The 231229-nt window shown below is 33.2% G+C and overlaps 5 protein-coding genes across 8 annotated transcripts; 2 read left to right on the forward strand and 3 right to left on the reverse strand.

Moving 5' to 3' along the window:
* Window positions 1-3155: 3155 nt before the first annotated feature.
* Window positions 3156-67357, forward strand: LOC115879636 (coiled-coil domain-containing protein 39-like). Of its 2 annotated transcripts, none has more exons than XM_030896530.1 (7): window positions 3156-3390; window positions 14301-14455; window positions 28277-28442; window positions 31219-31431; window positions 50559-50666; window positions 62618-62808; window positions 67047-67357. In XM_030896530.1, the coding sequence occupies exons 1-7, from the start codon at window positions 3270-3272 to the stop codon at window positions 67338-67340; spliced, it is 1248 nt and encodes a 415-aa protein (XP_030752390.1). In that variant the 5' UTR covers window positions 3156-3269; the 3' UTR covers window positions 67341-67357. The 2 variants fall into 2 exon arrangements, with proteins under 2 accessions (XP_030752390.1, XP_030752391.1); XM_030896531.1 differs by having other exon boundaries at window positions 31222-31431.
* Window positions 46815-48201, reverse strand: LOC115879638. Its single transcript, XM_030896532.1, has 2 exons — window positions 48013-48201; window positions 46815-47965 (listed from the first exon to the last, which is right to left on the reverse strand). The coding sequence occupies exon 2, from the start codon at window positions 47944-47946 to the stop codon at window positions 46921-46923; it is 1026 nt and encodes a 341-aa protein (XP_030752392.1). The 5' UTR covers window positions 47947-47965; window positions 48013-48201; the 3' UTR covers window positions 46815-46920.
* LOC115879635 (symplekin) lies at window positions 67346-110791 on the reverse strand. Its single transcript, XM_030896529.1, has 14 exons — window positions 110384-110791; window positions 110135-110331; window positions 109693-110082; window positions 109338-109624; window positions 108809-109284; window positions 100083-100376; window positions 99834-100026; window positions 94986-95191; window positions 93452-93598; window positions 90105-90380; window positions 80607-80804; window positions 80389-80547; window positions 71340-71648; window positions 67346-67492 (listed from the first exon to the last, which is right to left on the reverse strand). The coding sequence occupies exons 1-14, from the start codon at window positions 110399-110401 to the stop codon at window positions 67418-67420; spliced, it is 3225 nt and encodes a 1074-aa protein (XP_030752389.1). The 5' UTR covers window positions 110402-110791; the 3' UTR covers window positions 67346-67417.
* A 1446-nt stretch (window positions 110792-112237) lies between these two features.
* LOC115879622 (formylglycine-generating enzyme) lies at window positions 112238-125742 on the forward strand. Of its 2 annotated transcripts, XM_030896517.1 has the most exons (5): window positions 112238-112366; window positions 112420-112997; window positions 113066-113237; window positions 113294-113456; window positions 125541-125742. In XM_030896517.1, coding segments are annotated over exons 1-5 (1056 nt in total). In that variant the 5' UTR covers window positions 112238-112364; the 3' UTR covers window positions 125682-125742. The 2 variants fall into 2 exon arrangements, with proteins under 2 accessions (XP_030752377.1, XP_030752379.1); XM_030896519.1 differs by having other exon boundaries at window positions 112238-112997.
* A 31084-nt stretch (window positions 125743-156826) lies between these two features.
* On the reverse strand, window positions 156827-227495 carry LOC115879647 (polyhomeotic-proximal chromatin protein-like). Of its 2 annotated transcripts, XM_030896548.1 has the most exons (20): window positions 227265-227495; window positions 217243-217427; window positions 208445-208626; window positions 208196-208370; window positions 200978-201177; window positions 200208-200354; window positions 199876-200133; window positions 195384-195530; window positions 195127-195334; window positions 188539-188711; window positions 188263-188396; window positions 184549-184799; window positions 183655-183860; window positions 179405-179599; window positions 172537-172687; window positions 169935-170146; window positions 169746-169878; window positions 159954-160086; window positions 157978-158104; window positions 156827-157879 (listed from the first exon to the last, which is right to left on the reverse strand). In XM_030896548.1, the coding sequence occupies exons 1-20, from the start codon at window positions 227396-227398 to the stop codon at window positions 157670-157672; spliced, it is 3561 nt and encodes a 1186-aa protein (XP_030752408.1). In that variant the 5' UTR covers window positions 227399-227495; the 3' UTR covers window positions 156827-157669. The 2 variants fall into 2 exon arrangements, with proteins under 2 accessions (XP_030752408.1, XP_030752407.1); XM_030896547.1 differs by lacking the exons at window positions 217243-217427; window positions 227265-227495 and adding an exon at window positions 209204-209347 and having other exon boundaries at window positions 208445-208532.
* Window positions 227496-231229: the final 3734 nt, after the last annotated feature.

Here is a 231229-nt window from a genome sequence, read left to right on the forward strand (position 1 = left end):
CCACACCTACACTAGTGCACACTGATGTAACTGCCTTCAGGCTTCATCAGTACGGTAAGGATTCAGGAAGCGAAGAAACCGATCCCAAATCACAAAAGGCTCCCGTTTGCTCCTTTTTTTTCCATCATTTATTTTCGTTTCTTCATCATTTTTTTTTCATCTCCTGGGTTGCACACGGTGCCTCGTTGCATCGTTTGCTTCCTGGATTTTTGTGTTATGTACCTTTAAAAAATTTCGTTATAGCTGAAATAACCCCAATTATGCCTCACTAGCAAAATCGGCGATTAAAACTATGCTCGCTACCATAGTTGAACTCATCTAAAAAGGTAAAACATGTTAAACTAAAAAGATTAATAAATTATAATACAAGTTAGACCTTCTGAGAATATCGAAATAGTTACTTTTTTATTTTTATTTTTAGAATTTTCACAAATTATATTTCCCAACACTTTTATAATAATTAAATAATAAATTTCTCGTATACTCGCTATTTAAACCAGTGTATTTGTATATGCTAGTTCTTTACGATATTCTCCGATGGTGGCAGCACCGGCGGAGAATGCACTAAGCCTATGAGTAATTTAATATAAAAGGCGTTGTAATACATACAAATCGAATTTTGACTTCCAAACATCAGTTATTGTTAAATTCCAAAATTCTGTTGTTACAAAATAAAGTTATTTTTTCACTCGGAAAAGTATTGAATCAAAATTGACTTCAAAATGTGACTCTTACCTGTTTTCCCCTGACCCTTCATGTATACTTAACTAAAATACGTTTTCTTTTTATTTCAAACTTCAATTCATATTGTATTGGTAAACAAGGAGATATGCTATTTTATGTTTATTATTAAATACTAATAATAAGAGTGTAAATAAATATTGAACAATTATTAAAGACGCCTAAAACTGTTAATCAATAAAACTACTCCTTTATTTTTATTTTTCTACGGCTTTTTTTTCTCTGTGGCTTTTTATATAAAATATTTTGATATTTACAATATTCTATCTCTGCCGAAGCGTTTTGATAAAAATCTAAAAACAATAAACCACCCACATAGAGTATAGTAGCCCAATCAAATTAGAGAAATAGGTGGAAAAAAATCCCACAGTTTTGAGAGCGGAGGGGTTAAATGTCACTTTTATGACTTTTTAGTTCAAATCTCGGAAAGTATGACACCTTTGTATGACACCTACGAAAAGTATACGTAAAGTATCTTATACCACAGATAACACATAATCTTAGAGAGATGAGATAATCTTAGAGAGATTATGTGTTATCTGTGCTTATACGGAAAATAGAAGATCAGAAAATTCACTACAAAATTGGTTGAATGTATTTTTTTTAACTTTTTAGGAACAAAAGCTCTTTTGGAGTTAGAGGGTTGACAAATTAACACTATTTCTCTGTATTTGTATCTGTATTTTCGCATTTAAAATCCAATTAAAGTCTAAATTTAACCTTTCGTATTAATAATAGTAATATTAAGTAGCCCTATGTTATCTTTTAGGTCTTCATTGCATCGCGACTTTTTGTCTTCCGTTGGAGAGCATTAGTGCACACAGGACTTAACAGTAACTGCAAGCTAAAGATTAATGCGTGTCTGCTTTACGATAAAAAAGTATACCACAGCATTAAGCGCAGCTGCAAATATTGTAGAAAGTATACGAAAACCAAGAATCATGATTTATGATCCATAAAGGCTCAGAGTTGAGCATTGCTCAAGACTTCTATCCCCGCCTCCAGTAGATTTTTCTAATGTTAAAATAGCTCGAAGCATTTGAGACATTAGCATTTGAGGATTTTTGGTCTGTTTTTCTGGGGTTGTATATTGCGATGATATTCTACATGATTTCTTCCTGTAGGTACATTTAACATAAATGTAATATGTACGTATCTGCACTACCCAATTCATTTCGACAATATAGTATCAGTCTTCCTTCGCAGAATTTCAAAGAGTCTTAAAAGCGCCATATGAAAGTGTGATTTTTGAACCTTCTCAACCTATAATAATTGAATACAATAATGATATCCACATACATATAACAAGAGTCCCTATACCTTAAAATTATCTATATTATTCCACATTATCCGTTTGAAACAAGTAATTTGTATTCAATAAAAAAGTGATTTTAATTTACTATTTGTAATAATGCATGTATCGCTTACTTTTTTAATTTAGTACAATAGACAAATGAAAGACCTACTTTGAAAAAAAATAATAAAGAATTTTCTTTTTTAATTTTGAACAATATCGTATAATATATTATGAAATTTAAATTACAAGAAATCTGTTATTAAAGATAAGGTGCTTTAATTTTCATTATAAGACTTTGAAATGAAGAATTATATGAAGGTATTTCTGATTTCCGACACAAAAATTAATTCAGAAACATAATAATTCACTATTATTTTATAAATGGATTATTATTTATTTTGTTTCTTTAATATATTATGTACATAATGTCGGTTTTGGTTCTTTTAATTACACAAAAATATAAAGCAAAATAAATTAACTGAAAACATTATCCATGTTAACAAACAACTTGCGCAGTCAAGGAGTGATTTATGTGAACGCATCGCGTCTAAAATTTATAAAATCACAGTATATACTAAAAGTTATAATAATTAAAAAATCATGATATCGTATTTCTTCAACGTTATATGAACGAAAAACGTGCAATGAAAACAAATGTGTTTGTACGGATTTGGAATATGCCATTTGATTTAGTATCCAAATTTATGAAGGGCATAGTTCGGAAACCATAAGTTCGGGAACAAAAATGTATAGAATCATTTTTATAGAGAATTTTGTCAGCTTTATTTCTTATATATAGAGCGTTTTCGGTAGATGTTATATTTTCCGAGATATAAGCAAAAAGTGAAAAAATTGACATTTAACTCATCCCCACTCCTCGAGCTCATCGTCTATCTTCGGGGCCTTTTAACATATCATATTATTTAGCATATCAGCCCAAGTCTATATAGAGGAATCATTCAAAACCATTTTCAAAACTATGGAAATTTTTTTTCCACCGATGGGCCTTTTTTAACTAATTTGACTGGTGTATAGCTAGTACAAGGCTAGTACTTAGAATTTTGATATTGTAATGCCTTTCTAGGAGTTTAGAATTGACGAATTTGAACAAAAAACTTGCAAAACTGGAAGGTTCAAATAAGCATGAAGATCAGACCGATGAAAAAGAGGATAAAATAAAAGAATTGGAACAAATATGTTCTAATTATTCCCAAGTTCAACACACACTTCAATGCCAAGTAGATCGCCTACAGGACGAGATGAGAAAATGACAAATTATATAGCAACTGACCGAAATCAGCTCGAAATACTTCAAAACAAAGTAGAAAATCACTTATTGATTTACGACATCGGTGAGTTCGTTTCCCCAGTAGTTACTTAATGCAATTTTTGAGTTTAGTATATGCCTTGTTTATATATTCATAATCAAAGGGTATATCGTCAGTGAAACGTGATAAACTGCTAACTCCATTTTTTATGTGAATAAGTTTTTTTTATACCATTAGAAAGAGAAAAATACTCTATAAATATGGAAAGCAGCTAAATTTTTTCAATTAAAAAAAATTGTTATTGTAACTCAATAATATCTGCTGATTCCCAGTGATCTGAAATAGCCATAATTTCCGTTACGATCACGCTCAAGCATATTGTATAATCATCTATTATACATATATATAGAAATCAGGAAACTACCCTTAATGGCAGTAAACCAAAAAATGCAATGCACCCAAATTGCAATGCAAATAACATTAATTAAAAAAAAACGTTTTGAGACTGCTGTATTTCGAGTTGCTATCGTTCCAGATGAGTTGTCTGGGCCTTCAATATGCTACACCGAGTGGACAACGGGGATCATGTCCGTGCCGATTATATTCTAGAAAACAGTGTTGCCGCAGTGGTACATTTGTACCAAATTTGATACTTTTAATTCTATTTGGTACAGTAGTACTACATTTTCAAATCCAGGATGATTTGGTACAATAATTATTTCCCACGCGCACCGAAATTGAATAGATATTTAATAATTATTGTCGTTGATATTGCATTAAACGCGCTTACCGATACCATTCGGAGAAAATCCGCATTAATTAACGACGTATTATAAACGTTGTAATGTCTATAGCGTTGCCTATATTAAATAACCCGAAGAAAAAACTTGAAAATTTACTGTTTCTAACATGCTTCTATATTTGCGTTTTTTTTAAATAAAATTTAAGTTTTCCAAGTATTGTGTGTAGTATTAGAATTACTTAGAATTCTTCAACCTATACATACTTATAATTGGGTTTTCTGAATTTCTATTTCATGTTTTTCGTCTCGATTTGTGTCTTTCTCCAGGAAGTTTTTTTATGTAGAAATTTATGAAGAAATTCACAGCGACCAAACCGGTTAAAGTCATATGCAGATGTATTTTGTTGTGCTTTAAAAAATTGTACCAAAGTGGTACATTTTTAGTTTATAATGTGGTACGCGCTAAAAGTTGGGTGCGGCAACACTGCTAGAAAACAGCCGCTATAGGCCCGTAGATGAACGAAGTATTTAGCCCGGGCGACTCATTTATGTTTGCCGCAACGGGGCCGGACCGTAGCGGATCCGAGGAAAAATGTACACCGACATTTCTCGGACGGGGCACGGACGCGTTCCGGCGAAGCTTGGCCCGTGCTCGGCTTAGCATGAATCAGAAGTATAAATATTTGACAATGTTTGCCGTGCCTTCACTGTCGCACGGCCCCGGCCCGTCACGGTGTACCATGAATCAGCCTTTTATTTATACTTATTCGCTGCCGGGCACGGCCGAGCTTCGCCGGAACGCGTCAGTGCCCCGCCGTCCGAGAAATGTCGGTGTACATTTTTCCTCGGATCCGCTACGCCCGGCCCTGTTGCGGCCAACATAAATGAGTCGCCCGGGCTAAATACTTCGTTCGTCTACGGCCTATAGCGACTGTTTTCTAGCAGTGTTGCCGCACCCAAACTTTTAGCGCGTACCACATTATAAACTAAAATGTACCACTTTGGTACAATTTTAAAGCACAACAAAAATACATCTGCAAATGACTTTAACTGGTTTGGTCGCTGTGAATTTCTTCATAAATTTCTACAAAAAACTTCCTGGAGAAAGACACAAATCGAGACGAAAAACATGAAATAGAAATTCAGAAAACCCAATTATAAGTATGTATAAGTTGAAGAAATCTAAGTAATTCTAATACTACACACAATACTTGGAAAACTTAAATTTTATTAAAAAAAAACGCAAATATTGTTTTCTAGAATATAATCGGCACGGACATGATCCCCGTTGTCCACTCAGTGTAGCATATATTGAAGGCCCGGACGTGGCTCGGTGTCTACTTTACGGAACGTGCCCGGCTCGGGTACGGCCCGGTGTACCATGAATCAGCCAGAATTCGCGTATTCTTTACTCGTATGTTTTTTTGGTACAGTACGTCGATCCAGGGTCGGACTAGGCCAGAGGGGCCCGGGTGAAATTTTTTTGCGTATTTTTTCGCCATACTTTTTGGTCAATTTTTCTCTATTATACATATATAAAAATCAGGAAACTACCCCACGCATAAACCAAAATGCAATGCATCCAAATTGCAATGCAAATAATATTAATTAAAAAAACGTTTTGGGGATAACCTCAGAAAATTACCTTCTGTGATATTACCGTCACTTTTTCTGTTTCATTTCTATTTAAGAAGAAATAATCAACTATTAGGGGGAGCTCCCCGCGAAGGCTGGGCTAAATCTCCAACCTGACTATATGGCCAGTCTGACGCGTCGTCTGTCGATCCATTCGGTGAATACAGGGTATCCGTAAAGGGAAAGGGTTACACAAAGTTATCTATACACGAGCAATTCATGGGCATGTTATATATATTTTAAATAATATTGTTTATTTTAATGTTGTTAGTAATAATATTACTTAGTTGTACAAAAATTTCCGAAGTACCTAATCAATGTTATTTTTTTCAACGTTTTGCCACGTAAATGAAACATAATCTTTATAAAAATTAAAAAATCAAGGAGAAAAATAATAAAAATTTAATAAAATCACACACGCAACTATTTTACCGATAACGACTTCACTGTTTTCCAAGTTCGGCCTGCTACCGTTCATCATAAAAATTAGGTTAAGCATCCTGTCAATAAAATTCGACAAACCTGCAAGTGGCCAATGTAATATCATTTTATTAGATTTCTTCCAGAATATAGATAGTATATCCAGGAAAAATCTGGCCATATCTTCTAAGAACTATAAGTTTCATTTGTAAATTATTTTCATATTCATTAAGTCCAAAATGGCGCTATTTTGGTTCTTTAAAATTGCATTAAAAATTTATTCGTTTTTGGAAGGTTTGTGGACTTGTGTATTTTGCTTCCAGACCGACGATATTATAAATATATGGTTATGAATATCATATATTTTAGTATTGAAAATACTTCTGGCCGCGTTTATATGGGACCCATCTTTGAAAAAACGACATGCTGGAGGCGACATGGAGTTCAATAACCTGCCTAATCAACTTGTCAACACGTACGTCGATAGCTGAATAGAGCAAGGCCGTCCGAGGGTCGAAATGAGGTCTTATTAGTGTGGGCCAACTATTTTATGGATATGGATGTTTAGTCTCTGAAAGCCGATATTATTATAAAAAAGAATATGCGTCAAGGCATGGATTGTTAAGTACAGTTGGGCTATTTTAATCTAACTCTTTCCGTATGAGAAGCAGGGGGCAAATTATAAGTGAAAGAGTGGAATAACATAAATAATAAATTTAGACTAATGCAATATTTTTTCTTGGCGCGTAGGATAATGCGCACAATCGATGCATTAAAGGGAATAATTAATTAAATCATATTAATATATAAAAACCAAAACATATAATAATTCGGGTCTCATCGGATCTGCTGATATATTTTGATAAATTTTAGGCTATTAGGACCTATATTTTTTTATATGATAATTATTTTTTTAATTAACAACTTAGGACAAAGAAAAAGCTTGCATGGTTTCCACCGCCAACGTAAAACAAATGAATTCAAGGCGGTGCTAAATATTTATTGGGATAAGTTTTTATCGTTTAAATATTGTTGTAAATAATAATTATCATTTAATTAGTGCTAACTTATTAAATTTCACAACACGGCGAAATTTCAACAATATCGGCTAACGGGATTTTGAGATATTAATAAAAAAAGGTCTATTAGAAAACACCTTGACACCCCTGTATCTTTAAAATTATACATTTCCGGACACATGTTTATATGAACTTTTTACCTTAAAAACACTCAAAGAATCACCTCCTGAAGTTTGGCCAGATACTTAATTAACATCCTGTATTTAAAAATGGCTAGCTAGTGATTTAGTAAGCTATGTTTATTTTAATAGGGAAACAATTTATTTCATAAAAAATAAACAAACCCATAATACAAATACTATACACCAATTAATTAATTTTAATTGTATCTAAAGGCACTTTAATAATTGAAAAATGGACAGGAGCACTTAAAAATAACTTCATAGAGTATACCAAATATGCTAAAAATAATAATTCCAATAAAAAAACACAAATGGCACATTAAAATCTGCATTACCTGAAATCAAACTATAGCTAAACGGCTAATAAAATAATAGAGACAAGACGCCGACATCTATAACAAGATGAGCAGTTTTTAATAATTATTCCGAGTTATTGTTACATACTTGTTTTACAATTATTGTAATATAGTAGCATTCCTTCAAATAAATATTGATTTAAGTATTGTTAATATAGTCATATTAATGAATATAGCCCCTATGATTTCTAAAATAAATAATCAAGCGTGTTTTTATCAGAATTATTAAATGATTAAGTAGAAATAGTTAATATTTAGTAATTTCGTAAGTGTTATATTTTAATATAATTATGGATTTATAATAATTAAATAATTATCTTAAGTTTAAATTGTGGTAAACTTGTATGAGTTTCAATCATTTATATTTAAAATCTTAGGGAAGGCAATATAGATTTCAGGCAGGAGAACTCAAGAGAACGACTGTGTAATTAGTAATTAAGACTTTACAATTTTTTTTTATTTGCCATTTTCTTGTCGTTCACGTTGTAATGTTGACTCTTCGTTGTGTCACACACAATTTGGATTTCGGATATGATGCAGAACTGATAAATTGGACCAAATATATTAATTACAGGTAATCAAAGACATATTCTTGTTAACTTTGCAAACATTTAAGACATGCAATAATTTTAAAAAAATTTGGACGTGAAAACACAACACAACATTATAATTCTTGGAAGTCTTGGATGATAAAGATGTGAATTATTATGGGTCTGTTTTGTTTAAGAAGCTAACAAATAATTTCAAAAACTCAACTATGAAAATATAATGGTAGCAAATTTTAAAATCATGCATAGCTATAATGTTCTATATTAATTGGACATACTGAATGTAAACTAGGTATAGTTGCTGCAATCGATAATATATTTTGTTGCTTTTTCATATTACACAACATTTTCATCATAACAAAAAACTGTCAAATACCGCTACTCATATTATGGGCACCTATGACTTAAATCTCATAATGATGTTTAAAAATACATAGGTATACATACTATGAGTAGTGGTTGTGACGGGTTTTTACTAGGTATGATGAAAAAGAAGTTGCAAACTAAATTATCGTGGAACTATATTTTAATTTATTTTTATCTACAGTAACTATTACTTATTTTTGTGTATGGCGAATTTAAATTTATGGACCGTCCATAAATTTACATCGTAAGTTCGAATATTGGTTAAACCTAGAAATACCTTAGCCCGAAATATGCAAAAGAGGGAGTGAGTTTAGGTTATATTAGAATTAGGTTTTAGTTGGTTTTGCATTAATAAAAATATAGGCCTAATCTAATCTTAACCTAAAGTGACCTTTTTTGCCTATTTCGGGCTCCTACGTGGGTAACCCTACGTTTAACCAATATTCGGGCTTTTACGGTAATATAATACTCATTCTGATTGGTTTAATCTGGCTCCATAAACTATGGGTTCGAGGTGCTATTGCAAATTAATGCCATTAATTCTATATTATATATATACATACATACCTCACATTTCTATAGTGTCGTGACCGTGATCGTGACCATTCATGAATCCGTACACGTTCATCTCCATCATTAATATTTTTCAAAGGCGGGTCCTCACTTGTCAGTTTCGCTGACGCAGTCTGACTGATTCACTTTCAATGAAAAATAAAAATCAACGATTGTATTCACACGTTTCATGTTTTGCTACATTCAGTATTCAGTTGGTCCAAACATTTTAACGTGGTGATTTCGTAGACATGAAAATGGTTGAAACAAAATTGAAAACCAGGTGTTCGCGAAGTTTGTTTACAATTAGGAAATGAATTACAGAATATTCTGGTGAATCAGAAAGAAGAAAACGTTTTTTTTTAGCAGATACGTCTACAAGAAACCGTTGACGTTCTATTTTAACAGAACGTCACCGGTTTCTTGTAGACGCATCTGCTTTAAAAAACTAAAGTGTTCTTATAATAGTTTGAATTTAAATATTTTAAATAGTTTTTTCTTTATTCTTTGATTTTTTGCTTCCGATAGACTTTCCGAAACGTTAAGCATTTTTTTCTTTGTTAGGCAAATTTGTATAACTGTAAACATAACTTCTGACAAGCAGTGTCCGTTTAGGTGTAACGCAGAAGTGTTTACAAAAATAACTATTTTATTTTGTAGATTTTCTTGCAGTGCAGTTGCGAAATACCTATAAAGGATTTTTTTGGATATATATTAAAATAATTAATTAACTTTAACTTGTAAACTGAACAAATCACGAAAATGTAGTTCTCACGCTTCAGTTTCTATTCATTATTCGATAATGATCAGTCAAAAATGAAAAAAAGTAGAACTGGTTTTCACTTTAACTGAAAGTACGAATTTACTGATCATTTAACATGAAAATGTGTTCTGACGTTCATTATTTGTTCAGTATCACTGAATCAGTCAGGCTGCGTCAGCGAAACTGACAAGTGAGAACCCGCCTTAAACTAAATTCTTCACTTTTATAAAAGCCATCACGATAAAAATCAAATATCAAAATTATTTAACGTTGCTAACCTTGTTCCCTATACGTATCTGGAATATATTTGCGAATGGCAATTAGCGATACGTTAGACTGCTGGAGTGCTGACGAATGTCAAATTGCACGAATGTTAAATTGCTTTCCAAACAAGCTTTAGTTCTTTTATATTTCTACTGAGCTCTTCCAAATGACGTCACAAGTTAATATAAAATGTAAAAAATAGGTGATTGCTGACCACCGCCGACTTTTGTGTCTGGTATTTTCAATACGCCTATGATGGTTGCGCATGTTGCAAAATCTGTGAATTTTTTAAATTTAATTGATTATTTCTAAATCTGTTTGGGTAATATTCAATTCCATATTCAAAATTTCAAACAATAAAGATTGCTATCTCCAGAAATATATTTTTATTTCTTATTTCTGCAAGACGAATATCTGCTATAGTAAACGCCACGAATGTTTGGGAGTGATTCATTGCTTGATGAAGTTAAAATCGACACGCGCGCTATCATTTTTACATTAAAAACGTAAATTTTTACCGCAGACGTAGGTTTTTAAAGGCCCGGTCTAATCATCTGCATGCGCTCCTCCTACTTATTCTATAATGTTAGCGTGATTGACAAAGACGATACTATATATCGCGTTTCTTTGATTGATTCGTTTTTGTGCGTCAGTCCATTGGTGTGCTTGCAGTGCGACCAATGGGGCATTCCAGTTTATATTTATATCCAAATATGTTTTGACACGACTTTGACAGTTAAAACAACAAATTACAACATATTATATATTGATTATTATATGACTTGAAACACCACGGCCGCGGCACTGGAATTAAGTTTTATGTGACCTTGAACAGATTAGTTTACATAGTAGCGACCGATTATGTGACCTTGAACAGATTAGTTTACATGGTAACTCCCAAACATTCGTGGCGTTTACTATATCTCCCTATTGTGTCTCAATTATTAGGAATAATGGAGTTAGCAGCATCACATTTCATCACATTTCACCGACGATATGTCATATAGACTATTTATTAATGACTATTTATAATGAAGTCCACATCGTAAGGCATTTTTTTATTAATTTAGGTCAAATTTGGCATTGGTATCAGTTTTTGCTTTGAAATAGAATAAAATGACATAATAAAATTGAACATGCACCCGCACATACGGCAAATTGTCGACTTTAGGACGACAAAAATATTTTCTACTGAAAAATTAATAGTTTCATATTCTTAATAATTAAAGTCATAGATTTACTGGAAATATACACAAAAAAGTTTGAAGAAAATAATGTACCTCAAGAATCATTCTGAATCATCGCTATTTTCTATTTCATCATCATTGATATCATCATCTTTGTCCTTTGGCACTTCAGCAACATTATCGGGGAGCAACATTATCGTTTTTCGGTAAAAAGATATTATGGAGCCCGAGGCAGTTCTTTATCCGTCTTTCATCAAACTTGATTCAGTAACATAACATAATTTTTCCAAAGGTACTTCGGTAACAAGCTGTTTGACGTCTCACTGTTTTGCCCAAAATTTTATATTTGGGTTATAACAATATTATTTTTGATTATTAACCACCATTACATAAGAAATACAAGAAACATGATAGAAAAAGAAATACAAAGGTACTTACTTGGATCTACTGATGCTTAATGTCATCATCCATCTGCATCTAACCATAAACATATTCTTCATTTAAAACTTTTCTATCGATATAGAGGGTCGCTGTTATGTATGGAAACGATCGATTATTATTAGATAAAATATACAAGGTACCGCAAAAAGTTAAACATAAAAATTATAAGGATTTTAAATGTCTAGTAGCTAGTAGCCTTGTTTACTATACAAGGCTAGTAGTAAATTTAAGTATACAGGTCGGAGGTCGGTCATAAAGTTGTGGCACATCAAAATTTTTTTTAATGCAACCCCCTGTATATTATTGAATATTTCAATTCTTCCTTAAATTTTAAGCAATAATTATTGCATTTTTCATTTCAAGTTGCGGGTGGAGTCTTCCAAGTTATTGAGTTCCGCTTTTATAGTTGTTTACCACTTGGGAAGCAGAACGGTTCTGGTCCAGTTAGTGGGGGAGTGTTCGCTCCTTTTCTAGCTAGATCATTTGCTTTTGCATTGCCTTCTATCCCTTGGTGAGCAGGCACCCAAAGTAGGAGGACATTGTTTTCTTTGCCTAATTTATTCAGCTTCTCTATGCAATCTTTGGCCAATTTCGAATTGATTGATACAGATCGCTTTTAACGCTGCTTTACTATCAGATAAGATGGTTATTTCTTGTTTCCGATAGTTCCTATCTAAGATAAGTTGTTCCAATCCTTTTAATTTCCCAGTTACTTTGTTGAATATTTTAGTATCTACGATGAGCTCTATACAGGGTGTCTCAGGCTGAGCGTGCATTAGAAGTTTCTCGAGAACTACAACAGCTAGCTCGGAGATTTTTTGCACATCTTAGTTTCTCAACGAGATCTATCGATTAAAAATATTTTCAATATGGTGGCACTTCCGGAAATACCGGAAGTAGACAGGAACTTTCTTATTTTAAATGGGTGCCCCCATTTTTTATTATGTAGTTAAATTCTCTTTAAAATTTTATGAATCTTGATATTAAACACTCTATATCTAACATTGACCGTTTTTGAGAAAAAAATATTTAAAATTTTTGAACGAAAAAAACTGACTGTCAAAAATATGTGTATAGCCTAAACGTCAAATTTAGTGATTACCACTGCTACTGTGCCATAAAGAGACAACAAGGCTATCTATTTCAAGAATTAAATTGTTCGAATGTCATATAATAATGGCCGCAGCTGCCATAGAATTGAATCATTTTTTTCAAATGGAAACCCACTTTTTTTATTTCGTTAGTAAAAAGGCTTTTCAATTCGTTACTTTTTAACTATACATATTCCTATACCTAAAATAAATCGTTTTTAAGATATTTAAGATTTAGTTTTAAAGCGTATATTTTTCTTGATTTTAACCAGTAGCCTATGACTTTAAACGTCAAGTGAAGTAAAATAATAGATCTGGCCATGTCATATTGTAACGCTTTGTTCAAAAAGCAGAATCATTTTCGGGCCAACTTTGCGCTGTTTTTTTTCGATCATACGGAATTGTCCTTGCTGATTTATTAGATATCACTAAAGAGCGAAAATACGAGATATAATTTTTTATAAATAAACTTCTTAAATTCTTAAGGCAGGCAGTATTTATACTATAGGAAATTCAAATAATTCGTTTTCGGACAGATGGAAATAAATTGTCTAAACGTTTGACACTTAATGTCAAAGGAAGCTAGATAAAATGAAGAAAAATATACATTTTCAAACTAAATCATAAATAACTTAAAAACGATTTATTTTAGGTATAGGAACATGTATAGTTAAAAAGTAACGAATTGAAAAACCGTTTCATTAGTGAAATAAAAAAAGGGAATTTCCATTTGAAAAAAATGATTTATGATAAATTTTTAGTCACTCATTTCCCTGACAGCTACCGCCATTATTATATGACATTTGAGAAATTTAATTTTTGAAATAGATAGCCACATGTCTTCTCTTTATGTCACAGTGGCTGTGATAATCATAAAAGTTGACTTTTAGACTATACAAATTTTTTGACAAGTAGTGTTTTTCGTCCAAAAATTTCAAATATTTTTTTTCTCAAAAACGGTTAATGTTAGATATAGAGTGTTTAACATCAAGTGCCGCCATATTGAAAATATTTTTAATCGATAGATCTCGTTGTAAAACAATGATATGCAAAAATCTCCAATCTAGATATTGTGGTTCTCTAGAAACTTCTAATGCACGCTCAGCCTGGGACACCCTGTATATCTACTTAACAGACGCATGTCATCGAAAATACCCATTTCTATACTTTGGCGCTCAAATTTGTCGCTTTTGGTGCACTCCTAGAAAGTGAATGTTTTGTTTATATTTTGTTGATTCCGGTGCTATTATTTGCGTCCTATAAAAGTTCATAAATAATAAATTTATAGTTCCTTTTTTGCGAGGTTCGGAGTTTGTCCGGATTTCAGAGTTCACTTGTCCGTATATAATGTCCAAAAGTCTTTATGGAAACCCTAGTCTGTTGTATTCTATATTGTATAGTTAATAAATCTAATCTGTTGTATTCTAGGGAGAAAGCAAATCGTTACCGCTAAAAAATGTACACAGGAGAAACAAGTAGAAGAGAATTTAATGAATTTACGAATTAATTACATCGAGAAGGCTATGACAGAAGAAGAGCAACGAATTTTTAATTTACAGAAACTTAGACTAACTCTTGATCAGGTAAGTTTTTTTGATGAATTTTAGGCTATTAAAAGGACATTTTCCATTATTTTCGTAACTAGAGCAAGCCTTAAATTTTATCCTAAATTTTCATCGTACTATTGAAGAAGTAGATAAGGGAGAGCGCCCACCAAAGTGACGTAGCATATGACGTGGCCCGTGATCTGGCAAGTATAGTCTGTCCAACGAGAAGATCCTTGACATTTTAATTTCAAAGTAGTAGTAGTATTTTATTTTACAAAGAAATAAGTTGGTACAACGTTGGTACGCATAGCAGGAAATTAATATACACATCGGGACAGGTCAACTCTGTGTATAGGATTTTAACGTGTAAGACAGTGATGTAGGCAGCTTAATGGCAAATCAAATGTATTAAAAAAAGAAAAAAGTTGGGTGGGTATGGGTGGGTACATTTCTTCTGAGCGGTATTGTCAGATTTTGCATCAAAATTTCAAACCGCATAAGTAGACGTTTCAAAAAAATGTTGCATCTAGGGTTGGATCTGGATTTTCGACAATTAGTTACTCATTTTACTACAACTGTAATAGATTACATTTAGCTTAGATATATTATCTTCATTTCAGTAGTATACATGAAAATTTTTAACATAGTTTATTTTATTCTAATTTCTTTAAGACTACGATAATATACTGGTCGGCAAGAGAAAATCTTGGATCGTTTATTTTAGTCATCATTTACCTACATGTCTAGAAGTGAATCGCTATGGCAATCTTGTAAGTCGGGGAGAGAAAATTATTACTTATTCACTTAATCCGGAGCTTAACTTCATGCGTTTGGGAAAATTCTTGCTCTTTTCTGTTTGTTCATTTATACAATCACAGAGTCTATAGACTCTGTGCAAGACCATCGGCACCCAAAGCCGTGTGTACATTATCGGTTATATCATTAAATAAACTAACCAAAAAATATGTTGTATTACGTAGTAAATAGTGCAAATTCTATTGTCGACCATTCTAATCAGTATTAAATAATAATGGAGTGAGACAGTGTGAAGTGAGATATTAAATGATTGATCTTTTTGTTAAATTACCTGGTATAACTTAACACAATGATGAATTGTTTAATGTTTCATATGCACCTCCATAATTATTTGGAAAGGTATCAACTAATGATGCAAAAATAGTTTGGATCTCAGGTGATCTATTTCCTTTCCCTACCCTTTCATCTACATAAAGGTGCGTATTCACTATCCGAACGAACGAATGCTACTATCACTATCCAACGAGCGAACGTCCAGTCTTGTTCGAGCGGTTCTATAATTCTCATTCGTTTGCGAACGTCTCTGATATACCGACTGGAAACAGATGAGGGAGCGAACCGAATGGCAAACGGCCGCATGCTGTCCGGCCGGTTTGCTGTCCAAATATACCGAATTTCATTCCTTTGTTCTTTCGGATAGTGAATACGAACCTTAACATAAAGCACCGCCCCTCTCAATGCGTTCTCCCACCATGCTTATGCTTTACCTTGCCCACACCCGTAAATACCGGCAACATTGTATCGGTCGCACCGGCCCCTCGCCGGCCCCTTTTGATGCTGTCTCTCTGTCTGTCAACCGGTCGTTTATATTATTCTCTGTCTTACACGTTAAAATCCTATACACAGTAATCAAATGACCAGGTCGGTATGTATTTAAAATTTGACTGACAAGTAACTTCAAAATATTGTGAAAAAAACTGTATAAAACTGAAAAAATGTAATCGAATTATTTTATTTAATAAAAAACGGTATGTGTTAATACAAAACAAACAGAAACAAGACACCACATACCAAAAAATATAAAAAAGAACGATTTCTTACTTTCAAGGTTTATGAAACTTCCCGCATTTTATTTATCAATATAATTTATGTACAAATACAAATTTGTAATATTCCGCAGGAATAAATAAAACAACGTAAATAAAACAAACTATTTTATTAATAATAAATAACACTTACCAAATTTTATACCTCACAGGTTGATTAATTAACTTTAATCTTAATTTTTTTAAACCAGTACCTTTTGACATTATTTTTCTGCTGTACTAAAATCCATTATTTACCTATCGTGTGATGTCGATATTTTACAGCTACTCCAGTTTTTAGTATGGGTTTAGTATGGTCCTTCTACCGTATTCGAGATGCACTTATCTACGACGAGTTGGTATACGAACTTTATTGGTGTATCTGTTTAAGACTTTCTGCCTGGGCAGCGAGTATTAACCATAAATTCAAATAAACTGTGCTCTGGGTTCTACAGTTAATTTTCACTCGATTTTTCCTCCACTTGACTTCAAAAGACACAAAACACACGTAATAACACGAATCAAAATGCATCATCTTCCAAAACGCAGGGTATTTGACACAAGTCACAAAATTATAACCTATATTTTGCAAGACTTTGACAAACGTCAAAAATCTAAAGGCGAGTTCATACGCATCGGCGTCTGTTTGTCGTTCATCGTTCCGTCAAACCAATAAAATTGAAATACGATCTGTCATTTTTGAAATAAACCAATAAAACTGGTTAAAAACAAGTGACGACGCATGACGAATTTATATTTAAACCCATCCATAGTTAACTTAAAAATTATTAGAAACTTTTTTTAGTAAAATAAATAGATTGGTATGGGACGTCATCTGCTTTTCTTCTGTCATCGTCTGTCGAAATCTTACCTGAGAAAAAAACAGAGTATAACATGCATCTAGCAAGTTACGTCGAATTTAAGAAAATCGAAAGTGTATCAGCGCCCACTGAAGTAGCGCTGTCAGAAACGTGTCATTTGTTGTTGTAGCATGTCACGCCACTGCTTCAAAAATAGAACTGGTTCTACTTTTTGCCACGTGCTACTAACACGTTACTCGAATTTGGTAAAAATGAAGGACGATCCGGAATTCAATATACGTTTTGTATTACTGATTGAGGCTTTTCTACCTAGCACATCAAAGATCTATGTCACTTTGGTCGGCGCTCTCACTAAGGGAGAGCGCCCACCAAAATGACGTAGCATCTGACGTTAGCATGTCTATTAACACGTTACTCGAATTTGGCAAAAATTAAGGACGATTTGCACATCAAAGCTTTCTTTTTTCCTCGCTTTTTTCATTCTATAAAATGCTTGAAATCCAACCAAGTCCACGTTTCCTTTGTCCCTTTTTACAAAAGGGGTGTATCCAATAGCGACGGTTTGGATGATTTTGGTTCATATTAATTCAGTCAGTGCCACTGCCACATGTATAAGTATGCTTCCTGAAAAATCATGCAACGCTATTGCCATATATCATTGCCATGTATGTGCAACGTCATATGCTACGTCACTTTGGTGGGCGCTCTCCCTAATGATACTTTTCTATAAGAAGTTTTGTGTTAGGAAGTGTGAACAACGTTCCAGGTTCAGCTTACTATCTATGCAATTTCGTTTATTTTTTAGAAATCTTGTTCTAAACAATTTATTAGATTATTACTATTAGCGCTTGTTACCAGCAAGCAGGCAACCTGTGTCCATACCCTTAGATAGAGCGAATAGAAGTATATACCGGGTGTTTCTTAAAAGTGGCTCACCCCTATAACTTCTTTATTTTGTCTGGTAATAAATCGAAATTTGGTGTATTAGTATGTATATAACATAAATCAGGATTGATTGATGAATTCAAATAATTCTGTCGCTTCCTGTTTCACCAGAAATTATTACAACTATTCATTTTTAAATGGTAACCTCAGTATTTTTTACTGTATTTGATTGAAAATGGACATTCTAAATAGAATGACATATCATAATATGTCAATTTTTGATATTTTCAATTAATAAAAATAACATAAAATTTTAAATTTCCATCTAGAGTGTCATGGTTGTGTCAAAATCATTAATTTTAAATCAAGAAACTTTGGAAAAATAGATTTGATCGACTAATGTTTTTCGCGTCTTTTCCTGGCCGGTTTAAAAGATGCCCAAATCGTATTTTTAATCATCACTCAGTTTTGCAAACGGAAGAGAGATTTGGAACGGGGGTGGCTCATTCGCATATTTGGAAGAAACATTTTTTTACGAATAATTTGGTACCACATACTTGGTATTAGCGTTAAAATTGTCGTTATGAAAGCCATTTCATTCTAGATTGAAATTTAAAATATAATTTTGTAAAGGAAAATGTCAAAAGTTAAGATGTAATATGGTATTCTATTCAAAATATAATTTTCTATCATATAAAGTAAAAAAAATACCGAGGGTTACCATTTAAAAATGAAACGTTGTCATTTCCGCCGAAAGTGATCGAAAATAATTGAAAACGCCCATCAATTCTAATTTATGTCTTATAAAATCATACCAAATCTCGTTTTTTTTTCTGAAAAAATTATAGTTAGGTTATAGGGGTGAGCCAATTTTGAGTACACCACAGTCAAAACGAATGTTTTTTTTTAAATATGCTCACTATCAGGTCCAAACTAATTAACATTATATGAGAGCAAGTATTGTGTGGCGGATACAGAGGGGAGGCCCATGGTGCCCGGCCCCCCTAAAATCTATAAATTGGGTTAAATATTTGCTTTTTGGGTTAAAAATGGTGCCCTAAAAAGCATATTCTACATTAGGGGGGGGGGTGGACAAGAAAAAAGAAATTCATTCGTCTATCCGCCCCTGAGTATTTTTATAAATAATTCCTATAGGGTTGTTCACCACATACGACACGGAGTATTGTTGCTAAATGATTAGATATTTACAAATTTAATAGATATTTACAAATTTAAATTTAAATTTACGTATAAAAGTTTTGTAAAAAAAAAATTACAAGATACAGAGTGTCCCAAATAAATAAAAAATATCAAAGTTGTATTTTTTTAAATGGTACACTCTGTATATTATTACATTTTTAGTTTCTACGATTAAAATAAAGCTAAATTTGATTTTAAATAAATAAGGTTTATCACACTTCAACCTTGCCGTTTTTGAAATATTCTGTTTTGTGGAATTGCAGTAAAAATTTGAAGGCTTCATTTCTTCAAGGGTATCAAAGTTTTTAATACTAAATATTTACTGAAGTTTGTTTATTGATCAGTTATTGTGTTGCAATAATAAAAATAATAATACCTCACACAGAGTGTCTAAAAATGTATTTTAAATAATTTCTAGCTATAAACGGCAATAACTTGTTTAATTTAAATAGAACGCCCTGTATATTTTGGGAGAATCAGATGTACAACTTAATTGTCTATAAAATTATTCCATTTTTTACCTATCCCTTCAAATTTTCGTAGAAAACGATAATACTTAGCCCATTTGTATACAAAAAGAAAACTATTTAAATCTTTATAAAAGAGTATGCCATTAATTAAATGTTATGCCACCATTATTTACGCACAAATATTAATTAATTACATACTTAATTGTATTAGTTAATAAATTATTCTAAATAAATGTGGATTTGAATCAAAAATCAATATAATAATAAGTTATGAAAATGGACGTTTCTGTTGTTATAAATAAGCATTTGTCAAAAAATGAAATAAAATTTTTAAGGTGTTACTTTTTACCACACTGTCTAATACACGTACAAAATTCAGTTTTTTAGTATTTGGAACAATTTATTATTAATCAACGCAAACAATCAATTAATGTAGTTTGAATACTGGAATCATATTAATTGGTCCTCTTTAACAAATATTTAAACAGTTTTTTTTTATTTTTTAATGAAATATACGATCTATATCGACAATATTAGTATCTGTACTAAAATGTGTTACATCTTTAAAAATAATCTAAAATGTCAATATTCCTTGGGTATAAGTAAGGTCTAAATTCTACGAAAACTTGAAGAGATAGGTATAAAATGGTATAATATAAATGTAAAACCTCTGACGAGAGGTAGGGAACTCAAAAAACTTACAACCTTTTAGGATGTTTCTTTCAAAATTTAATTTGATTTAAAATTGGGGCGATATTGTTTCGGGATTCATTTAATTCCCATTCTCAGGCCCAGAAAGCTAAAATAATCAAATTATAATCAGAATAGTTAAACAATTCTAATATAGTCATACAGAGGTCAGGTTATAAAATACAATCACAAACAAATTCAAAAGGTTAAAAAAATGTTGTTTAAAAATGGTTAAAAATTAGAGCTTACTATTTAAAAAAATACAACTTTGATATTTTTTATTTATTTGGGACACTGTATCTTGTAAAAATATTTTTAAATTTTAGCTCTAATACTTCAACGAACCCAAAATTTACAATTTGCAAAAACCTATTCGTTTAGCTACAATACTCCGTGTCGTAAATATGTGGTAAACAACCCTGTATAAAGTTTATAGGTCAAACGTCAAACTTCAAGTGTGTTTTAGAGGAAAAAATGAGTCTACACAAAAATAATTAATTTTATTTAACAAATTATATGTAATATTACAACAAAGTTACCGCAGGTTGCCCTTATTTCATTGTTTTTAGTGATGGGAAAAACCGATTAATTTCAATAATCGAGTACTCGAGACTCGAGTACCAAGCGATTGCAATAACCGAGTGATCACTCGAGCGAAATATCGCTCGTATTTAAAAATACGTTTTTTTGTCCGTCGCATGTTGTTAGTACTCGTTAACGCCAAGCGCCAAGCAATAAGCTGCGTGCGCAAGGTACATATTCTTTCGGCACAAATTACCTATAACAGATGCGAAAGAAAGCGACTGCATCGGAAACCGTTCGGCAAACCCGACACGCCTATTGAGTGGTGTAAATACACCAGTCGTTTAGTCCGGAAACCCATGTTGTGTCGTCTTCGCTTGCTCCCAAGTAGCATTTTCACGACTTGCGACCACATGTTTACTAAACACAACGTTGGATTAGTTACAAAAAATAGTTAGCTCCCTACCTTGGGTATTAAAATAAATTTAAACGTTTTTATAACGTTGTACCGACGTTGGACTAGTACTACAGCAAAGTAGAAGCTTCTGCGACGTCGAATAAACGCTGTCTTGTAACCTTTTTTGCTTAAGTGATCTTTAGGTGATTCGGACAACGTAGTTACAACGTTGGACAATATAGAGTTTTCCGACGTCAGTTTCAGGACCTATTCCAACGTTATGCAAACGTCGTCTGTTTTACTAATTCCAACGTTGTTTAGATTTCCTTATTCTTACGTTGGTAGGACGTAGAGTCACTACCTTTTTGCAACTGTATTGAACCATAACCTTAAATCTTAAATTTTCAATTCATTGTTCTGTTCAGTCAGACAGTTCAGTGCTGTTTTTGTTTTTATAAAAAAAAAACTTAATTAAAATGGGACATAAGAAAGGTACATATAAAACTAAATTTAAATATACATCGACATATATTACCGACACTTCCTCGTTTATTTAGATTATAGAGGGCGGCACAAGCTAGACTCTAGAATGACTAAATTAGGCAATCTTGCGACTAGTATACTACCTGTTAAGGCCGAACTGCGACTTTATTAGTCCAGTATGCGACTACTCGAACTACTCCATCTTAATCTCCAAAACAACAAAGTTAAAGCCGCCATGTTGTTAAATAAGAAAATGTTTCGTTCTTAAAATAGCAATTCCTGCTTTTTGAATACATTAACTTGAAATATTTGACCCTAAAAAATACGCGGAAACAATTTTTTCGAATGCGAATAAATTATTCTCATTTTACTAAAAAAAAAATTCAAGAAAATTTTTAAAACTTCTTTAATTTCAAGGCCCATTAGTATTTTTTAAAGTAGAAACAATACATTTATCAATAAAGTTGTTTGCGTTTAACTTTTTACCTTGGGTAACGAGTTACAGAGTCGGTTAAAGTGTTTCAATAATTATGATCTTCAAACATCCTCCACACTTAAATACTTTTGTTTTGTTTTCCTTCACTGCCATCTGACATATGTCTCTAACTAAATTATAAAAATAATATTTTTACTATAATTATCCCAATTTAGGATAAAACGCGACTTAGACGCCATATTAGTTTTATATTTCTGTGAATTAGGATTTTAAACAACGTTGCAGTTTGTACTAAATTAGGCTTCTAGCCAACGTCGGTATCCAACGTCGTTTCGACCCAAAAATTATTCTCCAAACTAGTGCAGACTAGGGTTTCACGAGGTTGTGCCGACGTTGCGCCCCGACGTTTGGTCGCGTGACACAACGTTGTCCCGACGTCCAAATGCTGCTTGGGCTGGAGTGCCATAGTGCGTGGTTATATGTTTCTTTTTAAAAACGCGTGTAGGATTTTTGTTGAACTTTTGAACTGTTATTTCTAAGTTTTGGTAATTTGTATATCTTATTTAAAATGGGATATAAATGTGTTTATTTATAAGGAAAAAAAAAAGATATTTATAGTATAAAAAATTAATTTATTTAACAAAATTTAATTAAAAATGTGACAAAATAGTTACCTTTCTATTGGTTCTATCCGTTCTATCGGACTTTTTTCGACTATATAAATCTTTATTTGTAAACTTTAATACATCAAATATTTTCAATCTAATAAATCATTTAATGATGTAAATAAGAGGAAATTTCTCACATGGATGGTCAAATTCTATAGTTTTCATTATATCAAACAGCCTCTGAGAAATGTTATCAACTCAAAATGCCTTTAATTATGTTTGACTGCATCATTAAAAAGGGTCTTCAAATATATCAATGTGATATTTGTCTAAAATTTGCAAGAGAATCCGAATCTCTGGATAACTCGAAATTATTTACCCATTTAAAAGCCTTTGATCATGAAAGTGGAAAAATTTTGTTCATTTTATTTACAGGCTGGAAAAATTATTTATATTAAATTTTGACGAGTTTCGCACTGAAGAAAACATTCAGAGGCTGTTTGATATAATGAAAACTATAGAATTTTACCACCCATGTGAGAAATTTCCTCTTATTTACATCATTAAGTTATTTATTAGATTGAAAATATAGTAAAAACTCGATAATCCGAAGAGCGCTAATTCGGATTCCTTGCTAGTCCGGATCGGCAGCGCACTTGCGTTATGTACCTTGTAATCCGGATTTCGTTTGATTCGGTAATCCGAATTTGTGGTTCTAACTTGTTTTAACGCGTTTTCTCGAAGCGGTAATTCATTTATATCGTAATAATTTGACGGCCGGATCAAAATGCGATCAGATTAACAAAGCTAAACTACCGAAAAGGTCTTTTAGCCCATATCCTTTCCCAACTTAAGACGGGAATGATATTGGTAAATGCATTAAGCAAATTAATCTTATGGATGCAGTTTGCTTATTCTATAATTCATGGCAAAAAGTTAGAACGACCTCTTTAGAAAAAACTTTTATCAGGAAATTTACCAGATTATGACCCTGATCATCTCATTCCCCTAGCCAGTTGCAAAAGAAATTGCAGCAAGTAAAACATGGCTACCAAGACATTTTAAACATGTTGACGCAAATTGATGGAGAGATTCATACAAATACTGAAATGAATCAATGGGTTGAAAACTCTGAAAATATCGTAGAGGATGGTGATCTCGAACATGAAGTTATAGACGACGCCGACGAGACCAGCGATGAAGAAATCTATATCCAGTCAAAAAAAAATCAAGCACGTTGATGCAATAAAATTTTTTACACTGGGATTGCAGAGGGCTGAAGAGAATGATCTTAGTATTAACGATATTCTTGTCTTAAAAAATATACAAGAACAAACAAACAAACACAACGCTTTATTGTACAAAAAGCCAAAACAGCTTCATCGACAAAGCAAAACAAAAAAGCACAAAAACAAATATACAAATTAACAAATAAAAATGTCATAAAATTACAAATTAAACATATATGGACATTGCAGAACACAGGCGTATCTAGAAAATTTTACAAAAGGAAAACTGTAAATGGTTAAAATAAAATAAAATAAACGGAGAAGAGGAAGCTATAGTTAAGTATTCTTCAGTTAATGCACTTAAAAAACAAAGTAAAATCTCTGATTATTTTAAATAATGTAGTATGTATTTTATACTTTGGTATCTATAGGATGTATGTTTCTATTCACAACGAGTTTTGTTATAGAATATACTTATTCTTACTTAAATTATATTTGTTGAAGGTTCTGCTAATAAAAATGTTTTATTTTATTCGTTTTTTTAAATATATGTCTATAAAAAATGCAAATCGCGATAATCCGGATTTTTCTATTAATCCGGATTAACTTGTGCTTTAATTGATCCGGATTATCGAGTCTTTACTGTATTTTATGCATTAAAGTTTACAAATAAAGATTTATATAGTCAAAAAAGTCCGATAGAACCAATAGAAAAGTAACTATTTTGTCACATCTCTAATTAAATTTTGTTAAAAAAATTAATTTTCTATACTATAAATATATTTTTTTTCCTAATCTCCTACGAACTGATATAATATGACGAGCAATCTATTAAATTACTGTGAGATTATATGCCTCGATAACATATTGGTGCAGATTATTTTCAACCAAATAAATAATAACCCAAACTATACATTGATGCGGATTGTCTATGAACTCTTTCTGAAGGTCACAGAAACCTGAACGCGTAAGCAGCTGATTCATGGTACACCGTGACGGGCCGGGGCCGTGCGACGATGAAGGCACGGCCAAAACATTGCCGCAAATGGTATTGATACCTATGCATTCATGCTAAGCCGAGCACGGCCGAGCTTCTACTACCGTGTTCACTTTACGGAACGTGCCCGGCTCGGGTACGGTCCGGTGTGCCATGAATCAGCCTTAACTCCGGTATTCTTTCGCATCTGTAGGTAATTTGTGCTTCTTCGGTACTGAACGGAAGTGCGGTAAAAGCTGGCGAGCGATTCGCTTTGATCGCCCGATTTAGTTTATTTCCGAAGCATTGTCGATGTGGTCGTAAAAATTTAATATATTTTTTATTATATATAATGTGTTTAGCATATATTCTGACGTATATTACTAAGGAATTTTAACGTGGTTCATATTGTTCGATATGTTTTATTTAATTAACTTATTTCTTTCATTCTGTATAATCTGCTTATTATGAAAGTTGAAGATTTTTCAACGATATCTTTTGGCAAACCAGCATCGCCGCGTACTATTCGTCGAACATGATTGGCGAGAGAGTACGTCACAAGTTGTTACCACGCGGTTTACGCCATGAAACTTACGCCTTTCCTATTCGCTTGTATCCACAACAGAGTCTCTTCCTGAAAGAGTAGGAATATTGAATACTATTGAAATATCCACAGTGGCGTAGTCATTTTTGATCATTATTACTTTATTTCATTGCCTGTTATCCTAAACTTTATTCCTATATTTTTCGTATGTTTGATAGTTAAGTTGTTTTATTGTTTTGTTATCTTGTTATAATGTTTTTCGTTCATAGTTTTTTAATTAATATCAAGCTTGATCGTATATTTGTATTTTAAAATGAATAAATTTGTTAAGGAGTAGCCGCCCCAGATAACGCAACGATAAATAATATACTGGGTGTCTCAAAAGTGGGATCAATTTTTGAAATAACTTTTTTATTTTTTCAAATAAAACAACGAGATTTGGTAGGGGTAGTATATATATTGACATATTCAATTGTTTCTTGGCCACTTACCGGTTTCAATGTGAAATGCAACTCTTCTTTTGATTTTAAATCGCAACCTCGGTATTTTTTTACTTTATTCGGTAGAAAATGATACTCTGAATAAAATGACATATCACATGTCAACTTTTGACATTTTCGCATATGGGTTTATTTGAAATTGTAACATGCGGTTCATAACGACAATTTGACTCGAAGTACCAAGTGTGTGGTATCAATTTTTTTTTTTCGAAATAGCGCTAATGACCCACCCTCGTCTCCATTTGAAAAAAATTGAGATATGATCAAAAATACTATTTGGGCATCTTTTAACCGGCTAGGGCAAGACACTAAAAACATTAGACGATTAAATTTATTTTCTAAGGCTCCCTTGATTAAAATTATTGAAATTTTTAACACAGCCATAGTACTCTAGATTGATTTTAAAATTATTGTTTTTAACAATAGCCATGGTACTCTAGATTGAAATTTAAAATACAATTTGTTTTAAGCGAATATGTCAAAAGTTGACATAAGGATACGTCATTCTATTTAGAATGTTATTTTCATCGAATAAAGAAGTAAAAAATACCGATTTGGGTGTAATTTAAAAAATCAAAAATTGTAGTCATTTCCGGTGAAACAGGAAGTGACAGAAAACAATTGAATACGTCAATCAATCCTAATTTATGTCATATACTAACATACCAAATCTCATTTTTTATCTAAAAAATACAAAAAAGTAATAGGGTGAGCCACTTTTGAGACGCACCCGGTATATACGGAGTCGTATAAATTTTGCTACCCGCGAATGTACTTGTAGTGAAATTGCTCGGCTTTTCATCGAAAGTAGGTCGCCATTACAAAAAAATCGGATTTCAATTTATTTCATTCTAGATCGCTTTGCGTTCAATGTTTGGTACTTGTCACTTGCATCGCTCTCAAGTTCATAATCGAGGATATGTTCTGGTTATTTCAGCAATAATTGAGTACTCGAGCGAATTTTATTTAATAAAAACGGTATGTGTTAATACAAAACAAACAAGAACAAGACACTACATACCAAAAAATATAAAAAGAACTATTATTTACTTGACTTTTATGAAACTACACATTTATGATTATATTTATCCAATATAACTTATGTACAAATACAAATTTATGTATTCACAGGAATAAATAAAACAACATAGGTAAATAAAACAAACTATTTTATTAATAATAACTCCTACCAAATTTATACCTTAAAGGTTAATTAATTAACTTTAATCTTAATTTTTTAAAGCAAAGGTATTTTGACATTATTTTTCTGCAGTACTAAAATCCATTGTTGCCTATCGTGTGATCGATATTTTACAGCTTCTCAGTTTTAGTATATTGTTTAGTTTGATCCTTCTACCTTATACGAGATGGCACTTATCTACGACGAAATGGTATACAAACTTTATCGATGGCAACTTCATTGGTGTATAAGACTTTCTGCCTGGGCAGTATTAACAAAACTGTGCTCTGGGTCTACAATTAATTTTCACTCGATTTTCCTCCCTTGACTTCAAAAGACACCGAAAACACGTAATAATACGAATCAGGAAGCCATCATCTTCCAAAACGCAGGGTATTTATCAAAAAGTTGAGCTTCAAAATTATAACCTATAATTTGGCAAGACTTTGACAAAGCGTCCAAAAATGATAAAATCTAAAGGCGAGTTCGCATACGCATCGGCGTCCGTTTGTCGTTCATCGTTCCGTCAAACCAATAAAATTGAAATACGATCTGTCATTTTTTAAATAAACCAATAAAACTGGTTAAAAACAACAAGACACGACGTATGACGGATTTATATTTAAACCCATGCATAGATAACTTAAAAATAATTAGAAATTTTTTTTAGTAAAATAAATAGATTGGTATGGGACGTCATCTGCTTTTCTTCTGTCATCGTCTGTCGAAATCTTACCTGAGAAAAAAAACAGAGAGAAAATTCGCTCGGCTTTTTATCGAGTAGGTCACATTAAAATCGGATTTCAATTTATTTCATTCTAGGATCGCTTGCGTTCGTCGCTTGGTACTCGTCACTTGCATCGCTCGTTCATAATCGAGCGATGTCGGTTATTTCAATAATTGAGTACTCGAGCGAATTTTCGCTCGAGTTATCCCATCACTAATAGTTTTATCGTGACAGCCCAGGCATTCAAAATGTACCATTACATTAAAATTACCATTACATTATAAATGTAAATGTTTGAAACTATTTAGTAATTTCATATTTATTTCTATAATAGTATTTTTTTAACAGGCAATGAAAGAGCGGCAACTAGAAATAGATACAAAGAAAACGGTTGTGCTAGCTCAAAAGAGGAACTTAGAGGAAGATAAGGGTCGGCTTAAAGGTGATATATCTTTGAGAAAAGTAAAACTTGAACAGATGAAGAAAAAATATCATATTGAGTTAATGTCGCTAGGTAAATACAATCGTACTTTTAAATATTAATAGAAAAATTATGGCTGGTTGATTTGAATTATGGCTGGTCTTAACTAATTCTGACATTAGTCCTAATCCCAAGAATCAAAGTATCAAAGTAAACAAATGACAGCGTTCACGGTTCAACTACTGTTATCTTAATTATCAGCCTTAATATCAGTATCAGGTCCTAAGAAATATGGTATATTTCATATTCTAATAAGACTAATGCTAATACCAAATTAATTTGTGCATGCTGAAAACTAGGATTTTTAAGTATTTTCCAGATATTTAACATGTTATATTGACTAAAATTGGTATAAAATATTAGGAATAGTGATTTTGGAACAGTTCCATTGGTGGAACAGTTCCATTGGTGGAACAGTCGGTAAGAGTTATCATATTCCGAAAATCACTGTTCCGGTTCCACGTAAAATTCCCTTATAAGTTTATGGGAATTCCGGCAGTGGTGGCTCGTCAGGGTAGGCAAGGTAGGCCCTAAAATTTTGGCAGAATTTAAGCGGTTTATTACATTACATTATTTACTATTAATGTTCTCAATACATAAAAATACTGTTAATACACGGCATTGTGTTTTAATAATCAATATTATTTTAATATTTATGGTCTTGTATATTAAAATATTCATTATCGCTGGCGTACGCTGACTGTGCCGCTGCGTTAGAAAACAAAATAATTTTGACCGTTGGAGTGCCTTTGTTCGGCGATTTCTGCATCGCCTACTATCAGAGTCGATGCACGACGTACGGCAGTCTTCTATCTCTGTCTAACTCATCGTGCGGTAGCGACGCGACGTAAGTCGGTGTTGTATCCTATTAAGGCGGGGCTTATGTGTATTAAGGCGGGGCTTATGATGATCTCCGGTCGCCTTTGCATCAACTCGTGGAGGCTCGGTAGGCTTAGAAGTTAAGGGGATATTCCCGATATTTCATAAGGGGATATATCACATTTCGTTAAGGGGATATTTCATATGATTCGTTATACGTATATAAAACTTTTATATGAAAATTCAAAAAAAAAACGTTTAAAGCAAATTGGAAACATTTTTCGGGCTCGGAGATTATTCAAAATGATATAACCGGTTGTATTTCAGAACACGCCACAGAAATAAAAGAATCCGAAATAAAAAAGCGCGTTATTTTATTCGGTGCAAGAAGACGATACAACAGTGTGCTATTTCAACTCGATATGTTAATAAAAGCGGCTATGTCAAATATCTTTGCAAACTTTATTTTATGAAATATTAGATAACATTGTTATACATTTAGAAATAAGGTTTGCTTTTTTTTGTTTATGCTTATTTTTATTTATCTCTTGCGGATCCGAAATTTAAAGAATCCTATAAAAAATTTCCAACGCATTTAACATCTGATTTAGCAAACTTGTTATATTAATACATTTCCAACGCATTTAATAGTGATTTAACAAACAAAAAATGTTATTGACCAACGTAAATTAATAAATAAATTGCAGGTATTAATAATAGATATGATAATTTCGATTATAAAATAATTAAAAATAATTTACGGAGAATAATCCTGGAAATATATTTCCAGAGGCTTTTAAATTGTTTCTTTTGTTTGTTACTACACCATTTACAAGTACTTGGGTTGAGAGACATTTTTCATGTTTGAAATGCATTAAAATTTATAGTAGAGATTCCATGAAAAATAAACGTTTATCGTCACTTGCCTTACTTTCAATCTATATCTAAAAAGATCTTTTCACAGCTCTTCAATAATCTGATGATTTTACTGATATAATAATAAATAACTTTTCTTTGTTAAGAGACCGACTCAACAATTTAATATATAAAACATATTTATTCTTTCTCTCAATACTACCAATTTTTAAGTTTGCGTAAGTAAATAAAAATAGAATAAAATTCTATGATGTACTCCATAGTGACTCCATAGTAGATAAAAAAAAACATATACTTCTTGTACATTATGTCAATCATTATGTCATTACGTTGAATACTGTTATTTTTGCTTTAGTTTTGTCCTAAATATTCTTGAGCTATGTTTTTAACCCAGAGATAACATATATTTACAAACTGGGTTAGGGTATTATGTAAATTAGGGGGGGGGGGATAGACGCAACTAAAATTCGCCTACCCAGTCACAAGGGTTACGAGCCGCCACTGGATTCCGGAGAAGTGAGCTTTGAAATCCGGACCAAGTCCGGCCGTTTCTATGCATAAATAAATTATGAATTTATTTAGATATGTAAAGTTTTTCTAACGAGAATACCTGACAGTGACAGTTGTCTGTCATTTTAATTCACATGTAAATTGTATTTTCTGTCATTGTTTGGATTTCATCTGACGATATTCTTCGCTGACTCGTTGCACAGACGGACAGATTTTGAAGGGGAAATTAAAGGCAGTTGAAAAAGTATTAAATATACTCTTTTGCTATTGTGCTAAGATTTGTATACCTTCCAAGTGATATCAGACTTGGATAATCATTTTTAAAAGAAGAGACAACTTCTAACTTTTCATTAGTTACGACACACTTTCGTTTTGGCATTAGTAATGCCAAAACGAAAGCCGCATTACTAAATGCTTAATTACTAAATGCTTAATTTTACATAACCGGCGGAGGAGCCTATACCGATATTTCCAAACTATTTTACCCGTTGGATATCAACCCAACGAGTCAGGGAAGATTTCGACAGATGACATTGAAAAAATGTTTTTATTTTAAACTTAGTGGTTACAGAAATTATAAATCATTAATATATTTTTCTACCAGCAGGCAAAGACGACGATGGTCAACCATTTTCTATAACACATTTTAAAATAAAGCACGCACAAGATAAATTTATGCTTCAACAACAAGGAGATGAACTGGACAATAAGATAAAAGTAGCTGAAAAAGAAATTGTTGCCATGGAAAATACGCTCAAAATGGTTAATTTAACAAATATAGCATTTAAAAACAATCTGTCAATTTTAAAGGATACTGGTAAAATATATTTTGTTATATCCTTGTATATGAATTTTTAAAGTAGCTCAGCCTAAGACGTTTATGGATGTAAAGCACCAGATGGCGGGGCGTATTTCACAGTCTTTTACTACAGAAAAATATTTTTTGTTACTCTGAATTTTGAAGCGGCCAATAAAAACAGAGAAAATAAAAATCGATAATTTTCGGACTGTGCCAATTGGTTGCTAATCGACCAGATACTTTTTGTCTATTAAATGTGCTATAAAAGCTGGTAATTATACAATTCGACCATTGTAAATACCCGACAAATTCCGCAAGGCCGACGAGGCCGATGTTTTTCACTGATAAGAAATAAAATGTTTGTTGGGATAACTTTCGAGATATTTTTTTCTTTCTGAATGCACATTCTAAAGTATTTTATATTCTTTGACCGCTTGATCTACAAACTGGTTGCACTTTGGTTGCACGTATCGAAGTTTTGTTTCTTGTAGTTTTAAAACATTTTCTTGTTTCTTTCTAGTTTTAGTAAAATTAGATTAATTTATTAAGTTTGATTATAATGTTTAGTGTAGACTACCAGAAGTAATTTAGTAGTGTTTTTATATTTTATTTTGAATTTAAGTAGTATAGGTGAAGAGGTAATTTGGTTATTTTTTCTTTATGTTTGATTAATTAATAAGTTTGATAATTTGTTTAGTGTAGAATACAAGAAGTAGTTTGTGTAGTGTTCTTGTAAGAGATTATATTCATTTATTTTCGAGTTGAGTAGAAGGTGAAGGTTTGGTTTGTTTTTTTTTTGTTTTTCTTCTAAATAATTGTAGTAGTTCGTTTAAAAGTGTATATAATTTTGGTTTTAAAAATCATATAATTTTGGTTTTCTGGTAGTTGAATATATACGAAAAAATATCTGATCAAATTTTAAATTAAATTAATCTAGTCTTATTAATCAAATTAAACTAGTCAAATAATATTAATTGCAGTCAATTATTAAAAAATATTTATTATTTTGGAAAATAACTTTTGAAATGGAGTATTATTGATAAAATTTAGCCAATTTTTTTACCCAGTAGCGTATTTCAATGTGATCTTATCATTTATCACTGTATAATAACTTTGTTGTGGCAGAAAAATATACCAGTTAGTTTCAAAATATTATTTTTTTTAAACGACACAAAAGTATTAATTTTTGCGACGTGATTGACAATATAAAAAAGTCATTTTATCGCCTAGGCATAAAAGTAAAGTTTTACACCTAAGCATAAAAGTATGAAAATATATTATTAAAATGACATAAGTCTCAAATTCAACGAGCCGTAACCGTAGTTTCTCGATATATAATTACTCATGGTACACAGAAAACTTGAAAACAAGGTATGATCGATAGCGGCTCCAATTTCGTTCAGTTTGCGCATATCGCCTGTGACGTCATATGCCATACAAAAAAATATCCATATTGTTCAAATGCCACTAATAAAAAAAGACCTAAAATAAGTAAGAATAATGACATAACCCCTAAAGTTATGTAAAATCATCGAGCTTGACATTTGAAAAGTTATGACACATTATACACATTTATTATGTGTCATCTGTTTGAAAATTTGAAATTGGCGCGTGGCGCTTGCCGACCAATAGTGCCGTTTATCACCTGTGACGTGGTGACCAACCTGCGCAATATCATACCTTGTTTTCTCTGTATCATAATAATTACTTTCAAGGTATGAGTTTTAAATCTTTTTATATTATTTGGAACGTTTGAAATTGTTTAAAAAATTATTTGTGGCGTTTGAAAAAAATAGCATGCTCTATTCGGAGTAAAAATGACTTTTTGTGCTTCAGCTGTATGTCAAACGTACAGTCTCGCCATGCATGCACAAAAAATGTCATTTTTACTCCTAATAAAACAATATACTAGAAAGTTTTATGGTTTAACGGGCTTTGCGAGTTAAAATATAATGATATTTTCAGTTTCTATAATTCTTAATTCATTTTATATGTAAATTTATATGGGAAATGTCGATCGTCATTTCCCAGCTAACTGGACGCCGTTTTCTTTCAGGGTGCAGCTACACTATCCTAAAAACGGCGTATCGGCGTAACGGCGTAACGACCTTGAATCGATTTCCAGTAATTCTATTGGCTGAAATATTTGACAGATGAATTTGACAGATAAAATTTCTGACAGATGAATTTTTCAGCCAACAGAATTACTGGAAATCCATTCAAGGTCATTACGCCGTTACGCCGATACGCCGTTTTTAGGATAGTGTGGCTGCACCCTCATAGTTCTTTTCATATGGTACAAAGTTAAAGCAAACCTGACTGATCATGTTTTACGCTAAGAAAGATTTATTTCATGTAATAAAGATTTAAATGGTATATTAAGTATCTACATAATATTTATTTAAACGTCAAATAATATTATTGAAGCAAGTGCCAAGTTTTATTTTTAATTAAGAAAAAATTTAATCAAGAATGTATAAAAGTTTTGTTTTCAAAAAAAAAATTATCGTAAATTCGTAAAACCTCAATTTAGAATAAAATGATCTAAGAATGAAATAAAATTTTATAGCCCTGTGTCAAATCGAAATAAAGTAAGTGTATGTAACTTTTTTTAAATATTAATAATTACCAGTAATTAGCATTAATGTACCAACATATTGAAATAATTTCTTTTTTAATACGGTTTAGAATCCTTAAAATAACAGCAAAAATAATCGAAAATCAACAATGAAAGAATAGTTTTGTTTAAATTTCTTAATCAGCTGAGCCCTATTATAGTTCGCAAAAATCCGAGCTATATTATTACATTACTCTGAGGGAAATACCGCAAATAATCGATATTTTTGACTCCGCCCCTAATCACATGTTTCATTCCTTTAAAGCTTCACGATTTGTTCACCAGAGGCAGCACATTTTGTCGAGAGGTTGACCAACTTTAAGAATATATAAAGAAGGGTTATATGTATTCCACCAAATCATTCTATACATATTTATTACTAGCTGTACTTGGTACTTGGGGCATAGTCTGTAAAGTACGTCTACTCAGAGGCGGGCTTGGAGGGGCGGGGGGAAGCGACGGCTCACCTCTGGTTCTTTTAGGGGGCCTCCAAATGTTAAAAAGTAATTTCAATGTGTTGGATTTTGTATTATGTGTATCTGTCACGCCACTGATCACAATTAATAATTGATTAGAGTACACCACTGTACACATTTTTGACATAAGTCATTCTTGATAGGTTCTTGGTAGACGAAAAAAGCACACGGTGACAAATTACGTTATTTTTATAAAATCAGTGTAAATAGTAGACAGTTAAAGCAAGGCACAATACTTATATGTATCTCTCGACACGTAACGCAGAAACTTACGTTACGTCTGCCGTTGCGTTGTCGTGTAAACAAGAGTTAAAGCAAGTATTTTGACGTACGTAACGCAAATGGTACATTTGTAATTCTAAATTATTTTGTGAAACAATTTATTTAATTTTAAAATTGAAAATGGATATCTATTATTCCATTGATTCCACATTAAATTTATAAAAGTAATATCGAAAACTGAAGAAAATTATAAATCTTATTACAGAAAGTAGTCCTTACAACTTAAAATGCTCTTCGTAATAAAAAAATATTGGAAAACAGACACAGCTTTATGATTATTTATTAGATTCCATCTTTTAGAATCCTCATATTATGGTTTTGCCTATAAGAATTAGCATTTAATTAAATAGATTCCAAAATGAGTTTATTATGATGCTTAATATTTTCATACTAATTTATTGTAATAAAATAGGTCCAGTTCTGTGACACTGGCCCCAAAATTTATGAAATAACTTAATTACTAGCCAGTTGTGGAAACGAGTTTGTGAATTTGTACGTTCGGCATCATTCGGGTGAAAATCGAACCTCCTTCGGCTCGATACGTTTGCGTTTTGTACGTACGTAAAGGCACGTAAAGATACGTATCACGTATCCGTAAACGCAAGCGAATTTCACACTGCGCAAGCGTACATGTCAAACGATACGTTTACGTCTACGTCTTTGGCCGTGCTTTAACTGTCTAGTGTTAGTTTGTAATACCCAAATAAATAATACAGTCCACTAGAAGAGAAGTTTAATTCTTACCATAACCAGCGCAAAAGATACAACATAATTTTTGGTCCAAACGAGCCGGATATCAAGGTACAATTCAGTTATCAATCCAGTTTTCCGGATTAGATCAAGGACGACGCCGTGCAGCCGTGCGACGCCGCATTAGCTAGTATTCTACCCACAATACACGAAGAAAATCGTATCCTTACCTGGCGCATTCGCCATATATCAACATATTATCGCCATCTTAATTGCCTTATGCAGTCACCATTTTTAAGAATATACAGATATCAAGTTTGGTTCCGGCACATTCGGCAGATTCAAGAAACTAAAAAATATCCAGTTCATAATATTGTCCGCAAGCAGACAATTCACCATATAGTATCAAGCATATCATCAATCAGTCATCATATTATCAAGAAGCGATCAAAGTCATTCACCACATTCATCATCATTCACCATTTCTTCATACATCAAGTTCGTCACCAACAACCAACTTCAGTTCAAACACTCTACCAAGCAGCTCAAGCAACATAAACCAACCAAAAGCAAGCACATATTTGTAAGTCACTTCCTTTATTTCTCCTTAACATTCTCATTCCTTTAACATTCTCAATTCTAGTTATCAGTCTACCAAAACAATAACAAACAATAATCATAATATAAAAACCTAATCATATCAATACGTATAAACATATCATACAAAATTAATCATTTTATATTTCAATCATGTCAGAACTAAAGAAATTGAAAGCTAAGCGTACCAGCCTGTTCAATCAACTGGAGCGTTTTAAAGAATTTGTTATCAGCTATACAGATAGTAGCGCATCTCAACTTCCAGAACGCATCAAGCGGGGTGAAGAGCTATGGGATTTATTTGACACTGTACAATTTGATATTGAAACTTCAGACAAGTCAGATATACAAGGAAACGAGCGCGTAAGATTTGAAGACATTTATTTTAACGTTATATCTCAAGCGAAAAGTTTAATTCCAACTCATGCTGCTGATGTCACTAATACTGCAAATTCTGATTTACTTACTGATCAATCATTTCAAAATTCAAACAACATTAAGTTGCCTGCAATTGAACTCCCCAAATTTGGAGGGTCTTATGAGGATTGGTGGCAATTTTATGAAACGTTTAATTCTTTAGTTCATAGTAATCAAACTTTAAATGATATTCAGCGTTTTTACTATTTAAAATCATATTTAAAAGATGAAGCAGCAGATGTAATTCATTCACTTGAGGTCACCTCCTCAAATTACATGGTAGCTTGGAATCTTCTGAGGGAACGTTTTGAAAATAAGCGTTTAATCATTCATAGTCATGTGCGATCTTTATTTGAATTAAGTCCGTTGGATAAGGAATCAGTAACAGGTTTAAAAAGAATGCTGAATGATATTCGAAAGAACTTGAGAGCTCTAAAAGCGTTGAAACAACCGACAGATCAATGGGGTACATTGTTAATACATTTAATTTCAGCTAAGCTAGACGCAACGACAAAACGCGAATGGGAATCGCATAGTCTTACCATAAAGACAGATTTACCTGATATGAATGATTTTTTGAGCTTTCTTTCAGATAGATGTCAGCTATTAGAGACGCTAGAGAGCAAGCTAGACAAAATAGACACAAAACAAGGCAACAAGCCACGCATTTCAACAAAGTCAGGAGGACATGCAATGGTGGCAAACATCAATCAACTCATATGTACTTTTTGTAAAGGCAATCATACTATTAACAACTGTAGTCATTTTTATCAAAGCCTGTGTCCACGCGTATCAACGACATAAAGGCACTACATCTGTGTTTAAACTGTCTAAGATCGAATCATAGTCTTGAAAATTGCAGAGCAGGAACGTGCAAAAAGTGCGGAAGGCGTCATAACACACTGTTACACATTGAACGTCAACTGCAATCAGGTAGTTCATCGAACAATCGTTCAGATCACAATCATCATACCAACAGGTCAAATTCCCAACACAACACTCAACATAGATCAGGGTCATCTAGAGGAATTGAAAGTTATACCAGTCAACAAAATCAGATAACCATATCAGGTTATGAAAACAAAGGAGACAGGGAGGTTCTGTTATCTACTGCTATCGTAGACATCATGGATTCAGCTGGTAAATATCATAAAGCCAGAGCGTTACTCGATTCAGGATCGCAATCATGTTTTATTTCTTCATCACTTGCAGATAAACTACAGTTACAGAGAACACCTGTGAACGTACCAGTCTCTGGAATTAACCAAATTAGCACATTTATAACAAATAGAGTATCAGCAATTATACAATCACGATTCAATAATTTTCTGTTAAACAATCATTTTAGTTTTAGACAATATAACAAATTATATTCCATCAGTTAGTTTTAGCAAATCTAGATTTGAAATTCGAACAACATACAACTATCAGATGAAAACTTTAACATAGCCAGTACAGTTGATTTATTATTAGGCGCTAAGTATTTTATGAACTTCTTTGTGAAGGCAGGATTAATTCTAAACCAAACTCACCTATCTGGCAGAAAACGAAGCTAGGATGGATAGTTGCAGGATCCATACCAGAGAGGCAAGGAAATAAGATCATATGTAATCTAGCAACTAATGATATCAACAAAGAAATTCAATCACAACTACAAAAATTTTGGGAAATCGAAAATTATCCCGAAAGAACCACATCATACACAAAGGAAGAGCAGTATTGCGAAGATTTGTTCTCTGAAACCACAGAAAGAAATTGTAAAGGACATTTTATTGTAGAGTTACCTTTTAATCATAAAAAACATGATCTAGGTGAATCAAAAGAGATAGCACTAAAAAGATTTAGTCAAATTGAAGGACGATTTAAGACAAACTCTGAATTTCAAGAGCAATATCATAATTTCATGAAAGAATATGAGGATTTAGGCCACATGTCCTTAATCGACCAAGAAGATGATGAAAACTTAAATTTTATTCCACATCATGCTGTACAGAAAGACACCAATAAGTTTAGAATAGTATTTGACGGATCGGCAAAAACATCTAATGGTATTTCTCTCAATGATATTCTCATGGTAGGACCTAAAGTCCAAAGAGATTTATTTGATATTGTTTTACGATTTCGACAGTATAAATTTGTATTAACTGCAGACATAGTCAAGATGTACAGACAAGTATATGTCAAACCAGAACATAGAAAATTTCAGTGCATTGTGTGGAGATACAATAAGTCAGATCAGATACAAACATATAAACTCAATACTGTAACATATGGAACAGGTTCTGCACCTTTTCTGGCAGTGCGATCACTACACCAACTTGGGATTGAAAACGAAGTTAAATACCCAACTGCCAGTAATATCATTAAAAATGATTTTTATGTCGACGATGTTCTTACAGGATCAAACAGCCTACTGGAATTGTCTCAGACAAAACAAGAACTTGAACAAATTTTACAATCAGGTGGATTCACATTGTCAAAGTGGAAATCAAATCATTCCTCACTTATTGAAGAACATGGCACAGGTGAGAAAACAATCTCTGATAAAATTCAGAAAACTTTAGGTATAATCTGGGATGCCACCTCAGATACCTTACAATATTCATTCAATCAAACAAATACGATCAATCGGATCACTAAGCGAACTATTCTATCAATGGTATCGAAAATGTCAGAACCGACATCCGAAAGGTAATAAATCAGGGGTCGGAAGAAATTCCAGAAATAACCGAGGAAGAAATTATCAGTGCCCTTAGAGATATGAAAAACAATAGAGCTGCCGGCGACGATGGACTGGTAATAGAGTCAATCCAAGAAGGAGGACCAGAAATCATCAAAGCTTTAAATGTCCTATTTAATAAATGCATTGAAGAAGAAATAACCCCATCACAGTGGAACAACGCAACCATCATTATTGTACACAAGAAAGGTGACGTTACAGACCTTAAAAACTATAGGCCCATCAGCCTTCTTAGCCACGTATACAAATTATTTACTAAAATACTCACCAAGCGTTTGACAAATAAAATAGACTTTTTTCTTTCGAGCGAACAAGCAGGTTTCCGATCAGGTTACGGAACAAATGACCATCTTCTAACAGTCAAGGTCCTTATCGAGAAATGCATTGAGTATAATAGACCACTAATGCTTGTCTTCGTGGATTTCGAGAAGGCCTTCGATTCGGTAGACCAGCGGAAGCTTCTAGAGACACTAAGTGAGAGTCGCATCGATCATCGATACTCCTCAATCATAAGACATATATATGATAATGCCACGGCAAACGTCAGAATATCGACAAATCAATGCACAGATAAATTCAATATCGATCGAGGGGTAAGACAAGGCGACACACTGTCCCCTAAACTATTCGTTGCTGTGCTAGAAAGTATGCTAAAAATGATAAACTGGGATTCAACAGGAATTAACATCGATGGCAAATTGATAAATCATCTCTGTTTTGCAGATGACATTATTTTAATAACAGACAACATACAGGAGGCACAGAATATGCTGGATATGCTGAATGATGCTTCGGAAAAAGTCGGTTTGAAAATTAACTTGTCAAAGACACAATACATGAAAACCTAGTACTAAGTGGAAATTTAAACATTAATAACATACCTTTGGAACAAGTGCATATATATAAATACTTAGGGCATGAGATCGGTATTAGAAGGGATAATCAGACCAAAGAAATTCTACGAAGAATAGGTTTGTCGAAGGCTTTCGGAAAACTAAGGCATATACTGAGATCTGATATTTCCATATGTTTAAGAAGAAAGATCTTTAACCAGTGTGTCTTGCCTGTCCTCGCGTATAGAGCTGAAACTCTTACTTTGACAAAAAAGAACATACATAGAATGCAGGTCATGCAACGGAAAATGGAAAGGTCCAAGTTGGGAGTTACACAGAGATAAAATACCCAATCATACAATACGAAATTGAACAGGAGTAAGAGATGCGGTGATATCTGTCTTACATCTTAAATGGAATTGGGCACGACATGTGGCTAGGATGACCGATGGACGGTGGACAAAGAGACTTCTGGAATGGAGACCGAGACACGAGGCCTATAGAAGCAGAGGACGACCTGCTAGTCGATGGACAGATGACATTAAGAGGGTGGCTGGAAACTGGATTCAAGTGGCACAAAATAGAAGGAAATGGCTAGAGTTAAGGGAGGCTTTTGTTCAGCAGTGGACGGTATAAGCTAAATGATGATGATGATGATGATGATCGAAAATGTATGACCCTATGGGATTGATAGGACCAGTCACAGCAAGAGCAAAGAGTTTTTTACAGCAACTGTGGTTATTATCCTTATCATGGGATGATGAAATTCCTGCAACACTGAATCAAGAATGGTCTAACTATAGCACACAACTATGCGAAATCACTAATATCAAAATTCACAGACAAACAATTTGCAGCAATCCAGTTAAGATTGAGCTACATGGGTTCAGCGATGCTAGTGAAAAAATATACGGAGCAACAATTTATATTCGGTCAACCAATCAAACAGGTCAACATACCATTAATCTTATTTCAGCAAAATCAAAGGTAGCACCAATAAAAACGCAAACAATACCTAGGCTTGAACTTTGTGGTGCATTAATATTATCAAGATTAATGCAGTCTGTTTTAAGTTGTTTATCGGTACATATTGATAAAATCTACTACTGGACAGATTCATCAATAGTTTTAGCTTGGTTAGAATTGGAACCTTGTAACTTGCAAGTGTTTGTAGCAAACCGTATTAGAGAAATACAAGAAATCACAGAAAATACTAAAGGTGTATGGAATCATGTGTCAACAGAGTGTAACCCAGCAGATGTAACCCACCGTACGAACTGAGTCATTCAGAACTATGGTGGTATGGACCAAAGTGGTTGAGAGAGAATTTCAATACATGGCCTCCAACACACACTCAACTCGCCACAGAAGAAATTCCTGACAAGAAAAAGTCATCAATAGTATGTTTTAGCAAGCAGTTAGATACCACTTTATTAACAAGATTTTCATCACTTATGAAACTCCAAAGAGTCACAGCATACATTTTCCGATTTAAACATAATATATCAAAAGCAACTATCAAGCAAACCGGAGAACTAACTGTTGCTGAGCTACAGAATAGTTTATGGTTCTTATTAAAACTTGTGCAGCAAGAATGTTTTGCAGCACAAACTACATGCATTACAGAATGGCAGATGTATTCCCAAACACAGCAAACTACTAAGCTTAAACCCATTCTTAGATAACAACAATATTGTCCGACTAGGAGGAAGATTAAAACATGCCAAAGATATTATCTATGAACAAAGACATCCGATAATCCTTCCGGGTAAACATCATTTTACTAAGCTTATTATCAGACATGAACATTATAAAATGCTTCATGCAGGAACTCAAACCCTATTAGCTACTATCAGAACGAGGTATTGGCCTTTATCAGCAAAAAACACTATTAAAGGCATACTAAGAACATGTATTGTTTGTTTTAAACAAAAGGCCAACAATGTAACACCTATAATGGGTAACTTGCCTATACACCGAGTTACGCCATCAAGACCTTTTCAGAATTGTGGAGTGGATTATGCGGGTCCATTTAACATAAAACTACATAAATACCGCGGTAATCGAACAGTCAAGGGTTACTTATGCATATTTATATGTTTTTCAACAAAAGCTTGTCATTTAGAATTGGTAAGTGACCTCAGCAGCGAATGTTTTTTAAACTGTTTAAAGCGTTTTATATCCAGACGTGGAAAACCTACCAATATCTATAGCGACAACGGCACAAATTTCGTCGGTGCTCAAAATAACTTACAAGAATTTTTTAACTTTATTAAATCAAGACCTGTTCATACCTCATATACAGATTACTTAACTTCTGAATTTGTACAGTGGCATTTTATTCCTGCACGATCGCCTCACTTTGGTGGGTTGTGGGAAGCTGCAGTCCGCACTGCTAAATATCATATTAAACGAGTTCTAGGTAATTTAAATTTAACGTTCGAAGATTTTTCTACAATCACTTGTCAGATAGAAGCATGTATGAACTCACGACCTATTCATCCTTTGTCAAATGATCCTTGCGATTTTTCCGCACTGACTCCTGGACACTTCCTAATTGGTTCCCCCTTTCTTCCCTACCCGAAAGTGACTTACGGGACACACCAACAAATAGATTATCAAAGTATCAGCAGTTTGCCCAGGTGCTCCAACATTTCTGGACCAGATGGTCAAAAGAATATATTTCCACACTCCAAGAACGGGGCAAGTGGAGAATCAACCAAAATCATCAACTGAGCATTGGATCACTGGTTCTACTGAAAGAGGACAACCTTTCCCCTCTCAGATGGAGGTTGGGGAGAATAGCATTGCTTCATCAGGGTCTGATGGTGTCGTGCGCGTTGTGACGGTGCGCACATCGTCTGGTGAGGTGAAGAGATCAGTGACAAAAGTGTGTGTCCTACCAGTAGAAGAGGATGGAAGAGAGCTGTGACCGCATAATGACATTATATTAATTTCGTGCTTATTATCACACCATATATGTTTTTTAAATCATGTTTTTCTTAATGTTCATTGTTTTCCTTTTTTTGTTTAACTATCTAAGATAGTTCAAGGCGGGCGGTATGTTGGATTATGTTTATCTGTCACGCCACTGATCACATTTAATAATTGATTTGAGTACACCACTGTACACATTTTTGACATAAGTCATTCTTGATAGGTTCTTGGTAGACGAAAAAAGCACACGGTGACAAATTACGTTATTTTTATAAAATCAGTGTAAATAGTGTTAGTTTGTAATACCCAAATAAATAATACAGTCCACTAGAAGAGAAGTTTAATTCGTACCATAACCAGCGCAAAAGATACAACACAATGGTTTCATTATTAATTTATTTCTACTACGAATAAACATTTAAATTTCAACAAATGCACAACATAACTTGAATTCTAGCTTTCTAACCGATGAGCAGTGCCGTCTTTGGTATAAAGGGGGTCACGGGCCTAAAACAGCAGAGGCCCCTCGGGTCTTGGATGGGGTCTTGCATTCGTTTTTCAATTTAAAAATATTATTATAAGCTTTAAGAAAATGATGTTATCGTTTTTGAGGCCTTTTTGGAGCTGCGGGGCCCCTAAATTCTCCAGGGCCCCGGGCCAGGGCGCATATTCGGAATTCGCCGACATATTAGCCGCTCGGGATAGCTCGGGTACTGCCTAAAGTACCGACTACTATGAAAAAGAGATAAAAATTGGGTTGTCTTCTATGCGGTATTGCCTCAAAAGTTCAACTATCACAAGTAAGCCTTTATGGAAAATGTTGCATCTAGGGTGGAAACCTTATTTTTCACATTAGTTATTCATTTCACTACAGATGTAATAAATTATATTTAGCTTAGATATATTATCTTCATTTCAGTTCATTATATATTTCTCTTCATTTCAATTCTTACAAACGTAAAAACCGGCAACACTGTATGCTGCTTTTGATTTTGTCTGTCAGGGTGCATCCACACTATCCTAAAAACGGCGTATCGGCGTAACGACGTAACGACCTTGAATAGATTTCCAGTAATTCTATTGGCTGAAAAATTCATCTGTCAGAAATTTTATCTGTCAAATTCATCTGTCAAAAATTTCCGCCAACAGAATTACTGGAAATCGATTCAAGGTCATTACGCCGATACGCCGTTTTTAGGATAGTCTGTACCTTGAGGGTGCATCCAGACTATCCTAAAAACGGCGTATCGGCGTAACGGCGTAATGACCTTGAATCGATTTCCAGTAATTCTATTGGCGGAAATTTTTGACAGATGAATTTGACAGATAAAATTTCTGACAGATGTTTTTAGGAGGATGACGCCGTTTTTAGGATAGTGTGGCTGCACCCTGAGGGTGCATATCGGCGTAACGGCGTAATGACCTTGAATAGATTTCTAGTAATTCTATTGGCTGAAACATTCATCTGTCAGAAATTTTATCTGTCAAATTCACCTGTCAAAAATTTCAGCCAATAGAATTACTGGAAATCGATTCAAGGTCGTTACGCCGTTACGCCGATACGCCGTTTTTAGGATAGTGTGGATGCACCCTCAGGGTGCATTCTTGAATAGATTTCCAGTAATTCTATTGGCTGAAAAATTCATCTGTCAGAAATTTTATCTGTCAAATTCACCTGTCAAAAATTTCAGCCAATAGAATTACTGGAAATCGATTCAAGGTCGTTACGCCGATACGCCGTTTTTAGGATAGTGTGGATGCACCCTCAGGGTGCATTCTTGAATAGATTTCCAGTAATTCTATTGGCTGAAAAATTCATCTGTCAGAAATTTTATCTGTCAAATTCATCTGTCAAAAATTTCAGCCAATAGAATTACTGGAAATCGATTCAAGGTCGTTACGCCATTTTGGCTGGCCATTTTTTTTTAAGTTCACAGCCAACTATGATTTCCAGTTAAAAAATATATTTGTTGTCATTTCTGACAAAAAGAGCAAGTATAGAAAAAAACTGACTACGCCACTGAAATTGTGCTGAAAAAAGTGCCTTAAGAACGTTTTTACAGAATTTTATTATTCCGCGAAATACAAAAGTTATTAAGGGCAATTTTCAAAATGGTAAAATATTCAAAAAGACCCCGTGTCTCAATTGGCAGTAAAAATATCAACAGGCGGTTTACGTCATTAAACATGTCTCAGAAATCGAGCCCATGATATCTATGTCGGTTTTACTCTATCTAGTCAGGAAATAGGTTTTCTCTGTTAAAACAGACCAATTTCGACCACCCTGTACAACAAAAAATATTAACAATATATGGAAAAAAGGACTTAGTTTAGCAAAAGCACAACCCTGTATTATTCCTAAAAGAAGAAACTTCAGTCAGACATCAACGAACGCTCTAACGCGGGTTTTATTTTAAAAGTTCCGTCAAAATATTTCACGGGTCCTTTTTATAAACACGATAAATCGATTCTCTTAAGTGACGTTAGCCTTGTCAAACAGACGGTCCTCTTGCCAGCAAGGAAGAAGATATAGGAAGGGATATTTTAGAGAGAAATGATTTGTGTTTACAGTACGTCTGTCCGTTCTGTAGCTACGGGGTATCCGTGAGAGGGGAAACGATATTCTCTCGATGTTTTTCGTAAAAAAAACAGACGACGCGTCCCATCGATAAAAATTCAACAAATTTGCAACTAACCAATAATGGGGACGGAGCGATTTGCGGTGACGCACTCGTCAAATCGACGTATAAAATATATAGCTGTTTATTTAAATGTTTTTTGTCCGCATTCCTTTCATAGACACAGATCCAGCAGATGTACTGTAATAGAGTATACGCACTTTGGCTAGTCAGTCCAGTCAGAAGATAATACAATAATATTATTTGAGCTCTTAATTGAGTGAAACTTGGCTGAAATTTTTGACAGATGAATTTGACAGATAAAATTTCTGACAGATGAATTTTTCAGCCAATAGAATTACTGGAAATCTATTCAAGAATGCACCCTGAGGGTGCATCCACACTATCCTAAAAACGGCGTATCGGCGTAACGGCGTAACGACCTTGAATCGATTTCCAGTAATTCTATTGGCTGAAATTTTTGACAAATGAATTTGACAGATAAAATTTTTGACAGATGAATATTTCAGCCAATAGAATTACTGGAAATCTATTCAAGGTCATTACGCCGATACGCCGTTTTTAGGATAGTGTGGCTGCACCCTCAACCCATGGTACAAAGAAAACAAGGTATGATCGATAGCGGCTCCAATATCGTTAAGTTTGCGCATACCACCTGTGACGTCATACGCCATACAAAAAAATATCCATATTGTTCTATTACCACTAATAAAAAAAGACCTAAAATAGGGAGAATTAGGACATAACCCCAAAAGTTATGTCAAATCATCGAGCTTGACATTTGTAAAATTATTTTCACATTTATTTATGTCATCTGTTTGACAATTTGAAATTGGCGCGCGGAGCTTGCCGACCAATGGTGCCGTTTATCATCTGTGACGTAGTGACCAACCTGCGCAATATCATACCTTGTATTCTTTGTATCATGCCCTCAACCAGTCATTTATATTATTCTGTCTTACACGTTAAAATCCAGACCACACTTCTAAAATGACCAAAAAAAAATCGGTATAACTTATTAATTTTAATAAGTTATAATGATAATGATAAAATAAATATTTATAAGTTAGGTTATGTTGCAAAATTCCACACCACCCAAGAGGTATTGCAAAGGCGCGTTACTTTTTTCAGTGGGTGTTCGCCAGTAGCCCTATCATCCCACAAAGTAGGTATATAAAAAAGCTTACCTGTTTTTTTTTAAATAGATATTATATTTAGGACTGATTACTCTAATGCTTATGAACAATAAGCTGAACTTTATTTGGGCTCTTAATTTACTTTATAGTAATTGTTCAAAATGATGGCCTCCAGTTCCAACACATGCTTCTGTTCTTCTTTGCATGGAATTTTGAATGTCTTCGAGCAGATATTTGTTCGTTCTAATATAATCAAAGGTGTCCATGATACGTTCTCTTAAATCTTCTAAATTAGTCACTGGAACTGAGTAAACTGTTTGTTTTATATAACCCCACAGGAAAAAATCACACGGATTTATATCTGGTGATCTTGGGGGCCAGAGCACAGGACCTCCCTGACCAATCCACCTGCCAAAAAAGTGTTCATTTAACCATTCTCTCACAAAATTACTTTGGTGTGGTTGGGCCCCATCATGTTGGAACCATTGGTTCTTTCTTACTTCCAGGGGTATATCATCTAAATAAATATGAAGGCTTTGACTTAGAAAATCATGATACACTGCTTGTGTCAACCTTCTTTCGAATATGTGTGGCCCTATTAGAGTATTATTAACAATACCAGCCCAAATATTAAGTGAAAATCTCTCCTGCAGATGCCTATCTCTAGTGGCACTTGGGTTTTCGTAAGACCATATTTGGGTACCGTTAGAGTTACGTATACCATCCTGTGTAAATTTTGCTTCTCCTGTCCACAATATATAATTTGGGAAACGAGTATCTTCCCGGCATTTATTTTGATACCATTTACAAAATCTTACTCTCTTTTGAAAATCCTGCCCTCTAAGACATTGCATCTTTCTTATATAGAAACCTGTTCTCGGAGGTATTGTATAATAAACACTTGACGGTAATATATCAATAGAGGATAGAGTTTGGGAGGCCAATCTTCGTGTGCTAGTTCCGTCCTCTGTTTGTTCACGATTTTCTACTTGAGGACTGAAATTACCATAGTCTCTCAAACGTTGAACAATGTTCAAAAATGTTTGAGCATTTGGAACTTCTCGATTGGGATATTTTTCCGAGTAAACCCTTTGAGCTTCAGGGCCACTTTCTCCTGCTAGAAAATAAGCCCGTACCATATCTATTTTCTCTTGGTTTGAACATGCCATCCTAATTAAGACCTAAGACCTAAAGAAAAACTGAATTCCAAAATGGGGTTACAATAATATTAATACCTATATGTATAAATATCAAATTTAAATTATAATGTTATTGTATCAATGTAAAACACTTTGAAATTAGCAAAACAGCAAACAACTTTGCATTCCAGTTTCAAAAGCTCTATTTAAGTTTGATTTAGATGATTCACAGGGTTAATATAATAACAGTGTTGCCACTGTTAAAAAACGAAAGTCGGTAGTTTCCCGAGATACGATGGTTTTTCGCGCTTTATACAAATCGTTATATTCTATGCTTTGTTATACATATAAATACCGGGTATGATCGAAAAAACGGCGTCAGAGATGGCTATGAAATGACGGTCTCTGGTCTCTGTCATTTTATATATAGGTATTTTATATGTAAAATTATATGGGGAATGTCATCGATGTTCATTTCCAAGCCAACTGGACGCCGTTTTTTTCGATCATACGGTCCGCATTTATACATTCCGTACGTGTATACGGCACCAAGCACAATCTCATTGGTCAGATTTGAATTTTAAACCAATTAAACTCCGAGTGCCATACGCGAGTATGGAACGTAAGACAGTGCCATATGCACTTACGGAATTATGCGCACGAGGCGTGTAGCAACGAATGCAGTATTCCATGGGTGCGTAATTTGCTCTTGCAACAGGAATTACGTAAATTTCATATACAAGGCTACTAATATATGTATATATAGTATAAAGTACGCCTACTGGATCTGTGTCTATGAAAGAAATGCGGACAAAAACATTTAAATAAACAGCAATATATTTTATACGTCGACTTGACGAGTATGTCACCGCAAATCGCTCCGCCCACTCATTTTATTGGCTACTTACAAATTTGTCGAATTTTTATTGATGGGACGCGTCGTAATTTTTTACGAAAAACATCGAGGGAATATCGTTTCCCCTCTCACGAATACCCCTTAGCTACAGAACGGATAATCGTACTGTACAGGGTGGGTCAAATTGGACGCTTTTAAAGGGAAACAGCTTTTTCTATAGGACATAGACGAAAACTAATATCGTTGTCTGGAGCTCAATTTTTATCAAAAACATGATGGTGAAAATCGCACATCGATATCTGTTACCGTTTCGAAGTTACGGGGTGTTTTTAAAAAATGTGCATTTTTAACAAATCGCTGTAACTTTTTTGCTATGGAAAATTTTGTACTTTTGTGAAAACATTTTCAACGCGCCTTTTTACGTAGAATTTACTGGTTTAAGTATACTTTTTATAAAATTAATAATTTAAGAGTTATCAACAGAAAAATTGATTTTTTATTTGGGACACCCTGTATATTTTTAATTAGCTGAAAAGAACTTAAAATTACCTTTCCAAAAATATAGCACATTTGATATTTTGTTATAGTCCCCTTCGAAATACAGAATTTTTAAAAGTTTGGCACTTTTAACTAGTAGGCTTTGGACCCTTGGATGATCTGCCCCTAATGGAACTCGAAAATATATTTTTCCAACAAGACGAGGCACCGCCTCAGAATTCTGAAGTTATCAGCAAATTTTTGCAGCCAATTTCGAGAGGAATTGAATAGCTAACCAAGATCCCAGCCGTTGGCCGTCGACACCGCCGGACTTAGAGCCTATGGATTTTTATCTTAGCGGAAGAATAAAGGTTCTTATTTTTAAATTGCCCGTATAATCTAGACAAGAATTAGAAGTACTTAGCAGTTATGCGAGGGTATCTTTCACCCCCACTGAGTTAATGAATCCACGAGAAATGTTCAAAAACGGTCCCGTCTTTCCAACAGAAGACCGTCGATATGTCGAACACCTATAGCATGTCTTGGTTTGCTATTTATTTTTATTCTTATTAGATATAGTTTAAATATGTTGATGATGTTAAATATAGTTTAAATTGTTATAAAATTCTGCATCTCTCATTGCAAATATTATTTGCGTTTTAATTCCTGCTCACGGCTAGAATTTTTTTTGCATTACAGCTGGCGCCGTTCAAAGCCTACTTATTCAAAGTGGGCGTGTTTTTAAAAACTCTATATCTCGAAGAGGAATCGAGCAAAATATCAAGTGTGCTATATTTTTCGAAAGGTAATTTTAAATTATTTTCAATAAATTAAAAATATACAGGGTGTCCCGTATAAAAAATCAAATTTTCTGTTGGTAATTCTTAAATTATTAATTTTAAAAAAATTATACTTAAACCATTAAAATTCTACGTAAAAAGGTGCTTTGAAAATGTTTTCACAAAAATACAAAACTGTCCATAGCAAAAAAGTTACAGCAATTTGTTAAAAATGCACATTTTTTGAAAAACATCCCGTAACTCCGAAACGGTAATAGATATCGATATGCGGTTTTCACCGTCATGTTTTTGATAAAAATTGAGCTCCAGACACCGATATTAGTTTTCGTCTATCTCCTACAGAAAACGGTGTTTCCCTTTAAAAGCGTCCAATTTGACCCACCCTGTACTTTACCTACGAGCACACATACTTTATAACAGATAACAGATAGTGTTTTTTGCTTGCTTACCGTGTGTTATACGCTATTTGCAGCACAAAATACATTACTATAACTTTTTTTTTGTTACAGATAAAGAATTGCTAGAAATGAAAACTTTAGAAAATATTTTAAAAGAACATGCTACAATACTCAAGCAGTCTAGAAAAAAAGAAGCGGAGCTACAAAAGGAAGCTGATGGTAATTTTCTGACTTCTCTGAAAAATGATTTAATTTTAGTTTTAATTAAGTTTACAGTTAGGGTTACCAGACGTCCGGATTAATCCGGACATGTCCGGATTTTCACTTCTTCCGGTTGAATCCGGGCGGATTTTGTATAAGCGTCCGGATTTTAATGTTCCATTACGAAATGTCACAATAATGCAAAATAATATATTAGATGGTATCTGCGATATTAGTTTTAATAAATTTAGTTACTTAAAAAATCGTCGATAAATTCAGCAGTGTACATTAATTGTTTTACTTCGTAAGTTTTAAGACTTGAAAGTTGTAAATGTATGTAATATGTATTAAAAATTAAATAATTGAATTCTAACGCCACCGTATACCGCGATCGACCCACATAGGCGAAAAAGCTATTATTTTCAAACTCCGCTTATTTCGACCGCCACCCGTTATGCTCGTATAACAGGTTATAAATAAATTTATCTAAAACAACTGCTTATTTTCTATACGTTATTCCCAACCAGTTGCGGGCCCAGCATCGACAATCAACCAATGCAGCAGCGTTACTTTCCCACTCCGGTTATCTCGACTGCCAGGCGTTATGCCCGCAACAGTTGCAACTATTTTAAAAAAGCTGCTTATTTTATATACTGTTATTTTTAAGCTGTTGCAAGCCCATCGACCGACGCAGCAAAGTTCGCCGTGGCGCATTCCACACTCTGTTGTATCTCGACTGTCGGCGCGCCGCCCGTTATCGATGGTTGTCGAAATAACAGATTTTTCATACTAGTTGTTTTTTGGAATTGCTTCGAGCCGCATAGAATTTCGTGGCGATGCAGAGCACCGACTTCGTTTCACGAGCGGTCGATCTCTACGTGTCGTTATTTTATATCTGTTATTTTTTAGAAGTAGCAACGGTTGCGTTATGTTATTTCCAAATAACTGTAAAATAACAGATAGTTAAATAACAACCCATCTCAACAATTTTCATATCAAAAAGAAAAAAATGATAACCCATATGCACGCAATGACATCGAAATAAATTAGACCCGGCGACTTACATTTTGGCGAAATCCATCATTGCCTTAGAAAATTGCATGTATGCCAAATTTCCACTACCGGCCGCATTTAAAATGAAATCTTACCTACGTATACGTACGGGGATAGCTAACCCACATTGTAAACCAGGAATTCCGTAATTCCAAATATAGATTACGTCGTAGAATATTTTAAACCGATAATAATTAAAGGTAGTAAAGTTAATAAGTAAAGGTTTAAATCTTCTGTAATTATAATTTTTAGAAATTAAGAAATTTAACATAAAACAATCGACAACGTCGCAACGCCAGCTGATGCCGAAAACGTACGCATTTTACTATCTTCACTCCTAAATTTAGGCAGCCAACAAAACATCCAGTTCGAATTCGTTCATAAATTGCTCTACGGCGTTGCCAATGTGTTGTAGTTTTTCGAAATGTTTTACGAGGTGATTTCCAGATATTTTAGTGTTTTGTGGTATTGTTTTTAGTGATTTTATTGATAAACAATAAGACAATGGTGCGAACTTGCTTAATTTGCAAAAATAGAGACGATTTAAACCTAGAAGTTTCATTTCGAAGGTGAGTAAGGCTATGTTACATCAGTGCGGTGCCGAAAGGTAAAATAGAGAAAAATCTTTGGAAATATGTATTAGTAAATCACACAGTTTTGGAATGTACCGTTATAAGTAATGAATTACATTAAGTTAGTTTCGTCACGTTTGGTTTTATTGAATATTTTGCTCATAATTTTTAATTATTAAAACCAAGTATACAAATACCAAGTATACAAATGCGATTAATTTGTTGAAAAGATATATAAAAAAATTAAAGATGCCACAATTACGAAAAATGTTCATAAGCGAAATACCAATGATCGAGAAAAAAACGGCGTCAGCGATGGCTATGAAATGAAGGTCGCTGTCATTTTATATGTAAAATTATATGGGGAATGTCATCGATGTTCATTTCTAAGCCAACTGGAGGCCTTTTTTTTCTATCATACTGATTGTTATTAGGATTTTTAGTTGTTAAAGATGATTTTTTAAGTGTAAAATCAAAATAGATTTATATAATGATTGAAAAAAAAGTTAAGGGAAGAGTACGTTGGATATTACATACTAAATACCGAATGATCGGAAAAAAAACGGTATCGAAGACTGCTGGGAATAACAATCGAATATAATTTTGGCGAGGTCTATTTCTAGATGTCATTTATTAAAAATTGACATAAAGCTTGTCAAAAACTAATACTAATTATAGAAAAATTATAAAAGGATAGAACGTTTCCAGAAACACAAACCGATATCCAAAAAAAAATTGAATTTATACTACACCATTTAAAAATCAAATACAGCCTTAAGGCCTACTACTGCCAGTAAGTGCCATTAAAAAATAAACAAGAGAAGGGTCATGACATATCACCTCGCCAAAATTATCACTGATTGTCATTTTTACGCCGTTTCTTTTTCGATGGTATAATGTTTGTGGTAATAGAGCAATGTATTTTTGTTTTGTTTATTAATGCTATAAAAAATTATATAGTTTAAAAAGATGAATGCATCTTTGTTTGATATGTTTTATAAAGCATTACTTATTTTTTGTTTGGTAATTTCTAATGAAAAGTTAATTATTTATTCAGTACAAGGTCCCGATTATCCGCGAAGAAACTGTTCCAGAAATAAGTAAATATTTTAGAAATTTTCTTTTGTTTAACAAAGATCTTTATTATTGTTGCTATATAGTAATATTTTTATACCTAATATAAAATTGTAATTAGTCACGACAGTTTTAAAATATTCTCATTTTCCACCGTTGCTTCAAGCAAAATAATAACCATTAATTCACATAAATGTTTTATAAAAGTCGTCGTCGGCTCGTATTCATTGAATGCTTGATGGATTATATTACTACTGGAGCAATTTACAGACTTTATACTATGGAAATGTGCATATCATAATATTTCAATTAGTTATTTTCAATTTATTGGAGTACAGAAGTAGTCATTTTCAAAATTTGAAGAGCCATCGAGCACAACAATATATCGTATCCAAAAATCATACCGTATGATCGAATAAAAACGGCGTCAACGATGGCTACGAAATGAAGATCGCTGTCATTTTATATGTAAAATTATATGGGAAATGTCACGATCGTCATTTCCAAGCCAACTGGACGCCGCTTTTTTTCCCGGTATTTACGCGGATATAATATTAAATTATATATTACAATCAAAGTAACTACGCCCATGACACACTTTCTCAAGATCTCTGAACAGCGTTGCCATTCTCACGGGAATCCTTCATGACTGCGATCAGCCCGTCTTGTTCCCACTCGCATAGAGCAAGAAACAAATATCTGATTCTGATCTTTTCCTTTTTATGAATGAAATGCCGGGTCTACTTTATTTAGAGGTCATTGTATGCACGTCCCTCATGAATTTATCGACACTTTTTTAGCATTAAAATATGTAGCACATATTGTAACTTTTACCCACAAAATTTTAGGTAGGTTTTAGAGAAAATTACAAAAAACATGAAAATAAGCTTGAAGTCCTAAAAATCAAAAGGCGTTTCTATGGTAATACAATTTCGATTTCATTCTTTGATAGATTTTTATTGAGGGTGCATCCACACTATCCTAAAAACGGCGTAACGACCTTGAATAGATTTCCAGTAATTCTATTGGCTGAAAAATTCATCTGTCAGAAATTTTATCTGTCACATTCATCTGTCAAAAATTTCAGCCAATAGAATTACTGGAAATCGATTCAAGGTCGTTACGCCGTTACGCCGATACGCCGTTTTTAGAATAGTGTGGATGCACCCTGACAGAATTTTAATTAATGTCATATGATCATATATGATGTCATATTTATTACTTTAAAATCTTAAAGAAGCATAAAATTTATTTAGTTTAATGCTACGAAAAGGGTGATAATAGTGATCGAAAAATGCGATACTTTAACTAGGTACAGCAAAAAATATGACGTCAATCAAAATAAATAATAACCAACTATCAAAAAATAAAATAAGTCATTTTCTATAAAATAGTATAGAAATTTGGAAACGTATAAGCGGGATTAACCATTTTAGAACAAGCAAAAATTTTTATAAAGAATGCATTTTTCTCAAAATGTTATTAATAAAAAAGTTTTTCCTATTGTAAAGACAATCCGAGGACATACTGTAAATTGGCAATTCGGCCCCGGTGTGCGTCGGCATAGCAGAACGTCTTATATTTGTTTCGCTTATTTTCTTTTAAAAATTTCCATTTCAAAAATACCATGTCAATCAATACAGCAAATTATTGATGCGCTGTTTGCATTATTGAATGATAAATTTGACTGTTATGCAGGGTGGCGCACCTCATTCGCCTCGGTTGATTATACGAAAACGGAAAGATGTAGAAACAAAATATTTTATGGGTATACCGGGTGCGTCTCAAAAGTGGCTCACCCCTATAACTTTTTATTTTTTTCAGTTAAAAAACCAGATTTGGTATATTAGTATATGACATAAATTCGGATTGATTGACGTATACAATTGTTTTCGGTCACTCCCTGTCGAGCTTCCTGTTTCGCCAGAAATGATTAACTTTTGATTTTTAAATGACACCCTCGGTATTTTTTTTAATTTATTAGATAGAAAAGAACACTCTGAATAGAATGACATACCATTTGTCTACGTTTGACATTTTCGCATATGGTTTATTCGAAATTATAACTTGCGGTTTGTAACGAAAACTTGACTCGAAATACCAAGTGTGTGGTATCAATTTATCCGTGAAAAAATGCTTTTCCCAAATATGCTAATGAGCCGCCCTCGTTCCATTTGAAAAAATTCAGATATGCTTAAAAATACGATTTGAGCATCTTTTAACCGGCCAGGACAAGACACTAAAAACATTAGACGATCCAATCTATTTTTCCAAAGCTCCTTGATTAAGAATTAGTGTTTTTAGCATAGCCACGACACTCTAGATTGAAATTTAAAATACGATTTTTTATTAATAGAGAATGTCAAAAGTTGACATATGATATGTCATTCTATTCAGAATGTCATTTCCTATCGAATAAAGTAAAAAAAAATACTGAGAGTGCCATTTAAAAATCAAAAGTTGTAGTCATTTCCGGTGAAACAGGAAGTGACCAAAAACAATTGAATACGTCAATCCTAATTTATGTCATACACTAACATACCAAATCTCGTTTATTTATCTAAAAAATAAAAAAATTATAGGGGTGAGCCACTTTTGAGACGCACCTGTTATATGCAGAGGCAATGTGAACAATTTAAAATTATTTTGAAATATACAGGGTGTTTCAGAACTAAGATCCATACCAAAGTTATCTTTTTTCTTATGGAACACCCGGTATTTTATTTCATTTTTGGATTCTTGTGCCCAAAAAAGGTATTTATTATAAGCGTTAAATATGTTTAAAATCTTTGGTTTTTCAGATATTTAAAGATATTTAAATATGCATGCTACAATAGAATAGATTATCAACACCCTATACAGGGTGGTTCGAACTGTATTCCGGAAACTTCGGCGACATATTTTGCAGTTAAAAATAAGTAAAAAAGTTCGTATAAATCTATGTCCTAAAATGCTTCGTTTCGGAGATACAGGGTGTAGAAGTTTCATTTTTATTTCGATTTTTTCCAAATAATTTGTGAGGTAACGTCTATATTGAGATGAAAATTGGTGTTTGGGGGTTTTTTGACATGAGAAATTTGATGTCAATATGACTCCTACTTGTAGAGGACGCCACTTACATATTTTTTAACTGTTTTGAAGAGTAGTGCCATTCACCAGAAGGCGAAGTCTGAGAAACTTGAAAAGAATCCAACTAGATGGAAAGGAAATACTGCCAACACAGGAAGTTAAATATCTGGGAATAACCCTGGACAGTAAACTCCTGTGGAACAGGCATATTAAGAACACTACCAGCACAGCCATAAAGGCTCTCATGATATGCAGAAGACTGGCCGGAAATAGATGGGGCTGCTCCCCTAACATTTTGCGCTGGATGTATACCATGATAGTAAGACCCATGATTACTTATGGAGCAGTTGCCTGGTACACAAAACTAGAGCAACGGACGGCAAGGCTAAACCTATGCAAAGTCCAGAGACTAGCATGTGTGTGCATCACAGGAGCCATGAGAACCTGTCCAACAGCAGCAATGGAGGTCATTCTAGATCTAACACCACTGCACATTGTCATTGGTAGATATGCCAATGCGACAATGATTAGAATGGTCACTAACGGTCATTAGTACTGGGAGAATTGTCAGATCAGGGGCTTGGAACACCCTCAAAAAGGAAATACCACTTCTGCAACTCCCAATGGACGATATGCCAAGAACGTACAACTTTGACAAACATGTCAATGTAGTATTGAGCAATAAGAAGGATTGGAAGAGCGAAACGCTTGCCCAGCAGTTAAAAGACCATACCATAACTTGGTATACTGATGCTTCCAAATCCAATACGGGAACAGGGATCGGAGTGTTTGGGCCGAGAGCTAATTACTCCGAACCAATGGGCCCTAGTATCCTACAGGCAGAAATCTACGCTATCGAGAGATGCGTACAACTTATCTTAGATAGGAACTATCGGACACAAGAAATAGCCATCTTATCTGATAGTCAAGCAGCGTTAAAGGCGATCAACTCAGTATCAATCGATTCGAAATTGGTCAAAGAATGCTTAGAGAAGCTGAATAAATTAGGCAAAGAAAACAAAGTCCTCCTACACTGGGTGCCTGCTCACCAAGGGATAGAAGGCAATGAAAAGCAAATAATCTAGCTAGGAAAGGAGCGAACACTCCACTAACTGGACCAGAACCGTTCTGCTTTCCAAGTGGTAACCAACTCAAGGCGGAACTCAAGAACTTGGAAGATTCCATCCGCAACTTGGAATGGAAATCTTGCAATGGTCTAGGACACTCGAAGAAGTTTCTGAGGGCTTATGATCAAGAAAAATCACAGATCTTCCTGGGTCTGAGTAAGAACAATCTTCGGATTGTCACGGGGTTTTAACAGGACACTGTCTCCTCAATGAACACCTCAGTAGATTGAAACTAAGAAGAAACGGCGAATGCAGATTCTGTGGGGAAGATGGTGAAACACCAGTACACCTCATCACTGAGTGCGCCGAGACGACAACCATTCGTGCCATGAATTTTGGTACGACTGATATTGGAGATGGAGAACTACCCTCTATAAAACCGTCCCAGATACTGGCTTTTGTCAAAGCCCTGGGACTGTATGATGAGTTATGATTCAAGAAAGGGGGACACAATGGATCTGTAAGGTCGAAGTGATTAACCCCCCTCCCACTCATTCTAAATTCATTCTAAAAGAGTAATAACTTTTCATCCGTACCTGTATAAAACCTCTGAGTAAAAAAAGATACATTTACGACTTTTTTTACGTAAAAAAGGTCTCTTGGTAAAAATCGCTCCGAGTAAAGGTTGATTCTCAGTATACCTTCCATATCAGCTCCCTTCCGTTCCATATCCTTTCCTTCCATAATTTTTTTTGGCGGACGGACTGAAGCGTATCGGAAACAACGTTGTCAAGTTCTTTGTACCAGTTCTGTTAAAATTTTGCTGATATTTATTTATTCTTTCACCTCTTAATTAAATTATTACCTTTTTCAAAAGATACAAATTTTTAAAATAAAGCTTTCGTAATGATATAAATTTTACAATAAAAAGTATGGAACTGATACGGAACGGAAGCTTACGTATAACGTCAATACAATAAAAATACGGAACGAATATGAAAGGGATATGGAATGGAAACGGAAGGTATAGTGAGAATCAACCTTAACGGTTCTCAACATATTTGAAATAAAAATAATTATCAATACCTGTCATCATTGACATAAATTAGACATGTCGACTAAATAGTTTTTAGACTGAAATCATAAATTTGAAATGTTTTTGTGTCAAAAGTTCTATAGAAACTGTTTTATCATCATTTTTTCGCAGAAAAATTTATGATTAATTTAAAAAAATAAAAATTTCTTAAATTTATTATTTTAGTCAAATAACTATATCTACTCAACGGGTTGATTTTTTGACAATAATGACATGTATTGATTATTTCCGTTCTAAATATCTTGAAAACGGTTGCTCATAGCGATTTTTACCAAGAGACGCTTTTTTCGTAAAAAGTCACGGAAATATATATTTTTTCACCCAGTACTTTTATACAGGTACGGATGAAAAGTTATTACTCTTCAAAACAGTTAAAATACATGTAGGTGGCGCCCCCTACAAATAGGAGTCATATTGACATCAAAATCAAATTTCTCATGTCAAAAAAATCCCAGTCACCAATTTTCATCTAAATATTGACGTTACTTCAGAATTTATTTAGAAAAAATCGAAATAAAAATGAAACTTCTACACCCTGTATCTCCGAAACTAAGCATTTCAGGACATACATTCATAGGAACTTTTTTACTATTTTTATCTGCAGAATATGCTGTCGAAGTTTCCGGAATACAGTTCAGACCACCCTGTATATTACTTTTCAGAATAAATTTTTGTGCTGAGTTTAAAGGTAGTGAAATAAAGTTTACTGAAAAATTTTATAGCTATTTATATTATATTTATAGCTATACATATTAAATTTATACAGGGATGCCAAAAATTGTTGATCTATTTTAAATATTTATTTTACATAAAAACGTCGTTATTTCAAATGCAACACCCTGTATTTTTTTAAATAAATCGAAGCATATTTAATTGCTATTTTAAACTATAGTAGGGTTTCCTATACCTATCTAGCTCAGATTTTGAATAAAAAGCGATTTATCAATAAAATAGCAATCGAGATGGCTGGTGTTGCCATAGCAATTTCCTACTGTCAGTAACTATTTTCAAAATCGACATTAGTTTATGGACATTACTATTTAGATTTATAACAGAGTACTTAAATTTACCTACAATAGTTTAATAAGCAAGTATTCTGCTGTCGGAACGAATGGATATGTTACTAGTTTATTTTGTGAGGAAAATTGCTTCTTGACATCAAGGGCTTATGCTCAAAAATACACATATAGGAATATTCCTGATAAGCGTTCCTTTGAAAAACTACTTGTCTTACTTTATTTTGTAGGTTTTTCTTGCAGTGCAGTGGCGAAAAACCCATAAAGGATTTTTTTGGATAGATGAATCCGCCACATAGGTATAGACATTTTTTACTTGTCCTATTTCGCAGAGCTATACCGGGTGCGTCTCAAAAGTGGCTCACCCCCTATAACTTTTTTATTTTTTCAGATAAAACAACGAGATTTGGTATGTTAGTATATGACATAAATTAGGATTGATTGACATATTCAATTGTTTTCGGTCACTTCCGGTTTCACCGGAAATTACTACAACTTTTGATTTCTAAATGGCACCCGCGGTATTTTTTTACTTTATTCGACAGAAAATGACACTCTGAATAGAATGACATAGGTATCATATGTCAACTTTTGACATTTTCGCATATGGTTTATTGGAAATTGTAATCTGCGGTTCATAACGACAATTTGACTCAAAATACCAAGTATGTGGTATCAAATTATTCGTAAAAAAATGCTTTTTCCAAACATGCTAATGAGCCACGGTCGTTCCATTTGAAAAAATTGAGATATGATTAAAAATACGATTTAGGCATCTTTTAACCGGCCAGGAGATGACACTAAAAACATTAGACGATCAAATCTATTTTTCCAAGGCTCCTTGATTAAAAATTAGTGTTTTTAACACAGCTATGGCACTCTAGATTGAAATTTAAAATACAATTTGTTTTTGAGCGAATATGTCAAAGGTTGACATATGATATGTCATTCGATTTAGAGTGTCATTTTCTATCGAATAAAGTAAAAAATACCGAGGGTGCCATTTAAAAATCAAAAGTTGTAGTCATTTCCGGTGAAACAGGAAGTGACCGAAAACAATTGAATACGTCAATCAATCCTAATTTATGTCATATACTAACATACCAAATCTCGTTTATTTATTTGAAAAAATAAAAAAGTTATAGGAGTGAGCCACTTTTGAGACGCACCCGGTATAGTAGTGTGGTCTATGAAAAACCTATTAGGCAGAAACCTGTCATTGGAAGTGAAGAAAAAGAATTTTCCGTAATTGGCTATTTTGTAGAAAATCCATATATCTACAAGTCATCGTAACATAAGTCAAAGTACTACTTCTTGGTTTTTCTTGATAGAAGAATAAATACATATTTAATAAATATTATTAAATATGTATTTATTATTTTTATTTTCTAACTTCTTTCATCTAACTATTGTAGGTAAATTAAATAAAAGTAAACTGCTATAAATTTAAATAAAGTCCATACAAAAAACAAAACCAAACAAATTTCGATTTTGAAAATATCTACTAACTGTCACTAGAAGCTTGCCATGACGATATCAGCTAGTAGTGGGAACTATCGAATGAATACTATCGAAACATTCGATAGTTGCAATTCATTCGAATAATTCGATAGCTAGTAAGAAAACATTCGTCGAAAACTATTCGAATAAAAATTATCGAATAGATGCGTCATCTGCCTTGAAATATTGTATTCTAGTAATTCGGCAGCAAAAACCATTCATTTATAAAATTCATTCATTTATCAAATCCATTTATTCGTCAGGATCGATTTTAATGAAATATAAACTGGATTTTAGTTGTCGTCCGGCGACGTAGGTTTCTTTCCTAGAAACCCGACTGCGGTCGGTGGCAATGCTATGAAAGAAGCCGGCATCTTTGATTTTTTGCGGAGTCAAATAAAAATAAGGACACATTATTTTTTTTATTGAGGTGCTAGTATTTACACAGAAATTACATTAAGGGGTTGAACATGAAGGGCGCTGTTGCCATATATTCGTATTAGTTGGTATTAGCAAAGAATATTATTCTTTAGCATTAGTTAGTTAGGGATAGTATGTCTATATGTTTTGCATTTTTTTATTAATATTCTGTTGTTACACTGCAATAATACTTTTTATTTTGGATGTAGAAAAATGGTTTTTAATGTTTTAAACCGAAGACTTGTTTAATAAATAATAATAACAGTAATAATTTGTTATACCAATTAACAACAAAATTTAAAATCATTTAATAATATAAACATTTTTTTTAAGTAGTAGCAACATATAAACAACAAATAGAAGTCAAAAGTATTTATATTAGATCCTATTTAAAAATAATATAGTCTCTAAATGTGGCAACGTTGGTTTATTAAATAATAATAATTACAGAACTAATTTGTTATATTAACAACAAATATTAAAATCATGAAATATAAACATTTATTAATTTTCTAAGCATGCAGTGTAATGGAAGGAAAATATAAATAAAAAATTAGAAATCAAAATTATTTATATTACTTTATATTACTATTTAAAATAATATTTATTTTTACTGGCATTTACATTAAAAAATAAATGTAGTACAGTAGTTCTTTATTACTCTGGCTTAAAAGTCAGCACAAGAATTAATTCTGAAAAGCAAAGTACAGGGCGTTAATAATATATTCTATTGTAGGATGCATTGTGTATGTTTATATTTTTTATATCTTGTCTTTATATATGTTTACATTTTTATATCTTTAAATATCTCAAAAATCAAAGATTTTAAACATATGTAACCCTTATAATAAATAATAAATACCTTTTTTTGGGCACAAGAATCCAAAAATTAAATAACATACCGGGTGTTCCGTAAGAAAAATATAACTTTGGTATGGATCTTAGTTCTGAAACGCCCTGCGTATTCGTCTCCCACTTCATAATCCTCACCCCAACATATACCCATAAAATATTTTGTTTCTACATCTTTCCGTTTTCGTATAATCAACCTAGGCGAATGAGGTGCGCCACCCTGTATTATGACAGAGCCTAATAATTTTAGAGTTAAAACGAAAATTGGAAGAACTAGAAATTGGGAGATTAGGTCAGAAAGAAACAGTCCACGATTTAGAACTGGAAAATATGTGTGTAGAAAACCAAGAAAAGATTAAAGAAGAACAACTCCATAGAGCTGAAAAGCAAGTACGGAAAATTTTAAAATCTCTAAGAGATAAAGACTTAGCTGCTTATGATGTAAGTATTTAATACAAATTTATCTTTATCATATCTCTATCTTTAACTGATAAATAATTTCTTTACAATTTTTTTCTGTAAAATGGTTGGATACTTCGCCACTAAAACAGAAACATAAATACCTATGATAAATACTATGAGAGGATAAAATATAATTTGCAACAATAATGGTATACTTTTCTTAATGAACTAGTGATTTGTAAAATCGTTATTTTTGGGGCTTACTCAACCGGGTCTCACAATGCAAATTCACCCCAAATATCCATTTAGTTGGTCATTGGCAAGCACTCTCTCATTGTACATGAAAATAACAAAACAAACATTTACTGATCTGGGTAAAATTGATAGTTAAATAGTAAGACTCACCCGGGGGTACTCCGCCCCCTAGCCACTGACATCACTGACATTCTATTCAATATATCCCATTCCATATCTTCCATCTAATTCAAATATTATTCGGATCTATTGGTTAATAATCTTCAACAACTAGCTAGTGTCACCTGAAATAGTATAGGGGCTTCCCGCGGACGCAAATCTGTCGTTAAACAGATTCGCATCCCAATCGATGGGGTTAATTGGGGTCCTCACACAACGCCCCAGCGGTGTCAATCGAGAAGCAAGAGAGACCTCAAACTCTCAAGACCATCCTCGAAGGAACGACGTCACAAGAGGTTTTCTACTTCCATAGTCAAAAGACTCGCTACTTCCAAATGTCAGCTCTGTGACAAAACACAACACTACACAGCCGGCCGCCCTATCAACAACTGACTGGCCTGCCGAGCTCAGCCTCCTCTTACATCACAATTTTACCTGATCACAAATATTTACATCGCTTGCCAATGAATCATACTGTTTTTTCTAATCGACTTTCAAATAGAGTGTTTTAGCATTACCAAATAAATAAATAGAGAGTTTCCGAAGGAATGCATATTGTTTATTAGAATAGTGAATAAATAAAAGCATTATTATGACGAACTTATTTTCCAAGTTTTACAGATTAAATGTTTTATGAACATCTTCTCGAATTAAATGACGATCGATGATATTTTCCATATAAAATGACAACGATCTTCATTTCATAGCCATCGTTGACGCCGTTTTTATTCGATCATACGGTAGATTATAATGGAATTAGAGACACGTTTTAAAATAGCCAAAATTTGTTTTTTTTCGTAATATCTAGTAAGCCTTGAACTTCACCGAAAAATCCGAAAAAGCATATTTAAGACCCCACAAAACTGCAGTTCTTTCCCATTTAACCGACTCTCTGTCTCCAGTAGTTTCTGAGATACCCATAGCGAACATCGTAGGAAACTCACCCTGTATAGTATTTAGAAACTAACTATTATTATTATTTGACTAGATTTATTTGATTAATAAGACTCGATTAATTTATTTTAAAATAAATTTGATCAGATTTTTTTTTCGTATGTTCTACTACCAGAAAACCAAAATTATATGATAAGCACTTTTCAACGAAGTTGAAAGAAGATATAGTGTATCTATCACAATACTTAATAGAATTACTACAATTAGAAGAAAAACAAAAAGAAAAAATACCCAAATACCTTCACCTACTACTCATCTACAAAATAAACGAATATAATCTCTTATAAAAACACTACACAACTACTTCTTGTACTTTACACTGAAAAAATGATCAAACTTATTAATTAACCAAACAAAAAGAAAAAATAACCAAATTATCCCTTCAAGTCATCCTACTACTTAACTACAAAATAATAAACTATAAAAACACTACTAAACTAATTCTGGTATTCTACACTAAACATTATAATTAAACTTAATAAAATTAATCTAATTTTATACTACAACCACAACAACTACAAAGAAATAAGAACATTTTTTAAAACAGAACTTCGATACGTGCGACCAGTATAATAGATCAAGCTGACAAAGAATATAAAATACTTTAAAAATGTGCATTCGGAAAGAAAAAATATCTCGAAAATTATCTAAACAAACAATTTTTTTTATCAGTGAAAAGCATCGGCCTCGTCGGCCTTGCGGAATTTGTCGGGTATTTACAATGGTCGAATTGAATAATTACCAGCTTTTATAGCATATCTAATAGACAAAAAGTATCTGGTCGATTGGTAACCAATTGGCACAGTCCGAAAATTATCGATTTTTATTTTCTCTGTTTTTATTGGTCGCTTCAAAATTCAGAGTAACAAAAAATATTTTTCTCTAGTAAAAGACTGTGAAATACGCCCCGCCATCTGGTGCTTTACATCCATAAACGTCTTAGGTTGAGCTACTTTAAAAATTCATATACAAGGGTACTACCTACTACCGTTATAGTATCTACGCTTAATGTCCCCGAAATGTATCTTTGTAATATAAAACTGGTTCGAATGAGGCAAAAGCCTAACCTTTAGAAAATACAATTTGACAAAATTATAGCATGACAATTAAGGGTACATTGGCATTTGCCTAGTTTTGCATTTTACCTTTGTTCAGTTTTAATTTAAATATAGATGCAGTTTTTGTCCAATATTGTTCAAATTTGCCATGTGTATTCAGCATACTTTAAAAAAAATACAACTGCTGTAAAATTAATTAACAGGGGAGCCAATATCTGAACAGATCAAAATTTGCATGGGATTTCCTATGTGTCAACGACGAATATTTAGCGACATTTAAGCTGTAGTATATTTTTTCTTCAATTTATATTTCAGTTATAACTTATAACAAAAAGAAGTGGAGTCGATATATTTCATCGATAGATCTTCTTCAGCTCAAGCAGATATGTTATTTCATAAAATATAGAAAAAATCTAGTAATAATATAAATGGCGTTCCATTAAAAAAGTGTCGATAAACTCGTTTTTTCAAAAGTAATGATTTTAATTTTTCTTAAAGTAGTTTTTTAGTTAGTATTTTATACAGTTGTGTTTTATCCATAAATTCTTTATTATACATTCTACAGTATGTTCCCGGATTGTATTTACAAGAGGAAAAACTGTTTTATTGTTGACATTTTGAGAAAAATGAATTCTTAATAAAAATTTTTGCTTATTCTAAAATGATTAATCCTGTTTACACTTTTCCAAATTTCTATACCGTTTTAGAGAAAATTAAAAAAAAAACATAAAAATATAGTTGAATTTTTGTGTAGTCCTAAAAATCAAAACGCGGGTCTATGGTATATAATTTCGTTTGCATTATTTGATAGACTTTTATTGATAGAATTCATAGATAAATGAAACAAGTTTAGATTGGAAAGTGCTCATAAAGTGCATCCTTACAACGGTCGCCATCCAAAGCTTTTGATAATTTCGGAGCGTTTGGTTTTTTTCCGGAATTATGTCGCCAAATATTGTTTATTCAAATTTATTATTTTCTTTTAATTTTATAAATAAAGTACAGTGTAGCCGTTGGATTGGAAACCGACGTTATGCCACGATGGTTTTTGCAGTTCACAGTTCACACAGCTTTTTAAGTTTTTTTAATGCCACTTTTTCACGATTATCACGGGTTTCAGTAAATAAAGTTTAAATTAAACTCACAAGATAGTAATAATTACTTTGAAAATGGCCGCTTTAAACACTTTTCATTATTCTTTCAATGAGGACGGTTTAAATTTTGAAAATTTTTATAATTTTTGAAGATTCTGACTTTGACAAGAAGAGAAAGTTATTTCTGTTCTTGTTTGTGGCTGTTCTTAGCAACCGCTATAGCAGCGCCAGATCGCGTATAACGTACGCGATCCAAAACATATATATTTTGACGGCCATTTCAATTTAATATTTATTTTTCTTTATGATATTTAGAATTTTCTTCAATGCTACCGAAAAAGTGATAATAGTTATAGGAAAATTTGATACTTTAACAGCAAAAAATATGACGTTAATCAAAATTAATAATAACCATCTATCAAAGAATGAAATCTAAATTAAATTACCATAGGAACGACTTTTGATTTTTAGGATTTAGAAAAAAATTAACCTTAATTTCATGTTTTTCTTAATTTTCTAATAACCATTTTAGAATAAGCAAATTTTTTTATGAAGAATGCATTTTTCTCATAATGTCAATAATAAAAAAGTTTTTCCTCTTATAAAGACAATCCGGGGACATTATGTATAGATGTCCGAGGCACTGTTGCAAGGATCCTGAATATTATATTTATACGTTCGTCTTTATAGTATTTAATGAATTGTATGCATAGTAATTACCGTAATAATATGATTAATAATGTTATTTATTTTTCAGTTCGACTTGGAAATACGCCATTTAAAAAGCGCAAATTCTGAGGTTACTAAAAAGTTATATATTATGACTACTGACTATCCGGACGTGGCTCCTAATATTATACGTTATACAGCAGAAGAAAATATAGACTTAAAATCGCAGTACAGTCTTAGTTCACTTTCATATTCAACAGATTCGTCATGTCGTAGCAGTGATACTTCGTCATGTCGTAGCAGTGATACTTCTAACAATTTAGATCTTCAAATGCATCATATTGCAATGAAAAAAGTTGAGATTTCATTTAATAACGAATAAACATATATTACTGTAAACATTGTTTAATTCCAAATTACAGATTATTTTAAGCATTGTTTGGTTTGCACTCTATAACCTTACTCCATTCCCGGAGGTAGAGGTTCTAAATTAGTTGCTGGCGTGGAAGGCACGGAATGTGTTTCTTCTGCAATCTGGAAAATTAAAAAAATATAGCTTGAAAAATTAGACCTATGTACAGGGTGTCCCACTAAGAATAACTCTCGGCTGTATCTCGGAAAATATTAGCTGTAGAGCCTACGGAAAAAAATATTTATGATTAAAGAGGCTATGAGAAATTGCTGGAAATTATTTTCAAGTTTGTAGAACGGCCGCTAAAGGGCGCAACTTCTATAAAGAATAAGAAAATGGAGTTTTTACACAATTTTGACTAGATAACGGGTACTGTAAATAATAGCTTTATAATCTTCAGTAAATTTTTAATATTTTTTACTAGAACCATTTTCCCCTATCTGCCAAAATAAAGTGGCGGGGGAAGGTTAAATCTGTTTGTATTTAAATATTAATAACTCCGGACTTGATAAACGGAATCCAACAAACGGGGGCTCGTTTAAAAGAGAGTTTCTTACTCTATATTATACCGTATAAACAATAATAATAAAATTTTGAATGCAGACACTAGGTGGCGCTGTCTTGCAATTTAACAAACATTGCGTTTTTTTCAAAAAAAAATTAAATGCGATAGTATATTATGTAATTTTAGCTGATAGTACAGAGTAATAAAAGCTTAAAAAGCCAGGGAAAACCGCATCTTGATATCTTCTTTCAAACCGAAGATATTAGCAAAATTATAATAAATACGAGAAAATAAGCCCTTAGTTACCTTATTTTTATAACACGATTACAGTAGGCCTCTTAGATATCAATGACAGTTAATAAGAAATGACGCCTCAATGAAGTCATGGTAGGCTTTGGAAAAAAGTTGCTTTTGACGTAATAGTGTGTTTGACGTCAAAATGTTATTAGATCAACATTTTGATAGTCTTAGCAGCGTTTTTTCTCTATTGAATAAAGGAATTTTTAAAAAAGATAAAAAAACGCTGCTGAAACTATCAAAGTGTTGATATAATAATATTTTGATTTTTAAACTATCCCTCTAAAAGCAACTTTTTTCCAAAGCCTACCATGAATTTACTGAGAGTATATGGTATACAGGGTTGTTCACCACATACGACACGGAGTATTGTAGCTAAACAATTATATTTTTACAAATTTCAAGTTTTGGGTTCGATGAAGGACTATTAGAGGTACAATTTAAAAATAATTTGACAAGATACAGAGTGTCCCAAATAAGTAAAAAATATCAAAGTTGTATTTTTTTAAATGGAACACCCTGTATATTATTACATTTTTGGTTTCTACGATTAAAATAAAGGTAAACTTGATTAAGGTTTATTATACTTAAACATTACCGTTTTTGAAATATTTTCAATTTTGGGAAATTGCAGTAAAAATTTTAAGGCTTCATTTCTCCAAGGGTATCAAAGTTTTTAATACTAAATATTTACTGAAGTTTATTTATTGATCAGTTATTGTGTTGCAATAATAAAAATAATACTACCTTATACAGAGTGTCTAAAAATTTATTTTAAATAATTTCTAGCTTTAAACGCCAATAACTTCTTTAATTTAAATGGGACGCCCTGTATATTTTAGGAGAATCAGATGCACAATTTAATTGTCTATCAAATTGTATTATACCATTTTTTACCTATCCCTTCAAGTTTTCGTAGAAAATGCATTTTCTTATAATTTAGACCCTATTTATCAATATACCCATGGAATATTGACATTTTAGATTGTTTTAAAGCAACAAATGTACAAAATGTACAGGCTAGTAATATTATCGTTTTAGCAAAACGATAATATTACTAGCCCATTTGTATGCAAAAGAAAACTATTTAAATCTTTATAAAAGAGTATACCATAATTAAATATAACACCATTATTTCCGCCCATATACTAATTAATTACATACTTAATTGTGTTCGTTAATAAATTATTCTAAATAAATGTGGATTTGAGTCAGAAATCAATATAATAATAAGTTATCAAATTAAAGTCTCTGTTGTTATAAATAAGTATTTATTAAAAAATGAAATATCATTTTTAAGGTGTTTCTTTTTATCACACTGTCTAATACCCATACAAAATTCAATTTTTTAGTATTTGGAGCAATTATTATTAATCAACGCAAACAGTCAGTTAATGTAGTTTGAATACTGGAATCATATTAATTGGTCCCCTTTAACAAATATTTAAACAGTTTTTTTATTTTTTAATAAAATAAACAAATTATATCGACAATATTAGTATCTGTACTCTTTAAAAATTTGGTACATCTTTAAAAATAATCTAAAATGTCAATATTCCATGGGTATATTGATAAATAAGTTCTAAATTACAAGAAAATGCATTTTCTTCGGAAACTTAAAGAGATAGGTAAAAAATGGTATAATGTAATTTGATAGACAATTAAATTGTGCATCTGATTCTCGTAAAATATACAAGGTGTTCCGTTTAAATTAAACAAGTTATTGCCGTTTGAAGCTAATAATTATTTAAAATAAATTTTTAGGCACTCTGTATAAGGTACTATTATTTTTATTATTGCAACAAAATAACTGATCAATAAATAAACTTCAGTAAATATTTAGTATCAAAAACTTTGATACCCTTGGAGAAATGAAGCCTTAAAATTTTTACTGCAATTTCACAAAATTAAAATATTTCAAAAACGGTAAGGTTTAAGTATAATAAACCTTAATCAAATTTACCTTTATTTTAATCGTAGAAACTAAAAATGAAATAATATACAGCGTGTTCCATTTAAAAAAATACAACTTTGATATTTTTTACTTATTTGGGACACTCTGTATCTTGTAAAATTATTTTTAAATTGTACCTCTAATAGTCCTTCATCGAACCCAAAACTTACAATTTGTAAAAATCTCATCGTTTAGCTACAATACTCCGTGTCGTATGTGGTGAACAACCCTGTTATAGTATTATGGTATTCTGGTTCACTGACGATTTTTTGAATAAAATCATCTTTATTATCTTATTTTACTTAAAATAAGGTAATTAAGGGCTATATTTCCGTATATATTATAATTTTGCTAATAACTTTGGTTTGAAAAAAGATATCAAGATGCGGTTTTGTTAAGCTTTTATTACTCTTTAGTATGAGCTAAAATTAATAATGCCGTACAGTATATGTAATTGAAATTACATATACTGTCGCATTTATTTTTTTTTTCAAAAAAACGCGTAATTTTTGTTAAATTGTAAGACAGCCCCCCAAGCGTCTACGTTCAAAAGGTTATTTTTATTGTTTATGTGGTATAATATAGAGTAAGAAACGCTCTTTTAAACGAGCTCTCATTTGTTGGATTCTGATCATCCAGTCCGGAGTTATTAACAATTAAATAAAGATAGATCTAACCTTCCCCCACCACTTTATTTTAGCAGATAGGGGAAAATGGTTCTAACAAAAAAGATCCAAAATTTACTGAAGATTATGAAGCTATTATTATTTATAGTACATCGTATCTAGGCAAAATTTCTTAAAAATTCCATTTTGTTATTTTCCATAGCAGTTACGCCCTCTAGCCGCCGTCCTACAAACTTGAAAATAATTTCCAGCAATTTCTCATGGTCTCTTTAGTTATAAATATTGTTTTAAATTATTATAAATAATTATTTATTTTTTATTTAAAAATGATTATTTATAAAAATAAATTTATTTATAATTTATTATTTATAAAATGACAGCGATCTTCATTTCATAGCCATCGCTGACGCCGTTTTTATTCGATCATACGGTACTTTCCGAGATACAACCGAGAGCTATTCTTAGTGGGACACCCTGTACAAACCAGTTATTGATAGCTGATAACAGTAGCTTGCAATGAATAAAAATACAGAAGACACAAAAACTCCAAATAAAACTAAATGCCTAAATAAAAATAACATAATTACCATCAAATTTGGTTCCGAACCAGATGAATTAATAGATACAGGCTGCGGAGTTGTTGGTGGAATAGACGTCGAGTTTGTTATCGGAGGTGAGTCGAGGATAATCTCCTGCACTGCTAAAGGTATATGCATTCGTTGTGTTTCGCTAAACGAATTCAAATGCTCCTTAAGCGGTATTTTCAAATCGGGACAAGTGTTTAATACTTCAATAAGTTGAGGAGCTGGTAATTGCATAAGTACCGCAAAACTTTGTGGTTTTGTTCTTTGACAGCATTTAATAAATCCTTCCCAAACTACCTTTTGCTTCCAAACCTAAAACATATTATTTAAATATAATTTGTGTTTCAACGGATCTTATGACTTATAAGCGTCTTTAAACTAGTGAAGGGATCACTCGAGTGAAAAATACTCGGTCACCCGAGTATTCATATCCTCGGTATGTCTCGAGTATTTTTGATTTATTACTCGGCACGCAACTAACATCGAGTGTAGCGTACCGTCCTCGCTACTCGCGAGGATACAGGTGATTTACGATTTATGCTGAAACCTTTTTGTGTCGATTCTCGAGGATTACTCGGCACGCAACTAACGTTGGGTGTGACATACCGTCCTCGCTGCTCGCGAGGATACAAGGCGATTTAGCTGAAACCTTTTATATAGAGGATAGAGGATAACCGTTTAATCACTTGCTCGTATATCGCTCGCTATATTAATCGGTTTTCAGAGTAGTAACCTGCATTTTTGAACAGAAATACATTACTTATTTTTGTTTTCTTTACTTTAGATGTTTAGATGGGATATATTAATTATATTTCTTTAAATTATAAAGATTTTTTCTCCATACTTTTTATTATATAGTTTTTTAACTATTAATATAATAATATAATGTTTTTTTTTCTGTGTAATAATTCAGAATTGTAATTGTCAGTTTTCGACTTTCAAAATTCCATTTGACAAAACCACAGTTGTTTATTTAGGTTAAGGCTTTGGAGATTTTGCTTTATTTGCATTTTTAATTTTCATTTTACGTTTTTTCTTGTAAAAAACCTTTGCTTGTAGGAGGGGTATATAAAGGATTCACTAAAAACCCAGTTTTTACCACAATAAAAAGAGGTTGAAAATCTGAAACAATCATCATTAACAATTTTTTTTCTGTTATTAGTTAAGCTGTGCCCAAACAATAGACTTTAAAACTGGGCATTATGTCGCACAAAAACTTAAAATATGCACAATAACACAGTACTACCACAATTTATTAGGTACTACAGTTTATTTTCGGTAAAAATGCGCTATTAAAAAGTAATACAAAATATATTTTTTATCTCAGTGACCGACCGTCGACAAATAAACAATAAATAACGAGCCCTTTAAAAAAAAAGCCGCCCGTATTTCCTAGAATTACTTGATTTCATTTGGCCTGAAAGGTTGCCAGATTAGTCACAAAAATCGGAGTTAAAGAAGCAAAATCAGTACAATTTAAAGCAAAACCAATAAAAATTTTATTTCCCACATGAAATTACACGAAAATATTAAAAAAGTGTTTAATATAATTATTTATTTTTATTACAATATTATTCAAGTCATTCAAGTACATGGCAATAATGTGTTAAAAACGGCAAGCAAAATCACTCACACCCAGCGCCGGGTATTATTCAGGTTTCGAACGAGATATTATACAGAGAAAATTTTATGACCGAGGATTCCTCGGATGATCATCCGATTTTTGGAATCTTCGAGGATCAATATTCGAGTATTAAAATCATCCGATTTTTCCCAACACTACTTTAAACTATCTTCGATTATTCTTTTTCTCTTCAAAATAATTCGTTCAAAATTTCGACATAAACATCACAATGATTTAACAAATATAATCTATCCAACCTGAGAATATGTGACTGTGACAGTTGTTGTCTACGATATTCAAAAATAAATTTATTTAGCTGTCAATTTTTAGACGTCCTCATTTTGAGATAGCAATTGTTTAAAGAAGTACGCGCGAAAAATCACTTTCGCATATAAATGGCGAAATGCATCAAAATAACCAGATAGTCTATAAATTAGCCCTGTAAACACTTTAACCGTAACTAGTAGTTTGACTTGTCTAAACAAATTGAGCGGTGTCGTATACACTTGTATGCAGATAATGTGCAACTATATCTGAAATATTGCATTGAGGAAGCTAAAAACACTAGGTGCGATCAATAACGGCATGCACTTCTTCTGGTGTGAAGAACATTAGATGAGGATAAATTCAGGCGAAATCATGACTCTTTGTATTGGCCATAAAAAAACTAACTTATGTGGCACCCAGTCTAAATTTAAGTATTGACAATGTTATACTTGAGTGGACTAGTAGTATGAAGAATCTGGGCGTAGATTTGGATGATGAACATACCACAGTGATTTTTTCGAATCACTGTGGTAAGTTTTATCAATTGTCTAAAAACCACCTGAATAAGTCTACTTTTTACTGATTTCTACTACGTTCTTACCTAAATATAATAAGCAAAGAATACAAAGAATTCAGACTGCTAGTATGAGATTTGTGTGCAATTTATTATATGGAGATCACATACTTTTTAATCTAAATGTTTAAAAGAACCACAGAGAAATGCGTGAAAGATTGGAATATTTATATGCGATCCCATTTATACAGGGTGGTCCGAACTGTATTCCGGAAACTTCGGCAGCATATTCTGCAGATAAAAATATGTAAACAAGATCGTATAAATATATGTCCTAAAATATTTAGTTTCGGAGATACAGGGTGTAGAAGTTTCATTTTTATTTTGATTTTTTTCCAAATAATTTCTGTCAAAAAGTAAACCAAATCAAAATTTGGATGAAAATTGGTGTCTGGGAGTTTTTTGACATGAGAAATTTGACTTTGATGTCAATATGACTCCTATTTGTAGGGGGCGCCACCTACATGTGTTTTAACAATTTTGAAGAGTAATGACTTTTCTTCCGTACCTGTAATAAAACTACTGAGTGAAAAAAATATAACATTTCCGGGACTTTTTACCTAAAAATGTGCCTTAGTAAAAATCGCTACGAGCAACCGTTCTCAAGATATTTAGAATGGAAATAGTCAATACATGTCATTATTAACAAAAAATAAACATACTGATTTTTTTTGTGAGAAATTAAGAGTAAGTTGCTTTGTAATCATTTTTCTTTCGTACCTGTATGAAACTACTGAGTGAAAAAATATACATTTCCGTGACTTTTTACGTAAAAAATGTGTCTTGGTAAAAACTGAAAACAACTAACAAGCAACTTTTTTACTTAGTTTTATATGCGGAATATGCTGCCGAAGTTTCTGGAATACAATTCGGACCACCCTGTATAAAAATATTTAATAATAAAGTACCCATGTTAATTAATTATTAACTTTAAATTTTTAATTAATAATAAAAAGATCTCAAATTCATAGTGAACATTATAATGAATTCATTAGTAGTACCTCAACGCAATACATCAAAATATAAAGGCTTTGTCCTATATGGTTCCTACCCTATTGAACGAATTTATAGATGTAAATGTAGAGAAAATAATGTACGATGTAAATGCAGAAAATAAGGTACGAACTAAAATTGGAACGTCACTGTATATTATTTAATACCTAGTTTGGTTGAGAGTACAGTTTTAGCATAGTAGAAGGAAAAGAGTAATTGCACTCTCCAAGCACGCAAATATTTTCTGCTAGTTTTTAAAATCTGTCGAATATCTGCAGATTGCAGAGCGTTTCAGTTGAGTTACGTCCGTCGACCTGCAAGGTTCGAGCGTTAGGTCCCAGCACAGAGACGGATTGACAAAAAATGAGTGTCTTACTGTGTGCTGCTATTGGTTGTAGTAATAATTCAAAAAATTGTGCTTTGAGTTTTTTGGCGTCATTTGTGATCATTTTTTGTGTTCAGGTTAATTTTCTCATGATTACTAGTTAATAATTAGATATTATTTTCATTTAAACCTCAAGTTTTTATCGGTTTTACTTTTGACAACAATCCCTTGCTTACTGTTTAACGAACTGCACTATCATTGAACAAAAATTTGCTAGTACCGAAAAAAACCCTGGAAATCCCGGTTCCTTAGAGGCATGGTACCAAAAATACCGGTTCCGAAAAACAGATCCGGTTCCGGAAACGCTATAACTTACTATAATCGTGAATCGCCCTATACAGGGTAAGTCTTAAATAAGTGCAAATATTTTTAAGGGTAGTATATTTTGGCCCCAGAAATATAAGGATTTTTCTGCGCAATTTTTTTATTGAAAAAAAAACTGAAAATGTTTTTAGTTTTTAGTTAAAAAACACAATTTCTTGATAATATGGTAATTAGAGTTCAGAACTGGAAATTCCCGGTTCTTTTCAGATACCAAAGAACCGGGACTCGAAATTATTAATTCCCGGTTCTTTCGATACCTTCGGGACTCGGTAACAGTAACTAGAAAATTATTCTTTTATTATGTGAGAAAGTAGTGATGCTATTTCTCATTGTTCTTGCTTCTTTTCTCTTTTGAAATTTCTGTAATGTTTATTAGCAATTATTGAAGTTTAAATATGTTATTTTATTATTTAGTACAATGTCTTGTTCAATGTATTAGTTAACCAATGAAAATCACCTAACCAATACATTACTACAAAACAAACACATTAATGTTAAAATTAAATTTGTTTTAAATTTAAAAAAAGTTATAGAAAATCTTTGCAATAGAAAATAATATAAAAATATGCCATTATATATTTTTTCCACATTTCTTCCTATCAGAAGATTTATAGATACAGAAGAATTGTTACTTACACGAAATGTGAAAATATTCTGTTTTCAAGCAAATTTTTACTTGATGATCAATTTTTTTTATTTTATTTTATTTTGAACTCATATTTTCCTAAATACATCTCTGTGAAACTATGGCGAGTGCCACGACTATACTTTGCCTAGTTATAGACCACGACTATACAGCTACGTCAGTGGTCACGGGACGTGAGAACAAGGTCATATAAAGTGGCAGAAAAAGAACAAAGGATTTGACAAGGAGTAAAGCTACTAGTTCCTTATACTATGGTTTTAGTTTACAATTTGACATTTAAGTTTACAGGGTGTTTCAAAAAACATGTGCCATCTCTCGAGGCGAGATTCCTCACGTAAAAAATAAGATTTATTTTTCCTATCAACATAGATCCAATTTTGTTTTGTTTCGTAGCTACGGGATGTTAAAGTCTTAATAATCTTTCGATTTATTATAATTTTCTTCCAAGTACTTTTAGTGATTCGAATGAAATTTTGAGGGTAAAAGTATACAATAAAACTGCATATTTTAATGCTAAAAAAGTGTCGATAAATTCATCAAGGATGTGCATATGGGTTATCACTGGAACTTTTTTTTTGGTCATGGCTAGATAATCTTAGAGTCAGAATATTAGGCTAGTTTTTCTTTATGGTACAATTTTGTTCAGATATTTGTTTATATTAAAAAATGTCTATACCTCTGTGGCGGATTTATCTGTCCAAAATAAAATAGTTATTTTTTTGTAAACACTGATACCTTAATTCAAGGGAGACTAATTGTCTGCAGTGGTTTACTATGTTCTATACAGGGTGTTTCACAAAACGTGCCATCTGTCGTGGGGAGATCCCTGACGTAAAAATAAGATTTATTTTTCATATCAACATATAGTACGAGAGCTAGCAACGTCGGAAAAACAAGTATTTTAAGACGTCTGGCTCTTTGATATATCTTTTACTATGCTCTCTAGAACAGCATGCGGCCCGTCTGGCTGCTGGTAAACGTTGCGTTCCCTACTGCGCATTGAAAGAAGATCCTATATTTTTATGAGTCCTTTAAATTCTAGTATTGAATATAAATCGAACATGTCTCCATAGCGCAGTGCTTAGAGTTTCCGACCACGAACCGATGATTCACAGTTCGAATCCGGGTCAGGGCAAAGACTTTTTAGTTTATTTTCGTTTAGATTCTGTTAGTAAAGTATTAAATATTTGTTTTTTTTAATCACCAAAATTATTTAATACTTTACTGTCAGAATATAAAGGAAAATAAAAAAGTCTTTGTCCTGACCCGGATTCGAACTCTGAATCATCGGTTCGTGGTCGAAAACTCTACGCACTGCGCTATGGAGACATGTTCGATTTATATTCAATATTAGAATTTATAGGCCTAAATTAATAAAAAATATAGGATCTTATTCCAATGCGCAGTAGTGAACGCAACGGATATCGGCAGCCATACGGGCGGCATGCTGTTCCAGAGAGCATAGTAAAAGATATATCAAAGAGCCAGACGTCTTAAAATACTTTCTCGAAAACGTGGCTAGCTCTTAGACTAATAGGTTCAATTCTGCTTATTTCGTAGCTACAGGGTGTTAAAGTCTTAATATTTTTTTCGATTTGTTATATATTTATTTGTTATAAAGTACTTTTAACGTTTTGAATGAAATTTTCAGGACAAAAGTTACTATAAATGCGATATATTTTAAAGCTAAAAAAGTGTCGACGTATTCACCAGCGACGTGCATATGGGTTATCATCGGAAAATAATTGTAAAAAAGCATGTACGCCACTGACTTTTTTTTCACTTGTTAGCGAAATAGTGTAAGCAGTTTAATTCCGATTAAAAGTTATTCCTTGATATCTTGTCGATATCGGCCTTTTTGATGAGATAAACGCAATTGTATTGATTTGCATTGATCCCAGTGTAATAGCAACGTTAAAAAAATAATATTATTAACTTACGAAAGTTTTAAATAAGTACTCATTGATTCCTTTTCAAAAAATATGAAAAAAAGTTCCTATAAATATGGGTATGGAAATGCATAGTTTTAGAGTTGCAGGATGTTAAATCTTTTTAAAATTAGTTTTTTTGTTATTATCTTAAATTCCATTATTTTTTTATTTGAAATTGCTGTAGGTTCGACTAATACTAATAATATTTAATAATAAATTAGGTAAAATATATAATTTATTAATTTTATTTTTATTTAAATGTTATTAATTGTGATTAATAAAATTGCGTTTATCTCATCAAGGATGCCGAATTCGACAAAATATCAAGAGATAACTTTTACTTGGCATTAAACGACCTATACAATTTTGATATCAAAAGAAAACGCACATGTTTCTTTTTTGAAAAAATATTCCAGTGATAACCCATATGCACATCCTTGATGAATTTATCGACACTTTTTTAGCATTAAAACTGCATATTTTAATGCTAAAAAAGTGTCGATAAATTCATCAAGGATGTGCATATGGGTTATCACTGGAATATTTTTTCAAAAAAAACATGTGACCATGATATCAAAAATGTATAGATCGTTTAAAAAAAACAATGCTTGATCTCTTGATATTTTGTCGAGAATTCGGCATCCTGATGAATAAACACAATTTTATTAATCACAATTAATATTATTTAAATAAAAATAAAATTAATAAATTATATATTTTACCTAATTTATTCAAATATTATTAGTAGTAGTCGACCTACTGGCAATTTCAAATAAAAAATAATGGAATTTAGATAATAACAAAAACTGAATTTTAAAAAGATTTAACATCCTGCAACTCTTCAACTATATCCATACCCATATTTAGAGGAACTTTTTTTCATATTTTTGAAAAGAATCAATGATATTTCTATTTAAAACTTTCGTAGTTAATAATATTATGACACAACGTTGCTATTACACTGGGATCAATGCAAATCAATACAATTGCGTTTATCCTCATCAAAAGCCGATATCGACTGAATATCAAGGAATAACTTTAATCGGAATTAAACTGCTTACACTATTTCGCTGCTAACAAGTGAAAAAAGCCAGTCGTACATGCTTTTTGCCAATTATTTTCCGATGATAACCCATATGCACGTCGCTGGTGAATACGTCGACACTTTTTAAAATATTAGCGTTATAGTAACTTTGTCCTGAAAATTTCATTCAAGCATTAAAAACTTTATAACAAATAAAATAAGCAAATCGAAAAAATATTAAGACTTTAAACCTGGTAGCTGGCATAAGATGGCGAATTGAACCTGATATCTAAGAGCTAACCACGTTTTCGAGAAATTTCACAAGACGTCTGGCTCTTTTGATATATCTTTTACTATGCTCTCTGGAACAGCATGCCGCCCGTATGGCTGCCGATATCCGTTGCGTTCACTACTGCGCATTGGAATAAGATCCTATATTTTTTATTAATTTAGGCCTATAAATTCTAATATTGAATATAAATCGAACATGTCTCCATAGCGCAGTGCGTAGAGTTTTCGACCACGAACCGATGATTCAGAGTTCGAATCGGGTCAGGACAAAGACTTTTTATTTTCCTTTATATTCTGACAGTAAAGTATTAAATAATTTTGGTGATTAAAAAAACAAATATTTAATACTTTACTAACAGAATCTAAACGAAAATAAACTAAAAAGTCTTTGCCCTGACCAGATTCAAGTTCATGGTGGCTGCGCTATGGAGACATTCGACATTGCTATTCAATAGAGCTAAGAACTCATAAAATATAGGATCTTCTTTCAATGCAAGGCAGATTACCACGACCATGGCGCAGACAAACGGGACTCATAGCAAATATCAGGATCTTCTTAAGCATATCAAGCCAGACGTCTTGGCTGTTTTTCCGGCGTTGATATGAAAAACCCATGCGTCTTAAATCCATTTGTGCGGGCGTTTGCTGGCTTTTGTCAAGCGCATAGTGCAACAGTCAGTCGCGGAGCCTTGAATTAAGGTATCAGTGTTTACAAAAAAATAACTATTTTATTTTGGACAGATAAATCCGCCACAGAGGTATAGACATTTTTTAATATAAACAAATATCTGAACAAAATTGTACCATAAAGAAAAACTAGCCTAATATTCTGACTCTAAGATTATCTAGCCATGACCAAAAAAAAAGATCATTAAATCGACTGAGTAGTTCAGAAAATATAGAACTTGGATTTAAAGTAACTTTAAAAATATGCCATCATTTTGACAAGAAGTTTATATATTTTAACTTTTTTTTAATATAACCTATACATACTTGTTTCAAAATAAGCCTCTGTAAAATATTCATAACAAAACCAGAAAGTCGTGAATAACTGCCCAACGCCTGAATAACTGTTCTCATTAACAACGTGGGTAATGGTGTTTGATCCATCAGCTGCTGAAGTACAACAGCTAAAACTTCTTGTGTGTATACCTGTATTTAAAAATTGATTTGTTACCTTTTTTAAAAGACAAGTGTTTTTTGTTATTTACCTGTTTTTCTTGCAAGCAAAGTGAAATTGCTTTAATAATGGTTTTGAGATCTGCTTTACTAGTGTCTATTAAATGCAAAGCTACTAATAACTCCGAGGGAGAAATTGGACTTTCACCATGTAATCCTAATAGTCTATTAAAAACTTCACGCACCACAACTGGATTTAGTTTTATTAACTTTGGAAGAGCCAATATAACCTAAAAAATAATGAATAATTTATAAATGTGTATATCATATACTACCATATTACATATTTTGTGTACAGGGTGGCGCCTCTCATACGACGCGGAGGCTCCAAGGAGAACGACAGTTTGTATTGAAATGAAATTTTGTGAGCAATGTACATGTACCGGGTTATCATTTTAGTTTGACCCACTTTCAAAAGCTTATAACTTTTTCGTTTGTTGGGTTAAAGCATTCATTCAAAAAGCATGTTGTAGCAGTTTCAGCCAAGTTTTTGCGAGTGTTGTCAAAAATGAGAGTAGGTGTCACATGTCAGATTTTTGAAACTAAAAAAACTTTTTATTAAATGGGACACCCCGTATATTAGTAGCGCATTAGATAGTCGCCTTTTCTCCGAATTCAAAAATGTATCACACATGTGCATTCTTAAACATGTAAAAACAATTAGGTAATTAAAAGAATCAAGATAGTTATAAATGGTTTTGTTTCCAAATTATGTTTGTTAGTTTCTTTGAATAAGAAGACTAAGGAAGGAGCATATCAAAAATCTTAGGTACACCGCGATGGGCCTCAAATATGGCCGACTTAAATTCCGGTTTATCAGTGTCGTTCTAATTTTATTTAAAAAATGTAAAACTATGATGTAGGGTAGACGTGGGGTAGACTCAATAATTTGTTGTTTTATTTTACGTTGTGAATAAATGTTGGTAGTTATTAAAATTGTTATAAAAATATATAATGCTAATAAAAATAGATAAGTTATAATAAGTATTTATTACCACAAACATCCGATACGCTACTGAAGCAAGTAAGTCAAATTAACGTATCTAAATTCTTTGACATCTAATCTTTGACAAGTAATAAATAAAAGCTAAAATGCAAGAAAAATATATAATTTAGTTAATTTAAGTGAGTTTTATAAATGATCGGTTTACTACACGTATGTATATTATATAGTCACTTACTAGCGAAACGTTGTTCCATTATTTCACTCAATTTTTGCCGAGATCTACCGCATGCTACACAATCAACTATTTTAGAGTCTTTTCGATAAATCGCGATAGTGTCACTGTTAATTTAAGTGCTGCCACAATTTCCATCTAGATTTACTACCTTTATACAACTATCAGTAGTAGAATAAATAATAAATAACATAAAATAAGCTCCGTAAAGACTGACAAATCCACAAAATTTCAAATCAAATTCAAATGTGTCAAATGCATCGTCAAACAGAACTGTCAAGGATCCCCACCCTAGAGTGCTTTTATGGCGCTTTTTCCGCCCACCATGCATGAATACATGGATAGCATTATGCTCCTTCCTTAGTCTTCTTATTCAAAGGTTAGTTTGCCTTATCAATGTAGCACAACACATTAACGACAATAATATAGCTATAGAATTAAAAACAGTTATAGGTTATTCATTTTCATAATCTATATTGCTCTACATGACCACCTTTTTCGATGCATTTTCGAAATATTTTCTACAGGCTTTTCATAATATGACGTTTATAATGTTAATGTGTGATACATTTTTGAATTCGAAGAAAAGGGGACTATCTAATGCGCTACTAATATACAGGATGTCCCATTTAAAAAGTTTTTTTTTAATTTTAAAAATCTGACATGTGACACCTACTGTCATTTTTGACAACACTCGCAAAAACTTGGCTGAAACTGCTACAATATGTTTTTTGAATGACTGCTTTAACCCGACGAACAAAAAAGTTATAAGCTTTTAAAAGTGGGTCAAACTAAAATGATAACAGGGTACAGGGTGTCCCACTAAGAATAGCTCTCGGCTGTATCTCGGAAAGTATTAGTCGTAGAGCTTGCGGAAAAAAAATATTTATAACTAAAGAATTGGAAATTATTTTCAAGTTTGTAGAGCGGCCGCTAGAGAGCGCAACTGCTATTAAAAATAAGAAAAAGAGCGTTTCTTACTCTATATTATAGCGTATAAACAATAATAATAAGCTGTCGAATGTAGACGCTAGGGGGCGCTGTCTTACAATTTAACAAGCATTGCGTGTTTTTTTAAATAAAATAAATGCGATATTATATATAATTTTAGCTGATAGTAAAGAGTAATAAAAGATTAAAAAGTCAGCGAAAACCGCATCTTGATATCATCTTTCAGACCGAAGATATTAGCAAAATAATACGAAAAAACAAGCCCTTAATTACCTTATTTTTTTAACACGGTTACATTAACCCTCTTGGTCATAATGACCATTCTAATAAAAAATAAGATAGAAACGATTAGTTTATTTTAAAATCGACAATATACCAGAATACGATAATACCAGATGTATTAATATCTAATAATTAAGATATCAATGACAGTGAATAAGAAACGACGCCACAGTGAAGTCATGGTAGGCTTTGGAAAAAAGATGCTTTTGACGTAATAGTATAAACGTCAAAGAGTTATTAAATCAACATTTTGATAGTCTTAGCAGCGTTTTTCTCTTTTGAAGAAAGGCATTTTTAGAAAAGCAATCAAAAGATAAAAAACGCTGCTGAGACTATCAAATTGTTGATATAATATAATTTGGTGTTTAAACTATCTCTTTAAAAGCAACTTTTTTCCAAAGCCTACCATAAATTCACTGAGGCGTCGTTTCTTAGTCACTCATTACACTTAGTCAGTCATTGATATCTTAATTATTAGATATTAATACACCTAGTATTATGGTATTCTGGTACATTGTCGATTTTTTGATTGAAATAATATTTTCTATCTTATTTTTTATTAGAATGGTCATAATCAAGAGGGCTAGGGATACCGTGTTAGAAAGATAAGGTAGTTAAGGGCTTATTTTTTCGTATTTATTATAATTTTGATAATAACTTTGGTTTGAAAAAAGATATCCAGATGCGGGTTTCGCTGAATTTTTAAACTTTTATTACTCTTTAGTATCAGCTAAAATTACATATATTATTGCATTTAACTTTTTCGAAAAAACGCGTAATGTTTGTGAAATTGTAAGACAGCGCCCCCTAGTGTCTACGCTCAAAAGCTTATTTTTATTGTTTATATGGTATAATATAGAGTAAGAAACGCTCTTTTAAACGAGCCCCCACTTATTGGATTCCGATCAACCAGTCCGGAGTTATTAACATTTAAATATAAACGGATCTAACCTTCCCTCACCACTTTATTTTGGTAGATATCTAAGCAAAATTGTGTAAAAACTCCTTTTTCTTATTTTTAATAGCAGTTGCACCCTCTAGCGGCCGCTCTACAAACTTGAAAATAATTTCCAGCAATTTCTCATGCTCTCTTTAGTAATAAATATTTTTTTCCGCAAGCTCTACGACTAATACTTTCCGAGATACAGCCGAGAGCTATTCTTAGTGGGACACCCGGTACGTTAATCCAGAGTACTTTTTAAAAACATAGAAAGCTCTACAGGGTGTCCCCAAAAGGTACATATCAAAGTGGTTTTTTTTGTAATGGAATACGCTATATATTAATTGATTTTTGGATTCTGAGAGAAAAAAAGGTGTGTTTTAATATACTGCTACCTAAATTGAAATTTACCCGGTATAGCCTAATATGTAGTTAAAATAACTATTGTACTTTAAATCAAATTAAAACTTGACTCAAAAAGTTATACAGAGTCAGACAAAATTAATATTGAACATTAGTCACCTCTAAAAACAAGTTACTCTTTTATTTTAAATGGAACATCCAATATATTGTTCCGATATTCAATGGGGAACTCATATCTCTTCAAAATAATATTAAGGTTGCCTACTCCTCAAACAAAGATTTTCCTAGATATTTTCATTTTTATGATTTAGAAAAGATAAATCAATATTCTATATTAGTTTTACCAATTACAATTAAAACGCCATTAAATGGAGAATTTAGAGATCGGAATCGGAATGGAACAAGGGACCTCATATCTTGGCCTGCTAGGTCCTGTGATTTAACTTCTTTCGAATTTTTTATGGGGAAAATTAAAAGACCTTATATACAGGGTGAGTTTCCTACGATGTTCTCTATGGGTATCTCGGAAACTACTGGAGATAGAGAGTCGGTTAAATGGGGAAAGAATTGCAGTTTTGTGGAGTCATAAATATGCGCCTTTCAGATTTTTGCAAAAGTTCATGGCTTACTAGATATTTCGAAAAAAACAAATTTCGGCTATTTTAAAAATTGTCCCTAATTCCTTTATAATTTCAGATAAAATTTGTAGATAATCTCATCCTTAATGAGACTGTGTTCATATATTCCAATATAAGCTATTTTAGACAAAAAGTTTTCAGATAAAAGTTGTAGATAATCATATCCTTAATGAGATTGTGTCCTCCCTTTTTTTCTAAAGCCTGTCATATTTGAGATATGACACAAACATATGTTTTTTTAAATGGAAACCATAGTTGACCATGACTTCATAAAAAGCGCCATTTTCAAGTTTTTCAGCGATATAAGCTATAATATGTTTTTTTCGAAAAATTACTGAGTTATAGCCAATTCTTATAATTTGTAAACAATTTCACTTAGTCATGGAAACAAGTTCAATCGCCGTTGCTCTCAGAAATGTGAAGCTGTCACATCCAAACTTTGTAAATTAAAATTAACAAAAATTGTAAATATGAATTTTTCAAGTTAAGAAGAGCATGTAGATACCCGTGCATCAATAGAGTGGTTCCAACATGACTTTCATTATACCCCCCCCCATAATGAAAGAAACGTTAAACATTATTTATATCATAATAATGCAGGGATAGGAAGAGGTGGACCAATTGCATGAGCCTCCTCGATCACCTGACCTATCCATTTTAGATTTTTTTATGCGGTATGGTTACCAATAAGGTTTACAAAAAAACTTATGAATTAAGAGAGACACTCGTTGTGGCGGTACGAGAGAAGTTTAATTAAGTCGACAGGTCCTTCTGTGAGACTAGGTAGTAATTCACTTTTAAAAGATGCAACTCAAAACTAAGAATTGGCTATAAGTAAATTTAGCTTTTCTAACATATGTCTTAAAAACTGTTCTCTAAAGAACGTAACATTCACCGGTCAACGTATCCTCGAAAATGTTTGGCCAAGAAAAGTTGAACCAATAATCCTACACGCTTTTCTTCATTTGAAAAATTCATATTTACAATTTTTGTTTAGTTTAATTTACAAAGTTTGGATGTGACAGCTTTACATTTCTGAGAGCAAAGATGATTGAACTTGTTTCCATGGCTAACTAAGTGAAATTGTTTAAAAATTATAAGAATTGGCTATAACTCAGTAATTTTTCGAAAAAAACATATTACAGCTTAAATCGCTGAAAAGCTTGAAAAATGGCGCTTTTTATGAAGTCATGGCCAGCTATGGTTTCCATTTAAAAAAACATATGTTTGTGTCATATCTAAAAAATGACAGGCTTTAGAAAAAAAATGTGTGGAGGATATAATCTCATTAAGGATGTGATTATTTACAACTTTCATCTGAAAACTTTTTGTCTAAAATAGCTTATAAAGGAATTAGGGACAATTTTTAAAATAGCCGAAATTTGTTTTTTTCGAAATATCTAGTAAGCCATGAACTTTTTCAAAAATCTGAAAGGCGCATATTTATGACCCCACAAAACTGCAATTCTTTCCCCATTTAACCGAATCTCTATCTTCAGTAGTTTCCGAGATACCCACAGAGAACATCGTAGGAAACTCACCCTGTATAAGGGAAGAACCATTGGGATGAGAGAAGAAGTGCAGAAGGATACTAGGCAAGCTTTTAGACTTATTACACCAGCTGGCCTAATAAATTGAGACGACACTAAAACTCACGATACCCTAGACAAGGAAAGAGAATCTCTCTTTCCTTCTCTAAGGACAAAATACTGGGAAGCTGAACCGCGCAACCGCGGTCTACGTCAAAGTCAGCTGAACTGCCGCTGATGGACTATGGACTTCGTAAACAACGGCACTTTTATAAATTATCAGAGTAAATATGGTCCTATTTAAAAACAAAGTTAAAAACTCATCAGCATTCCTGTATTTTTAAATAATACAATAGATACTAAAAGCACTTTAAAGAAGATGTACAATTTGTGAATGCGTTTTGGGAGACTGGATTATTTTTAATTTGTGTTGTTTCACTTGTTAAAAACACAATAATAATAAGAAACGTATTAATTGCCCACTGTGTACTCTAAATATGGTAGTCTGTATAGTTTGTGGAAGTCGAAGTATATTGCAACAACATTTGAAGGTAAACACCATGAAGTAAAATTTGAAATGGAAACACATAACTTTGCCTATGACTTTGCTACAAAGGAAAGTTATAAACTGTGGTACGAAAAGCAGAAGATCAAGATAAATTATGCATTCGCCAAGTCAAGAAAATATAATGACTATGTGGAAAAAAAGCTTACAATTATTATTGCAATCATAGTAAATCAGCCAGGTAGGTAAAATAGAAATAAAAAACACTATGCCAAATAGTCTCTTTTTATTTTTAGGACACAGCAATTGTTCTAAATGAACAGAGAAGGCCAGTAGTTCAATAAAAAAACCATATAATGTGCCATAAAAGGAAAATGGATAAGCAAGAATAATTATTCCGGACAAAGTGAAAGTGGTTATTGGTTTAAGACTTTATTTATTTTGTTTTTCGTCTTATAAGAATAGCTCCCGTATATAGCGTTTAACGCCTTGCGAGTGGCAAGGTACAGCTTGCTATATTAGAGCCGTTCGGTATACAAGGAAGGTAATGTGGCTAGCACTACGCTTCAACCGCCTATTATTACCTCAGGATTGTGAATCCCAAGTACTCATTTAAGGCTGAGTCGACCTAGGTACCCAAACTATTTTTATTTTAATAAAAATAGTCCGCTGATGAAATGCCGGGTGTGGGAATCGAACCCACACCTTGAGATTGGTAGACGAGAGCCTGTACCTCTACGCCACCGGGCACCTTTTTCGTCTTACTTAAGTAAAAATGTATTGACTGTTGGTTAAGGGTTTTATATTTATTTTGTAATACTTACTACCTGTACAATGTGTTATTGTTTATTGTTAAAATGATTGTATAGTATTGTTGTAATTATTGTATTTTCTTGACATGGCATAAGTGAGAACCATAACAACAACCATAACAACACCATAAATTTCTTTTGCAGTTTCTTCTTATAAGCCGTAATCGAAACTGCAACATTCTAATAAAATTAGAACTATAAATTTGTTTTTTTATTTCTAATATATTACAGTTATTAAGCCAACAAATTTTCCCAAAACGTTTATTTCCCCACGAAAATGTGATTCAATTTAAGAACTGACATTTTAATAAAAAATTTCAACTTGATTCGGAACATAATATATTTCTCTGCCCTGTACTGTATTACAAATTTTTCTAACCGATCTTCATTCATATGTAAGACATAATGATAATAACTAGAGTAAATGTTTAAAATGTTTTAAAAATATATAAATGCAGATCAACTTTTAAATATAGCCATATTTCTAAAAATAGTCTAAAAACTATAAAAAACAAAATGAACAACCAAAACAGTCAACTACTGTTAGCAATTTCGCATAATAAAATTATTTGAAATTATTGTTCGATTCCCGATTATTCATAACATTCATAATGTTCAAAATTCCCGCAAAGCGCTTCTAGCCGAACAAAACCGAACTCTCCGTGTAGGACCCGAATGCTTCCGAGGTTTTCGTGAGTTTTAGTGTCGTCTAATAAATTGCTGTAACTCTGTGCGCAAAAGATGTTTATTACGTAGTCAACAAGGAGGTGCTCAGTTTGAACATCTTAGATGATTTAGAAAACTATATTCGTCGCTCAAAAAATATCTTTTTAAGCTTTGTTCTTTGTTTATTGTATCGATTTCAATTGTAATTACTAAAACTAATATAGAATGTTAATTTACCTTTTCAAAACTCTCTAATTATGCAAATAAATAATAATATAGAATATTAAATTGCGATAAAAACTAGGTCAACACAAAATCATGGCACACTTCGATACAAAGATGAAAAACTTAATATTTCTCTTATTCTTAGAAATAGGTACCCATAACTTTATATCGTTCGAAATGGTTAAACGGTAGCATTTTTTTAAGTTCATAGCCAACTATGATTTCCATTTAAAAAATAATATTTTTTATTATTTCTGACAAAAAGAGCAAGCATAGAAAAAAACTCACTACGCCACTGGATCGTGCTTAAAAAAGTGCCTTAAGAACGTCTTTACAGAATTTTATTATTCCGCGAAATAAAAAAGTTATGGGCAATTTTCCAAATGGTAAAAAAATCAAAAAGACCCCGTATCTTAGTTGGCAGTGAAAATATCGACAGGCAGTTTATGCCATTAAACGTGTCTCCAAAATCGAGCCCATGACATCTATGTCGGTTTTGCTCTATCTAGTAAGGGAATAGGTTTTCTCTGTTAAAACAGACCAATTCCGACCACCCTGTACATCCTTTAATTTTTGTTAAATTAACAAAAAGTATATCACAACCACCTAGATTTTTACAAATAATAAATATCTACTGACGCAAAATAATAAGAATTAAAATATCTAGAAGAATCTTTGTCTGAAGGGTAGGCAACCTTAATAACATTTTAAAGATATATGAATTCCCCATTGAACAACGAAATAATATACTGGGTGTTCCATTTAAAATAAAGGAGTAACTTGCTTTTAAAAGTGACCAATGTTCCATATTAATTTTGTCTCACCGTGTATAACTTTTCGTGTCGAATTTTAATTTGGTTTAACAAACAATGGTTATTGTAATAAAATATCAGGGTATACAGGGTAAATTAAGATTTAGGTAGCTGTTATTGAAATTTAAAATTTACTTTTCATTTTGACAAAATGTGAAATATGTCAAAATCCTTATGGCATCCCTGGCATATGCTTCTTTAATAAAACTCATTTTTATTTTTTCCTAGAATTCGAAAATCAATTAATATATAGGGTGATCCATTACAAAAAACAAAACTTTGACGTGTAGCTTTTTTGGGGACATCCTGTATAAATTCATATATATAAAAAGGCTTTAAATTAACCTACATATGCTCCCAAAATTTCATTTCGATATAAAGTTCTGCTTAAAGAATATATTATGATTTTGACAAAAGGCATACAAAAAATAATAGAAAACGTTTGAATTATAACAAGATTCTTGCCAACAAACTATATTTAAATCTGAATCCTTGTTATGTTTTTACTATTCCGCAATTTCTAGAAAATTAAGTTCTAAAAGGTTTTAGTACAACATAAAATCAAAACTCGTAAAAATAAAAACAAGTGTTTAATTACAATCCAAATATTGTAAAAATATAGTATTTACCTCTCTCTTTGATAATCCATTTAGTACAGGAATCAGGAAACGTACATCTGAAACTCTAGTATTATAAAGTTCTTTAACTTTTTCGACTAAGGCTGCGCTTGGAGTTCCTTTGTCAGTTAAAATATGAATAACCCTTGTTACAAGAGTTTCTGAGCCTTTTGGACACTTTTCCACTAGTTTTATTAACTCGGGACAATCCATACCCAAACAGCGTACTGGAGCTTCTATTAAGCGTAAAATTACCCGTTTAATATCCGCTCCTGTTTCAACGTAAATCTGACAAAAAAAAATGTCACAAAAAAATATTATATATTTAATGTGTGATATATTTATATATTTGATATCAATTAAACTTTTAGTTACGTAATCGAGGGCGCTATTTTTAAATTCTTTGTTGTCAACTATGAACATATTGGGAGCCCCACAGTGATGCCGAAAACGCGAAAAGTGGCAAAAAATAATTTCTCAACTTACTACTACATTTTTTAAAATTATTTTTGTTAAATGTTGTTTTCTAAGTGTATAAGTGATGTTTTGAATTCAGTATATTGAATTATGTATACAGAGTGTACTTAAATTGGCTGTAAAAAATAAAAAATGGGTTGTAAAAAAATTAATTATATTATTTTGTCTTTAATAGCATATTAATTTAATACTATATTCTTTGTAAAGTTTAAAAAATCAAAAAAAGTTTGTGTAAACACATAAATAAATATACAGGGTTTTATTTTCAGCCCCTTATAATAGAATTGGCATTTTGTTTTTAATATAATTAATCCTTTTTTCGGAACTACTTACCAATAAGTATTACTTAAATTCAAGATATTGACATTCATCTCCATGAGAAAAAAAAATAAAAAAAATAAACTAAATACATCTGTATATTTTATGTAGTTAGCTATTAACGAAAGTAACACCAAAACATCTAAAAGATTGAGCGTTCTTTTCGCATTAGATGTAAGCCGTTGTTTACTTACAACCATTTAATTTTAGTTATATTTTCAAATGTTCCATAATTTAGAAATATCTGTAATTACCTGTGGCAAAAATATTATACTTAGATTATAATTAGAACTTAGTTACAAGAATTTAATACGCAAGAAAAAGAAACTAAAAATTATCCTAAAGCTTCTATATAAGATGGATAATAATATAAAAAATAGAATAATTTAATCTATAATAAGTTTTGGAGCCTCCGGATGCTGTTCTATTTTACTTGACAGGAGAAGTCTTGGTGATCTCTTACTATATCCGAGAAAATTAGTATCTAGAAGGTGCATGATATTCTTGATAAAAGTTGTTGACTGAATATTGACGCATCATAGACACATTGACACGTCTTTGTAGTTTAATATTAACAATAAATTATTCAAAATTAATGATATTTCTAATAATATTAAATATAATGTCATATAAGCACAAAACGAATAAAAACTTAGGCTTAATAGGGAAAAGCTAGTTAAAATTACACATTAAAAATTATTTTTAAATTTGAATACTTTGTATATCGAAAATTAAATTGAATAAGAAAAAATATATTACAGTTTCCTTTCTAAAATTAATTAAAAGTAACCAACAACAATATTTTACAGCATCTAAGAAACACCCAGTAATATAATGTCATACATAATTTATTTTTAAAAACTAAATCGTGGTTTTCAGGAGAGTTAGGCAACCTAAAGGGTATTTGTGGGCTAATATTGGTCATGAAACTTTGTAGTTATGAAGAAAAAAGGCTAATAATTGTAACCTACATAATATTTTTTTGGAGCAATTTGGAGCATTTTGTATTAGCTTACATAAAATTTGATTTTAGATTAAGCAGTTCTTAATTACATCAAGGTCTTTATTGATTTTTTTTATGGTACCAGGAAAGTTAAAACTAGAATTACCATGAGGAAAAATATTTGAAAGCATTGTACTTTCTCAGAGTACCATCAGTTTTTAGCTAATTTATCACCAACGTTAAACGCACTAATTTTATTTAATCAAAATTTAATCAAATTATTTTAGCTTCAGCTAATAATCCTATAAGCTCGAACAGTTCTTATCAGGGATTAATAATGGGCCCGTTTTTATTCAAAAATCTTCACGATTCTGAAAATATGGACTATTAGGAACTATACGAGTGAAATTATAATTAAAAAAAATACTTTTGATACTTTGATTTACTACCGCTATTGGGAACTTCTGCATCACTGTGCGCCGGGCTGACTGACTGGATTTTATATTTCCCGCTGGGGATTCAGGTAGTAACTCTGCTGTAAAAAATGTCAAGTTGCCACATTTATTTATTGATTTCCGGACATTGTCATTCGTTTTGACACTTTAGTTTTGTGTTTTTAGGGTTCCGTACCCAAAGGGTAAAAACGGGAACCCTATTACTAAGACTTCGCTGTCCGTCCGTCTGTCACAAAAGTCTATCTTATGAACCGTTATAGCTAGACAGTTGAAATTTTCACAGATAATGTATCTATGTTGCCGCTATAAGAACGAATACTAAAAACAGAATTAAATAAATGTTTATAAATAAAAAAGTACTTTCACTAAACATTATCTTTTAAGTAAGAATTTTACATAGAATCTTTCAAGTCCTCGGTGGCCGCGTGGTTAAAGCGTTAGGACTTTACGCTGCTATGACATTGGAGCCATAGTAAGGCAGGTTCAAATCATAGTCAAGGCGACTTTTTTTTAATTGTTTTTTTTTAAATTTTTACATGTTTTTACATATTTATTTTTAATTTTTACATATTTATTATTGATTAATACAATTTTTAGTAATGTGTTTCTTCAGTTTTTTTTAAATTACTTATACGCGCATTCAAAATTTCAGCTAAATCGGAAAAAAAGTTGATAATAATATTTATAGTGTCTAATGTTGTATAGATAATGAATGGTACAGAACCCTTCGTGCGCGAGTCCGACTCGCACTTGACCAGTTTTCTGTTTTGTGAGCTTTTGGTTTAAATAAATAGTGTTGTGATACTTTAGCTTAAACATGTTTATTAGCAGACCTTGCGGTCGAACATTGTTCTTTTTAAAACCCCTTTTAGTGCGAAGTGTACAAGATAGCTTAATAGCCGTAAAAAACTCATCGCAACTTTATTAGATTATTTTGAACGAGAAAGCGGTAGTAATGACCCTTTATGTCCCTTAAATGCTGTTAAGGAGTTAAGTTTTGTTGATGTAAGTAACAACCGTTTACATATTTATAATTAATTTGTTTTTGTTTCCTAAAATATTTTGATTAAAAGAAAATACGTAAAAGTCGGCAACGCTGTGCCGGTCAAGCTTAATCACGTGACTAAAAGTTTATTTGATATAAACTATATAAAAATATAATTTACCTTTGCTAAGTCGTGAACTAAATGAGGATTTGAGGGTAACAATGATATGTACGGCAATAAACAAGCCTTAATAAAATCATCTCCCCAAGTTTCACTTTTTATACGATGTTGACCTTCGCCACTCAAACTATCTGGAGGTTTAGAAAGCTGTAAATAATATGAATAATTTCAATCAGGTTACGATAATTTAAATTGTGATATATTTTTTTATTAAAATAGTCGAAATATAACCATAATAAACAAGCAAAATAATAATAATTTAAGCAAAATATGCACATCAGCTACAGCTATTAAAAATCAACTCAATATAAGCAAAGTAAAATACTGATTTCTTCATCTACAACGATACCTGTACTTATTAAAATATATTAACTTATTTAAATATACTATAAATTTGTTTTTTTTATTATTGGAGGCGGTGTAATTGTAGAAATCAATGTCTACATGATATTCAACTTAAAAGTAAAAAAAATACTAGGCTTTAATTATAAAATTTTTGTGTGGTAAAATAGTAGGTATTTGCGGAGACAACCAAAAAACGCTAATTTTCAACTGGATCTTTCAACTGTAAAAAACTTAAATATCGAAAACTATAGCAAATTTTAGGTAATTTAATTTTGAATAGAAGTATTATTTCGAAAAGTTGATAGTTTTAGAGTTATAAAAAAACTGTAAAAAATCCAAATTTGTTCACTTTTTACAATTTTTTTTAATGTTACGCGACGAAATCTTGTTGGCAATAGTCAGAATCGAAATCAGCACCCCAAAAAACAAAAGTAAATAAAAGGAATCAGAACTATACCAAAACTTTCACCCGAGAAGCTTTTTGAGTACAATTTCATTAGACTACTATGATTTGAGAAGCAGGCAATGAAGTAATTGCTGCAAGGGTTTATGCAGCGGGATTTCATCGAAAGTGCTTTTACGAGAGTAGAATTTTTAATCGTTTGCCTTACCGTTTTCGTACTACCGGAAGTACTCATCGCCCTGTTTATCGAAGGCGGCATAGAGGTCGAACTGAAGTTAAAACAGGATAAATGTTTTGGCATATGTGCAGTTTGATCGCAAGTTAGTAATTGTCAAAGACTTGGGCATAGCGTTTTTGCAATCTATTATAATAAATTACTAACTTTTCGTCTATAAAATTGTTATGCACAGTGCGCAATTAAAGTCGGCCGTGGCAGTGATATCAACGGCTTCGTCAATTAATAGAAACATTTTAAAGACATAAAATGTTAAAAAACGCTACTGAGACTATCAAAATGTTGATCTAATATCACTTTGACGTTTAAACTATTACTGCAAAAATCAACATTGTAGAACTTTAGTACAATACTTTAGAACTTAGTACTTAAAAACAATGTAATTTTGCAGTTTTAACGCCAAGCTTTAACTAAATGTCCCAAAATAAACTAAACTAAATAATATAATCTAATTTAATACGATATAAATTATTAAATAATCTACTATCAATAAAACATTAGCAAATTAAAAAATAATTCTTCATAAAACTATCATATTATACTTACTGTACCTTCAAAAATTCAAGATTCATTTTTGCAAATTCTTCAATTATTAGTCGTAACTCGTAATTCTTATGCAGATCTAATACATGATTAATAGCAGCATCCCGGACAGCACTTAATTCGTACGTAGTATAAGACAATAAAACGTTCAAGAAAGTCAGTTGTTTTGGTGGTTTTCTTAGGGTCAAATCCCGTAAGAGTCCAAGCGCCCAACCTGCGAATTATAATATATTTTTTTAGTCAAAATGAGTTATATCTTTACATTTTATAAACTTCCTGGATAAAGCTAGACCATATGTAAATTACACACAACTTTGTTTACGCGATTAACATGAAATTTTCTACTTATTTCTTTCTATAACAAGATTATCGTATAAGCCTATTCTGCATGTGCTACTGAGCTTGCGCAGAACGATATTGAACGTGAATGCTAACTTGGAGTGGTTTTTCGCTAAATCCATTGATGGCTTTGAAATTGTAAATTGTTTATTATCAAAATCAACAGTTAATTGTAACAGTGTGTTGGATACACTGAGATTTTAATTATTATAAGATTATGAGATTTTTGTCTTTGTTCACGCATTAAAAGATATTTATCTATACCGGGTGCGTCTCAAAAGTGGCTCTCCCCTATAACTTTTTTTACTTTTTCAGATAACATAACTAAGTAGATTTGGTATGTTAGTGAAGTATGACATAAATTAGGATTGATTGACGTGTTCAATTATTCTTGGTCACTTCCTGTTTCACCAGAAAAAAAGAACTTTTATTCGATAAAAAACGACACTCTGAATAGAATGACATATCATATGTCGACTTTTGACATTTTTTGCTTAAAAACAAGTCGTATTTTAAATTTTAATCTAGAGTGCCATGGTTGCGTTAGAAAACACTAATTTTTAATTAAGGAGTCTTGGAAAAATAGATCTGATCATCTAATGTTTTTCGTGTCTTGTCCTGGCCAGTTAAAAGATGCCCAAATCGTATTTTTAAACATATCTCATTTTTTTCAAATGGAATAAGGGTGGCTCATTAGCATATTTGAAAAAGGCATTTTTTACGAATAATTTGGTACCACACAATTGGTATTTCGAGGCTAATTGTCGTTACAAACCGCATGTTAGAACTTCAAATAAATCATATGCGAAAATGTCAAAAGTTGACATATATATGTCATTCTATTCAGAGTGTCATTTTCTATCGAATAATGTAAAAAAATACCGAGGGCGTCATGTAAAAATCAAAAGTTGTAGTCATTTCCGGTGAAACAGGAAGTGACCAAAAACATTTGAATACGTCAATCAATCCTAATTTATGTCATATACTAACACACCAAATCTCGTTTTAGTATCTGAAAAAATAAAAAAGTTATAGGGGGTGGACCACTTTTGACCAACTTTTTTGGCGCACCCGGTATACCAGGTGACCAACTAAGAATGGACGCCGGCTGTATCTCAGAAACTACTTATCGTATAACTTTGGGAAAAAAAATTCTAATAAGTAAATCGACCAAGAGAAATCGGTGGAAATTATTTTCAAGTTCGAAAAATGCCCGCTAGGGGGGGTTTCTCTAAGAGCCAATTAGAAAACAGGATTTTTCTCAAAAATATGCAGGTGAACAGGTATTTTTAATTTTACTATTGTAATCATCGAGAAATTTGTAATTTTTTTGATACAGAGTATTTTGCTCTATTTCATAAAATAAAGTGGTGGGGGAAGGTTAAACTTGCTTTTATTAAAATAAGGATAACTCTGGTTTAGGTTACGCGATTTAAACAAACTAGGGCTCGTTTAAAAGAGCTTTTCTTCCTTAATGATCTCCAGTATAAATTTTGTTTCCATAATTTTTTTCGTGGTAGCTAGAGGGCGCTGTTTGACATCATATCAGATATTGCACTTTTGCGTAAAAAAATTAAATAGTAGGCTATACTTCTCTTTGCACAGTTAAATAGAGCACAAAATTTCCAAAATATCAGCGCAAACCGCAACTTTCTATCTTCTCTCTAACCGGAGATATTAAGAGAACAAATCATGTTAGGCTGCCGCTTAGGATTATATCGTCCCATTGCTGCCAAAAGTCACTAGTTTACTTTTTATTACTTCCGAGAAAAATGCGTCTAAAGATGAATTGCATTGCATAAAGATGTTATAGTTAGTAACTATTCGGTATTAAAATAAAACATAAATAGCCAGAAATCGTAGTTAATGACTTTCGTAATCGATTACCCGCTTCAAAACATAGTTAGTGATTGAATTTGGTTGTTCGGAAAAATGTTAGTTAGTGACTTTTGGCAGCAATAGGACGATATGGTCTAAAAATTATAGTAGTAGACTAGTAAACAAAAAGAGGTAAGTTGATTACGTCAAAATATCAAAACATTTAAGTTCAGTTTTCATGCATCCCAATTTCGGGCGTTTTCTTAAAAAAAATGACGTCATATTTATTTAAACATGCTTATGTAACATTATCATCCATCCATATAATTTTTACGAATTTCTTGGTTAATTATACGAAATATACGGAACTGGACCGGTCTGGGGGTCGAGAGGCTGTTTGATGCAGCAGAAGATAGAGAACTCTTCCACGAAATAGTCATGGAGATCGCCAACGCATAAAAACAGGCACGGCACCACAAGAAGAAGAAGAAGAAGTTTTCAGATTAAAACGTCCGAAAGTCGGAAAATCAATAATTTTATTAAAATTTCTAGGAATTTTGTGCAGCCATATTGCTTTTAACAGGAAACGGCTGAATTTCGTATTGTCGAAAACTAGGGGTTTATTTGATGTAACGTCATTTAGTTATTAATGCAAGTTCATCCTTGATTTCGCTTGTTTTCGTGTTTTACCTGTTGTTTGTGTTATTTATTATTATATTATCAAGTTTATGTCGTTTGTGTCACTTTTCATATAGCACCGAACGAAGGTGCGAATCTTAACAATATGCACTACTGGTCCAAATCTACCCTTGATGCAAGTAGTTTAGCACCAAGACAATGATTAGACTTTTTAATTATCCGAATGAAATGAACTATTCATAATTTCTAAGAAATGAATTGCCAATTTTGTTAGAGGATCCATCATGATGAATTTGCATTTGTTGCAATTTCATCAGCATGAATGCAGTTGGTGTAGCTGAGGCAGTAGTGCCGCTTATTTTGCTATGAATGTGTGGGACTCCTTGGATACTACTTACTTTAGTATATAGAGACGCGGGAGCGGCATATTTCCATGACCAGCTGGGTCATCGGATTCAATATGTCTGGATTGTAATTTATGGGGTCGAATCAAGAACGAACATACATAAATAATTATTAAATGGTACTAAAATAAAATTAAAATATATGTTTTGATATTTTGAAGTAACCAATTTATCACTTTTTGTTTCCTAGCCTACTACTATAATTTTTAGACCATATAATCCTAAGTGGCAGCCTAACATGATTTGTTCTCTTAATATCTCCGGTTAGAGAGAAGATAGAAAGTTGCGGTTTGCGTTGATATTTTGGAAATTTTGTGCTCTATTTAACTGTGCAAAGAGAAATATAGCCTCCCGTTTAAATTTTTTACGCAAAAGCGCAATATTTGTTATGATGTCAAACAGCGCCCTCTAGCTACAACGAAAAAAATTGTGGAAACAAAATTTATACTGGAGATCATTAAGGAAGAAAAGCTCTTTTAAACGAGCCCTAGTTTGTTTAAATCGCGTAACCTAAACCAGAGTTATCCTTATTTTAATAAAAGCGAATTTAACCTTCCCCCACCACTTTATGTTATGAGATAGAGCAAAATACTCTATATCAAAAAAAATACAAATTTCTCGATGATTACAATAATAATATTTAAAATACCTGTTCACCTGCATATTTTTGAGAAAACCCCTGTTTTCTGATTGGCTCTTAAAGAAACGCCCCCTCGCGGGCATTTTTCGAACTTGAAAATAATTTCCAGCGATTTCTCTTGCTCGATTTCCTTTTATTTTCCAAAGTTATACGATAAGTAGTTTCTGAGATACAGCCGGCGTCCATTCTTAGTTGGCCACCCGGTACATTTATATAAAACAAAGTTATGTCAGTTAGACTATTTATAACTGAGGAGCGGCTCGTCCGATTTTAATGCTCTGTTTTGTTGTATTCGTCTACACCCCGAACAGCAGAAAACTATTAAAACATCAAAAAAAATCCACAAAAAAATACAGGTTGGTCCACTAGTGCGAGAAAGCCCAAAAATTATAAGAAAATGCATTTTCTACGAAAACTTGAAGAGATAGGTAAAAAATGGCATAATACAATTTGATAGATAATTAAATTGTGCATGTGATTCTCGTAAAATATACAAGGTGTTCCATTTAAAATAAACAAGTTATTGCCGTTTAAAGCTAGTAATTATTTAAAATAAATTTTTAGACACTCTGTATAAGATAGTATTTTGTTTATTATTGTAACACAATATCTGATCAATAAATAAACTGCAGTAAATATTTAGTATTAAAAACTTCGACACCGTTGGAGGAATGAAGCCTTAAAATTTTTTCTGCAATTTCATAAAATTAAAAATATTTAAAAATCGATAAGGTTTAAGTGTGATAAACCTTAATCAAATTTACCTTTATTTCAATCGTAGAATTTAAAAATAGAATAATATACAGAGTGTTCCCTTTAAAAAATACAACTATAATATTTTTTACTTATTTGGGACGCTCTGTATCTTGTAAAATTATTTTTAAATTGTAGCTCTAATAGTCTTTCAACGATCCCAAAACTAACAATTCGTAAAAACCTAATCGTTTAGCTACAATACTCCGTATCGTATGTGGTGAACAACCCTGTATACATAAAGATAGAGTTTCAATACAAACCTGAACGTTTTTCGTCCTGGGAAATAGTTTTTATTTCCTCTAAAGCTTCATCTGTTACTAAAGGGGCCTCCAACAACAATCGAGATAGTATAATAGCATCGTGTGAAGCTGACTGAATAAAACTACACAACAAAATGTTGTAACATTCATCTGGCCTTATTCCTTTTCTAAGAGGCGGAATTCTAACAAATCCCTAAATAATTTTTATGACAAATTAAATATTAAGATAAATATACAAAAATGTTTTACCTGCATAATACTATATTCCTCAAATAACCATGCCAGCGCTGTATCAATATTTGAGCGCAAATCGGATAATAAATATGTTAAAATTGCTTCGCGAACAGGACTGCTAAAATTAGATGCAAGAGTTATAATAATTTTCTGATTAAGACCTTTAATTTTAGCTTTATCGCATCCTAAAAGCCTATTCACAGATGAAACGAGCAGACTCTCCTTTGTGTCTTTTGGTAGAGGTTTCGTTATTTCTGCTAGTTTTAAAGATTTGATCTTTGGTGCTTTAGTCTTCTCTTTTTTAGCTATCTGCAAAAATAGTTACTTTAATTCTGGCTAATTCTCTCTAACCTAATAATTAAATAAGAACACATATTTATTTATTAATACAAATTTTAGATCGATCATTCAAAGTAAATAAATATATCGATTTCATAAAAATGTATATCGACAATTAATTGCTACAGATATCAGATAATATCATTATTTTCAGCAGATCATAAATAAAATATTAGTTTACTAATTTAAACTAAAGGAGATAGACGAAAACTAATGTCGGTGTCTGGAGATCAAAAACCACCTATAGATATCAGTTACCGTTTCAGGGTTACAGGGCGTTTTTGAAAAATGTGCAATTTTAAAAAATTGGTGTAGCTTTATGATAAGGAAAATTTTGTGTTTTTATCAAAACATTTGCAAATAATCTTTTTACGTAAAATTTAAGGCTTTAGGTATAATTTTTGTTAAATTGCAATACACAGGTATTTTCAATCTGAAGAAGAAACGACAGAACACATGTCGGTGCGACAGCCTGGCCAATGTGCGGTTCTCTGTAATAATGTCTGTAATAAGTAATGTTAGGCCATTGCCAGAAAGCTACAGGGGAGGTTCAGTTTTTAAGTTGCTAGACTTTGTAAAACAACAGTGACATTTGTGCTCAGTGTTGCCAACCCCAAAAATCATAAGTCAGTAGTTTCCAGCATGAAAAATTGGTAGATTAAAAAAATGGGTAGTTCTATCCTTGTTTATAATATAAATACATATACAAAGATTGGCCCTGTTCCCAGAAGAATCTCTGACTAGTCAGCGCGTTACTTATTGGTTGAAATGCGTAGAAACCTGACTAACAATCAGGTTTCTACGCATTTTAACCAATGAGAAACGTGCTGACTAGTCAGGAATTCTTCTGGGAACAGACCTTATGTACATCAGCTATACAGGGTGCGTCTCAAAAGTGACTCGCCCCTATAACTTTTTTATTTTTTCAGATAAAAATACGATATTTGGTACGTTAGTATAAGACAGAAATTAGGATTGATTGACTTATTCAATTGTTTTGGGTCACTTCCTGTTTCACCGGAAATGACAACAACTTTTGATTTTTAAATGACACTCTCGGTATTTTTTTACTTCATTCGATAGAAAATGACACTCTGAATAGAATGATATATCATATGTCACCTTTTGACATTTTCGCATATGGTTTATTTGAAATTGTAACAAACGACAATTCGACTCGAAATACCAAGTGTGTGGTACCAAATTATTCGTAAAAAAATGCTTTCTTAAAATATGCTAATGAGCCACCCTAGTTCCATTTGTAAAAGTTGAGATATGATTAAAAATACGATGGGGGCATCTTTTAACGAGCCAGGATAAGAAACTAAAAACATCAGACAGTCAAATCTATTTTTCCAAGGCTCCTTGATTAAAAGTTAGTGTTTTTAACACATCCGTGGCACTCTAGATTGAAATTTAAAATACGATATTTTTTAAAGCGAATTTGTCAAAAATTGACATATGATATGTCATTCTATTCAGAGTGTCATTTCCTATCATGGGTGCCATTTAAAAATCAAAATTTGTAATTATTTCCGGTGAAACAGGAAATGACCGAAAACAATTTAATACGTCCAATCAATCCTAATTTATTTCATATACTTACATACCAAATCTCATTCTTTTACCTGAAGAAATAAAAAAGTTATAGGGGTGAGCCACTTTTGAGACCAGGCCGGTATAAGAAAAAAAAACATAAAGCAAGCACAAATATATGTACGATTGCAAGTGATGTTTCAAATAATGTAAATAATGTGTAAACAAATAAAAAAACTTATAAACTGAACAAAAATAACTGAAATTCAAAATCTTAAATAGTTGGCACAGACTAACCACACAGAATAACAAATGGAAATATGAAAATTAATGAAATTATATTTTGTTGAATGCGCCAGACTTAATTTTTCAGCCAACTTTATTATATAGGAGAATTTTACAGCGGACCATCAGAAAAATAGCCTGTATTACTACTTACTAGATCCTCCCGTTGGACAAACTATATGCATGCGGAAACGTTATTAGTCAGCGGCGTAGCGTGACGTCAATACAAGGGGAAGTAATAAGTAACTGCAATGAACGTTTTACCAACACAAAAAAGTTTTTTTCTTTTTTTTTATTAAAGCCTTTAATTTTGAAGTTGCAAAAATAAAATATACAAAAAATGTAACAAGTTAAAAAAATAATCAAACCAATTTAAAAAAAACTAAATAACTAAATTCAAGTAAAAAAAAAACAAAGCTGTAAACGTATCTGTTAGATAAAATAGTAGACAAGGCCAACAAAAAAAGTTTATTAAGTGCCTCACAACTCACAACCATATAACCAATGTTCACTTTTATAAACATTTTCACGAAAATGACGAATACAAGATTTTAATTAAGTATTCATATTCAAAATTTGCTTTGGAGATCCTTCTTCAGTAGTTTTTAATTTTTCTGAATACACCATAGAACTGAAGGATGATTATAAAATTATTTCTATTTTACAGCCGCACTCAGAATCGGTTAAGCCTTGGTATCCTACAAAGCGGTAACGTTAAAGAACGGCCGTACTTTAGCGGCCGCTTTTGCCAACGAGTTCTACAGCCGCTTTGACGGTGAATATTGTTGTAAAGTAACATTAAAGGTGCATAAAAATATTGCCGCTGTTCGCTTTGAACCAGTTCAAATCATATAGAAATATAAATTAAACATAGATTTAGGAAGAACAGATATCACATTATGCATTTTAACCCGATCAAACATTCGGAGGTTGACTACGTACTGTAAAAACCAATTGAGATAGAGAAGGCGACATTGCCACATATCAAATTTGCGCCTATCTACTTAGTTTGATTTGCAGAAAAGGTGACTTTAAAACCTTCACCGGATATCAATAAATCTCAATTTCTTAATTAAATTAATAGTTTATTTTTAAAGAAGCATGCGTAATAATATGTTATTAACCAGAGGATATATGCGTTACTATTAAAGGACATGTTTACTGTTTAATGTGCTGAAACGTCTAGAACTATTGGCAACGTCGCTGCTAGTCTTCCAGAATGAAATAAGCCGTCCGTCCCACCACCCCTCGCGACGGCCTATGGTCCGTTATAGCGTACTACGTTTAGCTTACGGTGTGTTTGAAGTCGGAATCAAGTCCGTAGTCAAGTAAACTTTTCAGTGTTTTTCAGTAGTTTTTGTTTTTGTTTAATGTACTTTTGAATCTGCGAATTTTCAATATGGTACGACAGTATCAAATGTGTGGACAAATAAGCTCAAATTACCCGAATTTGTCTTTTCATAGGTAGGTATTGTTTCCGCCGCGCCGTAATCGTACATAGGTGTCCCACAAGGGAGCCTCTCACAATTAAAATAATTTCTAATTATATTTGTTGAATTTTGATCTCTTAAAAAAAGAACGTAGTGGCCGGTAATTGGATTATAATTCGTCTCAATTACTACCTAACTGTTGTAGATCATAACAAATTTGAATATAAACGTTACATTTGAAACTTTATTATAAGCCAGAAAATGACATTTTTTTCTTAAAATTGCGTCCTATTTTAGTCATTATATACGATATTCTAAAGGAATTTTGCTCAACAAATAAACAAAGGTGTTTACCCGACCTTTTTTACATTTTATTGCTTTATTATATCTGCCCCTTCGGCCTTGTTTAGACAATTTTTTACCACCGTACAAATACATCTTCCTAGAGTTATTTGTACGGTGTGTTTAACTTTTTTTAGAATGGGACGAACTGTAAATAATTCTTAGGCTACTAGTTTTATACATACCTATATAGAGAGTGACCCAGGCCTCCAAAAAAGCTTTTTACCTATTACGTTTTTGGTTTTTGATTTTTATTTCTTTTTTTTACATAAGATGGGGGCCATTGTAACGCACATTTTCAAAATATTTTTGTCAACATACAGGGTGATTCAAACCGCAATACATATGCTTAATACAGTTCATGAAGATTAGGACATTTAACTAAAATTTGATTATCTGATGAAGCTACCTTTAAAAGTAAAGGATTTGTAAATAAACGTAATAGGTACTTATTATTATGCGACAGAAATCCCATACTGTAGCACACAGATTTGATACTTTTAATGATAAATGCCTTCTATTGCGAGACTAAAAGGCAATTGCCTCGTATCAGAGCCATCATAATACAAGAAGAAGACCGAAAGTCAAATCTTGTCTTATATTTTCAAAAAAAAACACAATTTTCTCATTAAATATTGATTTTAGGTATAGGAAGTTATTAATAATACAAGATTAAACAACTATTACACAGTACTTCACAGGAAGCTATCGATTGCGAACTAACTAAATCGTTACTAATTAGGTACTAATTTTGAAAAGTTCTTTTTAAGATAAAAAAAGGTAAAACTAAAACCTAAATTATAATTTGAGATTAAACGGGAAGTTCTAAATAATGTTGCCTATTCTAAACAAGAAAAATGTATTTATAAGTTAAGTTTTATAACATTCCTAATTAAATTTGGGCGAAAAGGATATTTCTGTTTGCTGTAGGTAATTTTCTCAGGGAAAATACGTAAATAAAAATGACTTTTTAAGTCAAAAAAAATCATAAGGACAAGTTATTCTAAAAAAGGACTGTCCTTTTCAAAAAAGGGCAAGTGGCAACCCTAGGTATTTCTGGAATGGAAATTTAGTGGCAAATCTACAACTTTGGTTTGAAAATATGTTCCGGCCACATATGTTTACAAAAATGTCTAAAATGTGCTTAAATGCCTCCATATTCTGAAAAAAAAATGAAAGAAGAGTCACCAACCACAAACCTAATATAGAACTATTTCGGAAGCCTGAGTCACCCTGTAAATCTTCAAAAGTAACTGAAAGTTTAAATTGAAAATTGACGTTGGAGCGATTTTCGAAAACTACTAACGTTTCAACATAAGTATATGTGGGATATTAATTGTATTATTATATTAGACCTTATAACAAAACTCATCTGACGAAAAAGTGTTAATGTAGTATATTAATATGGAGTAAAAATTTTACTAATTACTTTATTTTTACTTTACTAATTCGTTCCAAAAAACGATACGCCACTGGCCATTAGAACAATCCAAATGTGCCTAGTTGCTGGGGTCGGAAATTTTAGACTTCTCTGTCTCTTCTGTCCTTGTTTGACACATTGGAATGTTTGATACACTACCAACGAGTATTTATGAATGAGATGTTCGGTCTATCTTTATAATGTCTTTGAAATTAAATAAATACTCTGTTACAATTATATAATATTATTTATTGTAAAATATTTATTTTAGTTTCTCTACGGTTCAAATTAAATATTGTCCACAGTCAAAAAACGTGCTTGCAATTGCAATATTCCGCCGTACAGAGCGACCGCTTCAGAAAATAACCTGCGTTTTTTTTCGAGCTGAACGCTTTTGAAGAACACACACCGATTTGTAAGTACATACACGGTTTTTAGCGGCGCAGCTCGCCGTTAAATTACGGCCGCACTTTAGCGCTACCGCTTTGTAGGAAACCAAGGCTTTATCGGTATCGCAACGATATTATTTATTTTATACGGCAAACGGGATGTGTTTCAAAACCGCATCACCCACCAACTAAGGCTAAGAACATAGTGGAGCGACGAGGATAGGGGCGAGCAAGCAGCGCGACATTGCGTCCAAAACAAACCTGTGAAGGCAAGTACGTGTGAACATAGTAAAGGCGATCTGCTCGAGCGGTTAGATCGGGCGGCGAGATCGATTCAAATAATTTTGTTTTCGTCGCTCTGTCGCGCTGTAGAAAATTATGGATTCCTAAAAATTAATAGATTTAGTATTTGTAAGAGATATTTTATGGGGATCAGAAAGATAGTAATCGCCATAACCGGTACATTTTAGATAAGTTATGAGATGAAGTAGCAACAAATTTTCGTAAACTCCGGTTTTTGAAAATTTCATGTTCACTACACCTTCTAGTTTGTTGGTTTTGAATCAACCAAATGTTTGCAACACTACTGCCCAGAATTTTAGCCCACTGTTAACATTTTAAATTATCAATAAGCAAATGAAAATAATAAATTTGCACAAGTACTTTGCTATTTCTCGCCGCTCTACTATGTTTCAGCACCTCAAGGCTTGCTCGACGCGTTATCGCGCTGCTTGCTCGCCGCTATCCTCGTCGCTCCACTATGTTCTTAGCCTAAAACAGCGAACGGAAGACGTAATCGCGGCCGGAAAGTTCGCTGATCCCGGCTCGCGTTTGACGGCGTTCAAGATGTAGCGAGGACAATCGCATCATCAAGCTGTCGAGATATTTTTATTTTTAGCGTTTAGTGTAAGGTCTTAGCAGTATCTATAAAGCTTGGCCAATATTACTACACAATAAATAATTCAAATCGAATTTAATTATTTGAATAAATTTACGAGAGAATTAATTATGAGAATTTTAATTTATTATAGGAGTGCTCAGTGACTTTTTTAAATAAAAACGTATTACAATATTTTGAAGGGATGCGACGCATCACCCGCATCAGTGGAAACTTCGCCGCTGTTATTAGTTCATAAATACGTATTATGATACTTTAACTGTCAAAGTTATCAAAATAATGCCTCCCTTAATACCGCTTACTGTTGCCATCACTTGAATATAATAAATTTATATATTGGCTTAGTACATCCATTCTGAATAAAAGTATGCCCAGAATAATTTTAATCAAATTGTTAGTTTTTTGTTCATACATATTTTAATATTCCAAGATTCCATACTGATTTGTATGTTGTAATTAGCGATGGGAACTATCGAATGAATTAGACTATCGAATGTTTAATGAATGAATGATTTCAACTATCGAATGGTTTTATTCGAATAAAATCATTCATTCATTTGTATACTAAAGCATATGTGACAACCTCGCCGTGCGACTAAATGGTTATCGTTGAGCCACGATTATCGAATGCTTTTGATAAATGAAATTTAGTATTCGTTTGATTTTTGTATGTGTCAGTGCATTATTAGTTCTTCCAAATTTTTATAACTTCGCCGTATAAATACTGTGCTATTTTTGCGTTTATTAAAATAGTTAAAATACTAAAATAGTAGTTATTTTTTAATTTTATTTATTGACGATTGTGTGCATGTGCAGGTGGTCAAAATTTTTCCGAAAATTTGTGTGGTTTTCCGTAGTCCGATCTTTCAATTATTTAATTTGTGAGAAAATTAAAATGAAAGTTTTACACATGCCAATTTAAAAAAAAGTTAACGATGTTTGTATTTTGTTTATGCTAATTCTCTTACATGTAGTTTTTTGCGAAGAAATATTTCATTTATTTTTTAAAGTAAATGCCAGTAAAAGTAAATATAATTTTTAAACAGTAATATAAAGCACCTAATATAAATAATTTTGATTTCTAATTTTTTATTTATATTTTTCTTTCATTACACTGTATGCTTAGAAAATTAATAAATGTTTATATTTCATGATATTAAAATTTGTTGTTAATATAACAAATTAGTTCTGTGATTATTATTATTATTTAATAAACCAACGTTTATTAAAAATTTAGAGACTATATTATTTTTAAATAGGATCAAATATAAATAATTTTGACATCTAATTTGTTGTTTATATTTTGCTACTACTTAAAAAAATATTTATATTAAATGATTTTAAATTTTGTTGTTAATAGGTATAACAAATTATTACTGTTATTATTATTTATTAAACCAGTCTTTGCTTAAAAACATTAAAAATCATTTTCCCACATCCAAAATAACAAGTATTATTGCAGTGTAACAACAGAATATTAATAAAAAAAATGCAGAATATATAAACATACTATCCCTAACTAAAGTCAAACAATAATATTCTTTGCTAATATCAACTAATATCAAAATATGGCAACAGCGCCCTTCATAATGTATTTTCTGTGTAAATACTAGCACCTCAATAAAAAAAATAATGTGTCCTTATCTATATCTGACTCCGCAAAAAATCAAAGATGCCGGCTTCTTTCATAGCATTGCCACCGACCGCTGTCGGGTTTCTCGGAAAGAAACACAACTAAAATTCAGTTAATATTTTATTATAATCGATCCTGACGAATAAATGAATTTCATAAATGAATGAATTTTATAAATGAATGGTTTTTGCTGCCGAATTACTAGAATACAATATTTCAAGGCAGATGACGGATCTATTCGATAATTTTTATTCGAATAGTTTTCAACAAATGTTTTCTTACTATCGAATTATTCGAATGAATTGCAACTATCGAATGTTTCAATAGTATTCATTCGATAGTTCCCACTACTAGTTGTAATGTAATTACTGATGTTTTTTACCCAATATTTATCGATCTATCTAAATACAAATAAGTAATAATAAGAAAAGAAAAAATAAACTAAATCTAAATATAAATATATACATACCTTTTCTTCCTTTCCCTTTGGCTCGTCTACCTCTTTATTATCCCTTTTTCTTTTATTTGACTCTGGTTTTTCAGGTATTACGTCTACACCTGGCCCAACTTTTGCTTCAACAAATTGAACAGCTAATGCACCTGCAAGATGTTCTTTTCCAATTCTTCCGCTCGATACATATTTAGAATAATCCTTAGCAAAGCTTGCTGGCATTGTCAAAGGTAGTTTTGGAATATTGGTAATAATTAGATAAATTGCCTTTTCAAGTGTTAAATTATCTAGAATAAATTTCTCATTTACATCTTGGGGAGACAAAGGAGTTTGATTGCTATCGTTATCTTCCAAGTCTACTAAAAGCAAAGGATCAATTCTAGGTTTTTTAGACAGTTGTTGTGATAATGCATCTAATCCCAAAGAACGTTTTTGGTACTTTCGACGATCTTCAATTTTCGGCAGCATTTTATTAATATCATTCTGAGAACAACCTAGAACGTAAAAAAATAATTAAATTTGTACAGTGTAAAAGAATATATCTTACCTAAATCTAATAAAAGGGGGGTCAATCTATTAATATAGTCGAAAGAACCAGGATATTTAACTAATCCTGAAAGCTCAGTTTTTAGTTTCTTTTTAACTGAACTAACTTGTGTGGTAGTTAAGGTAGGGGGTAAATTATTGTACAACGACTCTAATGCATCAACAACTCTTTTCATAAATTCGGCTCTATTTTTTGCAATGTTAGTCAAAACTCCAATACATGCCAACAAGTTGGCGCTACTAATATGTGGGGAACCATGAAATTTTACCAACAATTCAAAGAGATTACTAAAAAAGTATATCAATTAATTATAATTTGAATAATTTTTGAATTGAATTTAATTATATTTTCTTACCTAGCTTCTTCCTCAAGCTTCCTCCTTCTAGCAATTTTTAAAGTTAAAGGTACATTATCTAGTGAAAAATCATTTGGTTTTTTACTTTCGGCTTCATCAGGATAACTTTGGAGTAAAACTACACATTCTAGAAATTTTACTGAGCTTGTTCTTATACCATCATTATCACTATCAATCATATTAGCTATCTCTAATTTAATAGTATTTAGTTGTTTCCAACATTCTTCCATTTCATCCGTAATATTTGGAGCTCTACACAACCAAGCTAAAGTTCTTCGATATATAGAAATAGCAGCTTGTATAACTCTTTTTTGGACAGGTACTGATTCATCACATAGAAGCATATGTAAAGTTACCATAATTTGAGGAATAAAGTTTTCACGAACTTTGCTGAAAATATCTTATTAGTCACAATACGATGACATACCATATACATTTTTACCATAACTCCTCTATGAATCCTACCAATGCCCTTTTAACATCCTGGTGTTTTTCAGTAGCAAAGTTTAAAATATTTATTAAATATTTGGATAATAAATTAGGTGATTTGTACAACAACAACTCTTTAATTTTTGCAAAATAATGAACCTTTTCTGTCGACTGTTGAGCAATAAGGGCATTATTTATATTCTCTACAATCTAGACAAAATCTTTAATAAATTATATTCATATAAAAACTATGAATACCTACTAGTTCTTCATCAGACATGGTTAAATTATTTTCATAAATTTTTGTTCTCAAATGTTTTTTTCTGTACTAAACAAAATACACAGTTAAGTGTATGTCTCAAGTATGTATGTATTCTTCCGTTGTTACTATTATTCCGTCCACAATGGGTTTCTCATATTATTTATCTTTTGTATTTCCAATCTCCAAAAAATTGTTATCTATTTCCTAGAAAGCTGAATACAAAAAATGAAAAAATAAATGTCTTCTTTTTTAGGTTAGGTTGTTTCATATAAGGGCTTTTCGGAAACTGTGATCTGATTGATCGGATTGATAGGATTACTAAATCCAGACGTTCGAAAAGTGATCTCAAAACGAGTCAATGCGTTCGGAAAGTGATCCGAATAACTCGATTTTTGTCATATGTTGTGATCCTACCATAGAAATAGAAGGGATAGAGAATGAGCGTCAACATGCGCAGAAGGTCTAATGAAGTTGGGCGCCATATTCCAGGTCTTCGTGTCATTTTGTATATAGGTGGTAATCTATAAGTAATCAAATATCAGTTTGCTGTTTTCAACCATACGGGGGGCAATTTAAATTTAGTGAAATTCTATCATTTATTATGGTTAGTTAACATTAATATGATTTATTTAATTATCAGTTTCAAAACTGCGTACAATATTGGTATATAATACACTAAATATATGAATATTCTGACAAAAGACGCTACGGACAGATGACCTTTTCGTCGTTAAACACTCGAAATGATATTAACTACAGAAAAGTGGTTTAAACATTTAGATTAAAATAGCCAGGCATAATGAAAGAATGGAACTTGATAGACAATTCTGAAAATTTTCATCACAATTGGTAGATAAAATTGATATATTTTTTTATTATTAATATGATGGAATGTTTATTATGTTGGCAGTGATAAATAAATGATCAAAATAAAAGTTTATAGTGTTTTTGTTTTTAAATGGCATAATTTTAAAAAGCCTAAAATAAAACACATTTTGTTTTTATAAAAAATAGTCTTACAGAAACTAAAAGTATACTTAAAGCAAAACAAATAGGATAAAAATAGATCTTATACAATCGTTAAAGAGGGATATTAGGATTATTTGTTTAATTTATCTCTTTTTACGAAATATATTTAAATGTGATTGTTAACCCGGTAAATCTAATGATCCAACCGTTCGTAATTAAACTACCAGCTGATTACTCTCAGCACTGATCTTGGTACAGCTGATTTTAGTAAACTACCTAATCTAGGATTTTATTTCCGAAAACCCCTATAACCATATAACAGTGTTACCAAAAGTGTTTTCATAAAAATCAGTGTTGCCCTGTGTTGCCAACTGTTAAGCGCTTTATCCCACCTTGGTCTGTTTGAAAATGACAAAATTTAAATTTGTCTTTTTTTGTGGGCACAAATTTCGCTAGAAGGGAGCATCATTTTTAAGATGCTACAAGGGCTAAAAATCCATTACCGTAGCTGAATTCCGTATATTTCGTAGTTGTTTTGACTAAATATTTCTCTATCGGTCTGCAGTAGTCTTGGGAGATAGTTATCGATGTTTAGAAACATCGATCTTTTGCCAGTGATGTTCGATGTTTTAACGCCAGAGCCAAAACAAAGAGTGACACTCCAGCAGGGTTCGGAAGTAGTTAATTAAGACGTAATATACCTGATTAACTACGTGTAGTTTTTCTTCAAAAACTATGTCTTTTCCCAGGGGCGGATACAGGAATTTATTTTAGGGGGGACCCAAAATAAAAAATAATATAGAATATGCTTTTAAGATGCCATTTTTAACAAAAAAAAGCCTAATTAACATAATTTACAGATTTTAGGGGGGGGGGGGCCGGGCCCTATGGGCCTCCCCTCTGTATCCGTCACTGTCTTTTCCCGTTCATTAACTACAGCCTACAGTGACTTTCTGGTGCCAGACTGCCAGGATGCTGTCAGGTTTTGCTGTCAACAGCCGTGGCAAACTTTATGTTTGTTTATATTTTGTACTTTTCTTCCTTTTTTTCACTGAATGATTTTCTAGGTTACTTATATCACAACTTAGTTTCATTTATAAATTTATAAGATTTTTATATACAATGTACTTATTTAAAGTTATTTTAACATTTGTACTTAGCTGTTCTCCCTGTTTGTCAGATTGCGGGTGTAATATTAACCGTAACGGACAGTGCAATAAAGAGGAAAATGAAATCAAACCACACAATAAGTATGGTAGAGAAATAAATTCTAATGGAGAATTTTCTAAAATGAATTTTGAAACCTCAAATATGGTGCTCATTAAACATGGTATATTTGAGATGGGAACTAATAAACCAATGTTTGTTTCTGATATGGAAGGTCCAGCTCGTAATATTAGTATAAAGAAAGATTTTTATTTAGATATATTTGAAGTCTCCAATGAAAATTTTTATGACTTTGTGCGAATGACAGGATATAAAAGTGAAGCAGAGATTTTTGGTGACAGTTTTATATTTGAAATGTCTTTAGCAGAAAATCAGAGAGACTCTTATGAAGATGTTCGAGCTGTAGGAGCACCTTGGTGGATTAAATTGAAAGGTGTAACGTGGAAACATCCTGAAGGACCAGACTCAACTATTGAAGGTATTTTTATTTTCTTGTTGAAGAATTCTTTGAAAAGTGTAAACCCTATAAAGTAACTGATGGTTTAGACAGAATGAGTCATCCAGTTGTTCATGTTTCATGGAATGATGCAAAAACATATTGCCAACATTTAGGTAAAAGGCTTCCTACTGAAGCGGAATGGGAAATGGCCTGCAGAGGTGGTTTAAAACAAAAATTATATCCATGGGGTAACAAATTGAATCCTAATAACCAACATTGGTAATTACAGTCACAATTTTTCTCCAAAAAATTAACTACTTAAATTTTTGTTATAGGGCTAATATTTGGCAAGGAGAATTTCCTAAAACTAATACTGGGGAAGATGGTTACATCTTCACTAATCCAGTTAATGAGTTTCCACCAAATAAGTTTGGTCTATACAATATGGCTGGAAACGTTTGGGAATGGACAGAAGATGATTGGCAAACTGACCCTGAGGTATTTAAATAGACTAGTGTTGGGAAAATTCGAATTAAATAATACGACTAATTTGATAGTAAATTAAAACTAACTAATTCGAATTATCTTTTTTGATATAATCGAGATAAAAATTAGTAGTATTTTATATTATATCTGTGGTAACCGAATTACAAATGAACATAAAACATAACCTCTTATGGACAAATACGAATATTAGTAATTAGTATAGTGCTATTAGTAGTATTCTTTCTTTCGGAACGAACTGAAAATTTTCACTTAAACTGATTTATAAAGGGAAGCGACAAAGAAAGGAACGATTCGATATAGAAAAATTCAGAAATCATTGTTATTTCCTATACCCCGTAGAAATAAATCAGTTTAAGTGAAAATTTTCATTTCGTTCAGAACGAAAGAATACTACTATTATTTGGTTCATTTCCATCTCACCCAAATTTCACCGAACACTAAAATTAATTTTCTTCTTTTATCTAAATAATTATTGATTGCAACTGAAAGAATAAAAAAAAATACGACTATACGGACATACTTATATCGTTTTAGAAGAAGCTTTTATTTTAGATATGAGCTTTTTTCAATAGGAATTGAAACAATCATAAACTCGGCACATTTAAATTTAAAACTTTAAATTATGGTTTAATTTATTAAACAGCTTCGGCACAGTTAATAGAATACATTGAATAAAGAATATTTTTTTTATTTCTTATTCAGTGATAGAATATAGGTATGGCAATGGTTCAGAATTTGTTTAAAATAGCCCCTAGACGAGTACTATCTGGGACGAATTTATTTTTAGGTTAAATTTATAATACTACTAAATAATTCGAATTATTAATTCGATTGTGAAATATGAATTATTATTAATTATTCGATGGTGAAAATAATTCGATTATTCCCATCACTAAAATAGACTAATGTCACATACATATAATATAATATGTATGTCTATGGAGGGTAGAGGTAAGGAGGAAATCTTAAGATGGCGCTGCTGTAGCAAAAGTTCTACATTTGAAAGAAGCACCTAAAAGTTTTAGAACAGGAAATAATTAAAAAGAGATCTATCTCTTTTTAATTATCTAATTTTTCACGTTCCGTCGTCTTTTCATTTCTGAATTCTGACGGCGCGTGTTGCCTCTCTTTTTGACTAACTTCACTTTATTAATAACCATTAAGTTCAGTTTGCTGTCTTACTGCTTATTAGCGCCACTGTGATAATTTAGTGAACCCTTATTCTTCCCATTTTGGTGACTACTTTTTCAAATAAAGTCTCCCATAAGAGATGTTTCTCCTTACCTCTACAAGGCCCATACCCTCCACAAGTATGTCCAATAACTCGGGGAAGATTTTGACAGACGACATCCAAAAAATGACAGAAGATAATTTGTAAAAACTGGAAATCATCCTTTTTTATAAAAATTTGTATATACCTTATTTTGATGTTGTAGATCACAAATCTGAATTTTTGTTTGGCGGTCTCTTTCTGTTTTTCAGAAAAATCCAATAACATAACAAAATGTAATGTTTTAAAATTTCTCCCATTTTTAATGTTTTCTCACACTCGTTTTTTGTTAGGTATTCAATAAACATTCAGGTTTTTGCTATTTCCTGTTACTTTCTTAGCCAATTCTATAGTAGGCAAATCAAATTAGAGTGTTCACCTGGACAAAAGTGTTGGAAACCTAATTATCGTCTTGATTTGTTCAGTTGACAATTATCCTAGTTTTGCACGGTTGCTCGACCGCCGCTCGACTCAGGAGGACCAAAAGATGATAAAATTCTTGGACTTCTTTCAGATTTTTGCCTATAGTTCCGAAATATTGCATTCTAGCCAATATTTCAGTATTACAATAATTAAAGATCATTAAATTCTGCAAGTAACGAGTACCAATTCGTTCAATTCGGTCCAATAGTAGGCAGAAATGATCAGATGTGAAAAATATTTATGTCTTGTGCTGATAAACGTTCGTCACACGGAAACGATCATTTTAACCCTCAACTGGCGTGGTGGGGTCCAGCGGACCCCAAGCGCTATTTAAACCTCTGTAAAATATTTATGTTTAAGAATTAGGCCTCGCCGCGTCATTTACCTTTAAGTTAGTTTACCTTAGTTTACCAATATTGTCTCTGCCAATATGCAACTGCTAAAGGCGCACTTGATTTTATCAAGTATTGTTCCTACCAGCGGTGGGTAAAGTTTCATTGAGGTCTGTGTGGCACCACAACGCCAAGAATGTTTCATTATTAGAATGGTGGGTAGTCTAAAAATTGTGCCTCACTAGGACGCTAATTTTGGGGAAGCATTTATTGAGTGGTTTGATGAACTTAAAGAGGCTTAAGTGAGATGAAGATCATCTAGACATTGATTTTTCTCCGAAGAGTAACCATAATTCCGATCTAAATCTCTTACTTATAGAAGAGAGAACACTGGATAATTAATACCAGAAAAGAAAGAGATCTGGTATATGGCAACCCTATGTAAATGAAGAAATGACAAAAAACTCATGAATCAAATGTGCCCGATCCATGTGCGGCAAATGCAGATCCTATATTAGCATGAACCAAGCATGAACTGTATTTGAAAAAGTTATGTACATTCAAGGTTGGCAGTTTTTTTGAAAATAATTTATGTTTATTACTTTAACTTCACATTTCAGTTGTTTGCACTTTTAATAATATGGTAAAATCATAAAATATATATGTTTTTAATTTCTATGGGTTTCTTAGCCAAATTATATATCTGTTGTCAAAAATTCCTAAAAAAGGCGTTTTACTTTATTTTTGTGTCCATTCTTATTAATTTGTTGAAAATTAATGAAATTGTTTGTTCACAAGTTTGAATATATTGTAAACAATGTTAAAATAACAAGCTTTTTATAAAATTTCTTCATCGTGTATTTTTAACTGAAAAAAAAATTGGGGTCCGCCGAGACCCCAGCATGCTATAAGCGTTACAGAAATTCACCACGCCAGTTGAGGGCTAAATAATAAACTATACAATAAAAGTTACAAAGCATCAAATTAGCATTTTACATCAAGTAATACATGTAGAGAAAAAAAAATTACGTTCCGTCGTCCAACAATTCTGCGTAGAATGAGTATCAATTCGTTCAATTCGATTCAGCAGCATAGCTAAAATTGATGCTTAAAAATAGTTACTTTTGCCAGTTTTGCCACTTAAAAAGAGCATTTCTTATTTAAGGTCTATTAGCATGTTCCATAACAAGCTAGATGATAAAGGATTTATTGTAAAAGTAGTAGAGGCAGATGCTGATAGACTCACTGTTACCACTGCAATTGACTTATCACTGAGTTATCCATCAGTAATAATTGTTGGAATAAACACAGATCTGTTGGTCTTACCTACAGCATTAGCACATACCGCCTCAAAGATTGCGCTAATGAAGCCTGGGAAGTAAGCCGTAAGCAAGGATAAAATTAGGGTATTACCTCCGAATTCTTGACACCCTCACCGATTGACGTGAAAATTTAACAGTGAATAGAGATATATGTCAGAAACAAAAGTTACATAGTAGCGATGTGTGCTTTCACTCTGGGGGTGAGTGCCATCTCTTCTCGGGGGTGAAAAATAAATCACTCATTTTAATTGCAAAAATCAATAAAGGAATGAATTCTAAGCAAAAAATGTTCTATAACATTTTTTCAGAAAATTAAAATTTTCCGAGTTATTTAGGATTGAAAATGTTGATTTTTCATCTAAAAACTGCATATTTTTCTGCCATTTTTTATAAATAACTCGAAAACCTTTCATTTTATCGCCAAACTCATATAAAGCAAAAATAAAGCTTTTAGAATAAGGAATCGATAATTGCTGATTACCGTAGTAGTAATAATAGCCGAGTTATCACTCTGTAAAAGTGATTTTTTATTTTTCGAAAACTAAAAATTGCAAGCTTTTACCGTAAAATAATGACGAAAGAACACATTTTTGAAGAAAATGAATATTACCGTCTTTTAAAGTGCTTGAAAATGCTTTTTTATAAGGTCTTCAAGTTCGTAGCTCAAAAACTCGCGGAAAAAATTAACAAACCCGGAAAAAAATTAACAACAAAAATAAAAACTGTCAATTTGTAGGAAATTACACGAGCTACAAATTAACCTCTATAGTTGAACAGTCTTAAACTCTTCATTTTTACAAGATGTTTGGGTTTTAATGGCTCAAAGAAGGCGGTCCTTACAGGCAAGTCAAATTAAAAAAACGTAATATCTAGGAAATAAAGAGATCTACAGAAAAATTGAAAGAGAGCAAAAATATTGCAAAAGAAAAGACCTTCAATATTACTCTGTTGAATTTTTTACGTATCTTGCTTAGTTTTTGAAATATGTCAAAAAAATTAAATTTTTTTAAAAAATTATTTTTTTTTCATTATTTTCAACTTTTTTCCAAATTTAAGCATTCTAAACCATTCGAACTTGCAGAGTCCATTGTTAGTACCTAATTATAGCCAATTGTACATGTATTACGCTTAGTTTTTATTTTTATGATTTTAGTCATAGATTTTGTTGTTAATTTTTTTCCGAAAAAATGAGGTGACCACTTTATTTTTATCATAACTCCGCGAGTTTTTAAGCTGCAAATCTTTTTAACAAATAGTTTAAAAGGTCTTTTCAAGCACTTTAAAAACGGTTATATTCATTTTCTTCAAAAAATGTGTGCTTTCGCCATTATTTTACGGTAAAAAGTTACAATTTAGTTTTCGAGAAATAAAAAATCATCTTTACAGAGTGATAACTCAGCTATTATTACATCTACGGTAATCAACAAAAAATTAATTGTCTAGTTATTCCAAAAGTCTCATTTTTACTTTATATGAGTTTTGCGATAAAACGCAAGGTTTTTGAGTTATTTATAGAAAATATGCAGTTTTTAGATGAAAAATAAACATTTTCAATCCTAAATAACTACGAAAATATTAATTTTCTAAAAAAAGTTATAGAACATTTTTTGCTTAGCTATCATCCCTTTATTGATTTTGGCATTTAAAATGGGTAATTTATTTTTCACCCCCGAGAAGGGGTGGTACTCACCCCCAGGGTGAGAGCACACATCGCTACTATGTAACTTTTGTTTCTTACATATATGTCTATTCACTGTTAAAATTTCAGGTCAATCGGTGCAGGTGTTCAGAATTCGGACCCTAAAACCTTCACTTACTGGTCTAAAGGGTGCGAGGGAAAAACATTTCTACTCTCCCAGATACTTGATGTAATACCACTTCATCATTATATCAGCGGAGGAAAATAAAGTTTGTCAAAACTTTGGACAGGAACATAGACTTATGCCGCAACCGCACATGCGGCATTTGGCGATCTCCGATCGGGGCTTCGCCGATTTCCTATATGTGTGGATGGGGAAGCCGGAGTTGGGCGACTCGATCGGCGACGAGAATGAGCGCTCGTCTCTATGTTGTTATTATCAGAGCCCGCATGTGTGGATGGAAAGGCGAAGTCCGATCACGAGCGCTCGGAGTTCGCTAAATGCCGCATGTGCGGTTGCGGCATACAGTTTTAAAATAGAAGTATACTCTTTTTTTAATCAACTAGTGCTTACATTTTTTATGAATATCTACTTAAATTATAATTATGTACCGTCAAAAATTTTGTTATAGCCGAAATAGCCCATGTTATGTCCCCACTAGCAAAACCGGTACCTATGCTCGCTACAGTAATTGAAATCATCTAAAATGTTTTATTAATTTCGATATTATATTATAATACAAGTTAAACCTTCTTAGCCGGAGAGCTGGCGACATATTTAGAGAACATATTTTAGGCAAGTTAGAATAACAAAAAAAATAAAGTTTAATAACTTGTGAACCCAGAATCCTAAGTCTGGCTGGGGGGTTGGGGGTATTTCGCTACTGCGCAACCCATAACATATGCAAAAAAATAAATCCAAAAAACATTCTTTAGGCAACTTGAAATTTGTTTATTCTTAAATTTTAGCATCTATTTAACCTAGAAATAAGTGTGCCAGACTTTTTTTTCGGGTTTAAAGTGTAACCAGACCATTCCAAATATGTTTAATTATTATACCTGGAAAACATACTTTAGGCATTTTAAAATTTTTACAGCGTGTTTATTAGATGATATTAAAAAATATGTGTTAATTGCCAGACGAATTCAATGGGATTTAATACTTGCCAGACGCGAATAAAGATTTTAAACGAGCGCGACAAAAAAGTCTTATGAGTATCTATAAGCGCGAGAACGATAGTTTATTGAGACCCGTCGGCAGTCGATGCGGCTGACGTACCAGTATATTGGAGTACTTCAAATTTTCATAAAAACATTTTTTTTTCGGTTTCATTTCAATTATTTGCAGGCTTTTAATTCAGAGATTATTTTGTTGGAATTAAGTTACCATGTACAAATATGTATTTATAAATTAAATATTGACTTGAATTGAATATTAAATATTGAGTGCATAGTGTAAATAGTTTAGAATAATTACTGCAAATAAATATTTTAGTAACTACTAATTTCGCTACTAACTACTAAATCACAATGGATAAAAAACATTCAAGTTGTGTAGTTTGTAAAAAAGTTACTAGTGAAAGTTATTGTTTTTGATGAAGGCAGACTACAAAAATGCAAAGAATTTTTAAAAGTGCGCCAACAACATGGTTTAAAATTTAAAGAAGTGGTTTTACCAGAAAACGTAGTCCCGACAAAAGAGTACCATGTACAGTGCTAAAAAAATAAGAATTCTGGAATTTTATTAAAGTACCATTGTTAATCTTTCATTCAAATAGATTCAGAAGTAAGTAAAAGTGCTTTACTTTTATGCTTAGGCGTTAAAATGACTTTTGTATATTGTCAATCAGGTCGCAAAAATTAATAATAATATAATATGTCACAAAAGTATAATAATAATTACACTTTTGTGACGTTTGAAAAAAATATATTTTATATTGTGCTAATTTTTAAATAATTATTCGTCTTTTTATTCTTTCAGATACTTGGATTACTTAAATTAAAAAGTCTTCTTTTCAATAGAAAGGATTTCAATCATACATTTTTATTAAAAAATGTTCCTTTTTATTTATTCAATATCAGTTAGTTTTTTTTATGTTTTTACGACTCCAAAATGCTGTTATGTCAGCCGCATCGGCTGCCGACCGGGTCTCAATAAACTATCTTTCTCGCGCTTATAGATACTCATAAGACTTTCTTATCACGCTCATTTTAAGTCTTTATTCGCTTCTGGCAAGTATTAAATCCCATTGAATTCGTCTGGCAATTAACACATATTTTTTAATATCATCTATAAACACGCTGTAAAAAATTTAGAATGCCTAAAGTATGTTTTCCAGGTATAATAATTAAACATATTTGGAATGGTCTGGTTACACTTTAAACCCGAAAAAAAAGTCTGGCACACTTATTTCTAGGTTAAATAGATGCTAAAATTTAAGAATAAACAAATTTCAAGTTGCCTAAAGAATGTTTTTTGGATTCATTTTTTTGCAAATGTTATGGGTTGCGCAGTAGCGAAATACCCCCAACCCCCCAGCCAGACTTAGGATTCTGGGTTCACCAGTTAATAAACTATACATTTTTAGTTATTCTAGCTTGCCTAAAACATGTTTCTAAATATGTCTATCTGAAGATATCCAAATATTTACTTTTATATTTTTTTTAGAATTTTCACAAATTATACTTCCTAAGAGTTTTGGAATAATTATGTAAACTTGTTTTCGTATACTCGCTATTTAAACCCGTGTATTTGTATATATCGATTGTTTACGATATTTTCCGATGGTGGCAGCACAGGCGGAAAATGCACCAAGTTTATAATGAAGTTATTACTTTATACAGCTTAAATTAAAAAATAATCAATGTTTTAATATATTTACGTTAATTAGTTTTTCTGAAAAACGGTACAGAAAGTACGGTACAAACGGTACAAAAAAAGTTTACAGAATTAAGCAAGCCATGAAAGTTTATTTAATAATAAAGATAAGTTATTGCAACGTTTGTGGGTGTTGCATATAAGAAACTTTATTTTATATAAGGACATGTACAGTACGTTTGTCCGTTCTGTAGCTACGGGGTATCCGTGAGAGGGGCAACGATATTCTCTCGATGTTTTTCGTAAAAAATTAGACGACGCGTCCCATCAATAAAAATTCGAAAAATTTGCAAGTAGCCAATAAAATGAGTGGGCGGAGCGATTTGCGGTGACGTACTCGTCAAGTCGACGAATAAAATATATTGCTGTTTATTTAAATGTTTTTTGTCCGCATTCCTTTCATAGACACAGATCCAGCAGATGTACTGTATGTGAAATGCCTGTGAAACATTGGAACCCGACATTATGTCACGATCCACGATACAGAAAAGAAAGGTTTTTGCAGTTCACAGTTCACACAGCTTTTTAAGTTTTAATGTCACTTTTTCACAATTATCACGGGTTTGAGTAAATAAAATTTAAATTAAACTCGCAAGATAGCAATAATTATTTTAAAAATGGACGCTTTAAACACTTTTCGGTATTTTTTCAATGAGGGCGGTTTAAATTTTAAGATTTTATAATTTTTGAAGATTCTGACTTTGACAAGAAACAATTATTTCTGTTCTTGTTTGCGGTTGTTCTTAGCAACCGCTATAGCAGTGCCCTACGACGTATGCGCTCCAAAACAATTACTTAAGTTTTGGCGGCAAGCCGAGCATTCCAATCTAAACTTGTTTCCTTTATCTATGGGTTGACAGACGGATTTTTCAAATCAAAAACTAGGATACTTAAAAAATATTTTATTTAACTAGCGTGGAATAGCCAATAACCAAAAATTTACCTTGAATAAATTATTTGATTGTTTTGATTACCTATTTTAAACCGGCCGCCTATGTGAAAAAGTTAAATACTGCATAAGTTTGGGTCATATTTCAAGAATGATAGCCCGCAGGAAATATCTAGTTACGCCACTGAATTCTACGAGGAAAACTTTATGGATCTCAGATTTCACCATTTCGATAAGCTATAAGATAACCGAGATACGAAGGGGGTAAAAAAATGCAGCATTTTCAATTTCGCACTGTATTTCAGAAACTAAGAGGGCTAGGGCAAACTTGTGTGCAGCACTTCTAGTTTCATAAAAAAGTAGCACACTGATGTAAAAACCACATCTTTGTAGCTCTACTCATAAACGATAAACTCGCCAAAACATACAAAAATGGGACACCACTTTTCATATGTGATACGCAGTAGTGAACGCAACGTTTACCGGTAGCCAGGCGAGTCCGTACGCCGTTGTAGAATGAGAGGGATGGGGGGTTAATCACCGCGACCTTAAAGATCTCTATTGTGTTCCCCTTCCTTGAGTTATAATTTCTAACTCATCATACAGTCTACAACCCATCATACATGTTGTAGGGGGACATCCTCCTCTGACAACAGATGTTCTTCCTCCAAGGGTATACACCCTTCCATGGTTGGAGTTTGGCCTTTCGTCCTTTCACAGTCGAGGAGTTTGCCTCCGGCTGAGGTACCAGTGAGGTGGAGGCTGGAGGACCTGGTCCATTTTCTTCCGCCTCTTTAACTTGGACTGTCCTTTGACCTGTGTTCTCCGTATCTATAATAGAGGATATATCCCTCTTTTTCTATTGCCTCCTTGGATTTGAGGTCAATTCCTATTGTGAGGACCTAACCATGACTCTCTCCCCTCGAGCTGATGACTCGCCAACTCGATGTCCTTACATTGGAGTTAAGGCTGGATAAGGATCAACAGGTGAAAAAAAAAGCAAAGCAAAGAAAGCCTTTCCCCTGGCTCCTCGGCAGAGAGACCGCGATGGCCACCTCTTTTGAGATGTTTTCTCTCTTCACCGCAACCAGTCCCGGCCCTTGCCAATTTTTAAACTTAGGTGCGATTTCCACCAACCAATCCGCCGATTGTTGAGATACACAATGTATTAGGATCATGCCCACCCGAAAGTGCATCCCCGCAAAACGCAGTTGACCCATATTTTGTAGATTGTTGTATTTCGATCCGGTCGCCACTACTTACCCCTTTTCCAAGGAGTGTTTTCGCTTTTGCTTCCTCTGGAGCAAGTCCTTCGTGGAGCAGTCGGAGGTATCTCCGTACTCCTGCTCCACTAAAACCTACTCTCAGAGGATCGTCTAGTCCGCCTGGTTAACCCAGGTCGGGTAGGCGAAACGGTAGCTTGTGTCGCTTATTGGGTCTAGAGGTTCCTTGCTGGAGGAAGTGATAGCTTGTGTGCCACTTGTGGAGGATGATCTCGCGCAAGTGTCAGCCGCCTCTCCTGTAGATCCCTTTGGGTTTGATCCCTTGGAATTATCATTGTTAATACCCAGTGTCGCTTGGGGGTTTCCCCACAGCTTCACCGGTGGTATTTTTAATACTAGATCTCATAGTGTTCCCACGTTGCTAGGGATAATCGGTCCACTTCTACAGCGCCCCGCATGTAGAAATAAGGGGTAAATACAATGGAGTGCCCCCCTCGCCACAACACTACAGCCAAGGACAGGACAGTGAGATGCTTCTTAGACCGAGCTAAAGTGCTAGAGGAGATTTCCCCAATACCTGACTAGAAGATTCCCCATCAACGATAAGGTCTTGTATCTCCTAGGGGAAACGCACGCTGTTAGAGAGCATAGCAAAAGATATATTAAAGAACCACGTTGTCGTGACGTTGCTAACTTTCGTACTACTATTTTCAAAAGGAAATTATTATACTAAAAAACGACATCATGGACAAAAGGAAATTATTATACAAAAATGCCATTACTCATAGACTCAAAATATTACCGTCACTTTTTTCTGTTTCATTTCTATTTAAGGAGAGAAATGAAACAGAAAGTTCCTAAGAATAAATGAACTATTTTACATGTAAGTCATAAAACAGGAAGGCTCACGGATGTTGGGACCGGGCTGGCCATCGCCACCCGAAATTATAAGTATATAGCCAGTCCGACCCTGAATACGATTCTGCTTATATAGTACTATACAGTTTATGGTAGTACTGAAGATATTCCTTCGTTTAAAATATATTTTTTTAAATATAAATGTGAAACACATTGCAATAGCAGGATTTTTCTTGACAGGTAATTGTCGAACATCTCATAACGCAACTTTTCGTCTTATTAAACCGATATTATCTGTATAGAGATATTGTAACCATATCTCTTGTAGGTTCCAGATACCAGTGGTGGTTATCGAAATTGTTGGTGCGTCTCAAAAGGGGCTGACCCCTATAACTTTTTTATTTCTTCAGATAAAAAAAACGAGATTTGGTAAGTTAATATATGACATAAATTAGGATTGATTGACGTATTCAATTGTTTTTAGTCACTTCCTGTTTCGCCGGAAATGGCTACAGCCTACAACTTTTGATTTTTAAATGGCACCCTGGGTATATTTTTACTTTATTCACTAGAAAATGATACTCTGAATAGAATGACATATCATATGTCAACTTTTGACATTTTTTCTATAAAAAAAATCGTATTTTAAATTTTAATCTAGAGTGCCATGGCTGTGTTAACAACACTAATTTTTAATCAAAGAGCCTTAGAGAAATAAATTTGATCGTCTAATGTTTTTCGTGTCTTGTCCTGGCCGGTTAAAAGATGCTCAAATCGTATTTTTAATCATATTATCTCAATTTTTTCAAATAGAACAAGGGTGCCTCATTAGCATATTTGGAAAAGTCATTTTTTTACTAATAATTTGGTACACTTGGTATTTCGAGTCAAATTGTCGTTATGAACCGCATGTTACAATTTCAAATAAAGCCTATGCGAAAATGTCAAAAGTTGATATATGATATATCATTCTATTCAGAGTGTCATTTTCTATCGAATAAAGTAAAAAATACCGAGGGTGTCATTTAAAAATCAAAAATTGTAGTCAGTTCCGGTAAAACAGGAAGTGACCGAAAACAATTGAATACGTCATTCAGTCCCGATTTACGTCATATACTAACATACCAAATCTCGTTTTTTTTATCTGAAAAAATAAAGTTATAGGGGTGAGCCACTTTTGAGACACACTCGGTATATACTTATCTATTATAGAAGTTAATTATTGTTTAATTTACTTTCAGAATTCAAAAGTAAAAAAAGGTGGATCGTTTCTCTGCCATGAATCTTACTGCTGGAGATATAGATGTGCAGCAAGATCATTTAATACCAAGGATTCCACGGCTGCAAATTTAGGTTTTAGGTGTGCAAAAGATATTTCTTAATGTAATTATGATGTACTTAGTAAATTTTCTATTTCATTTAATAAAATAATGCAAATTTGTATATTTTGTTTTTTATTAAGTTAAGGCTACCCAACATCTAAAATTATTATTATGTTATTAAAAAATGTCTATACTCTATACCTATGTGGCGGATTCATCTCTCCAAAAAATTTTATATGGGTATTTCGCCACTGCAAAAAAAATCTACAAAATAAAATAGTTAATTTTACTTGTCAGCAGTTAGATTTACAGATATACAAATTTGCCTAACGAACAAAAAAATGCTTAACGTTTCGGAAAGTTTATCTCTTTCCGTCGTCGGAAGCAAAAAAAATACAAAGAATAAAGAAAAAAACTAGTTTTTTTTAAACAGATACGTCTACAAACACCGTTGACGTTCTGTGAAAAATTATGTCATGGTTACTAATGAAGAATGTTGATAGGTTGTGTTAGGTGGTGCCCCCTAAATATGCGAGCTATATATTGTTACGGATTCCGTGGATCCACTAATTTAAACTCACGATAAAATACTTAACGAATTTATTTTTTCTCACTCTGTACACACAATTTATACTGATTATAAAACACAATTTATGCAACTACTATTACTCTAACTTTTCTGGCACCTTAGCCAATTAATTCACAATTTAAAACGCGGTATTATCAAACTTCCAACTGTCCCAACTGCCGATCGCGCGTGTTTTATATACCCCTACCAACTGTTTCTGGAATCTTCTATAGAATTCTGTAATACTTCTTTTACTTTCTGGTGAATTCGCCAGGTTTCTCGACACGTTACGATTTAGTTGCTCGCTTCTCCGACAGATGACGCCACATATACCTTGACATTGCCCCCTTCTCAAATTTGATCAAGGTTTCCTGTCTGGTATCTCTTCAATCGATCTTCAATCTTACTTCAAGGGCTGCGTTGAATCCGGTACACAACATCATTTATCCTCTTGACTGTATAAGGACCTTCCCATGCTGGAGTTAACTTTGGAGATCTTCTTTTCTTGCGCTGCGGGTTATATAACCATACCATATCGTCCTGTTGAAATCCCGTAGAATTAGCTCTGAGGTCGTAACGAGCTTTGATCCGGTCACTGGCTAGCGCAAAATCCCTCTAACGGCCATATGAATTTCTAATAGCCTTTCCTTTAGTTCATCCGCTTCCATCCTTTACGTTCGTGGTGCTGTCGTCTGGTGATCCGAACACCAAGTCACAAGGCAACCGTAATTTTCGACCAAATAAAATCTTCGATGGTGAAAGTTCGGTGGTGTTGTGCACTTTTATACGCCATTAGAAATAGCGGTATGTGCTGATCCCAATCTCTTTGATGTTCGTCCACCATTTTCGAGAGGTGTTCTTCAATGATTCAATGGTCTTATTGAATCTTTCGACCATCAGACTGCGGATGTAAAGCCGTTGTCCTAGTCTTGTGAATACCAAGCAGATCACACATCTCCTGGAACAGTCTTGACTCGAAATTCCTTTCTTGGTCAGTATGAAGCCCCAAGGGAATTCCAAATCTGCTGAAGACATTATTGACTAATACTGCAGCTACAGTCGATGCTTCTTGGTTTGGAATGGCAAAAACTTCCGGCCATTTACTGAAATAATCCAACGCTACCAAAACGTACTTGTTATCCTTGTACGTTTCAGGGAATGGGCCTGCAATGTCAACAGCAATTCTTTCGAATGGAAGTCCCACGTTATATTGTTTCATTTTTCCCCTAGATCTAGTACTTGGCCCTTGGCTTGCTGCACAAATTTTATATTGTCGACACTATTTCTTAACATCTTCGCAATAATCCACCCAGTAAAAATGATCTCTCAGCTTGCTCAAGGTCTTGTTTACTCCAAGATGTGCTCCAGTTTTACCACCGTGAATTTCTTCCAATACCTGGGCAATCTTCTTCCTTGGTACCAGTAACTGAGTTGTTACTGTCCTGCCATCCGCACTTTCCCACGTGCGCTTTAACAATCCATTCTCAATCACCAGTGAATTCCACTGAGCCCAGAGTGCTTTGAAAATCAGCCCTCTGTCCGCAATATCCTGCTACGATGGTATCTCGCCGTTACCCTCCTGGAGCCATAGTATTATTGCTCCGATGTCTGGATCTTCCATTTGGTCTTTCCTCAATTGTGTCGTCGTCCACTGTTCATCAACTCCAAGCTTAAAACTCCTTATCATGACAGTGCCTTCACGCTGTTCTGTTTTACAGCAGTTCTTACAATCGATTTGACAGGGTCTTCTGGATAAACCGTCTGCGTTACCATGCATTTTTCCAGCACGATGTCAGCTGGAGCTTCTCGAGCCATGGAGCTTCTCGAGCTCCAGCAGATACTGCTGGAGCTTCTCGAGCCATCGTGCTATTTGACCTTCAGGTTGTTTCATCTCCATAAGCCACCTGAGAGCCGCATGATCTGTCCTAATTAAAAATTCTTGGTCATACAGATATTTATGGAAACGATCAACTGCCTTTACAATTGCTAGCAGCTCCTTCCGGGTAACGCAGTAATTCCTTTCTGGTTTGGATAGAACTCGACTGTAATATTCTATCACTCGTTCTTCGCCATCTTGGACTTGTGATAGCACTGCACCTATGCCGATGTTGCTGGCGTCTGCGTCCAGGATATACCTCCCTTGTTGTTGCGGGTAGGCTAAAATAGGGCTTGAACATAGACCCGCCTTAAGTCTTTCACAGTCGGTGTTCCATTCGTAGCCAACTTCATCACCTGTAAGCCTATGTAAAGGTACAGCTATATTGGCAAATCCCTTGACAAATCTTCTGTGCATAAACCCAAAAAACTTCTAAGTTCATGCTTGTCGCGAGGTTTAGGCCAATACTTGATTGCAGCGATTTTCTTCTGGTCGGTGTAAATTCCGTCTGCTGAGACTACATGGCCCAAAAATTCCACTTGTCGCTGGAATAAGCTACACTTCTTCGGGTTCAAGTACAGGTGAGCAAAAAATACCGTATGCGGCCGAAGACTTCTAAATTTCGCAAATGCTCCTCAAAAGTTCTTCCCATAACCAATACATCGTCTAGGTAAACCAAGCACGTTTTCCAAGTTAATCCTCTTAACACCACCTCCATGAGACGTTCGAAAGTGGCTGGAGCATTGCATAATCCAAACGGCGTGACCTTGAATTGGTATAGTCCGTTTCCTGTAGAAAAAGCTGTCTTTTCTTTGTCTTCCTCGTCCAGACCGACTTGCCCGTATCCACTCTTTAAGTCGAGAGTGGAGAACCAGCACGAACCTGCCAGTGTGGTTAACGTGTCGTCTATACGTGGCAGTGGGTAGCAATCCTTCCTAGTGACATCATTGAGCTTCCTGTAGTCCACGCAGAATCGTGTCCTACCATCTTTCTTCGTCTCCAAAACAAGAGGTGATGACCATCGACTCAATAAACAGCAGACGATATTATCGCGAAATATGTTTGGTTGCTCGTAATCAGCATTCAAGATCGCAAAATTGGCAAGTGCAAGATGTCTACTAAAGAATATAGTACTAAATATTATTTTGCAAAAAAAATAACTTGCCCCCAAACCACGAGTAAGTTAGTAAAAGTAACATTAAGAAATAAAGAAATTATTAGAACACGTTTCGCTAAAAAGGAAGAAATTGAGATAAGCTCAAAATTAACAAGAGTATAATTACTCAAAACAAATTAACTTAAAAAAAGACAGATTATCAATCGAAACCAAAAAATGAATACTAAAATAAATAAAGTTACAGAATGTTTTAAATTTCCAGGACATTTTAGTCAATGTTTAGAGAATGACCAGCTTTACTTCAAAAATTTATATATATAAAACTACACTTTGTGTAGTTTCTTTGCAGGTAAAAATTGACTTTTCTGGTAAAAAAAGATTGTAACTTAGTTCCTTCTTGATAATAATTTTTATAGTTAAGGACAAATCTTTTTTTTTATTATTATATATTATCTTACCCTTATAAATGTTCGAAAAGCAGAGGGTGTTTCATTAGCCCGCAGCCCCGGATCTAAGGGGGAGCAAACCGGGGCACCTGCCCCGGGCGCCAGTGTCAGGGGGCGCCAAAATCATAGTATAATATACCTAGCTGAAAATCAAAAAAATTGCTCTACAAAGCACCTAGTATGCATCTTACATTCTTCTATCAAGTATTCATTTAATTTTAAAACGCCCAGTTAGTTTTTGAACACATTCCAAAGTTTCATTCAGAACCTCGCATTTAGTGGAATAAATTAGCGGTTTCAATTATTACACTTTATACTTTTTAATTTACGATCGGTATGTTTAGTTTAGGACTGCGGTAGTCAGTTGTGTCCATAAAGAAAGCCAAATACCGTATAATCGAATAAAAACGGCGTCAGCGATGGCTATGAAATTAAGATCGCTGTCATTTTATAATATGTAAAATTATGTGGGAAATGTCATCGATCGTCATTTCATAGCCATCGCTGACGCCGTTTTTATTCGATCATACAGTATTTAGTTTAAAAAACAATAAGTAAACTATTTCTAACCACGTTTTCTCTTGACTAAAGGATGCTAATCAATGGCCAAAATGACATTTCCCGCAAAATTTTAAGTATAATTAGTGGAAAAGTCAAAAGTTTGTTTACTTTTTCTACTAATTGAAAATGACTACCACTAATTTAAACGTTCTGAATGCTTATATTGAAATTAAAGGAACAAACTTCTACGCTAATTGAAACCACTAATTTATTCCACTAATTCGGAGGTTCTTAATGAAGCTTAAGGGCTCATTCTGTCCCGTTTACGAAAAATGCCTACCTATATCTTCATAGATATTTGTAAGTTTTTTAAATTAATTTATTGCAAACGCTGGAGAGAGGGGGCACTACTATCAATTTTCTGCCCCGTTTCAAAAAATTTGTAGATCCGGGGCTGTTAGCCCGTTGCCAAGGGATGAACAAGACTGAGGTCACAAAACACATACACAAGAAGAAGTCCGAGCGCCTTGCTAAATATTGGAAAGCGAAATTGACGTTTAAATTTGACACTGTTGACAAGTCTACTGCTACTAGCGCCCCCAATTTCGCTTGTAGGAACTACGGACTAGATTTTCACGCATGGCGGGAAGTTTAAAAAATTAAAAAAATTAATTCTTCATTTATTTTTAATTGTGACATACATAAAAACACAAAAAATACACCATTTTTTAAAAATATGTTTAATATCAATATCAAATATACAACAGAAATTAATTTCACCACAATAAATTAATAAAATTAAAAGAATAATGTTACAAGTAGATCAACAGACAAAATTAATTATAACAAAACTGAACAAAAAGGCGTCATAGATGGCTTAGAAATGAAGATATATATCATAATTTTGAAAGTAAAATTATATGGGAAATGTCATCGATCATCATTTTTAAGTCAACTGGACGATTATTTCAGGGTGCAGCCACACTATCCTAAAAACGGCGTATCGGCGTGACGGCGTAATGACCTTGAATAGATTTCCAGTAATTCTATTGGCTGAAACATTCATCTGTCAGAAATTTTATCTGTCAAATTCATCTGTCAAAAATTTCAGCCAATAGAATTACTGGAAATCGATTCACGGTCGTTACGCCGTTACGCCGATACGCCGTTTATAGGATAGTGTGGCTGCACCCTCAAACATACAAGCTGAGTTCGTTCATAGTGCTCTGCGAAATCTAGATAAACAAAGAATAATAAATTAAAAGTATTCCAGGGGAAACGAGAGGAAAAACCTGTATCGTCACTGATATCTGTCAGGGTATTGTTGAAAGTGTCATCTTTTTGCTCGAAGTTTTCAGGTCGATCAAAAAGATGACATTTACAACAATACTTTGCCGTAACTTTCACAAATATCAGAGAGAGTGCAGGTATTGCCTCTCTTTTCCTCTGGGATAGTTTATATCTCTTGTTCTTTGTTTATCTATATTTCTCAGAGTGCCGAACACGACTACACTATATAATTTCAATATCCTAGAGAGTACAGGTATTGCCTCTCTTTTCCTCTGGGATACTTTATATCTGTTGTTCTTTGTTTATCTATATTTCTCGAGTGCCGACAGTATATAATTTCAATATCCTAAGTGGAAAGGAAAAAAGGTCACCTTTCTGTTTTGTACTATGGTCCCTTTCTTCCGATCACTCATCTCGTTGATATTTAGGAAGGTATGCATAAAATATATATTTTACTATCGGTCCTGGGATGAAAAAATATAAAAATCAATTTGATTTGATGATCCTTTTCTGTCACCTAAATCAGGAGAATGACAATGAGCATGTTAAGATGAAAAAAAAAATATTTATCAACACTTACCTACACGTTAGTTCGAGAAGTTTTATCAAAAACCTATATTTGCCTAAATAATTTATGTATTAAATTTGCAAAGCAAACTGCAGCTTGTAAACAAAAGAAATAAAATGGCGACAAGTCAACGTCAACGACCCGACAAGAAGAAAAGTGGTGTTCGAATAACAAATTGAGTCGCCTAGTTTCAAAACACGACAAATCCACACAAGTCAAATGTTCAGAAATTGGAAAAAACTGTTTTAGAGTTGTTAAAGAGTAAATATAAAGTCAATATTTTAGTGCCAGGAAATGATAGGATTTGTCGTAATTTGCAAAGTATATATGATGTTAGCTTGTAAAGAACTAGAAGACGAATCTATTAACATATATAACTCATTTTTCTCGAAAAATGGATTTGTCGGGTTTTGAAACTAGGCGACTCAATTATGGGTCACCAAAAATTGTTTTTGTCTCCTTTCAACGCACACTTTAGAAAGAAAAAGAGATGAACTGTAATACTGAAAGAACGTCAAGGTTTTATCTGTCACTCTTGTCAATAATTTATCGGTAAGGAAGATTCCTAGAAAATCGCTTGTAGTCAAGTTTTCAACCATTGCCAGTTCTCCCATAAGAAGTGTCATCCACCTGACTGAGGTTTTATCTCCTGCAAAACGTACTGGAGGATACCAGTATCCAGGATACGTTATTGCAAAAAAAGGTTCAAAGAATGTAGCAGCCATTACGTCTTCGGAAAAAGGTGAAATTATAACTGTTATTTCCTGCTGTAATGCTGAGGGTTTTTTTCTCCCACCGGCATGTATTTTCAAGTGCCAAAATACCGTTACGTTGTTACGACGTTACGCTGTTACGTTACACTGTTACGTTACGCTGTTAACTTGCTGCAACTTGGCATTTTTTACATTCTATGTTTTTGAAGGGATTTCTTTGTGTTTTTTTGCTTCTAACAATGGGAGATTTTGCCACTAGGTTCAAACTAGGCTCCTGCAAAACTAACATTATTTTGTATTATTTCATGACCCGTTCAATGGTAAAATACGAGTTCAGTTCAGTTACGTTACGTTGTTACGTAACGTTGATACATTACGTCGTTAATTTACGCTGTTACGTTACGTTGTTACGGTACGTTGTTACGTTACGCTGTTACGTTACACTGTTAAGTTACACTGTTACGTTACGCTGTTACGTTACGCTGTTACGTTACGCTGTTACGTTACGCTGTTACGTTACGTTGTTACGTTACGCTGTTACGTTGTTACGTTACACTGTTACGTTACACTGTTACGTTACACTGTTACGTTACACTGTTACGTTACGCTGTTACGTTACGTTGTTACGTTACGCTGTTACGTTACGCTGTTACGTTACGTTGTTACGCTACACTGTTACGTTACGCTGTTACGTTAAGCTGTTACGTTACGCTGTTACGTTACGTTGTTACGTTACACTGTTACGTTACACTGTTACGTTCCGCTGTTACGTTACGTTGTTACGTTACACACGCCACACTTGACACCAATTATGTTTTCGTCGGTTCCGTGTGGATAGAAATTCTAATTTATTTAAACATAATTTATTTAACACTAAGTAACAAAACAATAATGGTAAACGTTTCATCTTATTTTACTCTTCTGCAAAACGTACTGGAGGATACCAGTATCCAGGATACGTTATTGCAAAGAAAGGTTCAAAGAATGTAGCAGCCATTACGTCTTCGGAAAAAGGTGAAACTATAACTGTTATTCCTGCTGTAATGCTGAGGGTTTTTTTCTCCCACTGTAGTAATGTAACCTAACGTAACAACGTAACGTAACTGAACTGAACTGAAATTACCATCATTAAAATAACTTTTCCTTCAGGTTTCCATGGAACAAAATGGTTCTTTAGCCAAGTAAACATTAATTCAGTGCTAATGTAAGCCGACTTCGATTCATATACACAACAGAACTCGGTAGCATACCATATTCAAATACTTTTTTTTTTTGACCTTGAAAATACATGCCAGTGGGGAGAAAGCTCAGCATTACAGCAGGAAATAACAGTTATAGTTTTACCTTTTTTCCGAAGACGTAATGGTTGCTACTATTCTTTGAACCTTTCTTTGCAATAACGTATCCTGGATACTGGTATCCTCCAGTACGTTTTGCAGAAGATGAAACCTCAGTCTTGTTCATCCCGTGGCAACGGGCTAATGAAACACCCTCTGCTTTTCGAACACTTATAGTGGTAAGCAACGTAACGTAACAACGTAACGTAACAACGTAACGAAACAACGTAACGTAACGCAACAGTGTAACGTAACAACGTAACATAACGGAACAGCGTAACCTAACAACGTAACGTAATAGCGTAACGTAACAGCGTAACGTAACGCAACAGTGTAACGTAACAACGTAACGTAACGCAACGGTATAACGTAACAACGTAACGTAACAGCGTAACGTAACAGCGCAACGTAACAGCGTAACCTAAAAACGTAACGTAACACGAACAACGTAACGTAACAGCGTAACGTAACGCAACAGTGTAACGTAACAGCGTAACGTAACGGCGTAACGTAACAGCGTAACGTAACAACGTAACGTAACAACGTAACGCAACAGCGTAACGTAACAACGTAACGTAACAGCGTAACGTAACAGCGTAACGTAACGACGTAACATAACGTAACAGCGTAACGTAACGCAACAGCGTAACGTAACGGCGTAACGTAACAACGTAACGTAACAGCGTAACGTAACAGCGTAACGTAACAGCGTAACATAACAACGTAACATAACAACGTAACGTAACAGCGTAACGTAACGACGTATTGTAACAACGTTACGTAACAATGTAACAGCGTAACGTAACAACGTAACGAAACAACGTAACGTAACAACGTAGCATAACTGAACTGAGCTGAAATCACCATCTATAACTTTTCTTCAGGCTTCCTTACACCAAAATGGTTCATAGCCAAGTAAACATTAATTCAGGGCTAATGTAAGCCGACTTCTTATTCATATTTACAACAGAACCGGCAGAACCCGGTGGCATACCATCTTCAAATTCTTTTTTTATTTTGGCCCTTGAAAATACATGCCGGTGGGAGAAAAAAACACTCAGCATTACAGCAGGAAATAACAGTTATAGTTTCACCTTTTTCCGGAGACTGCTACATTCTTTGAACCTTTCTTTGCAATATCGTATCCTGGATACTGGTATCCTCCAGTACGTTTTGCAGATGAAACCTCAGTCTTGTTCATCCCTTGGCAACGGGCTAATGAAACACCTCTGCTTTTCGAACACTTATAGTGGTAAGCAACGTAACGTAACAGCGTAACGTAACAGCGTAACGTAACAACGTAACGTAACAGCGTAACGTAACAACGTAACGTAACAGCGTAACGTAACAACGTAGCGTAACAGCGTAACGTAACAGCGCGACGTAACAGCGTAACGTAACAACGTAACGTAACAGCGTAACGTAACAACGTAACGTAACAGCGTAACGTAACAACCTAACGTAACAAGGTATCGTAACAACGTAACAAGGTATCGTAACAACGTAACAGCGTAACGTAACGACGTAATGTAACAACGTTACGTAACACGTTATAATGTTACGTTACGTTGTTACGTAACGTTGTTACATTCGTCGTTACGTTACGCTGTTACGTTGTTACGATACCTTGTTAACTTGTTAACTTGCTGCAATTGGCATTTTTTACATTCTATGTTTTTGAAGGGATTTCTTTGTGTTTTTTGCTTCTAACGATGGGAGATTTTCCCACTAGGTTCAAACTAGGTTCCTGCAAAACTAACGTTATTTTGTATTATTTCATGACCCGTTCAACGGTAAAATACGAGTTCAGTTCAGTTACGTTACGTTGTTACGTTACGCTGTTACGTTACGCTGTTACGTTACGCTGTTACGTTACGCTATTACGTTACGTTGTTACGTTACACACGCCACACTTGACACCAATTGTTATGTTTTTCGTCGGTTCCGTGTGGATAGAAATTCTAGTTTATTTAAACATAATTTATTTAACACTAAGTAACAGAACAATAATGGTAAACGTTGTTACGTTACGCTGTTACGTTACACTGTTAGGTTACACTGTTACGTTACGCTGTTACGTTACGCTGTTACGTTACGTTGTTACGTTACGCTGTTACGTTACGTTGTTACGTTACGCTGTTACGTTACGTTGTTACGTTACGCTGTTACGTTGTTACGTTACACTGTTACGTTACACTGTTACGTTACGCTGTTACGTTACGCTGTTACGTTACGCTGTTACGTTACGTTGGTACGTTACGCTGTTACGTTACGCTGTTACGTTACGTTGTTACGTTACGCTGTTACGTTGTTACGTTACACTGTTACACTGTTACGCTACACTGTTACGTTACGCTGTTACGTTACGTTGTTACGTTACGCTGTTACGTTACGCTGTTACGTTACGTTGTTACGTTACGCTGTTACGTTACGTTGTTACGTTACACTGTTACGTTACACACGCCACACTTGACACCAATTATGTTTTCGTCGGTTCCGTGTGGATAGAAATTCTAATTTATTTAAACATAATTTATTTAACACTAAGTAACAAAACAATAATGGTAAACGTTTCATCTTATTTTACTCTTCTGCAAAACGTACTGGAGGATATACCAGTATCCAGGATACGTTATTGCAAAGAATGGTTCAAAGAATGTAGCAGCCATTACGTCTTCGGAAAAAAATGGTGAAACTATAACCGTTATTCCTGCTGTAATGCTGAGGGTTTTTTCTCCCACTGTAGTAACGTAACCTAACGTAACAACGTAACGTAACTGAACTGAACTGAAATCACCATCATTAAAATAACTTTTCCTTCAGGTTTCCATGGAACAAAAAGTGGTTCTTTAGCCAAGTAAACATTAATTCAGTGCTAATGTAAGCCGACTTCGATTCATATACACAACAGAACTCGGTAGCATACCATATTCAAATACTTTTTTGACCCTTGAAAATACATGCCAGCGGGAGAAAGCTCTGCATTACAGCAGGAAATAACAGTTATAGTTTTACCTTTTCCGAAGACGTAATGGTTGCTACATTCTTTTGAACCTTTCTTTGCAATAACGTATCCTGGATACTAATCCTCCAGCACGTTTTGCAGAAGATGAAAACCTCAGTCTTGTTCATCCTGTGGCAACGGGTTAATGAAACACCCTCTACTTTTCGAACACTTATAGTGGTAAGCAACGTAACGTAACAACGTAACGTAACAACGTAACGAAACAACGTAACGTAACGTAACAGTGTAACGTAACAACGTAACGTAACGGAACAGCGTAACCTAACAACGTAACGTAATAGCGTAACGTAACAGCGTAACGTAACGCAACAGTGTAACGTAACAACGTAACGTAACGCAACGGTGTAACGTAACAACGTAACGTAACAGCGTAACGTAACAGCGCAACGTAACAGCGTAACCTAACAACGTAACGTAACACGAACAACGTAACGTAACAGCGTAACGTAACGCAACAGTGTAATGTAACAGCGTAACGTAACGGCGTAACGTAACAGCGTAACGTAACAACGTAACGTAACAACGTAACGCAACAGCGTAACGTAACAACGTAACGTAACAGCGTAACGTAACAGCGTAACGTAACGACGTAACGTAACAGCGTAACGTAACAGCGTAACATAACAACGTAACATAACAACGTAACGTAACAGCGTAACGTAACGACGTATTGTAACAACGTTACGTAACAACGTAACGAAACAACGTAATGTAACGTAACGTAACAACGTAGCATAACTGAACTGAGCTGAAATCACCATCTATAACTTTTCTTCAGGCTTCCTTGGAACAAAATGGTTCATAGCCAAGTAAACATTAATTCAGGGCTAATGTAAGCCGATTTCTTATTCATATTTACAACAGAACCGGCAGAACCCGGTGGCATACCATCTTCAAATTCTTTTTTTATTTTGGCCCTTGAAAATACATGCCGGTGGGAGAAAAAAACACTCAGCATTACAGCAGGAAATAACAGTTATAGTTTCACCTTTTTCCGAAGACTGCTACATTCTTTGCTACTACATTCTTTGAACCTTTCTTTGCAATAACGTATCCTGGATACTGGTATCCTCCAGTACGTTTTGCAGAAGATGAAACCTCAGTCTTGTTCATCCCTTGGCAACGGGCTAATGAAACACCTCTGCTTTTCGAACACTTATAGTGGTAAGCAACGTAACGTAACAGCGTAACGTAACAGCGTAACGTAACAGCGTAACGTAACAACGTAACGTAACAGCGTAACGTAACAACGTAACGTAACAGCGTAACGTAACAACGTAGCGTAACAGCGTAACGTAACAGCGCGACGTAACAGCGTAACGTAACAACGTAACGTAACAGCGTAACGTAACAACGTAACGTAACAGCGCGACGTAACAGCGTAACGTAACAACGTAACGTAACAGCGTAACGTAACAACGTAACGTAACAGCGTAACGTAACAACCTAACGTAACAGCGTAACGTAACAAGGTACCGTAACAACGTAACAGCGTAACGTAACGACGTAATGTAACAACGTTACGTAACACGTTATAATGTTACGTTACGTTGTTACGTAACGTTGTTACATTCGTCGTTACGTTACGCTGTTACGTTGTTACGATACCTTGTTAACTTGTTAACTTGCTGCAATTGGCATTTTTTACATTCTATGTTTTTGAAGGGATTTCTTTGTTTTTTGCTTCTAACGATGGGAGATTTTCCCACTAGGTTCAAACTAGGTTCCTGCAAAACTAACGTTATTTTGTATTATTTCATGACCCGTTCAACGTTAAAATACGAGTTCAGTTCAGTTACGTTACGTTGTTACGTTACGCTGTTATGTTACGCTGTTACGTTACGCTGTTACGTTACGCTATTATGTTACGTTGTTACGTTACACACGCCACACTTGACACCAATTGTTATGTTTTTCGTCGGTTCCGTGTGGATAGAAATTCTAATTTATTTAAACATAATTTATTTAACACTAAGTAACAGAACAATAATGGTAAACGTTGTTACGTTACGCTGTTAAGTTACACTATTAAGTTACACTGTTACGTTACGCTGTTACGTTACGCTGTTACGTTACGCTGTTACGTTACGCTGTTACGTTACGCTGTTACGTTACGCTGTTACGTTGTTACGTTACACTGTTACGCTACACTGTTACGTTACGCTGTTACGTTACGCTGTTACGTTACGCTGTTACGTTACGTTGTTACGTTACACTGTTACGTTACACACGCCACACTTGACACCAATTATGTTTTCGTCGGTTCCGTGTGGATAGAAATTCTAATTTATTTAAACATAATTTATTTAACACTAAGTAACAAAACAATAATGGTAAACGTTTCATCTTATTTTACTCTTGTAGTAGCAAAGAATGTAGCAGTCTTCGGAAAAAGGTGAAACTATAACTGTTATTTCCTGCTGTAATGCTGAGTGTTTTTTTCTCCCACCGGCATGTATTTTCAAGGGCCAAAATAAAAAAAGAATTTGAAGATGGTATGCCACCGGGTTCTGCCGGTTCTGTTGTAAATATGAATAAGAAGTCGGCTTACATTAGCCCTGAATTAATGTTTACTTGGCTATGAACCATTTTGTTCCAAGGAAGCCTGAAGAAAAGTTATAGATGGTGATTTCAGCTCAGTTCAGTTATGCTACGTTGTTACGTTACGTTACGTTACGTTGTTTCGTTACGTTGTTACGTTACGCTGTTACGTCGTTACGTTACGCTGTTACGTTACGTTGTTATGTTACGTTGTTTTGTTACGCTGTTACGTTACGCTGTTACGTTACGCTGTTGCGTTACGTTACGCTGTTACGTTACGCTGTTGCGTTACGTTACGTCGTTACGTTACGTCGTTACGTTACGCTGTTACGTTACGCTGTTACGTTACGTTGTTACGTTACGCTGTTACGTTACGCTGTTACGTTACGCTGTTACGTTGTTACGTTACACTGTTACGCTACACTGTTACGTTACGCTGTTACGTTACGCTGTTACGTTACGCTGTTACGTTACGTTGTTACGTTACACTGTTACGTTACGCTGTTACGTTACGCTGTTACGCTACACTGTTACGTTACGCTGTTACGTTACGCTGTTACGTTACGCTGTTACGTTACGCTGTTACGTTACGTTGTTACGTTACGCTGTTACGTTACGTTGTTACGTTACGCTGTTACGTTGTTACGTTACACTGTTACGTTACACTGTTACGTTACGCTGTTACGTTACGTTGCTACGTTACGCTGTTACGTTACGCTGTTACGTTGTTACGTTACACTGTTACGTTACACTGTTACGTTACGCTGTTACGTTACGTTGCTACGTTACGCTGTTACGTTACGCTGTTACGTTACGCTGTTACGTTGTTACGTTACACTGTTACGTTACACTGTTACGTTACGCTGTTACGTTACACTGTTACGTTACGCTGTTACGTTACGTTGTTACGTTACGCGGTTACGTTACGTTGTTACGTTACGCTGTTACGCTGTTACGTTACGCTGTTACGTTACGCTGTTACGTTACGCTGTTACGTTACGTTGTTACGTTACACTGTTACGTTACACACGCCACACTTGACACCAATTATGTTTTCGTCGGTTCCGTGTGGATAGAAATTCTAATTTATTTAAACATAATTTATTTAACACTAAGTAACAAAACAATAATGGTAAACGTTTCATCTTATTTTACTCTTCTGCAAAACGTACTGGAGGATACCAGTATCCAGGATACGTTATTGCAAAGAATGGTTCAAAGAATGTAGCAGCCATTACGTCTTCGGAAAATGGTGAAACTATAACTGTTATTCCTGCTGTAATGCTGAGGGTTTTTTTCTCCCACTGTAGTAACGTAACCTAACGTAACAACGTAACGTAACTGAACTGAACTGAAATCACCATCATTAAAATAACTTTTCCTTCAGGTTTCCATGGAACAAAATGGTTCTTTCGCCAAGTAAACATTAATTCAGTGCTAATGTAAGCCGACTTCGATTCATATACACAACAGAACTCGGTAGCATACCATATTCAAATACTTTTTTTTTGACCCTTGAAAATACATGCCAGTGGGAGAAAGCTCAGCATTACAGCAGGAAATAACAGTTATAGTTTTACCTTTTTCCGAAGACGTAATGGTTGCTACATTCTTTGAACCTTTCTTTGCAATAACGTATCCTGGATACTGGTATCCTCCAGTACGTTTTGCAGAAGATGAAACCTCAGTCTTGTTCATCCCGTGGCAACGGGCTAATGAAACACCCTCTGCTTTTCGAACACTTATAGTGGTAAGCAACGAAACGTAACAACGTAACGTAACAACGTAACGTAACAACGTAACGTAACAACGTAACGAAACAACGTAACGTAACGTAACAGTGTAACGTAACAACGTAACGTAACGGAACAGCGTAACCTAACAACGTAACGTAATAGCCTAACGTAACAGCGTAACGTAACGCAACAGTGTAACGTAACAACGTAACGTAACGCAACGGTGTAACGTAACAACGTAACGTAACAGCGTAACGTAACAGCGCAACGTAACAGCGTAACCTAACAACGTAACGTAACACGAACAACGTAACAACGTAACGTAACAGCGTAACGTAACAGCGTAACGTAACAGCGTAACGTAACAGCGTAACGTAACAGTGTAGCGTAACAGCGTAACGTAACAGCGTAACGTAACAGCGTAACGTAACGCAACAGTGTAACGTAACAGCGTAACGTAACGGCGTAACGTAACAGCGTAACGTAACAACGTAACGTAACAACGTAACGCAACAGCGTAACGTAACAACGTAACGTAACAGCGTAACGTAACAGCGTAACGTAACGACGTAACGTAACATAATAGCGTAACGTAACGCAACAGCGTAACGTAACGGCGTAACGTAACAACGTAACGTAACAACGTAACGTAACGGAACAGCGTAACCTAACAACGTAACGTAATAGCCTAACGTAACAGCGTAACGTAACGCAACAGTGTAACGTAACAACGTAACGTAACGCAACGGTGTAACGTAACAACGTAACGTAACAGCGTAACGTAACAGCGCAACATAACAGCGTAACCTAACAACGTAACGGAACACGAACAACGTAACGTAACAGCGTAACGTAACGCAACAGTGTAACGTAACAGCGTAACGTAACGGCGTAACGTAACAGCGTAACGTAACAACGTAACGTAACAACGTAACGCAACAGCGTAACGTAACAACGTAACGTAACAGCGTAACGTAACAGCGTAACGTAACGACGTAACATAACATAATAGCGTAACGTAACGCAACAGCGTAACGTAACGGCGTAACGTAACAACGTAACGTAACAACGTAACGTAACAGCGTAACGTAACAGCGTAACGTAACAGCGTAACGTAACGACGTAGCATAACTGAACTGAGCTGAAATCACCATCTATAACTTTTCTTCAGGCTTCCTTGGAACAAAATGGTTCATAGCCAAGTAAACATTAATTCAGGGCTAATGTAAGCCGACTTCTTATTCATATTTACAACAGAACCGGCAGAACCCGGTGGCATACCATCTTCAAATTCTTTTTTTATTATGGCCCTTGAAAATACATGCCGGTGGGAGAAAAAAACACTCAGCATTACAGCAGGAAATAACAGTTATAGTTTCACCTTTTTCCGAAGACTGCTACATTCTTTGCTACTACATTCTTTGAACCTTTCTTTGCAATAACGTATCCTGGATACTGGTATCCTCCAGTACGTTTTGCAGAAGATGAAACCTCAGTCTTGTTCATCCCTTGGCAACGGGCTAATGAAACACCTCTGCTTTTCGAACACTTATAGTGGTAAGCAACGTAACGTAACAGCGTAACGTAACAGCGTAACGTAACAACGTAACGTAACAGCGTAACGTAACAACGTAACGTAACAGCGTAGCGTAACAGCGTAACGTAACAGCGCGACGTAACAGCGTAACGTAACAACGTAACGTAACAGCGTAACGTAACAACGTAACGTAACAGCGTAACGTAACAACCTAACGTAACAGCGTAACGTAACAAAAAAAAATAACGTTAGTTTTGCAGGAACCTAGTATGAACCTAGTGGGAAAATCTCCCATCGTTAGAAGCAAAAAACACAAAGAAATCCCTTCAAAAACATAGAATGTAAAAAATGCCAATTGCAGCAAGTTAACAAGTTAACAAGTTATCGTAACAACGTAACAGCGTAACGTAACGACGTAATGTAACGTAACATTATAACGTGTTACGTAACGTTGTTACATTACGTCGTTACGTTACGCTGTTACGTTGTTACGATAACTTGTTAACTTGTTAACTTGCTGCAATTGGCATTTTTTACATTCTATGTTTTTGAAGGGATTTCTTTGTGTTTTTTGCTTCTAACGATGGGAGATTTTCCCACTAGGTTCATACTAGGTTCCTGCAAAACTAACGTTATTTTGTATTATTTCATGACCCGTTCAACGGTAAAATACGAGTTCAGTTCAGTTACGTTACGTTGTTACGTTACGCTGTTACGTTACGCTGTTACGTTACGCTGTTACGTTACGCTATTACGTTACGTTGTTACGTTACACACGCCACACTTGACATCAATTGTTATGTTTTTCGTCGGTTCCGTGTGGATAGAAATTCTAATTTATTTAAACATAATTTATTTAACACTAAGTAACAGAACAATAATGGTAAACGTTGTTACGTTACGCTGTTACGTTACGCTGTTACGTTGTTACGTTACACTGTTACGTTACGCTGTTACGTTACGTTGTTACGTTACGCTGTTACGTTACACTGTTACGTTACGCTGTTACGTTGCGTTGTTACGTTACGCTGTTACGTTACGCTGTTACGTTACGTTGTTACGTTACGCTGTTACGTTACGCTGTTACGTTACGCTGTTACGTTACGTTGTTACGTTACGCTGTTACGTTACGCTGTTACGTTACGTTGTTACGTTACGCTGTTACGTTGTTACGTTACACTGTTACGCTACACTGTTACGCTACACTGTTACGTTACGCTGTTACGTTACGCTGTTACGTTACGCTGTTACGTTACGTTGTTACGTTACACTGTTACGTTACACACGCCACACTTGACACCAATTATGTTTTCGTCGGTTCCGTGTGGATAGAAATTCTAATTTATTTAAACATAATTTATTTAACACTAAGTAACAAAACAATAATGGTAAACGTTTCATCTTATTTTACTCTTCTGCAAAACGTACTGGAGGATACCAGTATCCAGGATACTTTATTGCAAAGAAAGGTTCAAAGAATGTAGCAGCCATTACGTCTTCGGAAAAAGGTGAAACTATAACTGTTATTCCTGCTGTAATGCTGAGGGTTTTTTTCTCCCACTGTAGTAACGTAACCTAACGTAACAACGTAACGTAACTGAACTGAACTGAAATCACCATCATTAAAATAACTTTTCCTTCAGGTTTCCATGGAACAAAATGGTTCTTTAGCCAAGTAAACATTAATTCAGTGCTAATGTAAGCCGACTTCGATTCATATACACAACAGAACTCGGTAGCATACCATATTCAAATACTTTTTTTTTGACCCTTGAAAATACATGCCAGCGGGAGAAAGCTCAGCATTACAGCAGGAAATAACAGTTATAGTTTTACCTTTTTCCGAAGACGTAATGGTTGCTACATTCTTTGAACCTTTCTTTGCAATAACGTATCCTGGATACTGGTATCCTCCAGTACGTTTTGCAGAAGATGAAACCTCAGTCTTGTTCATCCCGTGGCAACGGGTTAATGAAACACCCTCTACTTTTCGAACACTTATAGTGGTAAGCAACGTAACGTAACAACGTAACGTAACAACGTAACGAAACAACGTAACGTAACGTAACAGTGTAACGTAACAACGTAACGTAACGGAACAGCGTAACGTAACAACGTAACGTAACGGAACAGCGTAACCTAACAACGTAACGTAATACCGTAACGTAACAGCGTAACGTAACGCAACAGTGTAACGTAACAACGTAACGTAACGCAACGGTGTAACGTAACAACGTAACGTAACAGCGTAACGTAACAACGCAACGTAACAGCGTAACCTAACAACGTAACGTAACACGAACAACGTAACGTAACAGCGTAACGTAACGGCGTAACGTAACAGCGTAACGTAACAACGTAACGTAACAACGTAACGCAACAGCGTAACGTAACAACGTAACGTAACAGCGTAACGACGTAACGTAACGTAACAGCGTAACGTAACGCAACAGCGTAACGTAACGGCGTAACATAACAACGTAACGTAACAACGTAACGTAACAGCGTAACGTAACAGCGTAACGTAACAGCGTAACATAACAACGTAACATAACAACGTAACGTAACAGCGTAACGTAACGACGTATTGTAACAACGTTACGTAACAACGTAACAGCGTAACGTAACAACGTAACGAAAGAACGTAACGTAACGTAACGTAACAACGTAGCATAACTGAACTGAGCTGAAATCACCATCTATAACTTTTCTTCAGGCTTCCTTGGAACAAAATGGTTCATAGCCAAGTAAACATTAATTCAGGGCTAATGTAAGCCGACTTCTTATTCATATTTACATCAGAACCGGCAGAACCCGGTGGCATACCATCTTCAACTTCTTTTTTTATTTTGGCCCTTGAAAATACATGCCGGTGGGAGAAAAAAACACTCAGCATTACAGCAGGAAATAACAGTTATAGTTTCACCTTTTTCCGAAGACTGCTACATTCTTTGCTACTACATTCTTTGAACCTTTCTTTGCAATAACGTATCCTGGATACTGGTATCCTCCAGTACGTTTTGCAGAAGATGAAACCTCAGTCTTGTTCATCCCTTAGAAACGGGCTAATGAAACACCTCTGCTTTTCGAACACTTATAGTGGTAAGCAACGTAACGTAACAGCGTAACGTAACAGCGTAACGTAACAGCGTAACGTAACAACGTAGCGTAACAGCGTAACGTAACAGCGCGACGTAACAGCGTAACGTAACAACGTAACGTAACAACGTAACGTAATAGCGTAACGTAACAGCGTAACGTAACAGCGTAACGTAACAACGTAACGTAACTGAACTGAACTCGTATTTTACCGTTGAACGGGTCATGAAATAATACAAAATAACGTTAGTTTTGCAGGAACCTAGTTTGAACCTAGTGGGAAAATCTCCCATCGTTAGAAGCAAAAAACACAAAGAAATCCCTTCAAAAACATAGAATGTAAAAAATGCAAATTGCAGCAAGTTAACAAGTTAACAAGGTATCGTAACAACGTAACAGCGTAACGTAACGACGAATGTAACAACGTAACGTAACATTATAACGTGTTACGTAACGTTGTTACATTACGTCGTTACGTTACGCTGTTACGTTGTTACGGTACCTTGTTACGTTACGCTGTTACGTTACGCTGTTACGTTACGCTGTTACGTTACGTTGTTACGTTACGCTGTTACGTTACGTTGTTACGTTACGCTGTTACGTCGCGCTGTTACGTTACGCTGTTACGCTACGTTGTTACGTTACGCTGTTACGTTACGTTGTTACGTTACGCTGTTACGTTGTAAATAACTTTTCCTTCAGGTTTCCATGGAACAAAATGGTTCTTTAGCCAAGTAAACATTAATTCAGTGCTAATGTAAGCCGACTTCGATTCATATACACAACAGAACTCGGTAGCATACCATATTCAAATACTTTTTTTTTGACCCTTGAAAATACATGCCAGTGGGAGAAAGCTCAGCATTACAGCAGGAAATAACAGTTATAGTTTTACCTTTTTCCGAAGACGTAATGGTTGCTACATTCTTTGAACCTTTCTTTGCAATAACGTATCCTGGATACTGGTATCCTCCAGTACGTTTTGCAGAAGAACGTAAAGAAACAACGTAACGTAACGTAACAGTGTAACGTAACAACGTAACGTAACGGAACAGCGTAACCTAACAACGTAACGTAATACCGTAACGTAACAGCGTAACGTAACGCAACAGTGTAACGTAACAACGTAACGTAACGCAACGGTGTAACGTAACAACGTAACGTAACAGCGTAACGTAACAACGCAACGTAACAGCGTAACCTAACAACGTAACGTAACACGAACAACGTAACGTAACAGCGTAACGTAACGGCGTAACGTAACAGCGTAACGTAACAACGTAACGTAACAACGTAACGCAACAGCGTAACGTAACAACGTAACGTAACAGCGTAACGACGTAACGTAACGTAACAGCGTAACGTAACGCAACAGCGTAACGTAACGGCGTAACGTAACAACGTAACGTAACAACGTAACGTAACAGCGTAACGTAACAGCGTAACGTAACAGCGTAACATAACAACGTAACATAACAACGTAACGTAACAGCGTAACGTAACGACGTATTGTAACAACGTTACGTAACAACGTAACAGCGTAACGTAACAACGTAACGAAAAGAACGTAACGTAACGTAACGTAACAACGTAGCATAACTGAACTGAGCTGAAATCACCATCTATAACTTTCTTCAGGCTTCCTTGGAACAAAATGGTTCATAGCCAAGTAAACATTAATTCAGGGCTAATGTAAGCCGACTTCTTTATTCATATTTACATCAGAACCGGCAGAACCCGGTGGCATGCCATCTTCAAATTCTTTTATATTTTGGCCCTTGAAAATACATGCCGGTGGGAGAAAAAACACTCTCAGCATTACAGCAGGAAATAACAGTTATAGTTTCACCTTTTTCCGAAGACTGCTACATTCTTTGCTACTACATTCTTTGAACCTTTCTTTGCAATAACGTATCCTGGATACTGGTATCCTCCAGTACGTTTTGCAGAAGATGAAACCTCAGTCTTGTTCATCCCTTAGCAACGGGCTAATGAAACACCTCTGCTTTTCGAACACTTATAGTGGTAAGCAACGTAACGTAACAGCGTAACGTAACAGCGTAACGTAACAGCGTAACGTAACAGCGTAACGTAACAACGTAACGTAACAGCGTAACGTAACAACGTAACGTAACAGCGTAACGTAACAACGTAGCGTAACAGCGTAACGTAACAGCGCGACGTAACAGCGTAACGTAACAACGTAACGTAACAAGGTACCGTAACAACGTAACAGCGTAACGTAACGACGTAATGTAACAACGTTACGTAACACGTTATAATGTTACGTTACGTTGTTACATTCGTCGTTACGTTACGCTGTTACGTTGTTACGATACCTTGTTAACTTGTTAACTTGCTGCAATTTGCATTTTTACATTCTATGTTTTGAAGGGATTTCTTTTGTGTTTTTGCTTCTAACGATGGGAGATTTTCCCACTAGGTTCAAACTAGGTTCCTGCAAAACTAACGTTATTTTGTATTATTTCATGACCCGTTCAACGGTAAAATACGAGTTCAGTTCAGTTACGTTACGTTGTTACGTTACGCTGTTACGTTACGCTGTTACGTTACGCTGTTACGTTACGCTATTACGTTACGTTGTTACGTTACGTTGTTACGTTACGCTGTTACGTCGCGCTGTTACGTTACGCTGTTACGCTACGTTGTTACGTTACGCTGTTACGTTACGTTGTTACGTTACGCTGTTACGTTACGTTGTTACGTTACACACGCCACACTTGACACCAATTGTTATGTTTTTCGTCGGTTCCGTGTGGATAGAAATTCTAATTTATTTAAACATAATTTATTTAACACTAAGTAACAGAACAATAATGGTAAACGTTTCATCTTATTTCACAAAGATCTACGAAATGTGGGTCAGTTGCCTTTTGCGGGGATATTTTCGGATGGGCATGCTCGTCATAGATTGTGCATTTCAAGAATCGGCGGATTGGTCGGTGAAAACGGCCCCTAAGCTCAGGGACAGGGGTTGCTCGTAATTAGCATTCAGGGCCGCAAATTTTCTTTGTCAACACAAATTAAATGACCCAACAATTAAAAAAACGGGATGTTTTACTTGTCTCACCTGTTAAATCTTTTTCTCTCTCATTTCCTATGTTTTCCTTAACTTTACTGAGTGAGTATACTGTGGCCAGTAGTATACTTGCAAAACCCTGACGCAGCAGGGATACCCATTTAAAATTGGTGAAAATGAATTAAAAGTATAATGATAGCCAGGTCGGTGAGGGGCAACGGGCTAGCCCCCGTCGGAGCCGATCAAGTCAGCCCGAAAGGAGGATGAGTGGGGCAAGCGGCACCTCCCCTGGAAATGGATCCGTAAGGTCGTGGCTTGCGAACCCGGAAATGATTAGGGAACCGGAGAACAGTTTGGGCGAACGCAATGTCAACCCCACTGGTAATCCAGAAACGCAGAGGAGACGTGAGCGCTGGAGTAACAAAGATAATATTGATATTATGCGCGCACACTACACTTCATTATTCATTAAAGGAAAACGATGACACCTCCAATGTATCAGAACCTACAGACAGAGAGACTGATAAATGTATGGAACAGTATTTGACCGGATAGATCAACAACAGCGCAGAAGATATCAGACAGAGTTAGGTGGCTAATACGAGCGAAAAAGTTTACGGATGCCGAATTGGACATAATAAAGGAACAGACGCTGCTGCAAAGGGATATGGACGTAGAAAAGGAGAGTCTTAACTTAACAAGTACACCTCCAAGAAAATTGACAAGAAGGCTTACCCGAGACAAAATAATTGAAACACTACCAAATGAAGAGAAAAATAAGATCCTAGACCATGTCCAAATGAATATCGTACTCTATCAGGGCATACCTGTGCATCTTCGACCAATACTACCCAGACTCCGGTATACCAGAAGTACACTACTGCTGTTAATACTGCATTGAATTCGTTGATCAAATCATCATTATCTTTAGACGATACCAACACGGCTGTATACGCTGGAGCCATAACTGTATGTGAGATGTTGAATCTGCTACTGTAACAAAAATAAGAAGAACACAGAAAAGAGAAACATGAAGCCCCCATGTCGAAAAAAACTAAATAACAAAATAGATAAACTACGAACATATAATATGTTCTTTGCATTTCCAACAACGTCCATAATCGCGATTCGGTTCTAGACCGAACGATGCCGCATAACTGCTTTAAATCCTCTTACAAACAGCAGACGATGTCGCGAAATATGTTTGGTTGCTCATAATCAGTATTCAAGATCGCAAAATTCGCAAGTGCAAGATGTCTGCTAAAGAATATAGTACTAAATATTATTTTGCAAAAAAAATAATTTGCCCCCAAACCACGACTAAGTTAGTAAAAGTAACATTAATAAATAAAGAAATTATTAGAACACGTTTCGCTAAAAAGGAAGAAATTGAGATAAGTTCAAAATTAACAAGAGTATAATTATTCAAAACAAATTAACTTAAAAAAAGACAGATTATCAATCGAAACCAAAAAATGAATACTAAAATAAATAAAGTTACAGAATGTTTTAAATTTCCAGGACATTTTAGTCAATGTTTAGAGAATGACCAGCTTTACTTCAAAAATTTATATATATAAAACTACACTTTGTGTAGTTTCTTTGCAGGTAAAAATTGACTTTTCTAGTAAAAAAAGATTGTAACTTAGTTCCTTCTTGATAATAATTTTTATAGTTAAGGACAAATCTTTTTTTAAGAACAGTTATTATTAGATATTATCTTACCACTATAAGTGTTCGAAAAGCAGAGGGTGTTTCATTAGCCCGTTGCCAAGGGACGAACAAGACTGAGGTTTCATCTTCTGCAAAACGTACTGGAGGATACCAGTATTCAGGATACGTTATTGCAAAGAAAGGTTCAAAGAATGTTGCAGCCAGTACGTCTTCGGAAAAAGGTGAAACTATAACTGTTATTTCCTGCTGTAATGCTGAGGGCTTTTTTCTCACACCGGTATGTATTTTCAAGGGCCAAAATAAAAAAAAAGAATTTGAAGATGGTATGCCACCGGGTTCTGCCGGTTCTGTTGTGCATATGAATAAGAAGTCGGCTCACATTAGCACTGGCATGTATTTTCAAGGGCCAAAAATAAAATAATTTAAAGATGGTATGCTACCGGGTTCTGTTGTGTATATGAATAAGAAGTCGGCTTATTAGCACTGAATTAATGTTTACTTGGCTAAAGAACCAGTTTGTTCCATGGAAACCTGAAGGAAAAGTTATTTTAATGTTAGATGGTGATTTCATTTCAGTTCAGTTACGTTACGTAATGTTATGTTACGTTACGTTGTTACGTTACGTTACGCTGTTACGTTACGTTATTACGGTACGTTGTTGCGTTAGGTTAGGTTTAGTTTGGTAACTTTTTGGTTTGGTTTATTTTAAATCTATGTTAAATAAGTTAGACTTTCTATCCACACGGAACCGACGAAAAACATAATAATTGGTGTCAAGTGTGGCGTGTGTGATAGACTAGAAGGATAAAAAGACTGACATGTATGGGTACTGGGTATGATTTTGTTGAAGTGATCAATAAAATAGTTTTTGATTTGTAGAAAATTGTTTGTTCTGTTTATATATTTTAACCCTTTCATTATATCGACGTATTCGTTTACCTAATGCTTTTATTTTTTGTTTCAGGTTGTCGAGAAGTAAAATAAGTTTGTTTTTAAAATCTAGGGAACTAGGTTTTAATCGATGAAGCCGCGCTATGAATATCACTGATTTTTTAAGTTTCCCAGATGACTGTGTTTGTTCAAGGTAAGTATGTATTCGTCCAATATAATAGATAAACTACGAACATATTATATGTTCGTAGTTTATCTATTTTGTTATTTAGTTTTTTTCGACATGGGGGCTTCATGTTTCTCTTTTCTGTGTTCTTCTTATTTTTGTTACAGTAGCAGATTCAACATCTCATATACAGTTATGGCTCCAGCGTATACAGCCGTGTTGGTATCGTCTAAAGATAATGATGATTTGATCAACGAATTCAATGCAGTATTAACAGCAGTAGTGTACTTCTGGTATACCGGAGTCTGGGTAGTATTGGTCGAAGATGCACAGGTATGCCCTGATAGAGTACGATATTCATTTGGACATGGTCTAGGATCTTATTTTTCTCTTCATTTGGTAGTGTTTCAATTATTTTGTCTCGGGTAAGCCTTCTTGTCAATTTTCTTGGAGGTGTACTTGTTAAGTTAAGACTCTCCTTTTCTACGTCCATATCCCTTTGCAGCAGCGTCTGTTCCTTTATTATGTCCAATTCGGCATCCGTAAACTTTTTCGCTCGTATTAGCCACCTAACTCTGTCTGATATCTTCTGCGCTGTTGTTGATCTATCCGGTCTAATACTGTTCCATAAATTTATCAGTCTCTCTGTCTGTAGGTTCTGATACATTGGAGGTGTCATCGTTTTCCTTTAATGAATAATGAAGTGTAGTGTGCGCGCATAATATCAATATTATCTTTGTTACTCCAGCGCTCACGTCTCCTCTACGTTTCTGGATTACCAGTGGGGTTGACATTGCGTTCGCCCAAACTGTTCTCCGGTTCCCTAATCATTTCCGGGTTCGCAAGCCACGACCTTACGGATCCATTTCCAGGGGAGGTGCCGCTTGCCCCACTCATCCTCCTTTCGGGCTGACTTGATCGGCTCCGACGGGGGCTAGCCCGTTGCCCCTCACCGACCTGGCTATCATTATACTTTTAATTCATTTTCACCAATTTTAAATGGGTATCCCTGCTGCGTCAGGGTTTTGCAAGTATACTGCTGACCACAGTATACTCACTCAGTAAAGTTAAGGAAAACATAGGAAATGAGAGAGAAAAAGATTTAACAGGTGAGACAAGTAAAACATCCCGTTTTTTTAATTGTTGGCTCATTTAATTTGTGTTGACAAAGAAAATTTGCGGCCCTGAATACTAATTACGAGCAACCCATTAACAAATTTCGGGATATCGTCTGCTGTTTATAAGAGGTGTTAAGGCAGATAAAATTTGGAATCACGGATGCTATTTACTAGACGGATTTTCGATATCCTATGCTGTTTACGCGGTATCGTTCGACCTAGAACCGAATCGCGATCATGGACGTCGTTTACAAATATGCGACCGGGACTGGTTTCAATGAAGGGAGAAAACATCCCTAAAGAGGCGATTATCACCAGTCTTTCTGCTGAGGAGCAAGGAGGAAAACCTGCTGAGCCTTATCCAGGCTCAGAACTCCGGCCAATGTAAGGACATCATCTAGAGAGTATTATAGATTCGGGACAACACCGGTATCAAGTCTAAGGAGAGACCAAGTTAAAGAGGTGGAGAAAATGGAGACAGTTCCTCCACCCTACACCACACTGTGAAGAGTACAACACTGACTGCGAAGGGCACGGAGGGCTAAACCCCAACCGTGGAAGGGTTGGTTATATTATACCCTCGTAGGACGCAGATCCCACTCCTCGGATGATGAACATCTGTTGTCAGAGGAGAATGGGAAATGCCATGTCCCCCTACAACAGGAAGATCCCCATGTATGATGAGTTATTGGCAGTATGATAAGCTATAACTCAATAAAGGGGGACACAACAATACATCTTTAAACCACAGGAAACCTCACTGGAAAAAGCATAAATTTAAAGAAGTCATTTTAATACCATCTTTCATAATAACATCTTTTTGAATCATACATCTGACCGAAATGTTGTGTAAGTAAAATAAGTAAAGACAAAGGAAGTCCAAAATTATTTTAATTTTAATTATACTGTTGGGGACCCGTGTGAACTCGGCCTTAGGCCTGGCCACTCGGCTATGACTCATACGCCCCGGCAGCATTTAAACATTCCACTAAAGGATTGGGCACCCGTCTCTATTCTGATTGGCTAATTTGAATTCTATTTTAGTACGGTGCCGAATCACATAGCGGTATGTTTAAACAGTGCTGAAATCATGAGTGGAATGTTACATTTATTTTTACGGCATGAGGTGCCCAATTACATAGTGGAATGACTGAGCGGTGCCGAAAAGCGAAGCGGAATGTTATGGCTAAACTATTTAAGCACTGTTTTCGAAGTGAATTGTTTTTATATTTCAAATCAAAGATAGGTATTATATCAAAATTTGAAAATATTTAATAATTTTCTTTCACGCACTTTGTCGCGAGTTGTATTTATGTTATCTTTAGATAAATATATTCAACTTGAAACCTTCGGTTAATATAGGACTAACAAAAACCGCGTCCGCAACGATCAATAAAAATAAAACGGGCAGCTACTAAATCTTCTCGCCAAACGGAATACAAACTGCGGACGCCAGTGTTCGCGTAAAATTCTGACTATATCCAAAGATCTAAAGCCTCTAAAGGAGGCAGATACTAGTGAGAATGGCGGTTTTTTGGGATCGCTTAAAGCATAAACTGTTCTTATTAGCTTGCACCGCAGTTTAAGGTTTCATTAAGAGAACAGCATCCCTTAACTTAACCCTTGGCTTTTTTTAGGCGTGACAAAAAGTCACTATTAAACTATATGAGAAAAATCGCTCATACACGTGAACTGAGAAATAGATTGAAGTTTTTAAATATACCATATTTTCTTGGATAATTGCTGAAGGATCAATTTTTTATAAAATTTTATTAGGTGCTCATCTACCTTTGGCCAATACTGTATGCTGCTACTACAAGGACCTCTTAAAAAGTGTTATAAATTTTATTTGCTCCATTTGAAAAAAACAGGAAGGGTGGTAGTAAACAGGAATATACTATAAAACAAAGATTTAATTTTTTTAGGCACGATATCCCACGGTTATCTAAATAAAGAATGTATTTTATAACAGTTTTGCAATTAGATTTCGTAACTGTGGCAAAATATCAATTATATATTTTGACACTACGGCAGATGACGAAAAAAATATTACAAAATAAGTGGTATATTTTCCTATTTTGCATGATATCTTTGATTTAAAACATAAAAACAATAAACTTTGAAAAACAAAAACAAAAACAATAACACAGCTTAAATAGTTTGGTCATAACATTTCGCTCTGCTTTTCGGCACCTCTCAGCCATTCCACTATGTAATTGGGCACCTCATGCCGTAAAAATATATATAACATTCCACTCATGATTTCAGCACTGTTTAAACATACCGCTATGTGATTTGGCACCGTACTAAGATAGAATTCAAATTAGCCAATCAGAATAGAGACGGGTGCCCAATCCTATAGTGGAATGTTTAAATGCCGCCCGGCAACGTTCGAAAACGAATAGAAGGTGGTGAGTGGTGAGACGAAGAACAAGGCTAGGAATTTTCGAGACAAATCTGGATTGTCTGTTTCTCTCATATACAGGGTGTTTCAAAACAAATGCGAAAAATTTCAGGGGGTGATTCCTTGTTCAAAATAAAGGGTAGTTTGCTTCATAAACGTTGGGTCAAAAGTCAACCATTAGGGAGATATTGCGGTACAAAGATGGCGGAAAAATAATGTTTTTATTTTTTATCTTGAAAACGAAAATAGATAGACTAATAAAATTTTATGGAAGTATTACTGTTATGAAAACACACTTTCTGGTAATTTTTTCACTTTTTTAAAATGAGTGGAAGGGGTTGAAATAAACTACCCCTATCATTCTTGTTAACGAAATTTAAAGAAAAATGTTATCAAACACATGCAAAAAAATTAATTTGAATAGTTTAGTTTGTTTAAAAACTTTTTATCTCTTGTATTTTTTTTGATAAAATTCACCGATTTGAAATTAAAAAATAAAATGTAAAGCATTACATGTGAGGACAAAAAACATTTTCTGATAAAGAATCTAGTGGGCTGCTGTATTTTTTTTAGGAAAAAATCTAGTCGGCCGCTGTTACTTTTTAGGATGTTCCTAATATTATTTTATTTGACATTATTCTACTGCAATACGTTATTATCTAGATGATTATTATTATCGTTATTATCACTAGATTCTTAATCTAAAAATGTTTTTTGTCCTGACATGTAATGCGTTACATTTTATTTTTTAATTGCCAGTCGGTGAGTTTTATCAAAAAAACACAAGAGGTATAAAAGTTTCTAAACAAACTAAACTATCCAAATTAAAGCATTTGCATGTGTTTGATAAGATTTTTCTTTAAATTTCGTTAACAAGAATGATAGGGGTAGTTTATTTCAACCCCTTCCACTCATTTTAAAAAAGTAAAAAAATTACCTGAAAGTGTGTTTTCATAACAGTAATACTTCCATAAAATTTTATTAGTCTATCTCTTTTCGTTTTCAAGATAAAAAATAAAAACATTATTTTTCCGCCATCTTTGTACCGCGATATCTCCCTAATGGTTGACTTTTGACCCAACGTTTATGAAGCAAACTACCCTTTATTTTGAACAAGGAATCACCCCCTAAAGTTTTTCGCATTTGTTTTGAAACACCCTGTATAAGCCGACGCCCGAAGCCTGAAGAGGATAGAGAAAAACAACCGGTCGACGCGTACAGTTACAATCGCCGCGCTAAATTCAAAATAAATTCCGTTTAGATAAATAGTTAGATAAATTGTAAATAAGTTATAAATAGTTCTTTAAGTCTGTTAATAGTTATTGTTTGTTACTTAGTGTAAATAAATTGTGTTTAAATAAATTGTGACTTTCTATCCACACGGAACCGACGAAAAACGTAACAATGCACATATTATTATCGTCTTGATTAATTGCCAAAGATTTGGTTTTAGTACAATTATACTGTATTTGACAAGATGTATGTGGATAGGCTTCCTTAGAAATAACTATAAACTCAATTTTAAAATGTGTACGGTGTACAAAAACAAATATTTTAGATATTACAATTTTATTATCATTAATGGCAGTATTTATAGTAACAAATATCTCGTTTAATATCATCTGCAGATTTAAATCTAGAAAGCAAAAATACATGACTATATAAAAAATGATTGCACATCAATATAACAATTTTAGTTTATAAAATACTGAGCACAGTATAAGATATTGTTTCTTCATTTATGTTACATATTCAATGTATCATTAAACACTGTTCGAGGTTACGTTTATTTACAGTCTTGTCCACACATGCACACATATTTAATTCTCTCGTGGAATCCTTTTATATACATATAGCTTTTTACACCTTATATTTTTATAATATACAAAAGAAAGAAATGACCTGCATTATATTTTGTAGGAGCTGTCATAAAAAATAAATTTTTATTTTGAAACTTACAAAAAATATCCAGGGGTTACATCACATTTTAAATAATGACGATTAACATTAAGATACTTAACTTATATTTCGATATCTTTTATTTTCAAAACCATATCTAAATCCGAACTTATAGTGTAAACATCTCCAATTCTTCTCTTTGTATTATTTCTTACGATTCAATAAATAAATACATAGGTAATGGAAAATGTATTACATATTTTTTTTCATTCAAGTATGTAGTTAAAGCTTTTGAGATCATTTATATTTTTAATTTGGGCTTTTAGATATTTCATATTGCAAACCATCGATTAGAGAGGAAAATCAGTAATAACTTTAAGCTACAAACAAAATTAAAGTACAAATACATTTCGCGAACTTAATAGTAATAATAAATAAAACTCTTATTCTTGAGAAGGAGTTGCAATAAATGTCAATCAAAATCACTAGATAAAATTAGTCTCTAACTTTGTTTAGGTTCTTTATCTATTCTCATATCATCAATTTTCGCAACAATTTTCAGGGCCGGACCTAATTTCATAGCCATGGCTGTCATAAGGTGGTCTTCCTTAAGCAACATTAATGCTTGTCCGTCGATTTCCTGAATAAGAAAGTCTTCTGCGTAATCTGAACAACCGGGTAGATTTTTGATAAATTCAAAAACTTCTTGAACCTGCAAAAACAAATAATAAATAATAACAATTTTAAATATAAAAGTCTATTTATAAGATAGTTTAAACTCATATAAGAAAATAAAAAAATAATACTTACACTCCATTTTATAGGGTCTATTTTAGGACTATCATCTTCAGTCGCTGGATTACTACTCTCAGCTTTTGTTTCGCCGATTTCCATGCCTTCTTTGTCCCATTTTTTGTTGTCATCTTTAGATTTATTACTGAAACGAATCATTGGGGTTAAATTAACAATTTAATCATCAAACAAATTTATGACTTTAAGAAGTTGAAAAATATTTTTTTTTTCGATAGGCGTAAAAACAATGTTAATACAGGGTCCGGCATTAGTGCGTCGTCGGGCATCTGTAGCTCCTATAATAAAAGTTAGACATTTTGTTTAAGTGCAAACCTAAAGTATGTATTTCAGGAAAATATTTTAACTTCTACAGGGTGACAACAACAACAACAACCACAAACAACGCTTTATTGTACAAAAAGCTAAAACAGCTTCATCGACAAATCACTCACAAAACAACAAAATCACAAAAAAAGTATAAACAACAAAAAATACACAATACAAATAATACAATTCAAAAAAATTTAAGTCTTTAAAAATACAAAAAGAATATACATGGACAATTTTAGAACAGTACGCAGTAAATAGATATAATTTTAGAGTTATAAAATATTAAATACTTGACCTTTGACCATTGTGAGATGATCAAAATTTTAAAATTCAAAATTGTTCCTAATTAAACATCAACAAAAAAGTCGTTTACCGCATATACGCCTCTCTCCAGTAAATATGATTTTAGAGCTTTGCGAAATGCGGGAAAGAATGAAAGCGACTTGATATTCAAAGGCAGATGATTGTACATTTTTTTCGGCATTGTACAGTATTGAACCTTTAACTAGTTCTGAGCTCGGGGTTGGCAGATAAAGATCGTGCTCTGCATTCCTAAGTGGATAGTTATGAGATGGCCTTTCGGGAATAGCAGATATGTGCTTGCGGATTAAGCAAACAGATTCAAAAATGAATAAAAAAGGAATAGTATTTTCAAATTTTTAAAGAAATTTTGGCAGTGAGTTCTACTGTTCAGTCCCAATAAATATCGAACTGCTCTCTTTTGAAGTCTGAAAACAAGATCAAATTTTGTTGCGCAGCAAGTACCCCAGAATGGAAGGGCATAACGAAGATGTGACTCAAAAAGGGCATAATAGGCTATTCTAGAGGTTAAGAAGTTAAGTTCCTTAGAAACTGATCTTAGCGCAAAATAGGCAGCGCGTAGTTTCTTTGATAGAGCTTCGATGTGAAAGTCCCATTTTAACGAGTTGTCTACAACAAGTCCTAAGAATTTCATAGAGTCCACGACATCAATAGTGGTGTTATTAAGTACAAAAAGTTGTATAGTACTTTTATATGACAAAACTTTAGTTTTTGATAGGTTGAGGTATAGGAGATTAGAATCGCACCAAGACTTAATGGTGTGTAATCATACAGTGCTGCAACATCTGGGCCGCTCCAAGTGAAACTAGTATCGTCAGCAAAGAGGCAGATTTTACCGCTAATATCTAGATTTGCAATGTCGTTGATAAACACCAGAAACAAAATAGGGTCAAGTACTGAACCCTGAGGGACACCACATTCTATAGGCTTACAAGAAGACATAGACGTATCAATCCTCACAAACTGCCTTCTGTTGCCAAGATATACCTTAAGCCATTCGAACGGCACTCCCCTGAAACCATAGTATTGCAATTTGTTAATTAAGATATTATGATTTACACAATCGAAAGCCTTAGAGAAATCACAAAAATTTGACTCAAAAAAGTGTGAGTGGATCAGGATGATTTTTTTAAACGGATCACTCGATCCACTTACTTTTTTGAGCCACCGTGTAGAAGTTAAAATATTTTCCTGAAATACATACTTTAGGTTTGCACTTAAACAAAATGTCTAACTTTTTTATTATAGGAACTACAGATGCCCAACGCATTATTGCCGGACCCTGTATATTGTACAAAAAAACGCCTTTACGTTACGTTATAATGTATTTAAATTAAATTTACCTTTTGGAACATAAAATTGAGCAGAATCTTTTTCGTTTAAATTTGGACTTGTGATCAAGGACTCCACATGTTTCACATTTAGCCAAATCGCCTTTCGAAGCAAATGAATTTGGTGATAAAGCTTGCTTTTTTCCTAAAAAATTAATGTATTTATTAAAGTAAGCATTCAGCGACCCAATGTGAGTAGATAATAATTAGTTAAAATCCTCTACTGAGGGACAGGAGACTCAAACTCACTTTTTATACAAGACTGTGAGTTTGAGTCTCCTGTCAATCAGTAGAGGATTTTAATTAATTTATTAAAGTAATCTCAAAATAAATTATTTTTTTTTGTTTCGTTTCTTTGACCTGTGTACTATATATTTTTTCTTTTTATTCTTGGCTTTAGGTCGTTGGGGTTGCAAAGATGTTACTAAATTTTGTTCATTATTTTATTTTATGACGACGTTTCGAAAGTATACCGTGCTGGCAACTGTAACTTTTGGATCAGCATTTACGTGTGTGGAAGTAAATCGCATAGGGATCTTATTAAGTCGGAGTGAGAGAAATGCGACCGACCGACGCGACGCGCGACGGTGTCCTGTTGCGGCGTTGCCGATACGCCTCTCCCTATCAAGTAAAGTAAAACCACGATCGCAAACCGCTTATTTTTAAAAGACTTTTTTTTCAAGAGATAACTAGATAAAATTATTAGACATGTTTCTGAGCATCTGAAATGGAATTATAAGGATATCGTTAGGCTGTCATTTTTTTTAGAACGAGAAAACGTCAGTAATCGCGATAATTTAAAACTCAACTTTTTAACACATAACAGACCATAACTCAAGAACCACTTTAGATATTGAAACTTTTATTTATTTTCAACATCGGATATTTTACAATATGTTTACATAAGAAAAATTCGATAAGGTTGTTTTTTTCATTCAAAAATTGTAAACAATCCATCCATTTACTTTTAGAGCATAGCAATTTTCAGCAATCGTGTAATTTTTTTATTGATAAAGATTTTCACATACTGTCTACAAAGAAAATACAGCAGAAATATTAACAAATTTCTTGAAAAAACTACAATCTATTATTTCTAATAGATTTCGAGATATCGATTTTTGAATTTAGAGTTCTAATAGCGCGACCACTATCGAACACTCACTCAATTCCACTTATTTTGACCAAAAATGCAAGTGTTTCTAGCTTGCACTTAAAAAAAATTAAGCTATAGGGAAAATTACAACGACTCGTTAATAAATATACAAATCAAGTATCACGAGACGTAATTAAATTGTGAAGCTGAACGCATGACGTACACCTTTCCCTAGAACTTTAAGTACTGACAGAGGTATTGACTGGGTCGACCGGTCAACTGCGACAAATCTGCTATATCCCCTTCCACGTCCCTTAGCGATGTGCACAGTTTCTTTTCTTTCTTTCTTTCATACGTTTGGCAATAGTGATGGGCAAAACTGTTATTTTTAGATAACAGTTGAAACTGTTATAGTTATTTATAAAAAACAGCTTAAAATAACAGCTTAAAAATAACAGGTTTCTTTATTTTACTGCTAAATATCTGAAAGATTATGAGGCGGTCACCGCCAGGCGTATTAACGCAGTTGCAAGTTGCAACAATGACGTGCTCGGTGGTAGTATTTCAAGGGTGTCAAAACATTTCTAAATATCGATTGTTATCTAAAATACCTCTCTAAAAACGGTGGTTGTTTACAAATAAGCGCTGTTTACAAATTGCGATATAAAAAAGCCAAAATTCCGCCACTCGTCTATACCTATACATTCCGATCTACCTACGCCCTGCCCCTCGATCCGCGTAGATCTTGAATTGCGTAGCAGTGTACAGGGTGCATCTCACTCGACAGGCGAGAAGCTCTTAGTTATGATTTTACCATTTGCGGTCAAAAAATAGCAATATAAGAAAATGTGTAGTATATTCTTCATAAGTAAACCAACTACACACTAGAGTTCGAATTAATTTTACACTTAAACTAGCGTGTACCCGCGACTTCGTTCGCGTCGAATTAATAATTTTAATGGTGATGATAAAGCAAAACAAGAATTTCCATTAACATACAAACTGGATAAAATTTTCTCACATTTGCCAAAAATAAGCTTTAAACGTCAAGCAGTTTAAGCAGAATCGTGGTTAATCAATTACTCAACGTTTTGGAACACCCTGTATGATTTTTTAAAAAATTTCAAAGTATGTAAAAAAACAAAATAAATTATGCGTGTCCAGGCGTTTTCCCGAAAGACTAATCGTTTTTAAATAACAAATATTGTAATATTTGAGGGGCGTTTTCACCCTGTTGGAATTTGAGATTCGAGAAACCCCTCCTTATCGAACCTCAAACCCACAGTCAATCCGTTTGCCAAAAATCAGCTTTAAACGTCAAGCAGTTTAAGCAGAATAGTGATTACTCAATGGTCATATTTTATGAAACACCCTGTATATATTTTTAAAAAATCTTAAAATATGTAAAACAACATAATAAAATTTACGTGTTTAAGAGTTTTTCGAAAAACTCACCGGTTTTTAAATAACAAAATATTCTAATATTTGGGGGTAGTTTCACCCCTTAAATTCTAGTTTCGAAAAAATTCCTTCTTATCGAACCTCTACACGCTAAAGTCAATCCGTTTTCCAAAAATCAGCTTTTTACGTCAAGGGCTTTAAGCAGGATCGTGTTTAATCAATGACCAGATTTTTCATAACACCCTGTATACATTTTTAAAAAATCTTAAAATATTATTCTGAAAATTTTTCAGAATAAATAAATACCTAAATATTGAAACTTAATAATTAAGTACTGAAACATACAGCGCCATAATATCTCGACCTCCGCCCGTTATGCTCGTAACAGGTTGAAAAACAATGTATCTAAAACAACTGATGCGCTATTCTCCAACCTGTTTCGAACCTCCATCGACAATCGACCGATGCAGCAGCGTTACTTTCCCACTCCTGTTATCTTGACCGCCAGGCGTTATGCCCGCAACTGTTTCAAAAAACCTGCTTCTTTTATATCCTATTATTTTTAAGCGGTATCGACCGAAGCAGCAACGGTCGCCGTAGCGCATTCCCCACTCCGTTGTCCGTTGTCTCGCCGCCTGTATCGATGGTTGACGAAATAACAGGTTTTAAATCCATACTAGTTGTTTTTTGGAATTGCTTCGAGCAGCATAGAATTTCGTGGCGGTGCAGAGCGCTGACTTCGTTTTTCGTTTCACGAGCGGCCGATCTCTACGTGTCGTTATTATATATCTGTTATTTTTTAGAAGTAGTAACGGTTGCGTTATGTTATTTATAAATAATTGTTATAAAATAACAGATAGTTAAATAACAACCCATCACTATTTGGCAACGTGTTTACTGTCCTCTCTTTGTTCAGTACATTATAAACGCATTGTACTCTTCTTACATACGGAAATCTCGACCCAAGACTAACCTTTGCCAGCCCTTAGTGTCTTTTTCAAGCCTCTTGAACGTAGATTCCTACAGAGTTAAAAATTGTTAAAAGTGGACAAAACACAATAACACATATTAAACTATTATTTTAATTGTTTTTGGACATCACACTTTAGTATAGAACAGGTATGTATTTTCTAGCAGACAGTTCTGTATAAAACATATTATCATTTCACATTTATCATTTCAGTAGACATCGGGTATTGAAATGATAAATATGTTTTATAGAGAACGGTCTGCTAGAAAATACATACGTGCTCTGTACTAAAGTGTGATGTCCAAAAACAATTAAAATAATAGTTTAATATGTGTTATTGTGTTTTGTCCAGTTTTAACAATCTTTAACTCTGTAGGAATCTACGTTCAAGAGGCTTGAAAAAAACGTATACTGTCGAAATGTCGTCATAAAATAAAATAATGAACAAAATCTAGTCTAAATCTTTGCAACCCCAACGACCTAAAGCCAAGAATAAAAAGAAAAAAAAATAATTTTGAATAATTATTTTATATTTATACAGGGTGGTGCACCGCATTCGCCTCGGTTGATTATACGAAAACGGAAAGATGTAGAAACAAAATATTTTATGAGTATATGTGGGAAGGCAATGTGCATAATTTAAAATTATTTTAAAATGTCAGGGTGTGTCAGAACTAAGATTCATACCAAAGTTATATTTTTTCTTATGGAATACCCGGTATTTTATTTCATTTTTGGATTCTTGGACATAAAATAAGACATTTATTATAAGGGTTTAATATGTCTAAAAGCTTTGGTTTTTGATATATTTAAAGATATTTAATATGCATGCTATAATAAAAAAGTTTGTCAACACCTTGTACATTACTTTTCAGAATTAATTTTTGTGCTGACTTTCAAGCCAGAGAAATAAACTTTACAAAAAAAATTGATTGCTTCCTTAAATGTATACAGGGGTACCAAAAATTGCTGGTTTATTTTAAATATTTATTTTACACATTCTACAACCTAACCTAACCTAACACCCTCTATTTTTTAAAATAAATGAAAGCAGATTTAAATGCTGTTTCAAACTATATTCGGGTTTCCTATACCTATCTAGCTTAGATTTTGAATAAAAAGCAATTTTTCAACAAAATTAATGAAGATGGCTGTTGTCGCCATGGCAATTTTCTAGTGACACTTAGTACCTATTTTCAAAATCGACTTTAGTTTATGGACTTTATTTACATTTATAACAGATTATTTTTATTTAGTTTACCTACAATAACCCAAGTAGCAAAATTACGTTGTTCAACGTAATCACAACGTCGCCAGGAGCAACCCGACGTTGCCGGACAACGTCGAACAACGCATATTTGCACCAAAATGGTGGATGTTTTTAGGGTCGCTACAACGTCGCCAACGTTGGCGACGTTGTTTGAGGCGACGTAGTACGTCGTGTGCTAAAAGTTGTTTTTCATGCCGATTCGCGATATTTTGAGGTTAGAGTTAAAAATATTCGTCGTCAAATATTACTATATTCAACCATTGGGAAACCAAAACATTGATTTCGATTAACTTGGTGATGGCTGATGATGTATGAATTAGAAATGGAATATATTATGCTCTATTAAGAAATATCTAGGTGAATTTAACTTCGACAAATCTGCAAAGTTTTGAGCTCGAAATTCATCAACGAAGATTAGTTTACTGTTGAAAGTGACCATGATACATCGAAATATGGCAAAACCCCTTTTATATTTCCTAGTTTTAATTTTACAATTATAGTTTACTTGGTTAACCTAACTTCTTTTTTTTTCATTATGAGACAAATATACGAAATCTATCAGGAAAATTAGCTTACAACCCTAACAGATATTGTTTTTTAACGAAATTCGTAGTATTTTGTGGTTTCTGATATTTTATTCGATTCGTTCACAACGCACGAACAGATAAATCGTATTAAAATGGCGGAGTTGCCTAAGGCAACCTTTAAAATACCAATATAGTGCATAAGGTGCGGTAACCGACCTTTGGGTCACCTATGACAACCTTTGGTTCAAAAATTGACACCTGCTTTGACGAAATAGGACCTCTGAACCCTACCGACATCTAGGAGGTAAATAAGAAAATTTCTTCTTACAGTGCTCTTTTTTACCTAGGAACAATAAAATAAAGAAGAAAGCTGGGATTCTTTGGTGGTGGTGGTCACATACTCACTCGTTATTAATTAAATTATTACACATACTCGTTATTAAGATCGCTGACATTAGATCAGTATTTCTATTTATTTATTGTTAAAAAAGCCTTATAGGAAGTATTGTTGATTTTACCACTCATTTGAAAATTAAAATCTAATATTCTCTTCAATTTATGCTGAAACTGAACTTCAGTTGACTGCTCTTCTGGAGGATCATTACTCTCACAGTATTCCTCTGTTCTATGGGCTTCAGATGTACTGTTATTTATTTCTATAGTATCCATTCATAATAAGCTACCACTAGTAGCACTATTACTTTTCAAAATTGAAGTGGACGTTCCTAGTGGATACATGATTGCGAGGATATGGATGACGAACCTGAACTCGTTATTTCCACTTCATTTTTCGGACACTGACTTTTCACACACAGATACTTTTTCCTTTTTCTATAAAATTTGTAGAGTATTTATATACTTTTTTCCTATACATCTTCTTTTCGCTTTACACAGTAAGTACAACAGAAAAATACCTATCCAATTGCTCTGTGACAGTACAGTACAGAATTTTTTGAGGTTAGGTGTAGATAGTTCCGCTTCCACAACAAAAATCGACATCGTCGCGCTCGTCGCCTTAATCCAACGTAGTGATTGGTTATAATTTTGAAGTTGCTTTGGGTCGTTTAATGAAACGTCGCACAACGTTGTACTGCGTTTGTTATTCTGTAGTCCAATAAACATGCCTTCTGGCGACGTAATGATAAAAATAATAATGGGTATAAAACCCAACTTCTAACAACGTTGTGGCCTACAACGTTTGCCAACGTTGTTAAGGGTCAAAATATACAACTGTTTAAGTTCAACGACGTTTTGGTTACGTAATTTGAGGTTTGGGTATGCATAGGGTAGGGAAAAGTACCAATTTCAACGTTGCGCGTAGTCAAAACTATTCGGAAGTCGGAATTTTGTTACTTGGGAAGCTTAATAAGTAATTATTTATTATTTCAATCGAGAAAAATGAAGGAGTATCTGCTGGCGAAGGAATGGATATGATACTAGTGATTTTGTGAGGACAATTGCTTGTTGGCCCAAAATGCTCAAAGATATCCAAATAGGAATTTTCTTGACAAGCGTTCCTTTGAAAAACTATTTTTCCTATTTCGCAGAGCTAATAGTGTGGTATATGAAAAACCTATTAGGCAGAAACCTGTCGTTGGAAGTGAAGAAAATGAATTTGCCTTAATTGGTTCTTTTATAAAAATCCAATATGTAATTATTTTTATTTACCATTAATTATAAGTCATCGTAATATAAATCAAAGAACTTTCTTGATAAAATAATAAATACTTGCTTATTAAACTATGGTTGGTAAATTAAATAAGTAAAAGTAAACTGTTATAAATTTAAATAAAGTCAATAAAGTAATGTCGATTTTGAAAATAGCTACTAACTGTCACTAGCAAATTGCCATGGCGACACCAGTCATCTTCATTGCCATTTTATTGAAAAATCGCTTTTTATTCAGAATCTGAGCCAGATAGGTATAGGAAACCCTAATATAGTTTGAAAGAGCAATTAAATCTGCTTCAACTTATTTAAAAAAATACATAGTGTTGCGTTTAAAATAACGAAGTTTTTATGTAAAATATATATTTAAAATAGACCAGAAATTTTTGATACCCCTGTATACATTTAAGGAAGCAATACATTTTTTTAGTAGTGTATTTCTCTGACTTCAAATTTAGCACAAGAATTAACTTTGAAAAGTAATGTACAAGGTGTTGATAGCCTTTTTTGTTATAGCATGCATATTTAAATATCTTTAAATATCTCAAAAACCAAAGCTTTTAGACATATTAAACCCTTATAATAATGCCCAACAATCAAAAAATGAAATAAAATACCGGGTATTCCATAAGAAAAAATATAACTTTGGTGTGGATCTTAGTTCTGATACACCTTGTACATTTGAATATAATTTTAAATTATGCACATTGTCTCTCTACATATCTACATATACCCATAAAAAAATTTCTACATCTTTGCGTTTTCGTATAATCAACCGAGGCGAATGAGGTGCGCAACCCTGTATAGTCTGTCCAATGCGGTGATCCGTGAAAATGACAGTTGTGCTTGTCCTTTCAATTCTCTGGCAAATATTATTTTCTATAATTTTTTTGAGATGCTATCTGTCGAAATCTTCCCTGGCTCGAACAGACTTCAGTAAATAAATCGGTGGTCTGTATTATCATTATTGTAAAGTTAACGTTTAAAGATAATGAGGAAGATGCATATATTTTATTTTTCGCCAGAAACTGTTCAATTTATTAAAATAAATATGTATAAATGCAAAAAAAACTTTTTTCTTGAAAGCAGTACCACAATTTTATAAAACGGGCCATTAAAATACTATGGATAACGCAAACGACGCCTCGCGAATTGAAACGATATTCTATTGGTCTGACGTCACCTGCCGTTCTCGTCGACGCGCGATGGGCAGCAGCATCCAGACGTGTTCCGTTTATGTACGTATTTAGGTGGCGTACTAAGACATTTTTGTTGCTTTTAGCGTTGATTGAAGGAGCTTATTATGCTTTTTCGTGCAGTTATTATTTGTATGTGTTGTGTGTTCTGAGAATTTTTTAAGTAATGGCAGATTCCGGGTTTGTAAAAGCACAATCAGATAACTTGCCAAAAATCGATGCTTTCATGTTGGCTGCTTTTATAAATACAAATTCCCAATTTATTGGTGCTGAATTACGAGGAAAAAAACAGAGAGGTATATAACATTTATTCTTTGTAGTACTGAGGCATATTTAAGTATAAGTAGGTACCTACTGTTACGAACTTTTATATAGTTATAAATTAATGTTATAAACTTATTTTTCAGATCAGGTAGGGAGACGTATGGAGATAATGCTGTAGGTTATGTAGAAGTGAAAAGAGACAAAAATATTTGTTTAGTACGTGGAAAAATAACTCCACTCCTTATATATTGACACCACCTTACCCTTGTTATTTTTAAAGATTGTTTTTTTTTACGAAATTATAGGAAATAAATTGTTTATCAGTAATGAAAATATTATACAAGGTGTCCCATAAGCAAACGCCAAAATTAAGTTACTTTTTTAAGCGAAACACCCTATATATTTTTGGATTCTTCAGAAATTTCTAGATATTCGAGATATATTTCATGTATAATATCCTATACCTATCTTCAAATGTTTACGAAATATTGACAGTTGAAAAGCGAAAAATACCTACAATTTTCTAGACTACCTTTTTTGAGACACCCTGTATAACTAGAATTAATTTTAAAAGAGAGTATATGAAAAACCATGCAACTTTTTTATTTAATGTTTTCTTCTAAAACTTGCAGTTAAGGCTGTATGTGGGTGTCAAAATATAATGAATAACCCTGTGCATTCAAATTTCATATACCTATGTAAGACAATATACATAAATATATGAACTTACATCAAAATGATCTTCACAACAATAAATCGTAAAAATAGAGGATAATTTAACGTTTTTCTTTTCATCTTTTCTCATGGCCTTGGACCATTTTTTTCTGTTTTTGCTCATCCATTACTATTTATAAATATCACTAATTACTCTAATTATGCACAAATAACTAAAATTTTGACTCGGATTCAACAGCGTTTAAAAGCAAACTGTGTAAAATAAACTCGCGTCTGGCTCTACTCAACCAGAAGAACGGCGGGTGACGTCACAGCGGCAAGGCGCGGTAGAGAGCGTTTGCCCGGCCATTTAAATTAACAATATTTAATTATCTTATATTAGAGGCATTTCTTAACCGATATCAACGATTTTTTTCGTTCAATTTGTAATTATATGAACTATTTTTTAAAACCATTATTTAAAAACATGCATTTTCCTCATTAATTAGATATTATTATTATTATTACTCTGTGTGTAGCAACTTTTGTTTCATAAAAAAATAGTACAGTGATATAAAAACCGCATCTTTGTATGTCTATTTTTTATAAACGAGAAACCCCGTAAAAAACACGAAAATGGGACACCCTGTACATTTATTATTAAAATGATTTCTTTATTTTTTTAGTTGGAATCGATTATAGTTTAATCAATTATGATTATTTTTGAAAGATATAATTATTATCAGGTGTTTTAAACTTACTTGGTGGTTCATCTAATTCCTTATCGGTTGGATGTGTTGTAGATTTAAGATCACTAATCATTCCACTTCGAGTAACTGGAAATGGTTCTGAAGATTCTTGTATTACAAAGTCCTCAATAACATGTGTCAGCACCTGTAATGTATCAATGGCAATAATAAACAAAATAAAGGCAATTATTTTTTCATTACCTGGGGTTTTACCATTGCTTTTGGCGGACATCTTTCTTTTACTTCTTCAGCAGTAACAACCATAGGCAGTCCTATTTCTGAAGGGTTTGGTATTTGACTCGGAAGGGTCCCTGGTATAGTGACTGACTGAGAACTATCCGTTATGTTAGCTATGGGTTTCGTATCTTGAGAACCTGTACTAATTTCCTTAATTTCTGATTGGGATGACGACGCTAAATAGAAAAAATATGTATTAATCTTTTTATTCAAAGGTTTATTTAATACAAGGTGGTCCGAACTGTATTCCGAAAACTTCGGCAGCATATTCTGAACATAAAAATAAGTCAAAAAGTTCGTATAAATGTATGTCCGAAAATGCTTAGTTTCGGAGATACAGGGTGTAGAAGTTTCATTTTTATTACGAGATTTTTTCCAAATAATTTCTGAAGTAACATCAATATTTGGACGATTTTTTTTATGAGAAATTTGATTTTGATGTCAATATGACTCCTGCTTGTAGAGGGCGCCACCTACATATTTTTTAACTTGTTTAAAGAGTAATAACTTTTTTTCCGTACCTCTACAAAACTACTGCGTAAAAAAATATACATTTATGGAGTTTTTTACATAAAAAATGTCTCTTAGTAAAAATCTCTACGAGTAATGGTTCTCGAAATATTTAGAATCGAAATTATCAATACCTGTCATCATTGACATAAATTTAAACATGTTGGCTAAATAGTTGTTAGACTGAAATCATAAATTTGAAATGTTTTTGTGCCAAAAGTTCAACAGAAACTGTTTTATCATCATTTTTTCGCAGGAAAATTTATGATTAATTTAAAAAAATAAAAATTTCCCAAATTTATTATTTCAGTCAAATAACTATCTACTCAACGTGTTTATTTTGTGTGAATTATGACATAGTATTGAAGAAGTATTAACTATTTCCATTCTAAATATTTCGAGAACGGTTGCTTGTAGCAATTTTTGCCAAGACACATTTTTTACGTAAAAAGTCACGGAAATGTATATTTTTTCACACAGTAGTTTTATACAGGTACGGACGAAAAGTTTGACGACTCTTCAAAACAGTTAAAACACATATAGGTGGCGCCCCCTAAAACTAGGAGTCATATTGACATTAAAATCAAAATTCTCAAGTCAAAAAACTTCCGGACACCAATTTTCATCCAAATATTGACGTTACTTACTTCGGAAATTATTTGGAAAAAATCGAAATAAAAATGAAAGTTCGACACCCTGTATCTCCAAAACTAAGCACTTTAGGACAAACATTTATACAAACTTTTTTACTTATTTTTATCTGAAGAATATCCTGCCAAAGTTTCCGGAATACAGTTCGGACCACCCTGTAGAAAAACTACTACTACACTTTCTAATGACTAATTTTGTGTTTATCAAAGAAAGATGTGTAGTTATTGTGTATTCATGTATCCTCGTTTTCTAGCGATTTTGAGATATGCAAGGTAGTTGATATATTTTATTCTCGAAAACCGTTCGATGCCAACAACATCAACCCAAAAATGTCAACAACATCAACTATTTCAAATAATAAAGGCATTTTGAAAAAACAATCAAAAGATAAAAAACGCTGATAAGACTATCAAAATGTTAATCTAATAACAATTTGAAGTTTATACTATTACGTCAAAAGCAACTTTTTTCCAAAGCCTACCATGACTTCACTGAATCATGTTTCTTGTTCACTGTTATTAATATCTTAATTATTAGATATTAATACCTCTGGTATTATGGTATTCTGGTATTTCGTCGATTTTAAAATAAACTAATTGTTTCTATCTTATTTTTTTGTTAGAATGGGCATAATTAAGAGGGCTACTGATACCGTGTTGTAGAAATAAGGGAATTAAGGGCTTATTTTTTGGTATTTATTATAATTTTGCTAATATCTTCGGTTTGAAAGAAGATATCAAGATGCGGTTTTCGCCGACTTTTTAAGCTTTTACTATCAGCTAAAATTACATATACTATTTCATTTAATCTTTTTGAAAAAAAATGCGTAATGTTTGTTAAATTGTAAGACAACGCCCCCTAGCGTCTACGTTCAAAAGCTTATTATTATTGTTTATATGGTACAATATAGAGTAAGAAACGCTCTTTTAAACGAGTCCTCGCTTGTTGAATTCCGATCATCCAGTCCAGAGTTATTAATATTTAAATAAAAACAGATTTAATCTTCCCCCACCACTTTTTGGTAGATAGGGGAAAATGGCTTTAACAAAAAATATTCAATATTTACTGAAGTATATGAAGCTATTACTTATAGTACACCTTATCTAGACAAAATTGTGTAAAAACTCCATTTTCATATTTTTTGTTGCAGTTGCGCCCCCTAGCGGTCGTTCTACAAACTTGAAAATAATTTCCAGCAATTTCTCATAGCTCCTTTAGTTATAAATATTTTTTTTCGTAAACCCTACGGCTAATACTTTCCGAGATACAGCCGATAGCTATTCTTAGTGGGACACCCGGTACATACATTTTCTATAAGGTTATGGTTTTAATCATCTGTGGATGATGCTAACAGTGTTTGGTGTAGTAAGGTAAAATTTGTGTAATTTTCAATAACTTTACTAACCGTCTAAAGAAATAGTTTCAGTGTCAGAAATTGTCGTAGGGGTTAAAGCTGCTAATTGCGTTTGTGGTGAAGCGGATGGAATTAGTTCCTGTTGCGCTGTGGTCAACTCATCTTTAATTGTAATGGATGGTACTACAGATGGTAATGAAACCTGAAAAAAATATTTAATTAGAATTTAAAAAACATCCATTTTTATGCTGTTTAAAAACATAGTTTCGTTAGCAATAAATTTTCAATATTTTTTTATTACGGTAAAAATATATTATAGTTAAACATACTAAATTACTGTAAAGTTCAATTCAAGTAATTACAACATATTAGGGTCGGCAAGAGATATGTTTGGGTCGAGATATCCGGATGTAAGAAGAGTACAATGCATTTTTAATGCACTGAACAAAACCAGAATAACACAGAGAAAAGAGAAACACACAGAAAAAAAACGAGAATAACAGTAGAAACGTTGCCCAACGTATGAAATAAACCGAGTAACTGCACATTACTAAGAGACGTGGAAGGGGATAAGGCAACCTTCGTCGCCTTGAAATTGAAATCCAGTACTTAGATTTCTAGGGAAGCAATGCGTTCAGCATCCCGATTTAATTACGTCTCGTTATACTTTATTTATTTATTAACGAATCGTTGTATTTTCCTTATAGCTTGTAAATGTTTAAATACAATTTGGAAATTAAACAACGACTCTAAAATGCTCAAACGTTGCCCAATTTTGATAAAAATAAGTTGAACCGAGTTAGCGCTAGACAGTGGTCACGCTGTTAGAACTCTGAATTCAAAAATCAATATCTCCAAATCCATTAGAAATAATAATTAATTGTAATTTTATTTAAAAAAACTTTCTTAACGTTTCTGCTATATTTTTTTCGGATATAGTATGTGAAAATATTTACAAATAAAAAAGTTACATGATTGCTGAAAATTGCTATGCACTAAAAGTAAATGTAAGCGTTTTTTTTAACTTCTTGAACGAAAAAGAAACAAACCTGTCGAAATGTTCTCATTTAAACATTTTATCAAAGATCCTAACTTCAAAATAAAAAGTTTCAATATCTAAAGTAGTTTTTGAGTTATCGCGTGTTGTGTTGAACATTATAGAAGGTGTCCCAGAAATAAGTGCAACTATTTAAAGGGGCGGTAGATCTCGATAAAAGAAACATATTTTCTCTTTATCGTTTTTCAAATAAGTCCAAAATAACGGAGTTATTTTACTTTGAAAATTTCCAAAAAAATGATTTTTTGCTAAAATTTTGAGAACCACTGGATCTTTTCTGGATTTTCATTCTTGTAAATTTAATCTAAAACCTATGTTACCATATTATCAAAAAATTATGTTATTTAACTAAAAAAAAAATATACTAAAAACTAAAAAAAAAATTCAAAAAATTTCAAATTTTTTCGCGAAAAAAATTTCATAGGCGTGTTTCTGGGGTTGAACTATACTACCAGTTAAAATACTTGCACTTATTTCTGGGACACCTTGTAGGTATGCAAAAAGTGTCTGTACGTCTGGTGGCGGATTCAACTCTTCAAAAAAGTCCTATGGGTATTTCGCTACTTGCACTATAAGAAAATCTACAAAATAAAATAGTTATTTTTTTGCCAGAGGTGTTTGACTAATAAAATAAATTTGCTTAACTGACAGAAAAATGCTTAACGTTTTGGGAAGTATCTCTTACCGTCACGTCGTCGGAAACAAAAAAAAACAAAAAGAACAAAGAAAAAACTATTTAACCCTCAACTGGCGTGGTGAATTTTGGGAAAATGGGGGTCCCCAACTTTTTTTTTCAGTTTAAAATAAATGATGAAGAGATTTAAAAAAAGTTTGTTATTTTAATATTGTTTACAAATATATACTTGTGAATTAGCCTTTTTATTCGTTTTCAATAAATAAATGAGAACGGACACCAAAATAAACTAAAACATTTTAGGAGTTTTTGATAACAGAAATATAATTTGGCTGAGAAACCCTCAGCAATTAAAAACATATTATATATTTTATGATTATTTGGTATTATTGAAAGTCGGGTGGCCGACTAAGAATGGACGCCGGCTGTATCTCAGAAACTACTTATCGTATAACTTCGGGAAAAAAATTCTAACAAGTAAATCGACCAAGAGAAATCGCTGGAAATTATTTTCAAGTTCGAAAAATGTCCGCTAGGTGGCGTTTCTCTGATAGCCAATTAGAAAACAGGGCTTTTCTCAAAAATATGCAGGTGAACAGGTATTTTAAATATTACTATTGTAATCATCGAGAAATTTGTAACTTTTTTGATATAGAGTGTTTTGCTCTAACTTATAAAATAAAGTGGTGGGGGAAGGTTAAACTTGCTTTTATTAAAATAAGGATAACTCTGGTTTAGGTTAACCGATTTAAACAAACTAGGGCTCGTTTAAAAGAGCTTTTCTTTCTTAATAATCTTCAGTATAAATTTTGTTTCCATAATTTTTTTCATGGTAGCTAGAGGGCGCTGTTTGACATCATAACAGATATTGTGCTTTTGCATTAAAAATTTAAATAGGAGGCTATATTTCTCTTTGCACTATTTAAATAGAGCAGAAAATTTCCAAAATATTAGAGCAAACCGCAACTTTCTATCTTGTCTCTAACCGGAGATATTAAGAGAACAAATTATGTTAGGCTGCCGTTTAGGAATATACAGGGTGTCTCAGATTTTAATCGGGAAAATTTAATAGACGATAGAACTTGCAAAAATAAAACAAAAAGTTCATGTCAACTTGTAAGATTTAAAGCTTCCTTTTCGAGATACAGGGTGTTAAAGTTACTTAAAAAAGAAAAAAAAAATAAGATATTTGAAAAACTATTTAATCGATTTTGATATAACTTGACCCGTTTATAATACTTACTATGGGCCTTAATTTGATGTAATTAGATTTAAGTTTAATGGCCAGGGGCGGCAGCGGGGCATCACTGTTAAATTATTTTAAAGGAAAAAATAGGCACGCCACTGCTTTTTTAGAAGTTTAATATTATTTTTGGATTTAGTAATTAAACATATAATTTTTTGCCTCCTGACTTTTTTGTCTATCTTGCTTACTTCTTGCGAAAAAAATTAAATTCTAATTGGTAATTAATATTATAATTGGTATTCTAATGATACCCTGTATCTCGAAAAGGAAACTTTAAATCTTACAAGTTGATATGAACTTTTTGTTTTATTTTTGCAAGTTCTATCGTCTATTAAATTTTCCCGATTAAAATCTGAGACACCCTGTATAGTCTAAAAATTATAGTAGTAGGCTAGGAAACAAAAAGAGATAAATTGGTTACGTCGAAATATCAAAACGTTTAAGTTCAGTTTTAATGCATCCGAATTTCGGGCGGTTTATTAAAAAAGATGACGTCATACATTTTTAAACGTGTTTATGTAACATTATCGTCCATCCACATAATTTTTACGAATTTCTTGGTTAATTATACAGAGGTTTCTCAAATTATAATGTCCGAAAGTCGAACAATCAATAATTTTATTAAAATTTCTAGGAATTTTGTGGCGCCATATTGCTTTTAACAGAAAACGGCCAATATGGCCGAAAACTAGGGGTTTATTTCATGTAACGTCATTTAGCTATTAATCCAAGTTCGTCCTTGATTTCACTTGTTTTCGTGTTTCATCTGTTGTTTGTGTTAGTTATTATAATATTATAAAATTTATGTCGTTTGGGTCACTTTTCATATAGCCCTAAAGATGCGAATGTTAACAATATGCACTACTGGTCCAAATCTACCCTGGATGCAAGTAGTTCAGCACCAAGACCGTTGGTCGATACATGTTTAGGCAGGAATTCTACGATGGCGAATGATTATCTGAATGAAATGAACAATAGATGATGCAGTTGGTGCAGTTGTCTCGCTTATTTTGCTATGAATGTGTGGGGCTTCTTGGATACCATTTACTTTAGTAGATAGAGACGCTGGAGCGATATATTTTCATGGCCAGCTAGGTCATCGAATTCAATATGCCTGGGTTTTAATTTATGGGGTCGAATCAAGAACGAATATGGATAAATAACAATTAAATGGTATTAAAATGAAATTGAAATATACGTTTTGATATTTTGACGTAACCAATTTGCCTCTTTTTGTTTCCTAGCCTACTACGTAGCTAGATATTCTGTGCTACTACTATAATTTTTAGATCATATAATCCTAAGCGGCAGCCTAACATGATTTGTTCTTTTAATATCTCCGGTTACAGAGAAGATAGAAAGTTACGGTTTGCGCTGATATTTTGGAAATTTTGTGCTCTATTTAACTGTGCAAAGAGAAATATAGCCTCCTATTTAATTTTTTTATGCAAAAGCGCAATATATGTTATGATGTCAAACAGCGCCCTCTAGCTACCACGAAAAATTATGGAAACAAAATTTACATTGGAGATCATTAAGGAAAAAAGATCTTTTAAACGAGCCCCAGTTTGTTTAAATCGGTTAACCTAAACCAGAGTTATCCCTATTTTAATAAAAGCAAGTTTAACCTTCCCCCACCACTTTATTTTATGAGATAGAGCAAAACACTCTATATCAAAAAAATTACAAGTTTCTCGATGATTACAATAGTAATATTTAAAATACCTGTTCACCTGCATATTTTTGAGGAAAAACCTTGTTTTCTTATTGGCTATCCGAAAAACACCCCCTAGCGGACATTTTTCGAACTTGAAAATAATTTCCAGCGATTTCTCTTGGTCGATTTACTTATTAGAATTATTTTCCCGAAGTTATACGATAAGTAGTTTCTGAGATACAGCCGGCGTCCGGTACATACAACTGAAATGTAAAGGTAAAGTAATAGATATACATTATTTTCAACAAAACTGCAAACCTCGAAAGTATATAACTTTTTCAAATACTAAACTTTTTCAAATGCTACTATTCTTGCAAGTATACAGGGTGGCGCCTCTCATACGCCGCGGAGGCTCCAAGGAGAACGACGACTTGCATTGAAATGCAATTTTGTGAGCATATGTAAGTTAATTCAGAGCACTTTTTAAAAATATAGAGAGTTCTACAGGGTGTCCCCAAAAAAAGTTACATATCAAAGTTGTGTTTTTTGTAATGAAACACCCTATATATTAATTAATTTTCGGATTCTGGGAGAAAAATAAAGGTGAGTTTTATAAGAGAAGTATATGACTAAAATGTAAGGGTTTTGACATATTTAACAATTTCTAGAAATAAAGAACAATATTTAAATTAGGTACAATAAAAGCTACTTAAATTGGAATTTACCCGGTACAGCCTAATATGTAGTTAAATTAACTATTGTATTTTAAATTAAATTGAAACTGGATCCAAAAAGTTATACAGGGTGAGACAAAATTAACATTGAATATTGGTCACCTTTAAAAGCATGTTACTCTTTTATTTTAAAGGGAACACCCAGTATATTATTCCCATATTCAATGGAAAATTCATGTCTCTTCAAAATACTATTAAGGTTGCCTACCCCTCGAACAAAAATTTTCCTAGATATTTTCATTTACTTGATAAAATCTAGGTGGCTGTGATATGTCTGACGTTACTTCAACATAGCTGTCTAATTAGTCCATCTTTAACAACTAGTTATCATTTTATGTCAGTTAAAACAAAAAAAATTCTCAGAAATTTGCCGAAAATGCAAACTTATTCTACATCTGAGAGAATTGATAAAATTTTATTAGTTGGTGAATGCAGTGTGCGTGCATTCACCAATTAATAGAATACTTTAATACTCCTAATTTTATCTAGTCTGTTTTTTTATGGGGATATGTTAAAGACAGTGTTTCCAAAACTTGACCAACTATTGTCGACAACATGAGAGAAATTATTGTAGCTGCTTTTCAAAGTAGAACTACCCATATGCCTTTTAAAACGAAACGGTCCCTTTGAAAAGACAATCATTTTATGCAGTTAACAGGAAAGGAAGCATTTTGAGCATTTGATTTCATTTAGATAATTTTTGTCACATAATTATAGGTTTATATCTAGTTTTAATTCTGAAATAATTAAAATATGTTTTAAACGCGTATCTATTTATTACCGTTGAATACTTTACCACCTAGATTTTTTCAAATAATAAAGATCTACTGACGCAAAATCATAAAAATTAAAATATCTAGGAAAATCTTTGTCTGAGAGGTAGGCAACCTTTATAATATTTTGAAGATATATAAATTCCCCCATTGGTTTAACATACAATGATTACTGGGTTACTGATTAAATATCAGGCTATACAAGGTCAACTAAAATTTAGGTAGCTGTTATCGAAATTTAAAAATTCTTCATTTTCATAAAATGTCAAATATGTCAAAAACCCTAGATTTTGGGTATATGCTTCTTTACTAAACTCAAATTTATTTTTTTCCTAGAATCCGAATATCATTTAATATATAGGATGTTCCATTAGAAAAAACACAACTTTGATGTGTAACTTTTTTTGGAGACATCCTGTATAATTCTATATACTTTTAAAAAGTGCTCTGAATTAACCCATATATGCTGGCAAAATTTAATTTCGATATAAACTACCGTTCTCCTTGGAGCTTCCGTGGCGTATGAGAGACTGACTTGATCAAATGACTTATCAAAACATTTTTTGATACAGCCTAACCTAACCAAAAACATGTTTCTACCCGTTAGACAAATTTGTTTTATTAGTCAAACGCTGACAAGTTGGTCTCCGTTGGATTAACGCAGAAGTGTTTATTTATTTTTTATAAAAAATAACTATTTTATTTTGTAGATTTTCTTCCAGTACGAGTGGCGAAATACCCATAAGCCTTTTTGTAGGTATACTTAGGGCAGTAATAACTGATAAAAAAGGTGTAATGCTTGATAAAGTGTTAAATACCTGCTGTAATTGAGTCTGAAGAGATTGCGCTTGTTGTTGCTGCTGCTGTTGTACAGATGTAACCGCAATTTGTTGAAGTTGTTGTACTGATTGATTTGATTGACTTCCAAGTTGCGGTGCTACAGTAGGAGGAGTAGAGGCTTGTATTGGATTTGTTAAAATTGTCCCCGGAGAAGGCATTTGCGTAATTTGTTGCTATAAAAACATAATATATAGATAATTAAAAACTAGTGTTTTTAGTGATTAGTCTAAGTTTAATAATATAGAGTTTTTATCCAATGATGACAACTTCACTCTGTCAGTAACGGGCCTCAAATTAGTAGAAAGTGCATTAAATAACCTAAGTCCATCACTAAATAGCTTATTTTGCACAATATGTCCTTTTTTCAAATTTTATATCACATCGCTGGATAAATTTTATATTGTATTATTTTTTAATTATTGGTAATACACTCACCGGCTCGAAAAATGGGCACCTTAAAATGTTTATGTATTTTAAAGTTTTATAGGTATATTGTGTTCTAGTGGACATATTTTGATGATCTTTTAAGCAATTTGTAGTTAAATTATTTGACTTTTTAGTATCTCTTTCTAAATTAAAAATGAAACTTTCCATCAATTATACTTGGGAACACAAAGTATTGTTATTTTGGTAAAAGTTTGGAACTCTCTGTGGAATATATTAAAAAAGCAAGGAATTCAAATCAATTTTATCATCTAGCTACATCATTTTTCGATAGTTAATTTTTTGGTTTATCTCAATAGCTTTATTTTTCTGGAGATATTCGCTTTTGAAGAATACATTAACATTTTTTCGTAATTTTTACATTAAAACAATGCCTTTGCTTTTAGTCCCAGTCAACAAACCTACGAAATAGTGTTTATGATTTATGTAATATAACTGTTATTGAAAAATCATATTATTATTGTCTGTTGGGCTCTAGCAGAGATGGTTTTAAGTCCAGAAGTTGTATCCCCTATAGTTGTTTTAACTGAGGATGATGGAGATTAAAATTATGTCGCTAACAGATAGGTGTTGCACGAAGTACGGTGCAGTCGCTTCCTAGAGACAAGTTCATATGCTAGACGTCCAGAAACATTCGTATGAGAACTTCGAATCGAGACGATTGATTTATTGTAAGTTTATCGCTAAAAACGCCGTTTGCAAGCTTTTCAAATTTGTAATGAATTGCACCTAAGGAACGTACATCTAAGTGAACGCACTGTAAGAAGATTAAACGATGCAAATATTATGTCAAGAAAGCCTGCTTCGGGACGCGTATTTCCATAATATACCACGTAGAGAGCATAATGTCTTTAAGCCCCGCCCCCCAAGCTTAGTTCAGCAGCAAAGATGTCTCTAACCTGGTATAGAATGGAATTGGAAAATGCGCCAAAATCGGGTATAGTTCGTAGTCGCATTACTGCCGTAACTTTTGATAGTATAAATAGTAATATTCATTTATGTAAAATAGTGTATATCTATTCTTTATCATTATATTAAAAATATGACTAGAAATATAAAACAAACTAAATATCAGCAAAAATAGCATTTATTTATTAAATAACTAGCGTGTACCAGCGACTTCGTTCGCGTCGAATTAATCATTTGTAATGGTGATGATAAAGCAAAGCAAGAATAACATACAACCTGGATAAAAACTCTTTTCTCACATTTATGTCAGCATGAGAAAAAACAATATGGCCATATTATTATATAACTTGGTAATATTTGAGGGGTAGTTTCATCTCGTTGGAATTTGACTTTCGTAAAATCCGTTTGCCAAAAATAAGCTTTTTACGTCAAGCACTTTAAGCAGAATCGTGGTTAAGAAATTACCCAACTTTTTGGAACACCCTGTATGATTTTTTAAAAAATTTCAAAATATGTAAAAAAACCAAATAAATTATGCTTGTCCAAACGTTTTCCCGAAAGACTAACCGTTTTTTAAATAACAAATATTGTAATATTTGAGGGGCGTTTTCACCCTCCTGGAATTTGAGATTCGAGAAACTCCTCCTTATCGAACCTCTACACCCCACAGTCAATCCGTTTACCAAAAATCAGCTTTAAACGTCAAGCAGTTTAAGCAGAATCGTGATTACTCAATGGTCATATTTTATGAAACACCCTGTATAAATTTATAAAAAAAACTTAAAATATGTAAAACAACAAAATAAAATATACGTGTTTAAGAGTTTTTCCGAAAAACTCACCGGTTTTTAAATAAAAAATATTTTAATATTTGAGGGATAGTTTCACCCCCTTAGAATTCGAGTTTCGACAAATCCCTTCTTATCGAACCTCTACACCCTAGAATAAACCTGTATGCCAAAATTGAGCTTCTTAAGTTGAGTGGTTTGAGCAGGATCGTGATTAATCAGTATGTCAGTCACTTAAGGATTTTATATGTATGTTAACTTTAGATTATTTTAACCCTTAAATAAAACAATCAACCAGATAAACCACTTTTATTATTACGTCATACAGCTTGTGCTATTCTAATATTGACTGGTACTCTGGTGCGCTCGTACTGGCGCGGAGCCGGCGCGTTCGCGATGCCTTGCCCAGGCCTCTCCCGAGCCATCTAGAGCATCCTTGCGCATGCTGATCTCGCTCGGCCACCCTGTTGTCATGATGTAATTTTTATCATATGTTAACATGTATATTAGTATAGATGTATATTATATTAATTTCTTTAAAATATAAGACACTAAAAAAATCCTATCCTAATTAACATTGCTATTTCCTGTCAAACTGCCTATGTTTAGCTTAAAGCATTAAAATACTAATGTCCTTTGGCATTTGGAACATATTTGGTAATATATTTACGCAAGCACTATTTTTTCATTTTTAGTCTGTTCTCTTCTGATAGCCCTCCTGATTGTCTTTTTTTGCGAGCTCGAACCATAAATTCTTCTGGATAAAGCTCTTGATTGTACCGTATGATCGAGAAAAAATGGAGTCCAGTTGGCTTGGAAATGACGATCGTTGACATTTCCCATATAATTTTACATATAAAATGACAGCGATCTTCATTTCATAGCCATCGCTGACGCCGTTTTTTTTCGATGATGTGGTACTTTAATATAATTGCTTCTTTTACAATATATTGTAGTATTTGTAAGAAATGTTTATAACTGCTGTTCTGTGGCAATATGATTAGACCGTATTAATATTTCTAGCATCTTTAAGCATTTCTGGCATCTATCTTTCTGTCATGTTAAATAAACCCAGTATCCTTTCCATATTTGTTTTCAATAAAGCATGTAGCGCTACTTACAGCAATGTTTTTTGGTGAACAGCAAGCTGTTGACTCTTGTGAAGCTGAGTCACTGTTCATATCGAAAATTTTACTTTAGGTCTCTTATATTATTTAACATAATCTCCAACATACTTAATCCATCCTGATGCTTCTTTACATTTTGCAACGGTAATTGGCTAATTCAATACAAAATGCACTTCTTACATTTTGCGACTAAGAATGCTCAAGTGGCTTATATCACGTTGTAACGCTGAGAAGTCGACTCCATATTATACCGCATTTGGCCGCATTATCCTATTCCATTCTATACCGCGCTAGAGACATCTTCACTGCTGAACTAAGCTTGGGGGCGGGGTTTAGATACCCTATGCTCTCTACATGGTATATTATGGAAATACGCCTTCGAGACCACAACTTACTAAGTCTGTTGACTAGGACCAAAAGCAAAGGCACGGTTTTAATGTAAAAATTACGAAAAAATGTTAATGTCTTCTTGAAAAGTGAATATCTTCAAAACTAAAGCTATTGAGACGAACCAAAAAGTAAATCTATCGAGAAAGGATGTAGCTAGATGATAAAATGATTTGTAAATTCCTTGTTGCCTTAACGTATTCCACAGGTGTTTCAAATTTCCACCAAAAAATCAACATTTTGTTTTCCCTCGTATAATTGACAGATGGAAACTTTCATTTTTAATTTAGAAAGAGATATTAAAAAGTCAAATAATTTAGCTACATATTGGTTAAAAAATCATCAAAATCGGCCCAGTAGAACAAAATATACTAAACTCTAAAATACATCAAAATTTTAAGGTGCCCGATTTTCGTGCCAGTGAGTGTAGTAAGGGACGATATATCCCTCGCAATTTTGCAAACTACACATGTATATGTTAGCTGAGTGACTAAAGCGTTACTGCTAAATGCAAAGTTAAATAAGTAGCAGTTTAATTAAAATAAATATTAGATATTAAATAAATCTACTTACTGAATGTAATTGCTGCATATTCACTTGCATAGTCTGCTGGGTAACCGATTGATTTTGTTGTAGGGGAATATTTTGCTGTATGGTTCCCTGAATTTGCTGCTGAACTTGTTGCGCGTTTGATTGAGTGGACATAGACACAACAGGCATTATAGGTCTATCATTCGTTATTTGCAATTGTTGCTGTGGTATGCCTTGAATGGTCTGAACTGTATCAAAAATAGTTGGAAAATAGTTAGAATAGTAATGAATGGTAAATATACCGTGGGATCTTATATATAAATAATCATTTGGCAACAAAATTGCAATATAATTTCGTGTCGACTATATTTTTACCCTAAACTTCAGCATAACAACGACAGATGACACCAGATGTCAAATTATGAAACCAAATTTTAATAAAAATAAACTATGCTTTATTTATAATATATACATTTCTATTCATTAATAACACATTAAATAACAAACATCGAAAATTATTTACTTTGTAATGATAGGCATTATTAACACAACTCTTTTTAGTTCATACCAAAAATGTCAGACATTTTTTTTGTATAAAAAATATTATAGAAGCTTATTCATATCTTGAAACAAATTTTCTATCGAATTTTATAATAAGTTGCAATACCTGTTAAAGTGTAACAAATGAATAATGCAAATACCACTGGTAAATCAGTGCGCCGCTTGAAAAATTTTGAAAAACCATTAGCAAATTTGGCAATTGTTTACGCTTGTGATTTCTTGCCTTGTGTTTCCTTGGTTCAGTTATCAAACACCATTTACAGCGAACTAGTCATTAGCAAGTCAAGAAATTAGTAGTACAGTCAGGGGCAAAACTTAATTTACCAGTGATATTCGCTATAAGTTTCTAAGTTGAAGTTATTCGCAAAACCTTACTCATCATTGGTTTAGATTGAATCTGCTGAGATTGTTGTCCTTGCTGTAGCTGATATTGCTGTAAGGCTTGTTGTTGTTGTTGTTGTTGAATTGCTTGTTGTTGTGCCATTGTAACAAATTGTTGAGTATTGGTTACCTGACCTTGGGATTTATTTTGTTGATTTGCAAGCTGTTGTACTTTTTCAGGGGTCATAGGTGAACCCGGAGCCATAGTTGTGGTCATGCCAGTCGAAGTATTCATTACAAGCATTCTGTCAAAACAAACCTTATTTAATCAAATAAAACAAATAATCAAAAATAAATTAATTTAGTTTTATAAGTTCAAAAAACCGTAATTCAATATATTATAGTATATAGAAAAAAAATAGTATTAGAAATGGTCTATCTCCAAAGCTGGAGAATAAAAATCGAATAAGAAATTGTTAATGCAGGAGGACAGGAGGACTGTAAACAACGATATTATAAATTTAGATGTTCTATGAATGTAATATTATAACAGTAGGTAGTCTTTTTCAAGTTTTTTTGATGCAACTTAAGTTTTTTATGGATGAATTTGTATTCATACGGTTTTCGATGAAAAATATCGATTTTGAAGCGATAGCTCAAAATACGCTTATCTTGAACCAGCGCTAGAGCCTAATCTCATTGTCTGAGGAAAACTATAAAGAACTGAATTTGTAGGTAATTTTGTCTACTTTTATTTTGCATAGAGGTATAATTTCTGAAAAATTTAAATTTTTGGAGTTGTAAGCAAAAAAACGCAAAAATTATGTAAATATGTTTTTTGCATTTTTTTCAATGTTGTTAACATCAAATTCGGATTCAGCGCCCCACAAAAAACATAACGAACAAATTAAATCAAAATTACCCCAAAAGTTTCTCCAAAAAAATACAATTTGACTAGACTATATTTCGGTAAAGAATTGTCGTATTCAGACTTAAAAAAGGCATTTGATATTCAAATTTCAATTTTTTTAGCTAAAACTTTTTAGAGGCTACTAATGCAATCCTAACAGATAGCGCGAAAAAATAATATAGCATTTTTTTTTATTTTCTATTATTTAATGGTCTAATTGCTAAAGCTCCCAGACTAGTCCTCTTTAGAGTTACACTATTTTTTCATATTACAAAGTAAAAATAACGAATTCTCGTTGACAAATTATCGTGAGATAATAATATGCTTTAATTAGATAGGATAGTTACGTTATGAATACGAAGTGAGCAAAGTTAGATATATTACTATACCGTATGAGAAGCAGAACGGCATCAAGTTGTCGTGGAAGTGAGTAATCGATGACATTCAACATTTAATATTAAATCGTTGATAAAAGAAATAAGAATATGCGCAACCTTATGGTCCATTTCGTGACACAAAAGATGTCCGAGATGTAGCTGGCGATTAAACTATAAAGTCAGCGATTTAGTTTAGGTCTGCGCCGCTGCGTCATGATACTCGGGCAGCGGATAAAGAATACTGTACCGTAGTTCTGCTTTCAGTCGACAGATTGGGTGGTTGCCGGAGACGGTGTTTAACCCAGAACTACGGATTAATCCGTAAATTTGCGGATTTTGGGTACAGTATGTTAATATACGGATTTTCCATCATTAAATAATTTAATATAATATTATATCATAAAACAAAGAACGGCCGGCGTCAGAGTTGGCTTGGAAATAAAGATCGCTATTGTAAAAAATGTCTATACCTATGTGGCGGCTTCATCTCCCCAAAAAAATCCTTTATGGGTATTTCGCCACTGCGTTGCAGGAAAATCTACAAAATAATAGTTATTTTTTGTAAACACTTCTGGCGTTAAACCTAAACGGACACTGCTTGTCAGAAGTTATGTTTACAGTTATACAAATGTGCCTAACAAAGAAAAAATGCTTAACGTTTCGGAAAGTTTATATCTTTCCGTCGTCGGAAGGAAAAAAATACAAAGAATAAAGAAAAAAACTATTTAAAATATTTAAATTCAACTATTCGAGAACACTTTACTTTTTTAAAACAGATGCGTCTACAAGAAACCGTTGACGTTCTGTTAAAATGACATTATATCAAGCTAACTTAAAATTACATTATATCAAGTTAAATAAATACCCATAAAGGATTTTTTTGAGGGAAAGATCGATTCATATATGTAAAATATTATGGTAAATGTCAATAATCGTCATTTCCAAGTCAACTAACGACTTTTTTCGATCGTACGAAATATTCAATACATATAAAAGAATTTTTATTTTTGTTGTTTATTCTATGTTTAACACGAACAAATTTTCAATGCAAAACGCGGATTTTTCATCCACAGATATTTTCGTCCCCAAACGTATTACAGATTACACATTTTAATGGCAACACTGTGGCTTTCAGTTCCACACCGTCTTCGACATGCCTTCGCTAGCCGAATTAGAGAAAATAAGCGCTTTAAGGTTGTCGCACACTAGAACACGGCGCGGCGCTGGGAAGAGAATTTTTTCCGGCTGCGAAGGGACTGCGCCCACTATAGCGCGCTTTTGAAACGCGAAATGCTATTTAGTTAGTCGAAGTGCTTTTTACTTACTGTAGTTTAGTTTTTAAAGCAATGAGTTCAAGTGCGAACGAAAGCGTATTTTGTGCTCTTCTAACAGATGAAGAGAAGAGCAGGTGAGAAGAAAAGGAAAGGTTGGACTCATAAGATTAACAAAAAAGAAAGAAGTTTGGAGAATTTTACCATCTTTTTCCAGATTTAATAAAAGGTAAGAGCATTCTTTCCAGTATTACAAAATATAAAGAAAACATTTTACGAACTCTTCAATTGAGGGTTTTAGAAGCAAAACACCGGGTATCTCTACTCATCATATTTTTTCAGAATTATATAATGTCCTAAAAATATTCTATAATGCTCCCAACATCATCCTTGTATTATCCTAGAAATATCCCAAATAATCGTAAAAGGCTTGCCTAGGGATGTCTTGAAGATGACTTTTTTTGTCCCACTTGGATATCCCATAAATATCCTCCTCTGGTTTTTGGATATCCCTAAGATATTTACTATATCCTTGGTGGATATCCTCAAGATATCTATAGGATTGTGTTGTTTTATATGGGGATTGTCATTTTTGTCAAGAAGTGGAGATTGCCGGTTTTGCTTCTACACCCCTCAATTATATTAAAGCTTTGATAGAAAAACAATTCGTCCATCTGTCTCTAGTGAGGGAAGACTAAAAAAATCATATTCCTTTATGAAAATCTGTTTGCCTAATTTACCTTTAAAAATACATTTCTACCATTGATACGTATCACTAGTTCCTAGTCAAAAAGCCAACTGAATAGACTCGATATGAAAATTATTTCCGTTGTGAGTACGCACACTGCCACGCGCCGAAACGCGGGAGACGGAAAAAAGTTGCTAGAGAAGTCTTCCGACTTCTTGACGGAGTCGCGCCGCGGTCAAGTGGGCGACAACCTTTATGCGTTGGCCGCAGAACGAGTGGCGGCTCCAGCGTACCGCACTTGAAACGTAAGGGGAAATCAAATCAGCCTTGTCACGATTGATACGCCCATTAGGTTGCGTATCTTCTCAATTCTTTTAATCAACGATTAAATGTATAATGACAGCGATCTTCATGGCAAGCCAACTCTGACGACGTTTATTTTATGATGGTTGTATGTTGGTATAATTATCAGAATGCTCAGTTTAATATATCTCTAAATTTATAACCTCCCTAAATACATACTTATTTCCTACAATGTGATGTTGAAGATTGTACTTCATTTGTGTTTGATTTGCAGCATCAGCTTTAGGCGCTGGCGATCGAATTTGTGGTGCTTTCGTTCTAATTTTGCCACCTGGTTTATTTCCCATTGATGCCTGCAAAAAAATCTGATTTGAAATAATTATTATCAGCCGATAAAATTACCTTGTAGTATTGAAACATAGATATCTCATGCAGTATAATACTCTATCGAAAATAAATGGATTTATTTTATTTGACTGTCAAATTTAAACTTACAGGCGTCTGAGCTCCTATTGTTTGAGTAGATACTGAACTTGCAGGTCTAATGGCAGCAGCGTTGGACGGTAAAATATTTAATGGTCTGTTTGTCGTTTGTTTAGGTTGAATATTTTCATTAACTGGTCGAGTTTTATTCACTTGTTGGACAGTTCCTTGCGTGGCGATTGTTTCTTAAAAAATAGTTTATTTTCACGTCACACACGAGAAAAATTTCAACGTTTTAAAAGTACAAACAAAATAAAATACAAAAGCAAAATTGTTCCAAAAAATCCCTAAAAATTCCCTAAAAGAAAGGGAAAAATGATTATCCTAGATCATATACACTATATAGGGTGATTCACGGCCATGGCACGGTAGACGTTTGTGAAGAACCGCTTATATGTTTTTTTTAATTTTGATTTTTGGCCTCCTGCTCCATCGGTCTAAATTATTTTTAGCATTACAGTGTTGCTGCTTCATATTAAAAGTGGTAGCATCTTTGTTATTTTAAATGAAACATCCGGTATATTATTACATGTTTTCGATACTACTTTCTTAAAACATAATTTTTCAATTATACTAACCTATACCAATCTCTAATAGTTTTCAAGAAAAAATAAATAAAACATGTAAAATTGCCAAAAACAAAATCTTGAATATGCATTGCAATAATTAAAGAATACAAGGACGCGTAACGCGCATATACGGGCTGTTAGACGCCATTTTTTTGGAGACAATGGAATTGGCACCAGTGCCAAATTTAGCAATAATTATTAATATTTTGTTGTGTGTGGTGAACTTTGTATAAACTTTATTACAATGGTGATTTGTTCAGCATTTCAAGTGTAAAAGCCGCAACAATAAGAGACAGAGCCAGGAATTACGTTTAAAACAGTTAATTTTCTGCACTGAACATTTTAACGCTTTCTTAGGGCCCGTCCAGACGAGCGACTCAGTGGCGCCACGCTGAAACGCTGCTAAGTGGCATATTCTGGCCACTGTGGTGCGCCACACGGTGGACACATGGACGGTGCCACACAAATCGATCTGTGTAGCAAGCCAGTTTTTATTGAATAATGTATACCCAGTAGTGAAGCGGGATGCTGACTAATTTAAAATGGCCCGTCTGGAGGAGGACACGCGACCGGTGGTCGCGATTCGTGGCGGGGACCGGCGACCGATCGCCACGGACGCGCTATCTCGCGACACAAAATCGCCCGTCTGAACGCCTTCTTGAAGATATGTGGGATATAATAACAAAACAATGGGAGCCACTCTGTGGCGCCACGCAGTAGCGCTACTGAGTCGCTCGTCTGGACGGGCCCTTAATAATTATTTTTCTGATATTATACTATGATATGTTCTAACATACAGTCCATACTAGTTTTGTACTGTTTGTGAACGTTTTATACGTCAAAGAAAAAGCAACCTTCATAAGCGTAGGCGAAAAATTTATCAAAAATATAAATAAATATTATTAATTACCAAATAAGTCTAATAAGCATAACAGTACGTAACAAATTAAATTTCGCAACAACCGTCCGAAAAAGAAATATTTGTGAAACAATTAAAATTCCAATTTTTATTTAATTCTGCATTTTTTATATTACCCTTCTGGCACGGCACTGTTTGGAGACAAGTGGTAACAATTTGGTCTCGGGTGTTATTAGATCTTGTATTGTTTCGTCACTGATGCATTGATTAAAACCGGCATATTGAAAGATGAAATTTGGTTTATCGGTTAAGGAAAGTCGTCATATCCAGTCTATCATCAACCGATTGGATATCAAACAGGGTGTTAAAAAAATAATTATTTCCGTTTGTTATAAAATCGTTCAAATCATTGCTATTTTAAATTCAAGCCTATGTATATTATTTAAAAAATGGAGTTACAAATAGAATTGCTTTCATTTAAAAGATAATAATTATTGTTTCCTTTAAAGAAAATCGTCGCCATGACAAATATTCAAACTTTATAAGTATCAATTTCAATTATTACACTTTACTTATTAATTTTTAAATAGCTCTACTTAAAAAAAACGAAAGATTTAGGTATAGAAACATGATATATCCTTCAATGCAATTTTATACAATATATTAATAATATATTATCTATGCCCATCGACCGGTTCGTGGACCCACTATTATTTACGTAGGAAGTAGAGGGGAGGGAGATTCGTTCCCAGTTCGAGACACTTCCGCTTTTTTCGCGTGTGTGCACAGTCTTACACTTTTCAAATGTTGCGGCAACATGCTGAAAATATTTTAGATAGATGGAGCAGGTGCCTTGATGTAAAAATCCAAATTTTCAAAAAAAAAATATCACCGGTTCTCCATAAACGTCAACGTATCATCGCCGTTAATCACCCTATATACTTCATATCATCTAGGGGAATTATACTGTTACCATAATGAAATCTAGTAAAATCCCTAGATCATAATATATACTTATATATAAGTTTAGCATTAAAAAATATGTCTCCAACATCACGACATGCCATATTCAAACCTTTTTTATTGCACTTATGAAACGTTCAATAGGTTTGTCTTTCTCTTAGTCTCTCGAGGACCTTAGTTTGCGCATGCGCATTAAAAGTTGCACGTATTTCCAAAATAATCACAATTTTATACGGTTTAGAAAGTTCAAATTATACAAAAAACCAATTATTCATTGTCATCATATTATCATAATCATATGTCGTAATCTTATTTCCATTGTGCAACGACGCCTGTTTTTTACGTTTTTATTTTAAAAATTGTATTAATTATTCTTTTATCGACCGCTTTTATATAGCCAAGATCGCAAGTGTGTTCAGTTAATTTAAAGAAGTTAATTTTAAGTTTGTGCATTTATATTTCTATTTTTTTTTTCGTTGGACTTTCTAAATACTCGTAAAAATTACTAGAAAGTGTTTAGTGCGTGAAAGTTCTAATATAAAGGTTCCCGAATTATCTTTTCATAGGCAAGTAAAGTATTCAGTTGTTCTTTTATTTATATGAAGCCACATGCATACTTTCTGGTTAGATTTCCTAAGAATATTGATATTCGTACGGAGTGGCTAAATGTATTTTTATATAATTTAATTTTTGTGACAGTAAACATTCAATTTATTGTTCAAATATAAATAATTTACAAATTAAATTTTTAAAATTAATGTTCAAATTTGGCACGCGGACGAAAGGTCCTCAACAAAGATAGATAGAATAGAAGCACTGCGTGTGTAACAAAAAAACAGATGATAAATGGAAGTCGTGGATATGTCTGCGACAGTTTCCATATAGTGATTTACTTATCAACGTAAGTATTGTTGAGATTTAAAGAGTTTGGATTCACATTGTATTATGTTTACCTTTTACCTATTTTTTTGAAGTTCAAGCATTGTTAGAATTTTTAGACAGCAAAAAAAACCGGTCTCATAATTAGAATTTTTATTAAAAGACCGTTTTCTCTGAGAAAACACAACATTTTATGGTCTTCGAGCATTGAGCAGCATGGAAGGAATAATTACCAGAAGCAAGTCAAAGGAACGCAGGGCAATGGATGGTGATAACGAGAATGTAGATGATGGGATACAACAGGCAGGAATTTCCGAAACCGTCGGGGACGCTGAGGCTACTGTGAAGGGAACTACCAGTGCATCAAGGGCAAGAAATCAAGCTAGCAGAGTAACAAGCCAAGCAGTCAGCGAGGTGTCCAAGACCAAGGGTAAGTCCCATTCTAAACATTCTATTTTATCTAGTACAGTTAGTAGTAAGAGGTTAGAGGCGTTAAAACAGGCGGACGAGGAGTTAAAAAAATAAGTAAGGAAGATGAGCTTCTTACCGCGCAAATATCGCTTCTAGATGAGAAAAATGAACTTATTGCTCAACGAACGAAACTAGGAAAAATACGGACAGAACAACAACACAAGATAAACGAGCTACTCTTGGAAGAGGTCAGCAATAGAAGAAGAAGTGAAGGGAATTCCAGTTGTACAGATTCATTTGTAAATGATCTGGAAAATTGGCCTGAAGACAGACTAGCAAATGAAAATTAAGTGGAAAAAATGGCTGGAGAATTTAGAACAAATTTATCAGCTTAGAATTCCAAGGTGTTATTGTCTTGCTGCGTGCTACACAGTTCAGCTACATATGTTTTCAGATGCAAGTGGAAAAGCCTTTGGAGGTGTTGGCTACTTTAGATTTGAATACAATAATGGCATACAGGTATCTTTAGTAATGTCAAAAACACAGGTAGCGCCATTAAAGCCAATATCAATACCACGTTTGGAACTTCAAACTGCTTTAGTTTCATGTAGATTAGCTGAAATCATAAAGAAAAAACATAGCATAAAAATCGATTCTACACATTTTTGGACCGATTCTCAAATAGTTTTGTCATGGATAAAATCTGAGGCAAGAATACTGGGAACATTTATCGCAAATCGTGTAGGAGAAATTCAAGAAAAAACTAGTACAAAAAATTGGCACTGGATATCAACTAAATTGAATGTAGCAGATGAAGCAACCAGAGATGAAGAAACACTCAAGTTAAACCTGAATGAAAGATGGCATAAAGGTCCGGATTTTCTATATCTACAGGATGTAGACTGGAATAGCTTAAACCTAGAACAAAAATGTGAATCTATTTCTGAATCAGGAGAAAATGAAGAATTAATTCTGGTTAATCAAAAAGTTTCATTAGATTTTCTACCAGATATGAGAAAGTTTTCTTTTTGGACAAAACTCATACGAAGCACCGCAATAATTTACGTTTTTATAGATTTTAGAATTGCAAAAAGAAGAAAAGACACCAAAATATCCAGACAAGATATAGAAAAAGCAGAGAGTTTGTGGATTAGGAAAATTCAGACAGATAGTTTTCAGAAAGAGATATTAGATCTAGAAACTAAAAATATTGTAAATTCACTATCAACTTACACCAACGTTGAAGAATGGACTCATCTGTATGAATGGAAGAATTAACAAGGCTGTAGAACTACCAGAAGAAACAAAAAACCCAATCATTTTAAGCAATAAGCATTTAGCAACCAAATTATTAATTTTGATGTACCATAGAAGAACTGGACATGGAGGAGTAGGAATTACGTTAAATGAAATTAGACAAAAATTCTGGATATTACAAGCAAGAAAAACAATAAAAAACGTAATAAGAAATTGTGCCTTATGTGCCATAAGAAAGGCTAAGCCAAGAATTCCGCAAATGGGACAAATTCCAGAATTTAGGCTAGAAAAACCAATGACACAAAGACCCTTTACATATACGGGTATAGATATGTTTGGCCCATATAATGTTAGCATCGGGAGAAGAAGAGAAAAAAGATATGGTATGCTCTTCACTTGTTTGTCAGTAAGAGCAATCCATATTGAATTGACAGAGACACTTAATACCGATTCTACATTATTAGCCCTCAGACGTTTTATTTCACGTAGGGCTCAACTTAAAATGATTTTATGTGACAATGGTGGGAATTTCCATTCTGCTGCTAAAGAACTAAAAAGCGCTCTGAAGGAAATAGATTATGACAAAATAGAGAGACATTTATTAGCAGAGGAAATCGAATGGAGCTTTATACCACCTGCCAGTCCCCACATTGGAGGCGCGTGGGAGAGAATGGTCAAGTCAGTCAAGTCCGCTTTAAAAATTACACTGAGAGAACAATCACCAAGACCAGAAGTTTTGGAAACATTAATGTGCGAAGCCGAACACATTGTAAATAGCCGTCCTTTAACATATGTATCATCGAGCGCGGAAGATCCATTAAGTATCACCCCAAACCACTTTCTTATAGGCTCATCAAGCATAGTCAAACCGCCAGGATTATTTATCGATGAAGATGGGAATATTAGAAAACAGTGGAGGATTTCTCAAAAAATTACAGAACATTTTTGGACCAGATGGATAAAAGAATACATTCCAACACTTACCAAACGAACGAAATGGTTCCAAGAAAACAAAAATCTAAAAATAGGTGACCTTGTTATTTTGATGGACGATAAATTACCTAGAAACAATTGGCCGCTGGGACGGGTAGAAAAAGTATATCCGGAACACGATGGAAAGGTACGAGTAGCCGATATAAAAACTAAAACTGGGACTTACTGCCGACCTCTCACTAAAATCTGTATTGTTGAATGTTTGGAAATGGGTGAAGACTGAAGAAGCAGCTTCACGCCCGGGAGAAAATGTTGAGATTTAAAGAGTTTGGATTCACATTGTATTATGTTTACCTTTTACCTATTTTTTTGAAGTTCAAGCATTGTTAGAATTTTTAGACAGAATAAAAAAGCAGTTGTCATAATTAGAATTTTTATTAAAAGACCGTTTTCTCTGAGAAAACACAAGTATAATATATGATCTAGGGTAAAATCTAGTATACTATTCTGAGATACTATTACTCAATTTTATAAAATACCGATTACCTATTGAACCTTGCTCAATTTAAATCGTTCGCCATTACCTTTTTATTTTTGATATTACCTTCTCTATATTGCATACATTATTCTTTATTAGCAGGATTCAAATAATTTATTCTATTATTTGAGATTTTAAATTTATTAATTAAATAGATATAGTAATATTATTAGATTTATTTCAAAACTTACGATTTTGTTGAGTCTGAATGGTCGCGGTCTGTGGATTCTGTTGAATGAACATTCCGGGAGTACCATCCGATTGTGTACCTCTAATAAATATAGGATTGGGTGCCAACAAAGCTTGAGACTGTATACCATTTGTTGCCCATACTTGGGGCAATCCGTTAGTAAACTGCCAGGGTAACCCATTTGTGAACTGCATTTGTTGGCTTCCAGGCTAAAATATTAGTGTTAAATATTGTCATATTAAATAACAAAAAAATTACTTGTATAGGACTGATTATTTGTGCGGTAGGTTGCGTTCCTATCATGGCTTGTGACACTTGAACGCATTGGCCTTGCTGTTGCGTTTGAGCCACGGCCCCTGTACTGCTAGCGACTTTTTGCATTTGTACTTTTTGGCCACCCATAACCTACACATATACATGGTTTATAAGATTACAAATTATTTTTACGGGCTGTTACTTTAATAATTAAATTTTAATTCATTTAGAGATTGTCGAAAATTTAAATTAACATTAATTTTATCAGCAATTATTTAAAAAATTGGAAACTATGTCGTGCTGTTGTTCCATAGCAAGAGTGTAATGCAAAATGCATAGATAAATGCAACAAGTTTAGATTGGAAAGCCCGTAAAAATTTTAGGTCGCGAAATTATTTTGGGTCGCGACCGTTATACGCGATCTGGCGCTGCTATAGCGGTCGCTAAGAACAACGGCAAACAAAAACCGAAATAATTTTCTCTTGTCAAAGTCAGAATCTTCAAAAATCATAATAATCTTTCAAATCTAAACCGCTCTCACTAAAGAAATTCCGAAAAGTGTTTATAGCGTCCATTTTCAAAGTAATTATTGCTATCTTGTGAGTTTAATTCAAGTTTTATTTACTCCAACCGGTAATAATTGTGAAAAAGTGGCATTAAAAACTTAAAAAGCTGTGCTGAGAACTGTAAACTGCAAAAACCATCGTGGATCGTGGCATAACGTCGGTTTCCAATGTTTCATAGGTATTTCATACATGCGTCCTTATATAAAATAAAGTTTCTTGTATGCAACACACTGTATTTTATTTATAAAATTAAACGAAAATAATAATAAATTTGAATAAACAATATTTGGCGATATAATTCCGGAAAAAGCCGAACCGCTCCGAAATTTTCAAAAGTTTTGGGTCGCGACCGTTGCAAGAATAGCGCCAAATAGTGTTTACATTGTCCTTATGGGCACTTTTCAATCTAAACTTGTTTCATTTATCTATGCCAAAATGTTTTATTCAACATAAGAAGTAGAATTATTTTATAGCTTTGAATAAGAAAACTAAGGAAGGAGCATATCAAAAATCTTAGGTACACCGCGATAGGCCTCAAATATGGCCGACTTAAATTCCGGTTTATCAGTGTCGTTCTAATTTTATTTAAAAAATGTAAAACTATGATGTAGGGTAGACGTGGGGTAGACTCAATAATTTGTTGTTTTATTTTACGTTGTGAATAAATGTTGGTAGTTATTAAAATTATTATAAAAATATATAATTCTAATAAAAATAGATAAGTTATAATAAGTATTTATTACCACAAACATCCGATATGCTACTGAAGCAAGTAAGTAAAATTAACGTATCTAAATTATTTGACATCTAATCTTTGACAAGTAATAAATAAAAGCTAAAATGCAAGAAAAATATATAATTTAGTTAATTTAAGTGAATTTCATAAATGATCGGTTTACTACACGTATGTATATTATATAGTCACTTACTAGCGAAAAGTTGTTCCATTATTTCACTCAATTTTTGCCGAGATCTACCGCACGCTACACAACCAACTATTTTAGAGTCTTTTTCGATAAATCGCGATAGTGTCACTGTTAATTTAAGTTCTGCCACAATTTCCATCTAGATTTGCTACCTTTATACAACTATCAATAGTAGAATAAATAATAAATAACATAAAATAAGCTCCGTAAAGACTGACAAATCCACAAAATTTCAAATCAAATTCAAATGTGTCAAATGCATCGTCAAACAGAACTGTCAAGGATCCCCACCCTAGAGTGCTTTTATGCCGCTTTTTCCGCCCACCATGCATGAGTACATGGATAGCATTATGCTCCTTCCTTAGTCTTCTTATTCAAAGTTTTATAGGCTTGGTGCATTCTCCGCCGGTGCTGCCACCGCACGAGAATATCGTAAATAACGAATAACTACAAATACAGGGGTTTAAATGGCGAGTAAAGAAAAAATTAGTATATAATTATTCTAAAAGTGTTAGAAAGTATAATTTGTGGAAATTCTAAATAAAAAAATAAAAAGATAAATATTTTGATATCTTCAGAAGGCCTAACTTGCATTATAATTTATTATTCCAGTTAAATTTTTTTTAGATAAGTTCAACTACGGTAGCGAGCATAGTTTTATCACCGGTTTCGCTAGTGAGGCATAATTGGAGCTATTTTGGCTATAACGAAATTTTTTAAGGTACTTAATAATTATAATTTTAGAATATTGCAAATTATATTTCATCCTTCTCATAGTATATGTCTCACTTTGTTTACTCACTTGTTTCGTCGAACCGCTTGAATTCATTTTCGTTTTTGATCAAATCGGTGTGAGAAACTATGAAGCTATAAAGTGTTGTTTCGGGAGAGTTGAATATCCGGGAAAGTTGAGTTATTGAATGTTGTTGCACTTAATAATGCCTTAATTACGCTCTCCGTTACGCGTTAACATTTTTTTGGGTCAATTTTATTAACATTTGAAATTGTCACAACGCAACAAGACGCCTAGTTCGAATTCTTTTTCACTTATTTTTTTACTACTCGAAACAGCGTTAGGTACACACATAAACCTCGTACCTGAGTGTTTTATAGTCTCAATAACTGTACTAGCAAAAAACTAAAATACTTAAATATTATGACAAAACTCTGATTTCAATATTATTTTTAGCGATGGGAACTATCGAATGAATTAGACTATCGAATGGTTACTGAATGAATGATTTCAACTATCGAATGGTTTTATTCGAATAAAATCATTCATTCATTTGTATACTAAAGCATATGTGACAACCTCGCCGTGCGACTAAATGGTTATCGTTGAGCCACGACTATCGAATGCTTTTGATAAATGAAATTTAGTATTCGTTTGATTTTTGTGTGCGTGAGTGCATTATTAGTTCTTCCAAATTTTTATAACTTCGCCTTATAAATACTGTGCTATTTTTGCGTTTATTAAAATATTGAAAATACTAAAATAGTAGTTTTTTTTAATTGACGACTGTGTGCGTGTGCAGGTGGTCAAAAATTTTCCGAAAATTTGTGTGATTTTCCGTGGCCCGATCTTTCAATTATTTTATTTTATATGGTCTATTTTTTAATGGGAAATTTTGAGAAGTAGCAATTTTTAAGAGAGATGAGATGAACTTAGAATTAATTTTAAAAATACATATTTGTATTTTAGATGTTTTAATAATATGAATTAGTTGAACTTAATAATCATATTTAAGTAATGTGGTTAAGTAAATAGTTATCGAATTCAAACTATGGGATGAGAAAATTAAATTGAAAGTTTTACACGTGCCAATTAAAAAAAAAAGCTAACGATGTTTGTATTTTGTTTATGCTAATTCTCTTACATGTAGTTTTTTGCGAAGAAATATTTCATTTATTTTTTAAAGTAAATGCCAGTAAAAGTAAATATTATTTTTAAATAGTAATATAAGGTATCTAATATAAATAATTTTGATTTCTAATTTTTTATTTATATTTTCCTTCCATTACACTGCATGCTTAGAACATAACAAATTAGTTCTGTAATTATTATTATTTAATAAACCAAAACGTTGCCAAAAAAATTAAAGACTATATTATTTTTAAATAGGATCTAATATAAATAATTTTGACATCTAATTTGTTGTTTATATTTTGCTACTACGTAAAAAAAATGTTTATATTAAATTATTTTAAATTTTGTTGTCAATAGGTATAACAAATTATTACTGTTATTATTTTTTATTAAACCAGTCTTTGCTTAAAAACATTAAAAATAATTTTCCTACATCCAAAATAACAAGTATTATTGCAGTGTAACAACAGAATATTAATAAAAAAATGCAAAATATATAGACATACTATCCCTAACTAACTAAAGCCAAACAATAATATTCTTTGCTAATATCAACTAATACCAATATATGGAAACAGCCCCTTCATAATGTATTTTCTGTGTAAATACTAGCACCTCAATAAAAAAAAATTTGTGTCATTATCTTTATATGACTCCGCAAAAAATCAAAGATGCCGGCTTCTTTCATAGCATTGCTGTCGGGTTTCTCGGAAAGAAACCTACGTCGCCGGGCGACAACTAAAATCCAGTTTATATTTTATTATAATCGATCCTGACGAATAAATGAATTTCATAAATGAATGAATTTTATAAATGAATGATTTTTGCTGCCGAATTACTAGAATACAATATTTCAAGGCAGATGACGCATCTATTCGATAATTTTTATTTGAATAGTTTTCAACGAATGTTTTCTTATTAGCTATCGAATTATTCGAATGAATTGCAACTATCGAATGTTTCGATAGTATTCATTCGATAGTTCCCACTACTAATTATTTTAATGCGTTCGACATTACGCGACGGCGGCGTAAACTACATATATATTGCTAATTTCTGATTTCTGCAGTAGAGTGCGCTGCTGTCGGAATTGGTTGAAATGCACCAAGCCTATAGAATATACACAATCTACTAACCTTATGCATTTCTTGAGGTTTTTGTTGGGTCACCTGAGGGTTTCCCTGTGTTGAATGGTTTGGTAATATATTTGGTTGTGAGCTAATAACATGACTAAAAACAAGGGTTTGCTGATTCTGTGTAGTTGGAATCGTTGGTATAGTTGCATATCCCGGAAAGGTAGCTGCCTGACTGCCCTGCAGTACTTGTTTACCCTGAGTAGCTGCAATCATGTGAGGGCCAGCTAACTGATTTCCTTGGAAAGGTTTTGTAATAACCTGTAATAAATTTTGATAACCAAATGAAACAGCTAGGATCAAAACAACGAAAAACGTTAGAACGAAAAACAAACCTGAATTTGCTGGGGATTTATGCTTGGATGCAGCGCAATATTTCCAGGCATTAAAAGCTGCCCTTGTGGGTTGTAAAGTTGTTGTAAGTACATCGGATTTTGGGTAGGTTGCTGTATAACTTGAACTCGTCCGTGGCTCCAGTCAACCTAATATATCAAATTAAGAATCATTACCAAAAGCTATTAGTTTGAGAGCTAGCAACGTTTTCGAGATGGTATTTTAAGACGTCTGGCTCTTTGATATATCTTTTACTATGCTCTCTGGAACAGCATGCGGCCCGTCTGGCTGCCGATACCCGTTGCGTTCGCTACTGCACATCAGAAGATGATACTATATTTTTTTTAATTTAGTCCTATAAATTTTAGTATTGAATATAAATGGAACATGTCTCCATAGCGCAGTGCGTAGAGTTTCCGACCACGAACCGATGATTCAGAGTTCGAATCCGGGTCAGGGCAAAGACTTTTTTAATTTATTTTCGTTTATATTCTGATAATAATGTATTAAATATTTGTTACGCACTGCGCTATGGAGACATGTTCGATTTATATTCAATACTAGAATTTAAAGGACTAATAAAAATATAGGATATTCTTTCAATGCGTAGTAGGGAACGCAACGTTTACCGGCAGCCAGACGGGCCGCATGCTGTTCTAGAGAGCACATAGTAAAAGATATATCAAAGAGCCAGACGTCTTAAAATACTTGTTTTTCCGACGTTGCTAGCTCTCGTACTATATATAACACTCTCTAAATAAATATTACTTACTTGTTGTGGATGAGTAGCTTGCTGACTTTGTTGAAGAGGTGCCATTGTTGTTATAGTAGTACTGCCAGTGTGCGCAGTTGCTAAAACTTGACCACCTTGGGTTTGAATCTGAACCTGTTGACCTTGCTGTTGGTGCATCGGAGTTGTATGTTGTTGTTGTGGGGGGCCCATGTTCGTGGCTGTTTGTAAACATTGCTGACCTAAACAAATAAATATTTAATTATTGCAGTGTTTTAAAACGTAGCGGTACGGGACGCAGCGACGCTTGAAAGAATTTTAGGTGAGTTACTGTTTACTACCGCTACTGGCTACTGTTACGCATGTCGAAAGGGCAAAAATGATCACATTGGAAGAATATGTAAAGAGTTGGAAGATCATGCAAACAATAATAAAATGCGTGAGCTATATGACAAGATTAGGTACCTCGCTCGGGATTTTAAACCACGGACACAGATAATAAGAAATAATAAAAATGAGACGGTGACAAATCCAGAAGGTATAGCTGAAGTATGGAAATAATATTGTGAGAAGCTATACAGGGTGTCCCAGAAATGAGTGCAGATATTTTAAGGGGTGGTAGATCTGGTCAAAATAAACATATTTTCTCTTTACCATTTTTAAAATAAATTGAAAATAACCGAGTTATTTAACTTTGAAACTTTAAAAAAATAATCGCAACATTTTGAGAACCGCCCGCGCCTGCAGATATCGCCAACTACATCTAATTACCCGGATCAAGCCCGGATTTCAGTTAATTCGACGTACTGTGTTGCCATATGGACAAGAAAGTACATGTTTAAAAGTAAGTCATAAAATCACAACACCTGAGGAGTTTGCAGAGATGCATTACATTTTTAAGATAGTGATATTATTACATAAAATAAATTAACAGTTAAATGTTTAAAAGTTAAAAAAGTTAAATTAAAAAACTTACCCAACATTAAAAAAGATACTTATGACAGATCGATGTAAGTGTGACAGTTCTCTTTTTCGATACACACTTAACTAAAATACACTTCACTGTGCTGCTTTACTTGTACATGCTATTATAAATATCTGCTAAAATAACAGTCCCCATTTTTAACACATTATTTTCATATAGGCTTCATCACAATTTGAACCACTGATTTACAAAACATCTTGAAAAGCACATATTATTTTGAATACATTTCTGAATGAATAAATGTTGAGAATTATTGTCTCTTACCGCCACTTTACGAACTACTTTCAATCTGAGAAAATACATGTTTCACTCAACAATTTTAAATACGTATTTTGTTTTTTCGCTATTTTTTCGATGTATTTCAACAATTCCATCGACAGACCAACCGCCGGCGCCTGCCAAGAGAGCCGCGCATCACTGGTAACTGCTCCTGAGTGCTCCTTTGTCGCGCTGCCGTGTCGAGCTTGCGTCATGCGAGGTTGCCGTAGTTTCAAGAATTTCAAATTCAAGACACTCGAAGCAATCAAATTCTTATTAAATTTTAAAAATAAAACCGAAAAACATGAAAGAAAACTAACAAAACACAAATAATAATTATTGATAGGAAAAAAGAAATTTCTAAAATGTTTATTTATCGTAACTCAGAATTCAATATATCGAAAACAGCCCGACGAATAATCAATTCATTTTTGTTTTGTTAGTTTTCTTTCACGTTTTTCGGTTTTATTTTTAAAATTTAATACGAATTTGATTGCTTCGAATGTCTTGAATTTGAAATTGTTGTAACTACGGCAAAGTTGCTTAACATCGTCGTCTGACGCAAGCCCGCCACGACGGCGCAGCATGGCTCCTCAAAGGACCAGTCCGACCAGTACCAGTTCACACGCGGCACTCTTGGTCGACGGTTGTGCTGTCAATGGAATTGTCAAAATAGATCGAAAAAATAGTGAAAAAACAAAATACGTATTTAAAATTGTTGAGTGAAACATCTATTTTCTTAGATTGAAAGTAGTTCGTAAAGTGGCGATAGAGACAATAATTCTCAACATTTATTCATTCAGAAAGGTATTCAAAGTAAAGTTCGCTTTTCAAGGTTTTTTGTAAATCAGTGGTTCAAATAAAACCGAGAAACATGAAAGAAAACAAACAAAACAAAAATGAATCGATTATTCGTGGGGCTGATATTGAATTTTAAATTACGATAAACATTTTAGGAATTTCTTTTTTGTGACCTGATTGTGAATAATATGATGAATCATTTTATTAAATTTATTCGAAAATAAAGTTATTTTGCAGCATAACAAAGATTTTCGTAAACGTCATAAACGTAATGTTTTAGTTAATTTTCGGTGGTTTTTGTTAAGTTTCATTGAAGGGGTAAGTACAAAAATAATTAATGTGTTTTTTTTCTATAATTATTAACAATAAGCACTGATAAAAGATTAAATTTAACATTCCTATTTTTTTGAGTAGAAATATATTATGTCTATAAATTTATAAATGTAGAATGTGGATAACATAGGAGGTTGCAACACTGCGAGGTTTAGATACACCGTAGAGAAATCTCAGGTGAATAAACAAGTGGCACTAAAAAGTTTTTTCAAATTTCCCGGAAAATGTCAAGAAAAGTTTTAAATTTTCAACATTTTTTTTTCGCAAAAAAACCTCATAGGCGTGTTTCTGGGGTTGAACTATACTACCAGTTAAAATATTTGCACTCATTTCTGGGACACCTTGTATAGAAACATTGAACCAGCTAATTCGCATACACTCGCACTTAATATAGAAAAAGAACCAGCCATAATGAAGAAATAGAAAAAAAATAAATAACTCAAAAGCACCTGGTGTGGATAATATTACAGGCGAAATTATAAAGGCGATGGGAGAGCTAGGTACAGAGATCATCTGTGCTCTATTATATGGGAATCTGGTAGATGGCCGTTAGAATGGTGCGAATCACTGTTTATACCACTTTTCAAGAAAGGCTGCCCTACTGACTGCGCTAATTATAGAACGATAGCGCTTATTAATCACACTAGCAAAGTACTGCTACACATTATCAATAGCCGTCTAAAATACTTTATTCTAAAAGAAATATCCGAAGAGTAAACAGGTTTCATGCCCGGCAAAGGTAGTAAAGAGCACATATTAAACGTCCGACAAATTATCGAGAAAGAGTATGAGTTTAACATCCCGACTCGTCTGTGTTTCGTGGACTACAACAGAGCATTCGATTGTATTAAGTGGAACAAACTTTGGTCTGTACTAGAAAACATGGGAGTTCCTCAATACCTTATTCAGCTGATCCGAGGTCTGTACGAGAACAGCAGAGGAAAAGTAAGAGTAAATAACACCATTTCAGATGCATTTGACTTGGAGGCGGGAGTGCGCCAGGGATGCATTTTATCTCCCTTACTCTTCAATATATGTGGCGAATTTATGGAAGACTAGAACGGCGGTATCATTATAGGCGGTAAACAAATAACGAATTTAAGGTACGCAGATGATGAATTAAAATCCATTATGCACAAATTATAGAGGTGGTCAGCGAGAGATATGGGTTAAAACTAAATAAAAAAAAAGAATGATTATCGATCGAGAACACACAAATACAACAGAAATAGCAGGTTTCGAAGTTGTAGATCAATATATTATATATCTCGGCTCCTTGATATCAAACAAAGGAGGATGTGACGCAGAAATCAAGAGAACTGTGTATAACACGTAATTCCATGACTAAACTCAATTAAATATGGAAAGATTCAGCCATTTCAATTAGCAACAAACTCAGAGTACTAGAGTCTTAATTTTCCCCATTGCCACTTATGCCTCAGAGACCTGGACATTGAAGTTGGCAATGAAACGTAAAATCGATGCTTTTGAAATGTGGTGTTATAGACGGATGCTGCGAATACCGTACACAGCTCACCGTACAAACATTTCAATACTCGAACAACTGAATATCGAATCTAGACTGTCGATATCAATAAATCAATCATACTTAAGATACTTTGGTCACATATCCCGGAACACCAATGGCCTAGAAAAACTAATTGTGGAGAGAAAAGTGAACGGGGAACGTTCTAGAGGGAGATCTCCAAAACGTTGGGTGGACCAAATGAAGACGATAATAGGTCATAGTCTGCACGAGGCCAGTACTGCTGCGCAAGACAGAACAATATGGAGAGACACAATAAATGCGATATCATAATGTCACCATACTCTTATAGAGTAATAGGAAGGAGGAGGATGACTGTTTACGTTATTTCATTCGATCTCTTTGCCAGCGTGCGGACTATCTGACTGGCGGTAGTGGTCTCATTTAGGTTCTTGTAACTGCGTACCCAAGTAGCAAAATTACGTTGATCAACGTAATCACAACGTCGCCAGGAGCAACCCAACGTTGCCGGATAACGTCGAAGCGACGTCTAAGCGACCCATATTTGCACCAAAATGGTGGATGTTTTTAGGGTCGCTACAACGTCGCCAACGTTGGCGACGTTGTTTGAGGCGACGTAGTACGTCGTGTGCTAAAAGTTGTTTTTCATGCCGATTCGCGATATTTTGAGGTTAGAGTTAAAAATATTCGTTGTCAAATATTACTATATTCAACCATGGGGACACCAAAACATTGATTTCGATTAACTTGGTGATGGCTGATGATGTATGAATTAGAAATGGAATATATTATGCTCTATTATAACTAGGTGAATTTAACTTGGACAAATCTGCAAAGTTTTGAGATATCGGCAATCGAAATTCATCAACAAAGATTAGTTTACTGTTAAAAGTGACCATGATACTTCGAAATATGGCAAAACCCCTTTTTTATTTCCTAGTTTTAATTTTAAAATTATAGTTTACTTGGTTAACCTAACTTCTTTTTTTTTAATTTTAAGACAAATATACGAGATATATCAGGAAAATTAGCTTACAACCCTAACAGATACAGTTTTTTAACGAAATTCGCAGTATTTTGTGGTTTCTGATATTTTATTCGATTCGTCCACAACGCACGAACAGATAAATCGTATTAAAATGGCGGAGGACCAATATAGTGCATAAGGTGCGGTAACCGACCTTTGGGTCACCTATGACAACCTTTGGTTCAAAAATTGACACCTTCTTTGACGAAATAGGACCTCTGAACCCTACCGACATCTAGGAGGTAAATAAGAAAATTACTTCTTACAGTGCTCTTTTTTACCTAGGAACAATAAAATAAAGAAGAAAGCTGCAGTGGGATTCTGTAAGCTCCGTAGCAAGAAATTTCCTGTCTAGCCTATGCTATTTGTATACGATTGATGAGTCACTAGACAGGAAATATGTTTACAGAATCGCACCGCTGGGATTCTTTGGTGGTGGTGGTCACATACTCGTTAATAAGATCGCTGACATTAGATATTAGATCAGTATTTCTATTTATTTATTGTTAAAAAAGCCGTATAGGAAATATTGTTGATTTTACCACTCATTTGAAAATTAAAATCTAATATTCTCTTCAATTTATGCTGAAACTGAACTTCAGGTGACTGCTCTTCTGGAGGATCATTATTCTCACAGTATTCCTCTGTTGTATGGGCTTCAAGTGTACTGTTATTTATTTTTATAGTATCCATTCATGATCAGCTACCACTAGTAGCACTATTACTTTTCAAAATTGAAGTGGACGTTCGTTCGATACATGATTGCGAGGATATGGATGACGAACCTAAACTCGTTATTTCCACTTCATTTTTCGGACACTGACTTGCTCGCTGACTTTCTTCTAAATACTTTTTGCTTTTTTCTATAAAAAGTTGTAGAGTATTTATATACTTTTTTCCTATGCATCTTCTTTTCGCTTTACACAGTAAATACAACAGAAAAAATACCTATCCAATTGGCAATTGGTTCTGTGACAGTACTGTACAGATTTTTTTAAGGTTAGGTGTAGATAGTTCCGCTTCCACAACAAAAATCGACATCGTCGCGCTCGTCGCCTTAATCCAACGTAGTGATTGGTTATAATTTTGAAGTTGCTTTGGGTCGTTTAATGAAACGTCGCACAACGTTGTACTGCGTTTGTTATTCTGTAGTACAATAAACATGCCTTCTGGCGACGTAATGACAACGGTATAAAACCCAACTTCTAACAACGTTGTGGCCTACAACGTTTGCCAACGTTGTTAAGTGTCCAAAATATACAACTGTTTAAGTGCAACGTCGTAGCGACGTTTTGGCTACGTGTTTTGAGTAGGGAGAAGTACCAATTTCAACGTTGCGCGTAGTCAAAACTAGTCGGAAGTCGGAATTTTGTTACTTGGGTAGTACCTATACAGCTAATATTACACCTAACCTAGCACCTCCAGTAGCAGTAGTAAAAGTGTTATGTGTGCCATTTTTCTGCCAGAACTGCCAATATAGAAATTAATTTCACACTGTGTTCGTCATAATGGGGAACATCCTGCTATCACTACCGGTTTCGGCGCTCCACTCCATCATCGGGTGAGCTTGTATTGACTCCGCAAAATGACGATCACAGCGCAGAGTATCTAAATACGACATGTCGTGAAGTATAAGACCCTCATGGCGCGATAGTGGCCTGCGTGAAATGGTAGTAGGTACTTTCGTAAATATTTTTCCATTTTATATTTTTGTCTAGCCGAAAAAAAAATTATTTACTATTGATAGTTGTGCCTCGGTAGTACGAAAGTACACAGACCCTATCTGGGATATCTTATGACTTATTGATAGTTATATATCTGGAAGTTTTATTTAAGTTTTTTTTCCACAGTCCCAAAACACCTTTCAACATAAATTTAATCTAAATCTAGTATCTACTTTACTTAAATATTGCCACTACCCCTCCCAGACCAAATCTCTAGATGCGCCACTGCCGCAGATGAATCCCCTAGAACCTAGAAAGTATTCCTTTAAGGGTCATAAGAAAAGAAAAAATAAATAGAAGAAAAATAACCCATTGTGGAAATAATTTGCATAAATTTAATTAAAAACTTATATTCGATATTGACACAGGTCTCTAGGACATACAGGTCTCTATTGTATGCATTTTTAGTCAGTACCGGCTTTACTGGAGTGTCTGAGGGACGCTAAACCCCATACTTTAATCGCTATAAATATAAACTCACACTAAATAATTTACAATAGATACACTAAAATATTTGATAATATCAACTTAATTTTAAGTAACATGTTTGTCTGTCTAGAAAGTAAAACACCCTTTGCCACGATTGAAGAAAAATAGAGAAACACAGCGATAATATTAATTTTACCTTGAGCATTTACTGTCACTTGTTGAAGCGGGCTTTGAGTACCAACTAACGATTGTTGCTGTAATTGTTGCAACTGCTGCTGTTGTTCTTGTTGTTGCTGCTGTTGTTGTTGCTGTTGTACTTGCTGATTTTGCTGGATAGCTTGCGTATTGGCATCAACAATCTGTTGCTGTTGCTAGAATTAAAAAAAGTAGACATTATATATGTTCCATTGAATTCTACTGAGCTGATCGTATTTTTTGTAATTACCTGTTTGTTAATATCAGCCATGGTGCCTGACATACTAGCATCAACGCTTTGTTTAATAAATTCGTGTCCTCTGTCCAAATTCAGTAATGTATTTGCGACATCATATTTACAATCGTCAGCTGTAATATCATGAATGCCAGCCTTTTGGGCAAGAGTTTCCAAACACTGAAGAGACCGTGACCCTAAAATCAATAACATTCTATTGAAACTCCTCGTTTACAAAAACAACAGACAACTATTATAGGTATCAAAACTAAATTTCACTACATCTAATACTTTTGTTGTAAAAAAATCTTATAAATAATTTCAATGATTTTTTTTCTTTGAAAAACTGTAATTATTTCAACTAAGAAATAAATACCGGATGATTCAGTGGTACAAAAACTCATCAGGTTTATTGTTATTTATTATTTAATTAATTCTATTATTGATCTATTTTAAATGATTAATTATTTTATTTTTATATTATTTATTATTTATAATTTTATTATAATTTATTAATTTATAATTAATCTGTACTTAAATCGCCCTATTTCGAAACCACTCTTGTATACAGTATGTCCCCGGATTGTCTTTACAAGAGGAAAAACTTTTTCTTATTGACATTTTGAGAAAAATGCATTCTTCTTTTAAAAAATGCTTATTCTAAAATGGTTAATCCTGTTTATACTTTTCAAAATTTCCATATCGTTTTAGAGAAAATTAAACAAATCATGATAATATGGTTGAGTTTTTTCTTAAATACTAAAAATCAGTAATGTATTTGCGACATCATATTTACAATCGTCAGCTGTAATATCATGAATGCCAGCCTTTTGGGCAAGAGTTTCCAAACACTGAAGAGACCGTGACCCTAAAATCAATAACATTCTATTGAAACTCCTCGTTTACAAAAACAACAGACAACTATTATAGGTATCAAAACTAAATTTCACTACATCTAGTACTTTTTGTTGTAAAAAAAAATCTTATAAATAATTTCAATTATTTTTTTTTCTTTGAAAACTGTAATTATTTCAACTAAGAAATAAATACCGGATGATTCAGTGGTACAAAAACTCATCAGGTTTATTGTTATTTATTATTTAATTAATTCTATTATTGATCTATTTTAAATGATTAATTATTTTATTTTTTATATTATTTATTATTTATAATTTTATTATAATTTATTAATTTATAATTAATCTGTACTTAAATGGCCCTATTTCGAAACCACTCTGTATACAGTATGTCCCCGGATTGTCTTTACAAGAGGAAAAACTTTTTTCTTATTGACATTTTGAGAAAAATGCATTCTTCTTTAAAAAAATGCTTATTCTAAAATGGTTAATCCCCTTTATACTTTTCAAAATTTCCATATCGTTTTAGAGAAAATTAAACAAATCATGATAATATGGTTGAGTTTTTTCTAAATCCTAAAAATCAGTAATGTATTTGCGACATCATATTTACAATCGTCAGCTGTAATATCATGAATGCCAGCCTTTTGGGCAAGAGTTTCCAAACACTGAAGAGACCGTGACCCTAAAATCAATAACATTCTATTGAAACTCCTCGTTTACAAAAACAACAGACAACTATTATAGGTATCAAAACTAAATTTCACTACATCTAATACTTTTTGTTGTAAAAAAAATCTTATAAATAATTTCAATGATTTTTTTTTCTTTGAAAACTGTAATTATTTCAACTAAGAAATAAATACCGGGTGATTCAGTGGTTCAAAAACTCATCAGGTTTATTGTTATTTATTATTTAATTAATTCTATTATTGATCTATTTTAAATGATTAATTATTTTATTTTTTATATTATTTATTATTTATAATTTTATTATAATTTATTAATTTATAATTAATCTGTACTTAAATGGCCCTATTTCGAAACCACTCTGTATACAGTATGTCCCCGGATTGTCTTTACAAGAGGAAAAACTTTTTTCTTATTGACATTTTGAGAAAAATGCATTCTTCTTAAAAACAAATGCTTATTCTAAAATGGTTAATCCCGTTTATACTTTTCAAAATTTCCATATCGTTTTAGAGAAAATTAAACAAATCATGAAAATATGGTTGAGTTTTTTCTAAATCCTAAAAATCAAAAGGCGTTAAATAAGGATTCAACCATATACAGGGTATTTCAAAAAACATGTGCCATCTCTCGTGGGGAGATTCCTCACGTAAAAATAAGATTTATTTTTCATATCAACATAGGTCCAATTCTGTTTTTTTTTTGTAGCTACAGGGTACTAAAATCTTATAATTTTTCGATTCATTATAATTTTCTTCCAAGTACTTTTAATGATCCCAATAAAATTTTGAGGGCAAAATGTACTAAATGCGACATATTTTAAAGCTTAAAAGTCGTAAAAAATGTACTAAGTGTCGACATATTCACCAGGGACGTGCATATGGGTTATCACTGGAATATTTTTCAAAGAAAAAATGTGCGCCACTGACATTTTATCTTTTGATATCAAAATTGTATAGGGTCTTTAATACCAATTAAGTAAGTTATTCCTTGGTATTTTGTCGATTTCGGCCTCCTTGATGAGATAAAATTAAAAATTATTAAGATTTTAACACCCTGTAGCTACAAAACAAAGCAGAATCGGACCTATGTTGATATGAAAAATAAGTCATATTTTTACGTGAGGAATCTTTCCACGAGAGATGGCACAAGTTTTTTGAAACCCCTGTATATTATACATATTTTCATGTTTTTTTTAATTTCCTCTAAAAAGGTATAGAAATTTGAAAAAGTATAAACCGGATTAACCATTTTAGAACAAGCAAAATTTTTTTATGACGAATGAATTTTTTTCAAAATATCAATAATAAAATAGTTTTTCCTCTTGTAAAACCAATCCGGAGACAAAGGTACTGTATTATATTCAATTTGGGATATTTTAGTACTATCGTTTGTTACTCAGAAATATAATTTTTGGTTTAGTTAGTAGTATCCTTGTATATATATTTTTAAAGTAGATCAACCTAAGACGTTTATGGACTAAGACTACTAGATGGCAGGACCGGTTTCCCTACAGAAATATTTTTTTTGTTACTCTGAATTTTGAAGCTACCAATAAAAACAGAGAAAATAAAAATCGATAATTTTCGGACTATGCCAATTGGTTACTAATCGACCAGATACTTTTTCTCTATTAGATATGCTATAAAAGCTGGCAATTATACAATTCGACCATTGTAAATACCCGACAGATTCTTCAACGCCGACGAAGCCGATGTTTCTTACTGATAAGAAACAAAAATGTTTGTTTAGATAATTTTCGAGGTATTTTTTTTTTCTGAATGCACATTTTAAAGTATTTTATATTCTTTGTCCCCTTGACCTATTATCCTGGTCGCACGTATGGAAGTTCTGTTTCTTCTAGTTTTAGAAAATGTTCAATTTCTTTTTTCTTTGCAGTTGTAGTGTAAAATTAGATTAATTTATTAAGTTTAATTATAGTGTTTAGTGTAGCATGTTAGTGTAGTCTACCAAAAATAGTTTAGTAGTGTTTTTATAGTTTATTTTGTAGTTAAGTAGTAGGTGAAGGGATAATTTTGTTATTTTTTCTTTTTGTTTGATAACTTAGTAATCAAATTGATCATTTGTTCAGTGTAGAATACAAGAATAAGTAGTTGTGTAGTGTTTTTAAGAGATTATATTCGTTTATTTTGTAGTTGAGTAGTAGCTGAAGGGGTATTTGGGTATTTTTTCTTTTTGTTTTTCTTGTAATTGTAGTAGTTCTATTAAGTATTGTGATAGATACACTATATCTTCCTTCAACTTCGTTGAAAAGTGCGTTATCATATAATCTTGGTTTTCTGGTAGCAGAATATACGAAAAAAAATCTGATCAAATTTATTTGAAATTAAATTCATCTAGTCTTATTAATCAAATTAAACTAATCAAATAATAATAATAGTTTCAAAATACTATACAGGGTGAGTTTCCTAAGATGTTCTTTATGGGTATCTCGAAAACTACTGGAAATAGAGAATAGAGAGTCGGTTAATGGGGAAAGAATTGCAGTTTTGTGGGGTCATAAATATGCGCCTTTCGGATTTTTGAAAAAGTTTATCGCTTACTAGATATTTCGAAAAAAAAACAAATTTTGGCTATTTTAAAACTTGTCCCTAATTCCATTATAATATATTTTAGACAAAAAGTTTTCAGATACAAGTTGTAGATAATTACATACCTAATGAGTTTGTGTTTTCTGATTTTTTCTAAAGCCTGTAATTTTTGACCATAGTTGGCCATGACTTCATAAAAATCACCATTTTTAAGCTTTTCAGCGATATAGGTATATATGTTTTTATCGAAAAATTACAGTTAGATACAGAGTTATAGTTATAGCCAATTCTTTTCTTTCTTGGCTAATTTCACTTAGTTGGCATAGTATTCTTACTCTGTTATGATTTATAACATAAAAACACAGAATATATTATTAAACGGTTCTTTACGATTTACATTACGCAAACTAAAACTTCATAATATCACTACCCCATACACTTAAGTTATTTTAGAAAATGTTCTCCCGTACCGCCTCTTCGAGAGGGCCCATGCAATTGGTCCACCATCCACCTCTTCCGATCCCTGAGTTTGCATAATTGTGATATAAATAATTTTTAACATTTCTTTCATTATGGGGGGGGGGAAGTTTCATAATGAAAGTCATATTGGAACCACCCTATTGATGCGCGACTATCTAAATTTAACTTTTCTAACATGTCTTGAAAACCGTTCTCTTAAAAACGTAAATAACGTTCACGACGTTAGGAGGACGCAATCTCATTAAGGATGTGATTATCTACAACTTTTATCTGAAAACTTTTTGATTAAAATAGCCTATAATGGAATTAGGGACAATTTTTAAAATAGCCAAAGTTTTTTTTTTCGAAATATCTAGTAATCCATGAACTTTTTCAAAAATCTGAAAGGCGCATATTTATGACCACAAAACTGCAATTCTTTCCCCATTTAACCGACTCTCTATCTGCAGTAGTTTTCGAGAAACCCATAGGGAACGTCGTAGAAAACACCCTGTATATTGAAAATACTAAAGACCATAATATGAAACAGAATAAAAAATAAATTTTGCATTATCTAATTAAATTATTTTCCTGATACATTTTTTTAATGAAAATGTACTTGAATTATTTCAGTTAGACATGTATCCTGCTTTTAGAAAGTTTTATGGTTTAACGGGATTTGTGTGTGAGTTAAAATAATGAAATTTTTAGTTTTTATAATTCTTCACACATACAAACTTAAAGCAAACTTGATTTTAAAACTCTGGCCATATTTTACATTAATAAAGATTTAATTGGTGTAATAAAGATTTAGATGGTGTATTAAGTACAATATATTTATTTTAATGTCAAATAATATTGAAGCAAGTTGCAATTTTTTGAACATTTAATCAAGAATGTGAAAAGTTTTATGTTTTCAAAAAAAAATATCGTAAAATTCGTTAAACAATCAATTTAGAATAAAATAATCTAAGAATGAAAAGATTCTTTAATAAACCTGCATTAAATCAAATTAACATAGGTAGGTGTAACTTTTTTTGAATATTAATTATCAGCAATTAACATTATCGTAAATTATAAATAATGTACCAACATATCGAAATAATAATTTCTTTGTTATACGGTTTAGAATTCTTAAAATAACAGGCAAAAATAATCCACAATTTACAATAAAATAAAAGTTTCGTTTAAATTTATTAATCAGCTGATCACTATTAAAGTTCGCAGAAACCCGGGCTATATTATTACATTACTCTGAGGAAAATAACGAAAATAATCGATATTTCTGACTCCGCCCCGAAAGGTTCACGATTTGTCCTCCAGTTGGCAGCACATTTTGTCTAGTCGGTTGGGCAACTTTAAGAATATATAAACAAGGGTAGTATCAATTCGTGTAAATAGGTGTTATTTTCAAAATAATACAAAGTTCAAATAAGGTTTAAGTGTGAGTATCATTATAGGTAGACTTTGCTCGTTCTTTTAGTTTTTTTTAAATAATGCCATTAATTACCTATATTAATCATGTGTGTTATTTTAACTAGTGAAAACAATCAATATATCCGTATTAGTTTTATTTGCAACCACTTTAGGAATATACAGGGTGTTATAAATTCGAGGTACGAGCATTGGTATCTCGGTAACCGTAATAGATACGGACATGGTTAAATTGGGGCAAAGTTGCATATTGGGATGTTGATTTTTTGAAAATCAATTTTATTTTTTCCTGTCGTTACATTTTAGAAACTAATTGCCCATTCTCATAGTCACTTTATTAGGGCTATCTGACTGTATTTTTAGATTTTCAAATTAGCTCATAATTTGTGAGATACAGAGGCCGACTTATTTTTTTTAAAATACGGACCTGCATTTTTATTTCACGTTTTGAAAAAACTCGCTTTCCTGAATACAATGATATGGCCACACTTTATACTTTTTTTTGTTTTGGATACCTTAACAGCAACAAAACTATTTAATTAGTATTTAAAATAATTTCAAGTCCGACTTTGGTTTCTTAAATTCTTTAATCTGATTATATTTATTGCAACAATATTGATCAGCGCTAATTAACATTGAATAAGGAAGATCGAGCCAATTGGAAGATTCAAATAAATAATATCCAGGGCAGAAATTTAAAGATATTATTTTTAACTTTTTTTATTGTTTTATTTTTTTAGAAGGAGATACTAAAAAGCCAAATATTGGCTAAAAATTTCTTAAAAAATCATCGGCCCACTAGAACAAAATATATTAAAGTTATATAAATACATCAATATTTTAAGGTGCCGGTTTCTCGTGCCGGTGAGTGTAGTTTTGATTTCAGAACAGTTCTTGTATTTGAAATAATTTTTTTAAGAAAGGTCGAAAAAAATATATTTTTTATTTATTTATTAATATCTCTGAAACTATCGAAATATATTTAATCATATATCTAAGGATTATGTAAAGTGGTCTGAAAGGAAGTCAAAAATGCAATAAAATACTGGGTGATCCATAAAAAAATCATACCAATCCACTCACACTATTTTGGGCCACCCTGTAGAAATTAAAATAGTTTCCTGAAATACATCCAGTACATACTTTAGGCACGGCATATAAATCACACGGCAGGCTAACTCTCTTTGGCGGGAACGCTACGCGCATACCGTCGCGCACGCCGCCATTAGGGTTTCCATCAACAGAAAGTAACCAGTGTCGTAGTTTCTTTCATCGACTGCGCACACTTTCGGCTGATTCGAGTCAGTAGCGTACGGATTAATTTATTTTGTTTATTTCTTGAGTTATATTTTATAGTTGTTGTTTTATTTTTGTTTATTGTGTTATATATTTGGTTTTTCTAGTTTGTTTTCGTTTCTTGTGTTATATAATTTATTTTTGTTTTTCTGAACATTTTTAAATCGTTAATTTTTACGTGTTTTTAAAATGCCTGGGCGAAGTTGTGCAGCAAAAAACTGCCCGAGTAGAGGACTAAACTGCAATAAAAGTTTCTTTCTGTTTCCTAGAGATCCGATTAGGTATGTATATACATATGTGATTAATTATTTTAACATATTTTAGTTGTGAAAAAAAACAGTCGTATACATATTAGGACATTCAGCTAAATAGGAAGATCTAATTAAAAATCTTAACAAACTTTAATATTAGTAAGATTTAATGTTAAATATTTAGTAAAATAAAATTTAATGTTGTATCTAGAATCTAGACATTAAAAATTAAATTTAAAAATCATTATATTATTCATTTAAATATAATTATAAAAATAAATAAAATGAGTATATCGAAAATAAGTTAACAATACATTTTTAGGGCAAGAACATGGGCAATTGCAGCTAATGGAGAAGACTTGATTGAAGATATAAATAAGGCCCACAAGTACAGGTTGTGTTCTGTTCACTTTGAATTTAAAATGTTTACCAATTCACTTTCTAGCCGTATAAAATACAATGCGGTACCTACTTTGTTTCCTGCCATGAAAAAAATAGAAGTTTCTCAAAAAAAAATTGTGGATTTATTAATTTGTGAAATTTGAATATTAATAAAATTTGCTACGCCCATTGATGGGCATAATTTGTACGTAGCCTCTTTATATTGTTCAATAAATATTTTATTGGTATTTTTTTAATTCTTGTTTGTAACTCCTGGCATGTTTTTGTTAGTTGCATGTTTTTAATTTTAATTGTCTATTCTCTACAGTGAAATATTTAATTGATTTTTTCATTTTTACTTTTCGAGAAGTATGCGCGGTTAACGATTCATTTGTTTGGACAAAAGTATTGTAAATAAAATTCAGTTTCAGTCAATTACAGTATTTTTTTAATACGACCCTGTCGTATTTTCTGAGAAATTTTTTAATACGTTTTAATCCGGCCCTGACTAGGAAACCATAATGGCGCCGACAAGGTCAAATTTTATAGAAATTTTAAACAATGGAATCTGAGTAGAGTTGGCGTGCCGATTGTTTTATGTGCCGTGCTTTAGGTCTGCACTTAAATAAAATTCTCAAGTGTTTTTATTCTAGGAGTTGCCCGACGCACTATACTATTGCCGGACCCTGTATAAAGTGTGCTCAAAAAATGTCATTCTGTAACCTAATTAAAAGTTTAAAGTAATTTAAAGTTGCTTCGCCAATTACGTTCAATTCCTAACCTTGTTGGGAATGCTGGGATTAGGAGTTTCAACAGAGCACTTATTATTAGACACCTATTACATCACTAATTAATTCTAATCTGTAGCACACTTTTAATTAAAGAAAACTCACCTTGTTGATTAGTGTTATCGGTGTTTTGAGTAGACGATGGTTCTTGATTGTTCAGCTGATCTTCTTGGCCACTATTATTGGCTAATTTTTGCTGCTTGGGAGGTGTATTGGTGGTATCTTTTAAAGGCTGTTTTTGACTATCTGCCTGCTGAAGGTTGTCGTGTTGTGTGTTGAAGTGTTGTGATCTGGAATTAAGAACATATAGTTTATAACAATGTAAAACTTTAAATATAGCCCAGTCAATCTAGATAGAGGTTGAGGTGGAAAAAATTAGTAACCAACCAGTTTCAGCGGGAATGTATTGATAATGATCTCCTATTCAACCCCCCAAAAGTCCCATTCGGTTCTAGTGAGGGAAGTTTGAAAAAACGGTCGCCATCTTGCATTTTTTTGGTTTTTTTTCAAATATCTCCGTCTGTACAGTACGTCTGCTGGATCTGTGTCTGTGAAAGGAATGCGGACAATAAACATTTAAATAAACAGCAATATATTTTATTCGTCGACTTGACGAGTACGTCACCGCAAATCGCTCCGCCCACTCATTTTATTGGCTACTTGCAAATTTGTCGAATTTTTATTGATGGGACGCGTCGTCTAATTTTTTACGAAAAACATCGAGAGAATATCATTTCCCCTCTCACGGATACCTCGTAGCTACAGAACGGACAGACGTACTGTATAAGTTTTTTTCGAAAAAACTAAAGAAATGGTTTTTGTAGAGAATTAAATTTTAAATTTTTATCTCTTATCATTTTTTCTATAAAGTAAATATTAACGGAAATAGAGCTATATTTTAGGTTATCTATTACAGCTTTTCCTTTTCCTCCACTTTTATTAAAAGTAATTTTTATTTAAAGTGTATTTTCAATAAAGACAAATCAAGTATAAATTTAAGCATTAAAAAATAAAAAATTAGAATTGTTTAAAAAAATTATGTTGTAGTATAATACATACAATAAAATTTGCTATGACGTCGTCATGAGTGTCATTTTCGTCCTCAACTAAAAAAGAAAAGTTTCTGTAATTGATTTCATAACACTGATCACACTTTGAAAATCATTTTAGACTCTATTCTTCATCAGCATTTAGAATCTCTTTGTAAGTGCAAAAAATTAATTTTAGCTCATCAGCAGGCATCAAAACATCTATTGATTGGATAGATACGTTGGACCTATCCATCCATCAAAATCTGCAAAAGATTTAGCTAGTTACCAATCCATTCTTGAATCCAAAAACACAATGTATCACATTTGCAATAATTCCCTGCATCTTTACCGTTAGCTGAAAGCATGTTCTGAATAGATTGAGGGAAAGCATGTTCTGAGTAGATTGGGAGTTGAGCAGGGTCCTCAGTTGAAGGCTAAGTAGCTAAATTATAGATAGACTTAAGGACATGTCTTGATGCAACTCTATTATATAGAGTGTATCTCAGAGGATTAATACCTTTACATGGCTTGAGAAGTAATAAAAGACAAAATGGGACATTATGAAAAACACATATTATTTATAGGTACATGCCATATCGAGCTGTGGTACTACATCCGCCAAGTCAAGCACAGCCGTACCATCCTTTTCTCGGCGGTATTAGCGGCACTTTTGACCACCCTCTAACTTCGTTGTGTATAAAGCAAGAATATTTTTTTCACTACACATGAGGATATACCGGGTGCGTCTCAAAAGTGGCTCACCCCTATAACTTTTTTATTTTTTCAGATAAAACAACGAGATTTGGTATGTTAGTATGTGACATAAATTAGGGTTGATTTGACATATTCAATTGTTTTTGGTCACTTCCGATTTCATCGGAAATGGCTACAACTTTTGATTTTTAAATGGCACTCTCGGTATTTTTTTACTTTGTTCGATAGAAAATGACACTCTGAATAGAATGACATATCATATGTCAACTTTTGACATTTTCGAATATGGTTTATTTCAAATTATAACATGCGGTTCATAAAGAAAATTTAATTCGAAATGCCAAGTGTGTGGTTACAAATTATTCGTAAAAAAAAGCTTTTTCCAAATATGCTAATGAGCCACCCTCGTTCCATTTAAAAAAATTGAGATATGATAAAAAATACGATTTGGGCATCTTTTAACCGGCCAGGATAAGATACTAAAAACATTAAACGATCAAATCTATTTTTCCAAGGCTCCTTCATTAAAAATTAGTGTTTTTAACACAGCCATGGCACTCTAGATTGAAATTTAAAATATAATTTGTTTTTGAGCGAATATGTCAAAAGTTGACATGTGACATACCATTCGATTCAGAGTGTCATTTTCTATAGAATAAAGTAAAAAAATACCGCGGGTGCCATTTAAAAATCAAAAGTTGTAGTCATTTCCGGTGAAACAGGAAGTGACCGAAAACAATTAAATACGCCAATCAATCATAATTAATGTCATATATATACTAACATACCAAATCTCGTTTTCTTATCTGAAAAAATAAAAAAGTTATAGGGGGTGAGCCACTTTTGAGACGCACCCGGTATACTTTAGTTGACTAGATTACCAAAATATCTAGTAATTATACCTCATAGTTTATGAATTATCGCTTGTAAAATTTCTTTAATTTCGACATTGACTCACTGACACATCATCAAAATTCTAAGGTACTTCTAGATTCTAGATGTGTCTTCTTCAAATTTTGAATTTTAGGTAGTTTTAAGCTTATAACCAAAGAAAAAACAGGAAAAATCTCGAAATATCTTTATGGATTAAAAGCTAGGTGTCTAGCCGCTACCGTTAACTGACTTTCTAGTCGAGAAAAATGTAGAAAACTAGAATTAATCGAAGCGGTCTTTTCTTCTGATTTTATTTGTATATGAATGTAACAACAATAACTCAAGGATTATGAATTAGTGCCAATCAAACTTCTGTGACTTTGACAGTGACTCATTAAATTCTATGTTTTTGATGGGATCCTTTTTATTTAAAATAAAAAATATGTGCCTATTGCCTATCGATACTGAAAAAAGATAACACTCTCTGTCGAACCCTTGACGAATCTTTAGAAAATAATGCTGCCGAAGACATGTTTCGGTCAGAATGAAATTGTATTTTAAAACTGTAACAAGCCATAAAAAGTATTAATCATTTGAGATACACTCTATATAATGCAAGAATTGCCAAGATCAACCATTAAAGTCTATCTTGCGCAACTATATCTACTCACGACATACTTTCAGTTAACGGTAAAGATACAATGAAATAATGGAAATGTGATAAGTTGTGCTTTTTAGATCCATGAATGGACTGGTAACAAGTTAGATCCTTTGCAGTATGGGTGGAAGGTCCAAAAGATCTATCCAATCAACAGATGTTGCACCTGCTGACCAACTAAAAGTATTTTTTGCACTGCAAAGAGATTCTGCATGTGCTCTAAATGGTGTTGAAGAAAACTCAAAGGGTCTCAAATGTTCTTCGAAGTGTGGTCAGTTGCAGAAATTTATGTTTTTTAGTTGAGAACGAAAATGACGCTCATGATGACAGATACATTTATTGTATGTATAAGAACATGTTTTTTAAATAACCCCCATTTTTTATTTTTTATACCTAAATTGATAAATTTATACTTGGTTTGTCTTGATTAACAATATACTCTTAATGTAAATATCTATTATAGTTGATTATAAAAGGTAGAAAATCTCTAATAAACAATTTAAAACATAGCTCTATCTTCATTAATATTTACTTTAGAGGAAAGGATAAAATTTAGGATAAAATGTTTCAAATTTAATTCTCTACAAAAACCGCCTCTTTAGTTTTTTTCTAAAAAACTTATACAAACGGAGATATTAAATAAAAATCCAAGACGGCGGCCGTTTTTTCAAACTTCTCGCACTGGGACCGAATTGGATTTTTGAGGGGTTAAATAGGAGATCATTATCTACACATTCCCGCTGATATTAGTTGGTTACTAATTTTTTCCACACCTTTACATATACTACTCGGCTACGATGACTGTACTAATATCACATATTTGATAATTTATATGTAGAAACCTTTATCCTTTCGTGTTTTACATACATTATGTACCTACCGGATGGCCAACTAAGAATGGACGCCGGCTGTATCTCAGAAACTACTTATCTTATAACTTTGGGAAAAAAAACTCTAATAAGTAAATCGACTAAGAGAAATCGCTGGAAATTATTTTCAAGTTCGAAAAATGCCCGCTAGGGGGCGTTTCTCTGATATCCAATTAGAAAACAGGGTTTTTCTCAAAAATATGCAGATGAACAGGTATTTTAAATATTACTATTGTAATTATCGATAAATTTGTAATTTTTTCGATAGTATTTTGCTTTATCTCATAAAATAAAGTGGTGGGGGAAGGTTAAACTGGCTTTTATTAAAATAAGGATAATTCTGGTTTAGGTTAGCCGATTTAAACAAACTAGGGCTAGTTTAAATGAGCTTTTCTTCTCTAATGATTTTTTTTCGTGGTAGCGGTGGTAGCTAGAGGGCGCTGTTTGACGCTGTCTGAAAAATTAAATAGGAGGCTATATTTTTCTTTACACAGTTAAATAGAGCACAAAGTTTCCAAAATATTAGCGCACATTGCAACTTTCTATCTTCTCTCTAACGGGAGATATTATGAAAATAAATCATATTAGGCTGTCGCCTAGTATTATAAGGTGTAAATATTATAGTAGTAGGCTAGGAAACAAAAAGAGGTAAACTGGTTACATCAAAATATCAAAACATATATTTTAATTTCATTTTAATACCATTTAATTGTTATTTATCCATGTTCGTTCTTGATTCGATCCCATAAATTAAAACCCAGGCAAATTGAATCCGATGACCTAGCTGGGCATGGAAATATGCCACTCCAGCGTCTCTATCTCTATAAGTGGTATCCAAGAAGCCCCACACATTCATAGCAAAATAAGCGGCACAACTACACCAACTACGAGTACATTCATGCTGATGAAATTGCAACAAATGCAATTTCATCATAATGGATCCCCTAACAAGTTGGCAATTTATCTCTTAAAAATTATGTATAGTTCATTTCATTCAGATAATTAAAAAAGTCCAATCATTCGCCATTCTAGAATTCCTGCCTAAACATTTACCTTGGTGGTGAACTACTTGCATCAAGGGTAGATTTGGACCAGTAGTGCATATTAAGATTCGCACCTGTGTTATATGAAAAGTGACCCAAACGACATAAACTTAATAATATAATAATAAATAACACAAACAACAGATAAAACACGAAAACAAGTGAAATCAAGGACGAACTAGGATTAATAACTAAATGACGGTACATGAAATAGACCCCTAGTTTTCGGTTATACGAAATTCGGCCGTTTTCCGTTAAAAACAATATGGCAGCAGAAAATTTCTAGAAATAAAATTACTGATTGTCCGACATTCGGGCATTTTAATCTGAGAACTACCTACGTATAATTAGGTAACCAAGAAATTCCTGAAAATTATATGGATGGACCAATGACTAAAGAATAGAAGGACATGTAACGCCCCTATACGGGCTGCAGCAGAATTTGTGACTTTTTTTTTTGTTTTGGTGGCAAACAATGAGTCATCATTTGGTCACCAGCGACAATTTTAGCGATTTTTAATAGTTTGTGTGTAGTAAACTTTGTATAAACTTTATTACAATGGTGATTAGTTGTTCAGCTTTCAAGTGTAAAAGCAGCAACGATAAGAAAGAGCCAGGAGTTACGTTTCATAGGTAAATAAACAGTCCACTCCAACTTTTTAGCGTTTTCTTATTGAATTCGATAATTATTCTTCAATTTCAATTAACATCTATATATACTTGATATGTGCTATACGTCGATACTAGTTTTGTACCTTTTGTTAACATTTTAATACGTTTTTTTCGTAATTAATTAGGATGATACACCATAGGCGTAGTCAAAACAATTATCAAAAAATATAAATATTGCTTCAAACAGCTAGGTTAAGAAAAATATGTGCCACGGCACTGTTTGGTGTCATCGTCAGAATTTGCTCTCGGGTGTTATTTGTCCTTGGATTCTTTAGTCATTGGGATGGACGATGTTACATAAACACGTTTAAAAATTTATGATGTCATTTTTTTTTGAAACGCCCGAAATTCGGATGCATGAAAACTGAACTTAAACGTTTTGATATTTTGACGTATAATACTACTATAATTTTTAGATCTTATAATACTATAGGCGACAGCCTAATATGATTTATTTTCTTAATATCTCTCGTTAGAGAGAAGATAGAAAGTTGTGGTTTAGCGATAGTATATTCCAAAATACATTATTAGTATGTTAAGTATATTTTGTGCTCCATTTAACGGTGGAAAGAAAAATATAGCCTCCTATTTAAATTTTTTATGCAAAAGCGCAATACTCCGTTATGAAGTCAAACAGCGCCCTCTAGCTACCACAAAAAAAATGATGGAAGCAAAATTTATACTGGAGATCATTAAGGAAGAAAAGCTCTTTTAAACGAGCCCTATCAGCCCGAGTTTGTTTAAATCGGCTAACCCAAACCAGAGTTATCCTTATTTTAATAAAAGCAAGTTTAACCTTCCCCCACCACTTTATTTTATGAGATAGAGCAATATTCTCTATATCTAAAAAAATACAAAGTTCTCGATGATTACAATAGTAATATTTAAAATACCTGTTCACCTGCATATTTTTGAGAAAACCCCTATTTTATGATTGGCTATCATAGAAACGCCCCCTAGGGGACATTTTTCAAATTTGAAAATAATTTTCAGCGATTTCTCTTGGTCGATTTACTTATTAGAATTTTTTTTCCGAAGTTATAGGATAAGTAGTTTCTGAGATACAGCCGGCGTCCATTCTTAGTTGGCCACCCGGTACATTTAACAGTTATTTCCAACTAGTATATTTAATGGTCTATTTATTAATAGGCATAGTGTAAATATCTGGACCGAGGGGTGTCTCACTATTGGAATTACATGTACATTTTCTTGGCAGTCGCTGGCAGTCATTGGCAGTCTTATGGCAGTCGCCTATAATAATTACATGGAAGTCATAGGCAGTCTTCTTCATAGTCATTGGCAGTCGCTTAGCAGTGGAAGGATATTTTGGCAGTACGTGTACATTTTTTACCCGAGTGAGACACCCCTCGATCTGGACACAGGGTGGAAATGAATAAGTATTGAGGCGATTGCTTGTTAAAAAATAAATTTTTCGTGTCGCTTCCCTGATCATCCGGGGACACGGCAGTCCCCCCAGTCGGCAGTCAGCCAAGTCGAGCACAGCCGTACCATCCTTTACTCGAAGGTATTAGCGGCACTTTTAACTACCCTGTAACTTCGTAGTGGATAAAGCAAGAATAATTTTAACTAAACATGAGAATGAGGATATACTCTACTATAGCTGGCTATTTTGCCAAAATATCTAGTAATTATATCTCGTAGTTTATGAATTATCGCATATTTCGTTAATTTGGTCACTGACACATCATCAAGAGTTTAAGATACTCGTAGAAGTGTCACAAAGTTCAAATTTTGAATTTTAGATAGCATTAAGCTTATAATGGAAGGAAAAAATTAAAATCTCGAAACATCCTTATGGATTAAAAGTTGGCTCTCTAACCGCTGCCGGTAACTGACTTTTCGGCGATGGGAATGGGAGAACTGGTGATAGGATTATTTGAATATTTGGATTTCTATATAAAGGCACCTGCTCTATCTATCTAAAATATTATCAGCGTTACTATTACCAAATCATCTGAAAAATGGTAGCATCTTTGTTATTTTAAATGGAACGCCCAGTTTATTATTATATTTTTCGGAAATTACTTTCATATCTCCTAATTTTTCTATTATACTTGTCTCTTAAAGTTTTCGACATAAAAAAAAGAATATGTGTAAAATTATATATTTTATTCTTATATCTATAGAAGTATCTATAGAACCATAACCAACATGAGATACAGGCCAGAGACATCGATTTGTGACGTCACCGCAATAGTCGGGCTTTTGAATTGTGCCATATGGTACTGCATATAGTTTTTGCGTAAATAATAGTATTTATTGATAGTTTTGCCAGATATAAATATGAAAAATATTATACACAAAGGTATTAAAAAATAACATTAACTTTTTATCGCGTTAAAACACGAATATTAATATGAAATAAACAACAGCATAAGATGAACAGAATAAAATCCAGATAATAAAAAGCATGTCTTAAAATTGCGTTAGCGAGTATTTAGCAGCTAGTAATAATATACCTTGTGATAAAGTTTCCAAATATGAAAAAAATTGAAAACTATACTTTATCGACAGGTTAAGAAAATGTATTGTATATGATAAGGGCAGAATACATTTTAAAGTTTAATTAAAAATAATTGTAAAAATTTGCCTAACATATTTAAAAAATGTGGATATCAGGTAGAATTAACTATTATCATTAAGTAATTTGTAGTTCGATGTTCAAGTAACCATTTCCATAAATCGTAAATAAAAAGATAAAGATATTTTTTATATGAAATACTGAAATAAAGTACAATTCATTTAATTTCTTTAAAATATATTGCCATTTCATAATAATAATAATAATTTTCAATATTTATTTCATCCTGAATTTCCAAATCTTGTTTTCTTTCATCGGGCTGTTTTCTCTTTATGGGAACATGCACAGTCATATAAGAGGGTTGATTTCGAAAAATTGTAGGCACTGCATACAGCATCTTCTGTAGGTTTTGGACGTGACTTAGTTACAGTTAATATTGTTGGAAAAGAGAATGTAGGCAGATCCTGAGTACTTATTATAATTGCTGCTACAAGGCACAGGCACAGAACAATGTCGCGGCATTTTTTATTTCACAAAGTAAAAATATAGAAACGACAACTGTTTTACCTAAAAATACACGTCAGTTACGTCATAGATAAATGAAACCAGTTTAGATTGGAAAGTGCCCATAAGGACAATGTAAACATTATTTGGCGCTATTCTTGCAACGGTCGCGACCCAAAACTTTTGAAAATTTCGGAGTGGTTCGGCTTTTTCCGGAATTATATCGCCAAATATTGTTTATTCAAATTTATTATTATTTTCGTTTAATTTTATAAATAAAATACAGTATGTTGCATACAAGAAACTTTATTTTATATAAGGACGCATGTATGAAATACCTATGAAACATTGGAAACCGACGTTATGCCACGATCCACGATGGTTTTTGCAGTTCACAGTTCACAGCACAGCTTTTTAAGTTTTTAATGCCACTTTTTCACAATTATCACCAGTTGGAGTAAATAAAACTTGAATTGAACTCACAAGATAACAATAATTACTTTGAAAATGGACGCTATAAACACTTTTCGGAATTAATTTAATGAGAGCGGTTTAGATTTTGAAAGATTATTATGATTTTTGAAGATTCTGACTTTGACAAGAGAAAATTATTTCTGTTTTTGTTTGCCGTTGTTCTTAGCGACCGCTATAGCAGCGCCAGATCGCGTATAACGGTCGCGACCCAAAATAATTTCGCGACCCAAAATTTTTACGGACTTTCCAATCTAAACTTGTTGCATTTATCTATGAGTTACGTTTGGTTAACGTCAGTTACGTTTTTTATATAAATTCCCCAACTTTTTCCTAGTCCGGACACACAGCCGGCATCGCCGGTGTTACTATAATTTTTACCGAAAGTATGTTTTTTTTCGAGGGTACGATGTTATGAATCGGATCTAGATAGTTCACTATTCACTCAAAATTATTTAGTATAATTTTATTAGCATAGAAACGCTTAAAAAACACAGATTTGTTGCGAAACTAATGAAAACAATTGGTTTGTTTACGACTACTAATTCTCGACCACTTCGGTAGAACTGTCAAAACAGTCAGGCCTTGAATATGACGTTAGCCACGATAGAACTTATTTAATCTGTAACATAGTGTGATATTTGCAGTAGGTTAAATGGTTTCTGTAGCTTGTTAGCCATATGGATAAAACATTCTATAAATATTGAAAATGCACATGCAAAATTATATGTTATGGAAATATAAACGTACTTTACACAACACCGAGTCTGCTTTTTCAACTGCCTTTCCTTTAACTTCTGATATTCTCTAATCGTCTTCACATCGATTGGTTTTTTGTACCTTACTCTGAACAGACCTTTGGGTGGTTCCCGACGCATCGTCATGATTCAAACGATCGTTCACATTTGTACCCACTTTAACTTTAGTTATTTGCTTTACAGTTCTTTGTTTTTCTTTTAATGTTCACATAAACTAGACACTCACAACACTGTCATCAGACTACCTATGTACCCAGTCAAGGTTTTTTATTAACTTCATTTTTTTTTAATGCAATATAACCAGTAAAAATAGTAAGCATAGTAGGTATAAATATTTCTTTATAAAGGTTTTTATTAATGTTCAAAAAACGATATTTTTGATTTCGGTTTTCTATAAACTATACAGGGTAAGTCAACGATAGAATAAAGTTTATTATCTATCTAGTTTGTTTACAGTATTACAAAAAAAATTAAATAGAAAAATTTTAAGAAATGTTTAAAAATTATTTTTGAGTATACAGAGCGCTTTAAAAAAAATGTTGCGGATATAACGTTTTTAAAATATGGTCCCTCTTTTATATTAGATTTTGATTCTGCGGAAAATAAAATATCTAACTTTTTAATATAATTTTATACACCTACTTAAAACTAGTAATTTTCATAATAGGTACATATTTCAATATTTTTAATAAAATATTAGATTTCAGTATAGTAAAAAGTTGTTAATGGCGGTATTGTTTCAGATTTAGATCTATTTTTTATACATACCTACTACTTGGCCTCTTTCTGCCAAGAGCAATTTTTTTTTAAATTTTGATTAATTTTTTTAGGAAAATTCATTACTTAACCTTTGCTCTAAATCTACTATAGATCCTTACTAAAACTAAGTTTTGTTTTTAACTTGTGTAACTGGCATGACAATGTTAGAGCATTACCACTTTTTGTTATGACAAGTAGTATGTTATAGCAAAGTTCCTTTAAAATATGAGTAAATACATACAGTACGTCTGTCCGTTCTGTAGCCACGGGGTATCCGTGAGAGGGGAAACGATATTCTCTCCATGTTTTTCGTAAAAAATTAGACGACGCGTCCCATCAATAAAAATTCGACAAATTTGCAAGTAGCCAATAAAATGAGTGGGCGGAGCGATTTGCGGTGACGTACTCGTCAAGTCGACGTATAAAATATATTGCTGTTTATTTAAATGTTTTTTGTCCGCATTCCTTTCATAGACACAGATCCAGCAGACGAACTGTACTTATACGAGATAGTATAAACTTTTGGTTAAACAGATCAGAAAGAATAATAATATATAAGGTAAACCGTTTACAAACCTGCATGACATTGATAAAATAAAAAATAGGGTACCTATTACCTATTACATTTAAAACACATATGTTATATCCGCCATACCTACTTTTTTGTCGCACCTTGTAAATTCAAAAATAATTTTAAATTGTGTATTTTAACATACCCTAAAACATTTTTATTTAACAATTTTTCATAATTTTCAAACTCAATGAAACAACGAACTTTATCGTTGACTTACCCTGTATACACGTTTTCTAAAATGCAATTCACAAAATGATGTTGAAGAAATACGAGTAACCTCAAACGCACGAGAAACTATTCGAAATATGGTAGGCAAGACGTTTACGGCTACCTCGAGAACCTTAAACTAAAAGCATAATATGGAACCTAAAATTTCGGAGGGTCTTCTCCGAAATAATGAACCATAAATATTGACCTGACATTTGGTAGAAAGATGGTCGACAATCTATGAAGCTTTTGTTCGACCCGAAAAGCGGTGGTCGGTATGGGAGGGTGGAATGCGAAGGTCGGCTATTTCTATTTCACAGTTAGCTGAAGCAGTAACAACCTTTCTTTCCATAAAGAATATTTTAAAACTTCAAAAATTTATATTAAAGCTTCATTCAGACCCTCGCAATTAGTGGTTTCATTACACTTTAAGCTTCATTCAGAACCTTGCAATCAGTGCAATAAATTAGTTGTTTTAATTAGTATACTTTATACAATTTATTTTATACTTTTTAGTATAAAGAGTAATAATACGTGACGATCGTGTATGGACCCTATATTCACTCTGGTCCATATAAATGAAAAAAAAGTGGCAACCAATAGAGAGGTACATCTGCTCTTTGTCGACCTCACAAAAGCGTATGACACCGTTCCGTTCCAAAAGCTCTAGAAAGTTCTTGAAAAATCCTCTATAAACAACACAGCGATAGAAGCAGTTAAACAGCTATATAATGAGGCAACATCAAGAATAAAACTTTGTACCGCGCTATCTATAGGTTTTCCTGGGGACAAGGGTGCTACCTATCCCCGATGTTATTTAAGATCTATCTGAATGAAGCCCTAAAAAATGGAGAAGATCGTGCAGAGGAATGGGAATACCACTTAACGACGAAACAACTCTATACAACCTTCATTTCGCAGATGATCAGTGGTAGTGGCTCAAGAGAAGGAAGACCTACAATTTATGACAACAAGACTTTTAAACGAGTATGAAAAGTGGGGGTTGTCGGTAAATACGTCGAAGACGAAGTACTTGTGTATAGGCCAAGCAGCAGAAACTTTACATCTGGATAGGGTCATGCAGTAAATACACCTATCTTGGAACTCAGATAGATTATACCGGGCGTCCACAATACTGAAAGGTAAAAAAGTCATCGGGTGCCTAAATTCAGTATTATGGTCCAAACACATCTCATATGAGAAAAAACATACTATTTATAATTCCATCTTTAAAAATATAGTTTTATATGGATATGAAACATGACAGCTCACTAATAGAATGGAACAAAGACTATTAGCACTCGAGATGGACTTCTGGCGAAGATCTGCGGGAGTATCAAGAATGGAAAGAATACTGAATAAAAAGATAAGGGAAAGTATGCATATCCAGCACACCATAAGATGAAATAGAGACAAGACAGCTGGTATGGTATGGGCGCGTGTAGAAAGAATGAGTGAGGACCGAATACCGAAGAAAGTCTTGAAATGAATACCATCAGAAAGGAGAAAAAAGGGAAGGCCAAAAGCAAAGTGGATCGGAGGAATACATAAAGCTATGTCGGAGAGAAACCTTCATCCAGGGGATTGGGAGAATATGAAAGACTGGCAACTGGGTACCGGAAGACGTAGGACGCTATCAACCCGGTTTAATATATATTGTATATATACTTTTTAGTTTACGATCATTCACAATGTCTCAAAACACAATTAACATTAATAGAATATAAATAAATAAATAACACGAATTTTGACGTTCTGAGTGCTGACATTGAAATTAAAGGAACAAACTTCACCGCTAATTAAAACCACTAATTTATTGCACTAATTTCGAAATGTCTAAAAAACACAATTAAAATTAATAGAATATCCTAGCCCTAGAGCTGCAACAAGTCAGTTTTAAAAAGACTTAAGTCTTAAGTCATTTCCAAAATCAAAATAATTTAAGCCTGAAGTCAATTTCAATATAAAGTTCAAATGACTTAAGTTTTAAGTCTTTGACTTAAGTCATTTTCTTTCATGCGTCATTTTTGTAAAGACTTAAATCAATATAACCTTATTTAAGTCTTTTTTTACTTAAATCATGATAATCTGCAAGTTAAGTCAGTAAAATTACTTAAATCAATATAATTTCCCTCAAGTCAACCAGAATTCAATTTAAATACCTATTTTTTAAATAATAATATAAATTTTTACCCATGTCAACCATGTATCAATTTTTTTTTATTATCTCTATTAATTTATTGTAGATACAGATTAGAATAAAATATTTCAAAATACAAAATATACTTAGATCCATTTTATCACAAACTAAACCAATGAATACAGAACACCAAACAAAAAATTGGTGAAACATCTAGACCCTTAAATGTTAGAATTAAAGAACATAAAAATTATTTAAGAAAGGGAGATTTTCACAA

The sequence above is a fragment of the Sitophilus oryzae genome, unplaced genomic scaffold, assembly GCF_002938485.1.
Source record: "Sitophilus oryzae breed Bouriz unplaced genomic scaffold, Soryzae_2.0 scaffold_1582_pilon_pilon, whole genome shotgun sequence".
Classification (NCBI taxonomy): Eukaryota; Metazoa; Arthropoda; class Insecta; order Coleoptera; family Curculionidae; genus Sitophilus; species Sitophilus oryzae.

Excerpts from the sequence above, each read along its gene's own strand:
- LOC115879635 (XM_030896529.1), bottom strand. Across the intron at positions 100,377-108,808 it reads CAAAGGGAAAGGAAGAAAAG|ATAGCTAAAAAAGAGAAGAC; the intron begins GTATGTATATAT and ends CTATTTTTGCAG. Across the intron at positions 95,192-99,833 it reads CCAGGACGAAAAACGTTCAG|GTTGGGCGCTTGGACTCTTA; the intron begins GTTTGTATTGAA and ends TATAATTCGCAG.
- LOC115879647 (XM_030896548.1), bottom strand. The coding sequence starts at position 227,398 with ATGACGATGCGTCGGGAACCACCCAAAGGTCTGTTCAGAGTAAGGTAC. Across the intron at positions 158,105-159,953 it reads TCAATTTTATGTTCCAAAAG|TAATAAATCTAAAGATGACA; the intron begins GTAAATTTAATT and ends GATTCGTTTCAG. Across the intron at positions 157,880-157,977 it reads TAGACCCTATAAAATGGAGT|GTTCAAGAAGTTTTTGAATT; the intron begins GTAAGTATTATT and ends TTGTTTTTGCAG.
- LOC115879636 (XM_030896530.1), top strand. The coding sequence starts at position 3,270 with ATGCCAAGTAGATCGCCTACAGGACGAGATGAGAAAATGACAAATTAT. Across the intron at positions 3,391-14,300 it reads CTTATTGATTTACGACATCG|GGAGAAAGCAAATCGTTACC; the intron begins GTGAGTTCGTTT and ends GTTGTATTCTAG. Across the intron at positions 31,432-50,558 it reads GTCAATTTTAAAGGATACTG|ATAAAGAATTGCTAGAAATG; the intron begins GTAAAATATATT and ends TTTTTGTTACAG.
- LOC115879638 (XM_030896532.1), bottom strand. The coding sequence starts at position 47,946 with ATGGCATGTTCAAACCAAGAGAAAATAGATATGGTACGGGCTTATTTT.
- LOC115879622 (XM_030896517.1), top strand. Across the intron at positions 112,998-113,065 it reads ACCAGACTCAACTATTGAAG|ACAGAATGAGTCATCCAGTT; the intron begins GTATTTTTATTT and ends CTGATGGTTTAG. Across the intron at positions 113,457-125,540 it reads ATTGGCAAACTGACCCTGAG|AATTCAAAAGTAAAAAAAGG; the intron begins GTATTTAAATAG and ends ATTTACTTTCAG.